We start from the raw sequence: 219,691 nt of genomic DNA, 5'->3' as shown, positions 1-219,691 counted from the left end.
ATAAGCACATCGTATCATCCATCAGAGTCACTCAGTTCAGATCTCTGCTGAGGCCTGGGTTTGCCCTTCCAACAACTCATAAAATGACAAATCCCGGCTCACAGCCCTTTCTGCCTCCTGCTCTTGGCTTATTCCAACTGCTCTCTCCTTACTCTTACTCTTACTCTCTCTCCCCCTCGGGCAGCTCATCCACTTCTTGCCCAGGGGACTTGAAACCTCTGGTTCGTCCCTGACACTGAACCCCAGGTGTTGTCCACTAAGACTTTTTATAGGGTATACAAAACAAAGAATACACACGCAGTCCAATTGGAAGCTCCAAAACATCTGCAGAGGGTTGTTGGCGAACGCCCATTGGACACAGTCCTTCCGTAGTCCTTCCCAACTGCCATACAATCTTTTCTTCAGTGTCTCCAGCGACAAAGCAGCAACTTGGCTGTTTGTGTCTTTTATGAACAAAAGGGAGCCTTTGTGAGCCAAGGGTTTTAACAGAACCCCAGTGTCTCATTCAAAGAGGCTCCTACAGACCCCCAGATCTCCCCAGTACCTCAGTTTGACCATACACCAAACACTCATGGCCAGTGTCTCACAGCAAAACCTCTCTAACGGGGCCCTGCTAACATGGCCGTGTGATGGGTTCGTAATCACGCTACTCCTCCATTCTGCTGATGGACTAAAGAATACAGCCCCAGGCCTAAAACTGCCAAAGCTGTGACAATTGCTACAGGGAAGGCAAAACCTGCAGAGCAAGGGAATTCCTTCCCGGCTCTAGGAAACAGCAACCATCGTGCGACGCCCGCAGACCTGAAAAGCAAAAGATTAACCTGCAACAACCATAAACAATTAGAGCAAGGGTTGGGTGGGTGATGCTCCAAAAACGACTGCAAGGGCTTTGTCGGCAGGAGCATCCTTACCTGGCCTCTGGCTCCGCCCCCAGGCCGCCGCCGATTGGCTGATTCAAACCAGGGCCGGCCGGGAGCCCTGTAGCCTCGGCGGCCATCCCAGGGGATGGAGCAATGGCCAGCCAGTCAAGGCTTCTCTCTGGGCCCGGGAAGCCATTTTTACCATAGTTTTTCATACATCACAAGCATTATTCAAATCCTGCCAAAGTCTTTAGTTGTTTACAGTGTTCTCTTAAATACATTTAAAATTTTCCCCATTATTTCTTAAAGTTCTTCTCTTCCTGGTTTCTGATTTTCCTGGTCATTTTTGCCATTTCTGCGTAGTCCATCATCTTCATCAGCCATTCATCTCTGGTCGCCTTTGTCTTTTTCTAACTACCACCCAGTCCTACAAGCCAGCTGAGAGAAGGTGCCCCACTCATTACCTGTCTCACATGGATCAACTTTCCTTTGTTTCCCGTAATGGTTCATCAACCTCAACACAGAAAGCGAGCCTGGCTTAGATTATAACACTTGCTGGATCCAGGAGTCAGGAGGGTCTTGCCATGGAGCCGACTTTCCCACCCCAAAGTCGTAACAGTCTGAATGCTCTGAGAAGAAGCCACTCAGGGATGTTGCCCTTTAAGAATACAGCAAGAGCAGCAATCCTATAGAGACTTATGCTGTAACAGGGCAGAGCTGAATGTGTAAAGGCTTTGGTAGTAGAACATAATAGTGGTAGGTGGTTTATTGACACAGTTTTTCATCAGTATGAACTTTTTTCCTTTTTTTTTTTTTTTGCTAAAGTATAAATGAAAAGGGTTATCCACTGTTATTTGCTCTTTCCATTGAACCCTTAACAGCATAAATAAAACACAATGTGAAGTTTTGGAGTGTTGATATACAAGGTTAAAGTCCACATGATCACTTTGTTCTCACATGAAATTGTGCTTTTATTGTCTAACCCAGAGGAAATGATGCCTGAAGTTTGGGGAGAATGAGAGGGATATGGAAATGTGGCTGGTCTGAAGACGAATGAAGCAAAATCTGATTTGCAACTTAGCTAGCTTCAACGTTTCCCCTTGATAACTAAAATATTTGGGCACGTGTATCTGTAAAGAAAATAAATTTTGCTCTGTTACTCTGGCAGAGCAAAAATAAATTGAAAACTATGGGGAATCTAAATCTCTCCTGCCTTGGATGCATCACCACAGTGAAGATGTCAATTCTTGCAAGCTTTCTTCCTTCTTATTCCAAGTTTTACCAATTGTGATTGCTCCTGAGTGACAGGGTCCAATTCAGAAGAACCCTCAAGCTGTAGACCTGCTCCTTCCAGCAGTTTATGAACATTTTGCATAGCATAGAGAAAGCACATTGACAAAGCCTTTTCTCCCTCTCTAATAACACTTGAACTTGTGGATGTTCAGTGAAGCTGAATGTTGGAAGATTTAGGACAGATAAAAGAAAGTACTTCACTTCAAACTGTGGAACTCTCACCCCATTATGAGGCAGGAATCGTAATTGCTTCCTTTTGTGTTGGAGAATCCTGCCCAAAAGAAGCTCAACAACAAAAGAAGCTCAACAATCTCCCCCACCCCCGTTTTTGTTTCGGGCCAAAAAAATGTTGTTGTTGTTTCTTCGTGACCCCCTGGGCCAGAGCACGCCAGGCACTCCTGTCTTCCACTGTCTCCACAGTTTGGTCAAACTCATGCTGGTAGCTTTGAGAACACTGTCCAACCATCTCGTCCTCTGTCGTCCCCTTCTCCTTGTGATCTTTCCCAACATCAGGGTCTTTTCCAGGGAGTCTTCTCATGAGGTGGCCAAAGTATTGGAGCCTCAGCTTCAGGATCTGTCCTTCCAGTGAGCACTCAGGGCTGATTTCCTTCAGAATGGAGAAGTTTGATCTTCTTGCAGTCCATGAGACTCTGAAGAGTCTCCTCCAGCCAAAAAAATAGGGGTTGTCTTATACATGGGGCATGTTATACACGGAAAAATACAATAGCCTATGTAGCCTGCCAATTGGGTCAAGTACGGGAAGCAAAAACAAATGTTTTATTATATGATTATTTCCTTTTTATTGCCTTGAATGTGGAATCTGCATAATAAACCTCATGTTGGTAAACCAATGTGTTCTGGTCCAGAATTATTATATGTTTAAATTAATCTCATCTTACTTCATCTCACATTAGTCTCTTTATTCTTTCAGCCAAGCCACAGAGAAAGTGTACCCTAACTCTTGTGGGGGTGACTAGAGGTTGAAAACTGGCAGAAACCATACCCTCCAACATTTCTCTGATGAAAATAGGGAGGTCCCATTCCATAACGATAATTTTACAATTTATATCCTACACGTCTTACTGGGTTGCCCCAGCCACTATGGGCAGCTTCCAATGTATATAAAAACATAATAATACATTAAACATTTTTTTAAAAAACCTTCCCTATACAGGATTGCCTTCAGATGGCTCTGGGGTCGGATAACTCCATACCCTCCAAATAGGGACATCGTAAGGAAAAGTGGGACATTCCAGGGTGAAATCAGAAACTGGGATGGCTTCTCTAAATCAGGGACGTCCCTGGAACACAGGGACACTTGGAGGGTCTGAGAAACTCAGGTGATGCTCCAGTTTCTCCAATTGATATAGTCTCTCAATATTTAAAAGCTGGGCAGCTCTTTGTTCCGGAAAGTGGCGGCAAATTGATTTTTAGTGTGCTTCAAGGTAGGGTTGGTTCCAGCTGAATCCTCATCCAACCCATTTTTACCAAGTGACCTCTGAGGTGCCAGAGCACTTAGAGGAATACCCTCCAAAGGTCTCTAAGAATGCTGCAATGTTTTGCAGACAAGTACAGATTCAAAAAATAATTGAGAAAGGTGTGCAAAATAGGCCTGGGGTGTGTGATGGGTGAGCCCCAATGTATTTCAAGCCAGAATAAGCCCTAAATGAAGGGGGAGGGATTTGGTTCAGAACAAACCTCTTATGAAGTAAAGTTCCCCATTATAAATAACTTATTCTAGCCGGAAGTTGGTGGGCTTGAATTTGTGATATCTGGGTTTGTGGACCAAATAAAATATTGTTTTATAAGTGGAATAGTTGGATGTTACCTTGGAGTGCATGTTTTGAATATTTTTTTATATATAGCTGACAGATGAAGAATCAGAATCCCCTTCTTTTTTTTCTTCTTCTTTCTTGTTCCTTTATTTTTGTTTTTTCATGCTTTTTTTCATTGTAAAAAGTTATTTTGCAGTTGATATTAACATTTGTATATGTTCTTTTAAGCTTTAATAAGAACTACTGTGGGGAAAAATAAATGGGTGGGCTTATTTACGTATCCCTTTGTTGTATTTTGCACATCTGACTCAAGAGTAAGGCCGGACCTGCCATGAGGAAAGAGTGAGGCAGCTGCCTCAGGCGGAAATATGGAGGGTCTGTTAGTGGAGAAAGCTCTCTGTGTTTGTACGCTGGGCAGCCTGTCCTGCACACACTAAACTGGGCCACTGACCTCAAGGTGCAATGGAGGATGTGTAAATCAGATTCAATGGTCTGCTGAGCTTTTATACATGAAGTGGAAGGGCATCTTCTTGCCCTTTGCTTCAGGCAGAAAAGCCCCTTGACTTTCATGGAAATTTTTCATTGCTTGGATAATGTCATATTTGTTTTGCTGCTGGGTAATGGGCACCACCAATTCTATTACCTATCCTGGTCTTTTCAAGCACAACTTGTTTGGAATGTATATTTCATATTATGATTGCTTTGGGATACAGCATTATGCAGACCCTCAACTATGTTCATATTTTCCAGGGACATTCCCGGATTTACAGAAGCCATCCTGGTTTCTGATTTGATCTTCGAATGTCCCGCTTTTCCTTAAGACATCCCTATTTTCATCAGAGAAATGTTGGAGGGTATGGAGTTATGCGACCCCTGAGCCAAAGAGATAAGTACAGTGGTAGTTCAGTTGTTGAACGCAATACATTTCAGAAGACCGTTCAACTTCTGAAACGTTTGACAACTGAGGCGCAAAGGTTGCAGACTTTGCAGTCTGCAAAGTCAGTGGAGAAAATTTAAAAAACACAGTGGAAGCCGTTTAACTTCCAAGGCACGTTCGAAAATGGAAGCATTTACTTCTGAGTTTTCGGCGTTCGAAAACCGAAACATTCTGCTTCCGAGACACTCAAAAACCAAGGTACCACTGTAACTGACAACCTTTAGAAGACATCTGAATCAGCTAAGTATAGGGAAGTTTTTAAATGTTTAATGTTATATTATTATTATTTTTATATGTTGGAAATCACCCAGAGCAGGATATAAATATAATAATAAATATAATAATAAATATAATAATAAATATAATAATAATAATAATAATAATAATAATAATAATAATAATAGTAGTAGTAGTAGTAGTAAATAAATACATAAATGAACAGGGCATCCCCTATTTGGAGAAATGATGGATGGGTATGCATTATGTTAACACCTATTGGCACATGTATCTAATTTATATAAACAGTCCCCTGACGGTTACCGGTAGGTCCAGTCGCGGACAACTCTGGGCTTGTGGCACTCATCTCGCTTTATTGGCCGAGGGAGCCAGCGTACAGCTTCCAGGTCATGTGGCCAGCATGACTAAGCCAACTCTGGCGAAACCAGAGCAGCGCACGGAAACATCATTTACCTTCCCACCGGAGTGGTACCTATTTATCTACTTGCACTTTGACATGCTTTCGAACTGCTAGGTTGGCAGAACCGCCGACCTTCTGATCAGCAAGCCCTAGGCTCTGTGGTTTAGACCACAGCGCCACCCGCATCCCTTTATATAAAATTCATTTATATAAAATAATTTTATCCCTTTCATCTTGTTCTTGTGTTTGGCTTTGGGTTCTGAGGGACTGTTCTTTTTTGGTGTGTGTGAGAGAGATTCAGCATGGGATTGGCATGCAGGTGGTGAGTCCTTCCAGGTGCCTCAATGGTCCTGGAAAAAAGACTCTCCTGGGAGCAGAGTCCCTGCTCCCTCCCCTCTGTGTTAGTTGGATGACATAGGCGTTGTCCCTTCCCCTTGTGCCACACCCTCCCCGGGGAAAGGTAAATTGCAGCTGACATGCAGCCAGAGTATTCTGTCAAAGGCAGGCGGCAACCTTGAGTGAAGAGCACCTCGGGCAGGTAAGTGCTCACCTGAGATGCCGCAAAAGGCACCTCAGAGAGGAGAATGGGAGAGGGGTAAAAAGGCCCTCAAGGAGGGAGAGAACAAATACCTGGAACACTGAATGAGATTTCCTTGAAATAAATGATGGCAAAGGTGTTTCATAGAGCAGGCATGTATTTATTTAACCATCTGCTTGGTCACCAAAGGTGACAAGGAGCTGTATGCAGGTGAGTGAGATGGGGGCTGCTGGGGGCTGAGCACTCTGCCCCTCATGTGGCAGGCCCTTGTGCTTTTTTTCTTGGTTTTTTTATTGAATTATTACAGAAAGAGAGAGAACAAACAAAGGAAAAAGGAAAAAGACACTCTTTACACCTATACCATACAGAAAGTAAGTAAAGTTATTAGAAAACCAAATGAAAAACACAAATGACTGCTGGGGGCTGAACACTCTGTCTCTCATATGGCAGCCCCTTGTGTTTTTATACTGACTGTGGAGGAGACCTAGTCTAAGGTTGCCATATTTCAAACAGTGAAAGTTGCTGAAGTGTTTTTTTTGGGGGGGGGCAGTTGTTGAATTTTTTGGGGAGGGCAAAGTTGTTGAGTTTTTGGAGGGGAAAGTTGTTTGTTGAGTTTTTTGGCAAAATTGCAAAAACCCCAATGTTTTTGAGCTTTTTTAAAGCAAAATCGACAAAAATGACACTGCCAACATGGGTTGTCATACGTCTGAATTTTACATTTCTGCCTGGACACTGCTTCCAACTGCAGTATTCCGAGTATGTCTGGGAAATTTCGGACGTATGGCAACCCTGTTCTGGTTGCTAACCACATTTTTACTCAGGTTTGGTACAGATGGGATGAAATGCTTCATTTGTCCCCCTCCCCTCCAAGTAAAAAGCCAGCCTAGCAATTTATGTGTTTATTATGTTACCTAGTAACTTTGGGAGGCTGTTAACTAATTCATGGTGCATAAGAAGCAAATCCAAAGGTACCTGCCCCAAAGAGCTCACAGTGTAAAAGTATGCACGGGGAAAGCTGCAAATAGATGGAAGCTGGGGACCAAGCTAGCCTTTTCCACTCCCTGAAGTGCTGACTGTTGTGTCTTCCTTCTCCCTCTCATGTGCAAAACACAACAGTGCAAACTGCAGGACCCAGAAGGTAGGGGTCTTATGGTGCGGTGATGCCACACGATGGAAGCAGCAAGAAGGGTCAGGTGGTGTGTAGGATTCGGGCAAAGAAATATCAATAGCAACTGGCAGTGCTGATACATTTTAAGAGCCTGGTCAGCTAAACAGAGGTGTAGTGTGGGGGGAGGCAGGGGGGCATGGCCCTGGCAGCACAATTTTGAGGGGGCACAAACCAGGCATCCCCATTCAGGGATCCCTGTCTCACCCTGCCTGCTGCTGGGGGGTCTCTGGGCTCCTAATTCCAGGATGGTCTCACTGTCACATCCCTGGCCCCCTCACTGAATGGTTGCCTGGCCAGTGCTCACCCACTCCTTGCTTGGACAGTGAGCTGGCACAGGCATAGACAAAGGGAGGTGGGCAAGGGGTGACCCCAGAGTGGCCTGGTCTGGCACTCCTCTCCACGGGCATCAGGGGAATTTGCCCATCAAGGGCTGCATCGACCAGCTGGGCTCCCCCCTGCACAGGCAGGCAGGCAGGCAGGCAGGCAGTGCAGCACAGTCCCACTTGGTGCTGCTGGTGAGGGCTGGGCTGGCACAACAGGCTCCGTTCATCCTCCGTGGCCCCGGGCCCCAGCAAACGCTGCTACACCACTGCAGCTAAAGTCCACTTTGGAAGAACAATAGAGCTTCTTTTCAAAACACTTGCTCCTGTATCTTCATTGTTAAAAAAAACCCTGCCCTTTCCTTTGTTGAATACTTTATGAGTCTATTTTATTTGTCACTGAACCTTTCTTCCTGTGACCCTTTTCGAATGACCATCCTAGCTTTGAACTCCTAGTATTCAGTTTCTTTCTGCTAATCCTTTCCTCATCCCGTTAAACTGGTTTTTTCAATTTATGATTGGTATTTTGGGTGCCGTGAACATGACATTTCCCCCATCCAACTGGCAGCCAATGGATTTTCAACAAGGAAAATCCCAAAATGGGAAGTAAATCCAATACAAAAATCGCATTGTGGCGGTGGGTTTTGGTGCCATTTCTATGATCCCATCTATCCCTACACACACACACACACACACACACACACACACACACACAAAAAAAAAAACACCCCCCCTTTCCATTTTGCTTCTGTTAGCCAATAGAAAAGGATGCAGGTTCCTGGAAATTTAAAAATAATTTTTAAAACAGCTCACTTGTGCAGAAGAGATCTTCCACAAGGCAGCTGTATTTAATAATTATAATATAAGTTTGCTCTTGCAGGCACACAAAACAGGGAAGGAAAGGGGGGAAAGTGAGTGATTCCACATTGTTGCCTATCTCAGAGGGTGTGAGGCTTGTGCTAGGCAGGGTTTCTGCACATATCGGGAATTCAGCTGTCGGGGACAGCGTCCTGGCTGAAATCCCTGAAATGTCCAGGGAAATCTGGACATATGGCAACCCCTATCAGAAGTGGCTCAACAACTCAACAACTTTTGTGTCCGGATTTTCACTTTCTCAAATACGTGCAGAGATTTCATTCCGGGGCTCCCTGCTCCTACTCTGTTACTTGGCTCAAATCAGATTTTTCACCATTCTGCTTCAGTGCAAGGTGGGACCACCCGAAAACAAGCACAATAGGTGTGCCTGGACCATTTCTCCACATTCAGCAGAAAGCTGCAGCAACAGAAGGGAAATACGATGAGGCCTGATGGGGCAGGTGGTTGTCGGCTTAGATTTGTTGTCCAGCTGTTGCTTCTTCTGCAGTAAAGGCAAGCCAGTTAGCTCAAGTTGTACTGGAGCCAGGATTGAAGTGTGGAAAAGGGCAAAGGTAGCAAAAAAAAATCTCAGCAAAATGCTCTCAAGTAATTAAGACCTATAAAGAAATTGTTTATCAAAAACTATATTTAACAATAGGGTGAAAGCAAGAGGAGATCCTTTTAAACAAATAACATGAAGAACAGAACTAGAGAAAGGAACATATTAATCACTGTGAATCTGAAAGCAATACAGGCACACCTATTGGTCCATAGCGGCCCATGAGATAAAATCCAAAGAGCGACAGCAGCAAAGCTCCTTTATTAAGATGGATTGAAAGTAATGAGCAAGCTTCTAAGTTCATCAGAATTCTTGTTCAGGGTGGACGTTAACCAAAAAGAAAAGGGGAAGGGTGTGTGTGTGATTGAACTGTTACTAGGCCAGCGGCAGATTTAGAGGTTCGGCCACCCTGGGAATGGAGCCTCGAGAAGCAGGGGACACCAAACTGGCATCACACAGGGCACCGCGGAAATTTGAGACCCCCAAATCTACCACTGACTAGGCAATAGTCCTAAAAGGGAACAGAGGATGTTTTCTTCACACTTGATTTGGTTAGGCTGTGCACTTTGGAAAAAGCCCTCAGTGGTTGCAGTAGAATAATAGTCTCAGAGAACTGTAGAGGTGGAAGGGATCATGACTGCTTTCCCTTTGAAATAATAAAAGCCTACAGTTCCTGAGGTAGGGACGCAGGTGGCGCTGTGGGTTAAACCACAGAGCCTAGGATTTGCTGATCAGAAGGTCGGCGGTTCGAATCCCCGCGAGGGGGTGAGCTCCCGTTGCTCGGTCCCTGCTCCTGCCAACCTAGCAGTTTGAAAGCACGTCAAAGTGCAAGTAGATAAATAGGTACCGCTCCGGCGGGAAGGTAAACAGCATTTCCATGTGCTGATCTGGTTCGCCAGAAGAGGCTTAGTCATGATGGCCACATGACCCAGAAGCTGTACGCCGGCTCCCTCGGCCAAGATGAGCACCGCAACCCCAGAGTCGGTCACGACTGGACCTAATGGTCAGGGGTCCCTTTACCTTTACCTTTACAGTTCCTGAGATCCAGCTTAATGGGAAAGAAGAATGGGGCAAGATGGTAACTCTGAGGTATCTCCCAGCCCTATCGTTGGCCAGTCCAGCAATGCGAATTGAACCAGAAGTCAGATACCAGAGAATCTAGGGCTCCTGTTGCCCATATAAACCTCCTGGCTGATTATTCTGGGCAGCCCAAAGTGAAGCATATGGTAGCCAATTTGCCCTCACATGGCCTGAATATGAAGGGCCAGGAGGGTTTACTGAATGCATCTTGGACCAAGACCCCTTCTCCACATCTCCTCTTCTCTCTCCTCTGCCCAGGTGGGTGGGTGCCAGGCTAGATGACCAATGCCACGGGTCAGATCACAGGCCACGCCAAACACGTATAGCGCAAAAGGGGCAAATGAAAGGGGGAAAGCTTTGGGCAAGAAGAGAGTGATGAACCATGCCTACATGTCCTTTCCCCAAAAAAGCTACCATCGCCCAGCTGCTTTTTTATGGTAGCTTCTGGGTCCTAACCAGAGCCCAACCAGAGGAAAAGCAGGTCAAGGAAAGGGGTGCTTGGGGAAATGATGTTGATCAGGAAAACCAAGCAGGTGTCAAGTGAGAGAATACAGGCAGTTTTGTGCAGCCAGTGGGTGGGGATGCTGAACCAATCTCAAGGTTGTGGGTTTGAGTCCCACGTTGGGCAAAAAGATTCCTGCGCTGCAGGGAGTTGGACTAAGGGACCCTTGTGGTCCCTTCCAACTCCATGATTCTATTATTTTAACTGGACCGCATGAAAATGCCTGTACCTGTTTGGTTTTGGGAACAGGTTCGACATGCAACAGTTTAAATATCCTCCCCCAAATCTCGGCCAGGGACTCTTTGCTTCCATCTATAGCTGATGCTCTTAAATAGTGGGATAGATGCATACCCTCCCTCCAGGATGAATATAATTCCAGAGTGAGACAGGATCCTTCCCTTACCAACTAGGACATATGAAGGTTAAAGGCCCTCTAATGGAGGATCCCCTTTGGTTCATATTGGGTTTACTAGGGATGGCTACTCTCCTGGCTTGACCAATCTGGGAAGAGCAGATGTCAAAGCGATAAATAACTACCTGACATTCGGAAGACATCTTAAGGCAACCCTGTTCAGGGAAGTTTTTAATCTGTGATATTTTACTGTATTTTTGGTTTCTATGGAAGCCGCCCAGAGTGGCTGGGGAAACCCAGCCAGATGGGCGGGGTACAAATAATAAATTATTATTATTAAATTATTAAAATTATTAGCAGTCGCTTGGTTCCAATGGTGTTTCCCTGGGTGCAGTTCTAGGAGGAGTCACAAATGTGTGGGAATCCTCATTTGCAGCAGTGGAGTCAAGGTTCTTAGTGGGCATCTCTGCCTGCAACATATTTAAACAGAGCTGCAGTGGTTTGGAGAATCCAAGAAGAAGAAGAAGCCAAGTGTTACTCCCCCCACCCACCCCCTCGCCTATTTTGTTGTTGCCTTGGCTCTTCTTCAAGGTGCCTGTCCATTTGAGTTCCCGTGGGCTGTGAGGCAAAGTGGCATAGCCTCCCCTCTCCCGAGGTCATCAATTCCTGTGTCCCCTGGTTGGTCTTCTACGTCCCTGGGGCTGTGCTGTGATTGGTGCTTGCGTTAGACTCCTGTCCTCCAATGGAGATAGAGAGGAGAGCAGCCCATTGATTTCAAAGGGAATGTTCCAATGGGTACCAGACCTTTTGTAGCTTTACCCCAACAAGGTAGGGGGAGGGAGCACATTCTGAGCAAGCATAACTCCGTGGACATACTCTGCTCCAACCCCACCATGTCTCCACCTCCACCCCTTTGAGCCACCAACATAGGGGCTCCACCAGCACAACGATGGTAGAACCACTGCGCTAATACATTTTCAGGCTCTGCCGGCCCAAGTGGAATTAAGAATGGTCCTATTCCCACTCAGAAGGTGTATGTCAAGAGAACGATTGTACAAGAAGAGATATTGGGTTATGTCCCTCATCCAGCAGGGGCATTAATAATAATAATAATAATAATAATAATAATAATAATAATAATAATAATAATTTATTATTTATACCCCATACATATTAAAAACACGACAAAACATCAAACATTAAAAACTTCCCTAAACAGGGCTGCCTTCAAATGTTTTCTACGTAAGTCAGATAGTTGTTTATTTCCTTGACATCTGATGGGAGGGTGTTCCACCGGGCAGGCTCCACTACCAAGAAGGCCCTCTGCCTGGTTCCCTATAGCTTCACTTCTCGCAGTGAGGGAACCGCCAGAAGGCCCTTGGAGCTGGACCTCAGTATCCAGGCAGAACAATGGGGGTGGAGACGCTACTTCAGGTGTACTGGACTGAGGCGGTTTAGGGCTTTAAAGGTCAGCACCAACACTTTGAATTGTGCTCAGAGGGGGGCATTCCATGTTTGTGCAGAGGGACAGACACCGGTTCTAGTTTGCTTACAGTCCCCTCTGGGCTTCCTTTCCTCTTGCCCTGCCATGCGTAGACCTATTACGTGGCTCCTGTAAGTGACATTGGCAGTGATCCACTGTACACAAGTTCTGCGTAACCATGACGGATTTGTGGTTTTCATTCATTCTTAAATTCTTCATCACCAAATTCCAGACCTTTACCCTATAGGTGTCTCTCTCTTCCTTGGGTAAATATCTATGACGATGTTATCTTGGGCTGGTCACTTTCCTCCAGGATCATTCATTTTCCTTGAGGAAATACCAGACCGCTGCTATTGTGATTGCGGCTTGCCATTGGCAGTCAAAGTACTTATTAATGGAGACTGAGTAAGTGACGGGAAAAAGAAGAAAAGGATCTGTCCCCACCTGACCTTCTGCTGGAATCTTGGTTTCCTGTAACTACAGGGCAGGAGAGGTCAAAGATTCTGCAGCTGCTTCAGCTTCCTTAGTTATCTCTGGTCTTCCAGGATCCTGGCTCAGAACTCCAGGATCCTGTGGTTGCTGAGTCAGTCGTTGCACTATGAACATTGCACTTACGGTTTAGTGAAAAGGTGATGGCAGCAGTGCAACAGAGCTTTTATATTTATCTTATACTACTGAGATAAAACTACTGGACATGATAAGAGAACAAATATTAATATTGGTGCTCTCTCTCTCTCACACACACACACACACACACACTCCTTTTCCCATTCCAGGGTCACCTAGGCCCAGGTTAAATTTGAGATTTGTACTAGTTGTCATGTAAATTAATTTACTTATGCTTGCAAATACAGTGGTACCTCGGGTTAAGTACTTAATTTGCTCCAGAGGTCCGTTCTTAACCTGAAACTGTTCTTAACCTGAAGCACCACTTTAGCTAATGGGGGCCTCTTGCTGCCGCCGCGCTGCCGGAGCACGATTTCTGTTCTCATCCTGAAGCAAAGTTCTTAACCCAAGGTACTATTTCTGGGTTAGCGGAGTCTGTAACCTGAAGCGTATGTAACCCGAGGTACCACTGTACTCTATATTTTAATTAGCCACTGAAGGGTAAAAGGGCATATTCTTTTGTTATCAGGGCTTTGTAGTTAATAGTTCCCCTCTGCTTTTTTAAAATTTCTCCAGAAACTCCCCAAAATACATTGTGGAAACCTGTATTCCCATACATACACCACAGTTGCCGGAAGGAGACATACAACCACCTTAGGGACTCCACTTGGGATTTGTATAGGGGTTACTCTTTAGCCTTTTCTTCTCCTAAAGATATCCCACAATGCAGTGGAGGTTTAGGATCAGAGTTTTCCTTCTCCTAGATGGGCTGCCTGTCTTCACATGCAAGGAAAGTACTTAAGTCACAGAGGGTTTGAGACCCATCAACAACCCTCACCCGGTTTAGCCAGCAATCAAAGTATTTTCCTGAGGTGTGGCTGCTGTCGCATGCTGATAGCTTCTAGGAACCCACCCTGAATGGAGGGTGGGGACCAATGGTGGACAAACTATTCCAGAAGGAGCATGACGTGATACTACCCCTGCCCAAACAACCCATACATCCGACGTATACACATCTGTAAAACACATTATTATTATTAAGTGATATTATTAAGTTAGTATAAACCTTTGGAATTGATCTTTGGTTTTCTGGAAAACTCTTAAATGAAATGAAGCACCACCAGTCTCCCACAAAGGTATCTTTGTTCTTTGTTCTTCCCAGCCTTCATTTGTGAGTCAAATTTTCCACAAGGGCAATATGCCATACTCTCTTGTACAACTGAGGTTTATAGCTTAACCAACAACAACATATCCAAAACAGAGCTCCTTCTCCCTATAAATTTCAACAACATTAGGGTTGTGTTCAACAAAGTTCAACATAGAGTATACCCACTGAAATGAATGGGCCTAAGATAGTCACGTCCATTAATTAAAATGAGTCTACACTGAGTATTACTAAGGTTGGATCCAACCCATCCTCTGAGAGAGACACAAAAGCTGTCATAAGATTCTGAGATAGAATTTAGCAATCATTAAACAATTCCACCAAACGTGTATAAAGTCTGCCATTTTAGCATCACATGTACACCATGTAAGCTATTCCTGTTTCAGAAGAATAACTTAGCGCTCTAAACGTGTTGAGACTACCTGTATTGCTCAATTTGCCTCCTGCACCTGCTGAATTTTTCTTTGTGCTGCTGCTCTTTCGGTGCATTCTAACTTTTTTATGGCCTAATTTGGAAATACAGGGAGGAATTCCATGTAGCACAATGGCAATTGTTCCAGCTTACCAAACACCCTGGCACACACCCAGCTGAGCACTTTACCCAGAGTTTGTGTTTCCTTTTGGAAGTGAGCCTATGATGGAGAGGAGCATAATCACCCCAAGAAGTTATTGTTTCTCCTGTAGCCACAGCTGTGGATCCCAGCAGAAATCAAACATCATGTTCTGCCTCTGTGCCTTTCCAGCCTGCAGCTTTCCCTCTAGTTCACACCACAGTCCCCCAAACTTTAACTTTGTCTTTCTAGCTGGGGGTGGCTGGGGGAGGGGCCCCACCCATTTGCTGTCTCAGACAGAGCCCCTTCCCTTTCTTTTCCTTTAATGGCTTATCACCCAGGTGATTACCTCATCAGGAAGCTGGTCTGGCTTATATTTTAACACTTACTGGATCCAGGAATTCAGGAGTCTGGCACCCACAAACTCATCTAACACTTTATACGGGTTCCAATGGATCTGTAAATAGATGGGTTGAGTGAATAATGCCAATCTCTGAGAGTGCATATTTTCCTTCCAGAAACAGATTGCAAGGGCAAGAAGGCAGGTGTTATGAGCAGGGTTTGAGTGTGTTGGCAGTTGGCAGACTGATTCTCCGTGTGACCAGGCTTATGCCAAAAGCTCCCCTTGTGTGCGTGCACACACACACACACACACACACACACACACACACACACACACACACACACAACAGAACAGAATTCATCTCCCTTTCACTGGGTTTCTCTTTTGCAGATTGTCTTTGGAAGCAGCATAGAGGTGGCCAGGATCTCTCCCCCACCCACATACAGTCTGCCATTGCCCTCCTTCTGCCCACCAAAAGTATGGAAGGTGCCAGGAAGATGTTCATGACCCAGCTGCAGAATTTGCCCACTGTGGTCCTCTTCATTTCCTGCTCTGCTTTCCTTTTCCTACTTGTTGCGAAGAATGAATGGGAGTCGCTTGAGACACTTTCCACGCCACACGACATCAAGCTCAAGGGCAGCCCAGATTCTGCAGACACTCGTAAAAGTGCCATGGTATTTGAATGGGAATCTGCACTGGAGAGGACAAAGGAGACCAAGCCCTCTGGTCTGATTTCCCCACCAGCACCAGTGGCCAAGCGGCATCCCTTGGAGGTTGTCTATTCCACTGATTATAAGTTCCTTCTCAACGAGCCAAAGAAATGCCTGGAGAGGAGCCCTTTCTTGATCCTGCTGGTGATAACTGAGCCCCAGGATTTTGCCACGAGGCAGGCCATCCGGCAGACATGGGGCAACGAGAGCTCGGTGCCTGGGATTTCCATTCTTCGTCTTTTTCTGACGGGTGTACACCCAAAATTTGGATACCCGCTCCAGGCTCTTTTGGAAGAGGAGAGTTCCATCCACAAAGACATTATTCAGCAGGACTTCCTGGATACCTACAACAACCTTACCCTGAAGACTCTGATGGGCATGGAGTGGATAAGCAAGTTCTGCCCCAATGCCACCTACGTGGTGAAGGCAGACAGTGACATCTTTCTCAATGTGAACTACATGGTGTCCCACCTGCTGCAGCCTCACCTGCCACCCAAGAAGAACTACATGACAGGGTACATCTACTGGAAAACAAAGCCACTGCGTGACAAGGCCTACAAGTGGTATGTGCCACGGGCGGTGTACCCCAATGAGACCTACCCACCCTACTGCGCAGGCCCAGGGTATGTGTTCTCTGCGGATCTGGCCAAGAAGATCTACCAGGTAGCAAAGACCATCAGGGTCATTAACATGGAAGATGCCTTCATGGGAATCTGCCTGCATGAGCTGGGCCTCAGTGTGACAGAAAGCCCCTGGGGTCTCTTCAACGTGTACAAAGTCAAGTATGAGAAGTGCAAGTTCTCCAAGGTGGTGGTGGTGCATCACTACGGGCCAGAGGAGCTGCTGCAGATTTGGCCTGGCTTTCAGGACCAGAACCAGACTTGCAAGAATTAAAAGGGAGGGAGGTGAACAGACACACAGCCTCTTGTGGAGAAGTTGGCACAGAGGACTGGCAACATGTGGGCATGTTCCTGTACAATGGACAAATCCAAGCCAACAAATTGCAATGAGGAAAGGGAAGGATGGCTCAGAGAAGAAGGGAGATTCTGTGCTTATCAAAATCGGTATTTATGCCCTCAGAAGCGAGCTGGCCCCACATAACATGCTCATCGTGCCGTGTGGTTCGTTGCCATTCACACTGCTCTCCTCCCCGTAGAATCTCTGCAGCTGCCCATAGCAACTTGTTTGGTCTGCTCTGAACTGACCACTGTGCTACTAATGTGCCAAATTGACAACCTCAGGATTTTGAGATCATCACAGCCACCACCTCACCTACTGGAAGAGAGCAACCCTCCAGCCATGTAGGTGTGGCACTAGGCATAGGGTTGCCAAACATCCAGGAATTCCTGGAAATATCCTCTTTTTGGGGTCCTACATGCCCATCCAGGGGCAATTTTACATTTTAAAGCAATTGTTCGGGATTTTGGGTTTTTAAATATATATAAAATTTTTGTGTGCAAGCAGTTCTGTATGTTTACCTCTTGAAATATGGCAACTAAAACAATTTTTGTGTCTGCAAACCCTACACTAGGGCAATGCAGAGTTCACCTGTTCCAACATGTTGAAATGCAACCTGATCATCTTCAGAATAATTTAAAGCAGATCAGTAGACGTTTCCTTCACAGTAAGAAGCCATACTCCACTTTAGGACCTGCCTCTTTGGGTTGTTGCCAGTTGTGCAAAAGACTTATTTGTCATCTTCTGTTGCTTTTTCATATATATAAATATATATATATATGCACACACACATACACTGTCTGTTTTCAAAGAGCTTCTCCCAAGACACAACGCAGCATTATTTATACATGAATCACCATAAAGATGTTAACCCAGCCATTCCCTGTTCTCTTTGAAGGCTGAGAAAAGGTTGAAAAGGAAGGAAAAGGTGAATCCTCAACCAGGGAAGGGCATTCAGAAAAAGTACCATATTTTTCGCTTTATAAGATGCACCAGACTATAATATGCACCTAGGTTTTGGAGGAGGAAGAACTGGGAATTCCCAGAACCCCCCAACCCTAAAACACCTACACCCCGCAAAACAAATAAAAAGCATTAGAAAGCAGGCAGCACATATCAGCCAACCTTCCCCTAAGCCAAAAGACCCTAGTTCGTTGTTAAAAATTGGTAGGGGCTGGGGGGTCTTAATGGGTCTTGTAGCGCCCTTGGAGCTACGTTGGTGATCCCAAGAACAGACTTGATTTTTTTTACTGAATGCCTTTTTCACTTGTCTTATAATGTTGGCCAGAGACTTAAATGCCTGTGTAGGAAAAACCCTGTTGTTCCCTATTTAATTCATATAATCTATGTCTTTTGTTTTATTGTGATTTTATTAAACTGATTTATTTATATATCTGTATCTTGTTTTTTTAGTATTGTTTGTGTTTCTTTATTGTAAGTTGCTTTGCGGGCCGCTAAGTGGGAGAAACGTAGAGTCTAAAATAATGCATTGATTACAATGATACAATCTGATAAGTGTTTTACTAGCTCGTAGTATATAAGAAAGCCACTTGCCAGGTTTCTCGTGGCCACCCCAGAATAGACTCCGGGTGGGAATAAGTTCCAGGTCACAGATACAATGAAATTGTCAGTCTCCAACAACATTTTCACTTACTGAAACTTCTTTCGGCTTCTGCCAGTTATTGGCGTTGCCCAAAACACCCATAAAACACGTTGCTGATTTTTGTTAGTAAGAACCCAAATGAACCTTTTGGGAGGAAAATTCTGAGAAAGCTAATCAGAAACAGCTGTGAACTACATTTACAGCATGCCATGGCTGTGTGGGTGTCAAGTAGACCTCTATATTTTGGGCCTGTAAAGCGGCAGCCCTGTCTTCTACTGTCCCCCTGGGATCAATTTCACCAGCCTTTCACTGACGGTTCCTCCATGCAGTCTATTATGCACAAGGAACTCTGGGGTTGGTTGTTCTTGAGAAAGCAAGTCTCATAGGCAAGCACAAATCTCTCTGTATCTCAAGCTTCAGGTCCTCATTTAACTGCACAATCTCTCTCTGTTCTGCTGCACTGCCTGGAGTTGCCTTCTGGAAGCTCTCCCCATCCTTGGAAGATGCCACACTCATTAAAAGACAATCCAACACTGATAGAATTAGAACGTTGTTGATCCTCTTAATTGAAGCATCATGTTTTAGGCCCTTGCAAGGGCCATCCATGCCAACAAAATTTTGAAAGAAGCAATTATAAAATAATAATAACATTATATAATAATAATTTATTATTTATACCCCGCCCATCTGACTGGGTTTCCCCAGACACTCTGGGCAGCTCTCAACAGAATATTAAAAACACAATAAAACATCAGACATTAAGAACTTCCCTAAACAGGGAAATACACAGTAAAAATGTCAGAATCCTCAGTTCAGCAAAACTTTTATTTGGGACAAACCCAAATACTACCCAAGTGGCAAATGTTTAAGTTCTCCAGGCAAGATTTCACATAAGGTATTTGGGGTGGGGGGTGGAGAACAAGGAAAATAATAAATACAAAAATTACAGCAACCAGCTACAAGAATTTCTAAATACGCCAATGTAAATCTGCTGCTACAGAACAATCAGAGCCACCTTTTTGAATATCCCTTTTCTGTTGGCAAGTGAAAATGCAAGGTTTTTGGTGTTGTTGATTGGATCAGTAGCCTGGTGCAAGTAAGATGTGGAGGGAGAGATGGACCAGCATATTGGCCCCATAGCTAGGAGGATGTGGATCAGGGGTCAGCAAATTTTTTCAGCAGGGGGCCGGTCCACCGTCCCTCAGACCTTGTGGGGGGCTTGACTATATTTTTTTAAAAAAGAAAAAGAACCACTTCCTATGCCCCACAAATAACCCAGAGATGCATTTTAAATACTGTAAAAGGACACATTCTACTCATGTAAAAACACGCTGATTCCCGGACCGTCCGTGGGCCAGATTTAGAAGGCAATTGGGCCGGATCCGGCCCCCGGGCCTTAGTTTGCCTACCCATGATGTGGATGATATCAAGGGGAAGGGATTTTGAGCTAAGTAAATCCTTGCTATTAGAAAAAGAAGCTTAGAGATACTTTTATGATAATATCTGAATGCCTGCACCAGTAGCATACTGGAGTAGATTTGGAAAGTATTTGGAGCTAATCTTACGGTAAGATTTCCTTTCTTAAACATTTTGGCTTCTTGTTCTTCCTCATTCCTCACATATTGTCAGAGCATTCTGAAATAAAAAAATTAAGGTCTTATATATATATAATAAATGTTCATAAATGTAACAACCAAGCACGTACATAGATATGTGCACCACATGTCTGGAGCAGCACAGGAAGACATCCTGAAACCATTTTGAATCCCAAACTGACCAAATGTTTTCTCTGCAAGGGGGGGGGGGTGAGGGAACCTTCCCATTGTCTCAGGAATTGGGTGATCAACATCTCAAAGGAATGGCCAGACTACCGGGAAAGGCAATCAGATAAGGCATTATCAGGTAACCTGACAGACAGGAAAAACAACAACATTCAAATTTCTGTTGTAGACCGCCTTTTCTGTGATATAGGTATGATGTTTGTGGGGGGTGGTCTTGGGTTACACCCCTTCTGTGATGTATGTATGATGTATGGAGGGGTGGTCTTGAGTTCCAGGGCAGGGAATTTAAAATGTCTATATAAGGGCAGGCACACCTTCATTCTTAGTCCTCCTCTTTTCCTGCATGTGAGTCAGTGGCGTAGTGTGGGGGGTGCAAGGGGGGCCGGCCGCACTGGGCGCAACATCTGGGGGTTAGGGTTAGGAGGCACAAATCCATGGGTTAGGGGGCGCAAATCCACGGGTTAGGGGGTGCAAATTACTTGCCTTGCCCCGGGTGCTGACAACCCACGCTACGCCACTGATGTGAGGGGAGCACCCTGTTGCAACAGTTCAATAAAGATCAGGCTTACTAGCTGCTTTGCTTCTCAATATTCTCTGGTTGGCCTCCGTTATTTTCTCATACTGATGGAGAACCTATAAAGAACTCTATAAGGGCTCTTGTGCTCCCCATAAGGGCAGATTTTGTTTACAACAATTCCTGGGAGGTAAGCTGTTCAATCCAGTGATCAACTCATCAGGGAAGTCATCAATAGGACTAAGCCTGTGTGAAACAGGGAGGGGTGAGACTCCTCCTTAATATGTGTGTTAGTTGGCAGGGAAAGAAAAGGTTTAGGGTTTCAGCTTGGGTGACATAAACAGAAGGAAAACTGTTTTTGTTTTTATTACAAGTGCACAGAGTAAGAGGAGACACACAAAAAAGAAGAAACAAGAAATAATACCCATGTCGAAAGCAAAAGAGATCAACAAGAAGATACTGTGTATATTTTTTTTTATATATAATTTTTTATTGAGTTTTTTTTCATACAAATGCATATTTAACAAACAAAATAAGTTTCATAACATCCCTTCATTCTATTGTGGACTCCCTCACGTCTCCCGCTTCCACTTTCATCATTACAAACAAATTTTTCCAAGCAAATTATCATCTTGTTTATGATCTTAAATCCAATATTTAGGTTAAACTCAAATATAAAATTGTAATTTAATGGTAGACAGTTATTTCTACTCTGACTTCCTTGTTAAGATTCAACCAAATTACAATACTTTTGTAAATAAATCTTGAATTTCTTCCAGTCTTCTTCAACCCTCTCCTCTCCCAGGTCACGGATTCTGCCCGTCATCTCAGCTAATTGCATATAGTCCATCAGCTGCATCTGCCATTCTTCCAGTGTGGGTAGATCTTGGGTTTTCCAGTTCTTAGAAATAAGTATCCTTGCCGCCGTTGTAGCATACATAAAAAATGTTCTGTCCTTCTTTAACACGTTCTGGCCGACCATGCCCAGAAGGAAGGCCTCTGGTTTCTTGGTGAAGGTATACTTAAACACCTTTTTTAACTCATTATATATCATTTCCCAGAAGGCCTTCACTCTAGGACAGGTCCACCAGAGGTGAAAGAATGTTCCTTCATTTTCCTTACATTTCCAACATTTATTATCAGACGAATGGTATATTTTAGCCAATTTCACTGGGGTCATGTACCATCTATATATCATTTTCATTACATTTTCCTTCAGAGCATTACATGCTGTGAAGTTCAGCCCAGTGGTCCATAACCTTTCCCAGTCCTCAAACATAATGTTGTGCCCAATATCCTGGGCCCACTTTATCATAGCCGATTTAACCGTTTCGTCTTGTGTGTTCCATTTCAGCAGCAAGTTATACATTTTTGAAAGTACCTTGGTCTTAGGTTCTAACAATTCTGTTTCCAATTTCGATTTCTCCACCTGGAATCCTAACTTTTTATCATTCTTAAACACTTCTTTAATCTGAGCATAGTGTAACCAGTCTCGCACTTTATCTTTCATTTTCTCTAAACTCTGCAGTTTCCAATTGTCTCCATCTCTTTCTAGTATTTCCCAATATTTTGGCCAATTGGCCTCCATATTAGGTCTTTTTCGGGCCTTAGCCTCCAAGGGTGACAGCCACCTCGGTGTTTTGTTCTCTAATAAGTCTTTGTATCTTGTCCAGACATTAAATATTGCTTTTCTGACAATATGGTTCTTAAAGACCTTGTTAATCTTAACCTTATCATACCATAAGTATGCATGCCATCCAAATGCATTGTTAAAACCTTCCAAATCCAGCACGTCCGTGTCCTCAAGAAGTAGCCAATCTTTTAGCCAGCAGAAAGCTGCGGCTTCATAGTACAACTTTAAGTCTGGCAGGGCAAAGCCCCCTCTTTCTTTTGCGTCCGTTAGTATCTTAAACTTAATTCTGGGCTTTTTGCCCTGCCAGACAAATTTAGAGATATCTTTCTGCCACTTCCGGAAGCACTCCGTTTTATCTACAATCTGCAATGTCTGAAACAAAAACAACATTTTTGGCAATACATTCATCTTGATAGCAGCTATTCGACCTAACAATGAAAGTCTTAATTTTGACCAGCTATCCAAGTCTCTCTTAATTTCAGACCAACATTTTTCATAGTTATCTTTAAACAGACTCAGATTTTTTGCTGTTATGTTTACCCCTAGGTATTTGACTTTCTTAACCACAGTTAACTCTGTCTCTCTCTGAAACCGTTCCGACTCAATATCTGTCAATATCTGTATATTTAAAAAAAGGGGGGGGGAATTGTTGTTGTAGTTAACCATACATTAATCTAATATGGTATTTGTTACGTACTGAATTTTTCACCCTGGGCCAGCAGAGGGATACTGTAGATCTTGGATGTGGTAGGGTGGAGTTCCTGGGCTATCTTATAGATGCCTCCAGCCTTCACCCGACCACATCCAAGATCCTGCTGGCCCAGGGTGAGAACTTCAGTACATAATAGTATTTATAAAAAATGAACTTCAAATGTCCTTGAATTGGTCTGTGGGAGGGTTACCTGCCTTGGTTGGGTCCCATGAAGTGCTTCAGATAAGTTGAGATTAAGCAGAGAGAGAGAGAGAGAGAGAGAGAGAGAGAGAGAGAGAGAGAGAGAGAGAGAGAGAGAGAGAGAGAGAAGGGGGTCTGGGCCAATGGACTGGGGGCAGGACTCTGATCTGTGGTTTGGGGCTGTGGATGGACTGGGCCAGGATGTAGAAAGATGGAGAGGACCCCTAGCAGCCCGTCCAAGTGTCCTTATTTTCCAGGGACAGTCCCAGATTTACAGAAGCCATCCCGGTTTTTGATTTGATCCCGGAATGTCATGCTTTTCCTTAGCACGTCCCTATCTTCATCGAAGAAATATTGGAGGGTATGGAGTTATGCGACCCCCGAGCCAAGGAAATAAGTAACTATACCGTACAACCTTTAGAAGACATTTGAAGGCAGCCCAGTATAGGGATGTTTTTAAATGTTTGTTTTATTATGTTTTTATATATGCTGGAAGCTGCCCAGAGTGGCTGGGACAACCCAGTCAGATGGGCAGGGTATAAATAATAAAATGATTATTATGGAATAGGACATCATGTCTTTGTTTTCAATAGAGAAATGCTGGAGGGTGTGCTAGTGAGAAAGCAAATTTGATCCTGGAATTGTGTCTTGATGTCGCTGCAGAGATTGTTTCGGGACTGGGGTGCGAGTTTAGAGCTTCTGACCCACAGCCAGAGGCGAGGCCAAAGGAAAACAGATGAGGTCCAGGAAGATTAATTTACTTGGACCGAGAAATTTGTGATGATACCAAGACAAGGAACTCTGTGGAGGCCCCAGGACAAAAGACCATGCAAGCAGCTGCCCACCGGGGGAGCAGGGCAGAGGTTTGAGCCTGTTATCTGAGACTCTTTTACTTTTCCCGCTGGTCTTAGCAATGGATTTTGTAGCACAGTGCTTTTTTGCGTGTTTATGATTTTTTACTATTTAATGTGATTTTTAAAAAAAGAATTGCTCTGGTAACTGTTGGTGTGTTTGAAAGCTACCTTTGAGATGCAGCTCTGGCTGAACTATGCACAAAGGAGGAGGGAGGAGGAAGCCTGGGGAATTCCTGAGGAACTGGAAACTGCCGGGTTGGGCTAAAAGTATTATATTATCTGCTTTGATTTGTTCTAAATGCCTCTACTTACATTTTCTGTTATTTCATTTTACAGCAAAGTTGTGTACTTTTCCTTTCTGTCGGTACCTCTGGGTCAAATGTGTGCCTTGGGAGGAGGTTGATGTTATGGGGTGGTGGGTGCCCTGTTTGATCAGTACTTTTGAGAATTATTTATTTACGTATATATATGCAACTTGAGTCTACATTGGAGGGATTCCCAGCATTCACATCTCAGTAGAGGCTTGCTTGCTTGCTACAGAAGCGCACAACTAGATTCAGCGGCAGCCAAACAGTCCTCTCTGTGTCTCTTTGAAAACAGCTTGAAGAAAACAATTCTGCATCAGCCTACATCATCCAACCTTTTCTTTTCCTCAACCTTTTCTTTTCCTGCCCACTAACACGCATAAGCTGGAGAAACCACTCCTCTCTGTCAATTGATGACTTCCCTGATGAGTTGATGACTGGGCTTAAGGGCTTATCTCCCCAGGATGCCCAGGTCCAGAAAAATCAGGTTGGTGCACATTTTTACACTGCTGAATCAAATGTCTGTCAGCTCATCTTAATAGTCCAAAAGGGAGCACAGACCCTGTGTACAGCATGCCAAGATCCCTGGACTCGGAGATTGGGGTGGCCTGTTATTTTTCTCTGAATCTTACGATTTACAGGAAGGGATTTTTGTGCTTTTTTAAAAAATAAAGACATTCTGGAATACTGTGAAACAGGAGAATTCCATGTTGTGGATCATTAGGAAAGGAGATGAAAACTAAAATGTGAATATCATAATATTGTTATACGAATTTCTGTTGCAACAACCACTTGGAATGCTGCATACAGTACTGGTTGCCTCACCTCACAGAATCGTAGAGTTGGAAGGGACCCCAAGAGTCATCTAGTCCAGCCCCCTGCAATGTGAGTATAAAGCATACAGTGGTACCTTGGGTTACATATGCTTCAGGTTACATATGCTTCAGGTTACACACTCCACTAACCCAGAAATAGTGCTTCAGGTTAAGAACTTTGTTTCAGGATAAGAACAGAAATTGGGATCAGGCGGCGCGGCAGCAGCAGGAGACCCCATTAGCTAAAGTGGTGCTTCAGGTTAAGAACAGTTTCAGGTTAAGAACAGACCTCTGGAACGAATTAAGTACTTAACCTGAGGTACCACTGTACTGCAGATCTGGGGGGTGGGGAGGGAATCAGAAACGGACAACCCAAATGAGCAAGGAATTGGAGTGACTTCTCTATGAGAAAAGGTTACAGCACTGGGGGCTTTATAGTTTAGTGTAGATGGGAGGTTGCAGAACCCCTTGGTGGCATCTTTCCTGGAACAAATGTTTGTCCAGATCACTTCCAGCGCTTCATTCTGCAATCACATCCACCCCAAGCGTGATAATCAGACGCCACAAATTTGTGGAGGATACTAGGCATGGGGCTATGTATTGCCCACAACAAGCCTCTAAACCAACAAGCCTCTACAACAGTGTTTCCCAACCGGTGTTCCGCGGCACACCAGTGTGCCGTGAGACCTTGCCTGGTGTGCCGCGGGAGCGAGGCGGGAGAGGGAACTCCCCCCCCGCGCGCAAGGCTTGCGGGCGGCAGCCTGCAGCGCGGAGCGCGGGGCGCCCTTTGGAAGACGCCCCGTGCTTCGCGCAGCTGTCCGCAAACCTTGGGCGCCTGGGGGAACTCCCCCCCCCGCGCGCAAGGCTTGCGGGCGGCAGCCTGCAGCGCGGAGCGCGGGGCGCCCTTTGGAGGAGGCTGCGGAGGGTGGCACGGAGCTGCCTGCGCTCCAGGGCTTCTTGCAGCTCTGCGCCACCCCCCGGATCCCGGCGCGAAGCCGCGCGGGGCTCCGGAGGGTGGCGTGGAGCTACCTGGGCTCCAGGGCTTCTTGCAGCTCCGCGCCACCCCCCGGATACCGGCGCGAAGCCGCGCGGGGCTGCGGAGGGTGGTGCGGAGCTGCCTGCGCTCCAGGGCTTCTTGCAGCTCCGCGCCACCCCCCGGATCCCGGCGCAAAGCCGCGCGGGGCTGCGGAGGGTGGTGCGGAGCTGCCTGCGCTCCAGGGCTTCTTGCAGCTCCGCGCCACCCCCCGGATCCCGGCGCGAAGCCGCGCGGGGCTCCGGAGGGTGGCGCGGAGCTACCTGGGCTCCAGGGCTTCCTGCAGCTCTGCACCACCCTCTGGATCCTGGCGCGAAGCCGCGCGGGGCTCCGGAGGGTGGTGCGAAGCTGCCTGCGCTCCAGGGCTTCTTGCAGCTCCGCGCCACCCCCCGGATCCCAGCGCGAAGCCGCACGGGGCTCTGGAGGGTAGCGCAGAGCTGCCTGCATCCCGAAGCCTGGTGCGCGCTGAAGAGCGCCCCCGGGCTTCACGCACCTCTCCGCAAGCCTGGGGAGACCAGTGTGGCTCCCTAGGTTTGCGGATATCAGGCTGTTCTGGGGGCTGGGGTCGGGGGAAGCTTGGGCTTCCCCCGCGCCTGCCCCGTGCCTGGGGAGGGGAACATTTTTTTTTTCTTTATTCTCCCCCCAAAAAATTAGGTGCGTCTTATGGGGCGGTGCGTCCTATGGGGCGAAAAATATGGTAGTCAATATAGGCACAGAGTTAAATTTTTTAACATTTTCTAATGGTGGTGTGCCTCGAGATTTTTTTCATGAAACAAGTGTGCCTTTGCCCAAAAAAGGTTGGGAAACACTGCTCTACAACACCCATCATCCCTAGCTAGCAGGACCAGTGGCCAGGGATTGATGGGAGTTGTAGTCCAAAAACAGCTGTTTGGGAAACACTGGTCTAAAACATTACAATTTTGGTGAGGAGCACTCATGTCACGCATGTGGGGTGATCTAACCTTAGTTAAATCAGATTGTTCTAATGCTTCCTTGGTTGCTAAGTAACTTATCCTCTATTATTCCAGCTTGATGCCATAGAGTTTTCCACAGGACAAACAAAAGTTCTCTCACCTTGGCAACGCTGGGCTACCGACAAACAGGACCAGTCTAATGTATGAGGGCAGGAAGGAGAGGGGAGGCGACACTTGGATCTCATATTATTGTGACCAAGGGGGCGGGGATGCCAACTTGAATAAAATATTGGGGGTGCGGAGCGAGGTAAGCCTATCCCTTTGATATACAATGGATAATGGAGCTCATGAGACAGAACAGACATTGGACTGTTCCAATATATTTGTTGCAGAGGAGTCTAAATCTGTGTGCGACAATACCATCTCCATTCCATACTGTATTGAGAGATAGCAACACTGTCAAGATAAATAAATAAAACCTATAAATATAGGTTTGTTTGATGATGGTGGTGGTGGCGATTTTGCACCGCCTCAGCTCAGTGCAGGGATACTGCTCATGCTGCCCTAAATCCGGCACTGCAGTTAGCATTACCGTATTGGCCAGTGATTGACCTGGTATGCACTGGCATGGATTGGATCCTCAGTTTAAGTTATGAGCACAAAGCTTGGACTTGCATGTGCCTTTTGCCTCTTCTTCCTCCTGAGAGTGAGGGGAGGCTACTGAAAGCTTCTGCTTTTGTTTATGAATAATTCAAGCTTCCCAATTACAGTGGTACCTTGGTTCTCAAACTTAATCCGTTCCAGAAGTCTGTTCAAAAACCAAAGTGCTCCTAAACCAAGGCAAGCTTTCCCATAGAAAGTAATGCAAAATGGATTGATCCATTCCAGACTTTTAAAAACAACCCCTAAAACAGCAATTTGCCATGAATTTTGCTATCTAACAATACCATGAATCCATAAAATGAAAGCAATAAGAAATGTACATTGGTACCTCGGGTTACAGACGCTTCAGCTACATACGCTTCAGGTTAAAGACTCTGCTAACCCAGAAATAGTACCTCGGGTTAAGAACTTTGCTTCAGGATGAGAACAGAAATCGTGCTCCGGCGGCGCGGCAGCAGCAGGAGGCCCCCATTAGCTAAAGTGGTGCTTCAGATTAAGAACAGTTTCAGGTTAAGAATGGACCTCCGGAACGAATTAAGTACTTAACCCGAGGCACCACTGTACTGCACTAGAAAATACCGCATTTTTCGCTCTATAAGATGCACTTTTTCCCTCCTAAAAAGTAAGGGGAAATATGTGTGCGTCTTATGGTCTGGTGCGTCTTATAGAGAGAAAAATACGGTGCTTTTTCTAGATGCTCTTCCCTGGTTGAGGATTCACCTTTTCCCTCCTTTTCAACCTTATCTCATCCTTCAAAGAGAACAGGGAATGGCTGGGTTAACGTCTTTATAGTGATTCTTGTATAAATAATGCTGCGTTGTGTCTTGGGAGAAGCTCTTTGAAAACAGACAGTGTATGTGTGTGTGCATATATATTTTATATATATTAAAAAGCAAGAGAGGTTGACAAATAAGTATTTTGCACAACTGGCAACAACCTAAAGAGGCATATCCTATGTGGAGTAAGGCTTCCTACTCTGAAGGAAACTTCTACTGATCTGCTTTAAATTATTCTGAAGATGACCAGCCTGCATTTCAACATGTTGGAATAGGTGAATTCTGCATTGCCCTAGTGTAGGGTTTGCAGACACAAAAATTGTTGAGCTTTTTTTGGTTTCCATATTTCAAGAGGTAAACATACAGAACTGCTTGCACACAAAAAATGTATATATATTAAAAAACCCAAAATCCCGAACAATTCCTTTAAAATGTAAAATTCCCCCAGATGGGCATTTAGGACCGCCAAAAGAGGAATTCCTGGACGTATGGCTATCCTATGTAGTGCCAATCCTACGCATGGCTACGTAATGCCACACCTGCATGGCCTGAGGGTTGCTCTCTTCCAGTAGGTGAGGTGGTGGCTGTGATGATCTCAAAACCCTGAGGTTGTCAATTTGGCACATTAGTAGCACAGTGGTCAGTTCAGAGCAGACCAAACAAGTTGCTATGGGCAGCTGCAGAGATTCTACAGGAGGAGAGCAGTGTGAATGGCAACGAACCACATGGCACGATGAGCATGTTATGTGGGGCCAGCTCGCTTCTGAGGGCATAAATACCGATTTTGACAAGCACAGAATCTCTCTTCTTCTCTGAGCCATCCTTCCCTTTCCTCATTGCAATTTGTTGGCTTGGATTTGTCCATTGTACAGGAACATGTCCACACGTTGCCAGTCCTCTGTGCCAACTTCTCCACAAGAGGCTGTGTGTCTGTTCACCTCCCTCCCTTTTAACTCTTGCAAGTCTGGTTCTGGTCCTGAAAGCCAGGCCAAATCTGCAGCAGCTCCTCTGGCCCGTAGTGATGCACCACCACCACCTTGGAGAACTTGCACTTCTCATACTTGACTTTGTACACGTTGAAGAGATCCAAGGAGCTGTTTGTCATGCTGATGCCCAGCTCATACAGGCAGATTCCCATGAAGGCATCTTCCATGTTAATGACCCTGATGGTCTTTGCTACCTGGTAGATCTTCTTGGCCAGATCCGCAGAGAACACATACCCTGGGCCTGCGCAGTAGGGCGGGTAGGTCTCATTGGGGTACACCTCCCATGGCACATACCACTTGTTGGCCTTTTCACGCATAGGCTTTGCATTCCTATAGATGTGACCTGTCATGTAGTTCTTCTTGGGTGGCAGGTGAGGCTGCAGCAGGTGGGACACCATGTAGTTCACATTGAGAAAGATGTCACTGTCTGCCTTCACCACGTAGGTGGCATTGGGGCAGAACTTGCTTATCCATTCCATGCCCATCAGAGACTTCAAGGTAAGGTTGTTGTAGGTATCCAGGAAGTCCTGCTGAATAATATCTTTGTGGATGGAACTCTCCTCTTCCAAAAGGTCCTGGAGCAAGTATCCAAATTTTGGGTGGACACCCGTCAGAAAGAGACGAAAAATGGAAACCCCAGGGACCGAGCTCTCGTTGCCCCATGTCTGCCGGATGGCCTGCCTCGTGGCAAAATCCTGGGACTCAGTTATCACCAGCAGGATCAAGAAAGGGCTCATCTCCCGGCATTTCTTTGGCTCGTTGAGAAGGAACTTATAATCAGTGGAATACACAACCTCCAAGGGATGCCGCTTGGCCACTGGTGGTGGTGGGGAAATCAGACCAGAGGGCTTGGTCTCCTTTGTCCTCTCCAGTGCAGATTCCCATTCAAATACCATGGCACTTTTACGATCGCCTGCGAAATTTGGGCTGCCTTTGAGCTTGATGTCGGGCGGCGAGGAAATCATCACAAGAGACTCCCATTTGTTCTTCGCAACAATTAGGAAAAGTAAAATAGAGCAGAAGAGGACCACAGTGGGCAAATTCTGCAGCTTGGTCATGAGCATCTTCCTAGCACCTTCACCTGCAGACTATGTGGGTGGGGGAGAGATCCTGGCCACCTCTATCCTGTTTCCAAAGGCAACCTGCAAAAGAGAAGCCCATTAAAAAGGGAGATGAATTCTGTTTCTCTCTCTCTCTCTCTCTCTCTCTCTCTCTCTCTCTCTCTCTCTCTCTCTGTGTGTGTGTGCACGCACACAAGGGGAGCTTTGGGGATCAGGCTGGGCGCACATAGAATCAGTCTGCCAACTGCTCCTAACACCTGCCTTCTTGCCCTTGCAATCTGTTTCTGGAAGGAAAATATGCACTCTCGGGGATTGGCATTATTCACTCAACCCATCTATTTACAGATCCATTGGAATCTGAATAAAGTGTTAGATGAGTTTGTGGGTGTCAGACTCCTGAATTCCTGGATCCAGTAATTGTTAAACTATAAGCCAGACCAGCTTCCTGATGAGGTAATCACCTGGGTGATGAGCCATTAAAGGAAAACAAAGGGAAGGGGCTTTGTTTGAGACAGCAAAAGGGTGGGGCACCTCCCCCAGCTAGAAAGACAAAGTTAACGTTTTGGGGGACTGTGGTGTGAACTAGAGGGAAAGCTGCAGGCTGGAAAGGCACAGAGGCAGAGCATGATGTTTGATTTCTGCTGGGATCCACAGCTGTGGCTGAAGGAAGGTGAGGAAGACTCATAAGGCTACATGGCTACGGGAAAAGAATAACATCTTTTCCCCCCCACAATAATATTTATTATTTTCCATATATGAACATAACAAAAAAGAAAAAATGAGTGAAACCAAAAAAAGGAAAAAAAGACAAGGAAAAAAGAATATAAAACAATACAACAAATCATCACTTGACTAAAACTTAATCAATTAAGATCCATCTTCATAAACATATTATTTGACTTCTTCAAATCTATTCCATCTGAATTTCTTAGTAATTATATATAGCAGTTTCCAATATCATTATTTCATAAACAATATCACAGTCATAATCATATTCCCTAACTTTTCATACATTTTCTTATTTATATATTTAATTCCAATTTAATCCTAGGCCTAATTGATTCTTTCATGTGATTACATATCTGCAGTGATCATGGAGCCCAAGAAAGTAAAATCTCTCACTGCCTTACATGTTCCCAAATGCTTTAGTTATCAAAGGGAAACGTTGAAGCCAGCAAAGTTGTAAATCAGATTTTGCTTCAGTAGTCTAATTCTCCCCAAACTCCAGGCATCATTTCCTCTGGGTTAGACGATGAAAGCTCAATTTCATGTGAGAACAAAGTGATCATCTGGACTTTAACCTTGTATATCAACACTCCAATACTTTACATTGTTTGTTTGTTTTTTGGTGCTGTTAAGGATTCGATGGAAAGAGCAAATAATAGTGGGTACCCTTATTTATTTATTTATTTATTTTCTATACCGCTTTATATTTTTTAATAAAAATTTCAAAGTGGTTTACAGCATATTAAATCAATAAATCAATCAAACAACAGCCGGGCGATGTTCCTCCGGCCTCATGAGGAGCCTCTTCAGTGGGGCAGCCCTGTTTAGGAAAGTTTTTAATGACTGATGTTTCAATGTATTTTTAACCTTCTGTTGGAAGCCACTCAGAGTGGCTGGAAAAACCCAACCAGATGGGCGGGGTAGATATAATAAATAATAGTAATAGTAATAATAACAACAACAACAATAACAACAACAATAACAATTTATTTATACCCCGCCCTCCCCAGCCAAGACCGGGCTCAGGGCGGCTAACAACCAATAATAAAAACAAGTTGAATGAATACAACTTAAAAACAAGATTAAAATACAACATTAAAACATTAAAATGCAGCCTCATCACAGGAGGAGAAAGGAAAAAAGAAAGAGAGGGAGGGAGGGAGGGAATCAAACTGACTCCAAGCCAAAGGCCAGGCGGAACAACTCTGTCTTACAGGCCCTGCGGAAAGAAATCAGATCCTGCAGGGCCCTGGTCTCATGAGGCAGAGCGTTCCACCAGTGTTGAAAAGGCCCTGGCTCTGGTTGAAGCCAATCTAACTTCCTTAGGGCCCGGGACCACTAGGGTGTTGCTATTTATGGACCTTGAGGCTCTCTGTGGGGCATACCGGGAGAGGCGGTCCCGTAGGTACGAGGGTCCTAGGCCGTGAAGGGCTTTAAAGGGAAAAAGCAGCACCTTAAATCTGACCCTGTACTCCACCGGGAGCCAGTGCAGCTTGAAAAGCACTGGGTGAATATGCTCCCATGGCAGAGACACCGTGTAGAGCCTCACTGCAGCATTCTGCACCCACTGGAGTTTCTGGGACAGCTTCAAGGGCAGCCCCGCGTAGAGCGAATTACAGTAGTCAAGCCTGGAGGTGACCGTCGCATGGATCAATGTGTCCATATAATAATAATAATAATTCTGGAAAAGAGGGAAAGGATTTGCTGAAATGGATAATTGACTTAGAATACAAAAAAGAGAAGGTGTGAAGAGGTCAGAGAAATAAGCCAATGAAAGGAAAATAATGGAAAGATTTGCTGTATCTTTTTTTTTTATTCTTCTTTTCGCCTAATGGATTTCAATTCTTTGTTTTTTCCTTTTGATTTTTCTTTTTTTTGTATTTTATCCTCTCTTGTTTAAAAGGATGTTTTTCTTGATTCTTCTTTTTGTATTTTTAAACAAACTTTTATATATATATATATATATATATATATATATATATATATATATATATATATATATAAAATAATTCACCTCTTCAGTATGGCTGCTGGGCCTCACCCCCTAGACCAGGTGCAAAGGGCCTTGCAGGGAGCGGCCTTCATGCCTCACAGCCGGGCGATGTTCCTCCTGCCTCATGAAGGCAGCCCTGTTTAGGAGTTTTTAATGACTGATGCTTTAATGTATTTTTAACCTTCTGTTGGAAGCCGCTCAGAGTGGCTGGGGAAACCCAACCAGATGGGCGGGGTAGATATAATAATAAATAAATAAATAAATAAATAGTAATAGTAATAGTAATAATAATAATAATAATAATAATAATAATAATAATAATAATAATAATATTTCACCTCTTCAGTAGGGCTGGTGAGTTTGGGCCTCACCCCCTGGGCCAGGTGGAAAGGGCCTTGTGGGGAGCAGCCTTCATGCCTCACAACCAGGCGATGTTCCTCCGGCCTCAGGAGGAGCCTCTTCAGTAGAACAGAGCAACAGGAGCTCACCCCTTCATGTGCATTCAAACTGCCAACCTTCTGTCTGGCAAGCCCAAGAGGCTCAGTGGTTTTTTAGACCACAGTGCAACGCACGTTCCTTTTCTAGACCTGATAGGAACCATCAGCCAGGATTGCCAGGCAAATGCCTTCTGTTGTCTCTATCCCAGAGAAGGTGCCTGCCTCAACTGTTCCTGCAACGTCCCAAAGATGGCTGTGGCATAGCTTCTCCTTGAAATACCCATGTGGACATCCATGAGCATATCTGTCACTGCACTTTCGTTTGAAGTGCTGCAACTCAGCAAAAGGAAACATTTTCTGGATTCCCTGTTTAGCACCATTATTTGCTGCTGAAGATGTTGCACGAAGCTTCTCACACGATGGAATATTGCTGTAAACACGATGGAATATTGCTGTTGAGCTGTGTGCAATGTATTTTTTAAAATCGAAACTATATTTATTATATTTCCAGCCATTTTGAAGGCCATACTGCCAAAAAGCAGCTTTTTTTGTTTAACTTTAACTAAACCTCTTAGCTTGCATTTGCACCAGCTCTAGTCAGCATTACCCCTTCCCTTTTTCCAGTAAAAGAAAAGGCAAAAGTGTCAAGGTACTCAAAATGCCTGATTTTGGCACTAGGTGTTGCTATGGCACCAGAAGCTGGACTGCTCTTCTCCCCTCTTTCCCCCTTTAGGAAAATTCCCTCCATCAACTCACTTCAGTTTGTCTTGGATGCCTACATTTTTTAGCCTTTGCCCCCTCTGCACCAACAAACATGGCCGAGTATGGCCAAATAAAACAAGGCACTGTTCTAAAATCAAAGTCCTACAAAGTCCTTGCTGTTCTGGCTTCTGTGATGGCCTGGGATTCGGATGCTGAACCTGAGGAATCCCAGCCTGCACAGGATTCCCCGCCTCCAGAACCAGCTGAGCCGGGGCTGGGGCTTGAGCCTGAAGGGTCCTCACCTGTGCTGGATCCTGAAGCCAGTCTCGTACTTTGTTTTTTAATTTATCAAAGCTCTGCAGTTTTAATCTATCTCCTTCTTGTTCCAAAATTTCCCAATACTTTGGCCAATTTGCCTCCATATTGAGTTTTTTCAGAGCCTTAGTTTCCATTGGTGACACCCACCTTGGGGTTTTGTTTTCAAGCAAATCTTTATATCTTATCCACACATTAAACAGTGCTTTCCTGACAATATGGTTTTTAAACGATTTATGCGCTTTGACCTTGTCTGTCATACCACAAGTATGCATGCCACCCAAAAACATTGTTAAAACCTTCCAAATCCAAAATGTCCGTGTTCTCAAGAAGCAGCCATTCTCTCAGCCAGCAAAAAGCTGCTGATTCATAGTAAAGCTTCAGGTCTGGCAGGGCAAATCCACCTCTTTCTTTAGCATCAGTTAAAATCTTAAATTTTATTCGGGGTTTCTTGCCCTGCCAGACAAATCTAGAAATGTCTCTCTGCCACCTCTTGAAACAGTCCATCATGTCCAAAATTTGCAATGTTTGAAACAAGTACAACATCCTTGGCAATACATTCATCTTTATCGCAGCAATTCGGCCAGTACTTCTTCACTTCAAACTATGGAACTCTCACCCCATTATGAGGCAGGACTCGTAATTGCTTCGTTTTTCATTAAGGGTATTCCGAGGCCAAATATAGCCTATGTAGCCTGCCAATTAGGGCAAGTACAGGAGGTTGTTGACATTTCTTCCAGCAATCTTAATTCCAGTTTGGGATTCATCCAGTCATGCATGACAGGGGTTTGTTTGGATACTACACTTGGCCTAGGGGGCAGGGCCCAGACTCACTCAGCCCCACTGAAGAGGCTCCTCATGAGGCCAGAGAAACATCACCCGGCTATTGTTTTATTGTTTATCTACTATTATATATTCAGGAAGCAAGAACAAATGTTTTATATTTTTATTGCCTTGGATGTGGTGTCTGCATAATAAACCTCACATTGGTAAACCAATGTGTTCTGGTCTGGAAGAATTATATGTTTAAATTAATCACATCTTACTTCATCTCACATTAGTGTCTATTCTTTCAGTCAAGCCACAGAGAAAGTGTACCCTAACTCCTGTGGGGGTGACTAGAGGTTGAAAACTGGCAGAAACCATACCCTCCAACATAATTTTACTATTTATACCCCACAAAAAACATTCAGCTCTTTGTTCCGGAAAGTGGTGGTTAATTGATTTTTAGTGTGCTTCAAGGTAGGATTGGTTCCAGCTGAATCCTCATCCAACCCATTTTTACCAAGTGACCTCTGAGGTGCCAGAGCACTTAGAGGAATACCCTCCAAAGGTCTCTAAGAATGCTGCAGTGTTTTGCAGACAAGTACGGATTCAAAAAATAATTGAGAAAGGTATGCAGAATAGGCCTGGGGTGTGTGACGGATGAGCCCCACTGCATTTCATGCCAGAATAAGCCCTAAATGAGGGGGGAGGGATTTGGTTCACAACAAACAACTGTTACCGGAAAAATCAGAGGGCTCCCTTGGACAAAACAAAGACACCAACCAGGATAACTTGGAGCAAAACAGCAGCCTGTAGGCTTGGCCTTTATTGAACTGTTGCAACAGGGTGTTCCCCTCACTTGTAAGAGAGAGAAAAGACCCAGAAGAATAGTGTGCAAGGTCTTATAAAAACTTTTGAAATTCCCCTCCTCTAGGTCAAGCCCACCCCCAGAAACATCATGCATACATTACAGAAAGGAGGGGTTGAGGGAGGAGTTGGTGGTAACCTGAGTGTCTTGTCACCTGGCTGGTTCCTCCTTTGCCCCCCCCCCCATGAGTCACTTCCAGGAGACAAAGGGGAGTTTGCAGTTTCCTGCCCCCAGAGGGAAGATCTGATCATTGTCCTTTGTTTCAGTCCATGCTGAATCCACTCCCATATGCAAGTTCTTTGTGATCTTGATTGTCTTCTGTCTGGGATCATCAGGGTTGGCATAACAACTGGGCAGGGCTCCTGTGGATGTGCTGAGATGGTGAAGGGATTATGGCTGACCAGAACCAAGCCACCCCCTTTTGATAGTCCTTGTCATATGGAATAAAATAAAAATGGAACAGTGCAAATCCCATGTATGGTTGATTTTTCTATGAATTTATAACAGAAGTGTGGCGTACGTAGTGTGTGAGTGTGAGTGTGAGTGTGTGTGAAGTTTGTACAAACTGGATGATGGGGGGGGGTTCCTGCTACACCTCTTATGAAGTACCCGGTAATTTGGTGCCCAACTCTTCGTGACCCCATGGACCAGAGCACGCCAGACATTCCTGTCTTCCACTGCCTCCCGCAGCTTGGTCAAACTCATGTTGGTAGCTTCAGGAACCTTTGGCTCCCCCCACCCCCACCCCCAACTCCGTTCCTTTTGCTGCAGCACCATCAGTGAGCCGCAGGATCCCTGGACACCCCAATGCTCCTCTTGGGGTTTCGGGGGTAGGCGTATCACCCTCGCACTCTTCTCCTTCACTCCACAAAGCCGAATCCGACATAGCTGTCAGATTTGTGGTATGCCTGCCATGTTGCAGAGACCTGGAAGTGGGAGGTATTTTAATGTTTAAAGGTAAAGGGACCCCTGACCATTAGGTCCAGTCATGGCTGACTCTGGGGTTGTGACGCTCATCTCGCTTTATTGGCAGAGGGAGCCAGCGTACAGCTTCCAGGTCATGTGGCCAGCATGACGAAGCTGCTTCTGGCAAACCAGAGCAGAGCATGGAAACGCCGTTTACCTTCCCTCCGGAGCGGTACCTATTTATCTACTTGCACTTTGACGTGCTTTCGAACTGCTAGGTTGGCAGGAGCAGGGACCAAGCAACGGGAGCTCACCTCATCGCAGGGATTCGAACTGCCGACCTTCTGATCGGCAAGTCCTAGGCTCTGTGGTTTAACCCACAGTGCCACCCGCATCCCTTTTAATGTTTAATGTTTTTTTTAATTATTATTATTATTATTATTAGTTGGAAACCACCCAGAGCAGGGTATTATTATTATTATTATTATTATTATTATTATTATTATTATTACAGTATTATTATTATTATTATTATTATTATTATTATTATTATTATTATTGAATGAACAGGGCATCCCTATTTGGAGAAATGATGGAGGGTATGCATTATGATAACACCCATTGGCACATGTATATAATTTATATAAAATAATCATTTATATTAAATACATTTATATAAAATAAATGTATCCCTTTCATCTAATTCTTGTGCTTGGCTTTGGGTTCTGAGGGACTGTTCTTTTCTGGTGTGTGTGAGAGAGATTCAGCATGGGATTGGCATGCAGGTGGTGAGTCCTTCCAGGTGCCTCAATGGTCCTGGAAAAAAGACTCTCCTGGAAGCAGAGTCCCTGCTCCCTCCCCTCTGTGTTAGCTGGATGACATAGGCATTGTCCCTTCCCCTTGTGCCACACCCTCCCCGGGGAAAGATAAATTGCAGCTGACATGCAGCCGGAGTATTCTGTCAAAGGCAGGCAGCAACCTCGAGTGAACAGCACCTCGGGCAGGTAAGTGCTCACCTGAGATGCCGCAAAAGGCACCTCAGAGAAGAGAATGGGAGAGGGGTAGAAAGGGCCCTCAAGGAGGGAGAGAACAAATACCTGGAACACTGAATGAGATTTCCTTGAAATAGATGATGGCAAAGGTGAGCAGGCATGTATTTATTTAACCATTTGCTTGGTCACCAAAGGTGACAAGGAGATGTATGCAGGTGAGTGAGCTGAGGGCTGATCGCTCTGTCTCTCATATGGCAGCCCCTTGTGTTTTTATACTGTCTCTGGAGGAGACCTCGTCTAAGGTTGCCATATTTCAAACGGTGAAAATCAGGACACAGAAGTTGCTGAAGTGGCTTTGGGGGGCGGCAGTTGTTGAATTTTGGGGGGCAGGGGCAGCTGCTGAATTTTTGTTGAGGGGAAGTTGTTTGTTGAGCTTTTTGGCAAAATTGTAAAAAAGAAAGAAAAAAGACGTGGAACCACCCAAAAGAAAGCGCAGGTGTGCCTGGACCATTTCTCCATATTCAGCAGAAAGCTGTTTCTTCTTCTGGTGGAGAAGCAGAAAAGGCAAGTCAGCTCAATCTGTACTGGAGCCAAGAATGAAGTCTGGAGAAGGGCAATAATAATAATTTATTTCTACCCCGCCCATCTGGTTGGGTTTCCCCAGCTACTCTGAGCGGCTTCCAACAGAAGGTTAAAAATATATTAAAATATCTGTCATTAAAAAATTTCCTAAACAGGGCTGCCTTCATGAGGCCAGAATAACATCGCCCGGCTGTGAGGCGTGAAGGTCGCTCCCTGCAAGGCCCTGTCCATCTGGCCTAGGGGGTGAGGCTGAGACTCACCAGCCCTACTGAAGAGGATCCTCATGAGGCTGGAGGAACATCACCTGGCTCTTGTTTTATTGTTTATCCACTATTATTTGCTCTTTCCACCGCACAGCATCAATAAAACACAATGTAAAGTCCACACGATCACTTTGTTCCCACATGAAATTGCGCTTCTGTTGTCTAACCCAGAGGAAATGATGCCTGAAGTTTGCGGAGAATTAGACTAATGAAACAAAAACTGATTGGCAACTAGGAGGAATCTAAATCTCTCCTGCCTTGGATGCATCACCACAGTGAAGATGTCAATTCTTGCAAGGTTTCTTCCTTTTTATTCCAAGTTTTACCAATTGTGATTGCTCCTTAGTGACAGGGTCCAATTCAGAAGTACCCTCTAGCTGTAGACCTGCTCCTTCCAGCAGTTTATAAAACTTATGCATAGCATAGAGAAAGCAGATTGACAAAGCCTTTTATGCCTCTCTAATAACATTTGAACTTGTGGACTTTCAGTGAAGCTGAATGTTGGAAGATTTAGTACTTCTTCACTTCAAACTATGGAAACCTCACCCCATTATGAGGCAGGACTCGTAATTGCTTCGTTTTTCATTAATGGTATTCTGAGGCCAAATATAGCCTATGTAGCCTGCCAATGAGAACAAGTACAGGAGGTTGTTGACATTTCTTCCAGCAATCTTAATTCCAGTTTGGGATTCATTCAGTCCAGCCTTTCGCATGGTGAAATCTGCATATAAATTAAATAAGCAGGGAGACAATATACAGCCTTGTCGTATTCCTTTCCCAATTTGGAACCCATCAGTTGTTCCATATTCAGTTCTACCTGTCTCTCAGGAGACAGATAATTTATCAGTAATTAAATAATTCCACCCAACATGTATAAAGTCTGCCATTTTAGCATCACATGTACAACGTGTAAGCTATTCCTGTTTCAGATGAATAACGTAGCACTCCAACATGTTGAGATTTAGACTACCTGTATTGCTCAATTTGCCTTCTGCACCTCATGAATTTTTGTTTATGCTGCTGTTCTTTCAGTGCAGTCCAAATTTTATGGCCTAATTTGGAGGAATTCCATATAGCATAATGACAATTGTTCCATCAGTGCAAGCTCTTCAGCTTACCAGACACCCTGGCACACACCCAGCTGGGCACTTTACCCAGAGTTTGTGTTTCCTTTTGGAAGTGAGGCACAGTGGAGACTGTGTGGTCTTTACATGGTTAATTGACACATACGGTACATATATACAACCTGAGCCTATGATGGAGTGGGCCGGAGCATAATCACCTCAATAAGTTATTGTTTCTCCCGTAGCCACAGCTTGTGGATCCCAGCAGAAATCAAACATCATGCTCTGCCTCTGTGCCTTTCCAGCCTGCAGCTTTTCCTCTAGTTCACACCACAGTCCCCCAAACTTTAACTTTGTCTTTCTAGCTGGGGGAGGCCCAATTGAGGGGCCCCACCCATTTGCTGTCTCGGACAGAGCCCCTTCCCTTTCTTTTCCTTTAATGGCTCATCACCCAGGTGATTACCTCATCAGGAAGCTAGTCTGGCTTCTAGTTTAACACTTACTGGATCCAGGAGTCTGACACCCACAAACTCATATAACACTTTATTCGGATTCCAATGGATCTGTAAATAGATGGGTTGAGTGAATAATGCCAATCCCTGAGAGTGCATATTTTCCTTCCAGAAACAGATAGCAAGGGCAAGAAGGCAAGTGTTATGAGCAGGTCCTGAGCGTGTCGGCAGACAGATTCTATGTGCGCCCAGCCTGATCCCCAAAGCTCCCCTTGTGTGCGTGCACACACACAGAGAGAGAGAGAGAGAGAGAGAGAGAGAGAGAGAGAACAGAATTCACCTCCCTTTCACTGGGCTTCTCTTTTGCAGGTTGTCATTGGAAACAGGACAGAGCTGGCCAGGATCTCTCCCAGCTCACATACAGTCTGCAAGTGCCCTCCTCCTGCCCACCAAAAGTATGGAAGGTGCCAGGAAGATTCTCATGACCAAGCTGCAGCATTTGCCCACTGTGGTCCTCTTCTGCTCTATTTTCCTTTTCCTACTTGTTGCAAAGAACAAGTGGGAATCTGCACTGGAGAGGACAAAGGAGACCAAGCCCTCTGGTCTGATTTCCACACCACCACCAGTGGCCAAGCGGCATCCCTTGGAGGTTGTCTATTCCACTGATTATAAGTTCCTTCTCAACGAGCCAAAGAAATGCCGGGAGATGAGCCCTTTCTTGATCCTGCTGGTGATAACTGAGCCCCAGGATTTTGCCACGAGGCAGGCCGTCCGGCAGACATGGGACAACGAAAACTCAGTGCCTGGGGTTTCCATTCTTCGTCTTTTTCTGACGGGTGTCCACCCAAAATTTGGATACCTGATCCAGGCTCTTTTGGAAAAGGAGAGTTTCATCCACAAAGACATTATTCAGCAGGACTTCCTGGATACCTACAACAACCTTACCCTGAAGACTCTGATGGGCATGGAGTGGATAAGCAAGTTCTGCCCCAATGCCACCTACGTGGTGAAGGCAGACAGTGACATCTTTCTCAATGTGAACTACATGGTGTCCCACCTGCTGCAGCCTCACCTGCCACCCAAGAAGAACTACATGACAGGTCACATCTACTGGAAAACAAAGCCAGTGCGTGACAAGGCCAACAAGTGGTATGTGCCACGGGAGGTGTACCCCAATGGGACCTACCCGCCCTTCTGCGCAGGCCCAGGGTATGTGTTCTCTGCGGATCTGGCCAAGAAGATCTACCAGGTAGCAAAGACCATCAGGGTCATTAACATGGAAGATGCCTTCATGGGAATCTGCCTGTATGAGCTGGGCATCAGTGTGACAGAAAGCCCCTGGGGTCTCTTCAACGTGTTCAAAGTCAAGTATGAGAAGTGCAAGTTCTCCAAGGTGATAGTGGTGCATCACTACGGGCCAGAGGAGCTGCTGCAGATTTGGCCTGGCTTTCGGGACCAGAACCAGACTTGCAAGGACCTGCCTCTTTGGGTTGTTGCCAGTTGTGCAAAAGACGTATTTGTCATCTTCTGTTGCTTTTTCATATATATAAATATATATGCACACTCTGTTTTCAAAGAGCTTCTCCGAACACACAATGCAGAATTATTTATACAAGAATCACCATAAAGCTGGTAACCCAGCCATTCCCTGTTCTCTTTGAAGGATGAGATAAGGTTGAAAAGGTGAATCCTCAACCAGGGAAGAACATTCAGAAAAAGCACCGTATTTTTCACTCTATAAGATGCACCAGACCATAAGACGCACCTAGTTTTTGGAGGAGGAAGAACTGGGAATGCCCAGAACCCCCCCCCCAACCCTAAAACACCTGCACCCCGCAAAACAAATAAAAAACATTAGAAAGCAGGCAGCACATATCAGCCAACCCTCCCCTAAACCAAGAGAGCCTAGTTCATCATTAAAAATGGATAGGGGCAGGGGGGTCTTGATGGGCCTTGTAGTGCCCTTGGAGCTACGCTGGGGATCCCAAGAACAGACTTGATTTTGGCCGGAGACTTAAATGCCTATGTAAGAAAAACCCTGTTGTTCCCTATTTAATTCATATTAACTATGTCTTTTGTTTTATTATGAATTTATTAAACTGATTTATTTATATATCTATATCTTTTTTTTTTTAGTATTGTTAGTGTTTCTTTAGTGTAAGTTGCTTTGCGGGCCGCTAAGTGGGAGAAAGATGGAGGGCACAAGGAGAAGGGGACGGCAGAGGACGAGATGGTTGGATAGTGTTTTCGAGGTTACCAGCATGAGTTTGACCAAACTGCGGGAGGCAGTGGAGGACAGAGGTGCCTGGCGTTCTCTGGTCCATGGGGTCACGAAGAGTCGGACACGACTAAACGACTAAACAACAACAAGTGGGAGAAAAGTAGTGTCTAAAATAATGCTGTGGTTACGATGATACAATCTGAGAAGTGTTTTATTAGCTCTTAATATATAAGAAAGCCACTTGCCAGGTTTCTCATATACCCTGAGGCCACCCCAGAATAGACTCTGGGTGGGAATATGTTCCAGGTCACGGATATAATGAAATTGTCAGTCTCCAACAACTTACTGAAACTTCTTCCTGAAACTTTCACTTACTGAAACTTCTTTCGGCTTCTGCCCAAATATACTCTGGTTGGCCTGTGTTATTTTCTCCTACCAATAGGGAACCCGCTTAAGGACTCTGGTGTTGCCCCCCAAAAAAGTAACACACGTTGCTGATTTTTGTTAATAAGAACCCAAATGAACCTTTTGGGAGGAAAATTCTGAGAAAGCTCATCAGAAACAGCTGTGAACTGCATTTACAGCATGCCGTGGCAGCGTGGGTGTGAAGTAGACCTCTAACATATATTTTGGGCCTGTAAAGTGGCAGCCCTGTCTTCTACTGTGCCCCGGGATCACTTTCACCGACGGTTCCTCCATGCAGTCTATTATGTACAAGTAACTCGGGGGTTGGTTGTTCTTGAGAAAGCAAGTCTCATAGGCAAACACAAATCTCTCTGTATCTCAAGCTTCAGGTCCTCATTTAACTGTACAATCTCTCTCCATTCTGCAGAACAGCACATCTCAGGAGAGCTGGACAGGAGGCACCTACATACATCTATATGAGCTACAATTTAGCATCACTTTCCCTCCTCATGGTAATGGGTTTGCAGTCTGGGCTGGGAATCCTTGCACCTTGAGGCTCCAGAAAAGTGCACTCTTTCTCGGGGGGACTTCCGGGATCGCGCGAACGGCTAATGGCGGATTCCTTCCGAGCTCCGGAGGGAATCGGCTCTGCTGAGGACGGGTCTTGCCGTGCCGGCGACACGGGGGCCCTCAGAAACCGCAGGCGCGGAAGCCTGCGGACTTGGTGACTCGGTGGGCACCTTAAGCGCCCTCCCCGACCCCCGAAGACCCTTTTTAAAGGCTACGGAGAGGACCGGAGAGTGGTGTGGTGCTGAGAGTAGATCGCTACCTCAGCGGAGCGAAGCCGCGAGCCATGGCCGGAGAGCGCTGTCTTTCTTCCTGAAATTTGGACTGAAACAAAGAACCCGTGAGTAAAATGAAATTTCGACACTAAAGTTTTACCATTGATTGGAGTACGATCGGGGGATGTGTTAAAAGGAAGTCCACACTCCCCCCCCCCACAAAAAGATTTAAAGCAAGGAGAGGAGCACTAAGGTGGAAAGACTTTTGTGCTTAGACAGACAACTTGCACGAATTGGATTAAAAAGTTATTGTGCTGGAGAGGAGAGAGGAATTTTAGAAGCTTTTGTGTAATCCCCCCCCTTTTTGGACCCGGGAGTGCCCTGCGTGTGAGCCCGAGGAAAAAGAGCAAAAAGTTTGACAGCTGTCAAAAGAGCTGTCAAACGGGCGGTTAAAGTCTGGAACTGTGATATTTAATATCTTTTTTGGATTAAAGGTGGTACATTGAAACTAAACTGATTGGAAACAAAGTAATTTTGAACAACAAAGTAACGGATTGTTGGAAAAGAACTATTGGACTGGTAATCCCCCTGGAGGGAACAAAAGATATTGCAATGGCTGCAGAAGGAAAATTACTGGCAGAGATAGAAAGGATGTTCTTTCTTGTGGGAATCTTACAAGAGCAGAGTGCGGATATGAACAAACAACTTATGACCCTGAACTTTAAATTGAGCAACTCTGCTGATGGCACAAAGTGGGTGGAAAAAAACCCGGCAGCTGAAACAGAAGAGACAGCTTTGGAAATGGGGGGAAAAGAAGAAGAAGAAGGAGAGGAAGTTCAGATGGAAAGCATTAATCAAAAGCCTGCAGCTTCAGGAAACAAAAGAATTAAAGAAGACGACCAGTGGATTATAAATCTGCAAAAGGAAAGAAAGACAAAGGAAGAAGCCCCTGGAATATCTGAAATACTGGAATACAAAAGAACAAACAAGCAAGAACAAACTTAAAGACTGCTTCTTTAAGTTTGAGTATGGGAGACTGGCAGATCCTTGGCAGCAATTGCTATTGACTGATTTGGAGGAAGGAAAGAACAGGGAGCTTGGGACACAACCTCTTTGAGAATTGAAGGCCAACAAGCAACAAAACCGATGGAGAGAGACTAACTGGGGCCTAAGAGCCTCGGATGTGAGAAATCCGGGCTGAAACTGTCTTTTTAGGATACTGATTTGGGAAGGGACAGAAACCGGGTCAGGGAGGGAGGGGGAGAGTAGAATAGTAAAAATTTATTATTTATGATTTTTGATTTTGGATATATTTTTGTTTAATATAAAAAGGGAGGAATTCGTGGGAGAGAATTTAGGTCGACCTTAGAGAAAGGAGCTAATGTGTAAAAATTGGATAAGTAAAATTGAGCCTAATAAAAAGTGTTAAATATTAAGAACAGATAATAATAATATAATAGAGAGAAGAGGAAATAACTTGCTGAATTAATTAATGAAATTGGGATGTGGGAAGGGGAGATGTGGGGAAGTCAATGAAAGAGGGTAAAGAAAGTAAGAGATGAAATTATATATGTTTTGTTTTGTATTTGTGTGTGTGTTTGTCTATAAAAATGTGAAAACTCAATAAAAATTTCATAAAAAAAAAAAAGTGCACTCTTTCTCTTCTGACAGATGCTTGTGTTATAGGCAAAAAAACTGCTCCTTTTCCCTTATGGGGTATTCCAGAGCCCATATGGAGTCCTTAAGCGGGTTCCCTATTGGTAGGAGAAAATAACACAGGCCAACCAGAGTATGTTGAGAAGCAAAGCGGCTAGTAAGCCTAGTCTTTATTAAAGAAAATAAACTGTTGTAACAGGGTCCCCACTCACCACACGCAGGAGGGAGGAGAACTCTCAACCATGGTGTGCAAGTCCCTCTAAAAACTTTGAAATTGCCCACCTTGTAGCACAAGAACTCCCCCAAAACATTATATATACATCACAGAAGGAGGCGGTCTCCAAAGAAATTTAAAAGTGTTGCTTCTCTCCTGCCTGCCGGGGTACCTGATAATGCCTTACCTGAAACTGTTCTTAACCTGAAGCACCACTTTAGCATTCTGAAATAAAAAAATTAAGGTCTTATATATATAATAAATGTTTATAAATGTAACAACGAAGCACGTACATAGATATGTGGACCACATGTCTGGAGCAGCACAGGAAGACATCCTGAAACCATTTTGACTCCCAAACTGACCAAATGTTTTCTCTGCAAGGAGGGAGGGGGTGAGGGAACTTTCCCTTTGTCTCAGGAATTGGGAAATCACCATCACAAAGGAATGGCCAGACTACCAGGAAAGGCAATCAGATAAGGCATTCTTAGATAACCTGACAGACAGGAAAAACAACAGCATTCAAATTTCTGTTGTAGACCACCTTTTCTGTGATATAGGTATGATGTTTGTGGGGGGTAGTCTTGGGTTACACCCCTTCTGTGGTGTATGTATGATGTATGGAGGGGTGGTCTTGAGCTCCAGGGCAGGGAATTTAAAATGTCTATATAAGGGCAGGCACACCTTGATTCTGGGTCCTCCTCTTTCCCTGCATGTGAGGGGAGCACCCTGTTGCAGCAGTTCAATAAAGATCAGGCTTACTAGCTGCTTTGCTTCTCTGGTGGCCTCTGTTATCTTCTCCTACCGATGGAGAACCTACAAAGCAGATTTTGTTTACAAAAATTCCTGGGAGGTAAGCTGTAAAATCCCATGATCAACTCATCAGGGAAGTCATCAATAGCGCTAAGCCTGTGTGAACCAACGAACGTGGCCAAGTATGGCCAAATAAAACAAGGCACTGTTCTAAGATCGAAGTCCTACATTCCTTTATTGCAAGATAGAAAATGTGGGAAGGTGAGGTTGCATTGCATGTATTTAAAGCACAGATGGGGAACTTGTGATCTACAGGTGCTGGACTGTTCCACCATCCCTGACCATTGGCCATGCTGGCTGGAGATTATGGAAGCTCCAGCCCAACAACATATTGGAGGGCAGAGACAGAGGTTCTCCATCTCTGACTTACAGCTTTGCTACTGTTGCAATGCAGATAAGAGCGTCCACAAAGAAATCATAATGTTGAGCAGGGATTTGAAGGAAGAGAGCTGAGAAAAGTAGTTCCAAGTGTAGGAGGCGGAAGATTAGCTGCATATTCATTTATATGAGCAGCAAGTCTTTTGGCCAGAAGGTGGAGCCCAGAAGCCACTATATGGTGGCAATTGTCTTGGCAATTTTCTTGGCAGACATGGAGGAAAACATCTGTGCAGACAACAATGGAAAAAGATGTGAAACCCAGCAACCCAGACTCAGGAAACCTGATTGTTGCAGTTAGACAGCACACTGGGATGGTAAACCATGGCTTGTTCCTAGGTGTTTGTTTGTTTGTTTGTTTTTAAATAACGAGTCAGAATGACCACAATTTCTGCAGTTTCGATGTACAGTGGTACCTCAGTTTTTGAACAACTTTGTTCATGAACAACTTGGAACACAAATGCTGCAAAATCGGAAGTAGGTGTTCCAGTTTTTGAACTTTTTTTTTGGAAGCTGAACTTCCTCCGTTTTGAGTCCGTGTTTCTTGTTGCGCTGCTAATTTGTGCCCTCCCATTGTAATTCAAGCCTTCCGTTTCTGATTCCAGTGTTCTGAGGTGATATTTGGAGTTCATAGAACCATAGAATCATAGAATCATAGAGTTGGAAGAGACCACAAGGGCCATCGAGTCCAACCCCCTGCCAAGCAGGAAACACCATCAGAGCACTCCTGACATATGGTTGTCAAGCCTCTGCTTAAAGACCTCCAAAGAAGGAGACTCCACCGCAGCAAATTCCACTGTCGAACAGCTCTTACTGTCAGGAAGTTCTTCCTAATGTTTAGGTGGAAACTTCTTTCTTGTAGTTTGGATCCATTGCTCCGTGTCCGCTTCTCTGGAGCAGCAGAAAACAACCTTTCTCCCTCCTCTATGTGACATCCTTTTATATATTTGAACATGACTATCATATCACCCCTTAACCTCCTCTTCTCCAGGCTAAACATGTCCAGCTCCCTTAGCCGTTCCTCATAAGGCATCGTTTCCAGGCCTTTGACCATTTTGGTTGCCCTCCTCTGGACACGTTCCAGTTTGTCAGTGTCCTTCTTGAACTGTGGTGCCCAGAACTGGACACAGTACTCCAGGTGAGGTCTGACCAGAGCAGAATACAGTGGCACTATTACTTCCCTTGATCTAGATGCTATACTCCTATTGATGCAGCCCAGAATTGCATTGGCTTTTTTAGCTGCCACGTCACACTGTTGGCTCATGTCAAGTTTGTGGTCAACCAAGACTCCTAGATCCTTTTCACATGTACTGCTCTCAAGCCAGGTGTCACCCATCTTGTATTTGTGCCTTTCATTTTTTTTGCCCAAGTGCAATACTTTACATTTCTCCCTGTTAAAATTCATCTTGAGTCCATCATCCAAGTTGTTGATAAAGATGTTGAATAAGACCGGGCCCAAGACAGAACCCTGTGGTACCCCACTAGTCACTCTTCTCCAGGATGAAGAGGAACCATTGATGAGCACCCTTTGGGTTCGGTCAGTCAGCCAGTTACAAATCCACTGAGTGGTAGCATAGTGAAGACTGCATTTTACCAGCTTCTTTACAAGAATATCATGGGGCACCTTGTCAAATGCCTTGCTGAAATCAAGGTAGGCTACACCCACTGCGTTCCCTTCATCTACCAGGCTTGTAATTCTGTCAAAAAACGAGATCAGGTTAGTTTGACATGACTTATTTTTCAGAAATCCATGCTGACTATTGGTGATGACAGCATTCCTTTCTAGGTGCTCACTGACTGTTTGCTTAATGATCTGCTCCAGAATCTTCCCTGGCATTGATGTCAGACTGACTGACGGTAATTATTTGGGTCCTCTCTTTTCCCCTTTTTGAAAATAGGGACAACATTTGCCCTCCTCCAGTCTGCCGGGACTTCGCCTGTTCTCCAGGAATTCTCAAAGATGACTGCCAGTGGTTCTGAGATCATACCTGCCAGTTCTTTTAATACACTTGGATGCAGTTCATCTGGCCCTGGAGACTTGAATACATCTAAGCTAGCCAAGTATTCTTGTACTATCTCCTTAGTTATTCTGGGCTGTGTTTCCTCTGCTGAATCATTTGCTCCAAATTCTTCAGGTCGGGCATTGTTTTCTTTATCGGAGAAGACTGAGGCAAAGAAGGCATTGAGGAGTTCAGCCCTTTCTGTGTCCCCTGTTTGCATTTCACCATCTTCTCCTCTGAGTGACCCCACAGTTTCTTTGTTCTTCCTTTTGCTACGAACATACCCATAAAAGCCTTTTTTGTTGCTTTTAACCTCTGTAGCAAGCCTGAGTTCATTCTGTGCTTTAGCTTTTCTGACTTTGTGTCTACATGTGCTGGCTATTTGTTTGAATTCCTCTTTGGTGGTTTCCCCCCTTTTCCATTTTTTGTACACATCCTTTTTTAATCTTAACTCAGTTAAAAGTTCTTTAGATAGCCACCCTGGCTTCTTTAGGCACCTTCCATGTTTCCGTCTCATTGGTATTGCCTGAAGTTGTGCTTTTACTATCTCCCTCTTAACAAACTCCCAGCCATCATGAACTCCCTTTCCTTTTAGTATTACTGTCCATGGGATCTCACCCAGCACTTCCCTAAGTTTTATGAAGTCGGCTTTCTTAAAGTCAAGAAATTGAGTCCTAGTATGCTTGGCTGCTCCTTTCCGCTGTATAGTAAACTTCAGAAGAGCATGATCACTCGCACCTAATGATCCTTCCACTTCTACCCCACTAACCAGGTCATCAACATTGGTTAGGACCAGATCTAAAATGGCTGTTCCTCTTGTTGCTTCTCCCACTTTCTGGACAATGAAGTTGTCTGCAAGGCCAGTGAGGAATCTGTTTGACCATATGCTCTTGGCTGAGTTTGACATCCAACAAATATCCAGGTAATTGAAGTCTCCCATTACTACTATCTCCCTTCCTTTTGCATGCTTGGCCATCTGTTCCAGGAAGGCATCATCTATGTCCTCCGTTTGGCTTGGGGATCTATAACTCCCACAATGAGGTCACTGTTATTCTTCTCTCCCTTAATTTTGACCCAAATGCTCTCACTTTGGCTTTGAGGTTCTAAATCTTGGATCTCTTCACAGGTATACACATCCCTGACATATAACATCACTCCTCCTCCTTTCTTGTCTGGTCTGTTTCTCTGAAATAGATTGTATCCCTCCATTATTACATTCCAATCGTGGGACATTGAAGTCCATTAATCATTCCCCCGTGTCTCTTATTTAAGGATTTTTTCCTCCCACCACTAGGTCTGTGTGCTGTTTCCTCCATTTGGTCTATGACATTTGGATGATCATCTTCATCAATTGATAGACTCCTACCTTCAGGAGCACTGTCTCCCTCCCCCACATTAGTCAGTTTAAAGGTCTCCTGATGAAGTTTCTGAGATTTTTGGCAAAAACATTCCTCCCAACCGTTGTGAGGTGCAGCCCATCACTTGCCAGAAGTCCATCTTCAAGAAACTGCAGTCCGTGATCTAAGAATCCAAACCGTTCCTGTTTACACCATTTGCGAAGCCAGCTGTTCACTTCCACTATTTTTCCCTCTCTCCCTGGGCCCCGTCGTTCAACTGGGAGGGCAGATGAGATGACAATTTGTGCATTTAATTGCTTCAATTTCCTGCCCAGAGCCTCGTAGTCTCTTTTGATCTTCTGGAGGCTATTGCTTGCAGTGTCATTGGTTCCCACATGAACCAAGAGGAAGGGGTATTTGTCAGTGGGTTTTTTTTTTAATTTTTTGTTTTTTTTTACAAATTTCTCTTTTACAAATTATTCAGACATTACCATATTTGCCAAATTACAAAATTTTGACTTCCACCAGCTCCTCCCACAATCCTCATATTTTATATTTATTACACATATCCTTTATAATACCGTATATTGCCGGTTAATAATATCCTTTCTTCTCATTTTCTTTTACAATACCCTTTCTCATCACAAAGCCTCTTTAAAACCGACTAGCGTTGTCTGTTCATCACAGATATTTTCCAGATAAATCGTAAACTTTCTCCAGTCCTCAGTGAACTTGTGATCTTTCTGGTATCTAATTTTCCCAGTCATTTTATCTAGTTCTGCAAAGTACATAAGTTTCATTCTCCACTCTTCCACTGTCGGTAATTCCTCTTGTTTCCACTTTTGGGCCATTAAAATTCTTGCCGCCGTCACTGCATATTGGAAAAGTTTGTAATCACTTCTATTAATTTCTCTTCCTGTAATTCCTAACAGGAAAGCTTCTGGTTTCTTTACAAATGTATATTTAAACATCTTTTTCAACTCGTTATATATATCATTTCCCAGAAGCCCTTCACCTTCTTACATTCCCACCACATATGGAAAAAGACCCTTCCTTTTCTTTACATTTCCAACACTTATTACATGTTTTAAACATTTTTTGCAAGCTTAACCGGGGTGATATGAATTTCATATTTTCATTCCATACTTTCCCCCAGTCTGCTAGTTGTATATTGTAACCAAAATCCCTGGCCCAATATTTGTCAGTGGGTTTTATGATTCCTTGCAGTCGTTCAGTTACATCTTGGATCTTTGCCCCGGGGAGACAGCACACTTCCCAAGACATCTTGTCAGGCCCACAGATCACTGCTTCTGTTCCCCTCAGTAGGGAATCCCTTATCACCACTACACGCCGCCTCTTAGGTTTGGTCGGAGTTCTTCCGTGAGCTGTCCGTTCCAAGGTCGCCTGCACATTCCCTGAGGACTGACTTTGCTGCTCGTCTTCATATACCTGATCGACTGTAATGAGGGAGAGATACTCAAATGGAGTCTGCTCTTCGTCTTCCATGCTAGGGGAGAGGACCTCAAAGCGATTGTGTATTTCTAAACAATCAGAGCGAACCCTGGGCCTCCTACTTCTTTGAGTCACGTTTCTCCATATATCTGGCTCCTGTGTTGGTGAACTAGCCTCCTTCTCAGGGGAGTCCCCTGTCTCCTCCTTGGTGGAGACGGTGTGCTCTGTTGCTTCCAAGAAGAGCTCCAGCTCTCTAATTCTTTGGAGCGTAGCTACACGTTCCTCCAGTTGCTGGACTTTGTCTTGTAAGAGGGCAATCAGCATGCAATTGCTGCAGGTAAAGCTGCCTGCAACCTTTGGCAAGATGGCAAACATTGCGCAGGAACCGCAGGCGACTGCAGCTGTTCCCTCACCCTCCATCTTGAGAACGTGTTGTTGGGGGCGGCTACAGCGGTCCTCCATCATAAGAAGCGTGAAGACAGGACAAATAACTCCCCCCCCAAAAAACCCTAGGTCTCCCCCAACAAACGTTTGAGACTAGCTCCCCTAAATCTAAAAGATTGGATCAAACTGCGCGCGTCGCTGCCCTGCAAGCTCTGATAAGCTCCTCCCACAGCTAATCACCTGCCTCAACAGAAACCCTGCCCCCTCTGACCTTTGCACAGGGAGAGCATCTAATCAGCCACAAAGAAACACACACATGAGAAAACCCTTTTTGCTCCTTCTTCAGCTGCTGCCCTCAATATATCAATATATCAATATATATTTGGGGCTTTTGTTTTTGCTATTTATTTTGCGTTTTTTGTTTTGAGGCTCTTTCAGTTTATTTTTTTTGGTGACTGTGTGGATCCCAGTTCAGCTACTGATTGTTTGATTGATTGTGTAATTGCGGAAATGGATAAAAGCCACCCATTCATACAGTGACTATCATCAGTGCAGGTAAGAATTTATTTATTTTTAATTTTTATCATCTACAATACTGTTTTATTTATTTTATAGTACAGTACATTGTTTATTGCTTTCATTTTATGGATTCATGGTCTTGTTAGACAGTAAAATTCATGTTAAATTGCTGTTTTAGGGGTTGTTTTTAAGTCTGGAACGGATTAACCCATTTTGCATTACTTTCTATGGGAAAGCATGCCTTGGCTTTGGAACACTTTGATTTTGGAACAGACTTCCAGAACGGATTAAGTTTGAGAACCAAGGTACCACTGTAATGGGAAGCTTGATTTATTCATAAAGAAAAGCAGAAGCTTTCAGTGGCCTCCCCTCACTCTCAGGAGGAAGAAGAGGCAAAAGGCACATGCAAGTCCAAGCTTTGTGCTCATAATTTAAACTAAGGATCCAATCAATGCCAGTGCATACCAGGTCAATCACTGGCCAATACGGTAATGCTAACTGCAGTGCCGGATTTAGGGCAGCATGAGCAGTATCCCTGCAAAGGGCACTGAGCTGAGGCGGTGCAAAATTTTCAAAGGTGATGCTGTTAAGGTGCTACACTCAATCTGCCAGGAAATTTGGAAAACTCAGCAGTGGCCAAAGGATTGGAGAAGATCAGTCTACATCCCAGTTCCAAAGAAGGGCAGTGCCAAAGAATGCTCCAACTACCGTACAATTGCACTCATTTCACACACTAGCAAGGTTATGCTTAAAATTCTACAAGGCAGGCTTAAGCAGTATGTGGACTGACAGAAGTGCAAGCTGGATTTCAAAGGGGCAGAGAAACCAGAGACCAAATTGCAAACATGCGCTGGATTATGGAGAAAGCTAGAGAGTTCCAGAAAGACATCTACTTCTGCTTCATTGGCTATGCAAAAGCCTTTGACTGTGTCAACCAGAGCAAACTATGGCAAGTTCTTAAAGAAATGGGAGTGCCTGATCACCTCATCTGTCTCCTGAGAAATCTCTATGTGGGACAAGAAGCTACAGATAGAACTGGATATGGAACAACTGACTGGTTCAAAATTGGGAAAGGAGTACGACAAGGTTGTATATTGTCTCCCTGCTTATTTAACTTATATGCAGAATTCATCATGTGAAAGGATGGGCTGGATGAATCCCAAGATTGCCGAAAGAAATATCAATAACCTCAGATATGCAGATGACACAACCTTGATGGCAGAAAGTGAGGAGGAATTAAAGAACCTTTTAATGAGGGTGAAAGAGGAGAACACAAAATATGGTCTGAAGCTCAGCATCAAAAAAACGAAAATCGTGGCCACTGGGCCCATCACCTCCAGGCAAATAGAAGGGGAAGAAATGGATGAAGTGAGAGATTTTACTTTCTTGGGCTCCATGATCACTGCAGATGGTGACAGCAGTCATGAAATTAAAAACGCCTGCTTCTTGGGAGAAAAGCAATGACAAACCTAGATAGCATCTTAAAAAGCAGAGACATCACCTTGCCAACAAAGGTCCATATAGTTAAAGCTATGGTTTTCCCAGTAGTGATGTAAGGAAGTGAGAGCTGGACCATAAAGAAGGCTGATTGCCGAAGAATTGATGCTTTTGAATTATGGGGTTGGAGGAGACTCTTGAGAATCCCATGGACTGCAAGAAGATAAAACCTCTCCATTCTTAAGGAAATCAGCCCTGAGTGCTCACTGGAGGGACAGATCCTGAAGCTGAGGCTCCAATACTTTGGCCACCTCATGAGAAGAGAAGACTCCCTGGAAAAGACCCTGATGTTGGGAAAGATGGAGGGCACAAGGAGAAGGGGACGACAGAGGATGAGATGGTTGGACAGTGTTCTTGAAGCTACCAGCATGAGTTTGACCAAACTGCGGGAGGCAGTGGAAGACAGGAGTGCCTGGCGTGCTCTGGTCCATGGGGTCACGAAGAGTCAGACACGACTAAACAACTAAACAAACAACACCATCAAACAAATCTATATTTATAGGTTTTATTGATTTATCTTGACTGTGTTGCTCTCTCAACACAATATTGAGCAGAAATGGTATTGTCGCACACAGATTTAGACATGGAGACCCTGCAACAAATAAAGAAAATGAAGGTACATTCGTTCACCTCTGGTGGACGTGCCCAAAAGATTAAGGCTTTCTGGGAGATGATATATAATGAAATGAAAAAGGTATTTAAATATACCTTCCTGAAGAAACCAGAGGCCTTTCTCCTGGGCATGGTCGGCCAATTGGTGTTAAAGAAGGATAGAACTTTTTTATGTATGCTACAACAGCAGCAAGAATACTCATTGCAAAGTATTGGAAGACACAAGATCTACCCACCCTGGAAGAATGGCAGATGAAGGTCATGGACTATATGGAACTGGCGGAATTGACTGGCAGAATCCGAGACCAGGGAGAAGAGTCGGTGGAAGAAGATTGGAAGAAATGTAAAGACTACTTACATAAATACTGCAAAATTAATGAATGTTAGAATGATGTCGGAATGAAGTTCAGTGGTTTTAGCAGCAATGTTATAAAGGAGTATGTAAAAATGGATTGTTATTAGGTGAGAATGTAAAGTTATACTACATCAAGGTAAAGGATTAAGATAAAAAACAAGGAGGGAAAGGATTTCCTGAATTAACTAACTGAACTGGAATACAAAAAAGGGAGGTGTGAGGAGGTCAGGGAAACAAGCAAATGAAAGACAAGACATGAAAAGATTGATTTGTTTTTAACTGTTTTTTCCCCTTCTGGACTTTGTATTTTTTCCTTTTTTTTCTTTCTTTTTCTTATTTTGTAACCTTTTTTGAAACTTTAATAAATATCTTTAAAAAAAGAGAGACTCTGCAACAAATAAATTGGAACAGCCCAATGATTGTCTGTTCTGTCTCATGAGCTCCATTATCCATTGTATATCAAAGGGATAGGCTTACCTCACTCCGCACCCCCAATATTTTATTCAATATGAGATCCAAGTGTCGCCTCCCCTCTCCTTCCTGCCCTCATACATTAGACTGGTCCTATTTGTCGTAGCCCAGCGTTGCCAAGGTGAGAGAATTTTTGTTTGTCCTGTGGAAAACTCTATGGCATCAAGCTGGAATAACAGAAGATAAGTTACTTAGCAACCAAGGAAGCATTAGGACAATCTGATTTAACTAAGGTTAGATCACCCCACATGCGTGACATGAATGCTCCTCACCAAAACTGTAATGTTTTAGACCAGTGTTTCCCAAACTTGGGTCTCCAGCTGTTTTGGACTACATCTCCCATCAATCCAAGGCCACTGGTCCTGCTAGCTAGGGATGATGGGTGTTGTAGAGGCTTGCTGGTTTAGAGGCTTGTTGTGGGCAATACATAGCCCCATGCCTAGTATCCTCCACAAATTTGTGGCGTCTGATTATCACGCTTGGGGTGGATGTGAGTGCAGAATGAAGCGCTGGAAGTGATCTGGACAAACATTTGTTCCAGGAAAGATGCCACCAAGGGGTTCTGCAACCTCCCATCTACACTGAAGTAAAAAGCCCCCAGTGTTGTAACCTTTTCTCATAGAGAAGTCGCTCCAATTCCTGCTGAAACAATTAACAGAAGTGGAATACAAAAAGGGAGGTGTGAGGAGGTTGTTGAAATAAGCGAATGAAGGATAGGATGATGAAAATGTATGATGTGTTTTTAATTGTTTTTATTTTGTTGTGTTAGTTTAATGTGTTAGTGTTGTGTGGTGTTTTTGTATTGTATTGTCTATTTTGTTTTGTAATGTTTGTAATGTTTAAATTGTTGGAAAAGTAATACATATTATTTTATTTACAGCCCTTTGGGGAAGAGAAGTGGTGTGATCACCACATTCTATTCCTGCCATATACACGTGCCTGTCTGTTCCAAATATAGCCCTCTATTATCTAAAAAAAAAGAAAGAGAAGTCGCTCCAATTCCTTGCTCATTTGGGTTGTCTGTTTCTGATTCCCTCCCCACCCCCCAGCTCTGCAGTACAGTGGTACCTCAGGTTAAGTACTTAATTCGTTCCGGAGGTCTGTTCTTAACCTGAAACTGTTCTTAACCTGAAGCACCACTTTAGCTAATGGGGTCTCCTGCTGCTGCCGCGCCGCCTGATCCCAATTTCTGTTCTTATCCTGAAACAAAGTTCTTAACCTGAAGCACTATTTCTGGGTTAGTGGAGTGTGTAACCTGAAGCATATGTAACCTGAAGCATATGTAACCCAAGGTACCACTGTATGCTTTATACTCACATTGCAGGGGGCTGGACTAGATGACTCTTGGGGTCCCTTCCAACTCTACGATTCTATAAGGTGAGGCAACCAGTACTGTATGCAGCATTCCAAGTGGTTGTTGCAACAGAAATTCGTATAACAATATTATGATATTCACATTTTAGTTTTCATCTCCTTTCCTAATAATGATCCACAACATGGAATTCTCCTGTTTCACAGTTGTATCTAAGTATTCCAGTTTGTCTTTATTTTTTAAGAAACACAAAAATCCCTTCCTGAAACAGTAAGATTCTATTGTTCAGAGAAAAATAACAGGCCACCCCAATCTCAGAGTCCAGGGATCTGGGCATGCTTTACACAGGGTCAGCGCTCCCTTTTGGACAATTATTTATTCAAGTATATATGCAACTTGAGTCTACATTGGAGGGATTCCCAGCATTCACATCTCAGGAGGGGCTTGCTTGCTTGCTACAGAAGCGCAGCACTGGATTCAGCGGCAGCCAAACAGTCCTCTTTGTGTCTCTTCGAAAACAGCTTGAAGAAAACAATTCTGCATCAGCCTACATCATCCAACCTTTTCTTTTCCTCAACCTTTTCTTTTCCTCAACCTTTTCTTTCCCTGCCCACTAACACGCATAAGCTGGAGAAACCACTCCTCTCTGTCAATTGATGACTTCCTTGATGAGTTGATGACTGGGTTTAAGGGCTTATCTCCCCAGGATGCCCAGGTCCAGAAAAACCAGGTTGGCCCACATTTTTACACGGCTGAATAAAATGTCTGTCAGCTCATCTTAATTCTCAAAAGTACTGATCAAACACTGAAATATACTCCGAGTCAAGAGTGGATTTCATGCTCTTTATTCAGCTCATAGTGGTGAGGAGGAATGAAAGTTTCCCCAAAGTATCTTTCAAACAAACTAACAGTTACAAAAGCAATTCTTTTTTTAAAAATCGCAATAGTGTTTTAAAAAATAGTAAAAAAATATAAACATGCAAAAAAGCACTGTGCTACAAAATCCATTGCTAAGACCAGCGGGAAAAGTAAAAGAGTCTCAGATAACAGACTCAAACCTCTGCCCTGCTCCCCCGGTGGGCAGCTGCTCGCATGGTCTTTTGTCCTGGGGCCTCCACAGAGCTCCTTGTCTTGGTATCGTCACAAATTTCTGAATTCAGTGTATCTGAAGAAGTGTGCATGCACACGAAAGCTCATACCAAGAACTAACTTAGTTGGTCTTTAAGGTGCTACTGGAAGGATTTTTTTTTTTTCATAATAAAACAAACATTCATAAACTTCCGCATACTGGGCTGCCTTCAAATGTCTCCTAAAGGTTGTACTGTATAGTTACTTATCTCCTTGGCTCGGGGGTCACATAACTCCACACCCTCCAATATTTCTTTGATGAAGATAGGGATGTCCTAAAGAAAAGCACGACATTCCTGGATCAAATAAAAAACCGGGACGGCTTCTGTAAATCTGGGACTGTTCCTGGAAAATAAGGACACTTGGAGGGGCTGCTGGGGGTCCTCTCCATCTTTCTACATCCTGGCCCAGTCCATCCACAGCCCCAAACCACAGATCAGAGTCCTGCCCCCAGTCCCTGCCAGGGGGCACCTTCTTCCAAGTCCATTGGCCAGACCCCCTTTCTCTCTCTCTCTCTCTCTCTCTCTCTCTCTCTCTCTCTCTCTCTCTCTCTCTCTCTCCTTAATCTCAATTTATCTGAAGCACTTCATGGGACCCAACCAAGGCAGGTAACCCTCCCACGGACCAATTCAAGGACATTTGAAGTTCATTATTTATAAATACCATATTAGATTAATGTCTGGTTAACTAAAACAACAATTTCCGCCTTTTTAAAATATACACAGTATCTTCTTGTTGTTGATCTCTTTTGCTTTCGACATGGGTATTATTTCTTGTTTCTTCTTTTTTGTGTGTCTTCTCTTACTCTGTGCACTTGTAATTAAAAACAAATACAGTTTTCCATCAGGCTATGTCACCCAAGCTGAAACCCCTAAACCTTTTCTTTCCCTGCCAAATAACGCACATATATTGAGGAGGAGCCTCACCCCCTCCCTGTTTCACACAGGCTTAGTCCTATTGATGACTTCTCTGATGAGTTGATCACGGGATTTAACAGCTTGCCTCCCAGGAATGCGCTGACAATATATGGGGAACAAGGAAGAACAAGAGCCAAAATGTTTGAGAAAGGAAACCAACGTTGCAGGAATGGAGAACGAAGCTGATGGACTATGCAGAACTCGATAAACTGACTGGGAAGATCAGATATCAACGAGATCAAAAATTCATCGAGGACTGGGGAAAATTAACAGAATACTGGGAAAGTATAAGTGATAACGGAATAACGTTAGTGGCATTTAGAGAAGCTCTGTAATAAAATAAGAAATATTGTAAAAAAGCAAAATATAAGAGGGAGGTAGGTATAAAGGCAATACAAAATTTGGAAATGTGTATTTAAAGAAACTAGAATTTGAATGATTGGCAGAGAAGCCGAAGGAAGTCAAAAACCGAAAAGTTCAACAGAAATTATAATGTGGTATGATTGTATGGGAAACTAATAAAATATAAAAAAAGAGAAAGGAAATCTTACTGACCGTATGATTAGCTACAAATGCTTTCCAAATTTACTCCAGTATGCTACTGGTGCAGGCATTCAGATATTATCATAAAAGTATCTCTAAGCTTCTTTTTCTAATAGCAAGGATTTGCTTAACTCAAAATGCCTTCCCTGGTCATCATCCACATCATGGGTAGGCAAACTAAGGCCCAGGGGCCGGATCCGGCCCAATCGCCTTCTAAATCTGGCCCCCGGACAGTCCGGGAATCAGCGTGTTTTTACTTGAGTAAAACGTGTCCTTTTATTTCAAATGCATCTCTGGGTTATTTGTGGGGCATAGGAAGTTGTTCTTTTTCTCTTTTTTTCAAAATATAGTCCGGCCCTCCACATGGTCTGAGGGACGTGGACCGGCCCCCTGCTGAAAAAGTTTGCTGACCCCTGATCCACATCCTCCTAGCTATGGGGGCCAAGATGCTGGTCCATCTCTCCCTCTACAGTAAAAGTGGGGCTGAAGGAGTCCCAAATACCTGGCTTACATTTTGCTTGCACCAGGCTAGCATCCAATCAACAACACCAAAAACCTTGCATTTTCACTTGCCAACAGGAAAAGGATATCCAAAAAGGTGGCTCTGTTTGTTCTGTAGCAGCAAAATTACATCGGCCTATTTAAAAATTCTTGTAGCTGGTTGCTGTAATTTTTGTATTTATTATTTTCCTTCTTCTCCACCCCCCACCCCAAATACCTTATGTGAAATCTTGCCTGGAGAACTTAAACACTTGGGTAGTATTTGGGTTTGTCCCAAATAATAGGGAACAACGGGGTTTTTCCTACACAGGCATTTAAGTCTCTGGCCAACATTATAAGACAAGTGAAAAAGGCATTCAGTAAAAAAAATCAAGTCTGTTCTTGGGATCACCAACGTAGCTCCAAGGGCGCTACAAGACCCATTAAGACCCCCCAGCCCCTACCAATTTTTAACAACGAACTAGGGTCTTTTGGCTTAGGGGAGGGTTGGCTGATATGCGCTGCCTGCTTTCTAATGCTTTTTATTTGTTTTGCGGGGTGTAGGTGTTTTAGGGTTGGGGGGTTCTGGGCATTCCCAGTTCTTCCTCCTCCAAAAACTAGGTGCATATTATAGTCTGGTGCATCCTATAGAGCGAAAAATATGGTACTTTTTCTGAATGCCCTTCCCTGGTTGAGGATTCACCTTTCCCCTCCTTTTCAACCTTATCTCAGCCTTCAAAGAGAACAGGGAATGGCTGGGTTAACGTCTTTATGGTGATTCTTGTATAAATAATGCTGCGTTGTGTCTTGGGAGAAGCTCTATGAAAACAGACAGTGTATGTGTGTGTGTGCATATATATATATTTATATATATGAAAAAGCAACAGAAGATGACAAATAAGTCTTTTGCACAACTGGCAACAACCCAAAGAGGCAGGTCCTAAAGTGGAGTATGGCTTCTTACTGTGAAGGAAACGTCTACTGATCTGCTTTAAATTATTCTGAAGATGACCAGGTTGCATTTCAACATGTTGGAACAGGTGAACTCTGCATTGCCCTAGTGTAGGGTTTGCAGACACAAAAATTGTTTTAGTTGCCATATTTCAAGAGGTAACATACAGAACTGCTTGCACACAAAATTTTTATATATATTTAAAAACCCAAAATCCCGAACAATTGCTTTAAAATGTAAAATTGCCCCTGGATGGGCATGTAGGACCCCAAAAAGAGGATATTTCTGGGAATTCCTGGATGTTTGGCAACCCTATCCCTAGTGCCACACCTGCATGGCCGGAGGGTTGCTCTCTTCCAGTAGGTGAGGTGGTGGCTGTGATGATCTCAAAACTCTGAGGTTGTCAATTTGGCGCATTAGTGGCACAATGGTCAGTTCAGAGCAGACCAAACAAGTTGCTATGGGCAGCTGTAGAGATTCTACGGGGAGGAGAGCAGTGTGAATGGCAATGAACCACACGGCACGATGAGCATGTTATGTGGGGCCAGCTCGCTTCTGAGGGCATAAATGCCAATTTCGACAAGCACAGAATCTCCCTTCTTCTCTGAGCCATCCTTCCCTTTCCTCATTGCAATTTGTTGGCTTGGATTTGTCCATTGTACAGGAACATGCCCGCATGTTGCCAGTCCTCTATGCCAACTTCTCCACAAGAGGCTGTGTGTCTGTTCACCTCCCTCCCTTTTAACTCTTGCAAGTCTGGTTCTGGTCCTGAAAGCCAGGCCAAATCTGCAGCAGCTCCTCTGGCCCGTAGTGATGCACCACCACCACCTTGGAGAACTTGCACTTCTCATACTTGACTTTGTACACATTGAAGAGACCCCAGGGGCTTTCTGTCACACTGATGCCCAGCTCATGCAGGCAGATTCCCATGAAGACATCTTCATTGTTAATGACCCTGATGGTCTTTGCTACCTGATAGATCTTCTTGGCCAGATCCGCAGAGAACACATACCCTGGGCCTGCGCAGAAGGGCGGGTAGGTCTCATTGGGGTACACCTCCCATGGCACATACCACTTGTTGGCCTTTTCACGCACTGGCTTTGTTTTCCAGTAGATGTGACCTGTCATGTAGTTCTTCTTGGGTGGCAGGTGAGGCTGCAGCAGGTGGGACACCATGTAGTTCACATTGAGAAAGATGTCACTGTCTGCCTTCACCACGTAGGTGGCATTGGGGCAGAACTTGCTTATCCACTCCATGCCCATCAGAGTCTTCAGGGTAAGGTTGTTGTAGGTATCCAGGAAGTCCTGCTGAATAATGTCTTTGTGGATGAAACTCTCCTCTTCCAAAAGGGCCTGGAGCGGGTATCCAAATTTTGGGTGGACACCCGTCAAAAAGAGACGAAGAATGGAAACCCCAGGCACTGAGTTTTCGTTGCCCCACGTCTGCCGGATGGCCTGCCTCGTGGCAAAATCCTGGGGCTCAGTTATCACCAGCAGGATCAAGAAAGGGCTCCTCTCCAGGCATTTCTTTGGCTCATTGAGAAGGAACTTATAATCAGTGGAATAGACAACCTCCAAGGGATGCCGCTTGGCCACTGGTTGTGGTGGTGGGGAAATCAGACCAGAGGGCTTGGTCTCCTTTGTCCTCTCCAGTGCAGATTCCCACTTGTTCTTTGCAACAAGTAGGAAAAGTAAAATAGAGCAGAAGAGGACCACAGTGGGCAAATTCTGCAGCTTGGTCATGAGCATCTTCCTGGCACCTTCACTTGCAGACTGTACGTGGGTGGGGGAGAGATCCTGGCCAGTTCTGGCCTGTTTCCAAAGACAACCTGCAAAAGAGAAGCCCAGTGAAAGGAAGATGAATTCTGTTCTCTCTCTCTCTCTCTCTCTCTCTCTCTCTCTCTCTCTCTCTCTCTGTGTGTGTGTGTGTGTGTTTGCACGCACACAAGGGGAGCTTTAGGGATCAGGGTGTGTGCCTGGAGAATCAGTCTGCCAACTGCCAACACACTCAAACCCTGCTCATAACACCTGCCTTCTTGCCCTTGCAGTCTGTTTCTGGAAGGAAAATATGCACTCTCAGGGACTGGCATTAATCACTCAACCCATCTATTTACAGTAACTGGATACAATAAGTGTTAAACTATAAGCCAGACCAGCTTCCTGATGAGGTGATCACCTGGGTGATGAGCCATTAAAGGAAAACAAAGGGAAGGGGCTCTGTCTGAGACAGCAAATGGGTGGGGCCCCTCAATCAGCCTCCCCCAGCTAGAAAGACAAAGTTAAAGTTTGGGGGACTGTGGTGTGAACTAGAGGAAAAGCTGCAGGCTGGAAAGGCACAGAGGCAGAACATGATGTTTGATTTCTGCTGGGATCCACAAGCTGTGGCTACGGGAGAAACAATAACTCCATCATAGGCTCAGGTTATATATATATATGTACGTGTCAATTAACCAAATAAAGACCACACAGTCTCCACTGTGCCTCACTTCCAAAAGGAAACACAAACTCTGGGTAAAGTGCCCAACTGGGTGTGTGCCAGGGTGTCTGGTAAGCTGAAGAGCTCGCACTGATGAAACAATTACCATTGTGCTACATGGAATTCCTCCCTGTATTTCCAAATTAGGCCAAATGATGATGATGATTATTATTATTATTATTATTATTATTATTATTATTCCTCTACAATCGTTATCTTGACATACATATTCTGGGTGGGAACAGGATTTTACTTGCACTGGTGTAGTGATCAGGTGGGATTGCTATGAGGAATTATAACAAATATAGAGTAAGCCATCTGTGTCAGCAATGAAAGCATTGCATTGACTGGGTTTAAACTATTTTGATATGATTCTTGATCAATCTACACCTCTGCATCCCTGTTCCATTTCTCTCTCTTCACAAGTCACGTGCACACTTAGACAGGCAGGCGTCCTGGGTCCTCAAAGATAATGGGCAGTTTCATCAATGTAGCTTTCTTATATATTAATCTTAGGATGTTAATCTTAGGGCCAGGAAACAGGTTTCACATTAAGGTGATAATGGTCACTGTCCTCCTGGCCATCCTTCTTATCATGTGTACTGATTGTTTATGACCTCCGGGGTTGCTGAATATGCTCCTTTGTTGTTTTCATTCATTTACTCCAAAGTATGCATGCCTAACTAGTTTTTATAGTTTAACTTTGTCCCCACTTGGAGTTTGTTTAAATGCTCAGAGGAAATCTGATTGGTTCTTACAGCACTGTGTAAAGGATTCTTTTGCTAATAAAATGGCCTGGTGAGGGGTGTGAGGTACGCACTTCCTCCGAGAGCCTTGTGTTTTATTTTAATCAGGGTCCAGTCCTTTCCTTTGGCCTCAGAACGCAACACACTGGCAAAGCCTGAAAGTGTATTAGCATAGTGGTTCTACCATCTTTGTGCTGGTGCAGCCCCTGTGTTGGTGGCTCAAAGGGGTGGAGGTGGAGACATGGTGGAGTTGGCGCAGAGCTCAGTCATGGAGTTACGCTTGCTCAGAGCTTTCTCCCTCCCCCTGCCTTGCTGGCATAAAGCTACAAAAGGTCGGGTACCTGTTAGAACATTCTCTTTAAAATCAATGGGCTGCTCTCCTCTCCATCTCAGGACAGGAGTCCAAATAGTAATAGTTCAATCAATCCACACCCCTTTCCCTTTTCATTTTGGTTAATATCCACCCTGAAGAGAAGAATTCTGATGAACTTAGAAGCTTGCTCATTACTTTCAATCCATATTAATAAAGGAGCTTTGCTGCTGTCGCTCTTTGGGTTTTATCTCGTGGGCCGCCATGGACCAATAGGTGTGCCTGTATTGCTTTCAGATTCATAGTGATTAATATGTTCTCTTCTCTGGTACCTCGGGTTACATACGCTTCAGGTTACATACGCTTCAGGTTAAAGACTCCACTAACCCAGAAATAGTACCTCGGGTTAAGAACATTGCTTCAGGATGAGAACAGAAATCTTGCTCCGGCAGCACGGCAGCAGCAGGAGGCCCCATTAGCTAAAGTGGTGCTTCAGGTTAAGAACAGTTTCAGGTTAAGAACGGACCTCAGGAACGAATTAAGTACTTAATCCGAGGTATCACTGTATTCATGTTATTTGTTTAAAAGGTTGGGGTTTTTTTGCAGCTCAGTAAACTGGAGGCTCTACTCTTGTTTCAAGAACTTGTTAACCCTATTGTTAAATATAGTTTTTGATAAACTACTTATAGGTCTTAATTACTTGTGAGCGTTTTGCTGAGATCCTTTGCTGCCCTTGCCCTTCTCCAGACTTCAGTCTTGGCTCCAGTACAGATTGAGCTGACTTGCCTGTTCTGCTTCTCCACCAGAAGAAGAAACAGCTTTCTGCTGAATATGGAGAAATGGTCCAGGCACACCTGCGCTTTCTTTTGGGTGGTTCCACGTCTTTTTACTTTCTTTTTTGCAATTTTGCCAAAAAGCTCAACAAACAACTTCCCCTCAACAAAAATTCAGCAGCTGCCCCCGCCCCCAAAAATTCAACAACTGCCGCCCCCCAAAGCCACTTCAGCAACTTTTGTGTCCTGATTTTCACTGTTTGAAATATGGCAACCTTAGACTAGGTCTCCTCCATAGACAGTATAAAAACACAAGGGGCTGCCATATGAGAGACAGAGCGATCAGCCCTCAGCTCACTCACCTGCATACATCTCCTTGTCACCTTTGGTGACCAAGCAAATGGTTAAATAAATACATGCCTGCTCTGCTTTGCCATTATCAATTTCAAAGGAAATCTCATTCAGTGCTCCAGGTATTTGTTCTCTCCCTCCTTGAGGGCCTTTCTACCCCTCTCCCATTCTCTTCTCTGAGGTGCTTTTTGCGGCATCTCAGGTGAGCACTTACCTGCCCGAGGTGCTGTTCACTCAAGGTTGCCACCTGCCTTTGTCAGCTGCAATTTACCTTTCCCTGGAAGGGTGTGGCACAAAAGGAAGGGACAACGCCTACCTCATGCAGCTAAAACAGAGGGGAGGGAGCAGGGATTCTGCTTCCAAGAGAGTCTTTTTTCCAGGACCATTGAAGCACCTGGAAGGACTCACCACCTGCATGTCAATCCCATGCTGAATCTCTCTCTCTCACACACACACACCAAAAAAGAAGAACATGCCCCTCAGAACCCAAAGCCAAACACAAGAACAAGATGAAAGGGATACATTTATTTTATACAAATGTATTTTATATAAATGATTATTTTATATAAATTATATACATGTGCCAATGGGTGTTATCATAATGCATATCTTCCTTCATTTCTCCAAATAGGGATTTATTTATTCATTTATTTATTTACCATCATCATCATTATTATTATTACTATTACTATTCTATTTATACCCTGATCTGGGTGGTTTCCAAATAATAATAATAATAATAATAATAATAATAAACATTAAACACAAAATATATGTGTGGATGAAATTTACTTTGGAAGAGAAGTTAACTAATGAACAATTAGGATTAAAAGACTGCACCCAGCTTCCGTTTATGCCAATTTCAAGATTTTTTAAAATAATGATCTTGACCTGAACTCTAGTTGAACTTCGACATAGCACACGGTGAGATTGAACTAGACTTAAAATGGAGGTTAAACCTGAGAAGATTATAAGGTTAAGAGTAGTTTAAATTTTCCTTATGGGGAAAAAGACTGGACTGACTCTCTGGAAACTATCTCACTTCTGTGAAAGAGTTTCAGGATCTATTTGACTGTTGAAGACGTTCAACTTAATGTGTGACAACCATGCTCAGGGAAAATATATATTTCTTTGCCTTATTGTCTTATTACTGTGCTACATGTGTCCTGTTGCTAAGAAAGCATGTTGCTATGTGCCTTTTCGCTATGCGTCTTAAGAAAATACAATTACTGCTGTGTTTGCATTCTGAGGTTGGAAATGGCAGAAGAAAAAATCTCATTGTTTAAGCAAACCAGCCAGGCCACAATGCAAGAGAATATAATATATGAATTGTATGGTTTGTTGTTAGATTTTAAAAGAGAACTGTTTGATCAGTTGAAGTGAGGCATCTGAGAAAATAAACACTGAAGGGGAAAGATGGACATATGAAGATCTGTTAGTTAGAAATGAATCCGGGTGGAGAATCAGACCATATGAAGAAATAAAAAATAAGTTGACTGGCTGGATTCAATATCACCAAATTAACTCCATGTGGACGGAAGATAAAAAGATTGGGATAAATGAGAAGAAATCTAGATTTCAGATTGAAATAATAGAAGGAAGAACAAAATTACTATCAAAAATGTATAACCAGTTACTTGAGTGGGACACCAAAGAGGAGGAAGTGAAGGAGGTGATGGTGAAGTGGGCAGTGGACTTGGGTTATAATATAGAGTTTGACAAATGGAAGGCTTTATGGTGTAAAGGTATGAACTTCACGGCATGTACAACACTCAAGGAGAACATGTATAAGATGATGTACAGATGGTACATGACGCCGGTAAAATTGGATAAAATTTATAAAACAGGTGATAAAATGTGTTGGAAATGCAAGAGTAAGGAGGGCGACTTTATACATATGTGGTGGTCATGTGAGACACTTAAAAAATTTTGGGAATCTATCTATAATGAATTTTAAAAAGTCCTCAAATACACCTTTAGCAAAAAACCTGAAGCTTTCCTCCTGGGGATAATTGGCGAAGAAATCAAAAAGGAAGATAAAACATTTTTTCAATATGCAACAGTGTCTGCCAGAACCCTCATAGCACAGTATTGGAAAACGTCTAAAATCCCAACGATAATAGAGTGGCAATCTAAACTATTTGACTATTTAGAACTGGCAAAATTGACACAGAAAATAAGAAATAAAAAAAGTACAAAAATAATGAATGGGATAAATTTAAGTTATATATGGAAACAGAAATAAAAGGAAAATAAAAATGTTGATAAAAAAGAAATATATATTTGAAAAATCACAGTAGGTATGAGATAACGCTTACTACATAAAAATTGCTTGAAAAATGAGACACTGCGGATAAAAAATATGATAACTTTATTCCGAAATCGAGATAAAGGGAAGTCGATGAGTGTTTGTCAATGTAAGTTGAGTTGTCTATGTTTTTATGTATTACATGTTTCGTTTTTCCTTTTTTTCTTTTTTTCTTTTTTCTTGGCTGTGTAAGTATGTTTGTGATATGTATGATATGTATGTATGTTAAAAAGCAATAAAAAATATTTTTTAAAAAATGAAGTGAGGCATCTGATCAAGACTTGTATTTTAAAATGAGCTTAAAAAATATATTTACAGATGCTTGTGTGTTTCATGCCAGGCATAAAGCAGCTGGCTGGGTGCTTTGGCAGTTATTTGTCTTCCTGCTCAGAGGCCCCTCTGATTTATAACAGTAGCAGGAGACACGTTTCTCAAAGTTGTAAAAGGAAATTACAGGCTGGGAGCAAAAGGTCATACTGACCATAAATAAATATTACAGAATACAATCAAGCTGCAAAAACACAATTAAGAGTTGGCAAATAGTGAGATTTATTGGTTAACAGAAAACAATACTAGGTGCCTCCCATTAGACTTGAGCCATATTTTCATAAGGTTAAAGGGCAAGAGCTAATAGAAAAAGCAGCTGGCTTGAAAGGGGGGGTATAAATTTAAGGGGTTGCTTTTGGAAAGTGTTTTTACTAAGTTCCTTTTTACTTTGAAAAGGCCTTTGCTTCTAAAATCTATATATGTTATGTACGAAATATATTGGCTTAAATGTAATTATGCAAAGGATTTAGAAAGTAATAACTGTTAGATTCTTATGTTAGATTCTTATTTCATTGATGGTGTGTGAGAAGGTGAACCCAAGATCTCTGTTTAAGATAAAAAATTAAAACCATTAGCCATCTGTTTTGGAGTGAATAGGGCAATAGGGCAATAGGGCAAAGATGATCTGATAATTAAGGTGCCTTGTTGAGGCAAATGTAAGATATATGGCTACTTGTCTGCCATTTATGGATAGAAGGAAATATAGCTCTTTGTCTCCCATAAAAGGTAATAGGAAATGGGTGTATCTTTTATGATTGGTTCTAGCAAACAGCCAATAGGAATTTCAACCAGGCTGATTGGACAGAGGCAGCCAAAGGAGGAGCAAGGGGGCTGGGCTGAGGAAATATAAGTGCTGGCCATCAGGGCTAGAGTGGGCAGAGCTTTGGTAACCATATACCACTGTGTCTCTCATTTATTTGTCTGACAAATAAATTATTATTTTAATTTCTCTATTGCTGCGTTGAATATTTCATTCCAGCTAAGCGTTAACCACAAGCAGGGTGCAAAAGAAGGAAGGTGTTAACAAAGCAGCTGTTAAAATTCCGGAAAATACTAATTTAATGTCAGATGCTGTGGGACAATTAATAGAAGCGAATGCACAAAATACCAAGGCAGGAAGGGGAGAGGGACAAAGCTTGAGGAAAATGCAAGGGAAGGTAAGAGTGCTCCAAAATAAAAATGGTACCTCATGTGAAATGATCTGGGAGGCTCTGACTGTGATAGAGAAGAAACAGGAAGGGAGGCCAAAAAGGATAAAAGGTTTATGTAGTTGCAATGTAAAATAATTAAGTAGGCCTGGGAAAAGATTGGAAAGGAATGTGTAAAATGATTGTTGTTAAAAAAAACCCCTGAAGTTATTATATTGAGATGTATAGGTTTTGATGGACTTATTCAACGAAAGTCTTTGTTCCTGTACTTAAGAGTGGACGCCAGGCCAAGACCAGTCAGTTCCTACAGGAAGAAGCCTCTGCCTAAGAAGATAAAGAAGATTGGCAAAATAAACTATTGAACTATGTAGGACAAATCAGTTAACTTGAAACCCTAGAAAGAAAAGAAGACTTTGAATTAAAAGGGGAGGGGCAAATGTTTAATGCATATTTTTTAAGCTTGGTGTATAGATTTTTGGAGGGACGCGGGTGGTGCTGTGGGTTAAACCACAGAGCCTAGGACTTGCCTATCAGAAGGTCGGCGGTTTGAATCCCCGCGACGGAGTGAGCTCCCGTTGCTCGGTCCCTGCTCCTGCCCACCTAGCAGTACGAAAGCATGTCAAAGTGCAAGTAGATAAATAGGTACTGCTCCAGCAGGAAGGTAAACAGCGTTTCCATGCACTGCTCTGGTTCGCCAAAAGCGGCTTAGTGATGCTGTACACCAGCTCCCTTGGCCAATAAAGTGAGATAAGTGCTGCAACCCCAGAGTTGGCCACGACTGGACCTAATGGTCAGGGGTCCCTTTACCTTTACCTATAGATTTTTACGTTAGCATAACTTCTAAAAGTTCTAAACTTCTAAAAGTCACTTGTAACAAGATGAAGGTTTAAAATTGGATTATTAAGAATATAAGGTTTTTAAGGACGTGCGTGAACGAGTACTAAACAATGGAAGCAAGAGGGGGAGTGGAGGGAAGTCAGGCAAAATCATGGTTAAAAAATCTGTTTATTGTTGTTATTTTTATTGTTTATTTTTGGAAAATTAATAAAATGTTACCCTCCCCCAAAAAACTTCCTTATACTGGGCTGCCTTCAGATGTCTTCTAAAGTTGTCAGTTACAGTGGTACCTTGGTTTTTGAGTGTCTCGGAAGCAGAACGTTTCGGTTTTCAAACGCCAAAAACTCAGAAGTAAATGCTTCCGTTTTCGAATGCGCCTCGGAAGTTAAACGGCTTCCACTGTGTTTTTTAAATTTTCTCCATTGACTTTGCAGACTGCAAAGTCTGCAACCTTAGCACTTCAGTTGAACGGTCTTCCGAAATGTATTGCGTTCAACAACTGAACTACCACTGTACTTATCTCCTTGGCTCAGGGGTCGCATAACTCCATACCCTCCAACATTTCTCTGATGAAAATAGGGATGTCTTAAGGAAAAGGGGGACATTCCAAGATCAAATCAGAAACCAGGATGGCTTCTGTAAATCCGGGAATGTCCCTGGAAAATATGAACATAGCTGAGGTTCTGCATAATGCTGTATCCCAAAGCAATCATAATATGAAATTATACATTCCAAACAAGTTGTGCTTGAAAAGACCAGGATAGGTAATAGAATTGGAGGTGCCCATTACTCAGCAGCAAAACAAATATGACGTTATGCAAGCAATGAAAATTTGTCTGAAGCAAAGGGCAAGAAGATGCCATCTTCCACTTCATGTATAAAAGCTCAGCAGACCATTGAGTCTGATTTACACATCCTCCATTGCACCTTGAGGTCAGTGGCCCAGTTTAGTGTGTGCAGGACAGGCTGCCCAGCGTACAAACACAGAGAGCTTTCTCCACTAACAGACCCTCCATATTTCCGCCTGAGGCAGCTGCCTCACTCTTTCCTCATGGCAGGGCTGGCCTTACTCTTGAGTCAGATGTGCAAAATACAACAAAGGGGTAAATAAGCCCACCTGTTTATTCCCTCCCCCCAGTAGATGTTATTAAAGCTTAAAGGAACGTATACAAATGTTAATATCAACTTCAAAATAACTTTTTACAATGCAAAAAAGCATGAAAAACCCTAATCTAAATAAAAACAAAAATAAAGGAAGAAGAAAGAAAAAGAGAGTGTGTGTGAAGGGGAAGGATTCTGATTCTGCATATGTCAGGTATATATATATATATATACTCTTTTTCTTTCTTCTTCCTTTATTTTTGTTTTTATTTAGATTAGGGTTTTTCATGCTTTTTTGCATTGTAAAAAGTTATTTTGAAGTTGATATTAACATTTGTATACGTTCCTTTAAGCTTTAATAACATATAACATATGTTAATAACATATATATGTTATTATAATAACATACACACACACACACACACACACACACACATATATATATATATATATATATATATATATATATATATATATAATATTCAAAACATGCAAAACACTGCAGCATTCTTAGAGTCCTTTGGAGGGTATTTCTCTAAGTGCTCTGAAACCTCAGAGGTCACTTGGTAAAAATGGGTTGGTTGAGGATCCAGCTGAAACCAATCCTACCTTGAAGCACACTAAAAATCAATTAACCACCACTTTCCGGAACAAAGAGCTGCCCAGTTTTCAATATTGAGGATGAGAGACTGCATCAAGTGGAGAAACTGGAGCATCACCTGAGTTTCTCAGACCCTCCAAGTGTCCCTATGTTCCAGGGACGTCCCTGATTTAGAAAAGCCATCCTGGTTTCTGATTTTATCCCAGAATGTCCTGCTTTTCCTTAGGATGTCCCTATTTTCATTGTAGATATGTTGGAGAGGATGGAGTTATCCAACTGCCGAGCCATCTGAAGGCAATTCTGTATATGGAAGGTTTTTTGTGGGGTATAAATAGTAAAATTATCGTTATGGAATGGGACGTCCCTATTTTCATCAGAGAAATGTTGGAGGGTATGATTTCGGCCAGTTTTCAACCTCTAGTCACCCCCACAAGAGTTAGGGTACACTTTCTCTGTGGCTTGGCTGAAAGAATAAAGACACTAATGTGAGATGAAGTAAGATGTGATTCATTTAAACATATACCAGTAATTCTCCCGGACCAGAACACATTCGTTTACCAATGTGAGGTTTATTATGCAAACACCACATTCAAGACAATAAAAATATAATAAAACATTTGTTCTTGCTTCCTGTACTTGCCCTAATTGGCAGACTATATTTGGCCACAGAATACCTTTAACGCAAAACGAAGCAATTACGAGTCCTGCCTCATAATGGGGTGAGAGTTCCATAGTTTGAAGTGAAGAAGTACTAAATCTTCCAACATTCAGCTTCACTGAAAGTCCACAAGTTCAAATGTTATTAGAGAGGCATAAAAGGCTTTGTCAATCTGCTTTCTCTATGCCAGTGTTTCCCAACCGGTGTTCCGCGGCACACTAGTGTGCCGCGAGACGTTGCCTGGTGTGCCGCGGGAAAAATTAAAAAATTCGAAAGATATCCGGAGAGGCGGCCTTCAGGCGAGTTTTAATTTTAATTTTCCTTCTCCCACTTAATGCCCCACGCTCGCCCGAGCAGCTTGCAGTCCTCGGTAACCACGGCGACCCGAGGGAGGGGAGGGAACAGGGAAGTCGAGGGCGGCGGCGAGCCGCGATGATGTCAGTGGGCCGCGCCGCCTCGCCCTGGCACGGTGTGAGAGCCCCGGCTAGTGGCGCGAGCTTCGGAATAAGTGGGATCCGCGTGCGCGAGACCGAGATCGCGGGTAAGGAGCTCAGCCCTGGGCAGGAGGAAGCGGGGCCGCGCGTGCGGGCCACATCCCCACAGAGAGCGAGCCTCCCCCGGCCCACCATTCCGGGCAGGTCCACTTGCATGAGGGGGCGGCGATGGCGACGGCCGGCAGCTTGCCTGCAATGCCATCCCTCGAGCAGGCGAGGAGCCCGGAGGCTACCAGATGCGAGTCCTCTTTCCCACCCTGCTCGGGAGTCCAGAGCACTTGGTCGCATTCAGGATCTAGAGTGGGGAAGCGGGGCTTGTGTCTGGGCTGGACACATTGGGCTGCCTGTGCTGCTCGACCTGCGGGGAGAAATCAGGGTGGGAGTCACGACCGTGAGGCAGGGCTGCCAAGTGTGGCAGAAGAGGACACGGCCGTCGCACCTGTCCTTAGGTAGGAGCTTCTTCCGTGTCGACCTGCTGCCCTAAAGTCTTGGCTTTTTTCTTGGCTTTTTGGCGGTTGGCACAGAAGGAAGGCAAGGAGGAGGGGAAAAAATTGAAACTTACACTTTCGTGCGTCCCTCCCGGCGTGACGCTGCGCGCTGACGTCACGGGGCTGTAATGGTGGTGTGCCTTGAGATTTTTTTTTCATGAAACAAGTGTGCCTTTGCCCAAAAAAGGTTGGGAAACACTGCTCTATGCTAGAGGAAGTTTGAAAAAGATGGCCGCCGAACTAGCTGCAGAGTTCTGGAGGTTATCTGAGGCAAGTTCTTAAATTTGCTTTTTAAATAGGCTCGACACCGAGCCAACCTTTGAAACCCCTTTTATAATATATATTTTAACTCCTCCAGAGTTTTTAAATAGTTTTAATAGTTCTTTTAGCTGTTGCTTTTTTAAAAAAAAGCCCTTCTTGTTACCTTGTTATCTTAATGTCCGGAGGGTTTACTCCCCACGCTGCCACTCTCCTCAAGTCTGACCGACAATAAGGAAAACGGGTGACAGCTGATTTATTGCCAACTCCGTGTTATGCTCTGAACTATAAGCTATCAAACTACAAACAGCTATCCCAAATCTTGCTTCAATTTGGACCTTAGTCTACAGCTGGGTGGAGTTTCCGACTTCCTAAGAGACATAGTTTTTGAAAGAGGAAGAATAACCCCTGATTGGTAACAAAGATTTACAAATGGTACTTACTAGGAAGAAACGTAGGGACCTGGGGATAGTGACAAGCCCATTGTTCCAGGAGTGTTATGAGAAACAGAGTAAAATCACGCAATACTTTTCACATACAAGGGACAACGAGAATGGAAATGGAAATGAGCAAAAGATGGCTGAGATGGTTGAGTTGAAGCAGGATGAGGCCCTTCCTTTTCCCTCTGCTGCTCAAGATCACTCAACCTTCTCTAGAGGAATACAGGACTCGGAGAATAACAACCAAAATAGAAATACAATGAGCCTGGCCCATGAAATAGTCTTGGCTGAGATATTATCTTCAGAGTTACAGGAAGAAACCCGAAACTCCCAGAAATCCCAGACTTCATCTATGGGCTCCCAGACGGAAAACAATGACTGCTATCCTCAGGACTGGCTGCTCTCTATAAATCTGGATCTGGCAGCTATGAAAAAATATTTAACAATAACAAATGGGCTGCTCCTGACACTAGTGGAAAATTATCCCCTCCAAGCTAAAGGCTCAGAATTTCATGGTGTTGATCCACCAACCACCCCTCAAGAGCCAGAATATACAAAGCAACCAGCAACCAGCAAGTGCACACAAGGATCATCAGCGGAAAATCATTTACACCAAGGAAAGGACATAGGGTTGTATGTCTCTGTCCCCAAAACCGAATTTCCTATCGAAGTAAATCAAAAGAAGCGAGGCATCAGTAAGAGATCCCATAAGAAGAAAGCTGAAACTAAAAAGAAAAGTAAGAACATAAAAACTGCAAGGAAATCTGTTATAAACCGACGTGCATGTAAAGTATGTTGGAAAAGACTATATAAGCTGATCCCAACAAAATCAAAAACAAACTCTAACAAACCTGCTATACATGGCAGCAGAGAGAACAACAGTGTGGATCCAGAAAAAAAGATCCAGCTGAAGTCTTTGAAAGAAACACCATTGCTGCCTAACAAAACAAGTGAGGAAACGGAATCACTACCCGGGTGCTCTATGCTGAAACCTCAAGGATCCATAAATATTAAAGAAGACTCATCCCATACCATTGATTATGGCAGATCTCAAGATGAGCCAGTAGCAGGGCAAGATCTGTCCCAGGATAAAGGATGGAAACTGATACTGGCAGATAGGAAGCTAGCTTTTCTAAACTACCCGAAGCCAAAGGGCTTCCTTACAAAGGAAGAACGCTCGGTGCATTTTGTGAATACTTTAGATGATATGCTGCCAGGAAAAATAAAATTAAATGACATTACCTCAGTAGATTTCATATTCTACAATGGATACTCTCTGCGAGTGATTGCCTCCTTCAAAGATCAAAACTTGGCTAAAAATATATATAGATCAAGACATTTGCTGTTAAAGAAAAGGATAACGGTAACAAGATATTTTGAAAACAGCACATGTTTGAATTTGTTTCCTGATGATTTTACGACAGCTGAGATAAGATTTACTTGTAAACCAAAGGAGGAGAGAGGACACTCAAAAGACAAACTGGAACATACTGAGCAAGGGTCCTTGAAACTAAGACAGGAGATGAGACTGCCTAATGAGGGGACGGATAACTTCTATCCAGAAGAAAAGGCATTAATAAATCAGTTTGGATTGTTGCCTTTCCTTGCCCAATCTGAGATCTTGAGAAGATTGGAGACCCTTAGAAATAAGCTAACAGAGATGAATGCTCAGGAAAAAGTAAGAGAGAAAGAACCGGCAACGGACCAATTAAAGAAAGAGAACCTCTCTGGAAAAGCCAAGACAGACCCCATGAAAGATTACTCTTATAATACCTCTGCAACTGCAGAGATAAACCTGTTAACAACAGATCTAACACAGTGCGCAAGGGATAAACTATCATCTAAGAAGGAAACCATCCCTATGACAACCATGAAAGACTACCTCTATAATACCTCTGCAGCTGCAGAGATAAACCTGACAGCAACAGATCTAACACAGTGCGTAAGGGACAGCAACAATCTACCATCTAAGAAGGAAACCATCCCTATGACAACCACAACGCGCTCTTGGACCAGCATGAGATACCTGGATGAGGATGAACTTGGTATCAGTCAAATAGAACACCTCAAGGTAGATTCGCCAAAAAAAGGAGTACTGATCACTAATGTTAGCACGCTGCACCCTTCAATTGATTCCATTGAGTACCTGGGCGATAATACATCTATGGACATTGCCAAAATGAACGAAATTCAACCAATAGATAAAAAGATAGGCCCTAAAAATCTTTCAAAGGCAAATTGACTAAGATCAACTTTTGGCAAGACAACGTGCAACCTTGCCTTGCTAACTTGGAATATTGCAGGTTGGCAAAAGAGGGTTTCTGACCAATCCTTTGCTAAATATATCCAGAGACATGACATTGTGTTTCTCCAGGAGACCTGGAGCACAAGTGAAGTGGAGTTAAATGGCTTTTCTGCGTTCTCCCTCCCAGGTCTTTTAAGTACTAGAGGGGGGCGAGTTAAAGGTGGGTTAGTTACTTTAATCTCAACAAGGCTAAGGGCCATATTTAAAAAACTAGACCCACTAGACCATCTGGCCACAGCTGTGCAAGTACAGTGGAGGACCCACAGCTTGCTGCTGATTAACGTATACCTACCCCCACAAAGAGAGAAAAGACTGATAAGAAATACTTGGGCTCAGTTAGAACAGTATCTTGACAAACTATCAAATCAATTTCCTGATGCCTCTGTAGTGGTGGCAGGCGACCAAAATGCCAGAACTGGACAATCTGATGAGGCTTTGTATGCCCATTTCCATGAAACAGCCCCCATTATAGAGGAAGCCCACTCAATACCAGCTAGAATCTCAAAGGATAAAGGCTGCAATTATGCCGGCTTATGCCTATTACACTTGGTCAACAAGTTGGACTTGGTTATACTAAATGGCCGTACAGAGGGGGAGAAGGTCGGAGAATTCACATTTATATCTAACAATGGCGCCTCCACAATTGATTATATAATCGTGTCGTATGATCTTCAAAACAAAGTTCTGGAATGCAAAGTGGAGGAGCGCTTAGACAGTGACCATCTGCCATTAAGTGCACTCGTAGCTGCGGGAAAGGATTTATCCTGCGCTGAGAAAATCGAACATTCGAGCCCTACAGCTTTGGAGCTCAGATATTCTCGTATCAGATGGACAGATGAACTGCATAAGGAAATTTCAAGTAGGCTATGCTCAAAAGGAATTCCTCACTAAGAGAGAAAACCTTATAACTTCCTCAAGCCATGAATTAAAGATAAATTTATTTCAGGAGTTAATTTCACTCCTTCAAGATTCCCTGAAGGAAAAAAGGAACAGGTCAAGTAGGCAATCCTCAGTATATAAAAACTCCAAACCCTGGTTTGATCAAGAATGTCAGGACATGAAGCTAAACTTACTGAAAAAATACAAGAATTATAGATCTGCCAATTTACCCCAACTCCCCACGGTCTGGTTTGAAGATAAACGAAATTATAAAATCTTGATCAAAAACAAAAAACTCCTGGCACAGAAAAGAGAATGGAAATGCCTAATAGATGCATCCAGAGAGAGAGATTCGGCCACCTTCTGGAGACTGGTAGCAAATGGAGTGCGATCTACCTCCTCAGAAGTGGAGTATACTATACCTGCAGGGACTTGGGAGGCATTTTTCCAATCTTCATATTCAGCTCTGCCTTTGACACAGCCACTAATACAGTGTGCGGCAGGTGATGAGTGGCCTCCGGTGTCGGTTGCGGAGATCAGGAGGCTTATTCAGGCACTCAAACACAGAAAAGCCCCGGGAGCAGATAATATCTCTCCTGAGCTTCTCAAAGCCAATATTGACTGGTGGGCCCCAGTCCTTGCCACCCTATTCACCAGCATAGATCAAACAGCAATAATACCAGAGGACTGGGGATTGGCAATCATCGTTCCCATATTCAAGAAAGGCTGTAAACTTGATCCAGCCAATTACAGACCAATCAGTCTCTTAAGCATCATTAGCAAACTTTATGCAACTCACTTACGTGAAAAGTTTGCGGACTGGCTGGAACAGGAGCACATCCTAAAGGAAGCCCAGGCTGGTTTCAGGGCACATAGATCAACTCTAGACCAAGGACTGGTATTGCAACATCTAGTGGAGAAATACACCTCAAAGAAAGGAGGCTCCCTCTATGTAGCCTTTGTAGATTTCAAATCAGCTTTCGATTTGATACCCCGGCACAGACTTTGGGAAAAATTAAATGCCACAAACATCGATAGACGTCTTTTGCTTCTTATCCGTAGACTACATGAAAATACTCGGATCCGTGTTAGATGCGACCGTTATGGGAACCTATCAAAGGAAATCCAAAGTTTCCATGGTGTCAAGCAAGGCTGTGTTCTTGCCCCTATTCTATTTAACTTCTATATAAACTCCTTAGTCGGAAAGATGGAGGAAGCAAGCACTCATCCCCCAAACCTAAATAATATACCAATCCCAGTCCTTTTGTACGCAGATGATGCGGCACTTATTTCCTTCTCTTGTGTGGGTCTAAGAAAACTTTTACGAGCTCTTACAGAGTATTGCGAAGCTGAACACCTAATAATAAATTACACTAAATCAAAAATTATGGTGTTCTCCAAGAGAAAACTCCGACATAAATGGAAAATTAATAACCAACCTATTGAGCAAGTAACATCTTTTAGATATCTTGGAATAATTTTTGATGAGAAGGGATCTTGGTGCCATCAGATTAAGAATTCCATTGTAAATGCGCAAAGATCTTCCAGAGCTATCATAAGATTCTTTTACAGAAAAGGAGGTCAATATGTTCCTGCTGCCTCCCAGGTCTTTGTTGCAAAAATACTTCCACAATTGATGTATGGCACCCAGATATTTAATTGTCAAAAACTCAAGTCCCTGGAATCTGTACAAACTAAATTTTACCGCTCCCTACTAGGGTTACCTACCTGTGTCTCCAACACAGCCATCAGGCTGGAGGTAGGTCAACTCCCTATTAATGCCAGGATATGGATCCTGAAGATTCACTTCTGGCTAAAACTCATATTTTTCCCAGTGGGAGTGGCTCCATTGACTCTACTAGACCCGTTCCAGTCTAAATGGAGATTGTCGCTTTATGAAAAATTGAAGGGCCTGGGGCTTTCCCCACAAGAACTCATAGCCTCAGGTTTTGAAAAGGCTAAAAGGATGGTGAGCCAGCGAATAGGAGATGTAGAGCTTCAGGACCATATGAGCAAGATAGATAAATATCCAGCTATCCAAGATTATGGAAAAGGGTTTAATCTAACACCATATTTGCTGGATCTACAAATCGCAAAATACAGGCGGGCGTTTACCCTTACCAGATTTGATGTACTGCCATCTGCCTTACTAAAGGGCAGATACGAGGGCACACCCTATGCTGAACGAGTTTGCCCATGTGGTCTGAAAGAGGTGGAAACGGCTTCACATGTGTTGTTACACTGCGACCTTTACGGGGATATTAGGTCACTGTTTATCTCCCCTATCGTTCAGAAATTTCCAGGTCGATCTGAATCTCAGCGGCTGAAAATCCTACTAGGAGATAAAAACCCAGAAGTAACACTGAAAGTGGCCAAATTTTCTGCGGCTGCGATCAAGCGGAGGGCATTAGCTGTAAAAAAGTAAAAGACTTGACCCCTGGACAAGCCCCCCCATTTTTTAAGTCTATACATATACTGTAGTGCATATATGTGTATATATGTGTGTGTGTGTGGGTGTGTGTGCATATGTGTATTGCTTTTATGTATAATTTTACAATTTTTAATTGACACCATTATTCCCTTTGTAAACTATTGTTTTTTTATGTTTTTTCTGGTCTATGACCGTAATAAATTTATTCAAAATTTATTCACTGCTCTATGCTATGCATAATTTTTATAAACTGCTGGAAGGAGCAGGTCTACAGCTTGAGGGTACTTCTGAATTGGACCCTGTCACTCAGGAGCAATCACAATTAGTAAAACTTGGAATAATAAGGAAGAAATCTTGCAAGAATTGACATCTTCACTGTGGTGATGCATCCAAGGCAGGAGAGATTTAGATTCCCCCTAGTTTAGTGGTGGACATGTGAAAAGATGGGGGGGAAAGGGATATGATTTATAACGAATTGAAAAAAATATTTTAATATACCTTCCCCCCAAAAAAGAAGCTTTTCTGCTGGGGATGACAGGTGATGAATTAAGAAAGGCAGATCATAGACTATTTATGTACACCATGACTGCTGCCAGAATCTTAGTAGCCCAAAAATGGAAATACCAACACTAATGGAGTGGCAGACAAAAATGGTTGAATATGTAGAATTAGCAAAGCTGACCCACAGGATACGTAACCAGAGGAAACAAAGTTCAAAAAGGAATGGAGCAAATCTGTTGAATATATTAGGTAATAACTGTAGAAGTTTAAAGACTGTAGCAGGATTAAAATAAGTCTTGTAGAATGTAATTAAAAATCTGTGAAAGAGTAAATTAAATACGAAAGTCGGATGAAGGGAGGGAGGGAAGTCCACGTGGGATAGAGCGTGTAGTAAATAAGTAGAAATATGATTGTTTGAATTGTTTGTATATGTTATAGAAAATTCAATAAAAATGATTTTTTAAAAAAAGATTCCCCCTATTTTTCATTTTCTGTTTGCCCTGCCAGAGCAAGAGTGCAAAATTTATTTTCTTTACAGATACATGATACTTCAGTTATCAAAGGGAAACGTTGAAGCTAGCTAAGTTGCAAATCAGATTTTGCTTCATTAGTCTAATTCTCCCCAAACTTCAGGCATCATTTCCACTGGGTTGGACAAGAAAAGCAAAATTTCATGTGGGAACAAAGTGATTGTGTGGACTTTAACCTTGTATATCAACACTCCAAAACTTTACGTTGTGTTTTATTGATGCTGTTTAGGGTTCGATGGGAAGAGCAAGTAAATAGTGGATAAACAATAAAACAGTAGCCGGGTGATGTTCCTCCGGCCTCATGAGGAGCCTCTTCAGTGGGGCTGGGTGAGTGTGGGCCTCATCCCCTAGGCCACATGGACAGGGCTTTGCAGGGAACGGCCTCCACGCCTCACAGCCAGGCGATGTTCCTCCGGCCTCATGAAGGCAGCCTTTTTTAGGGAAGTTTTTCATGCCTGTTGTTTTAATATATTTTTAACCTTCTGTTGGAAGCTGCTCAGAGTGACTTGGGCAACCCAGCCAGATGGGTATGGTAGAAATAAGTAAATAAATAAATAAATAAATTCTGCCCAGCCAGATGGGCAGGGTAGAAATAATAGGGCTGGTGAGTGTGGGCCCTGCCCCCAGGCCAGGTGGAGAGGACTTTGCAGGGAATGGCCTTCACACACACAGCCGGGCGATGTTCTTCTGGCCTCATGAGGGGCCTCTTCAGTAGGGCTGGTGAGTTTGGGCCTCGCCCCCTAGGCCAAGTGGAAAGGGCCTTGCAGGGAGCGGCCTTCATGTCTCACAGCCAGGCGATACTTAAACGTTCGGAAAAAGTCAGAAGCCCAAGGCAGTATATGTTCCTTAACAACGTTTATTCAACATGGTCAGTGACAATGGCTCACTCATAGGAAAACAAAACCCAAACGCACAGGACTACGCAATAAAAGCCCCCACATGAACTGACCGTGGACAGTTGAAAGTGCATGCACTTACTTGCCATTAGAAAGTTCGTCTACCAACGCTTATACGATTGGTTAGAACGCGCCTTGTAACATAACAAGTGTTAAACCCAATACATAACAGCGATGTTCCTCTGGCCCCATGAGGAGCCTCTTTTATAGGGCTGGATGAGTGTGGGCCTTACCCCCTAGACCAGGTGGAAAGGGCCTTGTGGAGAGCAGCCTTCATGACTCACAACCGGGCGATGTTCCTCTGGCCTCATGAGGAGCCTCTTCAGTAGAACAGAGGAATGGGAGCTCACCCCTTCATGTGCATTCAAACTGCCAACCTTCTGACCAGAAGCCCAAGAGGCTCAGTGGTTTAGACTGTAGCCTTTCTAGGCCCTTTTAACCATGGGTAGGAAAGTGTTGCACCCGGGTAGGGACGAAAAGAGTCAAAACAACACCAAGTGGTTAAATCCAGAGAAAGAGCTTTATTCTGCCATCGGGGTGTGTGTGTGATAGATTCACAAAACAAGCACGAGTTCACAGCCATTTGCACAGAGTATTTATTCCCCTTCCAGTTCCCTCCCCTTTCTCCTCCTTCTGAAAAGTTCTGCCCCATGTGTCTCCTGAGCATGAACAGAAAGTTCCTGTCTCGGGACTATTTTGGACTCCTCCCAGGAAAGGGGGTGAGAAACCAAAGGGGGTAGGTGTTGGGATACTGCCAGGGAGACAAAGGCCATCATGTCCCCACGCTGCCTCTGGACGATCAACCGACCTCCCGTAGAAACGCAGTATCGGTCAATTAGTGACAAAAGCCTCAGAAATAGCTTTCCACATTCCAAGGACTGATGCACGCTCTATCAGCAGAGTTCGTACAACGAAAGGTGCACCCAGGAGAGCATTATTTACAACTTTATTCAGCGTTGGTCAGAACAAAGAAAAAACATGACTGCCTGCTTCGATGTCCAGGCGCAGAGAGAGAAAACAAAAGCATATACAAAACATAAACTTCCTGTGAACAGGAAATACGCAGGCTGTGACACAACAAACTGCTCCCTTTTTAAGGTGGAACGGAAATATCCTAACAGTAGGAACCTTGTGATTCAGGACGTTTCTTTTTCTCTTGCTCTATTGGCATAGTTTCTGGAAAGAAAGTTGCAATCTGGTTTAACAAGGCCACTGGCCTGAGAAACAAAAGACACTGTTCACAAAGACACTGTTCTCTACCTTGTTGCACAGAAAGATGCTGAACTAGAAACTTTAGTCCTGGGGGGGGGGGGACTTTGAGAGTGCTGTTTGAAAAGTGCTTGAGGCGAGGCTTTGAGGCCTGGCTGGGGGGGGGGGATTCACAAACAGTTTTAGGGTAACCTAACTGTTCCCACAGTGCAACGCATCTTCCTTTTCTAGACCAGATAGGAACCATCAGCCAGGATTGCCAGGCAAATGCCTTCTGTTGTCTCTATCCCAGAGAAGGTGCCTGCCTCAATTGTTCCTGCAACGTCCCAAAGATGGCTGTGGCATAGCTTCTCCCTGAAATACCCATGTGGACATCTATGGACATATATGTCACTGCACTTTTGTTTGAAGTGCTGCAACTCAGCAACCTAAACAGAGGAAGATGGAAACATTTTCTAGATTCCCTGTTTAGCATCATTATTTGCCGCTGAAGATGTTTCATGAAGCTTCTCACACATTGTGACAGACTCGAAAGCTCCTTTGAGGAAAAGAAACATTGGCAGTCGTGGAAGAGAAGTAAACGTGCTCCCACCTGATGCCTGATTTTGCCACTAGGTGTTGCTATGGCATCAGAAAATAGACTGCTCTTCTCGCCTCTTTCCCCCTTTAGGAAAATGCCCTCCATCAACTTACTTCAGTTTGTCTTGGATGCCCACATTTTTTAGGAAAGTGGTGGTTAATTGATTTTTAGTGTGCTTCAAGGTAGGATTGGTTCCAGCTGAATCCTCATCCTACCCATTTTTACCAAGTGACCTCTGAGGTGCCAGAGCACTTAGAGGAATACCCTCCAAAGGTCTCTAAGAATGCTGCAGTGTTTTGCAGACAAGCACGGATTCAAAAAATAATTGAGAAAGGTGTGCAAAATAGGCCTGGGCTGTGTGATGGATGAGCCCCAATGGATTTCAAGCCAGAATAAGCCCTAAATGAGGGGGGAGGGATTTGGTTCACAACAAACTTCTTATGAAGTAATTTGTTGTGTAGTCGTGTCCAACTCTTCGTGACCCCATGGACCAGACCACGCCAGGCACTCCTGTCTTCCACTGCCTCTCGCAGTTTGGTCAAACTCATGCTGGTAGCTTCAAGAACACGGTCCAACCATCTCATCCTCTGCCGTCCCCTTCTCCTTGTGCCCTCTATCTTTCCCAACACCAGGGTCTTTTCCAGGGAGTCTTCTCTTCTCGTGAGGTGGCCTCAGCTATTGGAGCCTCAGCTTCAGGATCTGTCCTTCCAGTGAGCACTCAGGGCTGATTTCCTTAAGAATGGATAGCTTATGAAGTAAAGTTCCCCATTATAAGGAACTTATTCTAGCCGGAAGTTGGTGGGCTTGAATTTGTGATATCTGGGTTTGTGGACCGAATAAAATATTGTTTTATAAGTGGAATAGTTGGGGTTACCTTGGAGCGCATGTTTTGAATATTTTTTTAATATAACTGACAGACGAATAATAATAATAATAATAATAATAATAACAATTTATTATTTATACCCGCCATCTGGCTGGGTTTCTCCAGACACTCGGGGCGGCTTCCAACAAAACACTAAAATAATAGTAACCTATTAAACATTAAAAGCTTCCCTAAACAGGGCTGCCTTTAGATGTCTTCTAAAAGTTTGGCAGTTATTTTTCTCTTTGACATCTGGTGGGAGGGCGTTCCACAGGGCGGGTGCCACTACTGAGAAGGCCCTCTGCCTGGTTCCCTGTAACTTGGCTTCTCGCAGCGAGGGAACCACCAGTAGAATCAGAATCTCTCCCTTTCACTCTCTCTCTCTTTTTCTTTTTCTTTCTTCTTCCTTTGTTTTTTATTTTAATTTAGATTAGAGTTTTTCATGCTTTTTTGCATTGTAAAAAGTTATTTTGTGGTTGATATCAACATTTGTACATGTTCTTTTAAGCTTTAATAAAATCTATTGGGGGTGGGGAATAAATGGGTGGGCTTATTTACCCTTTGTTGTATTTTGCACATCTGACTCAACAGTAATCAAGGCCCGCCCTGCCATGAGGAAAGAGGAAAGAGTGAGGATTTATTGTCTTTATTGCCCAGTAAAGTTGACTCAGAGGAATCAGTTCCAAATTCTGAGCAGTGCTTACAGAGCAGGCGCTCTCTGATATACAATTCTTAAGGCATGAATACGCATAAGCTTCTGTCCAATCCTAGAATTACACATTCTACTAATTACACATTCTACTACTACTCTAATTGCATATGCATTAGAGGCAGAACAAAGACTCTAAGTATCACCTTGCAGCACGTGAAGAAGAGTGGGCCTTATTATGCATACACTCTGGTTTGTGGTAAACAAGATAAGGAGTAAGGCATTTCCTGGTACCTTAAGGACAGAATTTTTCCTGATACAATGGGGCAACTCTTTATTGCAAAGGAAATTAGCTATAGGCCTTTGCTTCGATTGTAACTTTTATTTTGAGTCTATTCTGAGTCTAATTTAGGCCAATATTAGCAATGGATCGTCCTCTTCCTTTAGTCTTGATTTTTTTTTTTTAATATAATTTTTTATTGAGTTTATGAAATACAAAGTCCAACTTCCAGTTACAGATTTCCATAGATCTAGTGGACTTCCCCCATCTTCCGAACCCTGCATTCTCTGTACATTCAAAACATCAGCAATTTGTTAACTTATTTCAAACACAATAATGTATCTTTCATTTTATCGTGATATCTGGTCTCTAGGACATTGTAGTCCAAATCCTTAAACTTTTAATTTCAACACAATAAAGTTATTTCATTACACCACCTCTGGCTTCTTGTACCTTATTTTCCAATTCGAAAGTTTACAAATGCTGAAGCTATAGTTTCCTAAAAAGGAGCATTTTTTTAACATTCATACAACTTATAATGCTTTTTCAAATAGTCCTTAAATTTTTCCCAGACTTCCTCCGTTGCTTCTTCTCCCAAGTCTCGGATTCTGCCAGTCATCTCGGCCAGTTCCATATAGTCCATCAACTGCGTCTGCCATTCTTCCAGCGTGGGTAAATTTTGTGTCTTCCAGTGCTTTGCCATCAGGATCCTTGCTGCTGTGGTGGCGTACATAAAGAAAGTTCTATCTTTCTTGGCCACTCTCTGGTCTACCATGCCCAGGAGGAAGGCCTCCGGTTTCTTGGGTAAGGTAAATCTAAGTACCTTTTTTAATTCATTATGTATCATCTCCCAGAAGGCCTTCACTTTCGGGCAGGTCCACCAGAGGTGTAAGAATGTCCCTTCCTCCTCCTTACACTTCCAACATTTATTGTCCGACAGGTGGTATATCTTTGCAAGCTTGACTGGGGTCATGTACCACCGGTATACCATTTTCATAATATTTTCCTTCAAGGCACTACATGCCGTAAATTTCATCCCGGTGTTCCATAACCTTTCCCAGTCTTCAAACATAATGTTATGCCCCAAATCCTGCGCCCACTTTATCATGGAGGATTTAACTATCTCATCCTGTGTATTCCATTTAAGCAGCAAGTTGTACATTCTCGAAATTAACTTAGATTTTGGCTCTAGCAACTCTGTCTCTAATTTCGATTTTTCCACCTGGAAACACACTTTTTTGTCCGCTTTAAAAACTTCCTGAATTTGAGCATAGTGCAACCAATCTCGCACCTTGTTTTTTAACTTTTCCATACTCTGCAACCTCCAATTATCTCCAATTTTTTCAATTATTTCCCAATATTTAGGCCAATGGGCCTCCATATTGAGTCTTTTACGTGCTTTGGCCTCCATCGGTGAGAGCCACCTCGGAGTCTTACTCTCCAATAAGTCTTTGTATTTTGTCCAGACCATAAAAATTGCTCTTCTGACAATATGGTTTTTGAACGATCTATGAACTTTAACCTTGTCATACCACAAATATGCATGCCACCCAAAAGCATTACCAAACCCTTCCAGATCGAGGACATCGGTGTTCTCCAATAAAATCCAATCTTTCAACCAGCAGAAGGCTGCAGATTCATAATATAACCTCAAGTCAGGCAGGGCAAACCCCCCTCTTTCTTTCGCATCAGTTAGTATTTTAAACTTTATTCGGGGCTTTTTGCCCTGCCAGACAAATTTAGAAATATCCCTCTGCCATCTTCCAAAGCATTCCACCTTGTCCACGATCTGGAGGGCCTGAAACAGAAATAACATTTTCGGCAGTACATTCATCTTTATAGCAGCTATTCTACCCAACAAGGAAAGTTTCAATCTTGACCATGTTTCCAAATCTCTTTTGATCTCTGACCAACATTTCTCATAGTTATCTTTAAACAAATTCAAATTTTTGGAGGTCAGGTACACCCCTAAGTACTTTACTTTTTTAACCACATTTAGTTCCGTTTCTTTCCTGAACTCCTCTATTTCAGTAGTTGTCAAGTTTTTTGCTAGAACTTTAGTTTTTTGTTTGTTCAGCTTGAATCCCGCCACCCGACCAAAGTCAGAAATTAATTCTAACACTCTTTTAGTACTAGGGACTGGCTCCTGTAATGTTAATACCAAGTCATCTGCAAATGCTTTCAGTTTATATTGTTTCTCTCCGACCACAATTCCCCGTGCCAACCGGTCATTTCTGATCATGTTCAATAGCACCTCCAGGACTGAAATAAACAGCAGAGGAGACAGAGGGCACCCCTGTCGTGTCCCTTTTTCAATTTTGAACTCCTCTGTCACCACGTTGTTTACTATCAATTTAGCTTTTTGTTCTGAATAAATTGCTTCTATTCCATTTTCAAACCCCCGCCCTACTCCCATCCTTTCCAAATTTTTCTTCATAAACATCCAAGAAATATTGTCAAAGGCTTTCTCCGCATCAATAAAGATCAACACCGCTCTTGTATTTAAGTTTGTTTGTAAAAATTCCAGAATGTCAATGATGTTTCTTGTGTTGTCAAACAAATGCCTACCAGGGAGAAAGCCTGCTTGGTCCTTATGAATCACTTCATTTAATACTTTCTTAAACCTACTTGCCAAAATGTCTGCAAAAATTTTGTAATCCACATTTAGGAGTGAAATAGGACGGTAGTTTTTAAGTTGGGTTTTTTCAGTTTCTAATTTTGGTATCAACGTGATGAATGCTTCTTTCCACGTTTCCGGTGCCTTCCTCCCCTCCATAATCTGGTTACGAACTTCCAACAGTGGTTGTATCAACGAATCCTTCAATACCTTATAATATTTGGAAGTAAGTCCATCAGGTCCTGGAGACTTGCCTAGTTGAAGGTTCTGAATGGCACATTCAATTTCTTGGTACGTAATATTACAGTTCAAAGTTGCTCTCATTTCCGGGGGTATTTTTTGTAGTCCATTAGTTGTGAGAAATTGATCCACCTCCGAATCTTTTTGCGGCCCTTGTGAATAAAGTTCTTTGAAATATCTCTGGAAACATTTTCTAATTTCCTCGGGCTTCTGAACCATTCTCCCTTTAATCTCTAGATTTGTAACTGTATTAAGCTTTTGTCTCTTTTTCAACTGCCATGCTAGCAGTTTCCCACACTTGTTAGCTGATTCAAAAGATCTTTGTTTCATTTGTTTAATTTTCCATTCCACCTCTTGATTTATCAGTTTCGAGTATTGTGCCTGGAAAAACTTCACTTCTCTCAACACTTCCTTCGATTTAGGCCTAGATCTCAATTTTTTCTCTCCTTCTCTTATTTTCTCCAAAATCTTCTCCTTCTTTTCATTCCAGAGCCTTTTTTTAATCGTATTCTGCTGTATTAGAAACCCTCTCATAACTGCTTTACTTGCGTCCCAGATTATTCTTTTTTCCACGGTTGTCTTTAAATTTATTTCAAAATAATCCTTTAAAGCTTTTTGGGCCTTCTTGACAATCTCCTGATCTCTTAACAGAGTGTCATTCATTTTCCATCTGAAAGATCTGGTTGTATTTAATCTCAGTTCCATTCTCAAAGCATTGTGGTCGGAGCAGGTTTTTGGGCAGATTTCCACTTTTCTAGTCTTAGGTGCCAGTCCTCTAGTTATCCACATTTGGTCGATTCGCGTCCATGTCATGTGAGCTTCAGAAAAGAAAGTTCCTTCTTTCCCTAGAGGGTTCTTGATCCTCCATATATCAATCAAATCCAAATTGTCAGTCATTTCGAAAAAAGTTTTTGGTAGTCTGCCATCTTTCGTTATGTTAGCACTTTGCGACTTGTCCATATTCACTGAGACAACCCCGTTCATATCTCCCAACATAATAATGTTGTTGTAATCCGAATTTCTCAATAGCCTGAGTATGCTGGGAAACCTGATCTGATAAACACAAACACAAACAAACTTTATTACGGTCCAGAGACCAACAAAACATTACAAATCAATACAGAGTTCATACAGCTTACCTCCAGGTTAATCAAGCACTTTGTTTGGAATATTGGGCTCATTTGTTCTTTCAACCACCGATAAAAACTTTGCCACTGCCAAAGTTCTAGCTTTTGTCCGGTCTTCCAGTAGGAACCTGACATAGTGAGCCTCTGACTTTCCCGGGAAAGGCACCAGCAAGGGTAGTATCAGTTCAGCCCTGGCCTGCTCATACTTCGCACAATGTAACAAAATATGATTTATGGACTCGATGTCTTGAGCACACGAGCAAAGTCTGTCCTGGTAGGGAACTCCTCTCAACCTACCATCCAGCACTGCAGAGGGGAAGACATTCAGTCTGGCCTTGGTGAAAAGGCTTCGATAGTTAGGTACTGTCAGGTTTTTGATGTAAGGTGTTAACTCAAAGACATACCCATATTGAACTCCTGCTGCCAGTGGACTACAGACTGCGTGTGACCGAGATCGCAAGTCACTGTGTGCATTGTCCCATAATCTTTGCTTTAAAGCCTTTTGGGCGCCTTCATAGCCCAGGTAATACAGTTGGGGGGGAGACAGACCAATAGAGGTGGCTTTTTTAGCCATGGTTTTCTGCCATTTGCTGACAAATTCCTCATTGGTGATATGTTGGTACAGACCCTTCCCTAGATTAAACACTGAAATCCTGAGCCAATGTCTTAGGGCAGCCCACCATGCTCTAGCTGAAATTGGGCATTCACCAGCTTCCAACAGAAGTACGGAGTTGGGGACGCAGTTAGGTACCTGCAGCAGAGATCGTATAAATTTTGCCTGAAAGCCATCTAGCTTTGGCAGGTCCCCATTATGCCAGACATTTGCTGCATACAGGAGTTGGGAAACGGGCTTTGCGTTGAAAACCCTTAAGGCTGCTGGAACATATTTGCCGCCCTTTGTGAAGAAGAATTTATGTATGGCTAGCTTTGTAATCTCCGCCTTTTGAAGGGAGGTTTGCCAATGGTGCTTCCAAGATCTTGTATGATGGAATGTGAGCCCTAGGTAGCTGAAGTATTTTACCTGTTCGAGGTTATGGCCATCCAGCACCCATTTAGACTGGGAGAATCTTCTTTCGAAGACTAAGATTTTAGATTTTTCATAATTAATGGATAAACCATTTCCAGAACAGTAATCAGAAAATTTCCTCAACAGATAATTCAAGCCCGGCCTGGAACGCGAGATGATGGCTGCGTCATCAGCATACAACAACAAAGGGGTCCTTCTCATTCCTATTTTTGGAATGTGTCCATCTGGGTCCATTAAGTTCTCTTCTAGGTCATTTAGGAATAGGCAGAACAATGTGGGGGCCAAAATACAACCCTGTCTCACCCCCCTAGTCATCTCGATGCTGTTCGATAGCTGTCCCTGTCGACCGCATCGGACCTGCAGTTTGGTTCCATTGTACAGGGCTTTTATAAGAAAGAGAAGTCGTTTGTCCTGCAAGATCAGACTCAATTTGGACCATAGCTGGGATCTGGGGATGGAGTCAAATGCTGATTTCAGGTCCATAAAGGCCACGAAGAGTTTACCCTGTAGGTGTCTGGTATACTTCTCAGCTAGGAAGGACAGCATTAGACAGTGGTCTGTTGTTGAATGATTCTCACGGAAAGCTGCCTGGGCTTCAGATAGTATATTATGTTCATTTAGAAAAGTTGTCAATTTGCTACTGAGGAAATGGGCATATAGTTTCCCAATTATTGAGAGCAGGCTAATAGGCCTATAATTGGAAGGTACATTTGGGTGGCCTCTCTTAAAGATTGGGACTACTATAGCATGTTTCCAGCTATATGGTACCTTACCAGAGTTATTTACTACTGTAAAGAGTGCTGCCAGAAGCGGGGCCCACCAGTGCTGGTTTGATGTAATCACCTCAGCTGGGATAAAGTCTTTCCCCGGAGCCTTTCCGCTCTTTAGCTTCCCAATTAATGTATGGACTTCCTCCACAGTTACCGGCCTCCAATTAGGGAGCAGTGACAATTGTACCCTGTCATCCTCCTGTGAACTGGAAGGGAGGTTTGGACTTTCCATAAATATATTTCTGAAGTGGTTCTCCCAAACCTGAGCTGGAATGACACAGCTGGGGGCTGAGGAGCTATTTCTCATTGAGTCGGAGACCAGTTGCCAAAAGAGTTTAGTTTCATTGTTTAGTGAGGCATTCAATAGTAGGGACCAGGAATTTTGTTCGGACTGCCTTTTTTTTGAGGCCAAAAGGGCTTTGTACTCTTTTTTGATTTTGAAATAAGATTGAGGTAAGTAGCTTAATCCAGCGTTTCTATAGGCCAAATAGGCGTTCCTTAGGGCTTCCTTCTTTGTGTGGCACTCTTGGTCAAACCAACTGTGCCCTTTCGCAGTGCGTGGCTTGCCGGCTGAGTTTATGTTAACCGAGACCACATCCTGCAAGGACTCAATGAGATTTTCGTAGGCTGTCAGGGAGGAGTCTATTGATAAATTGTTTATTATAATTGATCTTAACTTAATTGCAGTTTGTGAATTCAATCTATTCTCAACTGCAATTGCTATCTCAGGTGTCCATTTTTTCCTACGCAATGCTGGATCATTTGCTTTGTCTATGTCCTCATGTTCTATGTGAGAGTGCTGAATTGAATTTTGGCCGGTAATGGAGATGATAAGAGGTAAGTGGTCACTTTCAGTCCTATTATCTATTGTGAATTTTTTAATTGATTCGAAGGCCTGTCTGTTAGTGAGACAGTAGTCTACTGTGCTGGCCCCATTTGAATTTATGAATGTGTACTCGCCTTCTCTGTCCCCGGGGAATGCCCCATTAGCAATGATCAGATCCAGACTTATTTGTAAAAAAGCCAGGCAGAATCCAGCATAGTTGATTTGGCTATCTTTCGAATGTCTACGTGGGGGTGGGTTTAGCAAGAGGGCGCTATTTTCCTTTAGATCTCTTAATATTGGGAATTTTATTTCCAGGCTATCATCATTTGAGCCTATTCTGGCATTCATATCTCCCATTAGGTAAAATGGCGAGCCAGGGTACCTAATTTGTAGGGAATAAAGGAAACTATGGATTTTACGCCACGTGCTCTCTATCTGTGTTTGCACTGTATATGGTGGAATATACACTGAAACAAAAATAATACTCTTGGATTCCATATGCAAGGTGATCCCCAGTGCCAGCTGCTCGAAAACTGAGCACTCAATAACTTGTGACGTCAATTGAGTGGAAACCAGAGTTACTAGGCCCCCCCTCGGTCGTCCCCTTCCAAGCGGTTTAGAGGCCTTGATTTCATAGACGTCGTAACCGTCAAGAGCTATGTTATCAGTTGCCCAAGTTTCCTGCAGCATTATTATGTCAAAACCCATTATATAATCACGAAATGGCTCGTCCCCAAGTTTGTTAGCCCAACCCGCTATGTTCCATGAGATAATGTTAAAGCTGCTCGTTCCATAACTGGCTTGGCTTCATTGTGGTGGGGAAATTGTTATCAGCTCTCCCACTGGTTCGGTAATGATGCAACCGTTCTTAGGGTATGCACGGTGTTGTTGTTCTCGGGGTTGATTTGCAGCATTTTCCCGATTTCCCGGCATCGACGGTGTTATTTGGATTGCTGGTGCCATCGGGGGGTCTTCGTCAAAGATAATTAAATCTGTCTCTGGCTTTCTATGTGTCCCATTTCCCTTGGGAGGGTCGTCACTTGGCATTGGCTGATCAGATTCCAGTTGGGATAGAGGGTGGTGAAATTCTGGATCTGCCAAAGGCGTAATGGAGAGTCCTATCTTTGAATTATCTAGCTTGGGCTGGCGTTCTTTGTGTGTTTGACCTTTTTGGTCTGATGTTTTCCTCTCCAAGTGAGTGTTGCAGCTGGGTTCACCGAACATATTCATCTTTGACGGCCCTTCCGAATGAATCATGGCCCTGTGGCGAAAGCCCTTCGGCAGAGAGGGTGCTGATTGCTTGGAGTTGGTCCGGCTATATGACAAGTTTGGCAGTAGTTGTTTTCGTTCTGTGTCTTTAAAAACACGCCTCAGAACAATATTATAGTCCTGTAAAATGGCCCTATATTTCAATAGCATTTTAGGGGTAGCTGAGTCAGAAAATGTCAGCGTGAGTCTAGTGTGCTGGGGGTCCGTGCAAAGCAAGTTTATCGCGATCAGAGTGTTGCAATGGATATTTAGTAAAAGCTTAAAGTTTCTCTTCACACTGTCGATTGATTTCCAGTAAGGCAGGATACCATTAAAAGGATATATGTCCAGAGCTACTTGAGTACTTTGTAGGATCAGGTCCCTACTTTCGCTTTTGTTGTTTTTAGTATTTGTAGTCTCTTGGTTATCAAGTCTGGGCCGGTTGCACCCCTGTACATGATGGTCTAGAGGGAGGGCAACGCTATGGTCGGTCTCTTTAGTACTGAGTTGGCTATTTTTGGCTGTCAGGAGCACCAACTCCGCCAGGAGAGACGTTACCTTTTGTAATTTGATGTTAATTTCCTCCACTGTTCTTGCAGTCAGCAGACAGTGGTCCGCGAGTATTTCTGCATAGAGCGGTGCCCCCTCAGATGGTAGTTCATGGGATAATTCATGAGCGCTCATCTCAGCATTCTCCCCTGGGTGATCTCCGCCCAATAAAGCATCCCCACCTACCTGGGAATGAGTTCTGTTTGGTGTGGTAGGTTCTGAGTTCTGTGCTTTTACAAAATCATCCATTTTGCTCTGCTTTCTCTTCTGTGGGCTCCCTTCTGGAGATGAGGCCGGTCGTTTCTTTTTCCTAGTCATTTTCCAGGGATAGAGCCGCTGTAAATCAGAGCAGCTTCTGCTGTAAATCAGGAAGCTCGGCGTCTACCCACGATAGGGCGTCTAATCTCCACTCCTGCTGGGCTGGAGCTAATTAGGGCTTTCTAGACTTTCTGTAACTCAGGCCCTTGACCTAAGCTTTGTAAATTAATAGCTGCCAACTAACAAAAATAAAGAACTGAGGCTGATAAAAGCTAATAAAAACTGATAAAAAAGCTAGTAAAAACTGATAAAAATAATAAAAACAGCATCAACTGATGCGGAGTTCAAGTCGACGCTACTACTAACGACGACGCCATCTTTTCATCATTTCTGATCATGTTCAATAGCACCTCCAGGACTGAAATAAACAGCAGAGGAGACAGAGGGCACCCCTGTCGTGTCCCTTTTTCAATTTTGAACTCCTCTGTCACCACGTTGTTTACTATCAATTTAGCTTTTTGTTCTGAATAAATTGCTTCTATTCCATTTTCAAACCCCCGCCCTACTCCCATCCTTTCCAAATTTTTCTTCATAAACATCCAAGAAATATTGTCAAAGGCTTTCTCCGCATCAATAAAGATCAACACCGCTCTTGTATTTAAGTTTGTTTGTAAAAATTCCAGAATGTCAATGATGTTTCTTGTGTTGTCAAACAAATGCCTACCAGGGAGAAAGCCTGCTTGGTCCTTATGAATCACTTCATTTAATACTTTCTTAAACCTACTTGCCAAAATGTCTGCAAAAATTTTGTAATCCACATTTAGGAGTGAAATAGGACGGTAGTTTTTAAGTTGGGTTTTTTCAGTTTCTAATTTTGGTATCAACGTGATGAATGCTTCTTTCCACGTTTCCGGTGCCTTCCTCCCCTCCATAATCTGGTTACGAACTTCCAACAGTGGTTGTATCAACGAATCCTTCAATACCTTATAATATTTGGAAGTAAGTCCATCAGGTCCTGGAGACTTGCCTAGTTGAAGGTTCTGAATGGCACATTCAATTTCTTGGTACGTAATATTACAGTTCAAAGTTGCTCTCATTTCCGGGGGTATTTTTTGTAGTCCATTAGTTGTGAGAAATTGATCCACCTCCGAATCTTTTTGCGGCCCTTGTGAATAAAGTTCTTTGAAATATCTCTGGAAACATTTTCTAATTTCCTCGGGCTTCTGAACCATTCTCCCTTTAATCTCTAGATTTGTAACTGTATTAAGCTTTTGTCTCTTTTTCAACTGCCATGCTAGCAGTTTCCCACACTTGTTAGCTGATTCAAAAGATCTTTGTTTCATTTGTTTAATTTTCCATTCCACCTCTTGATTTATCAGTTTCGAGTATTGTGCCTGGAAAAACTTCACTTCTCTCAACACTTCCTTCGATTTAGGCCTAGATCTCAATTTTTTCTCTCCTTCTCTTATTTTCTCCAAAATCTTCTCCTTCTTTTCATTCCAGAGCCTTTTTTTAATCGTATTCTGCTGTATTAGAAACCCTCTCATAACTGCTTTACTTGCGTCCCAGATTATTCTTTTTTCCACGGTTGTCTTTAAATTTATTTCAAAATAATCCTTTAAAGCTTTTTGGGCCTTCTTGACAATCTCCTGATCTCTTAACAGAGTGTCATTCATTTTCCATCTGAAAGATCCGGTTGTATTTAATCTCAGTTCCATTCTCAAAGCATTGTGGTCGGAGCAGGTTTTTGGGCAGATTTCCACTTTTCTAGTCTTAGGTGCCAGTCCTCTAGTTATCCACATTTGGTCGATTCGCGTCCATGTCATGTGAGCTTCAGAAAAGAAAGTTCCTTCTTTCCCTAGAGGGTTCTTGATCCTCCATATATCAATCAAATCCAAATTGTCAGTCATTTCGAAAAAAGTTTTTGGTAGTCTGCCATCTTTCGTTATGTTAGCACTTTGCGACTTGTCCATATTCACTGAGACAACCCCGTTCATATCTCCCAACATAATAATGTTGTTGTAATCCAAATAGTCCAGCATAATCTCATGCATCTTCTTAAAGAATTCCGATTTTCCTTCATTTGGGGCGTATATTCCTAAGATTAAAAACTTTTCTCCTTGTGTCTGAATTTCAATCACCAAAATTCTGCCCTGTTCATCTTTAAATACAAATTTTGGTGACAGGCTCTCCTTTGCATATATCACCACTCCTCTTTTCTTAACTTTATCCGATGAAATAAATTCTTGGCCTAACCTTTTATTGATTAACACTTTTCTGTGGAGTCTTGTCACATGTGTTTCTTGCAAGCAGACAATGTCCAATTGTTCTTTTTTCAAAATATGAAATACTTTTTTCCTTTTTTCTGGGGAATTCCCGCCATTTATATTCCAGCTAAGAAGCTGTAGAGACATCCTGGTCTAATTCTTAGGTATCACAATTGGGTGTCTAAGTTTCCCTCCGTTCCCGAAGGGTGTGGTGCCGGTCCACATCCAGATGGTACACGTCCTGGTGGTGATCCCGGTGGTGGGGGCCAAGAAGCTGCAGCTCTCTTTTGGAGGTCCTCCTCGTTGTCGTGTAGGAACTTCTGCTGGTCCTCTGGTGTTTTAATTCTTACCTTCCTTCCTTTGTAGGTGAATGATAGACCTTGAGGGAATTCCCACCTATAAGGAATTGCGTTGTACCTTAACAGTTTAGTCAAGTCTATATATGAGGCTCTAAGATCCAACAGATATTTAGGGATGTCTCTATAAATTTCTGCCCTTTTGCCTTCTACTTCCAGAGATTTTTTAAAATGTAGGCCTAATATCTTATCTCTTTCCTCTCTTGTTCTCAAACAGACCAAACAGTCTCTGGACTTGTCTTTCTTAACCGATCTTCCCAATCTGAAGGCCGTCACAATTTTAAAGTCTTTGTCTTCCTCAACCCCCCAAAATTTAGAAAATAACAGCGTCAAAAATCCCTCTAGGTTGCCCTGCTCCAGTTCTGGAACGGCCCTCAGCCTAAGATTACTTTCCTTACTTTTCAGTTCCACCAGTGACAGGTAGGCTTGCTGTTCTCCTACCTGTCTTTTCAGAGGTCTTACTTCCCCTTTGATCTCCTCAACCTTTTTGCACGCTTGCTCAGCTTTTTGATTGGCTTCCGCAGCTAATTTATAATTCTCTGCCGTAGCTCCTTGCAATTTCTCAATAGCCTGAGTATGCTGGGAAACCTGATCTGATAACTTACTAATAGTGGATGTAGCTCGGTCAATTTTAGATGACTGATCGTCCACCTTCTTATTCAAGAGTGCCAATTGTTCCAAAATTTGTTTCAGGACTGGATCAGATCCTCCAGTTGCCATATCTTCTGTAACAGGCGTTTCAACTTCCTCCTCCTGTGCCGTCAGCACAGTTGGGACAGAAGATCTGCGTTGATGAGTTAACGTTGTTTGAACAAGTTGCCCAGATTTCTTATCTTTTTCTTTAGCTTTAGCTGCTCTTGTTTTCCCTGAGCCACTCATTCCCCAGCTGCCTTTGTTCAAGGTCAAATAGTCTTTCAATCCATGAGAAAGACCAGTCCAGAATGTAAACAATTAAACCGCAAAAAATCTCAATATGATACAGTTCCCAGACCTCTATACCTCCGCAATTCCTCTAGGGGGGGTGTTTCGCAGTTTCATAGGAAGGAAGGTTTCTTTTCCGCCATTAAAGTTCCTATTTCGACCTTTGTAATCCCCAAGTTCAAAAAAGAGGCTTCCAGATAATTCTGTTTCAAAATAGTGCCACAAGGTGACAGAAAGGTTCCAGCATCAGTGTTAAAGCGCTAGTGTATCAATCAATGTAACAGTTTATACTTCAGAAAAAGTTTCAGCAGTTTGACAGTTCTCCTTTTACACACTGGCAGCCCGACAGCTCGGTTATCCCCTTTAACTCCACATCGCTCAAAGGTAGGGAGAAAGTTCCGTAGCAAAAGAAAACCAAAAAGTTTAACCAATATATCCTTTTAACTTCTAAGTACACAGTCTGTTAATGCCCCTTCGTTCTGCTTTCAGAGTCTCTTTTTCAGCGCTTCAGCCCACTTCAAATTCTTTGCTTTGCTCTGGCTAGCAGGATCGGGAGACGGACTTCCTGTTACTCGCCTCCCGTTTTCAGCCGAATTAATCAAATTAAAGCCAATCTTTGGTACCCCTTACTCACGGGTAAATTACAGCCAATTCCGATGTTTTCCAAGAAGAAAGGTCGATGCTCATCAGCAGCAGCAGCGCGGCTTCACTTCCGCGAAAAGAGCGATGAACTCACAGCGCCGCTCCCCCTTTCACGTTCCAGAGCCTCTTACGAGGTCCCTTCTTCGTTTCTGGGGGGGCTTCTGGCACCCGCCGAGTCCCACGGCCGCAGGCTCGCTCTGCCTGCGGTTTATCTTAATGGGTCTCCACTTTGCCGCAGCGGACGACCCTTTTTCGCGGAGCCCCTCTTCACACAGTAAAGAGGACCGCCATTGCCGTTTTGCGCCGCCTCCGGAACTTCCTTTAGTCTTGATTTTTAACCAGCTGGTGTCTTTCAATAAAGCAAGTCCATAATTGTAATTCCATTAAGTTGAACGTCTTCAACAGTCAAATTCTGAAACTCTTTCACAGAAGTGAGATAGTTTCCAGAGAGTCAGTCCAGTCTTTTTCCCTAGAAGGGAAAATTTAAAGTACTCTTGTAGCAAGGATTTTTAAAGTACCTGTGACCCACTCAAATTGTGTCCAAGAATTGACAGACGCAGCAGTGGTATTTTATTGCTGAGCAATAATGACCCAGTGGAATGGTTTCCAAAGGTGTCGTAGCTCTAGCGCCCTGAGGCTTTATACCTGAGTACATACATCATAAAACATGACATAATCATATACAATCGCATATTGCAGCAAAAATAAAACCAATGAGCACATGCATAAACCTTGCCCTTGACCATGTAAAGAATTCCTCCCAACTTCTGCTTTCCCCAGAAGGTACATCAGCCTGACCTTTCCCCTGATTTATAGTAAGAAAGGAGAAAAGAAACTTATTCGCCCCTTACTGTATTGATAACCCTCCTACACAACATCTGTTATAAACGGGGACATTGTGGTTAGCGTTTTCCTGTTTTTAGCTGCGGAGGAGCTTGCCTGGACGGAGGAAATGGCCAGCACACCAGATTTATTGCTTCCTACTATGTTTGGGTGCATTAGAAGAACAAGGGGAGAGAAATGGGGCAGAGGTCATTTTGGAGTTCTAAATTCTAAGCATTTCACTCTTAGCTCTGCAGAAGCCTTCATGATTCAAGCACCCTTCGTATACATGAATATATAGAAATCATCGGAGGGCCGCTAGGGGCGCGTTGGAAGATGGCCGACAATACCATCTCTCCGGCTCACATGAGGTAATTAAGCGGCTGATATGGGAGTATGCAGCCTCCCTTGTTACCCCAAGGGACTGGGGAACACTGCCTCGCCTGCGGTTGCCATAAATCACCCCCAAGTTCGAAAGAAGGGGGTGAGGGCACAAGGCGCACAGCACCCATGTGGGTCGGCTCTCCCGGACGCTGTCTCTGATCACGCGGCCTGGTTGCAGCAGCTCAAAATAATCAATTAGAGAGAAGCAAATGCACATATTTCGAGTGAAGAACGGGAGTATAGACTGCTAATTAAAGTGACCTCTGTGAAGTGGAGCGATGGGTTGGATTCAACAGGAATAAATCAAGAAGAAGACACATCAAAGGGTCGGTATGTCAGAACGGGACGGAATGGGGGGACTTTTCTTTTTTTACCTTATGTGATTACCTAACAACCCCCCCCCGAAAGAATCGTTGCAATTACTGATTATAAGCGGGAGGATTAAGAACTGTGTGGAAATAAATTACTAATCAAAGACATGGCTTGTGAAATATTTGGAAAGGAATGAAAGGCCTTTGGAATGATGCAGTTATAAAAGGAGACTCGTTAGGAGGCAGGCCTGGCGGCAAGATTTACGATCGAGGGGGAGGAGACCATGGTTTTGTTATTATATCGGACTGTGAGTTTGACCTGGCAGAACCCCCTAAGAGAGGAGAGAGTGCAGGCCTGCAAGGATTAAAAGGCAGACTTTAAGAATGTTTTGTACGGAAGTGCTGAAATGGCGTCTGGCTGTTTGAATATGGCTCTTGGAGGAACGGAAAATTCACACAGGATATAACAACATTTGTTTTCAACCCGCTTGGGAGACTAGCAGAGGTCACAAAGAAGGGAATATACGATAACAACAAGAAGATGAAGAAAACAATAGAGAGAAGATTGGGCAGAACTGTGAATACTATTTGGACAGAACTGTGAATATTAAAGCAGCAGCAAGAGAGATGTTTGGATCCCTTTCTGAGCTCGAAGCATGGGTACCCCCAACAAAAATTTTAAAAAATTGGCTTTGTAATTTGGAATTAATGTGATTCGATTGGTTTGTTAATAAAAATTATATTTAAAAAAAGAATATATAGAAATCATCATAAAGATATATGGTTATACGGTATATAGATATATATGGATAGCTGATTTTATAGAAACCGTAAGGGTAAAATTCATCCAGGTGATTCTGCTTCACTCTTAACCTTATAATCTTCTCAGGTTTAACCTCCATTTTAAGTCAAGTTCAATCTCACCGTGTGCTATGTCCAAGTTCAACTCAAGACCATTATTTTAGAAAATCTTGGCATAATTGGAAGCTGGGGGCAGTCTTTTAATCCTAATTGTTCATTAGATAACTTCTCTTCCAAAGTAAATTTCATCCACACATATATTTTGTGCCTATAGCACCAGTAATGGGAGTGGACTTCCTTTTATCACTCCCATTTTCTTGCCAAAATTAGGCAAATTAATGAATTCCTTAATATTTCCTCACCTTCCAGTTGGCACAGTATGCTGGAAAGGTAACCACTAATGACTGGATCAGAGGCTTTGTTTTTGTGGAGCTGTGCTGGTGCCTAGCTCACCAGTGCCTTTGGCTCCTCCCCTCCCCACTCTGTTCCTTTCACTGCAGCACCATCAGTGAGTCGCAGGATCCCAGGACACCCCAATGCTCCTCTTGGGGTTTTGCGGGGAGGCATATCACCTCTTCCCCTTTACTCCACAAAGCCGAATCTGACATAGCTGTCAGATTCGTGGTCCGCCTGCCATGTTGTGGAGACCCGGATGTGGGAAGTTTTTTTAACGTTTAAAGGTAAAGGGACCCCTGACTATTAGGTCCAGTCGTGGCCAACTCTGGGGTTGCGGCACTCATCTCGCTTTATTGGCCCAGGGAGCCGCCGTACAGCTTCTGGGTCATGTGGCCAGCATGACTAAGCCGCTTCTGGCGAACCAGAGCAGCGCATGGAAACGCTGTTTACCTTCCTGCCTATTTATCTACTTGCACTTTGACGTGCTTTCAAACTGTTAGGTTGGCAGGAGCAGGGACCGAGCAATGGGAGCTCACCCCGTCGCGGGGATTCGAACTGCCGACCTTCTGATAGGCAAGTCCTAGGCTCTGTGGTTTAATCCACAGTGCCACACGCATCCCATTTAATGTTTAATGTTTATTATTATTATTGTTATTGTTATTATTATATGTTGGAAACCACCCAGAGCAGGGTATTATTATTATTATTATTATTATTATTATTATTATTATTATTATTATTATTATTATTGAATGAATGAACAGGGCATCCCTATTTGGAGAAATGATGGAGGGTATGCATTATGATAACACCCATTGGCAGATGTATATAATTTACAGTATATAAAATAATCATTTATATAAAATACACTTATATAAAATAAATTTATCCCTTTCATCTTGTTCTTGTGTTTGGCTTTGGGTTCTGAGGGACTGTTCTTTTTTGGTGTGTGTGAGAGAGATTCAGCATGGGATTGGCATGCAGGTGGTGAGTCCTTCCAGGTGCCTCAATGGTCCTGGAAAAAAGACTCTCCTGGAAGCAGAGGCCCTGCTCCCTCCCCTCTGTTTTAGCTGGATAACGTCCCTTCCTTTTGTGCCACACCCTCCCTGGGGAAAGGTAAATTGCAGCTGACATGCAGCTGGAGTATTCAGCTGGTGACCTTGAGTGAACAGCACCTCAGGCAGGTAAGTGCTCACCTGAGAAAAGAGAATAGGAGAGGGGTAGAAAGGCCCTCAAGGAGGGAGAGAACAAATACCTGGAGCACTGAATGAGATTTCCTTTGAAACTGATGATGGCAAAGGTGTTTCATAGAGCAGGCATGTATTTATATAACCATTTGCTTGGTCACCAAAGGTGACCAGGAGATGTATGCAGGTGAGTGAGATGGGGGCTGCTGGGGGCTGATCACTCTGTCTCTCATATGGCAGCCCCTTGTGTTTTTATACTGTTTTTATACTGTCTCTGGAGGAGACCTATTCTAAGGTTGCCATATTTCAAACGGTGAAAATCAGGACACAAAAGTTGCTGAAGTGGCAGTTGTTGAATTTTGCGGGGAGGGAAACGTTGTTGAGTTTTTGTTGAGGGGAAGTTGTTTGTTGAGCTTTTTGGCAAAATTGTAAAAAAGAAAGAAAAAAGACGTGGAACCACCCAAAAGAAAGCGCAGGTGTGCCTGGACCATTTCTCCATATTCAGCAAAAAGCTGTTTCTTCTTCTGGTGGAGAAGCAGAACAGGCAAGTCAGCTCAATCTGTACTGGAGCCAAGAATGAAGTCTGGAGAAGGGCAATAATAATAATTTATTTCTACCCCGCCTATCTGGCTGGGTTTCCCCAGCCACTCTGAGCGGCTTCCAACAGAAGGTTAAAAATATATTAAAATATCCGTCATTAAAAACTTCCCTAAATTGGGCTGCCTTCATGAGGCCGGAATAACATCGTCCAGCTGTGAAGAGTGAAGGCTGCTCCCTGCAAGGCCCTTTCCACCTGGCCTAGGGGCAGGGCCCATACTCACCAGCCGTACTAATGAGGCTAATAATAATAATAATAATAATAATAATTTATTTCTACACCGCCTATCTGGCTGGGTTTCCCCAGCCACTCTAAGCGGCTTCCAACAGAAGGTTAAAAATATATTAAAACATCCATCATTAAAAGGTTCCCAAAAGAGGGCTGCCTTTATGAGGCCAGGGAAAATCGCCTGACTGTGAAGCATGAAGGCCGCTCCCTGCAAGGCCCTTTCCACCTGAAGAGGCTCCTCAGGAGGCTGGAGGAACATTGCCCGGATATTGTTTTATTGTTTATCCACTATTATATATTCTTTCCATCGAACCCTTAACAGCATCAATAAAACACAATGTAAAGTTTTGGAGTGTTGATATACAAGGTTAAAGTCCACACGATCACGTTGTTCCCACATGAAATTGTGCTTTTATTGTCTAACCCAGAGGAAATGATGCCTGAAGTTTGGGGAGAATTAGACTATTGAAGCAAAATCTGTTGGCAACTTAGCTAGCTTCAACATTTCCCTTTGATAACTAAAGTATTTGGGAACATGTATCTATAAAGAAAATAAATTTTGTTCTCTTGCTCTGGCAGGGCAAACAGAAAATGAAAACTAGGGGAATCTAAATCTCTCGTGCCTTGAATGCATCATCATAGCAAAGATGTCAATTCTTGCAAGGTTTCTTCCTTATTATTCCAAGTTTTACCAATTGTGATTGCTCCTGAGAGACAGGGTCCAATTCAGAAGTACCCTCAAGCTGTAGACCTGCTCCTTCCAGCATTATGCATAGCATAGAGAAAGCAGATTCAGAAAGCCTTTTCTCCCTCTCTAATAACACTTGAACTTGTGGATGTTCAGTGAAGCTGAAGGTTGCAAGATTTAGGACAGATAAAAAAAATACTTCTTCACTTCAAACGATGGAACTCTCACCCCATTATGAGGCAGGACTCGTAATTGCTTCGTTTTGCGTTAAAGGTATTCTGTGGCCAAATATAGCCTATGTAGCCTGCCAATGAGAACAAGTACAGGAGGTTGTTGACATTTCTTCCAGCAATCTTAATTCCAGTTTGGGATTCATCCAGTCCAGCCATTCGCATGATGAATTTTACATATGAGTTAAATAAGCAGAGAGACAATACACAGTACAATCCCCAAGAGTACATATTTTCCTTCCAGAAACAGATTGCAAGGGCAAGAAGGCAGGTATTATTAGCAGGTCTTGAGTGTGTCGGCAATTGGCAGACTGATTCTCCGTACGCCCAGCCTGATCCCCAAAGCTCCCCTTGTGTGCGCGTGCACACACACACACAGAGAAAGAGAGAGAGAGAGAGAGAGAGAGAGAGAGAGAGAGAGAGAGAGAGAACAGAATTCAACTCCCTTTCACTGGGCTTCTCTTTTGCAGGTTGCTTTTGGAAACAGGATAGAGGTGGCCAGGATCTCTCCCCCACCCATGTAGTCTGCAAGTGCCTTCCTCCTGCCCACCAAAAGTATGGAAGGTGCCAGGAAGATGCTCATGACCAAGCTGCAGAATTTGCCCACTGTGGTCCTCTTCTGCTCTATTTTCCTTTTCCTACTTGTTGCGAAGAGCAAATGGGAGTCTCTTGAGACGCTTTTCTCACCGCACAACATCAATCTCAAGGGCGGTCCAGATTCCGCAGGCGATCATAAAAGTGCCATGGTATTTGAATGGGAATCTGGACTGGAGAGGACAAAGGAGACCAAGCCCTCTGGTCTGATTTCCCCACCACAACCAGTGGCCAAGCGGCATCCCTTGGAGGTTGTCTATTCCACTGATTATAAGTTCCTTCTCAACGAGCCAAAGAAATGCCTGGAGAGGAGCCGTTTCTTGATCCTGCTGGTGATAACTAAGCCCCAGGATTTTGCCACGAGGCAGGCCATCCGGCAGACATGGGGCAATGAGAGCTCAGTGCCTGGGGTTTCCATTCTTTGTCTTTTTCTGACGGGTGTCCACCCAAAATTTAGATACCCGCTCCAGGACCTTTTGGAAGAGGAGAGTTCCATCCACAAAGACATTATTCAGCAGGACTTCCTGGATACCTACAACAACCTTACCCTGAAGACTCTGATGGGCATGGAGTGGATAAGCAAGTTCTGCCCCAATGCCACCTACGTGGTGAAGGCAGACAGTGACATCTTTCTTAATGTGAACTACATGGTGTCCCAGCTGCTGCAGCCTCACCTGCCACCCAAGAAGAACTACATGACAGGGTACATCTGTAGGAATTTTAAGCCAGTGCGTAATAAGGCCTCCAAGTGGTATGTGCCACGGGAGGTGTACCCCAATGAGACCTACCCGCCCTACTGCGCAGGCCCAGGGTATGTGTTCTCTGGGGATCTGGCCAAGAAGATCTACCAGGTAGCAAAGACAATCAGGGTCATTAACATGGAAGATGTCTTCATGGGAATCTGCCTGCATGAGCTGGGCATCAGTGTGACAAACAGCCCCGGGGGTCTTTTCAAGACGTTCCATGTCAACTATGAGAAGTGCAAGCTCTCCACGGTGGTGGTGGTGCATCCTCTGGTGGTGCCAGAGGAGCTGCTGCAGATTTGGCCTGGCTTTCGGGACCAGAACCAGACTTGCAAGAGTTAAAAGGGAGGGAGGTGAACAGACACACAGCCTCTTGTGGAGAAGTTGGCATAGAGGACTGGCAACATGCGGGCATGTTCCTGTACAATGGACAAATCCATGCCAACAAATTGCAATGAGGGAAGGGAAGGATGGCTCAGAGAAGAAGGGAGATTCTGTGCTCTCCTCCCTGTAGAATCTCTAGCAACTTGTTGCCCATAGCAACTTGTTTGGCCCGTTCTGAACTGACCACTGTGCCACTAATGTGCCAAATTGACAAGCTCAGAGTTTTGAGATCATCACAGCCACCGGAAGAGAGCAACCCTCAAGCCATGCAGGTGTGGCACTAGGTGTAGGATTGCCATACGTCCAGGAATTCCTGGAAATATCCTCTTTTGGGGGTCCTACATGCCCATCCAGGTGGAATTTTACATTTAAATAAATTGTTCGGGATTTTGGGTTTTAAAATATATATACATTTTTTGTGTGTAATAGCTGGGCGATGTCCCTCCCGCTTCATGAAGAGCCTCTTCAGTAGGGCTGGTCAGTGTGGGCCTTGCTCCCTAGGTCAGGTGGACAGGGCCTTGCAAGGAGTGGCCTTCACACTCACAGCCGGGCAATGTATATTTTTATATATATATATAAAAGCACAGAAGATGACAAATAAGTCTTTTGCACAACTGGCAACAACCCAAAGAGGCATGTGCTCTGTGGAGTATGGCTTCCTACTGTGAAGGAAACCTCTACTGATCTGCTTTAAATTACTCCCCAAATCAACACAGACTGTGGAAACGTCACACTGGACTTCAAGCATCTGGCATTGAGTGCCTCCCCATTATTCCTCCAGACTCTGGGTCCTGGGTTTCCACATGAGATGCAAAAGCTGCTCTCATCAGAAACGAGATTTGGGGAGCCATGTCATCAGCTGGTGTTGGTCCACTGTGCTTCATTAAGTCCAGGGTTCACACAGCTGTCTACCAGGAGATTTTGGAGCACATCATGCTTCCTTCCGTTGACGAGCTTTATGGGGATGCTGACTTCCAGCAGGACTTTGGCACCTGCCCACACTGCCAAAAGTACCAAAAGATGGTTCAATGTCCATGGGATTACTGTGCTTGATAGGCCAGCAAACTTGCCTAACATGAACCCCATAGAGAATCTATGGGGCATTGCCAAGAGACAGATGAGAGACATGAGACTGAGCAATGCAGAAGAGCTGAAGGCTGCTATTGAAGCATCCTGGTCTTCCATAACACCTCAGCAGTGCCACAGGCTGATAGCATCCATGCCACAACGCACTGAGGCAGTAATTGATGCAAAAGGGGCCCAAACCAAGCACTGAAGACATATGCATGCTTCTACTTCTCGGAGGTCCAATATTGGTCTATTTGCAATCCTTGTTTTGCTGATTTCATTTAATATTCTAATTTTCTGAGACTGTTAATTTGGGGTTTTCATCAGCTGTATGCCATGATCATCACAATTATAACAAATAAAGGCTAGACATATCTCGCTTTGCATGTCATGAGTCTATCTCATATATTCGTTCCACCTTTTAAGTTGAGTTACTGAAATAAATGAACTTTCCCACAATATTCTAATTTTCCAAGTTTCACCTGTAGTATAGGGATATTTTTAAATGTTTGTTTTATTGTTTTTATATATGCTGGAAGCTGCCCAGAGTGGCTGGGACAACCCAGTCAGATGGGCAGGGTATAAATAATAAAATGACTATTATGGAATAGGACGTCACGTCTCTCTTTTCAATAGAGAAATGTTTGATCCTGGAATTGTGTCTTGATGTGCTGCAGAGAAGTTTAGAGCTTCTGACCCACAACCAGAGGGGAGGCCAAAGCTAAACAGATGAAGTCCAAGATGATTAATTTACTTGGACCGAGAAATTTGTGATGATACCAAGACAAGGAACTCTGTGGAGGCCCAAGACAGAAGGCCATGCAAGCAGCTGCCCACCGGGGGAGCAGGGCAGAGGTTTGAGTCTGTTAATCGGAGACTCTTTAGTTTTCCTGCTGGCCTTAGCAATGGATTTTGTAGCACAGTGCTTTTTTGCGTGTTTATGATTTTTTACTATTAAATGTGATTTTTTAAAAAAGAATTGCTCTGGTAATTGTTGGTGTGTTTGAAAGCTACCTTTGAGATGTAGCTCTGGCTGAACTATGCACAAAGGAGGAGGGAGGAGGAAGCCCGAAGAATTCCTGAGGAACTGGAAATTGCTGGGTTGGTCTAAAAGTATTGTATTATCTGCTTCGATTTGTTCTAAATGCCTCTACTTACATTTTCTGTTATTTCTTTTTACAGGAAAGTTGTGTACTTTTCCTGTCAGCACCTCTGGGTCAAATGTGTGCCTTGGGAAGAGGTTGATGGTATGGGGTTGTGGGTTCCCTGTTTGATCAGTACTTTTGAGAATTAAGATGAGCTGACATTTGATTCAGCAGTTTAAAAATGTGGGCCAACCTGGTTTCCCTGGACCTGGGCATCCTGGGGAGATAAGCCCTTAGGCCCAGTTATCAACTCATGCATGCCAAAACAATTGCCACCATAGTGGCTTTTGGGCTCCACATTCTGGCCAAAAGACTTGCTGCTTATATAAATCAATATAATATAAATCAATTCTTCCAACTCCTACACTTGAAACTACTTTTCTCAGCTCTCTTCCTTCAGATCCCTGCTCAACGTTATGATTTCTTTGTGGACTCTCTTATCTGCATTGCAATAGTAGCAAAGCTGTTAAGTCAGAGATGGAAAACATGTCCATGCCCTCCAATATGTTGTTGGGCTGGAGCTTCCATAATCTCCAGCCAGCATGGCCAATGGTCAGGGATGGTGGAACAGTCCAGCACCTGTAGATCACAAGTTCCCCATCTGTGCTTTAAATACATGCAATGCAACCTCACCTTCCCACATTTTCTCTCTCACAATAAAGGAATGTAGGACTTTGACTTCAGAACAGTGCCTTGTTTTATTTGGCCATACTTGGCCACGTTCGTTGGTGCAGAGGGGGCAAAGGCTAAAAAATGTAGGCATCCAAGACAAACTGAAGTGAGTTGATGGAGGCCATTTTCCTAAAGGGGGGAAGAGGCAAGAAGAGCAGTCCAGCTTCTGATGCCATAGCAACACCTAGTGGCAAAATCAGGCATTTTGAGTACCTTGACACTTTTGCCTTTTCTTTTACTGGAAAAAGGGAAGGGGGGTAGTGCTGGCTAGAGCTGGTGAAAATGTTTCCATCTTCCTCTGTTTAAGTTGCTGAGTTGCAGCACTTCAAACAAGTGCAGTGACAGATATAGTGATACCTTGGTTCTCAAACTCAAATCAGTTCCAGATGCTTCCAAAACCATAGCAGCTTTCCCATTGAAAGTAATGCAAAATTGATTAATCTGTCCCAGACAAATAAAAACAGGCAAAAGTTCTCCGAGGAGCCAGTTGGCTTCTCTCCATCCACCCCAGGCCAGCTTTTCTGGATCCCCCCCCCCAAGCACCCATTCCTCACCTTCTTCAGGGCTAGCAGAAGCAGAAGCAGCCCATGCCATTTGGATGTGTTCTCTTCACTGAAGAATTTACTGCAGTGGCAATGACAGCATCCTGCCCACACTGTCCCGTGCCCTGTGAGGCAGTCACTTCTGGGGCAGCAGAGGGACTAAGCGGTGCAGGGCAGCAGCAAAATCTGGAAGCCGAGAAGGGGGTCTTTGATGCTCAGCATGCCCTTCCCCAACTCGGTGCCTGCCGTGGCAACAAAATCCAGAAGCAGAGCGCGGGGGTCTTTGATATGGCGGTGTGCAACTCCCCCCCCCCCCATGTAGCTGCGAGAGGTGTACGGCACACCAGGCAACATCTAGTGTGCCGCGGAACAGTGGTTGAAAAACACTGCTCTAGGGAGTGTTTCCCGCAGCGGCTGGCGCCGAGTTAGGGAAGGTTGTGCTGAGCAGGCAAACAATGTCGCTGCCGCCCATGCCGCCAGATCCCTCTGCCACTGCCGTTGCTACAGCATCAGTGACCCTCTTCTTGGCTTCCGGATTTCGCTGCCGCGGCCGGTGCTGAATGAGGGGAGACCATGTTGAGCAGGCAAGTGATGTTGCTGCCTCTATGAGCCGCTTGTTCCCTCTGCCATTGCCGTTGCTGCAGCATCAGCCACCCCCGCTTCCAGTACTGGGTGTCGCCAGTGGCTGGCACCGAGTAAGGGGAGCCCAGGTCCGGAGGCAAGCGAGTGTGGTACTCAAAACGGAAGTGTATCCCCCCCCCGGGTATGTTTGGGTTCCAAAAAAAGATCGAAAACCGGAACACTCCTTTCCGGCTTTGAAGCGTTCAGGTTCCAAATAGTTTGTGAACTAAGCTGTTCGAAAACCAAAGTACCACTGTAGTGTTTAAATTACCCAGCTTCCAACTGGGATTAAACTTGAAGAAAATGTAAATGAAATCTAGTAACTGCACAGGTTCCCTTTCCAATTACAATTCTATTCTTCTATGAATCTGTACCTCAGTATCATCGTAAGAACTCTGATAGGGTGTGTGTGTGTTAGGAAATGGTACAAACACTATTTTTGGCTTGTATTTACAGCTATTTGTTAGTAAGCTTATTTCCAATTTACCAGAATAGCTAGAGTACGCTTCATCAGTATCACACGCAAATTGTACCTTGTTGCTTCAGCTTTGATGTGTCCTTTATTTTTAGTCTTGATACTAGGCAGTTTTTAACATATTTCAACTTTGAGGCCTGCTTCTAAGTATCAACATAAGTTTTTCTGGGACCCTTTAGCTTTGATTCTTTAGTTTGTCCCAGCAGTTAGTTGCGATTTTAAAACAACCATATATGCTGCACAAGGCAGAATATGGTTACTATAGCTTTTAGGGGCGGGCAAAACAGATAAACAATTAATGACTGAAGACTCAAAATAAGAGTTGGACAAAATCACCAGTGTTTCTTGTTCCTTACCCCATTACTGTTTCATTGTTACCAAAGCTGACTCTCATTCTTCCACCATCACTTCATCAGACTCTGTAATTCACATAACTGTTTTCTTGTGAAAGACTAAAAAAAGGCCGTTAGAGATGTTAATACAACTTGAGTGTTACTGGCCATGCAAAGTTTGCGGCTTTATAAGGGATTTTTTGAAAGTTACCATAAATTATTAGGATACAACAACCTAACGGCTTGCTTTGAAAGTTGAGAGGCAGTTGGTAGCAATCAGGTTATGGGATTTAGGCAGAATAAGAATCTAGACAGACACATGAAGAGTTTGTGTTTATTTGTCTACATTCAGCATAATCCAGATGTGCTGTCTGAATGACCCAGACATACAAAACCCACTCTTTCCCACAAGTTTTAAAATAAAATCCTCACTTATAAAACTGAAAAACACTAAAGCATTAAAATACAGAAAGCTTGTTTAAACTCACTTCACAAAAGCATTAGCAGAAGATATCCCTTATCTATTTAAAGCCATACTGTGTTAACACATGAATGTCATTTAAACAGAAAAAGGATACTGAACTCAAATTCTATTTAGACAGAAAATTGAAATGGCAAACAAACCATTAAATACACCATTAAATGTCCAAAATACAGCTAAGTATGGAATTACAAAGTACTCAACCATTAGTGACTGATATCACAAAGAGCACTGCAACATGGAAACAGGGTTTACATGTTTACTGTGATGCAATAAAACTCAATATTCAAAGGGTATGCAAGTTTAGAAGGTAACAAAGCTTCACACCCGAGAACAGACTGGTTTATCTATACTGATAGTTCATGCTGTGGTCATTTCTGCCATAACCAGCTTGGGAGACTTGGTAGGAATTGGGAGGTCCACTGTAATTCTGGTTTGAACCTGGAGAGTTGTAGTTTGGCTGAGAATATCCTCCTAGGGTGAAAAGGGAGAGGGGTCACTTTAATATATTATTATAAATCTCTACTTTGCTTATATAGTCTAAACTATCACATACACAAATAGCAGGCAACACGCCACGACAGAATGAGCATCACCTCCCCAAAGTTTGGTAATTGAAAAGCACTTGGGGTACAATAATCTTTCCCTGCTGCACTTCTGTCTGCTCTGGTCTGTCACCGCCTCCCTCTTTAATGTGATCTAAAATTATGCTTTAGTAACAAAGGCACTCCCATCAGCTTTTGGAAAAGAAAAGCAGCAACAGGAGTCCCCTCCTTGCACTGCTAATCTTTCTCGAAACTAGAGCCTAGTCAAGTGAGAGCGACACTCTTCCACCTTTGTTCATTGCATGTTCCGGAGGACTGACTTAAGGAAGGGAGGGAGCAATAGTAGTGACCGCATGTAATGGCTAGCTGATTAGCAAAGTCAAGATTTGTGGACTACCAAACAAAAGAACTTATACCACTCAACATGCAAACACTTCAGGGTTGCTGTTATTCTATATGGACATTGCTTACCTTGGTAAGATGACCCTCCTCCAGCTCCGCCCCCATAGCCCCCATGGGAACCAGCACTGTAGGCGGCTCCCGAGCCATAACTGTTCGTGCCACTACCGCCACGTCCACCACCACCACCACCACCGTAACCTGGAATTAAGAATGTATACTGAGGAAAGTCTCACATCAGGCTACTTTGGAAACATTCAAAATCAGATGTAAATATATGAAAGCTGACTTCATATAATACCTTCATATAATACCACCATATAATACACAGGGAGATTATCAGCTCTTATCATAGATGTCTCCCCTAGTTTCTTGCAACCACAGCAGCAGTGGAGAGGCTATACCGAAACTAACTGCATGATGAACGTTTCCCAACACACCTGCTCAAAATTATTGGACGCCTTCATTTATCACTGAGGCTCAACTCCACTGCCTTTTAAAAGAGTCTCCTCTGATCTGCATCTCAACCCAGTTACTGGAATATCTCCTGTCCACAAGGGTCTTTAAAATACATCTACTTTACTTAAGCATACAAAGTAACACAGAATCACACCAGTTCTTAAACTACCACGTTTCCTTTACAATTCCAATCTCTGTCCTTGCACTCTGGGACTTACATAAGGATAATAGCCCTGACGTGCAGTGTACGAGACATATGCTTATGCTAAAAGTGTATTAAGGGCTTTCACAACTCCCACCCCCCACGAGGAACACACTGAATTTACTTTCGTAATTGTAGTCTGATCCTCCTCCACCGCCGCCAGGAGAGTTGTAGGAATTTGAGTAGGAAGCGTAGTTGCCTTGGTTATATCCCTTCTGCTTGCCTTGCGGTGGCCCATAGTTGCTATACTGGTTCTGGTTATACGATTGCTGTTGTTGGCCTTGATGGGCTTGATACCCTGAACCATAGGCAGGCTTTTGCTGTCCTCCATGCTGCGGCTTCTTCCCAGCGTGTTTAGGAGGGGCAGGAGAGCTGTAGTCGCCACCTTGGTAGTAGGAACCATACCCTGCGGATCCACCACCGCCTCCTGCATTGCCGGAATGGCCACCATTGCTGTAGAACTGACCTAAGGATAGGACAGAAAGCAATCACTACACTTGTTCAAGTTATTTGAAACTGCTACATGCTCAGGAAGAAATGGGCCTAAAATGTGACTGTGTAGCATGACTTGTGTTGAGCTTCCCCCGCATCCTAGTAGAAATCTGGAGCAAACTGACACATTACACCAGATGTCCTCCCTTTCCTAAAGGGATACTTAGGTTTGACTGGAGCCTAATATCTCTCTCTGGAAGGGCTATGCACTCTCCCACAATATTTGACATGAGAGTAACCCATTTTCTGTAGCAGTGACAATTCAAAATTTGGAATTCTATAGACTTGTAGTCAGACTTATTACATCAGCCATGTCAGGCAGATGCTTTTAGCTGGGAGTGAACATCCAACAAAGCAGTCTGGTATGATTTCAGTTCCCCATGTACCAGACTGCAAAATATCCCCTGGTGTGTAAAAGGAAGTGATGATCACAGCTGGAAACAATAGCAGAAGACACAGAGTTACTTGGGTACATCTAAAGTCTGTAAAGATCCTGTTTTGAAATACAATTTGAGCACATAAGATTTGAACCCCCTTTTTAACATGATCTAAAATTATGCTTTAGTAACGAAGGCACCAGCTTTCAGACCCACAACAGGTGTTATAAGCCTATGGTTAAAACTGCACAAGAATGGCTATTGTCTAGTAAGGTGACACATGCAGCCGATCTGCACAGCATGGTATACTGGAAGGAACACCACTAATTTTAAATAAAAATTTAGATAATAATTTCTGGAAATAAGTCTTGGCTCCCCAAACCATCTTCACAGAGGACCCACAACACAGTGGGTGTTAAAGTGAGTTTTCACTCAGTTCAGAACTATAAAAAACACAGTTTCTCTTTAAAAAAGGACATCTAACAACAAAATTCATTGGGGAAAACAATTCCCTCACCACAACCACTTGTAGTTACCATGTTCACTATTTTGTAAACTGCTTATTTAGTAATGATTTCATTTAGAATTCATTAACAAATAAATAACAATGTGTGTGCATGGGGGGGTATTGCTTTTGTTTGTTACTATGTTATGCAATTTTGTGTTTTTATATTGTAAACCACCCCTGTGATCCTTGGATAAAAGGTGGTATAGAAATTTTAATCCCTAGACAGGGATCAAGATACACACATTTAAATCAACTACTGAAGCAAAGAAGACCAAACAGTATGTTTATTAAAAACCTCAACAACTAGTTTATTCCCTGTGCCTTTTCAGTGTTTAGCAGCTTTCATTTCCTGGACATTACATACACCTGCTTTTGGGGACATGCACGGCAAAAAAGATAAGTAGCCATACCCTACAAGAATTTGAACCAACTTGCAAAGTGCTTTAGGCCTTTTATCTTTAGTTGCAAAAAATGCCCACTGCAACTAATGAAACCATTCAATTTTAGAGGAATCGCAACCCAACCATTGTAGCTGAGGCTGTAGGTCCTGGATGTTATACCAATACAAGAAGCACAAAGGATGCAGATATTAAAATTAGCACATACTATTTCACATACAAGTCAATATCATGCATGCTTAAAACACTAAGTTGTCATAGATTCTGAATTGTTCAAATGTCTTTCCCTTATTATTAGAGGCATCTATCCGCTTCAGGGAACCAAAAAGGTTAAGTTTTGTACAAAATCTGTTGTAAATTAAATCAAGTAGTTCACACATTATCATGTTCCTTAAAAATAAAGCGATGCTTTCCATAAAAAGCAAACAGGGGCCTTTTGCTTGTAAGCAGAACAGAGTTGGCTCTTTTTGTGCACAACGCACAAACACATTCCTTGAAATTTAGCTCCCCCATAGTGTACATCAATATGACCAAAGGCAAGTCACAATAAAAACTGCCACTGTTTGTAGGCTAACAGTTTCAGACAAGCTGCGGTGAAAAGCCACTGTTGAGAAACCCAGTGAAGCACAGGGACACAGCACGAACACTTTGGGTTTTGGAGTTCGAGAAAATTGGAGTAAAAAGCTGTTTTATGTGCAATACTTTTAGATGATCTAGGAAGACCCAAAATCATGATAGCCGTAGCAGTCTGTGAAAAAGTCACCTACAAAAGGGGGAGACAGAGCAGAGGAAAAAAAATTAGAATTTTTGGAAGATGGCAAAATGTGCCACATTTTTAAAAATTATTTTTATTTCTCTGCTCCCGTCTTCCCCCCCTCCCAAAACAAACCAAGCTGTGTATTTTAAAATGGTATTTTTTTTTAGGGAAAATGCTTTTCAGAATGGTGATTTGCTTCACTGGCATAAAGCAGAGAAATGTTTAGTTCATTTTAAAAGCAAGTGAGATTTGCTTTCAACATCAGATTTTCCTCATTTCGCTATGTAAAATAGAACTGAGCTTCACTACCCCCAGGGTGTTGTGTTTATTTTTTCCACGAACACTTACTATAGCCTGCTGTTGCAGAATTGCCACCGTAGCCATAGCTTCCATATCCAGCTCCTGGAACAAAATGAAGTATATATTAGTCACCTGACAATATTGCAAAAAAGGAGCGAATTAAGTAGACCATTTGGTATGTTTACAGCATGGATTTACACTGATGCTCAGATTCAGACACATATATAAAAAGTGGACTCCACAGAACCACTGAATTCAGCAACCATTAAGGCTTTCACCTGTATTTATCTTCCAGCTCCTCCTTAGTCTCAAATCTGCAAAAGGGAAATGGTCCTGCGCTCGCTCGCGCGCGCGCACACACACACTATACGCAATGTTATCATGCCGAGGTGGTGAGCAAGTGCCCCTCTAGATGTTGTTGATCTCTCAATGGGCATCAGCTCCAGCCAATATGACCAATGATGGGAACCAGAATTTAACCAAACCTGTTGGAGTACAGGCCTCCCACCCTTGCTATGAAGCAGAAAAAGCAGCATGTGCAAGATGATTAATGCTAGCTTTCACACTTTAAAGTATGGAACAGAAAGGAAGTAACTCACCAGCATTCATATATCCTCCATGATTAGCACCACCAAATCCACCTCTTCCTCGACCGCGGCCTCGGATATTTCCTCCTCTACCACGACCCCGCATGTTTGGAGGGGGTGGCACTTCACTATGCATAGGGCCTCCCATACCATAGCCTGGATTATGCTGTTGAAATTAGTAAAAATCCAAACAAGAGAAAGTCAACTAACTTATTTTTGATTCTTGCTATGTTAAGTATTTTGTATAATTCATTGCTAAGCAGCTCCTAGAACTGTAGCCACAAGCTATGCTTTTCAAATCAACCGCCAAATAGTCTGTTAAGAGTACAGTCTCTCTAGGGGATTGAGTAAGTATTATTAATCTACCTGAAAGCACAAGTTATAAGGTTAAAATTTACCTTTACAGGAAATTTGGGTCCACCTCGCGCTGGCATAGGGGCCCTTTTCTTCTTTTGCTCCATTGGAAGGGGGGCATCTGGAAAAAGCTTTTCTAACGCAGCCAGTGCAGCATAAGCTTTCGCCACTTTTTTGTTTGAACCAGCTCCTTGGAATTTCTGACCATCAACCTCAACCTTTGAAGTAAGGAAAAGTGTCAGGGACAGAACTGCACGTTCCCATGTTGTAACAGCATTAACTAATAGTAATTCTGAATGCAGCTTTGAATACCAGATCATCTCACCTCCATCACAAACCGCTTATCATGACTGCCACCAGTTTCTGAGATCAGCTCATATTTTAAGCCACGTCGTTTCTCATTTAGCTCCATAACTGGGTTTTTCCCATGCTTTGTCAGTATTGGTCCCTGCTGCTTCACATTCTATGAAATTAAAATACCACTGCATTGGTGCCATTTCCACTTTTTAAAAATGTAGATCAATAATTGGGGGGCGGGCGTGTGTGTGTGTGTTAAACCACTACAGAAAAGCCGAAAGCCAAAAAATTATCTAGGTTAGCACCCCACCTTCCTAATTAGCACAGTAGGGCAAGGCAAGATGCTGAGCACAGAGAAGCAAACCATGTGGTATTTGCCCACTAGAACAAGGCACTGGCTTTGTGAATGTGTAGCAATAGAGGAAAAAGTAGGCTTTCAAAAGAGACACCTGGGTGCTGGGGAGAAGTGTACCAGAAACTATAATGTACTGACTTTGTCTTCATCGACTATGGACAATTGATTATTAAAGTACACTTAGAACTATAATGTCAGATTTAGTTAAGCTATATATGTGAGATAATTGTATCATTTGAATCCCCTCCATAATTATTTGGTGGTTATTGATTGTACAAGAGTTTCTAAAACGAAGTAGGAAATTGGCATTGATCTGGAGTGACAGATATTCTAGCCTGAAGAGCAATGACCAGAGCCTAAAAGAGGCACAAGTAATGTACACTTACCTCTGTTTGCTCTGAAGGAGAAGCAGCACTGGGTGTACAAATAGTTTCTACTACAGGCGGAGCAGTAATAGCTACTGGTTTCTGATCTGTTTCCTCTGCTGATTCATCACCCCTCTCTCTTCCTTCTACACCTGTAGGCAATCCCATATCTTGTAACACCTAAGAAGAAAAAAATTATCCTGATCAATTTAGAAGCTTCTGTACAACTTCAGACTACTGTTATATACTCAGTAACATCCATTAAGCCATTCAGCAGCCACACCTAACTAGTTTCACAAACTATAGCTTGAGCTTCCAAACACAGGACGTAACGTGATTTAGAGCTTGCTTATCCAGGCCCGTGCAGAAAGTCGTGTTAAAATAAAGCTATAAATTAAAAGAACAAAAGGGAAAAGGAGGAGCTGGTTTCTAGAGCCCCCCCCCCCCAGACAGCTTAGCCCTCCGAGGCATGGGGCAAGTATACCTGGCTGCTGGATCTCTTTGCACGGGTCTGTGCTTATCCCTCCCAGCTTCTAGGTAAAGCACCCTCATAGTCAACTGATACCATGGCAAATCATAAAGCACAAACTACATTGATTACATGTCTGTGTCAAATCATGGTTCTCCAATTTTGTCTTGTTGGTCAATTGCAAACTATGTGTATGTCAATACAAGCACAAGACTAAATCATAGTTTAAGCTTCCTTAACCATGGTTTGTAATGAATGACACGGATGTATTCTGGGAAAGGCACAAGATCCCTTTCCAGACGGAAGGAATTCAAGCTACGTTCAAAGCAAAACTGTATGTACTGACTTACAAATAATAGTTACGCACATATTTATAACCACTTCCTACCTTTACAGCTACATGCAGCTTGGCTGTTTTTTTGGAAGGTCCTGAAGCTTCATATGTGATGCCATCTACTTCCACAGACATGGTAAATATAGGAGCATGAACAGGACCTGTCTGAGACACTAGTTTATACTGAAGTCCTGGTTTCAGTTGGTTCAGTTTCATCAGTGCATTCATAGCTTGCGGTGGTTCTGATTTCTCCTCTGAACAAAAGAAGATATTAAAATATTGACTGAAGACCCCACATTGATGTCTTTTGTGCTCTACGAAGTGCACAGTGTTAAGTTTATAGCTATCAAACAAAGCAGCCAAAGCAGAAGAACAACTCGACATTTTTTCTACTTCCTACCATTCACTGACATTTACACATCAACATGAATCCGAAACATCTGGATTAGCAAGCACTTGGAAAACTATGTATACCTACCTCTTGCCAACTCAATACCTTTTTTCTGAATCTTCTTTTTCTTTTTGCTTGGAGACTTCTCCTCTCCGTCTTCTTCCATAGGACGTTTCAACGGAGCAATGGCATATGTGGTGCTAGGGGGAATCTGGACTGTAGACAGATTTTAGATTGTCAATAAAAACACCAACATATTTTCTGTCAGAAATAAAATTCCAGACTACTGAAACCTACCAGTGTAATCAACTGGGTTTTCATTTTTTGGTTTCTTGGGCATCTTTGATGGCAACGGATCCATCCCCAAAACTTTATGAAGTTGGCCAAAAGCAGCAAGCCTTAACGCATGCTAGAGAGATAGAATGTGTATTACTGAGGTGTCCAAAATGCTCCTAGCTTTTCCCACATTCATAACAAAACCCATTCCCAGTATTTCAAGCCAGAAATTTCTGAAGACCAAAGTCAGCAAGCACTCTGGAACTTACTGTTAAGTTTTAAAAACCTGACATCTTATTTTTGGCAAATCAGCAAAAACCTCCTGCATTACTTAATGGGACCCTTTTTCTGTTTCCGATTAAAGCCAGCCTCATTGGGAAAACTAGCTATCATTAAGAACTCATTGCGGTTTTGTAACATCTGTAATCAAAACTATACCTGAGCACTCTGTGTGATATCTTCCCTTTGTTGTCTGTCTAGATGCCCAATAGCATCAGTGGCTTCTTTTTCACAAGGATCATAAATACCAGAACCATCTGAAGGCAGGAAACAAGGAAGATATGCAGAGAATTATCCTAGGGTCTCTATGTAGACTCAAATATTCCCTCAGCATCACCTAAGACTCAGAAATGTAAGTAGCTCAATTGAAGTTCTTGATCCAATGGGCAATAATTTGATCTAGTCTGCAATACAGATCATTAAGCCCAACATTGTGTGGCAAGATTGCCAAAGTCTTCAAGCACTCCAAAAGCAACCTGCACATTCTGTCACATCCCCATTAAGGGAGTTGGAATACTGGGTCCATAATTTTAAGAGCATTTGTTCAAGGTAATGTCATGCCCTGTACATCAAGCCTTAAGTGAAAGAAACAGATAAAATATGTCATGCCTAACATGGTGGAAACACAAAACCTTGACTAGAGCCAATTTCAGTCACTTCCATTGAAATTTCTCAAGAGTCGAGAACTATCTAACCTGGCATGACTATTCCTGATGCAAGGCATTCAAGAACTCTTCTCAGGGCCTCACCGGCTCCCATTGGTCGATTGGCTGTTCCAATTGATTTCTCACACAGCAGTTCTAGAGGCTGAAAAGACATTTCAGAAAGTTGTAAGGAAAAAGAGACACATGTATGACTAGAACAGGGCTTGGATCTAGGAGACCTTGGTACAAGCTTGCCTATCACTGACTCAATGGGAATGTTAACACGCGGATGTTAGTGCCCTTTCTGTAAAATGGGGATTAGTGAATGAATAGTTTTAAAACTTAATAAGTGCAACATAAATAGTAGAAATAACAAGCTCTCTATGGCTTTAACATATAGAATGCTCATAGCTCACATATTAATTGCTTCTGCTTCAAAGTGGCTTCTCTGTTGCAGCTTCCGGGGGGAAGGGGGGAGACTGTAGTTCCCTAACCTCACCAGCAACTTGAATTGAAGCATGCACCTCATAATATTTTAAGTGTTTGAAGTCAATGGTAATTGTTAAAAAAAGGGGGTTTGCACTGTTCATCTTGGTGAAAGCTAGAATGATCTGCATGTTAAATGATACAGACACTTGCAATTTGCTCGCCCTGCATTTATATTCCGTTCAAGCGGAATCCAATGAAGCTTAGCCAAGTTTGGTTGTAGGGGGTTGCTGTAAAGCAGGCACAGGCAAACACTGGCCCTCCAGATGTTTGGGACTACAATTCCCATCATCCCTAGCTAACAGGACCAGTGGTCAGGGATGGTGGGAATTGTAGTCCCAAACATATGGAGGGCCAGTTTGCCTATGCCTGCTGTAAGGTGTGTGGTCTAACCTGGACTAGAGTCACTTTTAGCTGTTGCCTGGGCATAAACTTAACTGAAGGTCCGAAATGTGTGTGAGGGGCTGTCTAATAATGCCTGTGAAGTATTAGAATGGTAATCTGCATTGAAGACTGAATAACCTCACCACGTTCTCAAATATGCATAGACACATAAGCCAGACTTTCTGTGTGCTGGTGCATGTGGTCTGATCACTCCTCCTCTGGTACAAGTGGGACAAACACACCAGGAGGCCCTTGGCTTCCTTTTGGGTTCTAACAAGCCACAATAAGCAAGCCAACAAAGCATGGTTTAAGATGGGCAGTGACTATGCTTTCTTGTCACAATCAAACTAACAACTTCCTGGTAAACATATCCTGCTCACACCAGGAGAGGGTTGAAGTGGAAGTAAGCAGGCAGCATGCACTAGCTCACTGCTCGTTTACAGCTTACCATAATAAACTAGAAAATGGTTTATGACAATGTTCACAACCATTATATCTATGAAAACAATGGAAACTTCCTAAAATAGCATATATTCATTACACATTCAAATTATTTATATGCTACTAAATGCGTAATATTCCCAAGCAGTGATATCAAAACTATTCCCTCCTCCAGGCCACCTGAAATTTGCTAAGACTTTTAGTGGACTACTTAATGATTTTTCTGCCTCTTGCAGCAACTGTGTTAAATACTGTAAGATTTCTAATTGTATTTTCATTATTTAATTCCTTAAATATTTTATTGTATTATAATTTGAATTCCATAGAACCCAGTTGCATTACAAAATACAGCATAATAAGTAATAAAATACAAACACAATTGAAATCAATATAACTGCTTAATAGGATGGATATGCTGGCTCTTGTTTTCAACCACAATCCAGAGATCTGCCCTGAACCATCCGAATGTAGCTTGCAGACCACTCCTGTTCTAAAAGCACAGAACAAGTCAGTTTTGAGCCTCAGCCACCTGATGAACCTATGCCATGAGGATACTCTAGCTATAAACCAAAGCAGACTATTGGCAAGCATTTTAGAACTGTCAGGCTTCCACAATCCCTAAAAGCCCACCTTACAGTAGAACCTTTGGTCACATACAATCAGTCTTATTTAACAACCTAGGCAGTCTTACAAAGATTACACTTTTCTTAAATATTATCCAAATTTTTCACATTTTCGTAGTAAAATGAGAACTGCCTTCCTCTCCATAGGATAGAAAAAGCACCTGCTTTTTCTCACACACATTTGCATATTAAAAAAGAAATAACTTGAAAGATTACCCATCCTCTAAGTGGAGCCCAAGTAGGCACACGGGTACACAGATCTCTCAGCACTCTGATGACTATGACACATGATTTCAAGCCATTTGCCCTGGCCTAGAATAAAGTAATAAGCAACACAGGTTCAGTAATATACTGCATACCAGGACCAAATTGAGACAAAATATAAATTTCTTGTAGTGCTACTTTGTCAAGGGTAAACTATGTATACATCTCCATAGCTTTATTTCTTTAGTTTAATTACTGTGTATGAAAACTTACTCTTAACACAAAGCAGCAGCAATGAAATCTACTTCATTCCTTCTCTGAAAAACTAAATTCATTCAAGTGCTTCTTTAGCAACTGTGCGTTTAACAGATGCTAAGTTCAGCACATCTACAGCCCAGATTTAAAACATTTTAATGAAGTTAGACAATTACAACTTACAAGTTTTTCTACTTAAAGACAAATATAAGAACAAAATGCAAACCTGGAACCACTTGGCGTGTCGGAGTGACGCCAAGGCAGCAAGGCATTTCTGCCTGTCCAGAACGTCCGGTGAGTCGTTGACTGATAGCGTTTCTATTCGTGGGTGGAATAAGAAGACAAGGTACAGTTTGACCAAGGGGGTTCTGTCGGGTGGAGAGGGGATGAGGCAGTTTCCTAAAGGGCAGCTGAGGCTCCCAGAACTCTGATCTACAGCCCTGTACCTGAAAGTATAGCCTCAATACACTTTACTTTGTCACCCTTATGAACTAACAACTACATAAGGAGAACAATGTGAGGCACTAACTCACTCTTACAAAAGGAAAGGAAACCCTACAGGGAAGGACAGAAATCCTAAACTATTTTAACCAGGTTACAAAAAGGTATAGGACTATGCTAACCAACAGAATGGAAGGTTAAAATTATATCCCCACTCTATATCCGTAGAGGTACATAACTAAATGCTTTTCTAGATGGGAACCCCCTCCGCCCACAAGGCTCGACTGCCCTGGCCCCAGCCCATGACAGAGTGCGTCCTGTTGGTCAAAGGTCCAGCGTCCCTAAAATCGACAAACTAGAAGGCTTGGTAGATGTGGTCAGATATCAGAACCATAAAACAATCAGTAGCGAACAAAATTACTATCCAGTCTGTGCTGCAGCAAAACTGAACATAGGAAGAAGCCAGGGTTTTAGATAAGGCTAGTTCAGTCATTTGAAATGTGAGACCCTTTAAGCATTGTGTTCACCTGGCTACTGAAAAAACCATTCTAGATTTATTCAAATGTGAAGATTGCTTTTAATATTAAGGGTGAATTCACACATCCAAGCTCATCTCTGTACGATCAAGTGATGTGCATGTATGAAGACAGCTATCACACAAACACCAGGTAGGTATTTTGTAGTATTTGATATCACCTCAAATACTTTGTGTGGACTGCCTCCTTTAAACTCAGCTGCAAATAATCAGGCTGAGTTATTATATACATGCTTGTCACTCAGACCCATAGATGTATAAGTAAGATGAAGGATGGAGTAACTTTATCCAAAACTCTGCATTACATTCTTGAATTCAGCTGAACAGGCTGAAACCCCAAAACGATCAAAAATACAAAAAGCAACTATCATTTTTGCTGCAACACAAACTGCTTTTATGTAACATATCCAATTTCATGAACATGCAGAAGTCATTTAAACTAAGACTTCATCTTAAGAGGTTTTAGTTTACATTTATAACGTCTGTATCCATCATTAAGGTCTGATGAAAAAAGTTATACCAGTGAGTTAATGTACTTGTACAAGGCCATACAAAAAGGCCCAAACATTTTAAAAAGTGATTTAATTTGGAAGGTGGTACTCAGGTTCTAGAAGCCTATAATCCAGTTGTTCATAACCATGACACTGTGTAGCATTGTGACACAAAGTTGATTTGCATGAAATTGCTCTGCCTAATCAAAAACAGAACACCACAGTGAACAATGAAGTCAGTCTGGAAACTTATTCTGCGGCTGCTAGCAGTTTTCAGTCCTCCATACCTCCAGCTAACATTTTTTCCATTTCTTCTCTGACAACAGGGGATGTCAAGTGGATGGTAAGTGTCAGTGGAGGCTCTTTTGTATTCTTAATGATAATTGCAGCATCACTGATAGATTGGATAATTTCATATTTATCTTCAGTAATAGCCTGAAACACAAAGAAATGCCTTAGCGTTTTATCAGAGTCTCTCCCTTTCTGCAGTGCCAACATCCAAGTTAGAGCTTTGGGGCAACTATGTTTGATTTTGGCGTAGTTGGTATAGCTAAGAGCAACATAAGGAAATTCACTTCAGGAGCCCAAATGCTCCTTGGGCAAGCTGCCCAAGATATGGAATCCACCACATCTCCCTGCCCTTCACACATATCTCTCCACCCCAACTTGCACAATAACTGGAAAGGTTCTTCAGGCAGAAAACCCCTTTCAACACTACGACTTTTCCTTTTATGAAGGTTCAACTAAAGCTTCCCATTTTGTCTGAGCAATGAGTTTATCTAGCCCATTCAAATATCAGACTAGTAAAAAAGATTTCAAAAGAGGAAATACTGATAATGAAATCATACTATGGTATCTAACTAGTTTCTCAAATAAGCCAGTGGTAGCAAATGAAGATGAGCTACCAAGTGCTGAGAAATGTTCACCAGCTTAATTTGTAATGTTCTGGAAGTTCTGAAGGGACAGACCCACAGGGCTAGTTACAAGAAGAGGTGCCAGCAACTGGATACAGAAAACTGGCAAGTGGTAGGCAAAGTACTTGATAGATCTAATTATAGTGAGCCCACCACTTATGCAAAGGTTCAGTTCCGGAGCACCGTGCACCAAGTGCAAAGTATGGAACACCTGGAACGGCTACCTGCAAGGTGGACGGCTGCTTACTGGACTCTCGGAAGGCCACAGGACCACTTGGGAGCTTCCCAGCGCCCTCCTGCAACCTTCCAGAGTCCAGTAAGCATGGCACTGGGCTTTGGGAAGGAGGCACAAGGGAGAGCCATGGCAGCTCCTTGGCAAATCTTGCTCAACTTTGGGAAGGTGAAGCATGGGCTCGGGCAGCTCCTTCCCAAAGCAGAGCTGCAAGAGAAACCCACTAGGTGCATGGATTGGGCAGAAATAAATGAATAAATGGAGAGTTGGGAACATTTTCCCTGCTCTCCATTTATTTATTTATTCTCCCCACCCCGCATAAGTTTGTGTTTGCAAGTGATTGCAGGCTCAATGTACTACATAAAATGTTCGCTCCTGAATTATCCCACGTCAGCAATGCTTTGATTACAAGGGAACTTAAAATGCTACAGTATACGATAGCAATGATTACAAGGGAACTTAAAATGCTACAGTATATGATAGCAAAATGCATGATTTTAGATGTTATAATTATTTATTAAATTTCTATACTGCCCTTCATGAAAGGAGCACAGGGCAGTTTACAATATAAAACCACAAAAACACATTACATAGTAACAAACAAAAACTCTAACACCCCCCCCAACAGTTTTAAAAGCCACACATTGTTGAATTAGCCAAAGGCCTTGGAGAAAAGGAATGTTTTTGCCTGGCGCTTAAAAATATGTAAATAGGTGCCTTTTACTCAGATTGAGTAACTTTATCCAAAACTGCATTACATTAGAGCAGTGTTTCCCAACCTTGTGCCTCCAGATGTTTTTGGCCTACAACTCCCATCATCCCTAGCTAGCAAGACCAGTGGTCAGGGATGATGGGAATTGTAGTTCAAAAACAGCTGGAGGCCCAAGGTTGGGAAACACTGCATTAGAGTACCCAAGTTGGCAGAACAGCAAAAATTCTGTGCACTCTTTGGCATGAAACCCCATAACCCAATAAAGTAGGATAACATTGCATTTGTTGCACGAACAAGTAAAAAATAAACAAGATAAGCGGTGGCAATTATAAACTTTTTAAAATTGCATATTTTTCATACTCACAGCAAGTTGGGTTCCAAGATTATCTGCCACTTTTTCCAAAAGACCAATAGTAGGCTTCTCCTTGCACAACAAAACCAACTCAAGATCCAAGTCTCCCTTAAGCAAGAGCCCCTTTGCTACAAGACCAACACGCATCACTCCACGAAGTGTCCGAGTTAAGTGCTCTGTGGTCTTCGGCTCACTAAGAAACGATGAAAAGAAGCTTTACAGAAAATGATGAAATGACAAACTGCTCTTTTATTGTGCTAAGTATTTGTTCAAATCAAACTTTCAGCACACAATGGAAACACTGGGCTGTTTCAAAATAGCCACCAAACTGTTTTGCACTACATGGAGGGACCCAAATATCTTTAAATATTGATTCAAGTAGAACAAACACCATGATCTGGTATTACATCTCTATTAGCTCATCATTTCTAACAGTTTATCATCATGTACAGGTCTTTTAATCCCCAACGTATTCAATCTACCTGCCAGGGGTAAAATACATTAGTAAAATTTTAATTTCAAGGAAAAAATACAAATAGAATATGGCCTCTTCTTCAGCAAAAAAATTGGAAAGGGTACTTCCTTGCCATGGAATACGGAGTCTTAGAAAAGTCAGGAAGCAGTGAGGCATAACAGCCAGTGTAGTGTTGAAGTAAGTGTCAGACTAGGATCTGGGAGATCAGAGTTCAAATCTCCACTCAGCCATAAAGTTACTGGGTGCCCTTGGGCCAGTCACTGCCTTTCAGCCTAACCTACCTTGCAGTGTTGCTATGGAGATTAAATGAGCTCCTTGGGGGAAAGGGTGGGATGTAAATGCAATAAGTAACTGCTTCCAGAGCCTCTGAGGCTCAGCATGAAGCCTAGGAGATTCCCCACCATCCCAAACAGGGCAGAGGTGTGGGCAGAGAAGAGAGTTGCATTGCTGCTGTCTGAGCCTTTTAAACATTCATCAGAGTGAAGCATCCTACACCCTCCAGCTTGGTGTGTGGGCAAGTGAAAAGTTGCACTGGGCTCTAGAAACACTACTAAGTGTTTCTAAAGTTCGGCAAGATGCCATTCGTTTCCTCTCAGGGTTGCAACAGGGCTGGTAGCAATCATAAATTCTAGGTGACTATGAAGGCTTCATGTGCTTATGGGCCCCTGAAAATGGATGATCTGGACTACAGGTAACAGAAGATGATGGGAACTCAAGTATAGCTTGTGGCAGAAAGACTGGTCAAGAAAGGCACTGGGAGATACCTCCTAATCCAGCCCTGAGCAATGACCTTCTTCTAAAGTGTTTCCCTCCTAGACGATAGCATGTCTAGGGCGCACAAGTGTCCTGGAGTCTAGACCACTGGGTACCAATGAACTGTGCATCCTTAGTTTAGTGAACAGACAGAAGTGCAGCCTGTGTAACGGTTATACTGCAGAACTATTAAACAGAGAACATTTAACTGAATATTTTAGTTTGCAATTAATCTAATCCTGTGATGTGTTCCTCAAATGTTTCTTCCACCTTTGCATTAAAATGCAGAGGTCTACATACTGTTACCAAGCAACAATGATAATCTTCCTTTTATTTTCTTCAATGCTCTTAAGTTGAAACTTTTTTCCCCAACTGGAAAAAAACAATAATTAGACACCTTTGGATGCTGTTCCATTCCAGATACATGGAATATCTGTTAAGCACTGTTTGGCTAAAGAGTATTTGGAGAGGCTGAGAGAGAATGACTTCCCAAAGCTACTTAGTGAGTTCATGGCAAAAGCAAGATTTGAGCCAGCAATGTCCTGATCTGTAATTCAGTCTCTTATCTACTATGGTTCAGCAACTTCAAGAATGCCTTCTCCTAACCCTACTCATTACCCACCAAGAAATCAGCCCTGAGGTTGTGATGTAAGGAGGAAAATTCTATAAACATCCTAACCTGTTGCTGTGTCTTCTTTCTTGAATGGTGGGTTTTTTGGGGGGTTGTTTCCTTGCTGGGACAGCAAGGCTTGAATTTTAGCTTATTTTTATAATTTTATTGTTTATCTTTTAATAATGTTTTATGGTATTTTGTGTAAAGGCATGGACCTCACAAATTTAATAAACTTGACTTGACTATAAACATCCTACAGCTTTATTTTTTCATGAATTTTCAGTTTAAAAATAAAAATACAATGTCATTTTAAACTAAACCACTCTGCACATGGAATGACTTCTGTGAGTACAATGGAAATTGTACTCCCCCCGCATTCACCTATCTTCCCCAGAGTACCCCCACATCAAGGCGGAAGTGGGTGGCTGCACAGCACGAGAAGCTCCATTGCACCCACATAAGTCATCCCACACAATGATTTCGTTGGATGCAACATATTGTTTCAATAGGTTGCATCGAAATAAATACACTAAATATTTAAATTACTAAATATTTAAATTACTAAATACACTAAATGGATATTCTTCTTCTGCTTGGTTCAACTAGTATAATAAATAATAATAATAATAATAATAAATTTTATTTATATCGCGCCCTCCCCAGCCGAAGCCGGGCTCAGGGCGGCTAACAACACTAAAATAGTGCAACATTATAAAAATTTATTAAAATCAAAATTGATGGCAACCATAAACTAAAGTTTTGTAAAGATTGCCAAAGGAGGGAGTCAGGCTGCGCCCTGACCAAAGGCCTGGTGGAACAGCTCTGTCTTGCAGGCCCTGCGAAAAGATGTCAAGTCCTGCAGGGCCCTTGTCTCTTGTGACAGAGCGTTCCACCAGGTTGGAGCTGCAGCCAAAAAAGCCCTGGCTCTAGTTGAGGCCAGCCTAACCTCTCTGTGGCCTGGGACCTTCAAGATGTTTTTATTTGAAGACCATAAGTTCCTCTGTGGGGCATACCAGGAGAGGCGGTCCCGTAGGTACGAGGGTCCTAGGCCGTATAGGGCTTTGAAGGTTAAAACCAGCACCTTAAACCGGGAGCCAGTGCAGCTGGTATAGCACCGGATGAATGTGATCTCGCAGCGAAGACCCCGTAAGGAGTCTCGCTGCGGCATTCTGCACCCGCTGGAGTTTCTGGGTCAGTCTCAAGGGCAGCCCCACGTAGAGCGAGTTACAATAATCCAGTCTGGAGGTGACCGTCGCGTGGATCACAGTGGCTAGGTCAGGGCGAGAGAGGTAAGGAGCCAACTGCTTAGCTTGGCGGAGATGAAAAAAATGCCGCCTTTGTTATAGCTGCAATCTGCGCCTCCATGGAGAGGGAGGCATCGAAGATTAGACCCAAACTCTTAACGGACGGTGCTGGCACTAATTGCACCCCCGCAAGAGATGGGAGTTGCCCCCTCAATCCCATATCGTCCCGTCCCAGCCAGAGGACCTCTGTCTTCGAAGGATTTAACTTCAACCGGCTCCCACGTAACCATCCAGCCACAGCTTCCAAGCATCTGATCAGTGTGTCTGGGGCAGAGTCAGGATGGCCATCCATCAACAGATAGAGTTGGGTGTCATCAGCATATTGATGGCAGCCCGGCCCAAAACTCCATTTAGTACTTTATATATTATCCATTTAGTACTTTACCAATTGAAGCAACTAAAACACTGCACATGCAGAATGACTTTTTCTGGGGAAACTTACCTGAACCTTTTTTGGGGTGACTAACCCTAGTATGTCTGTGTGCATATATTATATAAATAGTGTGCTCTTTAGTGTGCAAAAATTAGCATATGAAGTTTTCAGCACCTTCATTACCTTTTAGAATTTAAACACTATAAGGAGGCATATGTGGTTGTGTTGCCACATCCCTAAATATATTTACAATGCGTTAAGCACGATTTTTTTTTTCAATTTCCTTTCCTTGTCAAAGTATTTAATTTCAAATATTTTGGGCTATTTGAGAATTCTTTGACACAGTTACACAACAGATACAATTAGAATAGCAGATTTCTAGATTTGCTTACTAAAAATAAAAGTCAAAGATGCAAAATGAGATCCCAACCTATATAATGCACCTGAAGTTTCCAACTCAAACATTTTGAGGAAAAAAACCCACTTTTTTGATGTTTAAATTTATGCTGTACTAGTATAACCCCAAGAAATGCAAAGGGGTATCATATCCAGACCATGTTTTCTCCTTGACAACACATACCCAACCTATACTGTATTTATAGGGAAATCTAGTGAAAAAACGTGACACTTTCTAGTTCCAATACAATTACCCAAGATTCAAGAAAACACTACTCACACATATGTATGTGGTAGTGTAGTTGGGTTGCAATCTTATACTCTTAGCTGGGAATAAGCCCAACTGACCTAAATGAGTAGATGTGTATAGCACTGCACAGTAAGAGATTCTGTGGTAGTGGCAAATCCTCCAGCAGCAATTAACTGAGTTGATGAAATGTTCTAAAATGTTTGTGACTGTTCTATCAGCTTAATCAGGGATGGAGAACCTGTGGTCCTCCAGATGGTGTTGGACCTGAATTTGCAACAGTCTCAGGAAGCATGACCAGTAGTTAGGAGTGATAGGAGCTGGAATGCAACAACATATGGATGACCACAAGTTCTCCTCTCTCTATGGTAAATGAAACAACCAAAACTATGGACAACAGGAACAAACTCATGCTTACTGTTTCACCTACTGTGGCAACTGGAGATTTGCCTTTAGATGTAGAGATGGCTGCTTGCAATTGTGCCCTTTGATTTCTACTTAAGTATTTAGCAGCTGACCAATGAGCAGAAATGTTACTTACCTTCCTTCTTTGTTCTCTTCTTCAGCTACAGTCTCCATGGTCTCAGGTTCTGGCTGATCTCCGCTACCTTTCTCTTGTTCATTAATCCAGTCAGATACAGCCTTGAGAGCACGTTCAGTGTGAGAGACCATGTTCTGTACTGCTGTCAGCTCCTCTTGCGTTGGATAAACTGCAGAGTGTTTTGCCATAACATGGCGGTCATCATTCACAAAAATACGCATTGGCCGCTGAAAATAAAAACACAAATAGTAAACCACCAGTGTATGCTATTGGCTTTCACCTCTGAATGGCAGTCTCTTACCATTTTTGCTTTTGAACTTTGGCTGAATTTTTCAAGAAATATTTGCTTCTTCCAATTTGTACTCGCTCAGTGTATTCAGTACTCTGGGAAAATGAAAAGGATAAACAATATCAGAAATCAATCAATCATTATTTATTGTCGTCATAGACCAGACAGAAAATTTAACAACAGAAACACGCACTTCATCTTCATCCAGTATCAGAAAACAAATTGGTGGACTTGTCACAACATGGTACAATTATGAATTTATATTATAACAGAATATACCCTGCTACATTTTATGTTAATCAATTATTTATCATGTTTACAGAGGTCTCACTCTGATCTCCCCATCAACAAACCATGTTGCAAACCATGTGAGCAACAAGCTTATGCCCCCTGGTTTAGCATTATGTCTGAGCTAGTGATCACCGTTTGTTTTATTCCAATCAAACCACAATGTAAAACCAAGATTTACTCTTGGCTTTCTGATCACAATTTGAGTGAAATGCTAAGCCAGAAATTGTGGTTTGTTGTTCCTTATAGGGGAGGGGCAAAGCCAGAGCCATCTGTGCATTCATGATAAACTAGTGACTATGGTGTACAGTGGTACCTCGAGTTACAAACACCTCCGGTTACAAACACTTTGGGTTACAGACTCCGCTAACCCGGAAGTTGTACCTCGGGTTAAGAATTTTACCTCAGGATGAGAACAGAAATCGCGCATGGGAGGACCCATTAGCTAAAGTGGTACCTCAGGTTAAGAATGGTTTCAGGTTAAGAACAGACCTCCAGAACAAATTAAGTTTGTAACCAGAGGTACCACTGTACTACAGGGACAGGAAACCTGTGGTCCTCCAGAGCCTGGACTCCAAGCTCCCTTAGAAAGCATGGCCAACGGTTGAAGAGAAGAACTGTGATCCAGTAGGATCTGGAGTGTCACCCATGGCTTGTTGTGTTGTGAGAATGGAGCAATGTGTTATGTGTTGCCATGAGAACAAATTGCTTTATTGTAGCAAGAACTTTGAGAAGCGCAGGACAGACACATTTGAAATACATAAAAAGAACTAAAAATAGAGCTTGCTGGTCACAGGAATGATTTAAGTTCGTAATTTGTGAAGTTAAGCATACTGGGGCCTGGCAGAAGACTTTCACCTTATGCTATGCGGTCCTTTGAGCACAGCAGGATAAATATCTTTGGGAACAAAGATAAAAATTTCTTTCAGTTTTTAACAGTAACAAACCATTTAGCACAACCCCCAGACTGTTCTGTTAAAAAATGTTAAACCAAAGTGACCCTACCTGGTAGAGATGGGGGGAAGGCAATCAATAACAACACATTACACTGTAGCATGAACTTGATGAGGCAAGAAGCAGTGTCTTGGACAAATGTTCAGATCACAGACAATGATGCTACACTAGACTAATACTACTAGCACAACTTTTCATACAGTAAGAATATAATTGATGTTGCAAACAAATAAAAACTAGTCTCAGTCTAACTTAGCTTTTAAACCACAAATTAAGCACCTGTTTTAGCTAAGCTTGTGAAGCTGCACAGATTCAGTTGTATTCATCAAACTCAAATGCTCTGCAAGCCTATTTCAGAGCTGGTTTCTTGTGGAAAATGAGCTGCAAAGTTCAGGGAAGAACATTTTGTTTTCATTGTTGTTGGGGAAAGAGGAAGAAAGCACAAGACACTGGAAAATGCCTGGTCTGTACAACACTATTCAGTACATCCTATTGCCTTTAAGCCTTCCCCCAATTTGTGCACTACAGCATATAATCCTGGATTCAGCTTGCATTAAATTATTTCAAATTACCGTTTAGTGGGGCTATGATTTCTTGACGCAACAATCCTGAGTAGCTGTATACCCACCCCTATTTCTCTTTCCATGGGCTCAGGTGTTAACCCACTACTTTGAAATATTAACTCCTAGCCAAATTAATAAGAGCGCTACTTTTGTAAACGGAAAGCCAAGGCTCCTAAACTTGGGAAACGCCATCACCTCTTTTGCTAGTTAACGGACAAAACAAAAGGCTGAGAGTTGCCTAGAAGTCGCAGACTCTGAAAAGAGCTGATTATCACAAACTTAAGATCCTCACTCGATCAAAACGTGGCTGTCCCCCCTCCCCCCCCCCCCCAAAAAAAATGCACGCAGGGGCTCGGCCATTCAAACCTCACATCTGCCAGGAGATTAAAAACCAGCTTCACACCTGCGGCCGTTCAGACGCGCGCGAGAAACCCGGCGCGGCCCAAGACCCCTTTTTCCCGTAAGGCGAAGAAGGGGACCCGGCCCTTGCCGCATTTTTAACCACGTGGAGGGAGCGCGTGCCGACCTGGGCAAGGTTAGCCAGCAGGCGAAAGCCATTACGGTATGTGCCGGGGGTCAGGGAGAAAATAGGGCGGCGCTTGATTTGGGGAAGGGAGTCGGCACAAAACGCGAGTCCGGCGGAGAGGCGGCCAAGGGCGCCAAACTGAAGGGGGCCGGCGTCCGCCGCTGCGAAGGTGCCACCCGGGGCTGAGGCGAAGGTCCCCTTCCCCTCTCTCTGCCTTCAAGGGGAACTCGAGGGCGGGATCGGCACTTATAGGAGGGAGGCGGCGGCAGCAGCAGCACACGTGAGAGGAGGCATTGGGGAAGAGATGGAGGCCGGGGACTGGGAAAAAGCGCACCCACGTCTCCGGGGCCACTGGCTCCCCTTCCGTCGAGCCGCCCCGCGCGCCATGGCGCTTCTCTCCCTCCGATTCCCCCCTCCCTCCCGGCCCAGACAACGCTGCCGCCGCCGCCGCCGCCATTTTGTTCGCTCGACACAATGGAGCGCGCGCGCGCAAAGACAGAGACGCAAGCGGGAGAGAGGCTCCTCTTCGGAACGCAGGGAAACGTTATTTCCCCCTCCCACCCCACGTTCCCTCAGAAACGAGCCAAGCTCCCGCCGCTGCCGCCTCAGGAGAACCCCGTGTTGTGTGTGGGAGGCGGGCCTGAGGCTCGGGCTTCTCCCTCATTCCCTCCCCTCGAAGCCCCTTCACTCACCGAGCGGGCTGGGCCCGTCGACAGCGGCGGCCTCTTCCAACGGCCGCCCCGCTCCCCTCTCCGCCACAGAAAGCGGGCGGTTGCCGGTATCGGGCTCGCGGCTTTCCCGCGCAGAAGGCGGTGGCGGCGGCTACGGCGGCGACGTTGACGGCGGCTTCTCCTCCTCCTCCTCTTCCGTCAGCCTCCAACTGCAGCGCGGTAGCGGCGGCGGCGGCGCGCGGGAGGGGGGAGGGGAGGGGCGGGGCTGCGCGGAGGAGAAAGGCAGGTCGCCGGACCACGTGGTTCGCGCCCCCTCTCCTCCAATCGCGGCCGGGCGAGGAGGCGCGCGCCTTGCCTGCGGGGTGGAGGAGCGCGGCGTTCTAGCCCTTCCGCCCCGCCTCCTTCCCCGCCGCCATCTTGTCTCCTCACGCGCGAGCCGTGCGTAGCCGGCGGCCTGAGATGAGCGGGGCGCTCGACGCCGCGCGTCCCCACACGCGAAACGGGACGGTTGCTTTCAAATATTCGAGGAAAAGGGGGTTGTGGAGGTGGAAGGAGGGCGCGACTACCTTTAGATATACAGTATATCTTTTTTATTTATTGAACTGGTCGGTCTCTTTATCTTGCACAGGCAGGGCGACCCAAAGCGTCGTAACAGCCACCGGCCTGCCCACCTTCCACGGCGCGAAGTGTGCGCAGTAAAGCAGCGATCCTAAACACCCATTGCTTCGGCGTCAGGAAGCTGCTCACCATACCATTAAGGGGGTCCATCTACCTCAGTATTGTCTGCACTGACTGGCAACAGCTTCCCAGGATTTTTGGCAGGAGTCCCTCGCAACTCTGATCTGGGGGTCTCGGGGATCGAACCCGGGACCTTCTGCTTGCAAGGCGGAAGCTTTGCCACTCAGCTATAGTTGCTCGGAGTTCTTCAGTTCCTACGGTGCCCATCATATAAGAATAAAATACTCACGTTTAGGCACGCCCTTAATCCTTTTGTAGTCGGACGCCTTGTTAATAATCCGCCTGTAGCATTCATAAATTGCACCCGTTAGACGAAGCAGCCGAGCCGATAGCAAACTTCTGCGCAAGCGGACCTGCCTGCTTCATTTGGAAGCAAGTCCTATTGAGATTAGTGCGATTTGCAGTGCGATTCTAACCCAAGCAAGTCATGTTGAATTTAGTGGCATTTGCTACCAGGTTAATGGGGATGGGATTGATGCCTTTGTCTTGTTATGTCTTGTTTAGCTGCTGGTGGCGCTCTCAGGTGTGATACAACAAGGGAAACACTTAAGGTGGTCGCCACATGGCTGTAGCCACATTGCAACTTAAAAGGGATCTAGGGGAATGTCCAGACCGAACTAGTGATACTAGGTATTGTTTTACTGCTTGTATTTTCACATGCAATACTGAATTTTTGGAGGGGTGTAAATTAAAAATGGAAGTAAGCGTGGAAAGGATAGCATAAAACAAGCTGCACACTACAGTTATTATAAAATCCAGTAAAAATCTGGGAAACAAGCCCCACTGAGTAAGACTTATTTCTGTGTAAATAAATATGCTTAAGATTGGGCTAAAGAATGAAATATTAGAATAAGAATTGTGGGGTTGGAAGGGACCTCTAGGGTCATCTAGTCCAACCCCCTGCAATGCAGGAATCGCAGCTAATGTGTGACATGATCAACCTCTCCTTCAAAACCAAGAAAGGACAATCCACAACCTCTCAAGGGAGTCCATTCCACTGTTGAACAGCTCTCACTGTCAGAAGGTACTTCCTGATGTGACAGTCCTCTCAATATTTGAATATGACTATCATATATTCTCTGTCTCTTTTCCAGGCTAAAAATAACCACTCCCTCAATCATTCCTCATCCATCTTGGTTTCCATTTCCTTGATCATCTTGTTTGCCCTACTCGGCACATGTTCCAGCTTGGCAATATCCTCCTTAAATTGTGGCACCCAGAACAACACTATTCCAGGTGGGGTTTGACCAAGGCAGGATAGAGTGGTACTATTGTACAGTATCCCTTGATCTGGAGCCTATACTGGTTGATAGCATTAGCTTTTTTTTACTGCTGCATCCCACTGTTGACTCATTAGCTACCCCCCTCCCCAAGTTTGGTGTCATCTGCAAATTTGGTGAGCATCCCTTCAATTCCTTCATTCAAGTTGTTTATAAAGACATTGGACAGCAATGGGCCCAAGGCAGAACCCTGAGGCACCCCACTTGTCACTCTTTTCCAGGATGATAAGGAACCATTAATGAGCACTTTTTGGGTTTGGTCAGTCACCCAGCTACAAATCCACCCAACAGTTACCTAATCCAGCTCATGTGTTACTAGCTGCTCCCCTCAAAAATATCATGTGGAACTTTGTCAAAAGCCTTACTGAAATCAAGATACACAGCATTCCCCTGATCCACCAAGCTTGTTACTTTATACAGTGGTACCTCGGGTTAAGTACTTAATTCGTTCTGGAGGTCCGTTCTTAACCTGAAACTGTTCTTAACCTGAAGCACCATTTTAGCTAATGGGGCCTCCTGCTGCTGCCGCACCGCAGACGCACATTTTCTGTTCTCATCCTGAAGCAAAGTTCTTAACCCGAGGTACTGGGTTTCTGGGTTAGCGGAGTCTTTAACCTGAAGCGTATGTAACCTGAGGTACCACTGTATATATAAAAAAGGAATGAGATTCATCTGGCATGACTTGTTTTTTTAGAAACCCATGCTGGGTCTTAGTAATCACATCATCCTTTTTCTAACTGTTCACAGACTGACTGTTTCATTAGTTAATAGGAACTCCCATAGACCTCAGTCTGCCTTACCCTTTGAGTCGTTCAGCCTTTGAGCATTATGTTCCAAGCAATGTTATAAAAGTCATTCCAAGTTTCTGCACATCCTGGCTTTGCAGAATGGCTGCTCTGAAAATTGGATTTAAGGAGCCAGTCCTTCCCAACTACAGATCACTGATGCCAGCTTACATGGGAGCAAAGACCAGAATTATTTGTGTGGTCCACATCTGTAGCTTTCTGTGGTGGGGTGAAGAGAACTCCTTTTGTAATCCTGCTGCAGTATCCCACAATAATATGGGGATCCATTATTATTTTACAGTGATGTCATTCCTCCCAAAGGATCCAAAAGCAGCCATATAACATCATACTCAAAACATCATTAAAACAATTACAAAAAACAGAATTATTTATATTTTTTGGATTGATTCCTCACCCAAGCAAGCAGAAATGTTGGGATTTTAGTTAATTTAATCTGGTTGTGTTGACCTGTTAATTGTTTTAAGAGAGGGATTTATTGAAGCTCATATTTTAAAAAACAAATCTAGTGAAGAAATTATAGAAGTTAAGCTTATATTTCCAAATTTGTTCTGGTTTCACAAATCATTTTTGAGGGAGAATAATACAGTGCAAAATAAGAGCTCCCATTTAATACACTGAGCCAATGTTTCAAATGCACTATGCAGGGGGCACTTACATCAATTGCATTTTGGTCACTACTTGGGAATGCCAAGTACTGCAGTGCTGATTCCTCTCCAAGTAACATTCCCTCTCACAGATATGTAGCACTTAAATGATTAATCTTTTGTTATCAGATTTTTGCTCAAACAGATCTTGAAAGAAATAATAAATTGGGGAAAAGGGATGCCCACAGAAGATTGAAAAGGCACCCTAACACTTTATTAGAGTTTTTACTTTTTTCCTTGAGAAGGTTTCTAAATTCCTTTTTATTTGCACCTTTCATTTCTTTTCTCTGAAAATTCCTCTCTAGTCTCTGATGCTTCTTTTGTAACCATGCTCATCACCTCCAAAATTATAGGGACCAAATACTCGGCCTGGTCTGTATTGACCATGAGGCAATGGGAGGCAGAGGCAGGCTCGACTAGGTGCCTAACTCCAAGTTAGGCATATATTAGAACCCTGGCAGGGCGCTTGAGAGCAGAGAAACAGCAAAGGGTGGGCTTCCGGAGGCGGCGCAAAACGGCAATGGCGGTCCTCTTTACTCAGTGAAGAGGGGCTCCGCGAAAAAGGGTCGTCCGCTACGGCGAAGCGGAGACCCATTCAGATAAACCGCAGGCAGAGCGAGCCTGTGGCCGTGGGACTCGGCGGGTGCCAGAAGCCCCCCCAGAAGCGAGGAAGGGACCTCGTAAGAGGCTCCGGATCGTGAACGGGGGAGCGGCGCTGTGAGTTCATCGCTCTTTTCGCGGAAGTGAAGCCGCGCTGCTGTTGCTGATGAGCGCCGACCTTTCTTCTTGAAAAACATCGAAATTGGCTGCAATCTACCCGTGAGTAAGGGGTACCAAAGAACTGATTAAGGATTAATTTAAATTTGTCTATTTCGGCTGAAAACGGGAGGCGAGTAACAGGAAGTCCGCCTTCCGGTCCTGCTAATCAGAGCAAAGCAAAAGAACCCGATGCGGGCTGAAGCGCTAAAAAGAGACTTTGAAAGAAGTAAGAAGGGGCATTAATAGACTGTGTGTTTCTAGAAATTGAAAAGAGTGAAGAAGTAAATTTTTTGGTTCATTGCGTTAGAGAATCCTCCTCCTACTGTGAAGAGATGTGGAATTGAAGGGGATAACCGAGTTATTGGACTGCCAGTGTTGTAAAGGAGTACTGTCAGGCTGCTGAAACTTTTTTCTTAACATAAACTGTTGCATTGATGGATACACTATCGCTTTAATACTGTCATTGAAACCTCTCCGTTACCTTGTGGCACTAATTTGAAACAGAACTTTCTGAAAGCCTCCTTTCTGAACTTGGGGACTTCAGTTGAAATAGGAGCTTTGATGATGGAAAAGAAACTTTCTTTCCTATGAAAACCCCCCCTAGTGGATTTGCGGAGGCATTGAGGTCTGGGAACTGTATCCTATTGGGATTTTTTGTGGTTTAATTGTTTATACTCTGGGCTTGCCTTTCTCATGGATTGAAAGACTATTTGACCTTGATCAGCAGCTGGGGAATGAGTGGCCCAGCGAAAACAAGAGCAGCTAAAGCTAAGGAAGCTTTAGCTGAGGAAGCTAAAGAAAAGAAAAAAGATAAGAGAGCTGGGCAGCTTGTCCAAACAACCTTGATTCATCATCGTAGATCCTCGGTGCCAACTGTGCTGACGGCGCAGGAGGAAGAAGTTGAAACGCCTGCTACAGAAGAAATGGCAGCTGGAGGAACTGATCTAGTCTTGAAACAAATTTTGGAACAACTGGCACTTCTGAATAAGAAGGTGGACGATCAGTCATCTAAAATTGATAGAGCTACATCTACTATCAGCAAGTTAACAGATCAGGTTTCGCAGCACACTCAGGCTATTGAGAAACTGCAAGGAGCTACGGCGGAGAACTACAAACTAGCTGCGGAAGCCAATCAAAAAGCTGAGCAAGCGTGCAAGAAGGTGGAAGAGATCAAAGGGGAAGTAAGACCTTTGAAAAGACAGGTAGGAGAACAGCAAGCCTACCTGTCAATGGTGGAACTGAAAAGTAAGGAATGTAATCTTAGGCTGAGGGCTGTCCCAGAGTTGGAACAGGGCAACCTAGAGAAATTCTTGACGGAGTTGTTTTCTAAATTTTGGGGGGTTGAAGAAGATAAAGATTTCAGGATTGTGACGGCCTTCAGACTGGGAAGATCGGTTAAGAAAGATAAGTCCAGAGACTGTTTGGTTTGTTTGAGAACAAGAGAGGAAAGAGACAAGATATTAGGCCAACATTTTAAAAAATCCCTGGAAGTTGAAGGCAAAAGGGCAGAAATTTATAGAGACATTCCTAAATATTTGTTGGACCTTAGAGCCACATACACAGACTTGGCCAAATTGTTAAGATACAACGCAATCCCTTATAGGTGGGAATTTCCTCAAGGTCTGTCATTCACCTATAGAGGAAAGAAGGTAAGAATTAAAACACCAGAAGACCACCAGAAGTTCCTACACGACAACGAGGAGGACCTCCAAAAGAGAGCTGCAGATTCCTGGCCTCCACCACCGGGATTACCACCAGGATCCATACCATCTGGAGGCGGCCCGGCACCACAGCTTCCGGAAAAGGACGACAAATTAGATACCCAACTGTGATACCCAAGAAGTAGGCCGGGATGTCTCTACAGCTTCTTAGTTGGAATATAAATGGCGGGAATTCTCCAGAAAAACGCAGAAAAGTATTTCATATTTTGAAAAAAGAACAATTGGACATTATTTGCCTGCAAGAAACGCATGTGACAAGACTCCACAGAAAAGTGTTAATCAATAAAAGGTTAGGCCAAGAATTTATTTCATCGGATAAAGTTAAGAAAAGAGGAGTGGTGATTTATGCAAAGGAGAACTTGTCCCCAAAATTTGTATTTAAAGATGAACAGGGCAGAATTTTGGCAATTGAAATCCAGACACAAGGAGAAAAGTTTTTAATTCTAGGAATCTACGCCCCAAATGATGGAAAATCGGAATTTTTTAAGAAGCTGCACGAGATTATGCTGGACTATTTGGACTATAACAACATTATCATGTTGGGAGATATGAACGGTGTCGCCTCAGTGAATATGGATAAGTCACAAAGTGCTAATATAACGAAAGATGGCAGACTACCAAAAACCTTTTTTGAAATGACTGACAATTTGGATTTGATTGACATATGGAGGATCAAGAACCCTCTAGGGAAAGAAGGAACTTTTTTTTCTGAGGCCCATATGACATGGACGCGAATCGACCAAATATGGATAACTAGAGGGCTGGCACCTAAGACCAGAAAAGTGGAAATCTGCCCAAAAACCTGCTCCGACCACAACGCCTTGAGAATGGAACTGAGACTAAATACAACCGGATCGTTCAGATGGAGAATGAATGACGCTTTGTTAAGAGATCAGGAGATTGTTAAGAAGGCCCAAAAAGTTTTAAAGGACTATTTTGAAATAAACTTAAAGACAAATGTGGAAAAAAGAATAATCTGGGACGCAAGCAAAGCAGTTATAAGAGGGTTTCTAATACAACAGAACACGATTAAAAAAAGACTCTGGAATGAAAAGAAGGAGAAGATCTTGGAGAAAATAAGAGAAGGAGAGAGAAAACTGAGATCCAGGCCTAAATCAAAGGAAGTATTGAGAGAAGTGAAGTTTTTCCAGGCACAATATTCGAAACTGATAAATCAAGAGGTGGAATGGAAAATTAAACAAATGAAACAAAGATCCTTTGAATCTGCTAACAAATGTGGAAAATTGTTGGCTTGGCAGTTGAAAAAGAGACAAAAACTTAACACAGTTACAAATCTAGAGATTGAAGGGAGAATGGTTCAGAAACCCGACGAAATTAGAAAGTCCTTCCAGAGATATTTCAAAGAACTTTATTCTCAAAGGCCACAAAAAAGCTCAGAGGTGGACCAATTTGTTATAACTAATGGATTACAAAAAATACCCCAGGAAATGAGAGCAATCCTGAACTGTAATATTACAACTCAAGAAATTGAATGCGCCATTCAGAACCTTCAACTGGGCAAATCTCCGGGACCTGATGGGCTTACTTCCAAATATTATAAGGTACTGAAGGATTCATTGATACAACCATTGCTGGAAGTTTGCAACCAGATTATGGAGGGGAGGAAGGCACCGGAAACGTGGAAAGAAGCTTTCATCACGTTGATCCCAAAACTAGAATCTGAAAAAACTCAACTTAAAAACTACCGTCCTATCTCACTCCTAAATGTGGATTACAAAATTTTTGCAGACATTTTGGCAAGTAGGTTTAAGAAAGTCTTAAATGAAGTGATTCATAAGGACCAAGCAGGCTTTCTCCCTGGTAGGCATTTATTTGACAACACAAGAAACATCATCGACATTTTGGAGTTTTTACAGATTAATTCAAACACAAGAGCGGTGTTGATTTTTATTGATGCGGAGAAGGCCTTTGACAACATTTCTTGGCTGTTTATGAAGAAAAATTTGGAAAGGATGGGAGTAGGGCGGGGGTTTGAAAATGGAATAGAAGCAATTTATTCAGAACAAAAAGCTAAATTGATAGTAAACAACGTGGTGACAGAGGAGTTCAAAATTGAAAAAGGGACACGACAGGGGTGCCCTCTATCTCCTCTGTTGTTTATTTCAGTCCTGGAGGTGCTATTGAACATGATTAGAAATGACCGGTTGACACAGGGAATTGTGGTCGGAGAGAAACAATATAAACTGAAAGCTTTTGCAGATGACTTGGTATTAACATTACAGGAGCCAGCCTCTAGTACTAAAAGAGCGTTAGAATTAATTTCTGACTTTGGTCGGGTGGCGGGATTCAAGCTGAATAAACAAAAAACTAAAGTTTTAGTAAAAAACTTGACAACTACTGAAATAGAGGAGTTCAGAAAAGAAACAGAACTAAATGTGGTCAAAAAAGTAAAGTACCTAGGGGTCCATTTGACCTCCAAAAATTTGAATTTATTTAAGGACAACTATGAGAAATGTTGGTTAGAGATCAAAAGAGATCTGGAAATATGGTCAAGATTAAAACTTTCCTTGCTGGGCAGAATAGCTGCTATAAAGATGAATGTATTGCCGAAAATGCTATTTTTGTTTCAGGCCCTCCAGATCGTGGATAAGGTGGAATGTTTTGGAAAATGGCAGAGGGATTTATCTAAATTTGTCTGGCAGGGCAAAAAGCCCCGAATAAAGTTTAAAATACTAACAGATGCGAAAGAAAGAGGGGGGTTTGCCCTGCCGGACTTGAGGTTATATTATGAAGCTGCAGCCCTCTGCTGGTTGAAGGATTGGATTTTATTGGAGAACACCGATGTCCTTGACCTGGAGGGATTTGATAATGCTTTTGGGTGGCATGCATATTTGTGGTATGACAAGGTTAAAGTTCATAAATTGTTCAAAAACCATATTGTCAGAAGGGCAATTTTCATGGTCTGGTCAAAATATAAAGACTTATTGGAGAGTAAAACTCCGAGGTGGCTCTCACCGATGGAGGCCAAAGCACGTAAAAGACTCAATATGGAGGCCCACTGGCCTAAATATTGGGAAATAATTGAAAAAATTGGAGATAAATGGAGGTTACAGAGTATGGAAAAGTTAAAAAACAAGGTGCGAGATTGGTTGCATTATGCTCAAATCCAGGAAGTTTTTAAAGCAGACAAAAAAGTGGGTTTTCAGGAGGAAAAATCGAAACTAGAAACAGAGTTGCTTGAGCCAAAATCTAAGCTAATTTCGAGAATGTATAACTTGCTGCTTAAATGGAACACACAGGATGAGATGGTCAAATCCTCTATGATAAAGTGGGCACAGGACTTGGGGCATAACATTATGTTTGAAGACTGGGAAAGGTTATGGAACACCGGAATGAAATTCACGGCATGTACTGCCTTGAAGGAAAACATTATGAAAATGATATACCGGTGGTACATGACCCCAGTCAAGCTTGCAAAGATATATCACCTGTCCGATAATAAATGTTGGAAATGTAAGGAAGAGGAAGGGACATTTTTACACCTCTGGTGGACCTGCCCGAAAGTGAAGGCCTTCTGGGAAATGATACATAATGAACTAAAAAAGGTGCTGAGATTCACCTTACCTAAGAAACCGGAGGCCTTCCTTCTGGGCATGGTAGACCAGAGGATGGTCAAGAAAGATAGAACTTTCTTTATGTACGCTACTACAGCAGCGAGGATTTTGTTGGCAAAGCACTGGAAGACACAAAATCTACCCACATTGGAAGAATGGCAGACGCAGCTGATGGACTATATGGAGTTGGCTGAAATGACTGGCAGAATTCGAGACTCGGGAGAAAAAGAAACGGAGGAAGTTTGGGAAAATTTTAAGGACTATTTGAAAAAGCATTATAAGTTGTATGAATGTTAAAAAATGCTCCTATCTAGGAAGGTATAGCTTCAGTATCGGCAAATTTCTGAATTGATAAATAAGACACTATAAGACAGAAGTGAGATAATGAAATATTTTTATTGTGTGGAAATTAAAAATTAATGCAATTGTACTGAAATGTTTACATCAGATAACACGATAAAATGGAAGATATTGTTATGTATAAAATAAGTTAACAAATTGCTGAGGTTTTGGTTACACAGGGAATGCAGTGCTCGGGAGATGGGGGGAGTCCATTGGATCTATGGAAGTATGTATTTGAAAGTGGAAATTTGTTTATTAAAAACCTAATAAAATATTTATAAAGAAAAAAAGAGAAACAGCAAAGGGTACAGGGCTCTTTTCTCACTTGTATACAAATTCCAAATCCCCTTTAACTGTGGTTTCATATTTCAAGGTTTTGTTCTTGGCTGCAGTACAGGGTAAGAGATGAAAGAGCTTTCGGAGAACTGCTCTCTAAACCCTGCACAGTCGCATGATCCTGGTAAGTCATAGTTTTGATTGCCTTGTGTGAAGAGTGGCAGCACTAGAACAAAATGTCAGTGGGGAACATAGATGGGGAAACATGTATTTCTAGGTGGGTGAGTTGTGTTCCACTATGTTAATGTAGGAATCCAGCAATGTTCCTTGTATGTGAACCAGGCCACACAATGGCCTTGTTGATTTATGGACTAAGAGGCTGACTTTAACCACTGGTTGGGGTCCAAGTTTGCACGTGCACCCCAGGAAGGTCACTTTGGTGCCATTTGGTTCCACGCCCTGAGGAACACTCCATTCTCTCTCGAGATAGGAGTCCACTCAGTGGTCTCATACTTGTTGGTCTCCACCTATCACTTCACCCTGTGGATGGTGCTGCCTTAATTCTTCTCTCACACAAAGTATCGCCTGCAAATAAAAGCCTATTACATCAGACAGGAGGATTCTAGCTCGCCCACTTACTGCTCTGACAGTTTGCTACTGGCAGGAATTATCAGTAAAACAATAATAGCAGTTAGCAGTTTTATTACTAGTACATAGGGGGGTATTCAGAAACACGATCCCTGCCCCCAATCTGCAGATTAATGAGGTCCAAAGCCATCCTACCACCTCATTCCTATTTTGTACTGTTGCATGCATAGGCAGTCTTGGTTAGGTTTATTGGGTTGTGCCAGCGGAAACTGTTGTTAGGATCCCCAGCTCAATTAGCCCTAACAAGACAAGCATATTAGCCTTGATGCCAGATAGTTCCTTTCTTAAGCAGTCCAAGCTCTGAATCCCCCCCCCCCCCGTTAGTTTGGGCATTAAGGAGACAATTGTCTCGGAGGTAGCCATACAAATCTGCAAATCTTTCTCACTCTGCCCTATCAGTTCCTTTGGCTGTGGACTGAGCCTGTTGATTAGGGGTAGAGCTTGTGTTGAACTGCGTGTTGTTATGATCCACGTGTGTAATATAAGAATTTTCACATACTAGTGCTGGGTCAGGAGACCAGTTACCCAGCTGTTCATGGTCGGAGGAGTTTTGACATGCATAGGTGATATTAGTTTCTCCCAGGTGTTTTCAAATACCTTTCCCTCTCTGGGATTTGGACAATTGTGTTGCCTCCCATTATATCCGCTGCTATGTCTAGATTCTCTCTTTTCTGATGGAGGCATGCTGTAGTCTTTTTAGAACATTCTGCCTTTTCCTACTTCTACTGCCTTCTGGGACTTTTGGTCTATATTTGGTCCCTTTGAAGTTCCTTTAAGGGGAAATGTTGCAGCAACACAAGTAGAGAGTCTCCTATTCAATCAAAGAAGCATTATTCCAACTCCTGGATGCATGTGCAAGCCTTATAGAGGCATGGGATCACTAGCAGAGCCAAACTGCTCTGGGACACATCCCTGCATGGCTTCTGTATAGAGGAAACAGTCTGGGAAACAGTTGGGTTGAATCAAAGGTGACCTGTTCCAGAAGCTTCGCTAATGACATCTTAGTAATCAAGATAACCCCACAATAATTGGTTGTTCTTGCAGCAATGAGCTCATATATATTCACCTGCTTTGATATAAGCTAATTAGCAGGCTCTAATGTTATCCTTATCTGTCGGCTTGGGTGCTGTGCTATGATCCCAGAAAGGGGAACTATCTGTAAGATTTGGGTGTTTGCCACCTATGCTCTCATCTGGTCAGGTAAAACAATGGGAAGTTGTGGCCAAACTGATGTATGCTGCTTTGTGTATAAAGAATGTATGAATGTTTGCTTGGGTGCAGAGAAGCCATCTCCTTGCTGCGGTAGCCATCCTGAGTCTGTAAAGGCTGGGAGGCTGATCTGCTGCAAGTCTACACTTTTCTTGAATAAAGCATTAGAACTGATCCCTCTGGCATTTTTGACACCCTTCTTTGGTATCCCTTCACCCAACCACTCCCATGAGCCCTCCTTTGGGGCAGTGGATCACCCTTTTTCTGTTTCTTTTTTGCAGACACTGGCTGCAAGGGGTTTTTTCTCCCATGTGCATCTGATACCTGCTAAATGTAGGCTTCTATTCTCATTTTCCTGTCAGCTGATGGGGAAGCATTTTGCCAGCACTTGAGCTTGGGGCTTCCCTTGGGGAACCCCACATAAGGGATTTTGACCCCTTCTCAACTGTGATGTCCTATTGAAAACATGTGCTCAACAGGTGGGTTGTTCCCAATGCCTGAGATCACAGAATTAACAGTTTTGGGTGGCATCTTCTTTGAAATGAATGTCTCCTTAAGATATGCCAAGATACATTTATTTACATCTGGGATCTCCAGTTAAAGTGTTGATTTCCAACCTGATTATGGAATCTGCTTACTCAGGTTCCTAAAAGAAAGAGGGCTGTGCCAAACACATAATTTCCCCTTTCTATTAAATTGTTTTTTGGACTAGAGTTCAGTTAAATAAAGAAATAATATAATAGGTTTTCCTTTAGTATATATTTGAAGGCCCCCAATAGTTTAAATGTAGAACATCTTCCGTGCTCGCTTCGGCAGCACATATACTAAAATTGGAACGATACAGAGAAGATTAGCATGGCCCCTGCGCAAGGATGACACGCAAATTCGTGAAGCGTAAATGTAGAACATCTTCCATGCAGTGGATGAATTTTGGCGTGGGGGAGAAAGACACCACTAATTACTTTGATTTCTAAAAATACAAACTGCATTAGACTTCATAAGTTTTGTTGGAATTACAGATTGAGTAAAAAAGAAAACCACACTAAACAGATGTACAAAACAAAATGTTTAATGTTTCAGTTATAAAATATTTTTGAAAGATACAGGGATGTATAGGAGAGTAGAAAAGGACTATAAAAAGCAAACACAAAATTAACTGCCCAGATTTAAAAATTGATTGATGGTATTATCATTACCTTTGTGGAAAGTTACCAATTCCTGTAGCCACAATTTGGAACTCTTTCCAACTAATCCTCCTACATCCTTGCATTTTAGTGATACATTTTTGCATATATTTAGGTTCTGCCTCATATTTAGTTATTCCATAGTTTATACTTACTTTACTCCCCCCCCCAACAAACACACAGCTTTTTTCTTGCAAATAATATTTTGAAGACCTTTCCCTATTTAGCAAGTCAAAGCTGCTACAACCATTTTGCCCCATCATTCAAGAAACAACAGCGCTATTACCCAAGCTTTCTTTCACCGGCAACCCCAACAACAGTTGCCTATAAGCTTTTCTTCACAGCATTTGTATGAAAGGCTGCTAGTCATTTGGAAGAGGTTCTAAATTATCCACGAAGTCAACGTGCCATGCTTAAAGGCAACTTGCTCCTTTAAAGGTGTCTATCCCAAGTGGCAAGGGGTGTATATAATGAAGTAAACGCCACGACAAGGAGAAAAGACACTTAGTAAATACAAACGGTTAAAAAATGTGTTACTGGAATGATCCAACTTCTCCAAGATTATTTGTTTTAAGATTAAGCCAGAACACTTGGATTGAGGCCAGTTTGGAGTCTACTGAAACAAGTTAATGGAATGAAATCAGCTCAGCTGGCTAGCGGGTTACAGCCTCCCTGGACTGCTGGCAACTGAAATCGCTTCTGCAAACTGCTTCTGCACTGGCAAGCAAGAAACCCAGCCGCTCCAGGCTGATCGTGAGCAGGGAGGCTTTGATTGACTTAGTAGCAGATACCTCTACACTCAAGACTTCAGATGGAGCTATTGTGACACAAGTTCCTCGTTTTTCAAGGGGGGTGGGCCAAGAGTGTTTCCAAATCAAGGGAAGCTACTGTTGTTCTGGCACAGCAAGTGGAAGCAGGACCCCACAGATTGCTGCTCTTCAAAGAAAAGGCTCGACAAATCTCAGACTGGTTAATTCCAGTGCGTCTGCTGCATGCTACCAACGGAAGCAACAGGAATGAACGGGAGGGCCAGCTATGCATCTGCTTGCTGTTTGTTGGTCTTCTTCAAGAGCTTTCTCAGATTAGATGACATGAAGTAAGGCTTTTCGGTAGAGCCATCATTACGTTCCAGATCTTCCACTGCAAAGAGAGACAAATTCCCCCAGCAAAAGGGATGTGAAAAGGGATGTCTCCCAAGTACCAAATGGCAGGTATCTGGGATCAAGTAAGGCCATCACAAAGGGAAAGTGTTAGCAATCTGAACCCGTGAAGACACAGGGAAACCTGACACCACTAACTGGAGGCTGGGACTCCCCCCAAGCAAGCTAGTGTTCCCTACTCTAGATGCATGTCCCAAACTGAGGATTTCGAACTGACAAGTCAATCCTTCCACTTTTCCTCAAGGAAGATTGAACAATTCCTCATGGTGGAGGATATGGTCAGGATGGGTTTCCTCAACCATGTCTCGGTGCGAGGAGATGGATCACCCCATTCTCAAGGCTATGGCAGTGTCCTAATGATTCCACAGATGTCAAGATCTAGATGAAATCTCACATTTGAGGCAACATTTGCATTAAGAAAATTAAGTGGGAAGCTCACAACTTCCCTCCTCTCTGCATGTAACTTGAGTGCTTAGAACGAAGCTGTCAGTTGAACCTTTCAATGCCCAACAAGCAGGTACATATAAACTTTGAACCGCACAGCTTCTTTTGAGGATAGAATTTAATCCAACAGCCTTTTAAATTTAGCAAGATTCCAGGCAAACAGAACCGGAGGAGAAGATGAGGAGTTCTATTTGCATATTCAAAATGCAGAGTCAAGATTTACACCTGCATTCTTTTTCCAAGGGGTGGCAATGAAGAGGATCTTTTTTCCTCCATGGGGAAGCAGGAAGAGAAGCTGAAGAATACTGCCTCTGGCCGTGGCAGCAACAGTGGTGGTGATAAGTTATATGAACTTTTGCTCTGCTTGTCTTTTTATTTGGAAATTCTTTATCTTTTTTATGAGCATCAAACTGATCAATTAAGCTTTGTAAAGAGCACCATTCCCCTACTCACATCCTGTGCCTCTTTTGTGATATAAGATCCAATGTATGTGAATAGCATACTGGCCCATTTGCCAGACACATATCAAACCTGCATCAGGCCTTCTCTTCACAAAGTTCTGTCTTTGCAGCCTTTTGTCAACTTCCCTGCATATATATATATTTAAAAACTGGTGCAGCACAAGAAAGAGGCATATTCCTGATACAGGTATGAGTGATCTGCTCAAAACCAAAATTGGCTGCTCCAAAAAAAAGTCCACCAGAAACAGTGACGTCTTCAAAAACTTCAAAAAGTGCTCTGCCTGCTCAGGTCATCAACAGACAGCAGTAGGACCATAGTTTTTTGGATTTCATACTAGTATTGTCTCTGGAAAATTATTTTCACCTTTTATTTTGCTTCCAGAGCCTGTTTAGCCAGAGACAACTCTGGGGCAGAAGATATGTGTACACATTATGGGAAGCAAAACCTTTCTCAAAGCACTTCCAACTACATTTAGCTCCTTTAGAAAACAACTGCCTGCCACTAGCCACAGGAGTTTCCAGGCTGGCCATTGTCTCATGAAACACTACAGATGCGAGAATTTATAATGCTTTTGGTCTCCAATTTCATCTTTTAAAAAAAACAAGTTTCCATCTCATTGTGATGAAGATCACTAGTGAGTCTTTGTCAACATTCATTTAATTTCATTTTGAATTGACCCTATGCTATCTTTTGCATGTTTACAGAATATCTGTGCCAAAAGCAACTCTCAAGGATAACCAAGAAGCCAGGGACAAAAAAAAAAAAAATCAAAAAAAATCTTATCATAATTATATTTAATCAAAGGTAATTCCAGACCATAAACTTGAAGTGGATAATGTTCCACATGACACCTGGAGAGCTAACATAAAGGAAGTATCTCTTTAATAAGGCACTGAGTTTTCCGAGATGGAATCTGGAAGTTTTATGCCGTGTGGAAGAAGATGCAGAATGCATTAAGTGTTTTCAAGAAAACCTCCCAATACAGCGTTCTGTCTGCCCCACTTTCCTTTCTGACTGCCTAGCCTCTGCCAAACCCACATAATTCCTTTTCAAATTCACAACTGTTTGCTAACTCACCTTCCCTCTCCATCCCCACCAAAAACAATACCCTTTAGTTTTACAATGATTGGAGCCAGATTTGTTTTTCTGGCACAAGGAATAAATATCCTGACATATACTATGTTCAGCTAATAAAACTTTTGTAAAGCAGACAAAAATAAACTCCAGCTTTATACAATACTGAAAAACCAAGAGGGGGGTTGTATTTTGAGGAAGGAAATCTAATACTTTATCTGCCATAGGAAGGAGATATCAAAGATTTTTCAAGATCATTATTAGCTTAATTAAGGACTTTGCAAAGATGTCCATTGGGAATTTCAAGGCTACACTGGGAATTTCAACACTACATTTTGACTATAGTTCAGTATGGTATGCAAAAACTTATGTATTTCAATGGGCTTAAGCATACATAGCTGTGTGGGATTGGGACCATAGCCTAGGAAGAGAGCCATTAGGGAAATTAGTAGCCATTGCTTTCCGCATCAAGACAAGCTGTAGAGAAGTTACAAACAAGCAAATGTTGTATAAAGATTACTCTGCAAGCTACTGTAATCTCAATGGCATGCTAGAGTGTCAGAACAGTTCAGTAAAAGGGATCATCCAGCAGGATAGCAAGCTTGCAGGTTGCACAGAATACTGCTTTTCAACAAAATAAGTAAAGGAACTGAACATGAAGGAAACTCAAAGCTACTAGGAGAAATGGTCATACAGATCTGTAAGCCTATATGGAAAGAGCCCCACAAAGTTGCAGCAGGAACTTCAAAACAAATAAACAAATCTTCGGCAAGACATCATTACACTAAATGCATGGATGCATTTGCATACCTGCTTTGCTGCTCTGCTAGAATCCTTTTCCTCCTCCACTTCTGCCTGAAAGCAAGTCCTAAGCAATTCGAAGCCTCCCATCTAAGTAGACTCAACTCAAAACCAGCCCAACCAGCCAAAGATATCCCTAGCACCTCAACAATTTTGGTTCTTTTGCCCCTTTGGACAAAAGCACCTGCTCTCGAGATTCACTGATAACCAAATAAATGGCTCTGTTCTACACCTGCCTAGTCAAGGAAAGGGCAAGTCCAAGAAATGATCCAATACTTAATGTAAATATCTGCAGCACCCACTCTGTACTGTATGCATTCTGCTTATTTATGCAACCGGTTAAATAGCCAGACTTGCTATAGTGATGGCATTTTGGGGAGAGCAGAAAACAGCACCACAGGGTGCAAACAACGGAGATGCGGTGAGTTTTCCTGACATTAAACGCATTCAGCCTTGAACTTCCGCTTCCGCTCCTCTGGCTCCAGAATGTTTGCCTCCCACTTGCCAGAGGAAGCGCTGTTTCCCAGAACAGCAAAACTAGGAGGTTTGCACCAGTTCTCAGGGAAGCCGTGAAGGAACAACACCTGCACATGGACCAGGCAGGTGTGCAAAAGGGAACCTGGGTGTGCCTCTCCCACTTCATGCACCAGTCCCTATTCCTGGCTCTCAGCACTTTTGGAAGATTCTAGGCTTCCCTTCAGCAGGATTTCACTCAGTGCAGGGGACATGTAATAAGGCCGCTCAGGAGATCCATCATTCCTTTCCAGGTCTTCACCTTTTGGGATCCCACGGAATACAGAGAAAGCAGCCGCAGAAGGATGGACAAGAGAGAAGCAAAGCAAAACAAATAAAGACAAAAGCAAAGGAATGCAAAACAAAAGGGAGGGAGAGAAAGAGAAAGAGAAGATTTGGAGTTAGTTGCAAATAGATTCCTCCACCCAGAAAAAGAGCAAGGCAGCTTAGGCAGTCAACTGCTTTTATGCTATGGAATATGCTTGCTACTATAGCGGAAGCGGAGGAGTTGCTAACTGAGCTGATGACGGAGACATGAAGGAGAAATCAGAAGTTAATAGTTTCACAATCGCAAGAGGAGTCAGCTCGTACTGCCCTGCTACCATGGGGCTAAAACCCACATTACAGTGGAAATGAGTCATTTCCAGAACCAGAGAGCTGGTATGGTGTAGTGCTTATGAGTGCTGTCCTAAGATCTAGGAGACCAGGGTTCAAATCCTCATGCAGCCATGAAGCTGACTGCATGACCTTGGACCTGTCAATTATTCCCACACTGCATCCCCTCCCAAACCAGCTGGATGCCTATGGGAAAGCCACAAACCAAACATAAACTCAACAGCTGTCCCAAGTTCTCTCTCTCCTGCATCAGGTAGACAAGAGGTATCCTAGCTGTGAATCTGGGGAGGTTCTGGATCACTGTTCTGACAAATAGTGAATGGCAGTCTTCTCCTGATGCTTTTTAGTCTGCTGAATCGATGGCCATGACCATATCTTAGAACAGTGAGTTCTGTAAGCCAACTGTGTGAGAAAAGTCCTTCCTTTGAGCAATCCTAAACTCCAGTTCTCCCCCCCCTTTTTTTTGTGCCTTACAGTGTGGGAGGTGGAGGCAAATAAAGACTTGAGATAGAAAGGCACATTCTGTCTGTCCTTGACTGCTACCTAATAGGGAAGACTGGGGTGGCTACAGGGAGCCTCTCAGCTAAATAAAACTGCAACAGTTCAGCCAAGTAGGCAGTCTTTTCTGCCTCTGCTGAAGATCTCTCTCACATGCATCTACAATTTGAGAAGCACTGAGGTGGTAAATGCAGTACCTAATGGGGGAAAGTCACAGCCAGATGGAGGGTTTCTAATTCAGAGAAAGAAAAGGAATCAGGAAAGAGGCAGGAGACAACAAGAGCTGAATATGACCAAGGGAATGGGAAGGAAATTCTCCCTTGGGAACAGAATCGATTGGCTGCCTCAAACACATTTTAAGTCAATATGCAAATCTGCTGCAATTCAAATGCAACAAAAAGACAGACACATATAGGGGCACTCTAGGATTTAAATGATCAAAAAGGGCAACTACTTAAATCAAAATAAGTGTACAAGTTACCTAAACCTCAGAGGTGCCCTTTTCAGATACAGTGGTGCCTCGCAAGACGAAATTAATTCGTTCTGCGAGTTTCTTCGTCTTGCGGATTTTTCGTCTTGCGAAGCACGGATGCACCCTGGTATTAACGGTTTTAAGAAAACGGAAACAAACTCGCAAGATGTTTCGTCTTGCGAAGCAAGCCCATAGGGAAAATTGTCTTGCGAAGCAACTCAAAAAACGAAAAACCCTTTCGTCTTGCGAGGCATTCGTCTTGCGAGGCATTCGTCTTGCGAGGTACCACTGTATTATAGGAATGAAGCATAGCGTAGCATGGCAATGGGAGCAAACCCCAATACAGTAAGTGGGCATCTTTCTGAATAAACATGAATAGGAGCGGGCTGTACATTTTAAATTACCACTCTTCATTTTTTAGCACTCCCCATGACAAGAAGATACTAAATTGCAAAGTAGGCTCAAAATCAAAACTCTCAGCCTTCCCAGTTAGAAACTGCCCTCTTCAGTTAATCAGCTTCAGCTGATTAAATCTACCAATTAAACTTCGTAAGCCAATTGATTAGCAAACGAGTGCTGGAAAATGCAGAGGCAAAATAGGGGCAGAAGGGCTGAGGGTTTTTTTGTAGCCAGCAGCTTCTATGACTGGTATTCAAAAGTCAGTTTATCCGAATGTTTTCCCCCAGAAGAGAAGTCAGTGACAGATGACATGACATAGATCACAATGAATCTGTTAGCCTTCAGTGCGTAATAATAATAATTTATTATTTATACCCCACCCATCTGGCTGGGCCTCCCCACAACAGCAGTCTGTGCTGTAGCAGACTGACATGGCTGTTATCTGGAATGGAATATCACTAGAGCCCAACCTTTTGGCAAACCCAAGGCCCATGCAGGACCATTTCTTCTGGCCTGCATCATGCCTTCTGAGGGTCCTCTTGCACTATGGCCCAAGGAACCAGGAATCTGTGGTTCTTTTGTGGGTAGGGGAGGCATAGGAGAAACTGCCTGCAGGACATTTTCAGCAGCTGCTGGTTTAATACCACAATGACTGGAGCGTTTCCTTTACAGTTTATAGTGCTTGGGCAAACGTGCTTGTTTCACTAGAACGGCACCAGAGCTGGATACTTACAGAAACACAGGAAGAGTGTGTCCACACACATGGCATACACACTGAAGAATCCGTGTGCAATTAGATAGGAGCCTACAACCACCGTCTGCAAGAAAAACAGAGAATCATCTCCATTAGAGCTGCATCTCAGCTAGCCAGCGGCTGCAAACTAGGAATGGCATTGAAGCTGCACCTTTTGCAAGAAGTCAAGAGTTGAAACCTGAGTTCATAAAAGTCAAGATGATGACCTTGGGCCAGCCAGTTACTTTCTGCCAAAACTCACAGGGTTGTTGTGAGAATAAAATAGGTGGCGGGGAGAACCACATTTGCCGCCTTGAACTCGTTGCAGGTGAAATAAATGTAAGAGAGAGAGAGAGAGTCCAATATAGATATTACTGCAAATTAATAGTGGTTTTCTCCTCCCTTTCCCTTTCTCCTCCCTTTCAACAAGCAACACAACTAACAAGGACTAACTCAAACTATCATAGTTGAAAGACAGAGAATATGAGAAAGAAACTTTAGCTTCCAAGATATGTAGTAGGGGAGTTAAGAACTGAAGAAGTCCTTAGCTTAGATACCAACCAGAATGGGGACCCAGTAGTAGTTAAGGGGTGGTGCTGTGTCTTGAATAACTTTTATCCTTTGGGTGAAAAAGAAGAAGGCAAGTATACCTAAAAGAGGAAAGAAAAACAAAATCATTTCATCTCAGAATTTTCTGTCTGATCTTCAAGTCAAACTTTTGAATCCATTCCTCCCCTCCTCCACCTCAGAGGCTATTCCCTCTGTGCCCCATGCATCTTTCGACAAGGTCTCTGCACAAATAAACATCCCCCTTCTCTGCAAAATTAGCTCTTGGACCTTGCGTTTTCTATCTGTGTGTAGTGGGAACAAGCTGAGCAGAAAGGAAGTAAGAAGCAAAACAATGCTGGGAATGAGGGGGCGGAGGGCTTCTGCAAATGGAAGGCATTTCATTCCTGAGGAGAAGCGGAATAAATCAGTTCAGAGGATGAAGGATATTTGAGAGGAGGCCTGAAATATCCCCAAGAACTTACCAACACTTCCCACAATCAGGAGTTTGCCAAGGAAAAGCAGGAAGTCTGTGACTTTATCCAGAACAGCAACCCTGAAAGCAGATAGAAGGAGAAACAATAATTTTCTAAGCCTCCTCTCCATTGTGGAATTATGTTAGAGAAATTTCTAGCAATGCCTAGAAGAGACTCCTGAGTAGAGTTTCTGTAGGCAGCTTTTCCCAACCTGGTGCCCTCTAGATGTTGGACCTCAACTCCCAGAACATCAGGCAGTCCAATAGCATGTGGAGGGCACCAGGTTAGACAAGGCCACTTTAGATCATAGGTAATCAACCGCCAGGCATTTCCCCTTGCTGGACTGGGCCCAACCTAAAGATTATGGGTTGCAGAGCCCTGCAGTACACGTGCCATTTTTGTGGCTCAGGATTTATATTACTTCCCCATTCACACCACTGATACTGGACTTCACCATCCCTCTCCTCCCTCCACATTTCTTCTTTGTGCAGGGAAATTCTCAAGTCTGCATTCTCTCAAATAGCTGGTTCAAACAGAGCACATGAATCGAACTGGTTCGCATCAAAACCACCAAGTTTGCAAGAAAATGATCCATTCCCAATTTTGAATTTAGGACTGAAGCCTTCTTTACACAGGAAATATAGAGCCCTGACCACATCCCCAAACCTTGCCTATAAGCCAGCGCAATGTTAATAACAATAATTTTATTATTAATATGCCACCCATCTAACTGGGTTGGCCCAGCCACACTTGGCAGCTTCCAGCAAAATATAAAAACACAATAAAATATTAAAAATTTCCTGCTTTCAGGTTGTATAGTTATTAATCTCCTTGACATCTGGTGGTGATGAGGGGATTCCACAGGGCAGGTGCCACTACTGAGAAGGCCCCTCTGCACCAGCCGACATCTATTCCCTATTGCCCATATGCCCATTTGGGATGCGGGTGGCGCTGTGGGTTAAACCACAGAGCCTAGGACTTGCTGATCAGAAGGTTGGCGGTTCGAATCCCTGCAACGGGCTGAGCTCCCGTTGCTCAGTCCCTGCTCCTGCCAACCTAGCAGTTCGAAAGCACGTCAAAGTGCAAGTAGATAAATAGGTCCCGCTCTGGCGGGAAGGTAAATGGCATTTCCGTGCGCTGTTCTGGTTCGCCAGAAGCAGCTTAGTCATGCTGGCCACATGACCCGGAAGCTGTACGCCTGCTCCCTCGGCCAGTAAAGTGAGATGAGCGCCGCAACCCCAGAGTCGGTCACGGCTAGACCTAATGGTCCTTTACCTTTACCTTTGGCACTTGGGATCCTTCCCAGTTCTAAAGATATGGGATACGATACCATGTCGTTTTACATTGTGTGCCAGTTGGCAGAAGCTGTGCACCCTCTCTTGTAGCTCTGAGAGGATTCTTCAGCATGGGGTGGGCAGGCTGTCTCTGAACAAAGTGCTTAAAAAGAGTGGGGAGGGAAATGAGAAGGAACCTTAAAGCTGGAAGAATTTCATCCCGAAGAAGCTTGGCCAAGGAAGATGCTCCCCCACCCATCCAAAGAAGCTGGCTATCCCTGTTTAAAGCCCTGAAGCAGTAATAGCCAGGCAACTCATTTGGCAGGCCCTCACCTGACGATATTCCTCATGAGCAGGAAAAAGGCATTTCTTGCAGACGTGCAGAAGTTAGTGCCATAAATGGCAATCTGTGGGGGGGAAATCACCAAAGAGAATATGAACATTACGTCAAGATGTCCAGGGTACTTTAATCAGGAGCTTTTGACCTCACGCTCCAGACCAGATGGATGATTTACATTGATCGTGACTATGTGACATTTGTTCAGCATCAGTGCTGCTCTGTTTCCAGAATGCAAAGAGGACTTGCAGGCAGAGAGAGCATGTTGGGAGTTTCTGTGCTTTCCTTTATGGTGTCTCTCTGTGCTGGTTCTTGTCAACTGTGGTCAAAGGTGGGATGACACCAAATGCAAGAATATAGATTGAATACCTCAACAGTTAACAAAGGATGGTTTATTGGCTTGGCCCAAAATGTTTCAAGTCTGTTGAACAACCAACACAGCTTTTTTTTTTTTAAAATTAAGTTAATCATATCTTCCACGCCATATCTTTCAATAGAGCTCAAACCATAATGTCAACAGATTCAAAACACATTTGAGTCAATAGAACACCCTCTCTGCATCTTTGACATCTCCTCTTCATGTCATTGTCATCAGAAGAACCAGCACAGGTTGAAAGGACAGGGATGTCTTGAGTACAAGGTTTGGTAGCAGTACCAAACATGCCATGTTACAGCATTCCCCAAATCACAGGTATCACCAGAGCTTTCCAAACTGTGTGTCGTGACATGCTGGTGTGTCGGCTGCAGTGTGTAGGTGTGTTACACAAATGCAAATTGCTCACCGCACTCCTCCCAGGGCTGGAGAGGGGTTACTTTAACTTCCGGCTTGCTAGTAAAACTGAATTACTGCGTCGCGAAATGATGCATGTCTAAAAGGTGTGTCACCAGCATGAAAAGTTTGGAACGAACTGACCTAGACACATTTCAAGCCTCACCATACCTGAAAACAGAGGGTGGATCAACACTCATGGTTTTTAATGCTAAAAAAAGAGTTAAGGAATGATTCTGATAACCATATAGCCGTATGATGTTCTTTTTTAACGTTCATAATGTGTTATTAAAATGTGACACCAGAGGGTGCTGCAGAGCAACCAACTACAATACGATCTTTATTGTCATTGTCCCATACAGAACAACGAAATTTAAAAAATCTACATCAGACATTCAAAACCAACAAGCCTGCTACTGGAAACCTGGAAGATGGTGTGGAAAGGAAGCAAAGGAGAAACCAAAAGTGGACCTTCCATGTCTTGACGTTTTAGAACGATATTTCTAGTATCATTCTAATAGCATTTAAAAGGCAAGTGTAGATCTAGCCAGAGGCTTCTTCAAGGTCTAAAGCAGGGACAGATCTACTATGAAACTAATGAAGGTTAAGCTTCAGGTTCCCGAATCCTGGAGGGGCCCCAGAAGCAATTTAAGTCCACATTTCTTTTTTAAAAAAATGGGTTTAGTAGGCACAATTTGAGTCGCACGACTTAAATTGGTTACATTTTTGTTGTACAGTCAAACCTCGGTTCCTGGTTCCCGAATGCCTCCGTTTTGGAACATTTCGGCTCATGAATGCCAAAACCCCGGAAGTAACAGCTCCGGTTTTTGAACAATTTTCGGCTTCTGAGCCGCGTTTTTCATTTTTTCCCATTGACTTTGCAGCCAGCCCATTGATCCTTGGTTTCAAAACTTTTTGGAAGCCAAACCAGTCTTCCGGAACGGATTAAGTTTAAAAACTGAGGTTCCACTGTATACATTTCAACAATCCCAAAGTCTGAGATTCAGTAGCACAGATGTTGTAAAGGTTGTTGTAAACGACCCCATTGAAGAAGCCAACAGTGGTTACCCAGACCTCATTGCTGGTTGCAAGGGGGGCCCCCCATAACAGTTCAGGCTTCAGGGTCCCCAAAATGTAGGTCCACTCCAGTCTAAAGTATGACTAAGGCATCTAATAGCCTCTCCTGCTAATGGCTTGGCTCACTGGTCTGATAGTCATTCCCATGATCATCTGAGCATCTACAACTCTGCATGAATTCCCTGAGAACGGTCAAGATTCCTCACCATAATGTAGGCATTCCTGTTCAAGAACTTGATGAATTTCTCGAGGCACCAGAAGCAGCATTTGAGACAGGTCAAGAAGAACTTGGCACACTTGTTGTCGGCAGCTAATGCAAGGATGGCAGCAAGGAAGAGGAGGAGAAAAAATTATCTACTTGTCAGACTGGGCAGGAACCCATGCACACAGTTGCTCACCAGCACAGAATCTGGAATTATCATTAACACTTGAAGGATCCTAGCCTTTGTTATTAAAAAGAGCAGCTTTTTAAAAGGGATAACTTCAAGAGTTATGCCCTTGGTCCAGAGTGCAGTGGAAAGCATCATTCAAGACAATGAGGAAATGTCAACATGCTAGGATTTGTATGTGCACCAGACCTGCTGGACCAAAGAATCTGCCTCTGTAGCGGGGTGGGGTAGGGAGCTGCAGTACTCAGGGGCCAGGGCTGTCTTGGCTTGTGGAGCTATTTGTAGTTCCTTCTTCCCCACTCTGTAATATACAGTCGTACCTCGGAAGTCGAACAGAATCTGTTCCGGAAGTCCATTCGACTTCCAGAACATTCGGAAACCAAAGCGCAGCTTCTGATTGGCTGCAGGAAGCTTCCAAAAATAGTTCGCAAACCAGAACACTCACTTCCAAGTTTGCGGCGTTTGGGAGCCTAAATATTCAAGAACTAAGCTGCTTGAAAACCAAGGTACGACTGTACTGGGATATTCTGCTGCCGCTACTCAACTGCCTGTCAAAAATACCCCAAATTTCAAGCCCTGAGTGCATAACAAAGATGTGAGAAAATTGCAGAAAGAGACATCTGTAGAAATTTCACACTATTTCCATAGCTTGTATTCTTGGCACAATTTTTACTTATTGGGAGTTATAACTCATAGGCTTAACTGTATTCTCGGGCCAGGCACATCCTTCAACAGCACCCCGGAGCATAAAAAATATCCCTCTTAAGAATACAAAAGGAGAGACTCAAGAATCCAAAGACAGCCCCAAGATGTCTAGCTAGGTGGCAGAGAAAGAGAGGGAAAGGGAGAAGATCTCCCAATCTAAACATGGAAAAATGATTTCATGCCAACTGAGCCTACTGATGCGTGGCCAAAGGAAAGAGGTGGACTCTCATTCCTAGCACACTTCCTGTACTAAATCCTTTCCCCTGCTTAGTACCTTTTAGCCTGTGATCCAAATATTCCAGCATGACTCGAATGACCTGGACAATAGCAAGAATGAGGGAGCCGAAGGCTAGTGAGCCAGTGTGATACCTGTTGGGGGGAGCAGAAAAATTGTATTTGCTGTGGCTTCAGAGCATTTGTGAACTATGACAAAGGACGCTGTATCAGCCTGCACAGTGGGACAGGAGAGCCTGCTTGTCTAGCTACTAGGTACACTGGCCTGAGTTTCTCAAGTTCCATTTTGAACCCCAATTTCCATATTGGGCTTTGCAGCATATCCTTATGGGCTGCTGGCCTACTTCTAAGGCTCGTTTACTCCAACCTCCTCCTGGGAAGAAATCACCAAAGCCCCCTTCAGTCATGGAACCATGCTAAGCACCTTCCTGGAGCTTGCTATGATATTGTTCTGCCCTGGGACTTCTCCACAGATCATGCAAATCAACTGCCTCAAAATTATCCTGATTCAGATAAAGATGGCAACCAGAGATAAGGTTGTTGTTGGACTCCAAATCCCATCAGCCCCAGCCAGCATGGCCAATATCCAGAAATGATGGGAGTTGTAGCCTGGCAATATCTGAAGGGCCACAGGTTGCCCAGCCCTGATGTTAAGTGGTAAACAAGGCTCTGTTCTCTGTATGCAATTGGAAATACAGTGGTGCCCCGCAAGACGAACGCCTCGCAAGACAAAAACCCGCTAGACGAAAGGGTTTTTCCGTTTTGGAGGCGCTTCGCAAAACGAATTTCCCTATGGGCTTGCTTCGCAAGAAGAAAGCCCATAGGGAAATCTCCGGGGACCTCTTTTAAATGCTGGCGGTGGGGAGCAAAGCCTTTCCCCCCCCTCCGGCCTTCAGAAGAGGTCCAGGAAGGCCGGCGGGGGCCGAAAGGCTTTCCTCCCCACCGCCAGCATTTTAAAAGCAGTCCGGGATAGCAGGGAAGCGCTTCCCGCTATCCCGGATGGCTTTTGAAGGCAGGCGGGGGGAGCAAAGACTTTTGCCCCCCGCCCGCCTTCAGAAGAGGTCCTGGACCTCTTCCGAAGGCGGGCGGGGGGCAAAAGTCTTTGCTCCCCCGCCTGCCTTCAAAAGCTGTCCGGAGGCTTTAAGTCGCCCCGGGACAGTCCCGGGGCGATTTAAAAGCCCCCGGGAAGGCAGGCAGGGGGGACAAAGACTTTTGCCCCCCGCCAGCCTTCAGAAGAGGTCCTGGACCTCTGAAGGCTGGCAGGGGGCAAAAGTCTTTGTCCCCCCTGCCTGCCTTCCCGGGGGCTTTTAAATCGCCCCGGGACAGCGGAGAATGTCCCGGGGTTTTTTAAAATGCTGGCGGGCGGCAGCGAACCCTTCGCTGCCGCCCGCCAGCATTTTAAAAAGCCCTGGGACAGCGGAGAAGTCCTCTGCTGTCCTGGGGTTTTTTTGAAAATGCTGGGGGTGGGAAGAAAAGCCCTTGTCCGCCCCCCCAGCCTTCAGAAGAGGTTGGGGGACAGGCTGTCCCCGGACCTGGTCTGAAGGCGGTTTCCATAGGAATGCATTAATTAATTTTCAATACATTCCTATGGGAAACCGTGCTTCGCAAGACGAAAAACTCGCAAGACAAAAGAACTTGCGGAACAAATTAATTTTGTCTTGCGAGACACCACTGTAACATTCCTCTGCTGTGTGCCAGCTTCTAGGATATCAAAGCTCTTTTCTGTACCACAATGACTTGAATGCTCTACCATTTTCCAGTCTGGATGCCCTATCTAGCCCAGAGTGCAGATAGTCCAATACTGAGCTGAAATCACTGTGCAGAAACCTGCCTTGTCTATCTAGGATCCTCTTCAGCCAACAAACCCTGCATCCTTCCCTGGTTCTGCAGTGTGCAGGGCAGTGTTTCTCAAACTCGGGTCTCCAGCTGCTGTTGGAATACAATTCCTGTCATTCCTAACCAGCAGGACCAGTGGCCAGGGAATGATGGGAGTTGTAGTCCAACAACAGCCAGAGACCCAAAGCATGAGAAACACTGATGCAGGGACTTCCGACAGTCAAGAATTGCATGCTGCAACTCTCCCGCCCACCCCAGTCTTTGTACCTGAGTGCTCTGCCGAAGGAGGAGAACAGAGGGAAGGCTGGCATGTCATCTGGTTTCTTAAAGGCCCAATAGTACGAGGCGAAGGCTCCGGCCAGCGTGACTTGGCCCAAGGCAATGACAAAGTTTGCCAGCCAGAAGAACATAAAGACATTGTAGATCTGGAAGATGATGAGGTACTTGTGGTAGGTGCTCTCGCCACCGTAGAAGGCAAAGAGGCAGCGAGCGCTTGGGCACACTTTGGTGACGTTGGAAGTATTGAAGGTCTGAAAAAGAAGGAAGAAAATGATGTTACTCTCATCGTTATGGGAGCCAGACAGGCACTTGAATATATTTTTATTAAGGATTTCTTACGTTTACAAAAATACATGCGTTGTCTCTTTTTTCAAGTTGTGTTTTCTACAGATCAGTTTCATTTCTTGTGAGATATTAGTGTTACAGTGTTAGGTTGGGAAGAAAAGAGGCGGAAAGAGGGGGGGGAGGGAATGGTGAGTGGGGTTGGGTGACAATGCTTCTATTCTACTTAGTGTGTGGGGGGGGGTTGTGTCAACATCACATGTGTGGATTCTCTTACTCTTTGCTTGTTGTATTTCCTTGGTGGTGAGAGAGCTTGGGGTGGCCTAGGGTCTGGTTGGCTGTCTTTGGTTGGCTGTAGTGAGGTAGGGGTGTGTGTGTGTCTCTGTGTGTGTTTGGATCAGGTCAGCCAGATTGATTTGTATGCTGTCAGCGGATTCTTGTTGTTGTCTTGTTGGGGAACCCTACTGAAGTGAAGGCGCCAACTTGAGAATGAAGTTCTGTTTGCATCATGTTCTATTTTAGAAATGGATATGAGTACTTAGATCTGGGCAGGTTGATGGGAAGAAGCTGCAGCTTGCGACATTAACATTTTGAAATCTCTCCCCAAATTGTGGGTCAGTATTTTAGAGTTGGGACCCTGCCAGAAAAAAATGAAGTCAGGTCATTCTTGCAAACGTGCCACGTGGGGCTTCCCTTTTCAATTCTCCACAGGGTGGGCAGGCAGGCAGGGGGAACTGAGATATTGGGTCAAGCCATATTTCCCACCTCCTCAAAGGGATGGGCAAATCCCCAGCAGAGAGAAGACTCTCACTGTACAGCTTTCATGGTGTTTGGTGGGGATGAGGTGGGGACACAGAGTAGCAAAACCACAATGTGAAAGGGGGCAATATGTAGCATGTACAACTGATCAGGAAGTTGGGGGCAGGCAGCAGCTGATTTCATATACAAACACAACCAATGAACTTATGCCTCTCCCAGGTGCAGGCATTACCCCTGCCTCATTCTTTTGAGAACTAGTTCCCTAATCTGGTATCGTCCAGATTTGGGCAGCCACCATGTGAGAGGTTTGCAGCTATCACAAGATAACCGGACTCTGTGAAACTTTAATCACAGAGCGAAGTGGGCTTTCCACCTCCACGCAGCCGGTGACCATCAGACCACATAGGCTGTCTGAATCCACCCAGAATCAGGATGCAAGGGAGATCCCACAGCCTCCATGGGCCACTCAGAATTTAAGCTTTCTCAACAGAAGTTCCCGACTTGTGGTCTGCAAGCTTTATTCAGGTGACCTGCAAAGTATCTGTGGATTTGTGAGTGAACCGTTCGTATCAATTTTTAATAGTGTTTTTACTGCTTCTTTAATTTCCTGTACTTTATGTTACTGTATTACAATCTGAATTCATTATCAAGTTTATGAGATTTCTTAATTTGTAAGAAATAAAAGCAGCAATGCAAATACAATTAAAGATCACACAGCACACCGCATTACAATTGCTACAATAGGCAGAAAAATAATTAAGACCCTCGGCAGATTTTTTAGCAGTCCGGCAGGGGAGGAGGAAGCATTTGGGAATGAATGCCTGTTCCAGAGTATTTGGGCCAAGTCTGGCTCAATTCCAGCAGGAAGCAGAATGCTGCATTCTGCACCCAGCTGAACCTTCAAGAGAAGCCCCATGGAGAAAGCAAGACAATTAATTCTGGACGCATCCTTTTTTGCCCATTATGCAATGAAGACAATGAAGACAACTCCATTAGTGATGATTTCAGATATCATACCTCTGGGTTGCAGGTCGTTCTGGCGTAAATGCACTCTGTCTCATTGAACACCTTGTAGACAGCTTCATTGGAGGTAGACAAGAAACTGGGAGCAGTCAAGGAGCTTTCCAGAAATTTACGCCCCATTTTTGCCTGCTTGAAAGCAGACTTGGAACACTGGGCAGTTTCCTAGAATCCCTCCCATCCAACCATACCCCCTTAATCCATTCCCTCATGAGAGCAGAGGAGGCGGGACTGAGTAAGGATACACAGCTGTGCTGGCCCAATAAGCAATACAGAGACACACCAGGAAAAAAGTGCAGAGAGGGAACAGCAGGGATGTCATGATGTGACCAATCGCTCTGTCAGAGGGGACAGGAGAAAGAAAAGGTACACAAGTCAGTTTCGAGGCCCCAACTCTGTCTAGGCAGGGCAAGGACCCTCTGTCACATTTCCCTTTAGCTTCACTGTGGACTGGCTTCCTGTCCCACCAAGAAGAGTTGCCAGATCCCATTCTAGGAGTGACGATTCACTCCAGCTACTCTCCTCTCACACTTCTACTTGAAACACTTCTACTAGAAATAATTACCCAACAATCCCCTGGGAGTGGCGGGTCAGGCTGTGTCTGAGATGGACATTCACACCAACTACCGTCGTACCTTGTAAGTCGAACAGAATCCGTTCCAAAAGTCCATTCGACTTCCAAAATGTCCGAAAACCAAATCGCGGCTCCTGAAACCAATCAGAAGCCGCGGAAGCCCCATCGGACATTCGGGTTCCAAAAGAACGTTCTCAAACCAGAACAATCACTTCCAGGTTTGCAGCATGGACGGGTTCCAGGGCGTTCAGGATCCAAGGTATGACTGTACAGTATTTCTAGTTAGAAGGTAGCTGCCATGAACCCTGGAACTGTCTATTTTTGCCTCTTTGATGTTGGCTAGTCCCGCTAGATTTCCCAGCAGCAGAATCAGACAGAACAGCAAACTGTTCTGGATATCTGCAAACACTAGGGATGGGGGGCGGGGTGGGGAGATAAAAGCACCCTTGCAAGGCGATCTATTGGGCACATGCCACATCAGGCTCACCTGCTGGCTTCCTTGATCAATGCAATGGCAATGAGAATCCTCTTGCGCAAGAAGATGAGCAGTAAAATGATGACAACCTCCACAATGCATAGGATGATCACTGGGCAAGGAAACAGAGAGAGGTGAAGTGGGAGAGAGAGAGAGACAAGAGAGAGGAACCTGAGCCCTCCTGTGCTCTGATGCCACAAAGCAGGGTAAAACACCAAACAAGTGACTTGGTTCTTGGAGCAAGTCACTTTTAGGGATCATCTGGCTCTTCTGATGTTGTTGGACTCCAACTTGCATGAGCCTCAACCAGTATGGGATGATGCAAGATTGAGCTCAACAATTCCTCAAGGGCTACAGACTTCCCATCTCTGGGTCTGCACAGAGGCCTGAGGAAGTCCTTCTCCTTCTCCTGGTCTTTCATCAACACATAGGAGGGCATGGCTAACAAAGAGACACACTCATTATGAAGTGCTGAGCTGAGCAGAAGACTTACTGAAGGCCAGCCAGGTTTGCTTCAGATGGAGGTAGACACGGAGATCTGTCTGGAACCCAAGTTCTTTCAGGGAAACATCAGAACCAGCCTGCCCTTTCAGCTGGGCATATTCCATGTAGCAATGAAAGATTCCTGCAAGATGAAAGCAGCAGTGAACACGGTTGCCCATTGCCTTGGCTTAATACCTCCAACATACCAAATGGTTGAAAGCTGTCCCACTGTTAAACACCAGAGCGCAAAGCCTACCAATGGGGAAGCAAGCTCAGAAGTGCCTATCATATCAAAGGTTTAGGGAAGGAGCAGTCCAGGCTTGTCCTCAAGGCTTTACCTGATTTCCTGCATACAATTTTGTTGCAACAGTTCATGAGAATTATTCACAGTTTGAAAAGGATTTAGATCAGTTCAGTTCAAGGTGCCAGGTTGTGGGTAGAGGGGGAGTTGAATGAAAAGGTGGAAGGGGATCTTATTAATAATCATCATTTATGAACTGCTTAATGACATCATGTCCACACACGTTCTGTGAAAACCAGATGCTACTTACATCCAGAGGGAAAATATGTCAACAGTCTAAATATAACGTAAAGAGCACGGTCTTCCGAAGTGATATTCTAACACAGAATTAGAAGGACCAATTAACTTGCAACAGGGACAGGTTTATCATCTATTCAGAAATTACAGACTCTGTTGCAATCTTTTACAACTACAACTAAGTTGTTCACCTGGGCAACTTTCCCTTCCTCTTCCTCAAGACATGAATTACTTCCAAGTGCAACATTAAAAAAAACTATTTAAGGGGGTCAGGAAGGATAACTGAAGAGGCTATTGTAGAAATGACCAGTGCTACATCAAACTTCCAAACTTCTACTTGATCCTCAGCTCACCTTCCCTGGATTCACAGTGGAAACAATTTTATAATTTGCACAGCAAGATCTATGAAGGTCATTCAGAGCATCCCCTAAACTGAGGCAAAGATCCAAATCAATGCCATTACCCCAGGCCCAGGTCTAGCATCAACGAGTAAGGAGATTCCCAAAGTGAGGTCTAGCAAGGCTCACCTGAGTGACAGTAAGCAAGCTGTGCCACCTGCCACAAGTGGAAAGGGAGATGTTTCACCACCAAGAATGGGTGGAAGGAAGCATATGGTGCTGAGATAGACCATTAGTGGGAATGTATACCTGAAGGAGTGTCTCCATTCCCATCGTTCAGCCCAGACACTGAGGTCCAGCTCTGAGGGTCTTGTGACAGTTCCTTCACTGTGAGAAGGGAAGTTACAGGGAACCTAGCAGAGGGCCTTCTCAGTGGTGGCACCCATCCTGTGGAATGCCCTCCCATCAGATGTCAAGAAAATAAACAATTATATAAAGGCAATCCTATATAGAGAAGCTTTTTATGTTTTACTGTGTTTTTATGTTTTAATTTATTGGAAGCCACCCAGACTGGGCAGTCAGAGAAGTGAGGTATAAGTAATAAATTATTATTATTATTTATTCCAGTAGGCATCCAGCCCACCTGCCCAGATCCCTGAGCTTAACCAAACTCACCATATCCAAGCACCAGGATCACCAGCACAATCATCACCCAGACCATGATCCCTGCTAGGAACCGGAGCAGGACAATAAAGATGAGACTGACCACCATGGAAATCACCAGACCTCTGCAGATAGAAGACAACAAGGGATTTCTCAAGATGTTCTTGAACTACCAAGCGACTCACAAGCTGAAGATGCTGCGTTGCACAAACATTTTAACCAGTTGGGGTAAATGAATCAGTAGCAGAATGAAGGTGAACAGTGCAAATTATATCAAGGAAATTTAAGTTAATTTTGGGTCACAAAAAGCTAACAAAAGGGGCTATAAACCATTAGCAAGAAGGTAGTTGACAGGCAAAGAACTGCAGAGACCAGGGAACCAAAGAGATAAGCATGGTCAAAAAAGAGGTAGGAATCCCAGAGAATGGTCTGAGGGACTTTGATACACCATATAAGCATCTCTGAGACTATTCCCCTTAATCCATTGGAACAGTGATATATTATACACATAAATACATATATATATAGAGAGAGAAGGGTGTGGGCTGAATCTGATAAAGTGATTTGAACCAATCTTGGAAAAACCCTGCGGTTGCAAGTCTCAGTTCAATATATCAATCTTTAATAATGGAGAAAAGTGCCAAGTGACCCTTAAGGACTCTTGTGGTGTTCCTTTTCACTACTTTCAAGGGGGAAATACAGCAGAAGACACAGGTCTTCACAATGGTTAAATGCTCAGCTGGACATCCAGAACTTGAAAAACTCCTAAGATGGCCTGTAAGTCCGAAAGGTCCTTTGCCTTTGGAACAAAGCCAGAGCTTCCTTTTTGCTACTCCCATTAGACTTCTCATTCCACCCTTAGCTGGACTATTCCGTTCTCTGCTCACATTATTATCCAGTACCAGGAAACAGTGTAATCTTCAAAGATCTTCATAGCCACTTGTCTCGCCTCTAGAACCACATTTGCTTTTCTGGAATTCAAAGTAAGAAGAAGTGAGAAGCACAGGAAAGGTGAAGAAATGTACATCCAGTTTTTCCCCTTTAAATTTTTTTTGGGCCCCCAACAGAGTGTGGCTCTAAGCTATACAGTCATACCTCGGGTTGCAAACGTGATCCATTCAAGAGGCACGTTCGCAACCCACAGCATTTGTAGCTTGAAGCGCCACATCTGCGCACATGCATGATGCGATTTGGCGCTTCTGCGCATGACACCATTTTGCGCTTCTGTGTATGCGCGAGCGTCAAAACCTGGAAGTAACCCGTTCTGGTACTTCCAGGTTCAGCGCTGTCCGCAACCTGAAAATGCGCAACCCACAGTGTTCGTAACCTGAGGTATGACTGTAGCTTGTTTAGCTTATAAGTAAATCCGGCACTATTGGAGACGCTCCTTCAGGTATACTGGACTAAGGCCGTTTAGGGCTTTAAAGTTCAACACCAACACTTTGAATTGTGCTTGGAAACGTACTGGGAGCTTTACTTGAGATAAGAAAGCTACACAGTCTGGTGTTAGGTAGAGCACTAACTGCTCACTGACACTGCAGGAACTTCACTTCTGCTGGGTTAGGGCTACTGAGAGTCTCAACAATTGTGAGCACAGGATTTCCTTTTACATGGGGAGAAGGATGGTTGACAAGCAGAGGGCAGTTCTATATATGCAGCACATTTAAGGTTCTATATCTCAAGGCCTGAGAAGCATTTTCATCATGCTGTCCGGAAGGACTTTGGCAGCATCCCAGAAAAGGAGTTGGAAAATCCTTGTAGCTGCCAGAGAACACGGAATATAGCAAGTCTCCTGGAAGAAGCGGATCCTTTTTTTTGGCCAGGGTAAGGTGGGACGTGGGTGGCGCTGTGGTCTAAACCACTGAGCCTCTTGGGCTTGCTGATCAGAAGGTCAACGGTTCGAATCCCCACGATGGGGTGAGCTCCCGTTGCTCGGTCCCAGCTCCTGCCAACCTAGCAGTTCGAAAGCACATCAAAGTGCAAGTAGATAAATAGGCAGGACGGTAAATGGTGTTTTTGTGCGTTGCTCTGGTTTCATCAGAAGCAGCTTAGCCATGCTGGCCACATGACCCAGAAAAACTGTGGACCAACGCCAGCTCCCTCGGCCTGTGAAGCGAGATGAGCGCCACAACCCCAGAGACGTCTGCGACTGGACTTTAACTGTCAGGGGTCCTTTAAAATGGTAAAGGTAAAGGGATCCCTGATCATTAGGTCCAGTCGTGACCGACTCTGGGGTTGCGGCGCTCATCTCACTTTATTGGCCAAGGGAGCCGGCGTACAGCTTCTGGGTCACGTGGCCAGCATGACTAAGCCGCTTCTGGCGAACCAGAGCAGCACACGGAAACACCATTTACCTTCCCACCGGAGCGGTACCTATTGATCTACTTGCACTTTGACATGCTTTCGAACTGCTAGGTTGGCAGGAGCAGAGACTGAGCAACAGGAGCTCACCCCATTGTGGGGATTCAAATCACCGACCTTCTGATCGGCAAGTCCTAGGCTCTGTGGTTTAACCTATAGCGCCACCTGTGTCCCTCAGGGGTCCTTTACCTTTACGTTTTTAAGGTGGAAGGTGGCATGTGAATTTCCTAATGGATTAGAAGAGTAGTCAGATGGGAGTCTTCTCAGCAAATACCCCACCTTTTCCTCTACAAACCCCGCCAGCCCCATCTGTTGTCTCAACACAACCTTTGTCTTTCTAATGTCCCAGTTTCTGCCACCTGTGATGAAAAGAACTAGAACAAGAAAACTACAAATTGCTGGAGACGAACTCCCCAGGCCGAGCAACTAGAATAACGCAAATAAATTAAGCAAAGTCAGCAAAATGTATTATTTGGCCAAATTTGGAATAACTAGGCCTACAAAGCCCCATTCTGCTCATCGCCACCCAACACACACACTTAAGACTCACTTGGCCCCTTCCAGAAGTTCCGTCACATTCCTCTCGTGTCCTTTTCCATCATTAAAGGTGGTCTTGTTCCCAACCATGATGACCCCTTTCTTCGAGCTGACTGCAGGTAGACATCTGCGAGCCACTGAGGATCACAACATGTAAGAGAGATCTAAGCAGCAGGAAGACTAGTACGCACCCCCGCCCCTTGTTCTCTGCTTAAAAGACCCTCTATAATCAGCGGGCCGAGAGGAAAACTACAACACCCACCCACACACCAAGCTGCTTTCAAGCAGGTAAGAGTGAGATTTGGCAACTGAAGAGGCAAAGTGGGGGTTGCGAATTGGCTAAATCCTTATGCGTGCTTAGCGATTTCATCTGATGCTTGGAGTGACCTCCCTCAACCTACTATAGGAACCAGGGCTTCACTCAGCATATACTGAGTTGGTGTCAGGATACTTGGTGTAGAACAAGACCTCTTTATAGATCATTGCATCTAAATCCTTTGCCCCAACACCCAAGAGTTAACTGACAACTCACTGAGTAATTAGCACCCCAAGGCCTCTCCCATCCAAGTGTTTGTACAGTGGTGCCTCGCAAGACGAAATTAATTCGTTCCGCAAGTCTTTTCGTCTTGCGAGTTTTTCGTCTTGCGAAGCACGGTTTCCCATAGGAATGCATTGAAAATCAATCAATGCATTCCTATGGAAACCGCCTTCAGACCAGGTCCGGGGACAGTCTGTCCCCCGACCTCTTCTGAAGGCTGGGGGGGGGGGACAAGGGCTTTTCTTCCCACCCCCAGCATTTTAAAAAACCCCGGGACAGCAGAGGACTTCTCCGCTGTCCCGGGGTTTTTTAAAATGCTGGCGGGCGGCAGCAAAGGCTTCGCTGCCGCCCGCCAGCATTTTAAGATCGCCCCGGACAGCGGAGGACTTCTCCGCTGTCCCGGGGCGATTTTAAAGCCCCCGGGAAGGCAGGCGGGGGGGGGAGCAAAGACTTTCGCCCCCCTCCCGGACCGCTTTTAAAATGCTGGCGGTGGGGAGCAAAGCCTTTCGGCCCCCGCCGGCCTTCCTGGACCTCTTCTGAAGGCCGGAGGGGGGGGAAAGGCTTTGCTTCCCACCGCCAGCATTTAAAAGAGGTCCCCGGAGATTTCCCTATGGGCTTTTTTCTTGCGAAGCAAGCCCATAGGGAAATTCGTCTTGCGAAGCAACTCGCAAACGGAAAACCCTTTCGTCTTGCGGGTTTTCCGTCTTGCGAGGCATTCATCTTGCGGGGCACCACTGTAATGCATATGACTATCCAGAAGACTTGTTTTGAACGTCGTTGTGATTTAATAGATGCTTTATTTGCCACAGACATTCAAAATGAGTCAGAGGGACAGGTGTAATCAGATTACTTCCTTTTCTCCTTGTGCAGCTGTAGCTGTCCTTCATGATCAAATCCTCTTGCCTGGCTCACAGCTCTCCCTCATCCCCACAAAGGGTGCAGCTCACAAGCAAAGTCAAGCCCTTGGGGTGGGGTGGGGGGAGCCAGCAAGGAGTTCCCGACCTAGTATTCCCAGACGTCACTGGGGGGAAATACATAACCTTTCTACCCAACCCAAATATCTACTGTATTTCTGCTTTCTTATGATCCTTCAGAATTAATTCGATTTTCTTAGAGAGGGGATTGATATTCAAAATCCACACTGAGCCAACCTGCTCGAGTGTGGGTTCAGGGATCATGTATGGTAGCCAACTTTTAATTTCAAATATTCGGGTGGTAGGTCAGAAGGCGGGGCTACACAAGGAAATGGGCGCAAGTGCAATTGCCACAACTGTGGGTGCCACATCGCCAGGTTGCTCTGCCTTTCCTCACCTTGGGTAAATAAAGCCTGGTGGGGGAGGCAGCAGCAAAGGAACAACACACATGAACCCCACAGTCTTTATTGCAGCCATGTCTGAAATGGTGTGCAAGGTCTGAAGTCAACTATCTTGTGCTCTAGTGCATATGTAGTGTACTAAAGGTGAAAATGATGGTTACTTCCATTCAAATAGTTATAGAAACTGAATAGCTTTGTTAGAAAAAAGCTGACAGCCATCCCAAATTTTTGGCTTTCTATCCCAAAAAACCTCTGGCAACTGGATTAGGGGTTAAAACGAAACTAAAAACAGCCAGGCCATTTCCCCCCCTGGAGAGTTGGCAAGGTCTCTGAGGATTGTGGCCTTCATGCTAACAATAGAGATAACAACTGTTTAGTGCATGAAGTGGGGGATAATATATGCTGGGTGAGCTGGTTCCTCAGAAGCTTATTGCTTTCAAATTTCAGATTCCCATACTCCCAGATAAGAAGTCTCAATGGAGTCACCATTGTGGTGGTCTTTGTGTGGAAAGGCTAAGCTGAGGCTCTTTCTGACAATGCGGCTGGGAGTCACAGCCACTGAAAGCTTCAGCTGCATTAAGACTGACTACTGAGCTGTTCAAGAAGCTATTAATAAAATCCCTAGGCTTTCCCCCACTGGTTTGCTCCCTCGGACAGACTTACAGGGTTTGCTTGGAGTGAGCATGGCTGGGCACAGATCATCTTTCAAAACTTCAGGTGCACTCAGGGCCTGAGAGAGGGGGGAAAGGAACAGGTTATTCCTGCCCAAAGGAGGATACCCTCCCAGTAAAACAAAGGCAAAAGCAGAACGGAAGATCACCCTTAAGTCTGGACTAGTTTCCAGCCGTTATGCATCCGTAATGCTCACTCACCTTCTTCCGGTTTTTAAATTCTGGGACACAAAACTGCTCATAGTATTTGAGTTCCTCGCTGGCTGCGCCGACTGTTGAGGCCTGCAAGTAGGTGAGGTACCGATCTGGGCACTTTTCAACACAGATCTGAAACAGCCGCAAGAAGCACAGCAATTTAGTGTCACAATTCAGACACCACTTATCTAGAAGGGTTCCGATTCCCAGCAGCAGTGACAAATCTCTACCTTACAGTGGTACCTTGGTTCTCAAACTTAATCGGTTCTGGAAGTCTGTTCCAAAACCAAAGCATTCCAAAACCAAGGCACGCTTTCCCAGAGAAAGTAATGCAAAACAGGTGGTGCAGGGGCTCCTTTAAACTTCTCCCTTGAGGGGAGTGCAGCCGCGAACCCCTTAATGGAAAGTATCTGCTCACTTGCCGCCCGGCCTGCCTTCCCTCACTCGGAAAACGGAAGTGTGGCCCTCAAAACGGAAGTTATACTCAGAACAGAGCACATTCAGCTTCCGAAAAAAGTTCGAAAACCAGAACACTCATTTCCAGGTTTGAAGTGTTCGGGCTCCAAGTAGTTTGAGCACTAAGCTGTTTGAAAACCAAGATACCACTGTATTTGGTGGTTTTGTTCACATAGGGTTTTTCACCCATTATGAATAATAATGATAAAAGATAATAATAGATTTATACCCCGCCCGTCTGGTTGGGCTTCCCCAGCCACTCTGGGTGGCTTCCAACAAAATATTAAAATACAGTAATGCTTCCTAATGCTTTCATTTTGACTCCATCCCAAAGTTAGCTTTCCCCATTTTCCTCTGTTTTGCCTCTATTGTGCAGTTGTCCTGGACCACCCCACATTCCTTTGTTTTTCTTTCATCTAGCATCATAATCTTGGCCCCGCTACTGGGGAAAATTATTCTTGTCTTCTCTTGAGAACCCTTATATGATGGATTCCTTAAGGGACAACTACGAACGATATAATTCATTTGAATCAGGACTGCAGTGCTAAATTAATGAATTGGTTAGATCAACTTTTAACTGACTGAAAAGGTATCTGAGTGTGGTTTTTTTTATCTAGAATTGTATAATAAATTGTGTACCATACATAAAATAACAGAATCGTCAATAGTCCCAAGTCTGGGTAAAAGGCAGGATATAAATAATACTATAACATTGTATCAAGAGTGTAAACATTTTACATTTTCTGAAAAAGAGTACTGAACAAATTAATTCCAATTTAACACAAAACTTCTTAGGTCAGTCAGCCTTTCTTGTCTTCTTGAAATGAGCTGATGCACGAGTTTTACCATATATGTGCTGCAGACCTTATTCAACCCATCTTTCGATTGTGGACCTTGTGGTATAGATCTATTCTGGCCATAATAGTTATGTTTGACACCAGTTCTTCTTTCCTTTTAGTTCTCAAATGTTCAATGTAACCAAATGCTAATATCCATGGTTTTATTTACTACGTGAGTAATTCAACTGATAGTTTCAAACACCTCTTTCCAAATCATTGACCACTTCCAGATGTCTACCACAGGAAAAAGGCATTGGCTCCTAGTCTAATATATTTCCAGCAACAGAGAAGATTACTAACACATGCTAATGCAAACTTACAGTGGTGCTTGGCATCTGTAAATAAAGTTTCTCACTGCCTCCTCACTCATTATCCAGAAACTAACATCTAAATTATACACCAGGTGGTATTTACTGCCAACAAAGCTACATCACACGTCCTCACCACACTCTAAACGTGTCAAGAAAACTGTGACAGAGTGAGGTCTTATTTCCATATGCGGATTTGCCGTAAAATATAAAGAATTACTGGGTACAAACATCAGATCACATAAATAAAACTGCAGGATATGCTATCCCTCCAGAACCCGTAACAGCATTGCTAAACCACTTCGGCAAAGACAACATCCCCCCAGTATAAATAATTTTGATTATATTACCTATAACAGTTGCCACATTTTAAAATAGCCTTATACTGGAAAAAACAAAAAAGCAACATAAAAAAAGAGAATCATTACAGTGCGGTAGACCTCACTCAATTGAAAACCATGTCAAACCCTGAATATCCTGACCATTTCATAAATACTGTAAATGCCTTCCATTCCTAACAGGCATGCTGTCTTTTGATGACTTTTTATAAACAGTGTCTTGAAACATAATGGCACGCTTCTGTAACAATGATATTATTCACCAAACAAGCCTTCACTAATACAGGACTTTTAAAGCAGTTTTCCACATTCAAATTAAAGTCTGGAACACCTAGCCCAGGGTGCATCTGACTTGATAGTCTGATAGCAAGGGAGAACTGAAGAAGATTACGGCAATGGTAAAATCAAGAGAATAATAGATTACTGCAACACATACATGGGGCTGCCCCTGAAACTTCTTCGGGTGCAGAATTCAGTGGCTAGGTAGCTCACCGGGGCAAGGCAGTTCGAGCATGATCCTGGCCTGACTCCACTGGCTGCCAATCAGTTTCTGGGCCCAATTCAAAGTGCTGGTTTTGACCTATAAAGCCTTAAATGGCTCAAGGGCCTGCAATACCTAAAGGACTGCCTTTCTTCATATGAACCTACCTGGACCCTGAGATCATCTTCCCAGGCCCTTCTTCGCATGCCTCCTCTGCAAAAGTCATGGGGGCAGCAACACGAGAAAGGGCCTTTTCTGCAGTGGCTCCGCACTTTTGGAACGCTCTCCCCAGGAAGGCTCACCTAGCACCTTCATTACATATCTTTAGGCGCAAGGCTAAAATATTTCTCTATAACCAGGTCTTTCGCTAATGAACAATTCTGTGATCTTTTAAATGTGTTTGTGGGAGGCTGGGTCATTGGTTTGTTTCTGTTTTTGTCTTATTATGTATTTTGAGTTCTCGTTTTGCATTTTAATCTTGTGAACCACTCTGTGATACAGATATTATTATTATTATTATTACTACTACTACAGTGGTACCTCGGGTTAAGTACTTACTTTGTTCCGGAGGTCCGTACTTAACCCGAAACTGTTCTTAACCTGAAGCACCACTTTAGCTAATGGGGCCTCCTGCTGCCGCCACACCACCGGAGCACGATTTCTATTCTCATCCTGAAGCAAAGTTTTTAACCTGAAGCACTATTTCTGGGTTAGCGGAGTCTGTAACCTGAAGCGTCTGTAACCCGAGGTACCACTGTATTATTATTATTATTATTATTATTATTCTGACCTACACACACACACACACACACACACACACACATTCATACATCCCTGCATCACATTAAACTGAGGCAGTTTCAACATGGAGAGCACAACCTCTGTAACAGGTCACAGATTTACATCCTTTTAATTCTACTAATTCCATGTCCACTTATTGTAGGGTTCTAGTGAGAAGCTGAAGTATCTCAGAGGAAGGCAGCAAACAGCTTCAGGGACTTCAAAGAAAAGGCCAACATCACCCATTCAACCAGGATAGATTGTTCAAAACTGCTTGCTTGCTTGCTTGCTTGCTTGCTTGCTTGCTTGCTTGCTTGCTTTGGGCAGCTGCTCTTTGAAGTCCTTGCCTTCCCTTCCCATTTCCCCAATGTGACCAAGAGAGGATATAAGGCATCTTTGCTCTGACTCTCTTCCCATGCACTTTATTGGGCAACATGACACATCAGCGTGTCTATATCCAGATATCACTGAGCAAAAGCAATCCACCTTCCTTGTTGTCCATGAAGTTTTGTCCTATGCAGATGAGCACAAAGCTCTTGAAATTCTGACCTCTCTGGGACAAAGGTATTGACAAGGAGAGAAACCTTACCTGTGTGGTGGGACACTGAAACTCCAACAGCACCAAAGGGCTGGCACATTTCACGATGTTGAAGTAGAACAAGAAAGGTTTATTCCTGGAAACAGAAAAAGCACCATAAGAACATCCAAGCCAGCATATGTTTCTATCAGGAGATGGGTCCCAAAAGTTCAGCAAGTCTGACATACTGTGGAGAACTAGAAGATGGAGATCGCTCATGCCAGCAGACTCTCCTGAACCACTTCTGAACAGGTTAGAATTCTCTACGCAGACCAGCCAGCACTGCTTGGGGATCACAGACAAAGCCATGTGCCAAGGGTTACCAGCCTTAACCATCACCAGTTCTTAAAATGAAAGTTGCCACAGCTCAGGCCTATCTGGAAGTGACACCACCTAACCCATGCTGCATGAAGACTCACGCTGCTCTGGCTTCCTCTCCCTCACTGAATTCAATGCCACCTCATCGGAGAGGGTGACAAGGAGAGTCAGAGGAAAGGCCCACCAGATTTCCTGTACAGCAGGGGTGAGGAACACCTTTGGGCCAGAAGGCTGGAATCAACCATGGCCGATCCTCCATGGGTTACTTTGATGGGCAAGTGGGGTTGCCCACCTGCTAATCACCTCAGGCGTGTTATATGATATGAGGTGTTTCAAGCCATGACTGCAAAGGAAGAATCAGGAGCTTGCTCTTGAAAGGGCCCATATCTGATGTCAGATGTGGCTAACCCAAAACACTCTTGTGAACCGAAGCAAGAGAACGGTTGGGCCTAATTAGGCCCATGGTTCAGAATGATCCCACCACTGCTGCAGAGGCATAGATTTTCATTTCTGGTTTCACTTGGCCTAGAATACCACTATTTGGGGTTTCCTGACATCCATCTGGCATGTGACACAATTGGCCCCAACTGACTGTGGCAACCCAGAAGAACATTCCAAGAGGGACTTTAGATGCCACAGAACATTCCAGAATTCCACATTAAGAGGGGAAACGAGTAGCCTCATGAGTAAGACAAGCAGGCCTTGCAAGAAACGAAGCTGTCCCTTTTCTACCCAGAAGAGATGACATGGAAAGGCAATCCGGAAAGGGAAGATGCATGTGCAAAATTCTCTCTTAATACAAAGTGCCTCATTGGCTATACTCGTGCAGATAACAAAGGATTTTTCTAAGACACCTACTCATTGGGGGTTCCGGCCTGGCCACAGAACTGGCCACGGCTATCTGTAGGGTAGATCACCTTCCGGGGGTCTCCTTGTGTCCATGCTGAAAAGACAAAAATCCAGAGCTTGACAACGTGCTCCCCTCCACATTGTGCAACATCACCCAGATTCCCCAGCAACTGTTTTGGACTATGATTATATCTCTGTTATTCATCCTTCAACTTATGAGCTATGTTAACCTTCGAAAAAAGGTATTTTGCTCAAGACTGTGCCGTGACTTGGTATTTGAATCCAAGTCCAAGTCTCTACCCACTGTGTTACACTGCCTCTCTGTCAAGAGTCTCCCAAATCTGCATGCAGCCACTCACAATATTGAAGGGGTTCCACATATCACCCATGCGACTCAGCCCTGGGTGAGAAATGGCAACGTATAGCCAACTAAGACACCACTCAGCACAGGCACCATCACCATGTTATTCTACATGAGCAACCCCTCCAAAAAGAGACAGAGGGAGGAGGCAATAATATATTATCAGGGCAATTTCATGGCCTACCATGAATTCAGTCCCACAGCTCATGTAGATTCCTAAGAACCATGGTTTGCTGTTGTTATTTTCTTTGTTTTAAAAAAGAGAATGTTTCATTGGTATTTCAGTTGATAGAGCACGAGACTCTTAATCTCAGGGATGTAGGTTTGAGCCACACACTGGGCAAAATATTCCTGCATTAAAGGAGGTTGGACTAGATCAGCGGTTCTCAACTTGTGGTTCCCCAGATGTTGTTGAACTATAACTCTCATCCCTGAGCTCTGGCCTTGCTAGCTAGGGATGATGGTAGTTGTAGTCCAACAACATCTGGGGACCCACAGGTTGAGAACCGCTGGACTAAATGATCCTCATGTTCCCTCCAGCTCTACAATTCTATGATTCATGGCTATGAAGATGTGCATTCCACACAAAAAAGAGTTTGCTTAAACCCCCCGTTTTCATAACGGTGCACCTTCTTGCCGCATGTCCTCTTTTTTCAGGACACTTTTACTTTTTCATGGGTATGTAAAATGAGAGTCATCATAGTAATCCATAGTTAAACAAAGAAGTCGACAAATGTGTCCTCTTTTTTTTGCTCTTCAAAATATGGCAACCCTACATCTACTTGCCCGGTCACCAGCAACACTCAGCTGTTGCCTAGAGCCAGAGAAAGGGAGATGGAGAGTTCTACAACACATACCCACGACTCCCACGGCGATGTAGCCCACAATGGCAACCAGAAGCAAGATGCAACAGATGATATCAGTGCAACCCCTGAAGGAGAAAGCAAAAGGATTGAGAGCTATACAACCGTCATGCTCTGCTTGTGTTCTGTTCCCCACAGTCTGGTGGCTTTGATGCCTTGATCCCCTCTCCCCACAGCAGATTCGCAACTTCAGTATTTTATTTCTATTTTTATAAGTCCTGAATCGAACCAATCTCGCCAATAGAGGCGAAGGCAGTTAAGAGAAAAAATACTCAGGGACCCTGGACAACGTATAAAGTACTCCTAAAGGAGGATAAACTGAAATTAAAAAGCTTTGGGGAAATTAGAGAGTGTATTGTTGATTGGTTTCAATATCACCAATTATTTGAGACATTCAAAATTGATAAACAAAGGGGTTTTTCCACTGAGACTTCCAGATTTGAATCGGATTTGGTGAATTCCAGAATTAAACCACTTTCTAAAGTATACCGACTCCTCCTTGACTGGGAAGGCAACAAAGAGGAGGTTACTGGAAGTGAAAAATGTATTTATGTATTATAAGATTTGGGGCATGAGCAAGTGCCCAGCGATACTGACCCTCAACACTAGCCCTGGTATATACTTCCAAATCGTAAAAAGACACAAGCAGCATTTGAATAGTTTTAGAAAGCACACCTGAAGCATGGGGGAGGGGCAAAATGAAGTAATTCCATATCTGAAGTGGAAACAAGTAGTGCCTTTCAACTGCAGTACAAAGGCAGGAAGAGAAGCTCACCTTGTGGGGGAGAGAAAGGTGCATGCTCCTGTTTTTAGCGATATCTGTATACGCTTTTTGCTGCTAGTTTCTGCTATGGGTTTTTAAAGCAGGGTGTGTGTGTGTGTGCATGTGTAAAAACTCAGTCCTCCTAGTCCTTTAAGTCAAAAGAAACCAACACAGGAAAAGCAAACAAAGTAAATCTAGATAGGCGAACAAACAGCTTCACTGGATTTAAGTCAGAGTCTATTTTTGAAGGATATCTTGCAATCCCTTAGTTTCCATCAGGGCAGTTCTGCCACAAGAGAGAAGGGCTAGTATATTATGACACAAAGCTGTGTTTCCGTTCCACCACTCGGGTATTTCTTTACCTCTAGATGAAAATGTGTGTTTGAGGCCTGTGACTCTCTCCTGACAAGGCTGCTGGGGCCTGGATTGTGATTGTGCAGCTTAATCTGAGGGAGGAGGTCGGAGGGCAGATGGTCCTGCCTCTTGGGCAAAGGGACTGGACCTCTTGACCTTTGATCATTCTAGCACTTCGATTCCATAACTGATGAAATTATTCCCAGGCAGAACGGAAATCTCTCATTTTTAAAACAACATTCATCCACATGAGGCAATAAAGCTGAATATGCTTATAAACTGAGCAATTTAAGGTAGCATATCACATGTAGGTCCATGAAAGTAAAGTTAAAAGGGAAATATTTGATTAATTTATAAACACCATTTGACATTTCGGCAAAACATTAATTCGACGGGTGTTTTACTCAAGACAGACCTATTGAAATTAATGGACCTAACTTAGTCACGGTTCCTTAATTTCAGTGGGTCTACTCTGAGTAAAACTTAGTTCAATACCACTCCAAAATGTTTGAATCTCTTACAGTATGCACCATGTAGCAGCCTATGTCAACACGACAATTATATATGCTATAAATATTGTATTCTAGATCAGACAATAAAAAAGAAAACAAAATATATTTGTGCAACAATGAAGAGGCAATAAATAAGCTTTGACAGAAGGCAGAGGAGTGTAGAGAAGAAGAGCCCCAGCTTAGAGACTCCATGGAAGCTGAGTGGTCCAGCCAAGAAAACAACCCAGTCTCATTGCGAACATCCTGACTCCTATGAAGCAAGGTCCAAGAAAGTACACAGGTAGAATGGCCTCCCTTTGCCACCTTCACACACTAAGACACAAAAGCTTGCCAGATCCCATGCAGCAGCAGCTATGCACAGAATCATTTCATTTTGGTATTCAGAGTCTTAGGGTTTCAGGATTTGCATATACAGCAGCATGCCCCTCTTACTTTCCAAAATGCGGGTGGGGGTGACGGCAATTCAGAACAAGAGACAGCATCCCCTGGCAGAGTTCCCTTCCACACACACTTTGCAAAACACCATCACACACCTTCACCAACAGGTTGCTCTTACCTGTCATATATGGGGCCTTTGAAAGTTGGGTCATATTTTTGGGGTGTCCCTAGGGGGGAAAAAGAGAAAGAATATATGTACTAAGTTAAGCAGTTACAGAAGGCAGGAGCAGGATAATTGGGAAATATATTGATTTTAAGTACATCCATCTTTAGGGACATTCTCTGTTAGAAGCCCCACTAAAATGAACAGGACCCTGCCTTCTAAGCAGTGTGTGAGAGGGAGAGGGGTATTACATCATTGTTTCAGGAACGTGGACAGCACTGAGGTTTCGCAAATGTGATAACCATCTTTTCGGTGAGCTGGACCACCACTTCCTCTCCTGGCACCAGTGGTGTAGCGTGGGGGGGGTGCAGAGGGGGCCGGCCACACCGGGCACAACATCTGGGGGTTAGGGTTAGGGGGCGCAAATCCACAGGTTAGGGGGCGCAAATCCACGGGTTAGGGGGTGCAAATTACTTGCCTTGCCCCGGGTGCTGACAACCCACGCTACGCCACTGACTGGCACCTCAGCCTTTTAACAGCTGTGCAAATTTAAAGGAACCAAAGACCTGGATAAGAGAAGTCAAGTCTTCTGCATTATTCTAGGACAGATAAGGAACACAGGGCTTCTGAACCTGGAATATTTCTGTAATAAGACAAGGAAATTGTGGCAGGTGGAGATCATAGTATCTTAGTTCATCAGAGGTGAAAAAAGCTGCTGCCAACATTCCTCCTTCTGTAGAATAAAAATTTGTACACAGTCCACCAACTACCAATTTCCACAGACTCACTGACGGGCTAAACTTCTCCCATCTGCTGTCCCTTGCCTCCAGGAACAACTTAGCCCCAGCCTCTCATCTGTGAAGTTTGCTCATCCACCACCTTCAGAGCTCACACTTTGTCCAAAAACACCGTTGTATATTTCTCCCCTTGATTTCATTGTTTTATCTTTTAGTAAACCGCTTTGAGGTTTTTCACAACCAGGTGGCATAATATATTTTATGAAATAAATCAATAATAAATAAGAGCCTTTCCATACAAACCCCAGCCCATGTCCATGCAATTTGATTTGTCAGTCTAAGCCATAATTAGGCAAACTAAGGCCTGGGGGCCGGATCCGGCCCAATCACCTTCTAAATCCGGCCCGTGGACAGTCTGGGAATCAGTGTGCTTTTATGTGAGTAGAATGTGTCCTTTTATTTAAAATGCATCTCTAGGTTATTTGTGGGGCATGGGAATTTGTTCATTCCCCCCTCCAATATAGTCTGGCCCCCCACAAGGTCTGAGGGAGAGTGGACCAGTCCCCTACTGAAAAAGTTTGCTGACCCCTGGTCTGAGCTCTCTCGTTTCTCTCCCCTCCGTTGCCTCGGGACCCTCAACAGTTGTTATAGTCCAGTCCCAAACAGCCTGAAAGTCTAAGGCATACACCCTGCGCCCAGCTAGTCTATTGCACTGAGTCACCCTATAAGCTCCTCTCCCTCTCTCTTGGTTAACCGACAGGGAGGGTAAAAAGAGGGAGAGGAATCATCCCAGCCAAAAGCAAAGCAATAACTATGGGGATGCCCTGTCACTGAGCACCAGAAGCAGGAAGGGAAATGGGGGAATCTCCTCCTACACAGAAGAAGCAAAATTCTTTGCAAATTTGAATGGAGAAGAGTAAGCCACTTAGGATACGCTCCTACACGGATAGACAAAGGAGTAGGTGAAGCAGGGAGTCTGTGTTTCAAAGCTAAGCAAGTGAATAATCCCAGGAATAGCTGCAGAACAGGTTCTCCGCTGGTGGTTCCAGGCTGTTACTGGAAATTTTCAGAGAGAGAAACATACACAAATATCTCTCAACGAGGGATTCTCATCAGAACTACACCTTAATCTGTGTTTAGCCAGGAAATGGTCTTCAATAGCTATCCTCCAGAACACATTTTCATTCATTTATTTAAATGTATAATCTGCCCTATCGTATGGGTTTGGGGGCAAGTGATAAATGAAGTAATGGTAGGAAGAGAAGGCCTCTCCTCATGTGCAGAGTTCCTCTTCCACACTGGAAAGCCAAAACCACAAGCCTTCACACATCAAGGTTTAATGGCAATCTCATCTTCTAGGCATGCCTTCTGGTGCAGACTGGAGCACCTCTCAATTTAGAAACTGGAGTGATCCCCACCTCCTTCACCCCAACTGAACTTTCCCAGCCCAGCAAACAGTCACTCCTTTCATCCGCAGGCTGCAATGCCTCCCATTCACCAAATAAGATTTCTCTGGTTAGACACCAGCCAATGAAGCAAAATACTTTTCTCTATACCAGCATAGACTCCCCGGCCGAAAAGCCCTGGAATCGTTGCAAAACTCAGATATTATTATCTGCTCTAAAGTGCATCTGCACGACAGCCCTGAGGTTCCAGGAGAAACAGACAGGCTGATGGTAAAGGCAACATCCTTTTTTACTTTGCCCCACCTCCCAGCTGTTGTTTTTTTTAAAAATATTTTTTATTAAGGATTTTCTTGTTTTACAGAAGTGTAGTGCCTCGTATTTTTTTCTTCTTCTTCCATGTAGCGTTTTTACAAATCTGTTTCATTTGTTGAGGCATTAGGGGGAGAAGAAAAAAGAAAGAAAAAAGAAAGGGGGTGGAGAGAGGGAAGATGGATTTTCAGTAGGTACAGGCCTTCTTCTCTGTCATCACTACTACTGCCTCCCCTTTGCAAAGGCCCTGCTGCAAATAGAGATGGGAGTCTTGCCAGCCTAATTTTACACCTTCTAAAATGGCATCATATCCCCCACCCACCCTGACTCAAAAGGGGGAACTTCTGAGTAAGCTGAAGATCATTGTTCAAGATTCTAAAACCAGGTATTACTTTAGAATGCAAATAAAATACAGTATGGTTTTTCACAACACACATCCTTACGATTCTTTTCAAGTGGGGGGTGGGGTGGGGTTGGATAGTCCTCAGATTTCAATTAAAAGCAACCCCTATATCATTTCTTGAAGCAGCCTTAACTCGCCACTTTAGCTGGGCAACTGTGAACGCTGCCCTTTGCTTAGAATGGCTTCCTTATGTATAATATTGGGCAAAATACAATACTAGCACCCCAGGAAAATGACTGGAGAAACCAAGGCTAGAGGTAAGGTCAGATATTCAACTGTTCCATTGATTTCTTTCAACAACTCTCTTGTTTCATTCTGCCAGCTGCCAATGCAGTTCCAGCAAATGCATCCTCTCCATGCTGGAGGAAATTCTTGGTTCGGTTCCCATTATATGTGGCTTTGCATATACACCTCCTCCTGTCCTGGGTGGAAAACTCCATTTCCACAGGTCTCTAAGAAAATTCAGGTTTCAGGGAGAGGCAGAAAGGGACACACAGTTCTCCACTTCAGCTTTGCATTCCAAAATGGCCATTCTATTTCAGGGGAGTTTTGGGGACTTTGCAGAAAGGAAGTTGGGCACATCCCTGAGAACTACAGCAACTAGTCCTTCATTCCACCCCGATTCCATGTTTCATACAGAATACAAGTGTGGCACAAAATTAGCCTGTGGCTGATCTTAGCATGAGCCACAAAGAAATTATGGACTGGCAGCACTCTCAGCCAGTGAAGGGAAGACTGGGAGATATCCAATTTTCCCTGTTAGGAAAGGCGGGTTGGGCACAGAGGAGCGATCTACTCATTTAACTTCTGGTGGGATAATTGCCAAGGGTAATCAAATAGACATGAGTTCCAAAGTATGTCCAAAAGAAAAAGCCACTTCCACTTCAGCATCTTTGCCCCCACATAGTAGCCATAATGTGGAAAAAGAAGTCCTGGAAGACTTACTTGAAGTCTCCCCAGGTAGCCAATATTTATTTTATTTTATTTTATTATTTTATTTCATTTCATTTATTTTACAAAATTTATTTATTGCAAAAAATAGTTGACAAAAAAAGCAGATTTAAAAAATGGATTTATAAAAAAAGTAATCAAAACCTAATTCAAATCAACAGTTAAAATGAATTATATTCACTTGCAACAATGTAATCTGGATGTCACTTCAGCAAAAGGGCTAGTATGGAAGTAATGCTGCTGAAAATAACTTTATACTACGGTTCTGTGGTAAGATAAGGCTAAGATAAAGCACAGCATCCCTGTCTATGTTGTGGAGAAGAGAGTACAAAATATTCTATTAGACATTTGGGATGGGCAGGAGGTTATTCTGATGGACATTTAACACCACCAGCCAGCCTTAAAGACTGTGCTTTATCCTGGGGGACAGATGCTGAAGAAAATGGTTCAGTGTTGGGGAGGAAACGCCCTTCAATATTTCTGATGCTGAACACTTTGTTTTCAGATGAGGCATGCATTTGCCACAGAGGTATCAGAAGAGAGATTTCTCCTGTGTGTGAGAAAAGGCAAAATCTGCCTCTTTCAAGATACGCATAAGTCACTTGCCAATTTTATAAGCACGGACATATATTTAAACCTGCTGCTCAGTTCATCTGGGGCACTTTTTAAAGTTGTTTTAAATGTTCCAATTAATTAATCTGGCCAATGAATTGATTGCTGCAGTCGCAATTACCTCCTTGGGAGAAAAGGTGTTATATATAAAAGTAAAAAACCAACAACAATGACAGCACCACTGTCACTGTTTCTCCATGGGGAATTCCCAGAGAACATGTGAAGGGGGAGACTTTATTGCTACTATCAGGATACTTTGTTCCAGGGGCCTATCGGGAAAAATGGTTGCCATTTAAGTGCTGAATTCCCTCCCCACTCCAGTATTATTATTGCATTATTATTATTAGCCAGGAGTACATCAGCCACAGCCAGAGGAGGGAGTTGGGATAAGCAAACGGGCCTGGTGACTGTGTGTGTTTGTGTATATATAAAATAAAAAAATTCCTTCCAGTAGCACCTTAGAGACCAACTAAGTTTGTTATTGGTATGAGCTTTCGTGTGCATGCACACTTCTTAAGAAAGCTCATACCAGTAACAAACTTAGTTGATCTCTAAGGTGCTACTGGAAGGAATTTTTTTTATTTTGTGTCGACTACGGCAGACCAACAGGGCTACCTACGTGTGTGTGTGTGTGTGTGTGTGTGTGTATACACACACATACATACATACATACACACACATACATACATACATATGTATACATACAGTACATGGCCTACAGTTTGTAGTTCCTTAGCCTTGCAGTGACATCCTGGTTCCCTTCCCCATAGCTAACCCCTGGCTGCCCCCTACACATCCCTTCTGCTAGGGGTGCGCAAAGAGAGAGAACAGCGGCGCGTAGTTTTGGAAGCATTCTTTCCGGAACTCGCAAGTTTCTCTGCTTAGACCGGGCGCGCGTTTTGGGCAGGGGAGGCGGCGGCTCGCCGACATTCCTCCCCGGCTACTGCGCTCCCCCCGGACTCCCAGAAGGCGCCTGCGTTCCAGAGCAGCTTCGCAGCCCCGCTGGGGATAGCAATCCGGTTTAAGGTTACGCGGAACTGAGCGCCCGGTGGTGCGTCCCGCCGTAAGAGGCGCGCGCCCACGGCCGGGAGGACCAGTGGATCAGCGGGAGTAGTATTTTTAGTAAGCCCGTTTCCTAACCTCCACTCCAGAGGCGCAGAAAGAAACTGCACCAGCAAGGACTTAAAATTGCCCGGAGGCGCACTGGGGGCGTCCCCAGCCCGGGAGGGGAGGAAGGGGCTCTTCCCTTCCTCGCGCAATCCCCACACCCACTGGAATTATTATTATTATTATTTATTCGGCAGATAACTAATTCCCCTCCCCCCTGCCCCATTGATTGAACCGACGCTATTGGCGCCAGCTACTTCTTTCTGCCCAGAATTTGAACTTGCTCGGTGGCCAATCTTAGACGGGAGGGACGGCGGTGCGCGCTCCAACCCGGGTTGCACAGAAAGCATCTGGCGCAGCCCGCGCTTTGGGACACCTCGGGGAGACGCCGCCAAGGCCGAGCTGCCTTGCGCCCCAAGGCCCAGCCCCGCCTCGAGGGTTTGCAGCTTCCCGATGGTGGACGCCGAAGCCCCCATAGCGGGGCTGCGCGTGGCCACCTGCTGCCCGCACCCCCTCCCTCCTCGCAGGGCTCAGGGGTGGCAGCCCGGCGGCCTTACCATGCTTGCCATAGTAACTCTCCTCTTCCCTCGCCATCCCAGCCGAGTTCCCCTCCTGCTCGCTGGCTTGCTTTCCTTCTTTCTCTCCTTCTCTCTCTCCTTCTCTCTCTCTCTCTCTCTCTCTCTCTCTCTCTCCTTCTCTCTCTCTCTCCTTCTCTCTCTCTCTCTCCTTCTCTCTCTCTCTCTCTCTCTCTCTCTCTCTCTCTCTCTCTCTCTCTCTCTCTCCTCCCTCCTTCCCCAGTCAGCTGCCGATCAACCGCCCAATGAGGCGCCTCGGGGGCTGAACTGGCCAAACCTGTAAAATATATTTGGAGGAAAGCAAGGAAAAAAAAAAAGAGGCGGCACGCCCTTGCCTTGCAAAGAGCCGGCTCGACCGAAGCTTCTTTATTTGCAAATAAAGTATTCGGAGGCGCCTTTCCACCCACCCCAATCCAGGAACTGTTACAGAAAAGCAGCAGAAGCAGCGGACCGGAGGGAAGCCGCCTCCGCGAGACCCTCTCCGGATCAAAGACGCCCCGCCCCAAGCCTTTTTGCACAAGGGAGGCGTTGCACGTGCGACTCGCTTCTCCATAACCAACAGGGTTGCTCCCTGTTCACTGAGCAGATCAGAAAGAACGCCTTAAGTTCAAGACAAGAAAAAGAAAGCCAATCCCGACAAGGTGGGTTGTGGGGGTGGCGGCACTGGGCTTAAATATATTTCTAGCCTCCAAGCTCACTGTGTGACCTTCGAGTAGCTAAACTTTCTCAACCAAGTAATTGCCTTGAGCAATCTGGAACAAATAATTATGTCAGGCTAGCAGTCTAAAGAATGCAAGGCTCCCTCTGTTGGGCACCTGATTTTCCCTTCTGCCTCTCTCTTTCCACTTCCAAGTTACACTCACTCACTCACTTTGCCCCAGGCCTGGTTCCCACAGCCACCACTCACACACCTACAGCTTCTACCTAACCAGGGGGCCAGGATGCACTGGTATGGTACTGAGCAGGCGCCTTGAGTTCATCACAGTTGCAATGTGTATAAGGGTGTGTGTAAAAAGGTAAAGGTAAAGGACGAGTTGCAGACAACTTGGGGGTTGTGGTGCTCATTACAGGCCATGGGAGCGGCGTTTGTCTGCAGCCAGTTTTTCCGGGTCATGTGGCCAGCATGACTAAGCCGCTTCTGGAAACCAGAGCAGCACACGGAAATGCCGTTTACCTTCCCGCCAGAGAGGTACCTATTTATCTACTTGCACTTTGATGTGCTTTCGAACTTCTAGATTGGCAGGAGCTGGGACTGAGCAACGGGCCCTCACCCTGTCGCAGAGATTCGAACCGCCAAATTTCTGATAAGCAAGCCCAAGAAGCTCAGTGGTTTAGACCACAGCGCCACCCGCGTCCCTTAAGGGTGTGTGTACATCAGTGCATTATTTCTCAAACTTGTGTCTCCAGCTGTTGCTGGACTACAACTCCCATCATCCCTAGCTAGCAGGACCAGTAGTCAGGGATGATGGGCGTTGTAGTCCGACAACAGCTGGAGGACCAAGTTTGAGAAACGCTGCTGTACATCTGTTTGTGGGCTGCAACCCATGGGTTGGTGACATGCAGCAAGATGAAGCAACAAGCCAATGTGGGCTGCCAGCAATGGGCAGGTCTGTGTTTCCAGTCACACTCTCTTTCATCCTTTACTATCCACACTGTGTATACCACTTTCTAGAAAGCACTGTAGTGCTTGGACCCCGCTTGTGGGCTTCTCCTGGGCATCTGGCTGGCCACTGTGATTGCTGGAGGAGACGGGCCGCTGGCTTGATCCAGCAAGGCTCTTCTTATGTTCTTAGGGCAGTTTTCAGGATTTGCTGCTCCTTAAATTGTCAAGCACTATGGGGTGAGCTCCCATTGCTCGGTCACTGCTCCTGCCAACCTAGCAGTTTGAAAGCACATCAAAGTGCAAGTAGATAAATAGGTACCACTCTGGCGGGAAGGTAAATGGCGTTTCCGTGCACTGCTCTGGTTCGCCAGAAGCAGCTTAGTCATGCTGGCTACATGACCCGGAAGCTGTACGCTGGCTCCCTCGGCCAGTAAAGCGAGATGAGTGCTGCAATCCCAGAGTCGTTCGTGAATAGGGATCCCTTTACATTTACCTTACTGGAGTTGGAGATGTCATTGGCTTAATTTGTAAAACTACCATAAACAGACCAGATGAACAGTGCTAGGATGCCTTTTCATGAAATTAACCAAAACCAACAATTAGAACTGGGAAAATCCCATGGACTCAGCTTGCTCAGACACTTAGAAATTTGCACTGACACCTAAAAACATCACCCAGGAATCTGAAACACTTTCCAGCCCTGCACCTAATAATACTCTTCTATATTTGTTATGCATGCAACTTCTGAGCATGGTAAACGCTTCTCATATGTTTTGTGTCACTCTTACAACCACACTGTGTGTAAAGGCCAGCATTGCTATCCTTGTTTTGCAGACAGTGGGGACTGGCAGCTAGGAGATAACAGCTTGCTTCAAGCCATCCACTGAGTTTCTGGTAGAAGTGAAAGTTGCCCCAGGCACTTCCAGAACTGTAGCCGTGTTTGTGTGTGTATTCCTCATTTACTAAAGCACATAATTGTCTTTTTCTTCAGGTTGCGTGTTCTACAAATCAGTTACACTCAAGGTCTAAAAAAAGGTAAAGGACCCCTGGATGGTTAAGTTCAGTCAAAGGTGACTATGGGGAGCGGTGTTCATCTCGCTTTCAGGCCAAGGGAGCCAGAGTTTGTTGGCAGGAGCTGGGACAGAGCAAACCGCCAATCATTGGCAAGCCCAACAGGCTTGGTGGTTTAGACCACAGCACCACCCACGTCCCATAAGGTCTCAAGGTCTCCACACCACTGTAAATAGGTGTTATCCTCAAACTGTATGTCAAGGCAACAGCCATGCACTACACGAGGGGTTGATGTGGACTTTGGGGCCACACATCCCATGCCTCTTGGGATAGTTTGAGCCCACCCCTCTCTCTTATTGCATGGGCAATGGAAGCAGCGGGGTGGTGGGGGTGTTAAGAATGCCTTGGAAGTTCCTGATGCAACCTACACTACAGCTGACAAGCACAGGGGGTGCGGGCTAGAAGTTTCTCCTCTAGTGGAGGAAGGGGATCTGAATCCCCTTCCTCTCTGCATGTTGTTGTTGTTGTTTAGTCGTGTCCGACTCTACGTGACCTCATGGACCAGAGCATGCCAGGCACTCCTGTCTTCCACTGCCTCCCACAGTACTTATCACAGTTTGCATCACCACTGCTTAGAAAGCACAATCTTATATCTGAAACCTGTTTGGCTGGGCAAAGGGGGGGTGGGATGCCAGCCCTGGGCTGTCTCACAGTTGCAAGGAGACTGCCAGCCCATTATTCTAGGAACAGACTGAAAGTATATCTGCATATTTCTGAAGGCAAGGGTGAAGCGTGTTATCTAATTTTAGATAACCTGTGTCTCAGGTATGAAAACAGCAAGGAAACATCCATCTTAGGAGGCCTTGGTTCCTGGGGCAGCAATCAAAGCAGCCCACAGTCGGCTGCAATGATGGGATGGCATATGCTACCATGCTGGGAATGTGTTAGCTGATCATTTATTTATGAAACGTGTGTATCCCTCTGGGGGTAGAACTGTATGGCAGGAAATGCCCAGCCCTCCTGGCCCAAATGCTGTCAACAGCTCTACTTCCGATTCTGATTATTTTGGGGCTGGGGGAGTGCTTTGGGGAGGGATTGTTCTTGATCAAGGGCTAGGCAACCTGAACCTTGTCTGTAACTTTAAGAACTGTCGCTTGGGCTTGCTTGCTCCCTCCCTCCTATTCCTTTCTCCTCACCTGTCATGTCTTTCTGGATAGTGAGCCTGAGGGCAGGGATTGCCTTACTTGACTGTTTCCCCCCCAATCCACACCTTTCTGGCTAAAGGGCAGGGTATAAATGCTGCAAGTAGTAAGGTAAAGGTAAAGGTACCCCTGCCCGTACGGGCCAGTCTTGCCAGACTCTGGGGTTGTGCGCCCATCTCACTCAAGAGGCCAGGGGCCAGCGCTGTCCGAAGACACTTCCGGGTCACGTGGCCAGCGTGACATCGCTGCTCTGGCGAGCCAGAGCTGCACACGGAAACGCCGTTTACCTTCCCACTAGAAAGCGGTCCCTATTTATCTACTTGCACCCGGGGGCTGCTTTCGAACTGCTAGGTTGGCAGGCGCTGGGACCGAACAACGGGAGCGCACCCCGCCACGGGGATTCGAACCGCCGACCTTTCGATCGGCTAGCCCTAGGCGCTGAGGCTTTAACCCACAGCGCCACCCGCAAGTAGTAAGTAAACATAAATAAAAGGAGTCACTTTTATGTAAAATGAAGCACAGAGACTAACACAAACAGTAACACCATTAAAACAGCTAAAACTACCAGAGTTGAAGGATTCTATTAATACAAAAGAGCAGCAGGAACTTCTAAGTTTCTGAGTTTCCAATAAAAAGGAAAAGCTATAGTAAACCAAAGACTTTCCCATGACATTAAACACAAGCAAGGAAGTGACTTTGCAGATCCACTTGGGGGGAGAGGATTCTAAGGCACAGAAATCTTTCACTGCAGAAAGAGCGTTTACTTTGTGCCCAGAACACGAGTAAAGCCCTGCTCTCTAACCAAAGCGGGCAGGGAGGAATCTTAAGAGAGGACAGCCAGGTGGAACCTTGCGGTACCCACCAAAACTAGGCAACTTCCCCCAGTGCTTAAAAAGAAGGGTTTCCCCATTTAGTTTGAACAACCAACTGCAGCTGCAATGTGCCTCCTTCTTCTTAATGCAAATACCAAGTGCAGGAAAGAAGAGTCAGGACAGGTCATTCTGCAGCACAATTTTCAGCCACTGAAAAAGGAAGTTATTCTGCTGTGAAAAAGTTCTATTGTCAGAGGACCGAGAGGGCTCAGCTTCATAGGAAGCACCCATCAGCCCAAAGTAAACATTGCTGGGAACTTCTCCCAGTTTCCATTCATCTTGTTTCATAGCCACTTACAGATGAGCCTTTGGATACATTTTCCCAGTCTTTTTTCTGACCGTTCCTAATCTGTTGCCTTTTTTCCCTTAGCATTATCCCTGACATTTGGTCCTATTGGCTGCAAGCCAATAGGAACTGTAGCCCAAAACATCTGGAGGGCACTGTTGTTGGTGTTGTTGTTTAGTCGTTTAGTCTTCTCTTCTCATGAGGTGGCCAAAGTCTTGGAGCCTCAGCTTCACAATCTGTCCTTCCAGTGAGAACTCAGGGCTGATTTCCTTAAGAATGGATAGGTTTGATCTTCTTGCAGTCCATGGGACTCTCAAGAGTCTCCTCCAACACCATAATTCAAAAGCATCAATTCTTTGGCGACCAGCCTTCTTTATGGTCCAGCTCTCACTTCCATACATCACTACTGGGAAAACCATAGCTTTAACTATACAGACCTTTGTTGGCAAGGTGATGTCTCTGCTTTTTGCTCATTATTATCAATGCAGACTGACAGAGGCTCTCCAGGGTTTCAAGCAAAAGTATTTTCCTGTCCCACCCTGAGACACCAAGGTTTGAGCCTGACACCTTTTGCATGCAGAGCATAAGCTCTACCGCTGAGCCATGGCCTTTCCCCTCAGAGAGCCATCGGGACAAGCACTAAGCTATGATGCTTCCCCATATGAATTTTGTGGGCTACAGTTCACATCATAGCTGTCAACCATCCCTTATTTGGCAGGAAAGTCCCTTATCCCAGTGCTGCTGTCCCTTATTGATGATGTCCCTTAAATTTCCCGGGTTTCAAAGGAAGCAGCTCCTCTCCCTCCCTCCCTCCCTGCTGGCCAGAGAGAAGGAAGGCTCCAATGGTGTTGCTTGGCTGCGTTGCTCACCCAATAAGGAGTCTAAGAACGGCGGGGGGTGGAGCTTGCATGCCTTATGCCGATCAAATCGGCCGCGTTGCCTGGGGACTCGCCTTTGCTCAGCGCTTCCCAGCGGAGAGGTGACGGTGGTTTCCCTTGCTGCATCCCCTTTGCCGGGTTGCTGCGCTGTGGGAACCACCGCTTGAGGCTTCGTTTGGCTGCTGGCTGGGCTTTCTGCCTTTGGCTTGGAGGGGCTCAGAAGCTGAACATACCTGTGCTTGGAAAATCCCTTATTTTGGCTGCTGATCCCTTATTTTTGAGGCTGTTGGTCCCTTATTTTCAAATCTGTAAGTTGACAGCTATGGTTCACATCTTCTGAATATTTTAAAGGATTTACAGATTCAAATCTGACTTTTTGGCCCCACAAAGCAGCTCAAAACATCTATAAAATACAAATCAAGATACAAGATAAAAACCATTTGCAATATCCATCTCCCAGTAGAAAATATCATGCTATCTACTTTGCAAGGTTATGGGTTCATCTGCACTTCAGTTTGCCCTGCGCTTTCTAGTCCTGGGTCCAAGAGGGTGTTCTCTTGTCCCACCAGTCTTGACCCATCAACCGTCAATCTGCAGAAAACCCAATTGACATTTCCAGCAATCAGCAGTGGGTTTTCCCAGGGAAAGTGATGGAACAAGAAGTCACAGACCAAACAGAAGTGTGGATGAGCCCTGTGAAACCAGCACAAAAATAAACCAATAAAACTCAGCCAAACCTGGAATAACAGCTCCACTTTATATCAAACTATGCTTGAACTGCAGACATTATCTCCTGCTAATGCTTACATTCACACTGTGAATAGCTGCTTCTGTTGATTTTTGCTGTTAAAGGCCCAAGAGCAAGCCAGGGCTTTAGTTGATATCCTCTGCCTATCTTTTGATGCCTATCTTTTGGGAATGAGAACACACATGTTTGGGTCTCTACACTCCTGCTGACCTCTCCTTTACTGGAGCAGGTGTGGCAGAAGCACTTCCTCAAAGAGCCACAACAACAAGACTCCCAACCCCACTATCTATTTTTAGGAGGAACGGTTGGTTGCCCATCTCCCCCACCCTAGACTACCCAGGAAGTCAACTGACTTGTGTTGGGGCTGATAGCAACATCCATGAAGTCAACAGATTCATGCATCTTGTATTGTTTGTAAAACGCTACTTGTTAGATGTAATTTGTGAACATCAACATTGCAGAACATGCGCTGAAACTCCCAAGATGGCCAGTGGCACCTACAATCCCAACAAAGAAAGTGGGGTCTTCCTCCAGCTGCAGCTCTGGATCCGATCGTGAAACTACTTGATCGGGACTTCACAAATCTTGTTCTGTGCTTTCCCCCTCTTTCCCCCACCCTTCGCCTGAGAAAAAGTCTTCCCAAGATTCCCAAGGTATATAAATCAAATAATTTTAATTGTAATTATTATTGGCCATTTCTGTAGTGCTTTTTTGCCATACAAAAAGCTTCACAGACTTCTCTCATTTCCCCAGTTAGGCAAGTCACTATCAGTCCCACTGATATTATTATTATTAATTTTACCTTTACCTATCAGTCCCACTGTACAAATTGGAGAACTTGGTCAAGAGGCAGTGGATTACCCAGGAACATTCACCTACAGTTAAGCCATATCTGTAACTGATCTAGCTGCAGGATTAAACTGGCTCCTAGCAGCTCTCCTTCTTGGCCAACTCTTTTGTTTAGTCCCATACACAGTATCAAACAAGCACAATCATTTGCTGTTAACTAAGCTCATGCAGAAGGTGGCAGTGTATCCCTAAATAGCAGTTTCTGGAAATGAGGAGGGTGTGCTCAGGTTCTGCTCGCATTTCTGTAAGAGCAGGATGCTGCACCACTTTGACCTGATACAACAGGGATCTTTTTATGTGCTTAGATGATGCCTGACCTAATTACCCACAGGGCATAATTTGTTTTTAGAACTACTGTTCCTTGCTGGTTTTACACACATAAGACATAAACCCTTATCAAGCCATTCTGAGATACTGGCACAAGAAGTTCTTAAACCAAGAGTCCCCATTGAGACATTGATGGATACCATGGGAAATTCAAACACCCCGCTGAAACCCCCAATAATCCAGTCACCTCCCAATGTTGTTATTCTTTAAAAATTATGTTTTGGCACTTGTGGGGGTTGTTGTTGTTGTGGGGGAGTGGGTGGCGCTGTGGTCTAAACCACTGAGCCTCTTGGGCTTGCTAAGCAGAAGGTTGCTGGTTCAAATCCGTGCAACAGAGTGAGCTCCCGTTGCTCTGTCCCAGCTCTTGCCAGCCTAGCAGTTCAAAAGCACGCCAGAATGCAAGTAGATAAATAGGTCCCACCTCAGCAGGAAGGTAAACACTGTTTCCATGTGCTCTGGCACTCCTCACAGTGTCCCATCGCACCAGAAGCGGTTTAGTCCTGCTGGCCACATGACCCGGAAAGCTGTCTGTGGACAAACACCGGCTCCCTCAGCCTAAAAGCGAGATGAGCTCCGCAACCCCCTAGTCACCTTTGACTGGACTTAACCATCCAGGGGTCCTTTACCTTTTTACCTGTTGTTTAGTTGGGGGGGCTGTTGGAGTCTTCTTTCAGTCTGTGTTTATTTGTTTTGTCTGAGCATTGCCTGCTTTTCTTCTGCAACATAGGTATTTCTGATGCCCACAAGTTTATTAGAGTTCTACATGCAGCACCAGATTTATTTATTTTTTAAAAAAGAAGGTTGGGAATCCCTGTCTTAAACTGTCAGAGACATATCATATTCTTGTCTTAAGGCACGATTTGCAGGACTGGGCAGCAGATAGGATAAGCAGGGCCAGAAAGTGGCCAGGGCCCTCCATAAGTCACTGGACTTCAACTCCCATCAAACCCAGGGAATGGCCAATGGCTCTTGGAAACCAAGTGTGTCCCCAGCCATCAATGGTAGAGTAGTGTGAGGAAAGACAGAAAGCTGCCGCAGAAGAACCCCCTGCATCTGACCATGCAGCTATGAGCCAGCCCATGACTCACACACACCACTGGCGTCCACTAGTAAGAAAAAAATACCGGAAGTGAAGCAACAATGCCAGGAATTAGCAAACTCAGGGGAGGAACCTATAAAGAGGGCATCTGAGGAAACCAGAGGTTGGTACCATGGAAGACTAGGCACTACTTCCTGCCTCATGCCCTCATTGCCCTGAGCCAGGATATCTGATGAGCCACATCTGCCTCTCTGGGTTTGGCCATCCTGTTGCTGCTGCATGGTAGCTCCTTTTAAACCAGCTGCACCAGGTTAGCCCTAGCCGTCCTTCACCAAAATTCAACACACACACCTTGCCTTTCAGCTTCTGTTCTACATCACTGTTGTGGCGCCCCCTGCAGCACCCTCTTGGCTTTGCGCCCAGTCTGGGCGAACCAGCTGCGCTCACCTTTTGTTCCCCAAAATCTCTGCTTAGGCCAGGCTTCCTCAACCTCGGCCCTCCAGATGTTTTTGGCCTACAACTCCCATGATCCCTAGCTAGCAGGACCCAGTGGTCAGGGATGATGAGAATTGTAGTCTCAAAACATCTGGAGGGCCGAGGTTGAGGAAGCCTGGCTTAGGCCCTCCCACCAGAGTCCACTTGGATAGTTCCATCTCCCTTGGTCCTCTCTACCCTGCTCCAATGGGAACTTCAACAAGGCTAGAGAATCCAGTGTTTGACTCTAGGGTCTTGTATGCCAAGATTATTTTATCTGTCTGAGTTACAATCCTTCTGGAAATCCACAAAATGGGCATCCACACTCGGCCCAGAATCCTGCCTTGCCACCCCTCTTGGCACTGCATGTTCTCACCATGTGGGTCAAGTCGCCCAACAAAGGGAAGGAGAAGGCAACAGGTGAGTAGAGGAGAAAATCAAGGACCACTCCAAAAGGCATTAGCAGCCATGGGAGCTGGAGGCAAGGAAGGATGGAGGGGCAAGCTAGGGTAGAACCCAGAACCCAGGGTGCATCCCTCCAAAGCAGAGAGGGACAAACAAGAAAGCCCATGGCGGGGGAAGCCATGTCCCTCCTCCGCTCCACAAATGCTTTTCAGCCTAGCAGGGGATACATCCTGGAATGGTGTCTCACCAAAGAAACACAGCTTGGGGGTGAGTATCAGTTTCCATGGGGAAAGTATGAGTCAGGGGAAATATTGAGCTCCTCCATTCTTGCTTGCCAATGCTCTGCCTCAAAACTCTACCCGCTTTTCCAGCCCTGCTTTGTTGGGAATCAGCAGCAGCCCAACAATGACACACAGGGTGTCCTTTTGGCCCCAAACTGCATGCAGATTCTGTGGCTACGGACAATGCAGCTTGTTGTCTATATGGCACGAGCGAGTGTTGCTCTGTGACATGAAAGCTCTCTGTTTTTTTAAAGTCCTTGTACTTAGGAGAAACATGCACCACGAGAGCAACTTCAACCAGTCACAAATGATATAAGTGTAAAATAAAACACTTTCAGGAAAACCTGGTAGGTATCAGGTGCACAGGAACACACTGCAAATTTCTGTTTTGCTGCTTGCAAACAGAATGCAAATTTCACATGTGCAGATGTCAAAGTTTCAGCTGCATTCAACATTCCAAAACTCTCCAACCCATCTGGAGGCGGCAGCTTCCTCCTCCTGGGAGGGCAGGAGAAGAGCGGTCCCACACACTTGTCATGAGGCTGACAAAACAGATGAGGAACTAAATGGAAAATGGCTTAGCTAATTAAAAGGAGCAAATGTGCTTCTAGACAGCTTTTAAGGCTTTTATCTTTTATTGGCTGCTCAGCCAGGATCAAGAGACCCACCAATTGCTTGATGGAGGCCTTTGCTGGTTCTAACAACTACTCCAGGTCTTCTTGGCACACTCCTTGCGCCAAATCACAGGGAGAAAGCTCTGTAGTCTCACTGAAGGTGTAAGGAAAGAGAAGCAGAGGGTGTAATTCTTGCAGCTGTGTATCAGAGACCTGCAACTAGACCACCTAGATTCTTTTTCAAAGCTGAAAAGCAATCAATGGGGTGCAGAGCAGGGAGCAGACTAAATTGGATCCATTTCCCTCATCAAAACCCTCCCCTCCTAACCACTCAGAACTTGCTGTTAACTTATCTTGAGAGATAACTCTGGGAGGATGGTTTTGATTGGGAAAACAGCAAGGGGAGGAGTTAAAATGCATCTCTGCTATCCCTATTCCATTTGCTGCTTTAATATTTGAAAAGGATTCCAGTGATGGATTCCACTGTCACATCAAGCCCTGTTTTTGTTTTTGCTTTTTATTATTATTTATTGAATTTATATACCACCCTATATAAATCCAGGGTGGTTCAGGAAGCATTGTTCCACCAGATTACCGGTGATGTTAAGAAGCAACAGCTGCTGAAATTCTCCTTTTGAGACAGGGTGGATAAAAATCAATGATTTTTTTAATTTAAAAAAACAACAACAGATTTTTAAAAATTTAAATCAGATTTTTAAAATAAAATGCTTTTGGAGGAAAAATCTTTCTAAAGATAGTTTTCTATTTAAGTTACATTATAGTCCAAAGGCTATGATTTGTTTTAAGTTTTTCATGTGTGCTAAAACTCAGTCTTGGTGTTGTTTTTTTAAAAAACAAACCGTTGAACCACATCAGTTAACAAAGATGGATACATATACTATAATGTTATTGTTTTAGTTAAATAAATTGTTTAAATGGTTACTAATGATTATTTTTCCTTCCAATGAAATACAGCAGAAAAGTGGTCCAAATATAAACAGTTAACTTATTAAACCTCACAATAATTTCATAATTATCTGTCTTACGTATTTCCAATAGTATAACCAAATCAGTAATTTTTGATATAACTGTAAAAACTAAATCAAGTCTTACTGACTAGTGTTTTAAATCGTGATTTAAATCGATTCAATTTAAATCAATTCCACCCTGTTTTGAGATAATGAATAAAGGCCCAGTTTAGGGTCCTCTGTGGAGCCTGCCAACCCAGTCTCAGAAGAGACGGCACAAGAGTTTATGGATGTCTCAGTCTTGTTTCTTTGTGTGCTTGAGGTCAAGAGGCCACTGGGGGACATGTGCAATGGGCATAGAGAGGCATTAAGCATCCTGCTGTACATCGGCCAGCTGGCAGACCTGACCAGGGGGCACTTTTGTTTCTCCTTTAATGCCAGGACTCAGCAATGTGTGAGTGCCTCTGAGCACTGCACCTCCCCCTGCCAGAGAGCAATGGCAACCAGCTCCCTTGTATGCGAGAACTGGAAGCCCAGCATCTTATTCCTTGAGGCGGGGAACCTCGCTCTTTTAAGAAACTCTCCTTCCTATCTTTTCTTGTCCTGTTTTTACTTGAGAAACTGCTTCTAGGTGGAGCACTATAGGGCAAGCTACATATGGTGCCAAGGCATAGCAGTTTTTCCTTGAGGTGTTTTGTTGTGGGTACAAAACGCAGCCTCTAACGATGCAATCTGGAATGGACACATCCATTGGTGTGCCAAGGGGCTGCTTTGCAATCCTTTCCCTTGCCGCAATTTCTCCGCTGAAAATCAACCTCCCTAAGCTGCTTTTTCTCCCATGTGGGAGAAGCAGCTGAGGCTGGATTTCAGCTAAAAACTGCCAGTGGTGAAAGGGTTAAAGGCTCTCTCTCTCTCTCTCTCTTTCCTTTCTCTCTCCCTTTCTCTCTCCTTCTCCTCTTCTCCCCTGCCTCAATGTTCCTTTTCTATTTTTTAAAATGCTTTTAAATGAGAGTCAGTGTGGTGTAGTACTTAGCACATGAGTATGCAAGCTAAGGTCCGGGGGCTGGATCCAGCCCAATCGCCTTCTCAATCCGGCCTGCAGACGGTCCGGGAATCAGCGTGTTTTTACATGAGTAGACTGTGTCCTTTTATTTAAAATGCATCTCTGGGTTATTTGTGGGGCATAGAGATTCATTCATTTCCTCCAAAAAAATATAGTCTAGCCCCCCACAAGGTCTGAGGGAAAGTGGACCAGCCCCCAGCTGAAAATGTTTGCTGGCGCCTCTCAGCCATGATCACCTGAGACCAAGTGAAGATGCCTGGGCGCCAGAATGGTGCCTGACATCTCCACCATCTACGGTTCATTGGATCTGGACTGTTTTCACACACTAATACTCGCTCCTGTAGAATTTTATCAGTTATATTTTATCCGCACAATCAGATTGAATTTCAGGAACCAGTTTCCTTTTATTGCGCAGCCTGAGCAGAAGCAGTCAGCATTAAGGGGGGGGGGAGGTAGGAATAGGCCAAAATCTATGTGGACTGTCCCTGGATCAAGTGACATTCTTCATTCAGTTCTCAAAGCTCTTAACCTAGCTCCAGGTTGTCATCTGAACTAGCCATATGTTTGACTGAGAACCAATCACAGTCAGTCCATCCTTTGAAAAACAAGACTTTTGAGCTGTCTTACTAGAGCTGTACATACATACATACAAACAAACAAACATACAGTGGTACCTCGGGATAAGAACTTAATTTGTTCTGGAGGTCTGTTCTTAACCTGAAACTGTTCTTAACCTGAAGCACCACTTTAGCTAATTGGGCCTCCTGCTGCTGCTGCTGCGCCACCGGAGCACGATTTATGTTCTCATCCTGAAGCAAAGTTCTTAACCTGAGGTACTGTTTCTGGGTTAGCGGAGTCTGTAACCTGAAGCGTATGTAACCTGAAGCGTCTGTAACCTGAGGTACCATTGTACATACATACATACCCCACCCATCTGGCTGGGTTTCCCCAGCCACTCTGGGCGGCTTCCAACAAAATATTAAAATACAATAATTCACCAAATATTAAAAGCTTCCCTAAATGTTCTGTTTTGGCGACTGTAACCTCAGTTTTAAGGAGCCATTTGGTTCCTAGCTTATATAGCTGAGTTTTCTAACACTGCATAGCTGTCGAAACTTGTGCTCCTCAGCTGATGATGAATGATCCAGTCACTGCCCAAGCTATTGTCTTAAGAAAAAGAAAGTGAAGTCATGCGTGAGGACAGAGTGATTAGAAGCAAGAATGGTTTTAGGGCGGATGTGGGTGGAAGAAAGGCAGCACAGCCTTGTGTTTGTGTGTGTGTGTGAGAGAAAAACCCAGAGTAAAGCACAGTTCAGAAGGAAAGCAGCTCACTAGAACAGGGGCGGAAGGCCTTAAAGGAGTCCGCCTGGCACCCCACTGGTCACGTCTACATCTTCAGCACATGATGTAAGCACAACAACACTTCCTTCAAGGAAAGGGGAACTCCCACTGCCCACATTGCTCTGAGAGCAGCAACTAGAGTCAGGGCATCACTTGCTAATAACTGCCAATACTGGGGGCCTTCAGTGGAGAATTTGAAAAGTTGAGCAAGGGGAATTGGGCCGGCCTTCCAAAGTGCCGTTCTGCGGCCACAACAAACCCCTTTCCTTTCTGGTTGGCACTGGTGGAAGGAGCAGCTGCCTCCTCGTGCACCATATTTGGGCACAGGACCTCCTGGTACAGACCATCTAATGTAGTAGCTTAAAGGTAAAGGGTCCCCTGACTGTTAGGTCCAGTCGCGGACGACTCTGGGGTTGCGGCGCTCATCTCATTTTACTGGCTGAGGGAGCCAGCGTACAGCTTCCAGGTCATGTGGCCAGCATGACTAAGCCACTTCTGGTGAACCAGAGCAGCGCACGGAAACGCTGTTTACCTTCCCGCCAGAGTGGTGCCTATTTATCTACTTGCACTTTGATGTGCTTTCGAAGAGCGCCACCTGCGTCCCTGTAAGTAGCTTACAATCAACCAATTCAGCCTCACTCTCCTCTGTCACTTACTTAATCTGCTTCAGGCGGTGAGTTTAGAAAAGGCCTTTTGATGGAGCCTAGATAAAAGAGAGCTGCCTGCTGCTCTAGTTCAGAAGTTCTCAAACTTTTTTCCCTGGGCCACACTTTCAGAATAAAAATTTGCTCGTGCCACATTGACCCTTTTCTTGATAAGAAATACATTGCACAACAAAAAGAAACAACAACTAGCAGTGCTTGATTTATAACATCAAACACAACTGCTTTTTAATATGATCGTGGGACATCTGGGGAGCATAAAACAATGCAGCTACATAATAACATGAATTATTCCCGAAATGTAATGATTAAACGAACCTCTCACATATGCACCTTATGTATACAAACTCAATGAGAGGTGTGAGCTTGCTTTAGACTATTGTATTTTAATATTCTGTTGGAAGCCGCCCAGAGTGGCTGGGGAAACGCAGCCAGATGGGCGGGGTATAAATAATAAATTATTATTATTATTTTGCCAGGTAATCTCATTTCTATAAGGTCCAATTTGAGACAAACCCTCATGTCCTCATCACCACAAAAAAAGCCTTTCTCTTTTCTGATCTTCCATATTTATCAGAGTTGAAAATCCCTGTTCACAATATGCCATGAAGAACTGTAGAAGAATAGCCAATTCTCTTGAAGAGAGGAGTAGATACTGTTTCTGGTTGTACATCCACACTACTCAGAAATGTTTAAATGTTTCTTGATCTCTCTAGAATCTTCCCCGTCACACTTGCCATTCTCTCCTGCCACACCCTTGGAGAACCACTGTTTTGCAGTAGTTTAAATCCGAAGAGAACTCCTTCAAGCCGGTGGGCAGGGATAGATGCCCTCCTCCCCCAGCGTTTGAAAAAAAAAACCTTGCCTGCTAAGACGCTTCGTCACCCACAAGCACTGCTGTTTTCACAGCTTCTGTCTGCTTCCTGTTTATATAGAGGTTCCCATACATCTTTGGCCAGAGGGCAGACCCCTTAGTCTGTTGCGGAAAAGGCAACAAAGACTGTTGGGGCACCTGGATGCCGACTGTGGCATAAGTTGCAGTCCATAAAGTCGGTGGTCCTCAATAAATTCATGCCATAATCAATTTGCCCATCTTCTAACGGTTCACAAGACTAGCCAGGGAGACCAGGAGACAGTCCTGGGCCAATAAAGAAACTGAAGCTGCCTGAGCCAAGACGACGATGATGAACACCCAAACAACAGTCAACCCACGTCACTGGTGGTCACGGGGAGATGAGAAAGCCCCCCCCCCCCCGCCACAGAAGTCAACTCCTAGGGGCTGAGGTCCCTTTGCCACCCCCAATAAAACATTTGAGGGGACCGCTCCACCCAAAAGTTGATGGACATTGCCATTCAAATGGTTTCGTGTGCCACATCTTGTGGTTGATTATGCGGGACGGGGCTTACCTGCCCCCCCCCATAGTTTATTCAATAAAGTCAAGTTTTGAAATGTCAAAATGATTGTAAAATTAGTGAAATGTATAAACCTGAAAAGCATAAATAAAATTTCAAGTTGGCACCCCCCTTCCTACCCTGCCCCAGCTAACAGGTTGCTACCTATAGACCCCTGGTTCCCAATGTGGGGCACAATTTGATTTTTAAGGGGGGGGGGTATTCCAGAATGAGTTATTAACAGTGAATGGCCTTTTATGCTTCCTCCACGTGAATAGGACTTTGCTTTTTGAGTAATAAGAATTATATGTCACAGGGGTGGGGATGGGATCAGGATTTTAGAGAAGCTTAGGTGGGGCATGGCAAAAAAAAAAAAAGGTTGGGAAGCACTGCTACAGAGGGAAACTACAAACAAAGCAATATATCTTCTCCCCCCCCCCCAAAAAAGAAGAAACCAGCACCCCCTTTCCCTTACTCGTAGGGCCACACCTGTTACTTGGGAGACAGTGGCGTAGCGTGGGGGGTGCAGAGGGGGGGCCGGCCGCACTGGGCGCAACAGCTGGGGGTTAGGGTTAGGGGGCGCAAATCCACGGGTTAGGGGGCGCAAATCCACGGGTTAGGGGGCGCAAATCCACGGGTTAGGGGGCGCAAATCCACGGGTTAGGGGGCGCGAATTACTTGCCTTGCCCCGGGTGCTGACAACCCACGCTACGCCACCGCTGGGAGAGGAGCTACGACCCATCCACCTGCCCTGGATTTCAGGTAGCGGGCGCCTGCCTATTTGCTGGAAGCAGCGCCGAGGGGGGAAGCCGGAGGCCGCTGGAGCCCGGGGTCTGAGGTGCCACCCCGCCTTGGGCCGACGCCCTAGCCGGGCAGAGCCACTACCGGCAAAGCCCCTCACGAGGGGCGGGCGCCATTGTCGCAGCGGCTGGCGGGGGAGAGGGAGGGAGGGAGGAAGGTCCTCGGTGCGAGCCCCGGCCCGAGGGATCCCTCCGCGCGCATCCTCCTTTACCGTAAGCTTGGTCGGCGTCGTCGGGCTCCTTGCCGCTCGGCTCGCCGTCCATCGCTGCCGGGACAGAGAGCGCTGGTGCTGCTGCTGCAGGCGCCGCCGGGGGACTGGGAGGAGGCGGAGAGAGGCAGCGTTGCCTGGGCTGTGCGGCGAAGTCAGGCCCACCCGACGGCCCTCCGACCCTTTCCTGCCTCGGCGCGGCCGCCTTCCTGCGCTTAGCGGTCCCGGCGGGGCGGTCCCGGCGTCAGAAGAAGCGGATCCGTTTGTCTTGCGCGCCCGCAGCGAAGAGGCGGCCGAGCCGCGCTGCGCGGTGCATTTAAAAACCCGCTTCCTCCCGGGGAAATGGCTCCGCGAGAGGAAGTGTGGGAGGGAGAGGGCCTTCGTGGGTTGCTGAGCCAGCGGGGTTGAAGCTCCCCTTCTCCACGCCAGGACTTAGACAATCAATATCTTCTTCTTTGGAGATCACTCGTAGATCTTCTTTTGGAGATCACTCCTAGCCGAGTGATCTCCGAGTGAATTATGGTGCTGGAGGAGACTCTTGAGAGTCCCATGGACTGCAAGAAGATCAAACCTCTCCATTCTTAAGGAAATCAGCCCTGAGTGCTCACTGGAAGGACAGATCCTGAAGCTGAGGCTCCAATACTTTGGCCACCTCATGAGAAGAGAAGACTCCCTGGAAAAGACCCTGATGTTGGGAAAGATGGAGGGCACAAGGAGAAGAGGATGACAGAGGATGAGATGGTTGGACAGTGTTCTTGAAGCTACCAGCATGAGTTTGACCAAACTGCAGGAGGCAGTGGAAGACAGGAGTGCCTGGCGTGCTCTGGTCCATGGGGTGACAAAGAGTCGGACAACAACGTAGCCGAGTCAGATTGTTTTCCATTAACACTTTTTTTTACAGTGAGAACAAGAAATAGATGCAATACAGTGGTACCTCAGGTTACGTACTTAATTCGTTCCAGACGTCCGTACTTAACCTGAAACTGTTCTTAACCTGAAGCACCACTTTAGCTAATGGGGCCCCCTGCTGCTGCCGCCACGCCACCGGAGCACGATTTCTGTTCTCAACCTGAAGCAAAATTCTTAACCTGAAGCACTATTTCTGGGTTAGTGGAGTGTGTAACCTGAAGTGTATGCAACCTGAAGCGTATGTAACCTGAGGCACCACTGTACTCAGGGCTGTATGCAGGTCACTGAAGGATCGGCTTCTGTGTCAGAGAAAGCCCCAGCATGGCCTCGGGGAAACTGAACCCCCAAAACCAGAGGGCACCAGAGGACATGCCATAACTTAGGATCTCGACTTTGTAGGCTTTGCGAGGCGGGACACATGCACACCTATTCCCACGACCAAAATCCCAAACGAGAGTTATACTAAAGCTTTTGGAAATGTCAGGGAACTGTTGCACCTAGCCGAACGGAGCTTTTTCTTCTTATTTTCCAAACAGCCTTTCAGAAAGCAACCCCCGTTTTTCAATCACACTGTCAGCATAAGAGGCAACTCCTAGGGGACAAGGGGTCTTCAGCCCCCCCAAATAAAATATTTGAGGGGGCTGCCCTCCAAAGTTTTGATGGCCATTGCCATTCAAATGGTGTGTACATTATGTGATTGATTATGTGGGGCACCCCTGACTTTAAGAGTTGGTTACTTAGCAATCATCCTCCCTCAAAGTCTGCTTGCCTGGGGGCAACTCTCCTCAGTTGATGCCATTGCCTGTTTGGTCTAGGTGACTAATACAGTATGGCCCTTTTTGCTCCAGTATGAATATTATTCAACTAATTAGGATATGTGAGGCTCCACTAGCTGCCAGGTCTACAACCAGGCTTGGCCATACCATTAGTTACAGTGAGGCTATGTCCTTGAGCCACAAATGCCAAGGGGAGCCCACACTTCCAGGGAGAGGCAATTTTATTACCAGAAAGAAAGAGGGAGGCAATTTTATTACCAGAAAGAAACAGAGGCACTTGGGCATCTTCTGCCTCAAGTGCCAAAATACCTTAACCAGCCTTGGGTACGACATACTTTGATCTGGGGCAGGCGGGGAGAGAGAGAGAGAGAGAATTTAAAGCTCTGTCTCAGGCAGCAACATATTTTGGGCTAGCTCTGCTGGCAGCCAGCGCAATTGTGGCAAGATTGGCAAATGTACATCTTCCTCACAATATCTGTATGGCAGGTTCCCTTGCCCTGAACAAAAGCTCTTGTTGATATCAATGACTGGGGATCATGCAGCCCATTGGCCTTCTCTGGAAATTTGAGGAAAGAGATGGACATTTTTAAAGGTATCTCATTTTCAGAACACAAGATTGTAGCAGCTCTACAACATAGAAACTGAGAGCTGATTTAAAATCTCTTGGATGTTTGTCTTGCACTCCAAGGCTGTTAAGGACAAGGAAACTCAACCACAGCACCATATTACTGCAGACAAACAACCTATAATTTCATCCTCCAGATCCAGGAATGACTCTCAGAGGCTGGCAACAGGCCCGTTCCTCCCTGACAATTTAAATGGGCGTTGACTCTGCTGTGGTGTGAGCTTTTGCCTTTCATAGAATGTGCTGAGACCGTTTAGGAATATGCTCTCCCAAGGATCAACATCCATTGCTAGAACATATTTGTTTAACAGACAGAATTCCCCCTCTTTCCTTTGTTTCTTCTGAGCTTAACATTCTGAAAACAGCTGTATATGAGAGCGAAGTATTCACAGCCCTCAACTCATTTGCAGAACACAGGTTTCTTAATGTGAAAAGGTTCGTACTTTCTAGAACACGTAGGGAAATATACACTTTGAAGTTAAGGCTACCATAAATGTTTAACTTGAACATGCCAGTCCCCACAGCCCACAAAAGCAGCTTGTTCATGCTGCTCACCCACCCCTCTAATTTATGTCTGATCTATGATACAGGAGGCGGGTAGCGCTGTGGGTTAAACCACAGAGCCTAGGGCTTGCTCAGAAGGTCGGCGGTTCGAATTCCCGCGACGGCCAATAAAGCAAGATGAGCGCTGCAACCCCAGAGTTTTCAGCGACTGGACCTAATGGTCAGGGGTTCCTTTACCTTTACCTTTATGATACAGGAAGGCAGGTACTCATGTGTGCTGAGACCATTAAGTAATCCAAGGACAGGCATGTAGTGGTGAATACACACAAGTTCTTTTTCCATGGTAATGCAAGCAAACAGGGATGTATTTTACAGTTTAAACCTCAGTTGCCGAAACCATTAAAGCAAAAGCTGAGATCATTCTGGCCTATACCCTCTAGGGATTATTGCAGAAACTCATCTGCTCTATCATCCAAAGGAAATCACGCCCAGCAGCAATGGACTTGTAATTGCTCAGGGAAATACAGTGCATGGCCACTTGAATCCTGAAGGAAAGAAATTTCGGTTCAGCAACTTGGCCATCCCTTTTTGGTTGCCTATACAGACTGAGGCAAAAGAAAGTCTGTGAGTTAGTTGTTTGTTTTTGGTTTGTTCTTTGCTTTCAGGCTAGCTACCAGAAAAGCAAGGCTCCTCCACGCCCATTCCCCAGCAAATTTTAAAAGAGTATACATCTTTTGCTACTTGGCTCTTCCTCCAGAAACTGCAAGAATGAGGACCTCCCTCCCCTAAAAAGCCAATTGGGTTCCACCTTCCAACTCAAAGTCAGCTCTGACAAAAGACCTAGGGGGCATTGCCCCAGAACCCACCCAGCTGTATTTCAAGAATTGGTGACCCTACTCCTACCCACCAACTGAATAACAACTTTGCAATCAAATTAGAGTTTCTGGCTGGGAAACCTCTGAGTGCAGAGCTACTTTGTACAACATTACCAGGCAAAGGAAGGCAGGAGGATAGAATACTTACTTGGGCCCCTGCACTGAAAAGGAGGAGGGTAATACCAATGTACTTTACGGCAATCATATTTTCTATACCCTTTGCTTTGTACTCTTGCTTAGACGAAAGTGTCATAGACAGTGGCGGTTGTGTGTCTGGGAAACCCACAGCAGCAGGAGATTTAGTCAGTGTGGTGGAAAGGAGGAGGTTTGATCCTGCCCCTGCTATGTGCATTTCTCCTCCAGCCCCTCCAAATTTTCCCCAGCAGGAATCCTTCATACTTTTGCTTAACAGAAAACATTGCAACAGCCCTGCTCCTTCCCCCTCAGCTTCTTCTCTGCAGACTGCACCCACCAGGCTTTTAAAAAACAAAGAGCACAACGAACATGTAGGACTATCCTCATGTTGCTTCCACATTAGATCCCTTTAACACTGGGGTAGAACTAATTTTCTGCAAGAAACCAGAAGCAGAATTATCACTGAGGTGACACACTAGCAACGTCCTTCTCCACAGCTAAGATTCTCTTACGTTGTGAATTCACAAATCGATCCCATCCAGGAAAGGCCATTTCCAATGCTAATTAAGTTTCCCCCTTGTAGGTTCACACAGCCTGTTTTATTGCTTCCCAATAAGCATGGGACGCGGGTGGAGCTGTGGGTTAAACTACAGAGCCTAGGGCTTGCGGATCAGAAGGTCGATGGCGGGGTGAGCTCCTATTGCTCGGTCTCTGCTCCTGCCAACCTAGCTGTTCAAAAGCAGGTTAAAGTGCAAGTAGATAAATAGGTACCACTCCGGCAGGAAGGTAAATGGTGTTTCCATCGCCAATAAAGCAAGATGAGCACGGGCCACAGCCCCAGAGTCGTCGGTGACTGGACCTAACAGTCAGGGGTCCCTTTACCTTTACCTTTAGTAAGCATGGAGGTGGGGGAATGAGTGTTCAATAGTTTTATTAACTGCATCTCTTAATTGTCCCAGTCAAGTTTCTGATCCAAGGGGAGCCTTTTTTGTTTTCTTTAGAAAAATAGCACTATTTTGCTAGGGAAAATGGAAAGAAAATGTAATGATGAGAGGAAATGAATACGTCTGCCTGCACACATGTAGCAAATGAAACAAACTGAAACTGGATGGCTCTTAACTGGATAGTTGTCCACACCATGTCTGCTTCCACCCATACTGATCTTCTTCCTGAACTATTTAATATTATTTACAGTCCAGGAATAACAACAACAACAATTTATTCTTTATTCCCCAGCCACTCTGGGTGGCTCCCAACAGAATAATAAAAACATGCTAAAACATCAAACATAAAAATCTTCCTGATATGGGGCTGCCTTCAGGTGTCTTCTAAAAGTCAGATAGTTGTTTATTTCCTTGACATCTGGTGGGAGGGCGTTCCACAGGGTGGGCGCCACTACCGAGAAGGCTCTCTGCCTGGTTCCCTGTAACCTCACTTCTCGCAGTGAGGGAACTGCCAAAAGGCCCTCGGAGCTGAATCTCAGTGTCCGGGCTGAACGAAAGAAAGATCTCAGCATTCCATGATTTGTTATCCAGATGCTGAGTTATTTAAAGTTGTTGAGAGCAACTTAATTCATCCCTCTGCACTTTCTCAGAGGCACTGGTTACTACTTCCCAAGACCCCTGGCAGAGCACTGCCATTGAAAGAAGATTCTGGTCTTGGATCAAACTGATTTTTATTTTTATATTTTGCTGATGGCTGTTATTCCTTCTGTAATCTGTTATCCCAATGTGAAGACAGCTCTTCCTACCAAAACAATGTCCGCCAATCCTTTTGTTAAAAAGAAACCTATGCAATAGCTTCTAAACCTATGCTATAATAAATAAACAACATACAATATGCATCACTGTTAATGAGAAGCAAACCATTTCTAATTTGAATGTACTTTCTAGCCATTGCAAATCCATTAAAGATGCAGGAAATTCCAAAACATCATGTTAATGTAATATGGAGAAATGTCCAGTCAGTTGAACAGATGTTCAAAACATTGTGCAACCCTCTGCTGGTTAATGCAGCGTATGACATGTGCCTGAAATGTTAATGATATTTGTGTCTTGGGACACATGAAACACACAGAGTAAGCACAATTTGATCTTCTTTTAATCCATATAATAATGCAATTAAAATGAGAAAAGCAAGCTTTTAAATCTCACATGCTTAATCATGTTCAGAGCAAAATATATATATACTTAAGCTGCAATCTTATAAACACCTACTGAGAGCAAACCAGTGGAACTTACTTGCAAGCAGGCATGGAAAAGATTGCACTTCAAAATAGGCTTGATGTTCCTTTTATGCTCCTTTAATGATTTCTGAAGACCGGAAAGTTCAACCAGGTAACCAAGAGCCAGTGGCTACAGTAGACTGTACATTTGGGTGATCACATATGTTTTGTTTTTGCTCACGGGATGACTCAGGACATGGTAATCCACCAGAGACAATGGATTACTGGTGTGTGTGTGTGTGTGTGTGGAAATTAAAACTATAAGAGTAAAGTATGTCTCTCCAGTCTGCCTTCAGAAGGAGTCCTGTGCAATCTAATAGTTCACATATTTTAAACAGACACCTGCTGGTTGTTATAAGACGCTCCTTTATTCTGTTTTGCTGCTCTTCTTTTCAATTATCAGCATGGCAACAATTGTTTGAACCACCCAGACAACTAATTCCTTTTTTTAATCTATTAGTAGTTCTGTTCCAACAATTCACCTCTGGAACTTGGTGGTTGTAAGCTAGAGCATTTCCAGACAGAAGTGTGTTTGGAACAAAGGTGAATAATAACTACACTGGCTTTCCTCCCCAGGGACACAGGCCTGGTATGTACACTATTATGTATGCTGGCAGAAGTTTGGGTGGGAAGCAAGATTGAGTATGGTGTCCCACGCTTGAACATTTAAAGTTAAACTGGAAAAAACAACAGAGGATTTGCTGCAAGTGTATTCTTCAATATCACTAAGGTAGTGTGGTAAAGGTAAAGGTAAAGGGACCCCTGACCATTAGGTCCAGTCGTGGCCGACTCTGGGGTTGCGGCGCTCATCTCGCTTTATTGGCCAAGGGAGCCGGCGTACAGCTTCTGGGTAATGTGGCCAGCATGACTAAGCCGCTTCTGGCAAACCAGAGCAGCACATGGAAACACCGTTTACCTTCCCGCCGGAGCGGTACCTATTTATCTACTTGCACTTTGACGTGATTTCGAACTGCTAGGTTGGCAGGAGCAGAGACCGAGCAACGGAAGCTCAGCCCATCACAGGGATTCGAACCGCTGACCTTCTGATTGGCAAGCCCTAGGCTCTGTTGTTTAGCCCACAGCACCACCCACTGTGGTAGTATGGTAGGCATAGGAAATAAGCATTTTTTTAAAAAAAAGGTTCTGTGCTTTTGACAGATTAAGAATGGACCTCCAGAACAAATTAAGTTCTTAACCTGAGGTACCACTGTATAGGAATAGGAGGAATTCCTAATCATTCTTCAGGGCCTAGGGGTACATTAGGAAATCTAAGAAACAGTTCTGGACACCATAAAATATCCATTTCACAGAAGACAACCAATGATGCCCAGATACACACAATAACAGACAAAACATCTGCACACACACTCCAGAACAATATCTAGATTGATTTTCATTCTGGGAGACTGGAGCACGATTTAACCCACAAGCTGTAACAAGACGATGGCAAGTGCTTTTGGAGAAACCATTAGAAGGCCAAAAGCAGGCAGTTCCGTCATTCCATTTGGCAACACTGTTAAGGAGAACTAGATGTTCCCTTCTTATATTGACCCGTCTCTGCTCTGCAACGTATTGCTAGAAAACTGCGCGCTATCTTTGAAATATGATTAGTTCCCTGCTTCTGTAAGCTTACGAAACTGGATTAGGATAATTGTATTTAAAAAGAGAATACATTTTGTGTTCTGCTTATCAAGGGGAAGGAATTGAGAACAGCTTCTTCTGCCCCCCCCCTGCCCCCCACTTGCTAGCTTGGCTCCCAAATATGGAGAAAACATTAGAGCAAATCATAGCTTGATACTGAGTGACAGTGGAGACTTGTGCTTAGTTCTTCATGCAGCCATAGTTAAACTATGGTACTCTCTCCCACGGGACGTGGGTGGAGCTGTGGGTTAAACCACAGAGCCTAGGACTTGCCAATCAGAAGGTCGGTGGTTCGAATCCCTGCGACGGGGTGAGCTCCCATTGCTCAGTCTCTGCTCCTGCCAACCTAGCAGTTCAAAAGCACGTCAAAGTACAAGCAGATAAATAGGTACCACTCTGGCAGGAAGGTAAACGGCCTTTCCGTGCGCTGCTCTGGTTCACCAAAAGCGGCTTAGTCATGCTGGCCACATGACCCGGAAGCTGTACGCCAGCTCCCTCGGCCAATAAATCGAGCTGAGCACCACAACCCCAGAGTCGGTAACGACTGGACCTAATGGTCAGGGGTCCCTTTACGTTTACTTACTCTCTCCCACAAGAGGCAGTCATGGCCACCAGCTAGGGTGGCTTTTAAAAAAAGGACTAGACAGCTTCATGGATGAGAGGGCTATTGGTGGCTCTGCTCTGCTTCCACAGCTGGAGGCAGCAAAGCTTCTGAATACCAGTTGCTGAAAATCCCAGGTGGGGTGTGCATTGTTCTTGTGCTCAAATCCTGCTCCCTGGTTTCTGTAATAAACGAAAACCTGCCCTTATTCCCCTATGGGGAACACAAGAGCCCTTACAGAGTCCTTTGCAGGTTCTCCGTCGCTCGGAGAAAATAACAGAGGCCAACCAGAGAATATTGAGAAGCAAAGCAGCTAGTAAGGATGATCTTTATTGAACTGTTTCAACAGGGTGCTCCCATCACACGCAGAAGGAGGAGGAGGAACCCAGAACCATGGTGTGCCTGCCCTTAAATAGACATTTTAAATTGCCTGCCCTGGAGTCCAAGACCACCCCCAGACATAACATACATACATCACAGAAGGGGTGTAGCTCAAGACCACCCCCAAGACACATCATACCTAAATCACAGAAAGGGCGGTCTACAACAGAAATCTGAGTGCGTTGTTTACCTCCTGTCTGGCAGGTTACCTGTTAATGCTGACTTGATTGGATACCCTGGGGAGCCTGGCCAGTCTTTTGTAATGATAAATACTTAGTTCCTGAGCCAGGTTACAGCCTCACCCTATTCATACACAGACATGGCCTTAAGACAGGATTTGTGAATGAAAAGGCAATGGGGAGGCTTTTCCATTTTCCTTGACCTTGCAGAGAAATCATCTGGTCAGTTTGGGGGTCAAAATGGTTTTCAGGGCTATTTTCCTGCGCTGCTTCAGACATGTGGTTTATATATTTATGTACGTGTTTGCTTGGTACATTTATGAACATTTATTATATATATAAGACCTAAAGAAGGCTGATCGCCGAAGAATTGATGCTTTTGAATTATGGTGCTGGAGGAGACTCTTAAGAGTCTCATGGACTGCAAGAAAATCAAACCTCTCCATTCTGAAGGAAATCAGCTCTGAGTGCTCACTGGAAGGACAGATCGTGAAGCTGAGGCTCCAATACTTTGGCCACCTCATGAGAAGAGAAGACTCCCTGGAAAAGACCCTGATGGAGGGCACAAGGAGAAGGGGATGACAGAGGACGAGACGGTTGGACAGTGTTCTCAAAGCTACCAGCATGAGTTTGACCAAACTGCGGGAGGCAGTGGAAGACAGGAGTACCTGGCGTGCTCTGGTCCAGGGGGTCACGAATAGGTGGACACAACTAAACAACAACATTTATTTTTATTTCATTTCCCACAGGCATCTGGTCGGCCACTGTGAGAACAGGATGCTGGATTAGATGGGCCACTGGCCTGATCCAGGCTCTTCTTATGTTCTTATATACTTAATTGAGACTCTGGCTGTTAGGGCTACATAGAAAAGAGAGCCCTGCTGGAGCAAATCAAGGTCTGCTTCCAAGTGCAGCCTACTAGATGCTTCAAAGAAGCGGCTCCTAAGCAGGGCATGAAGGCAAAAAACTCCCCAAACCCTCCTTCACTGTCTGCATGCCAGCAGCTGGCATTCAAAGGCCCATTGCCTTTGGATTGGGAGATTCCATTGAGCTCTCTCTTTTTGGAAAAGTAAAATATTTATTAAGTGGCTTTTCAAACATCCAAAGCAGCATTCGTTTTTTCAGCGCAACAAGGCAAAATTATAAAACAAAGCTGAGAGACAGCTCAGTTGGTAGAGCTGCAGACTCTTAATCTGAGGGTTGTGGGTTTGAACCCCACACTGGGCGAAAGATGCCTGCATTGTAGGGGATTGGACTATAAGAACCTCATGGTCCCTTCCAGCTCTACAAGTCTGTGATTCTGAAAGCAGCAGACAATAACCCCAAGCCCAAACTCCTAAATCAACCAAACAACAGCTATTTAACAGACCATTGTATTTTAATACTTTGTTGGAAGCCACCCAGAGTAGCTAGGGAAACCCAGCCAGGTGGGCGGGTATAAATTATTATTATTATTATTATTATTATTATTATTATTATTATTATTATTAAGACTTTAACTGTCAATGTTTTAACAAGCCCCTGCTGTGCAAAGTTTGATCTATAGTGTCAAGGAACTGCCATCAGGGCCGGAGGAAGAGAGCGGGCTCCAGAGGGATTCCAGAGAGTGTCCCGGGATGGGGAGAGGCAGCCCATCTTCTGGGGAAGGGAATCGGCGTAGCACCAGTGGAGAAGGGGGGCAGATGGGGGAATCGGCGAGGCGGTCCCATGACTCCTCGCCGGGGACCAGCGGGGAGAGTAAGGGTCCTCCGCTGCCCACACCCTCCTTGCGCAGAAGGCTTCCGCGCAGGGAGAGTAGGCGGAGACTAGGCGTCAAAGAGCTTCTTTGCTGGAAGAAGTTCAGGAAACGCCCACTGACGGATTCTGCCAGCGATTGAGACAGCCACGGGTGAGTGGCTGTCCGGACAGAAAAGGTTCACTCAGGCAACCCAGCCAGGTGTGGCGCCGGTTTATGCACGAGCAACCCCTAGAACCATTACATATAGATTTCTGAATGTCAAGCTGGCAATCCTACATGAGAGGCTCAAAGTCTTCCTGTTGATATTTTACCCTAAACCTGGCAGGGCCATTTGTAGCAGCTTTGGCCTGAGTTAACTAGCTACCATGGACTTGCTCCCAGTATGTGTGGTTTTCATGGTTTTACCAGTCAGTCCAAATTTTGATTTTGGTTATACCCAGAGTCTGGGATGTAGCAACAAAAACAGATTTCTTCTCTTCTACGACTGTGCCTGCAAACTGGTAGCCAGCCACTGGATCTTACTCATACAGTGGTACCTCGGGTTACATACGCTTCAGGTTACATACGCTTCAGGTTACAGACTCCGCTAACCCAGAAATAGTACCTCGGGTTAATAACTTTGCTTCAGGATGAGAATAGAAATCGTGCTCCGGCAGCGCGGCAGCAGCGGGAGGCCCCATTAGCTAAAGTGGTGCTTCAGGTTAAGAACACTTTCAGGTTAAGAACGGACCTCCGGAACGAATTAAGTACTTAACCTGAGGTACCACTGTACTGTGTAATCTAAGGTGACTAGGTGCTGTGTGAGGACAGGGCTCTTTCTGAATCTGTACAGAAGAGGGTACCTGGGGCATATAGTTGGTGCTTGTTAACCAATGGGGATGGTGGGGAGAGAGAAATGTGCTGGAAAGCAGCTTTTCTGCAGAAGTTAACACACAAAGCTTTTTCACAGCATGGAGAAGGAGCATTCGCCAACATCTGGCAATCAAGCTGTTGTTAAAAGGCACAGGAGCCAGCTGGTGGGGACTGGTTTTAAAGGTTGGCAGGCTTATTTGGCAGGTGCAACTTGCCATGTAAGGGTTAAAAACACAAACACGCACAACCTGATCTTCCATAATAGGCTTATCAGGTGCAAACAGGAAAACTGCCCTGCTACTTTAGCAGTGTGTGATAGAGAACAAAGGAAGGAAGGACACAGGAACATAGCTGTCAACTTACAGATTTGAAAATAAGGGACCAGCAGCCTCAAAAATCAGGGATCAGCAGCCAAAATAAGGGATTTTGCCATTGTAAAGAGTTACATACATTGGCAGGATTGACAGATGCTGTCAATCCAGCATGAGGTGGTTGTGGCAGCCACTGAAGCGCCGCCCTTCTGCATCCCTCCCCATCCCCTCCTCTTCCTCCTCCCTCAGCTGCCACCACTGCTGCTGCCTCCAGGCTCATGGGCGGCGTGGGCAAGAGTCTCTCTCCCTCCCCCCCCTCTCTCAGGCAGGGAAGGGCCGATGGAACTCCTCACACCAGGACAATGGCGTCAGCGCTCTCTCTCACACGCGGCGGAGGATCCCGAGCCGCTGCTTCCTTCCTGAGCCGGGCGAGCATGAAACCCGGGAAATTTAAGGGACATCATCAATAAGGGACAGCAGCGAGACACTGGGATAAGGGAGTTTCCCATCAAATAAGGGACGGTTGACAGCTATGCTCAGGAATCCAGTACCTCAAGGACCGCCTCTTTCCATGTGAACCTACCTGGACCCTGAGATCATCTTCTGAGGCCCTCCTTTGTGTGCCTCCTCCTTGAAAACTGCAGAGGGTGGCAACATGAGAAAGGGCCTTCTCTGCAGTGGCTCCCTGTCTGTGGAATGCTCTCCCCAGGGAAGTTCACCTGGCGCCTTCATTATACTCCTTTAAGTCCTAGGCAAAAATGTTCTTTTTTAACCAGGCCTTTGGTTGATCTGATTTACATCCTAGGCCCTTTTAAAATGTGTTTTTTGGGGGCAGGGCTATTGGGTTGTTGTTTTTATTATTATTATTTATTTTGTAGTTTTATATCTTGATTTCATTCTGTGAACGGCCCTGAGACCCCCGGGTATAGGGTGGTATATAAATCCAATAAATAAATGAATAAAACAATAAATAAAGTCGCGTTTCCCCTGGATCTGCTCTTCACCCGATCCCCTTGCCCCCCCCCCAGCCAGTCTCCAGAGAAGCACAAGAATCCTGTCTGCTCTAGAAGGTAGGAGGAATTGAAAAGGGCTGGGGGAAGGAGAAAGCACAGGTTAAGAAAATAAGAGGCTGCTGGATCAGACCAAGCGCCCATCTGGTCTTGCATCCTGTTCTCCCAGTGGCTGACCTGTGGGAAACCAGTGAGGAGAACATGAAAATAAAATAATAATAATAATAATAATAATAATAATAATAATAATAATAATAATAATAATAATAATAATTTATTATTTATACCCTGCCCATCTGGCTGGGTTTCTCCAGCCACTCTGGGCAGCTTCCAACAAAGTATTAAAATACAGTGGTCTGTTAAACATTAAAAGCTTCCCTAAACAGGGCTGCCTTCAGATGTCTTCTAATAGTCTGGTCATTGTTTTTCTCTTTGACATCTGGTGGGAGGGCGTTCCACAGGCGGGTGCCAATACGGAGAAGGCCCTCTGCCTGGTTCCCTGTAACTTGGCTTCTCGCAGTGAGGGAACCGCCAGAAGGCCCTCGGCACTGGACCTCAGTGTCCGGGCAGAACGATGGGGGTGGAGACGCTCCTACAGGTATACTGGACCGAGGCCGTTTAGGGCTCTAAAGGTCAGCACCAACACTTTGAATTGTGCTCAGAAACATATAAGAGTCCTCTCCCCTCCTGTGGTTTCCAGCAACTTGTGTTTGGCAGCATTGCTGTTTTCAGCTGTGCAGGTAGAGCATAACCATCATAGTACAACAATGGTACATAAAGTACCAGGACCCACAGACAGAACACAGCATCTTTGGCTGTGTGACATTTATTCATTCATTCATTCATATCCAACCTGAAAGCATGCAAGGAGCTTTTTAAAACAGTATTCCTCCCTCCAGGCTTCAGAGGTCCTTTGTCCAGCTTTTCTGGCCTTCTACAGGGTCTTCTTGTGGCTCAGACATAGCGTTACTGACATTGCCTGCAGTGGAGGAGTTGTGCACATTCCAGCTGGGATTAATCCTAAGTCTACCTCGCACACATACACACAGAGTTCTCCCGGCCTCATAAAGCCTGGCATTGTGTGAAGGGCATTGCTGCCTCCACTGAAATATCACTCCCATGCAGTCATCGCTGTCGCCAAAGCACAATGGAAGGCCTGCCATGCGCTGCCTCGTCAGCTGTAGAATTCCAGGCGGCCGGCTGCTTCTCCCACATTCACCCACCCATCACAGCAGCCTCTCTGGGCTTTGCCACCAGCAACACACAGAATCCAGCTTACAGCTAAGGGGTGGGGAGAACATCAGCACTATGATTAGTGTTTATTATATTATTATCTTTTTAAATACCTAAAGGTATCCCAAGCAACTTGTTCAATGATAAAACTATTTATTTATTTAAAAAATGTTTTTCCTTGACTGACGCACTCCTGGGTACAAATACATTGAGAAGTGAAAAGGAAGAGGAGTCAGAAATACTTCCTGATGGATTTATATTGTTGGGGAACACCGTTTTTATGTGGATCACTGTTCTTCTTCTTCTTTTTCTTCTTCTTCTTTATTCAATTTGTATACTACCCTTCATCCCCCTTCATCCAGATAGCCCAGGGTGATTCACAACAGAAAAATACAAAATGAGAATAGTAATAAATAAATAGTAATAATAAAACAAAAACCAATAACCCCCCACAAGCACATTTAAAAATGCTACTACAGTCATACCTTGGTTTCCGAACAGCTTAGTTCTCAAACGTTTTGGCTCCTGAAAACCGCAAACCCGGAAGTGACTGTTCCAGTTTGCGAACTACTTTTGGGAGCCAAATATCTGACGGAGCTTCCGTGGCTTCTGACTGGCTGCAGGAGCTTCCTGCAGCCAATCAGAAGCTGCACTTTGGTTTCTGAACATTCTGGAAGTCGAACAGAGTTCTAGAATGGATTCCATTCAACTTCCAAGGTACAACTGTACTGCAGCCCATGTTTCATTAGCACAAAAATTGAAAACGAGCAAGGTCCCAACCAAAGAAGAACAACAACTTAAATTGACAGAATATGCACAACTCGCACACTTAACATATAGTATAAGAGAACAAGAAGAACATAGGTTTAGAGAAGATTGGAAAACGTTTATTGAATATATGGGAAATAACGGTGCACAGCTGAAAAAGCTGGCAGCAGCAGTAAGATAAATTCAACAGTGTAAATAAGTTTTGATGGATGTAATAATGGAATACTGAATGGTATAATTTCTGTAAAATATGCAGGGATTTATGATATGTAAAATGAACCATGGAAAGAGAAGAAGGGAAGTCATGGATATCTTAAAGATGTAAAAATGAGTATTTTAAATTGCAAAACAGAAATGTTAATAAAAATTATATAAAAAATAAAATAAAAAGCCATTGAATGTTAATCAGCCTGGTTGAAGAGAAACGTTTTCGCCTGATGCCTAAAGATATATATTGAAGGCACCAAGTGAGCCTTTAATCAACATCATCCATGGGCGTATTCAGGATTTCTGTTGGGAGGGCAGAACCTCAGTTAATTAAGTATTTTTTATTGATTTACTTGATTTAGGGGGGGCGCCCCTCTTTGG

At 44.2% G+C, this 219,691-nt stretch overlaps 3 protein-coding genes, 2 long non-coding RNA genes and 4 pseudogenes across 24 annotated transcripts; 5 read left to right on the top strand and 4 right to left on the bottom strand.

Moving 5' to 3' along the window:
- The first annotated feature begins 5,861 nt into the window (after positions 1-5,861).
- On the top strand, positions 5,862-107,120 carry LOC309360048 (beta-1,3-galactosyltransferase 1 pseudogene; annotated as a pseudogene). 3 transcript variants are annotated; one of them, XR_014173417.1, is made up of 4 exons: positions 5,862-6,040; positions 15,415-17,197; positions 32,018-32,069; positions 81,699-81,752. The product of XR_014173417.1 is annotated as a beta-1,3-galactosyltransferase 1 pseudogene (transcript). The 3 variants fall into 3 exon arrangements; XR_014173414.1 differs by lacking the exons at positions 32,018-32,069; positions 81,699-81,752 and adding an exon at positions 106,096-107,120; XR_014173419.1 differs by lacking the exon at positions 32,018-32,069 and having other exon boundaries at positions 81,646-81,699.
- Positions 9,157-105,894, top strand: LOC309360052 (beta-1,3-galactosyltransferase 2 pseudogene; annotated as a pseudogene). 2 transcript variants are annotated; one of them, XR_014173415.1, is made up of 2 exons: positions 9,157-9,221; positions 104,416-105,894. The product of XR_014173415.1 is annotated as a beta-1,3-galactosyltransferase 2 pseudogene (transcript). The 2 variants fall into 2 exon arrangements; XR_014173416.1 differs by lacking the exon at positions 9,157-9,221 and adding an exon at positions 102,131-102,198.
- LOC309360059 (beta-1,3-galactosyltransferase 1 pseudogene) lies at positions 28,553-34,014 on the bottom strand (annotated as a pseudogene). 2 transcript variants are annotated; one of them, XR_014173421.1, is made up of 3 exons: positions 33,579-34,014; positions 33,262-33,376; positions 28,553-30,602 (listed from the first exon to the last, which is right to left on the bottom strand). The product of XR_014173421.1 is annotated as a beta-1,3-galactosyltransferase 1 pseudogene (transcript). The 2 variants fall into 2 exon arrangements; XR_014173422.1 differs by lacking the exon at positions 33,262-33,376.
- Positions 37,916-42,584, top strand: LOC309360000 (beta-1,3-galactosyltransferase 1-like). The gene is made up of 2 exons (XM_081894491.1): positions 37,916-38,237; positions 40,956-42,584. Exons 1-2 carry the CDS (start codon positions 38,176-38,178, stop codon positions 42,211-42,213), a joined length of 1,320 nt encoding a protein of 439 aa, XP_081750617.1. The 5' UTR covers positions 37,916-38,175; the 3' UTR covers positions 42,214-42,584.
- Positions 60,900-81,751, bottom strand: LOC309360087 (beta-1,3-galactosyltransferase 2 pseudogene; annotated as a pseudogene). 2 transcript variants are annotated; one of them, XR_014173420.1, is made up of 2 exons: positions 65,882-66,049; positions 60,900-62,840 (listed from the first exon to the last, which is right to left on the bottom strand). The product of XR_014173420.1 is annotated as a beta-1,3-galactosyltransferase 2 pseudogene (transcript). The 2 variants fall into 2 exon arrangements; XR_014173418.1 differs by lacking the exon at positions 65,882-66,049 and adding an exon at positions 81,678-81,751 and having other exon boundaries at positions 60,916-62,840.
- A 3,719-nt stretch (positions 107,121-110,839) lies between the features above and the next one.
- On the bottom strand, positions 110,840-134,032 carry ILF3 (interleukin enhancer binding factor 3). Of its 8 annotated transcripts, none has more exons than XM_081893947.1 (20): positions 133,875-134,031; positions 130,864-130,946; positions 130,563-130,789; positions 125,873-126,074; positions 123,938-124,085; positions 122,410-122,501; positions 121,941-122,036; positions 119,842-119,953; positions 119,306-119,403; positions 118,889-119,000; positions 118,679-118,807; positions 118,255-118,454; positions 117,419-117,577; positions 116,706-116,843; positions 116,425-116,598; positions 116,039-116,192; positions 115,488-115,541; positions 112,732-113,073; positions 112,019-112,147; positions 110,840-111,476 (listed from the first exon to the last, which is right to left on the bottom strand). In XM_081893947.1, the coding sequence occupies exons 2-20, from the start codon at positions 130,864-130,866 to the stop codon at positions 111,346-111,348; spliced, it is 2,700 nt and encodes an 899-aa protein (XP_081750073.1). In that variant the 5' UTR covers positions 130,867-130,946; positions 133,875-134,031; the 3' UTR covers positions 110,840-111,345. The 8 variants fall into 8 exon arrangements, with proteins under 8 accessions (XP_081750073.1, XP_081750075.1, XP_081750076.1 ...); XM_081893949.1 differs by having other exon boundaries at positions 118,697-118,807; XM_081893950.1 differs by having other exon boundaries at positions 125,873-126,053; positions 133,875-134,030.
- A 152-nt stretch (positions 134,033-134,184) lies between these two features.
- On the top strand, positions 134,185-158,444 carry LOC309360388. 2 transcript variants are annotated; one of them, XR_014164089.1, is made up of 3 exons: positions 134,185-135,047; positions 144,092-144,178; positions 157,971-158,444. It is a non-coding gene; the product is annotated as an uncharacterized lncRNA (long non-coding RNA). The 2 variants fall into 2 exon arrangements; XR_014164090.1 differs by having other exon boundaries at positions 134,185-135,221.
- Positions 146,905-204,533, bottom strand: SLC44A2 (solute carrier family 44 member 2 (CTL2 blood group)). 3 transcript variants are annotated; one of them, XM_081894093.1, is made up of 22 exons: positions 204,345-204,525; positions 181,233-181,281; positions 179,042-179,115; positions 177,833-177,917; positions 176,669-176,753; positions 172,884-173,009; positions 172,675-172,741; positions 170,172-170,295; positions 168,148-168,231; positions 167,273-167,385; positions 165,732-165,863; positions 165,251-165,350; positions 164,435-164,527; positions 164,187-164,271; positions 162,117-162,379; positions 160,054-160,148; positions 158,892-158,995; positions 156,836-156,909; positions 155,238-155,308; positions 154,768-154,856; positions 154,207-154,291; positions 146,905-148,175 (listed from the first exon to the last, which is right to left on the bottom strand). In XM_081894093.1, the coding sequence occupies exons 1-22, from the start codon at positions 204,394-204,396 to the stop codon at positions 148,069-148,071; spliced, it is 2,157 nt and encodes a 718-aa protein (XP_081750219.1). In that variant the 5' UTR covers positions 204,397-204,525; the 3' UTR covers positions 146,905-148,068. The 3 variants fall into 3 exon arrangements, with proteins under 3 accessions (XP_081750219.1, XP_081750218.1, XP_081750220.1); XM_081894092.1 differs by lacking the exon at positions 146,905-148,175 and adding an exon at positions 151,144-151,751 and having other exon boundaries at positions 204,345-204,533; XM_081894094.1 differs by lacking the exons at positions 146,905-148,175; positions 204,345-204,525 and adding exons at positions 151,144-151,751; positions 187,300-187,440.
- Positions 148,182-150,206, top strand: LOC309360441. Its single transcript, XR_014164152.1, has 2 exons — positions 148,182-149,333; positions 149,411-150,206. It is a non-coding gene; the product is annotated as an uncharacterized lncRNA (long non-coding RNA).
- Positions 204,534-219,691: the final 15,158 nt, after the last annotated feature.

Source organism: Podarcis melisellensis (genome assembly GCF_964234715.1).
Source record: "Podarcis melisellensis genome assembly, chromosome: 17".
Classification (NCBI taxonomy): domain Eukaryota; kingdom Metazoa; phylum Chordata; class Lepidosauria; order Squamata; family Lacertidae; genus Podarcis; species Podarcis melisellensis.
The sequence above is the reverse complement of the archived record's forward strand: the minus strand, read 5'-3'. Positions and strand labels throughout refer to the sequence as shown.

Coding starts and splice junctions, on each gene's coding strand:
- ILF3 (XM_081893947.1), bottom strand. Junction 118,808..118,888: donor AAACCCAGTTGATTACACTG/GTAGGTTTCAGT, acceptor ATCTGTCTACAG/TCCAGATTCCCCCTAGCACC. Junction 116,844..117,418: donor CTCCTTCAGAGCAAACAGAG/GTAAGTGTACAT, acceptor TTAATTTCATAG/AATGTGAAGCAGCAGGGACC.
- LOC309360000 (XM_081894491.1), top strand. CDS start 38,176: ATGCAGCCGGAGTATTCTGTCAAAGGCAGGCAGCAACCTCGAGTGAAC. Junction 38,238..40,955: donor GTGAACAGCACCTCGGGCAG/GTAAGTGCTCAC, acceptor TCTCTTTTGCAG/GTTGTCATTGGAAACAGGAC.
- SLC44A2 (XM_081894092.1), bottom strand. CDS start 204,396: ATGGACGGCGAGCCGAGCGGCAAGGAGCCCGACGACGCCGACCAAGCT. Junction 162,380..164,186: donor GAACGACCTGCAACCCAGAG/GTATGATATCTG, acceptor CTTCTTTTTCAG/ACCTTCAATACTTCCAACGT. Junction 155,309..156,835: donor CTCATGAGGAATATCGTCAG/GTGAGGGCCTGC, acceptor ATCTGCTTTCAG/GGTTGCTGTTCTGGATAAAG.